This window comes from Acomys minous (assembly GCF_964271855.1).
Source record: "Acomys minous genome assembly, chromosome: 13".
NCBI lineage: Eukaryota > Metazoa > Chordata > Mammalia > Rodentia > Muridae > Acomys > Acomys minous.
The window spans coordinates 47,423,779-47,687,898 of NC_140495.1; the positions used below are offsets into that span (position 1 = coordinate 47,423,779).

Consider the following 264,120-nt stretch of genomic DNA (forward strand, 5'->3'; position numbering starts at 1 on the left):
CCCAGGCTGGATGTACTTATGGCAATCTGTCTGCCTCAAACTCCCAAGTGCTGGGATTCCAAGTGTGCACAACCACACACAGCTTAATATTTGCCGGGCGTAGTGGCGCACGCCTTTAATCCCAGCACTCGGGAGGCAGAGGCAGGGGGATTGCTGTGAGTTCAAGGCCAGCCTGGTCTACAAAGTGAGTCCAGGATAGCCAAGGCTACACAGAGAAACCCTGTCTCAAAAAACAACAACAACAACAACAACTACAACCACACACAGCTTAATAGTTAGTCTCTTGTCCACAGGGACACATAGGGGCTGAGTTCAAAGAACAGTCTTTCCTAGCAGAGGGAATACAGGAGGGCCTTCCAGGGAGAACTCCTCTCCTGCAATCTGGACAGCAGTCAGCGCTGTTCTGTTGGCTCTTCTGAGCTCAGCTAGTGAGCTTGCTCCCAGAGATGGGTCAGGGCTCTCGAGGGGCCTTTGAGCACACAACTGTGCCTTACATCCCAAGTGGCAGAGCGCACATGCTGCTAACTGGCAGGTGTGACGTGCTAGGCTAACAGCCCCTCTTTGCTGTCTTTTTCAACAGCAAAGATACAACAACACAATCTTACTGGAAACCCTTTTCTCAGGACAAGGTTGAGAAATAGGACGGATGTTTGGGTGCTATCATATTACAGGAAACTGGTGGGGGTGGGGACATAGCCTGCTCTGGAGCACTTGCTTGTCACTGCAGGAGGCCCTGTGAAGGCCCTGTCTTCAAACTGAGAATAGCAGGAGGCCCCTGCTGCAGCTGTGTTCCAACAGGCCAGACTGAAAATAAAAGCAGACCCGCCTATACCAAAACTCCACTCGCCACTCAGAAACTAAGTTGTTATTTCATTTGACAAGCCAGGAGAGAAACCTGCCAGCATCCATGGCACGGCCACGAGGCCTTCCATCGCAATACCCACCAACAAGTGAGTTGAAGAACCGGATACTTCCCTGTTTTGTCTCCCTGTTCTCACTTTTTTTTTTCCGAGACAGGGTTTCTCTGTGTGGCCTTGGCTGTCCTGGACTCACTTCTGTAGACCAGGCTGGCCCCACAGTGAGCCGCCTGCCTCTGCCTTCCGCGTGCTGGGATTAAAGGCGTGCGCTGTCACGCCCAGCCTCTGTTCTCTCCTTTCAAGGAAAATCATCTTGCAATGACCAACCCGCTCTTGTTTCTGCCTCTCCCAGATTCCCTGTGCTATACCAACCCTGGCTCAGCGGATTCTGCCTTGTGAAGTGTTGCAGATTCTAGAGTCACAGACAATCAAGACCTGTGAAATGAGCTGGACATAGGGACTTTTAGCACTAAGGAGGCTGAGGCCGGGGGATCACCATGAGTTTGAGTTCAGCCTAGATTTGTATAGTGAGTTCCACGCCAACGTGGACTGCAAAGTGAGACACTGTCTCAACAACAACAGAAGCCATCTGTAAACTAGCCAGGGGAAAGCGGCACACGTTTCCCCCAGTTTTGCTTTGATTGTGTGTGCTATGAAATATAATACAGCAAGGGGGTATCCTTGGTGAGCCTGTGCCAGGGTGTACTCCTGAAAATTATGCCATGCATCAGATCTGGTGCAAAAAAACCAAAAGGTTTATTGGGGGAGGGGAGAGGAGTGAGGGCCTGGGGAAGGGACAGAGGCTTCCCTTCTACAGTGTGCATGTGGACAGGCAGACTGAGCAGAGAGCCATGCAGGCAGAGGGATGGACAGGGCGCAGGCAGAGGGAGCGCCTGCAGAGAACAGAGAGAGCTGCCATGGCTGGCAGTTGCTTTATCTGTAGCACACACCTGGCACACCTTGCCGTGGCAGCTGAAAACATCAGAGGCTGCTAGTAGAACTGTCTGTACACTAACAGTCCTCCCTTTTTGTTTAATTAAAAATGAGGAACCAAGCCGGGCGGTGGTGGCACACGCCTTTAATCCCAGCACACTCGGGAGGCAGAGGCAGGCGGATCGCTGTGAGTTCAAGGCCAGCCTGGCCTACAAAGCCAGTCCAGGACAGGCAAGGCTACACAGAGAGACCCTGGAGAGATGGCTCAGAGGTTAAGAGCACCGTCCTCCCAAAGGTCCTTAGTTCAATTCCCAGGAACCACATGGTGGCTCACAATCCTCTATAATGAGATCTGGTTCCCCCTTCTGGTATGCAGGCAGAACACTGTATATGAAATAAATATCTTTTTTTTTTTTTTAATGAGGAACTAGCCAGGCATGGTGGTGAACACCTTTAATCCCAGCACTCGGGAGGTAGAGGTAGGCGGATCACTGTGAGTTCGAGGCCAGCCTGGTCTACAAAGGGAGTCCAGGACAGCCAAGGCTAACACAGAGAAACCTTGTCTTGAAAAACAAACACAACAAAACAAAAATGAGGAACTAGGAGGGGTGATGATGAGGCAGGAACGAGGGAGTTGTGTTCTTTAGACTACTTCCTGCTGTCTGGGGACAACAGCATCTTTGGGGAACCTAAGAAAACTGGGATGCTGGCTAAGTCCTGAGAGAGCTGGCTATTTTACTGTCCAGGCTCTATGAGACCATCAGGGCTAGGAAAGTACAGGTTCAGTTGAAGCAGTCTGTGAGCTGGATAATCTGGGGTAGCCACTTTAGAACTATCTTGGATAAAAATTTTGAGAAAACATCTGGACTTATTTGTAATAATATTTATATATTATATTATATTATATTATATTATATTATATTATATTATATTATATTATATATGCTCCTAATATATTTTGATTTTTCAAGACAAGACTTCTCTGGTTTAGTTTAGGGAATTTTTTTTTTTTTTTTTGGTTTTTCGAGACAAGGTTTCCTGAAACTCTCGTTGTATACCAGGGTGGCCACAAACTTAGAGATCCACTTGCCTCTGCCTCCCAAGTGCTGGGATTAAAGGTGTGTGCCACCACCGCCCGACAAGAATCTTTTGCAGTTACAGAAATAGTTAAGTTTCACCGGGCGGTGGTGGTGCATGCCTTTAATCCCAGTACTTGGGATGCAGAAGCAGGAGGATTGCTGTGAGTTCAAGGCTAGCCTGGTCTATAAAGCGAGTCCAGGATAGCCAAGGCTACAAAGAGAAACCCTGTCTCGAAAAAAACAAAAAACAAAAAACAAAAAAACAAAAAAATAGATAAGTTTCAGATATGTTAGCATCACCATTGTTTTTTTGTTTGTTTGTTTGTTTTTGCTTGGTTTTTTGAGAGAGGTTTTTTCTGTGTAGCCTGGTTGTCCTGGATTTGCTTTGTAGACCAGGCTGGTCTTCAACTCACAGAGATCCACCTGCCTCTGCCTCCCAGAGTGCTGGGATTATAGGCGTGCGTCAGTGCACCCAGCTTTCCTGGGTGGTGGTTGTTTTTTGTCTTGTTTGTGTTTTTGTTTTTGAGACTCAGTCTTGCTACGTGGCCCAGGCTAGCCTAGAAGTATGCACTTTCATTCTGTCCCTTACTCGGGAATGCTGGGACCAAGGGCAGAACACAAAGTTCTGCTCAGTTTTGTTTTCAACAATAGCCTATAACTAAGTTCAAAATAAAATTTTGAGCCTGGAGAGATATCTCAGTGGTTAAGAGCACTGACTGCTCTTCCAGAGGACCTGGGTTCAATTCCCAGCACTCACATAGCAGCTCACAAGTTTCTGTAACTCCAGCTCCAAAAGACTTGATGCCCTCTTCTGGCCTCTGCAGGTACTGTATAGGCCAGTGGTGCATACTCATGCAGGCAAAACACCCATACACATAAAAATAAATATATCTCTTTAAAAAATAAAGGGGAGTGTGCTGAAAAGAAGGCTCAGAGGTTAAGAGCACTGACTGTTCTGAGTTCAATTCCCAGCACCCACATGGTGGCTCACAACCATATATGTGATTGTTGCCCTCTTCTGGCCTGCAGGTGTACATGCAGGCAGAGCACTGTATACATAATAATAAATCTTTAAAAATAAAACAAAGGCCGGGCAGTGTGGCACACGCCTGTAATCCCAGCACTCGAGAGGCAGAGGCAGGCAGATCTCTGTGAGTTCAAGGCCAGCCTGGTCTACAAAGTGAGTCCAGGACAGCCAAGGCTAACACAGAGAGACCATGTCTCAAAAAACAAAAATAAATAAGTAATAAATAAGGTTTTAAAAGTAACTAGTTTTTCGGTTATTTCTTCATTCTTTCTTGAGACAGTTTCATTATGTAGCCCAGCCTAGACTGACATTCTCCGTCCTTGTTCCCAGCAGACCCCGGGCTGGTGTGCAGCACATTATACACTAACTGGTCTACCCGTAAACAACAAATAATATACCAGACAAAAAATGGTTCTGTGTATCTGTAAATGGCTAAAAAACTGTGGAGCCGGGCGTGGTGGCGCACGCCTTTAATCCCAGCACTCGGGAGGCAGAGGCAGGTGGATCGCTGTGAGTTTGAGGCCAGCCTGGTCTACAAAGCAAGTCCAGGCCAGCCAAGTCTACACAGAGAAACCCTGTCTCCAAAAAAAAAAAAAAAACCCACCTGTCTATTATACCAAAGAACGAAACACGCCGTTTAATATGATAAAAATACTTTATAAGTCTTTTACTGTGGAAATTCTATCCCATTGATTCCCAGTAGTACCCGGGAGACCCCAACAACAACTGCTTAGTTACAAGAGCAAGGACAGTTCAAGATGGCAACATCAAAGCCCAAGCTAAGACCAAGAGCTAAAGCAGCCTGTTCGCTGGGCCTTGTTTTGTGTTTCTAAGCAGCGTCTCGCTGTATAGCTCTGGCTGCCATGGAACTCCGTATACAGACCAGGCTGGCTTCAAACTCACAGAGACCTGCTTGCCTCTGCCTTCCCCGGGCTGGGACCAAGTGGTGAGGCAGGCAGTTCTCACTTCAGGTGTGAGGCCTCAGGCACTGCCTTTCCGAGGGATCTCTAGCGCTTGGCTCTGCACTGCCTAGAGCACTGACAGAGAGAGACCCTGTGCCTAACCATCTCTAGTCCTGAGACATCAGTGCTGTCCCTTGAATTATACCCCGAATCTTCTCCGCATCATTTTGTACAACTGTGTTGTCTGGGTCGATCTTAAGGGCAGCTTCATAATCTTGCAAGCCTGTATTGACATATCAGTGATAATCAATAAAGCAAGGATTTCATAAATACTTGTTTGTTTGTTTGGTTGGTTTTTTGTAACAGGGTCTCCTATAGCTTAAAGACTTTGAACTTGATAGGTGACTGAAGACTGCTGAACCTCTGATCGCCTGTGTCCTCCCCCACCCACGTGCTGGGATTACAGGTGTGTGCCACCACACACAGTTTATATGGTACCAGGGATCTAACACAGGGCCTTGTGCGTGCAAAGCCGTCACCTCACTGATGTCGCTCCCCCATGCCCCCGCCAATCTCTTACCTTCAACATACAATTCTAGTTGACAGAACGCTGTTCCTCGCCGCACATGTGCCTTCATCCTTGCATTGGCATTGTCGGCAACAGGTGGGGTCAATAACTCTAGTGCCTTTCAAATAATATATATAATTAGGGGTTAGGGAGATGGCTCGGTGGGTAAACGCGAAGACCTGTGTTCAAACCCCAGACGCGGTGAAGCGTGCTAATGTCAGTGATTGGGAAGCAGAGACAGAGGGTCCCTAGGGCTGGCTAGCAGCCAACCACCCTAGCTGAATCAGCAAGGCCCTGACCCCAGTGAGAGACTGCTTGAAAAAAGCAGAAGAAGAAAAAGAAAAAAAGACCATGAAGACGGTAGGGGGTGGATATGAGAGGGACTGAAGGGAGAAAGAGTGGAGAAGTGATAAAATCAATTTTAATTAATTTTTTTTTAACTCACACACACAAAAGAAGCAAGTATGAGGCTAGAAAGATAGCTAAGGTAGGCCAGGCGTAGTAACACACGCCTTTAATCCCAGCACTCGGGAGGCAGAGGCAGGCGGATTGATGTGAGTTCAAGGCCAGTCTGTTCTACAAAGTGAGGCCAGGACAGCCAAGACTACACAGAGAAACCCTGTCTCAAAAAACCAAAGAAAAAAAAGGAAGGAAGGAAGGAAGAAAGAAAGAAAAATGGCTAAGATCATTTGCTGCTCTCCCAGAGGTCCTGAGTTCAGTCCCCAGCACCCACCTTAGGCCCTGACTACTGTCTGGAACATCTGTTCCGGAGGAGCCAGTCTCCTCCTCTGCATTCCATGGGCAACTGCATTCATGTGCAAATACCCCCCACACACACACAAGCATACACATAATTAAAAATAAATCCTAAAAAGAGGAAATAAGGTGAACAGTGCCTGAGGACTGACCTCTTGCTACTACTCATGCCTGCACTCCACACACATGCCACACACATGCCACACACATCCACACTCATACATGTGCAAGACAAAAGATGTGTGTGTATAAAACAAAGGATAGTCATACAATTAGGTCTGAGCAAAAATTGCACATCTAAAGTGTGACTTTAAAACACATATCTGTCAGACCTAACGGTTTACACCTAGCATTCCAGTACCCAGAGCATTATTTAGCTGGTCACAGGCCTGCAGGCTCAGTACTTCCGCGGGTCAGGAGTGTACTCCTAGGTTCCACGCCAGGCTAGGCTACAGAGACCGTGCCTCAATAAAGAAATACACAATAAATAAGTAAATAAAAATACAAACACATCGAAGAGCTGAGCTTGGAGGTTAAAGCATAGAATGGCAATTTTTTTTTTTTTTTTTTTAGTTTTTCAAGACAGGGTCTCTCTGTGTAGCCTTGGCTGTCCTGGACTTGCTTTAGTAGACCAGGCTGGCCTCGAACTCACAGCGATCCCCGTGCCTCTGCCTCCCAAGAGCTAGGATTAAAGGTGTGCACCACCACGCACGCACCAGCTTCCTAGACTTGTTTTGTAGACCAGGCCGGCCTCGAACTCACAGCAACCCACCTGCCTCTGCCTCCCGAGTGCTGGGACTAAAGGCGTGCACCACCACATCTGACTAGAAAGGCAAACTTAAAGCCTATTTAATGTTAGCTTAGGCAATTTAACCTGAAATATAAGTTATATTGGTAAATCGTCATGTGTTATTTGCATTGACAGCTGACTCAAGCATGTTTATTTCAAGATCTTCCAAAACTCCACGTCCTAGGTCAGGTTGCCCCTGGCTCTGTAACAGGGAGAAAGGAAAACAGCTAAGAGCTGAGGCTGTAATTAAAAACAGCACCCTAAGAACAGCTGGCCGGTTGCTATTGTTTATCACAGGGTCTAAAGCTCCGTGCAGTGGGAAGGAGGAGCCAGAAGCTCATCCATGAAGCAAACTCTATGCTGTACCTGGAAACCTCCAACCAGCCACAGTATGACCATCCCAGGAGGATTTCCCCAGGCACTGCTGCCGGATGGTGTCAGTGCCTGGCGGGATGGTGATCCCTATCCGCCGCCTCACTCTCTGTCTGCTGCCTGCTGGCTGTCCTTCTGCTTTTGCCCACTACATAACAAGTTGACTCTGGAAACAAAGCATGGCTATGGCCGATTATCTTCTACACAGGACGAATAAAAAGAAGAAAGAGAACTAGACACAGAACTCAGTGGTAGGGCAGGTACCTAGCAGGCAAAAAGGCTTAACACTTAACTTCTGGGGGGAGGGTACTGTGCGTAGAGCCCTGCACCTCACACTGCTCAGCAGATGCTCTTCCACTAGGCTAAGTGCTAAATCCTAGAGCATCATTTAAGCCAACAAACAGGGCCTAGAAAACATCTGCAGCACACTACCCCAGCCCAGAATAGGTTTGAACATGCTAGGGTTTATCAAAGGATAATAATTTTGTTGTTGTTGCTGCAAACATCAGTAGTTCATTGTTTTGGTAGTTCAAACACAAATGGGAACTCAAAAAGAAAAATTAGGGAACACCATTAATTTTTATGTCACCCTTGCACAGAGGCCATGATAATCTTCTCTGTATCATTCCAATTTTAGCATATGTGCTACTGAATTGAGCAACCATTTGTCTATTTTGATCTTTTGAGACAGAGTCTCATTTTGTAACCTTGCCTGACCTGGAACTTGCTGTATAATCCACACTGGCCTTGAACTCAGTGATCTTTTTCCTTCAACTCCTTGACAAGCCACCACAGCTGGACCTCCAGGATAATTTTAAAGCATCATATTTTTTAATTAAGTCAATATATAAACATACACCACACCCACACACAAACAGAGGAATATGCATACCTTAGAAGAGTCCTCAATGGCCTTGTGTAAGTTTTTTAGTTTGAGGTGGCAAGCAGCCCGATTCAAATACAATAGTGGAATCTTGCTATTTAATCGTATGGCTAAATTATATGCATTAACCGCTGCCAAATAGTTTTCTGTTGCAAACAGTTTGCTAATGAGACAAAAAGAAAAGGCCAATTTAGCATCGAAGCCGACATAGAGAATAACATCTACCCTGCTTGGCACTCAGATCATTGCCGTCTGCCTTGTCTAATTCCCCGTCTGGTGGAGACTGCCTGCTGCAGACTCCATCTCTCTGCAAGCACTAAGCATGTACCTTCAGTAGGACAGGTCCTCCCCGCCAAACGCAGCCATCGCTGGCTTGGTGCACAAAGTGCATGCCTGTCTTCCCTGATTCAGTGATTTATTTAGGGGTAGGAAAGGGGCTTAAACTGCCCTGAATGAAGCTAGTGGTTTTGGCCCCAAGCTAGAGGGGAGAAAAGCTGGTAAAACTTCTCCCCCTGCTGGATACGAATCAGGAAGGCACACGGGCACAAATGCTGCTGCTCATTTTAAACCACAGAACAGCGTGAAAGCTGCTGCAGTGAGAACAGGAAAGGACCAAGAAACAGAGGGAGCAGCACTTCACGACACAGAGAAGCTACGATGAGCTTGACAGCTGTGTCAACAGACCTTCAACACAGAGCCCCCATCAGCCGCCTGGAGGGGCAGGCTTGGAATTGCAGCTGCTTCCCAGGCTGAGGTGGGAAGATCGCAAGATCCAGGTTTGATTGGCCTCTACAGCAAACTGAAGGCCAGAGCAGGCAACTTAGTGACACCTGTCTCAAGGGGGTAAGGGCTGCAGTCCCATCACTTGAGAGGGAGAAACCAGGGCCTCGGGTTTGAGGCTTTGTTGGCTACGTAGCAAGTTCCCCAGACTGTGCCATGGGAGCCCCACGTCAAAACAAACAATAAATTACATAATCAAAAGCGGGGAGTGGGGACTGGAGAGATGGCTCAGCGATTAAGAGCACTGACTGCTCTTCTGAAGGACCCGGGTTCTATTCCCAGCACCCACATGGCAGTTCACAACTGTCTGTAACTCCAAGATTCTGAAACCCTCACACAGGCATACATGTAGGCGAAACACCAATGTACATAAAATTAAAAAAAAATTTTTTTAAAGGGGAGGCATGGTGGCACACACCTATAATCCCAGCACTCCAGAGGCAGAGGCAGGCACATCTCTGAGTTCGAGGCCAGCCTGATCTACAGACTGAGTTCCAGGACAGCCAAGGCTACACAGAGAAACCCTGTCTCGGAAAAATAAAGGGGAAGAAGCAAGGGTTATAGCTCAGTGTTATAACATTTGACTAGATAGTGAGACCCTTGCTTCAATCCCTAAAACCACAGAAATCTATTGGATAGACAGACAGACGGGGTGCACAGGTCAGCCAGCATCAGTGTGTCTTAGTGAAGGGACACATACCCCTTCAATTTGGCATTCAGAACTAAGAGGGGAGACACATTCTATATATGATTAAAACAACAGCAGCAACGTGGATGTGGTGCTAAAGGCATAATCCCAGGAACGGGAAGCAGAAGGCAGCTGGTCTATATAGTGAGCCACACGGCAGCAAGGGCAACATGCAGACTCTCTTTCTCCCATAGAGTACTCTAGAGAGGAAGGAGCCCCTGGGCCATCCAGTTAGACACGTGACACTAGTCAACACTAGAATGCACACTGGTCCTCAAAGGGTCTGTCACCTAGTGACAGCACAGCCATCTTAGTTTCCATAAACACACCCACAGCTTTCAAAAACAAAAGTCACCTAGTGCCACCTTTCTCAGACCAAGGAGCACATGCTGGTTCAGATGGTTAGAAAGGGATGTTCTGTGAGAAACTGGGCCAGGGAACTTGGAGGCAAGGGGAGCTGAGCTCTGTCTGCCCACTAGGAAGCATAGGTATCGGTCTAGCTCAAGCTCCAAAGCCCAGAAAGTTCAGCCAATGACACATGTAAAGGCTGGAGTGCCACGTGTGCTGATATGCCAGTTCAGGAAAAGTAAATTTGCCTGGCAGTGATGGTGCATGCCTTTAATCCCAGCACTTGGAAGTCAGAGGCAGGTGGATCTCTGTGAGTTAAGGCCAGCCTGGTCTACCAAGCGAGTCCAGTGCAGCCAGGGCTACATGCAAGAGAAACCCTGTCTGGAAAAATAGAAAAACAACAATAAAAAAACAAAAACAAAAACAACAAAAAAACCCCAAAACCCAAAAAACTTCCCCACAAGTATGGAAGCACATGCTAATAATTCCAACACTCAGGAGGCTGAGGCAGGAAGATCACTGGGAGTTTGAGAACAGCCTAGCCTACATTAGGAGTTCCAGGCTAGCCCGGGCTACAAAGTGAGAGCTTGTCTAAAAAAAAAAAAAAAAAAAAAAAAAAAAACCTACCTGGTACTCTCTTGCCGTTTACACAACTGATTTTTCCCAGGAGGGGAAAAAAAAGAAAGAAGAGTGAGTTTTCCCTCCTCTGCCTTATGTTAACACACCCTTAACTACCAAGCACTACAACAGACTAGGATAATCGTAAAACACAATCATCAATGGAAGACAGTTACACCTGTGTCTTAGAAGCCACTTTGTAACGCCAAGTCTAACATCCATCTACCAGGAAAAGGGGCGTGAGGAAACTGGCCTGTCTCCATAAACCCAGTTTAATTAAATGTAGTAACAAAGGTAGGTTTCCTGGCCCTGTTGTGAAACGGTCTAGGTGCATGGGTTAGAGGGCAATTAACAAGCTATGAGCAGTGGCTCATGCCTGTAATCCCAGCACAGCAGAGGCTCAGGCAGGAAGACTGCCACAAGTTCAAGGCTAGGCTAGGCCATAAGAGCCCCTGGCTCAACAAAGACAATTCTCCATGGATCTCACATGACAATCTTGCGTTCTAGGGTTTGGTTGCGGGGAGGGATCTGCAGGTTGAAGCCAGGCTCACATGTCATAGGTGGGAGGCATGTTGTCTACCACTGAGCGGCACTCCCAGTCTGGCACTATCATTGAAAAGACACGTGTGTGGTAGACACCTTTGGCAGAGAGAGTCTCTTCGGAAGCAGAGGATAGATTTATGCAGAGAGCAAACATGATAATCCCATTTCCGGATGAGATAGCAGGGTTACTGCAACCTTTACACAAAACTTTGATCCTTAAGCGGGTCCTCCTTCAGCTGTGGCTGCCTCTGCATAGGCTCCACAGGACTAGATCAGCGAGGGAACAGGCATGGAGTGTATGCTGCTTACTGGCTTTTGTTGCTTGGGAGCCGTCTGCCTTTTTTGGTGGTTGGCTTTGTTTGTTTTGAGACAGGATATCCCAGGCTGGTTCAGCACTCACTATGTAGACTAGCACAGCCTCAAATTAAAGAACTGGGATCACAGACAGCTGTGAGCCGCCATGTAGGTACTGGAATTGAACTCACGTCCTCTGGAAGAGCAGCCAGTGCTCTTCACCCCTGAGCCATCTCTCCAGACCAATAAATACGTCTTTTGTTTTGTTTTGTTTTGTTTGTTTTTCGAGACAGGGTTTCTCTATGTAGCCTTGGCTGTCCTAGACTCAATTTGTAGACCAGGCTGGCCTGGTACTCTCAGCAATCCACCTACCTCTCCCCCTTAACTCCCCACCCCACCCCCACTCCTGACCCCCCCACCGCCCACCCAAGTGCTTGGATTAAAAAAGCACCACCATGCCTGGCTCAATAAATAAATCTTTAAAAACAAACAAACAAACAAACAACAACAACAGAAACAATCTGGAAGCCAGGCATGATGGTGCATGTCTGTAATCCCAGCACTAAAGGAGACAGAGGCAGGTGGATCTCTGTGAGTTCCAGGCCAGCCTGGTCTTTGAAGTGAGTCCAAGACAGCCAAGGCTAGACAAAACACCCTGTCTCAAAAACCAAAAACCAAAACCAATCTGGTGGGGTTCTGAGGTTCTCTCTTCCCAAATGACTGAAGCTTGTGTGGAGTAGACATAAAACTACCAGCGCACGCCTTTAATCCTAGCACTCGGGAGGCAGAGGCAGGCGGATCGCTGTGAGTTCGAGGCCAGCCTGGTCTACAAAGGGAGTCCAGGACAGCCAAGTCTACACAGAGAAACCCTGTCTCGAAAAACCAAAAAAAAAAAAAAAAATTATCAGCACACCACTGATCTGTCCCCAAGAACACGCGCGCACGCGCGCACACACACACACACACACACACACACACACACACACACACAGAAACACCAGGTCAATCTACCCCTGGAAGGCAGTGAGCCTAGCGCAGAATGCAGAATACTCAGACAACTCACTTTCCCTTTTCTTTCAACCAGTCTGGATTCTTCTCTTCTTCTTTTAAGTCGCAGAATTCGGGAAGATCGGTGCTGAGGGCTCTGCGAGCCTCTGCTTGCTTATGCAGCCACTACAATGACAATACAGTTTGGTGACGGACACCATCTACGAGGAGTATGTAGTCAACCCAGTAGCATGAGGGGATCCCTTGGCAGACGGGCCTCTGGCAGGCCTGCGGGAGAATGAGCCTGACTACAGTTTAACTGTGGCCGGGCCATTCCCCGGATGCTCCCACAGGGCTCCTGGACTGTGTGTGTGCAAAGACGTGTAGAGCAGCACACATGCACTCACCGACCAGCTGCCTCAAGCTGCTGCTCCCCTGCCTTCCCCACCAGGACGGGCTGCACCTTGCACTGTGAGCTGGCAGAAGCTCTTTCTCCCTTACATTGCTTTTGCCAGAGTATTTTATCACATCAAGGGGGAAAGAAGGCAGTCCTGAAGGCAGAGGCAGGTGGGTCTGAGCTCAGAACCAGCCTGCTTTACATACCGACTTCTATGCCAGCCCAAGCTACACAGTGAGACCCTGTCTCAAAAGTAAATAAATACAATAAAATAAAGAACAAAGGGAAAAGAAACTGACACATTATCTTTGTCGATTTTGTGTTGCTATTCAAAATACTCGAGGCTGACATTTCATAAGGAAAGGGGTTTATGCTGCTCACAGCATGAAGGCCAAAAATCCAAAACTCTAGCTAGCTTTACCTAGCAGGTCTATTCAGCATTTTGGACAGGTTACTGCATGGCAGATGGCATCATGTGGCTGGAGCACATGTGAGGGGACATGTGCTGGGTATGAGACACAGAGATCTCACATGGTGAAGGAGAGAGCAAGACATGGGGGATGGGCCAGACTTGCTCTTTTTGTGTTTTTTTTTTTTTTTTGACTTGCTCATTTTTAACAACCTGCTCTAGTGGAAAAACAGTCCCCCTCCTCCCAAGGGCAGTCTACCATGAGCTAATGACCTTCCATGAAGCCCACCTCTCCAGCTCCTGCACATCTACTGCCTCTGAGCCAGGCCTCACTGCACCAGCCTAACTCGGAGCTACTTGCTGAGGAAGGAGAGAACAAGTTCAAGTCCTGCCAGGGCTCCAGGGAAAGAGCTTCCATCTCTAAGTTCCTTTACATGATCAAGCCCGTACACCATGAATCTTTGAGAGATGTGTCAACCCTCAAGTGCCTTGTGTTAAAGATCCCCACCTGTGGCACTACTGCAAGGTGGTTGACCCCTCAGAAGACGGGACCTGGTGAAAGGAAATCTGGTCACCCAAGGATGAGCCTCAAGAGAACATCAGGACCCTGGCCCCTTCTCTTAACCTCTTGGCTGCTGGTCCTGAAGTGTTGGGAAGCAGCAACCCCAAAGTACAAGCTTATAAGTGCTTTTCTGAGGCACTTTGTCACAGTGGGGGGCATGCTGACTAAAACAGAGCAAAGCAGATCCCAGCCTCAGAAGACACAAAATCTCATTAAAAATTGTATTTATGGGACAGGCATAGTGGTGTATGCCTTTAACTCTAGCTCTCAGAGGCATAAGAAGGTGGATTTCTGAGTTCCAGGTGATTTTGGTCTACACAGCGAGTTTCAGGCCAGCCAGGGCTACATAGTGAGACTCTTGTCTCAAACACTACCAGACAAAAGAAAATTTATTTATTAGTATGTGTGTGTATGATTGGGGGGTGTGCACATGTCACAACAAACATGTAGAGGACAGAGGACAACTTGGTAGAGTTAGTTTCCTTCTAAAAGGTCTTGTTTTTACTAGCAATTACTCTTAGATTTCCCACTTTTTCCAGCAGGCAAAAATGTCATTTGGATCAGTAGGCTAAACGGTCTGTCAAATGGCAAATACACATGTTGAAGGCCTAACAACCTGTGGGACAGTGTCAGAGATGGGGACCTAGGGAAGGCCACGGAGTTTAGGTAATGCCATGACAGGCTTAGTTTCCTCAGAAGAAGAAAAGAGATCAAAGCCTGCCTTCATCTCTGTGAGGCGGGATGAGGCCTCACCAGGAGCTCCAGTGCAAGTCCTGATCAGAAAACTGAGAAATGACGGTCTGCTCATTCAGCTCCTAATTTTTGGTATTGGTATACAGTGGACTCATCAGATACATCCACTACTTGATGATGATTTTATTTATTTATTTGTTTGTTTACTTTTCTCGAGACATGGTCTCTCTGTGTAGCCTTGGCTGTCCTGGACTTACTTTGTAGACCAGGCTGGCCTTGAACTCATAGAGATCTGTCTCCCCAGTGCTGGGATTAAAGGTGTTTATTTATTTTTCTTTTTTTGGTTTCTTGAAAAAGGGTTTCTCTGTGTAGCCTTGGCTGTCCTGGAATCACTTTGTAAACCAGGCTGGTGGAACTCACAGAGATCAGCCTGTCTCTGCCTCCTGAGTGATCCGGCTTGATGGCGTGTTTTGTTTTTTTTTTTCCAAGACAGGGTATCACTGGCTGTCCTGGACTCTTTATAGACCCGGCCGGCCACGAACTCACATTGATCCACCTGCCTCTGCCTTCCAAGTGCTGGGATTAAAGGCATCACACCCAGCCTTGATAGCAGTTTTAAACTTTCAGTATTTATAAACTCTTAAAACTCTGGCCTGGGACTTGATATGTGGAACAGGTTGGCCTCAGACCCATCAGCCTTGGCCTCCTGCACACTGGGATGAATACACCTGGCTTAGGCAGTCTTCCACCATAGCCCAGGCAGCATGCACCAAGTCTTGAGTTCTATCTCCTGGAGCACTAAAACAAGACCGTGTGGCAGCACAGGCTGAAGGGGACAGGGTGGCAGCACAAGCTACACAGGCCTGAGCTACACAGTCTCAAACAAAGAGAAACACCAGGCGCGGTGGCGCACGCCTGCCTTTAATCCCAGCACTCGGGAGGAAGAGGCAGGCAGATCACTGTGAGGCCAACTTGGTCTACAAAGCAAGTCTTGGATAGCTAAGGCTACACAGAGAGACCTTGCCTCAAAAAACAAACAAAACAAACAAACAAACAAGCAAACAAAACCAAACAAACAGAAACTAAAACAAAACATATGCAATACAAAACAAAGAAAGCCAAACCCTAATTTCCCCTTCCTTCCTTCCTTCCCTCCATCCCTCCTTCCCTCCTTCCTTCTTTCCTTCCTTCCTAAGATCGTGTCTCTCTACATAGCCCTAGTGGTCCTGGAACTCACTGATTTCAATACATGAACTAAGGAAGGTATTCCACCAGCAGCGTCCACTGCAGCTAACTCAGGTGGTGACTGTCTAAGTGACTCTGTGTCCCTACCTCCTCCTCTTCTGCGACTTGGGATTCCCGAAGAGCAGTTGGGAACACTCGAGGGGTAAAGTTGATTTGAATTCTGCCAGCAGAGCGAGGCGCAGGAATTCTGTCTTCCTTTAACTTCTCAGAAAATATGTTTTCCCAATTCCTCCCTTCAAAAGCAAAGGTATTGAGTAAGTTCTTTATTTCTCATTTTTAACTGACAAATTGACTTCTAAGATAACTACACACCAAAGCTAATTCTAAAATTACTAACAAAGAAACGAATAATATAACAAATAATAATAAATAATAAAAATTAACAACAAAAACCAAGAAAGTGAGCCAGCCGTAGTGGCACATGCCTTTAGTCCCAGCACTCAGGAGGCAGAGGCAGGCGGATCTCTGTGTGTTCAAGGCCAGGCTGTTTTACATAGAGAGCATAGAGAGGCCCTGGCTAAAAAAAAAAAAAAAAAAAAAAAAAAAAAAAAAGCAAGCCAGGTGTGGTGGCGCATGCCTTTCATCCCAGCACTTGGGAAGCAGAGGCAGGAGGATCACTATGAGTTCAAGGCCAGCCTGGTCTACAAAGTGAGTCCAGGACAGCCAAGGCTACACAGAGAGACCCTTTCTCAAAAAGAAGAAGAGGAAGAAGAAGAGGAAGAAGAAGGAGAAGAAGAAACGACTCAGACTAATATACTTTAGAGAAAAGAAGTACATCCAAGTTAAGAAAAGGCGGGGCTGGAGAGATGGCTCAGCAGCTAAGAGCACTGCTGCTCTTCCAAAGGACCTGCGTTAAATCCCCAGCACCCACACAGCAGCTCACAGCTGTCTGTAACTCCAGTTGCAGGGGATCCACACCTTCATACAGACATACATGCAGGCAGAACACCAATGCACATACGATAAAAACAAATCATTTTTAGAAAGAGGAAAGGAAAGAATGGTAAGCACACTTTCAGCTATGTAGGGCATTCAAAATAGCCCTGGTATAAGATGCTGGCTCAAAAAACAAAAGAACTCTGTGTGTGTGTGTGTGTGTGTGTGTGTGTGTGTGTGTGTGTGTGTGTTGGATTTAGCTTAGGCTCTATGAGCTTGCCTAGAAAAACACAAGGCCCTGGAATTGGTACCTAGCATTAAGGATAAAAATAAAAACAAACTTCTTTGAGACACGGAAGTGCATGCCTAAAATCCCAGCAATAGTGGGGTGGAGGCAGGAGGATCAGAAGTTCAAGGTCATCCTCAGCTATGTAGCAAGTTTGAGGCCAGCCTGGGCTACAGGAGATCCTACCTGAAAACAAAGAAGGTAAATTAGTTGTCTGTCTTTTTTTCTGATTCCATCCTTATACCAATTGGGTGGCTTCTTCCTCTAACCCCTCCCTTCTACTTAACAAGTTTCCCAGTGTCTATGCTGTGCTTGTTGTTGTTGTTTTGTTTGTTTGTTTGTTTTTTAGTAGAAGTATCTACCCTAGATATTTCTGGAATGTACAAAATGACTACCATGTGCCCAGCGAGCTAGGCATGATGGTGAACGCCTATTAGCTAGGCATTTGTGGCTGAGGCCGAAGAATCACACATTCCAGGATTCCCAGACCTACACAGCAAACCCTGGCTCACCCCTCAGAGAGAGTCTTTCATCTCTGTCTCTGTATCTTATTGCTTATTTTCAATGAACCACAGCATGGCCTATGCCTACAAATCATTTTTTTTTTAAGGAAGGAAGAGAAAAAGGCAGGAGGGGCCACACCTGTTGCGGGGAGGCGAGCGGGCGGGGCCTTCCTGGGCAGACTCTGAGGTTTCAGTGCTGCCCTCTCTTCGGCTTGCTTTCTCTGCTGGCACACCTCTTTCTTCGGGATTCTTTTCTGTTCTTCGGCTTTTCTCTGACACTCTTTCCAAGCTTCCAATTCTCTACTTGCTTTTTTCCGTTCATTTTCTTTCATATCTTCGATTTTTTTCCTCTCTTCTTCTTCAATCTGTAAAAATCATAAGTAGCAAGTCCTTTAAAACATTTAAACAGCAGCTGTGCGTGTGTTATGATGTGCGTGCATGTATGTAGTGTGTGTGCTTGTGTACATGTGAGTGTCTGCACCTTGGGATAAGAGCCCAGGTTTTAATTTCCACCGAAACAGTGGATCTCGCTCTCACCTCCCCACATCTGTGTGACCGGCACTCTTTTCTGAAAGACAGCTCTCCTGATAAACTGTGGGGGACCACATGGGCATTTCCTACGGCCCCCCACCTCCCCCTATGCTTCATGAAAGAGGCTCAGAGTGACACGTGAAGTGGTGGGACAGTTCACAGGTCAGTGGCCAAGAAGCTGGGGACACGGCTTTTTTATCACCTGGTCTGGTATTGTTAATTATTTGGATCCCTGAAGTCTGCATGCTGTCTTTTATGAGCAAACTACCATGCACTCCAAGTAATGCTGCGTAACCTTGCCTCCAAAATTCTCCCTGAGTGGCTACCTACAAGGCCTACACCCCCGGGCAGGGCAGGAGCAAGAGGTGGAGCGTGGAGGACAGCAGGCTCACGGGAAGGGGAGAGACGGAAGGGAAGAGGGAGGAGAGCAGCTGCCATGGGTTAGCATGGACAGACATGATCGGTGTGGAGAGAAGCAGCCCAGATGGGAAACATGTGTGAGTGTTTATGGCGTCACGGCTGGGAAGTAGCCCAGAAAGGAACAACTGAAGCAAACGCCATAGAGCGTGGCGCTCCGAGACAGCAAGAGAGCTTAGGGGCCATATCTGCCCAGCCCCAGGTGAAACAGGCTTATTAAAATTCTATCAGATGTCCGTGTCTTTTATTGTTTGATAGCAGGTTAAGTAAAACCACTGTGATCATTGGAGGCTTTTAATAATAAATATTAGTAGCCTTTTTATTTTCTGCAACAGTAGCTCAGTAGCTGAGCATTTGTCTAGTACTTGAGACAATCTGGCTTGGATTCTCCAGCACGGAAATAAAAGATGGGTGACCAAATGGGTTACCCTGACTGAGACAATCCTAGTGGGTGCTTAATGGGTTACCCTGACTGAGACAATCCTAGTGGATACTTAGAGTTCTTTGTTTCTTGTTTTGTTTTGGGATAGTATTGTTAAGAACCTCAGATCCACAGCTGGGCATGGTGGCGCACGCCTTTAATCCCAGCACTTGGGAGGCAGAGGCAAGCAGATTGTTGTGAGTTCAAGGCCAGCCTGGTCTACAAAGACTCCAGGACAGCCAAGGCTAGCACAGAGATACCTTGTCTTGAAAAAAAACAAACAACAACAACAAGAAACCCCAAAACAAAACAAAACAAAAAGATAGGGTGTCTCTGTGTAGTCCTGGCTATCCTGAAACTCCTATAAACAAGGCTGGGCTCAAATTCAGAGATCCTACGGCCTCCGCCTCCCAAGTGCTGGGATTAAAGGAGTGTGCCACTTGAACTTTTATGTTCAAGGCACTGAAGGCTTCAACCTCTGATCCTCCTGGTTCACCATCCTGAGCAGCTGAGTGGCCTGCCCCCACACTTGGCTGAGCCCTTTATCTTTGGCCGGCTCATCGTCATCTCCTTCAGTTAGTGCCCTGGAAGTCTGCAGCCTACCTTCATCATCTCGCCCAGTGCGTATCTCTGATCTTCCCGCTTGGCAGTAGCTTTTGCCTCTGTGGCCTCCTTTGCTTTCTCCTGTGCTTGTAAAATGGACTTTTCTCTTATTCTCTGCATCATCTCTTTGTCAACTGCAACATAAGAAGTACTAAGTCAGGACTGTGATTAATTTGGTTTTTGTTGTTGTTGTTGTTGTTGTTTTTTCAAGACAGGGGTTCTCTGTGTAGCCTTGGCTGTCCTGTACTCACTTTTTCTCTGTGTAGCCTTGGCTGTCCTGTACTCACTTTGTAGACCAGGCTGGCCTCGGAATTCACAGAGATCCGCCTGTCTCTACCTCCCAGTGCTGGGATTAAACGTGTGCACCACCATGGCCAGCAGTTATTTCAGCCTCTTATAAGGCTGAGAGTGCAAGTGTGTATCACCTGGAGTCACCTTGATGACCAGAGTGAAAAAAAAATTTTTTTTTTAGATAAGCTTTCATGTAGCCCAGCATCCCTGGTGCTTGATACACACTGAGCTCTCACGAATGACACCTGCTCAAGTGAACAACTTTCACTAAAAAACTTACCACCTGGCATGGAAAGACTCTCCCACACAACTGGCTCCTTTTTATACAATGTGAAGAGAATTGTGTCATTCCCAATCTTGGCTTTGCTACTCCCATCATCTATGGGAGCATAAAGAAACAGCTCAAATAAAAATGGAGGAAAGTTGACCTGGTCAGGAGAGAGAAAGCAGGCATTAAGTTAGTTACATAAATTAAAGACACTGCCATTAAAAAAAAAAAAAAGCCTGGGCTGGAGCAATGACTTAGTGGTTAAGAACACCTGTTGTTCCTGCAAATGACCTAGATTCTGTTCCCAGCACCCACATGGAGCCTCACAACCATCTGAACCCCAGTTCCAGGGGTTCTGACATCCTCTTCTAAACTCCAAAGGCATCAGGTAAGAACAGGGTACACACACATACACAGAGGCAAAACAGTCATGCACATAAAACAAGTCCAAAAAATTTACAGTTATTCCAGAAAACCACACTTTCGGGTGGGGCACCGTTCCTGGCATGCTTTTGAATGCCTGTAATTTGGGTACTCAGGAGGTGGAGGTGGGACGCTCAGACATCCCAGCTCACGCTCAGCTACAAAGTGAGTTTGATGCTAGCCTGGGCTACATCAGGCCATGTGTGTGTGTGTGTGTGTGTGTGTGTGTGTGTGTGTTAAAATGTGTCTGTAGATGACAGCACATTGGCAAGATTCTTGTTTCTGTTGTTTTAATGCTATCTGTGTGTGTGTGTATGTGTGTGTGTGTGCGCGCGTGTGTGTGTGTCTGTGTGTGTATGTGTGTGTGTCTGTGTGTGTGTAGATGAGTACCATGGCACGCATGCGCAGGTCTTCAGGCTTGGTGGTGGTGCATTAACTCATTGACCCACCTCACCAGCACTAGATTTGGTTTTTAAGATAGGACTTTAAATTGAGGTCTAACCAGGGATAGTGGATCGTCCCATTAATCCCAACACTTGGAAATCTGAGGCAGGAGGATTGCTTGAAGTCCGAGGCCAATGTGGGCTACCGAGTAAAATATGCTCTCCATCCCAAGCCATTGGGGCTGGAGAGATGCCTCTGTGGTTAAGAGCATTTGCTCTTGCATAGGATCAGGTTTGGTTCCCAGCACCCCACATCGTGGCTCATGAGCATCTGTCATACGCCCTCTTCTGGCATTTGCAGGCACTGTACATACCTGGTGCACACTCATACGTGCAAACTTTCATACATACACACACACACATATACATTGTTAGCCACTATGTATACATATGTATATGTGTGTATATATATGTGTGTGTGTGTGTGTGTGTGTGTGTGTGTGCTAGAAATGTAGCTCAGTGGCGTAGCATACACAGGATGCTGGGTTTGATCCATAGAATGACAAACGCAAATAAATTAAAAATTAAAAAATGTAAATTAGAAATTAATAAAATATAAAAAAGAAAAAGCAATGGACACAATACATTATTTCAGCAAGGCAGCCACTGCTCCCGCGGCGCGCTACAACCGCACCTCGGCCCCGCCCACCTTCAGGTAACTTTCCCCGCAGAACACGTCGGCGTCGCGCACGCACACGCCGCGCAGAGGCAGCGACAGGAAGACTGCGGCCGGCGTCTGCTGCCAGCTGAAGTCGCTCACCCGCACAGGCATGGCGGGACCAGGGACGCCAGAGCCACCTCACGTCGCTAAGAAGCTGGCTTGGTTGCTAGGGAAGCCCGGACCGCGGGCTGCCATTATTTCCGGTCCGTCGTGCCCTTCCGGGTCAGAGGTCCAGTGGGGCTCGCCGCTTCCCAGCATACCCTTTGCATAGCCTAGTGGGCTCTGGTCAGACGTGAGTTTGGAGCGTCTGGGTTCGGGCTGCCTCTGAGAGGATGAGGAAGAGATAGAGCAGGAATGCCCTTAGGAAAGGGAGACACGCTCGGGGAGGGGTGAGGGAGGCTCACACACAGACACGAATTAATAATTAAAAAATAGTTTTAAAATTAATTTTTGCTTTTTAAAGATTTATTATGTATACAGTGTTTTGCCTGCATGTACACCTGCAGGCCAGAAGAGGGCACCAGACCTCATTATAGATGATTGTGAGTCACCATGTGGTTGCTGGGAATTGAACTCAGGCCATTTGGAAAAGCAGTCAGGGCTCTTTAACCCCTGAACCATATCTCCAGCCCAAAATATAAATAATTTAAAGTGCATTTTTGTTAAAGGAGAAGAGACGCTGTGATGTGGCTCCCCGGGAGAGTCTAGCTTGCCTTGGATTGCATTCCCAGGACTGGAAAGGAAAAGGCTCAGAGCACTGACTGTAGCTCTGCAGAGGACTAAGGCTCAATTCCCAGTACCCGCAAAGCAACTAGTTCATGATTGTCTGTAGCTCCAGTTCAAGGGGGAAATCTGATGCCCTCTTCTGGCCTCAAAGGGTACTGCATGCACATGGTGTCTAGACATACACCAGGCAAAATACTCATACACGTAAAATAAATGAATCTTAACCTGGAAAGCATCCAAATGTTTCTCAAGTATATATGCATAACAATATAAAAACAAGCAAGTTATTGATCTCCACTAAATGGATGATTGAAAAAAGGAAGTAACAAAAGATTCTTAAGAGCCAGTGAAATGGTTCGGCACGTAAAGGAGCTTGCTTGCAGCCTGACACCCTGAGTTCAAGCCCTGGGAGCTACATGGTAAGAACAGAGGACCAACTCTGGCAAGCTGTGCTCTCACCCTCTACACATACAACAGATAAACATAATATATAAAGAAAGGTTCTTGGGGCTGGAGAGATGGCTCCGAGGTTAAGAGCACTGGCTGCTCTTCCAGAGGTCCTGAGTTCAATTCCCAGCAAACACATGGTGGCTCACAACCACCTATAATGAGATCTGGTGCCTTCTTCTGGCCTGAAGGTGTACATGCAAGTAGAGCACTGTATACATAATTTAAAAAATTAAAAGATACAGGCTGAAGAGATTCCTCAGCTGTTAAGAGCACAGGCTGTTCTTCTAGAGGACCTGGGTTCAATTCCTAGCACCCAAATGGCAGTTCACAACTGTCTGTAACTCAAGTTCCAGGGAATCCAATACCTTCATACAGACATACATGCAGGCAAAACACCAATGCACATGAAATATATATATATATATATATATATATATATATATATATATATATATATATATATATATTCAAAAGTTCTGGGATTAAAGGTGTGTGCCACCATGACCACTAAGCAGTTTCTTTTACATTTTATTTATTTTCTATGTTTGGGTGTTTTACCTGTATTTCTATGTATCACATTACATCCATGCAGTGCCCACAGAGGCCAGAAGAGGGCATCAGATCCTCTGGAACGGAAGTTAATAGAAGGTGCCGAGATGCTGTGTGGATGCTGGGAATTGAACCCCAACATTTGGAAGACCAGCCAGTGCTCTTTCCCATCTCTCTAGCCCCCACTCCCAAATCCACCCCACCCATCACCAAACCACCTTCTTTTTTTTTTTTTTTCCAAACCACCCCCTACAAAGTATTTAGGTGTATGTTTCCACATTACTTACAATGTTAAAGTTACACAAAGGGGGAAAAATGTATATATCAGGTCCTAACCCAGGCCAAAGCCTCCCTTGGCCTTCTGCTGGCTCCGTTTCATCCAAAGCCAATGCCCTCACGCCTGCCCGTCCTAATGAGAGAGAAAGAACTCTTAAATAACCAGGCCTTCTCCTTTAAAACTACCTTTATTTGAGAGAACGTGAAATACAGCAACGCCACAGGACATAGACTTACAGCACACATCATTTCCACTAGTACTGAGGCTACAGGTGGACAGCCCCTACACAGAACACAGGTGACACATGCATCTTCCTGAAAACAATGGTGACGAGGACATTGCCTGACGGGAAAGTAAAGAGTCTCTGCTTGTCTTACAACTACAGAATAGAGCACTAATGCATAGAAGACATGTTCAGTGTTAAACTCCAGCACAGTGTTTGGGCGGAGGGAACCGAGTACAACAGAGGAACTGCAGACGTTTAGGATCTCTGAGGAGGGAGATTTATAATTAATAATGTAATAGATTTAACACTAGGAAGGCTTTTAAAAATTATCCACAAGCCGGGCACCTGTAATCCCAGCACTCAGGAGGCAGGGTCAGGCGGATCACTGTGAGTTCGAGACCAACCTGGTCTACAAAGTGAGTCCAGGCCAGCCAGAGCTACATAGAGAAACCCTGTCTCAACCCCCGTGCCCCCCCCCCAAAAAAAAGACTGGATGAGAGTTTTTGCTGTGCCATCCTGTCAGCAGTTAACAATAAAAAATACAGGGTATACGAGAAGCAGTGTCCAGAGGTCTGATGCAGTCTCCGGTACATGAACGTGACCTAGGTACACATTCGAGTGGAAATATATTCACTGGTGTAGAAAATTCTTTCTAAGCTGGGCATGGTTCCAACAAAGAGTGTTTAAAAACTAGTGTTCTTGCCGGGCGTGGTGGCACACGCCTTTAATCCCAGCACTCGGGAGGCAGAGGCAGGTGGATCCCTGTGAGTTCGAGGCCAGCCTGGTCTACAAAGTGAGTCCAGGACAACCAAGGCTACACAGAGAGACTCTTGTCTTGAAAAACCAAAAAAACAAAACAAAACAAAACAAAAAAACTAGTGTGCTTAGATAAATACCCCAAAAAACAAAAAAATGAACATGTGCTTTCCTGGTTAAATATTTTTTAAAAATCCTGATTATGACTTTCACCATCAAACCTACCATCAGATAGTACAAACTAAATAACACTCAGGTCCTTTCACAGGGTCGTACACTCTAACTAAGTGAGAGGAGTTTTCATAGCCTAAAAATTACTGTGATTAGCCTGGTGGTGGCGCACGCCTTTAATCCCAGCCCTTGGGAGGCAGAGGCAGGCAGATCTTCGTGAGTTCAAGGCCAGCCTGGCCTACAAAGTGAGTCCAGGACAGCCAAGGCTACACAGAAAAACCCTGTCTTGGAAAAAAAATTACCTGGATTATCTCAGTAAGTTCTTATTACTAGCGATTGTTGCCATTATTTTGGTTTTGGGACAGTGACTATTGCTTTCAGTTAGTCATCAGCTAAGAGAATGTCCAGAAATCAGGCCTGCAGGTGGGTGGACAGCCTTGCTATGTCTCCAACTCCAGAGCCTCCCGCTTCAGGTGCTGAACACTGGATTATGGGTTCACACCACCGTGCTGAACAGGTTAGCACTTTTAGATTTATTTATTGTATTATGAATGCTAGGAGCTGCTACCCCCAACCCTGGCTCCTCCCACACCTCAAAGCCATCAGAGCCTTTACTAACTAACCCATACACACTGACGTTTCACTTACTTCATAGAGTAGCTCAAAACATGCCAGCATCGGACATTATTAGAATTACATAGTAATTTCCTTTGCCATAGGAATAAAGGTTGGACAAAGTCTGAGAACCTTTTATTTTCCAATTTGAATTACAATAACTTTGCCACAGACCACAGCACTGGTGCATGTATGACTTAGGACGCACACTAAGAACAAAAGGAGAACCTACCGCCAAAATACATGTCACCAATGTGGAACAACTGTTCAAGTCACATACGTCATGATAAGAAGCAGGACTCTTTTTTTTTTTTTTTTATAAAAGATAACATCTTAACTAACAAGCAATACCACCTACACACCCACGGAACAGGAAAGCTACAGGAAGGCGGAGAACTGTTGATATAGCTGCAAGGACCGTGCTGTTGGTAAGGATGCAGGCGGGTTTCCTGCCCATGGTTTTCATTGCGTTTTGGATTACACGCAGGCAAGTGTCCGATGTGCTGAGGTCCTGGCTTACACATAGCCTTCTTGCATCCCCCTTTGACCATCTGAGTCGGGAGACGAGAAGGCTCTGCTGGTACCTCCAAACCCCCGTCACAGAACCACCAAGACTCAGTCAATGCAGATGTAGTATTGTACATGAGTATGTGGAGAGAGAGAGAGAGAGAGAGCACGCACGTGAGAGGAAGTTACTAAAATTTGGAGGTGAGAAGGGAGGCTCTGAGCTCAGGAAAGCTGTGGAAAGTCTAGTCTGAGGGAAGTAGTCAGAAGACAGGGACGGCTGATTTGCAAACACTGCTTCCTGTGGGGCCTGGGATGAGGCCACGTGGTGGGAGATGTTAGACGTTGGAGATTCCAAAGGCTCTTTGAAAGAGGAAGGAAAGTAACGTTCCAGAATCTTCATGTATCTTGGTAGAAAATGCCCTTCTCTTAAAATCCAGACACCCAACACTACACAATGAAACTATCTCATTTCCTTTTCTTTCTTTCCTTCCTTCCTTCTTTCTTTCTTTGTCTTTTTGAGATAGTTTTATGTAGCCCAGGCTAGTCTCAAACCTGCTACACAGCTGAGGATGACCTTGAGCTTCTGATCCTCCTGCCTCCACCTCCCAAGTGCTGGGATCACAGGGGCACCACCGCCTCCACCTCCTAAGGGCTGGGATCACAGGGGCACCACCACATCCCCATTTTGTGTGGTCCTGGGGATGGAACCCAGGTTTCCTGCTTCCTAGGCAAGCACTCTACTGACTGAGCCACATCCCCCGCTCACAAAGCAACTTGTATTCAGAGGAAAGATGAGGGAAGCTGGAGCATCCTGGAGGAGAAAAGACAGCAGATGCTAAGAGCGCAAGTAGGAACCACCCACGCCAGTGAACTCAGCCTTTCCTAAAGACAACTTCAGGAGACGGAAGCCGCTGGTGCTTTCTCTCTTTCACTCATGTGTGATCAGGAGAGGTAACTACATTACACTTTAAGCCTTCATGGGCTTTCTAACCTTCTCATACCGACTTCCTAACTATTATTTACAAACAAGCTCTGCAAGCCTGGTTCATTTTCAATGTTTTAAATTAGGAAAGCCTAAAACAGCACACATGTACATGCACACAAAACCTCTCTACATTACAAAAAAAGAAGCTCTACACAACCTAGAACCCCCTTAAAAACTGCCGCTCCTATATCTGCTTAGCACTCTTATGAGCCCACAGATGGGAGAGATGCTGGCATGCTGATTTGTTCAAGACAGGTTTGGATGAATATCAGATGAAGATGCTCCATATTTTTTTTTTTAGGGTGGTAAGTCATAAGATTTTGTGGTAACTAATATTATTAAGACTTTTCCCTATCACTAGGCAGAGTTGGATGTCTGAAAAACAAAAACAACAAAAGACAGCAAAACTCAAAACCCGATGCCAATACATTCTGCTTACTACACAGAATAAACACCAGTGCAGGAAAACCTCACTTCCTGTTTGTAACCTTCTAATTTGGGCAACAGGGACCACAAAAGCAGCATTGTCCACCCAGGGGAAGACATTGACCACAAATCTAATACTAAGTATTCTATTTGAAAACTGGCTTATTTTCTTTGATAAGCTAAGCTGTTTCCGTATTTTTGTATCCGGGGTGATGTGAAGCATCTGGGCCAGAATAAGCAAGGAAACTTCTTAGAAAAGAGTTAATGCAGCCGGGCGTGGTGGTGCACGCCTTTAATCCCAGCACTCGGGAGGCAGAGGCAGGCAGATCGCTATGAGTTCAAGGCCAACCTGGTCTACAAAGTGAGTCCAGGACAGCCAAGGCTACACAGAGAAACCCTGTCTCAAAAAATAAAATAAAAAAACAAAGAGTAAAGTTTTATTAGTATTAGTATTATTAGTGTGTGTTTATGTGTGTGTGTGTTCTATGTTTCAAAATCTGCACACAGAGCTAGAGAGATGGCCCAGGGATTAAGAGCAGTGACCCAGGCTCAAATCCTAGTTCGCACACAGACGGCTCAAATGCTAGTTCTCACGTGCATGTGCAGTACCCACGGTGACCAGAAGAGGGTATCAGATTCCCTCATGACTGGAGTTGCATGTTTGAGAGCTGCCAGGTCCGTGCAGGAAATGGAAGCTGGGTCCTTGGCAACAGTAAGTGCTCTTAATGGCGAGGTCATACCCCAGCACCAGAACTGATGCCTCAAAACTTCATCAGTATCTTGGCCTTGCTGAGCAAGCCAAGGTTAACAGTGAGCAAGCACAACTGGAGAGTAGAAGTGAGTATTATGCACAGTGACAGGAGGCCTTTCCGTGAAGAAAAGGGTCAGAGAAGAAAGCACACACTTCTACCTGCACTTCTTCGCCTCTGGTGCATCTTTAAGGTTGGGAGCTGTTTATCACTTTTTCTAAGAAAGCCATGTCAATCTGTGTAATAGACATCTTTGGGTAAAAGGAGACAACTTTTCTGGCCGTGGTCATAATTCATCACTTTTCATCAACAAAAAAAGCATCTCTACATTTTTTTTACAACATTTTATAGTATTTTGTACAGTCAAATGTGTAACTAATGATAAAACAAGTTTAAACCTGTGAAGACAGTCATCAGCTATGATGACAGTGTGTCGAGACTCATGGCAGAAATAAACATGGGGCTTTTCTTTCCCTTTTTTTTTTTTTAACAGGGTCTCAATATGTAGCCCTGGCTGTCTTGGAACACAGAGATCCTTCTATCTCTGCCTCTCCTGGTTTTTCTTTTCTTTTCTGCTTTTGTCTTTGCTCTTTTTAGGGAAAAGGTTTCTCTGTGTAGTCCTGGCTGTCCCGGCACTCACTCTGTAGACCAGGCTGGCCTCAAACTCAGAGATCCACCTGCCTCTGCCTCCTGAGTGCTGGGACTGAAAGTGTGCACCAGCTAGCTTTTCTGATATTTACAGATTCCTACTGTGATATTTGGTAAATGTAAAGCATGTGAAATTCATCTGTATTTTTTAAAAGCAACGACTTAGAAATAAAATGAAATAATCACCTTATAAATCATATGTCCCACCAGGCAGTGGTGGTGCCCGCCTTTAATCCCAGCACTCGGGAGGCAGAGCCAGGTGGATCTCTGTGAGTTCCAGGCCAGCCTGGTCTACAAAGTGAGTCCAGGACAGTCAAGGCTACACAGAGAAACCCTGTCTCGGAAAACCAAAAAATAAAAAATAAAAAAAATCGTATGTCCCTAGAGATAATTTCATCTTCACAAAGACAGCTAGCCACTAAAACCATCAGCAATTAAAGGCTTATCGAACTAAATAACCCATTGCAACAATAACCAAATCAATACTACCACAGTGAAATATCAACACCTGAGAGCATCAGCCATCTTGTCCCGTTCAGTACAGAGTCAGGACCTAATACTAGGAGTGAGCACACAGCGTGAAATATGTACTTTCTCAAAAGTTAGGCCTCAAGGGGCTAGAGATGGCTCAGAGGCTAAGGGCATGTACCACTCTCGCTGAGGACCGGAATTTGGTTCCCAGTACCCACTACAGGCTGTGCACCACTGCCTGTGACTCCAGCAGAGGATTTAATGCCCTCTCCCGGCCTTACCTGTATTGCACCCACACATAGATACACATAATTAAAAAAAAAATAAACCTTTAAAAAGTCAGCACTCAAAAGGATTTCAAGAAAAACAAACCCAGATCTTTAAGCATTTTAGAATTAGCTCTAACAAAAATAACAGCCTGAGACTATGTGGTCACATTGTCCTGAATACCAGTACATGGCAGGCAACCCCATCCTGTGCTCGGCTTCCTGCAAGCGCTCATGTTTGCACCCAAATAAAGCTCAAGCTCATTGCCATTTTATTTCCTAAAATTGTGATTATATATATTGGTTTTTTTGAGACAGGGTTTCTCTGTGTAGCCCTGGCTGTCCTGGACTCACTTTGTAGACCAAGCTGGCCTCGAACTCACAGCGATCCACCTGTCTCTGCCTCCCGAGTGCTTGATGATATATATTATACGATTACCTAGGTCTAGCCAGTCAAGGGGAGATGGAGAAAACCTTGTATCACCTTTTTCTGTAAGAAACTGTTCTGTATGTCTAAATTAAAGCACTGTGTTTTCCCCCACTCCAAAGTACTGTATATTTTCAAAAGCTTAAGTCAATGATAACATTGGAAACACCATTTTCTACCAACAGATATTAAATGTCTAATATTCACAAAATTCATCATTCTGTCAACTGCATAAATTATTCAAGCCCTATAGTTACTTAATTGGGGTAAGCTGTTTCTTAGAAAACAGGTCCAAATGATAAAAAAAGCTAGCTTTCCAATAAATAATGCTCTAGGGATGAGGGTGGGTGACAAAGCTCACGGCTCGTCAGTTAACTATGTGTGGAAACATGTGAGGTACAGTCCCACTGTGTCAAAGGATGGCTTCTGAGCATTACACCTTTAATCCCAGCATGCAGGGAGGCGAAGGCAGGTGGGTCTCTGTGAGTTCGAGGCCAGGCTGGTCTATAGAGCAGGCTCCAGGACAGCCAAGGCTACACAGAGAAACCCTGTCGCTAGCTTCCCCCCGCCAAAAAAAACATTAAAGTCAGAATATCTTTTTTTTATCTACTTTTAACTGTGTGGGTGTTTGGCCTGCGTGTATGCCTGTGTACAATACGTGGAGGTCAGATGATATGGGATCTTCCGGAACTGGAGACACAGACGGTTGTGAGCTGCCACGTGGGTGCTCCCAATCACACTCAGGTCCTTCAGAAAACCCGCTGGGTTCTCCTACCTGCTGCCATCCCCTCAGCCCTCAAGTCAAACATCTTCCCACACCTTAGGTTTCTTGATAACCACTGTCCCCCTCCCTTCAAGCTCACTGTCGCAATGATCTCCTCTGAGACTATCACAGTGTTTAGAGGGTTTACATTTTCAATTGCTTTTAATGACTGTGTTTTAAGATGTTTGTATTTTATGTGTCTCTGTGCATGCACGGACACTTTGGTATGTACACTTTGTGTGTCCAATTCCTAAGGCCAGGGGAGGACACCAGATCCCCTGGGCCTGATGATACAGGCAGTTGTGAGCTGCCCAATGTGGGTTCTGGAAACTGAACCCAGGTCCTCCCTCTGCAAGAGCAGCAAGAGCTCTGGCACGCAGAGCCAGGCCACCAGTCCCGCGTCCAGAACTTTCTATGGTCGCACTGATAATGAGTGGCAAAGCACAGTTAGAGCTGGCTATCAGTACCTACTGTCATACAGACGAGTTGTTTACTGTGGTCACAGGTTGTCCGTCTGGTGCTAAGGTCTCTCGGGAGCATCCCCACGCTGTCCTGCACAGCAGAAACGACTAAGCCTGAAGCCTGAAGCACCGCTCCAGGGAGCTGTGGCCTGGGTTTTGAACTTCCCTGAGGTTCATTTTACGAACTCAGATCTCCAGAGCATCCCTCCAGCCGGCACCGCTTAGTCCCTGTACGGCCACACTGCTGCTCTCTCATCTCAGTCTGCCCCAGCTTAGAAGCGCGTAGAAGAAACCGTTCACAACTGTGAGGCCATTGCATTACCATATGGAGAACCCTAACAGAAACGTGAATAACCGACCAAGTGAGGGCATAACGGCAGCGTAATTCTAAAGGGCACACGTGGGAACAAATGTTACACCGGCTCTACCGAAACCAGCAAGCTGGTATTAGCAGGTCCGTGTGGCACAGCCTACCAGGTAACTAGCAATCAGTACTGGGAATGGACTATATGCTATGATCCATGTCTGTCTTGGACCTACGCAGATACCCCGAAAAGACTCATTCGAATAATGAAATTCACGGATTTCAAAGACCCCAGCAGAGGAGGATCAGGTATCAAATTCTAACAACAACAACAACAAAAACCATTTAAATCCATTAAACATACACATCTCCCATGTTATCCCTAAACAGACTGTAGTCAGAGAACATGTTAAATCGATCCACTCCTGTCTAAATGTGTACTGTCACATGGTCAAAGTTTAGCGCGGAAATATACAGTTTTCTTCTTCTTCTTCTTCTTCTTCTTCTTTTTTTTTTTTTTTTTTTTTTGGTTTTTCGAGACAGGGTCTCTCTGTGTTAGCCTTGGCCATCCTGGACTCACTTTGTAGACCAGGCTGGCCTCGAACTCACAGTGATCCGCCCGCCTCTGCCTCCCGAGTGCTGGGATTAAAGGCGTGCGCCACCACGCCCGGCTCGAAATATACAGTTTTCAATGACTAATTTTAAAAAGTTACAACTTGCCTACTTTTGTCATATATTATTTTGAAGCTTCAAGAGGCTTTTACGTTTATGATAAATTAACAGTGAACATTTATTTATAAATGTCTCTACAGCACCCCCCACACACATTAACCTCATTTAAGACAACAAATAAGAGCAATTAAATGAAGCATTATGTTAGTAAGAACTAGTATTTTTGTGTGTGCCTTTAAAAAAATAACGTTGAACATTAAAATCCTATGTTGCCAAATCTCTCTGCTCTACACAGAAAAACGAACCCACGTTGGTTGAGAGCTGCGCTCAGGTATCACCGCCCACGGCAGGGGGGCCAAAGGCCTCTCTAGTGCGCATCAGCTGGACATCCTTGTCTGCCATGCACGTGTCACAGCCCCACACTGCAGACGCCTCGGCTGTCAGGAGCCCATAGGCTGTCTCGGTCATCCCGGTGCAGATGCGATGAAACCATTTCTGACAGGAGGCCTCGCACAGGATGGCGTCCTGGTCATCATTCACCTCGTTTGTACAAATCCCACACGGGTACACGGGGTCGGAAGACGAGTGGCCATGCCGGCCTGGGTGCAGGGAGATCTTGCGGCTCTTGTCGGTGGTGCACAGGTCAGCCCCGGCCCTGGGCTGACGGGGCTTGTTCTGCGTCCCGTTGGCGTGGTTGTTGGTGGCCTCTGCGCTACCCGAACGGCTGTTCTCTTGGACGGCGTTGTTTCTGTTGGCATTTTTCAGCTCGACGTTACTCTGACTGGCTGGGTCCTCCATATTTAAGTGAGGTGGGTGAGTGGCAGAATTCTGATTCGTGGCTTTGGCTGTCCCTTGAGTAAAGTCTTGCTTGGGAAGCGGTGCTTTTGCTTGACCAAATGTGTTTGGGGGTGGGATAAAAGAATGATTAGATTCTAACGGAGAGGTAAAATTTGAATTATTTCCAGGGACAAAATTAGAGGCCAGGTCGGGGTTAGACACTTGGCCAGCATTCTGTGGGGGAATCTGACTGAAGTTTTCAGCAGAGCCTTGTCTAAAATGCTGACCGGGCATGCTAATGTCCTGAGTCAGCACGTTATTGTAAGGTGGGTTTCCAAAACTCGAATTATCGTGTGGCCCAAAGTTAAAAGCATGAGGCCGGTTAAAGCCCATGCCCAACGGATTCTGAGGGAACGGATGTGGTTGATTCCTGAGTGAGTAAGGACCACAGTAGGGGGAAGACATTCTTGGAGGGACGTGGGGTGGCATTCTGAACGTGCTGTAGCCTCCAAAGCCAGGATAACCAGGGCTGAGATACGGATTGGATGTAGGCAGTGGTTTATAGGAAATAGTGTTGTAGTTGTCATCGAAGGGATTGGCAGCCACTAGATGGTCGGCGTTTGGATTTGGCGGTGGCGCATACTCAGACAACGGAGGAAAGGAAGGCCCCTGCAAAGGGAACATAACGGGAAAACAGTCTTGATGCAAATTTAGTGTCTTCAATTGATCCTCCCAATGTTTATATTTAATTATACTTGATTTAAAAAAAAAAATCTATGGAGCTGGAGAGATGGCTCAGTGGTTAAGAGCACTTACTGCTGCTCACCCAGAGCACCCACGTTTGGCCCCCAAAGCACGCATCGCAACCATCTGTAATTCCACCTCCAAGGGATCTAACGCTCCCTTCAGGCCTTTACCAGCACTGGCACTCAGGTACACATACCCACAATAGTTACACAGACATATACATAATTTAAAATAAAAAATAAAATTATATACATACATATATATTAGTTTTTCTTACAATGCAAAGCTGCCAATGACACCCTCTGCCTTTTATTTATTTTTAATTAAAAAAAAAAGATTTATTTATTGTTATGTATACAGTGCTCTGCTTGCATGTACACCTGCAGGCCAGAAGAGGGCGCCAGATCTCATTATAGATGGTTGTGAGCCACCATGTGGTTGCTGGGAATTGAACTCAGGACCTCTGGAAGAGCAGTCAGTGCTCTTAACCTCTGAGTTATCTCTCCAGCCCTTATTTTTAATTTTTAATTTTGTTTTTGAGACAGGCTTCCTCTGTGTACCCTTGGCTGTCCTGGACTCACTTTATAGACCAAGCTGGCCTCAAACTCAGTGATTCACCTGCCTCTACCTTTCCTTACTAAGGAAAACATCAGGACTGGAGACAGAGCTCGGCAGTTAAGAGCACTTACTGCTCTTCCAGAGGACCTGAGCTAAGTTCCCAGCACACACTGCAGGTGGCTCATAACTGCCTCTAACTTCAGCTCTGATATATGAGAAACCCTCTTCTGGCCTCCCCAGATACCTGCACTCATCTGCGTAGAGACATACTAACCAACAACAAACAAACAATAACAACAAAACCCAGATCTTAAAAAGAAAAATAATTTTAAAAGGAAAAAAAAGTCACTTTACCTGTGTGCTGGCCTTACGTTTCTTCTTATCTGGGCTTCCAAGTTGTATATTTGGCCCTCCTAACCCATCCAGTCCACTGTCACCACCTACCAAAAAAAAAAATCCTGATAATATTCCCACATGGACATCAAACCGTCTCAAATATCTCATAGTAATGTTACTTAGTCAGGGTAGGAAGACGCAGGGGCAGGAAGCCGGAAGGAGACCCTCCCCCAGGAACCTAGCGCCACAGAGCTGAAGGTTGCCTCCCCCTTCCTCCCCAGGTGCAAAGCTGCAGCTCTCCAGGACTCAAGCCCTGGTCTGCCCTTATCAGAGTACCATTTCACTCAAGGCATCTCTGGAGCATCCTATAATTTCACTTAACAAAAGACAAAGGAAAAGGAATGAACAAAAATGTTTCTAGCCAACCTTCTGAGACATCAGGGGAGCCATTAAACTGGTTCACATAACTAAAACAAAGACAATTAACACCTCTCTCTCCTGAGGAGCCCACTCCTACCCTTGGGCATATCACTGATTTTTTTCAAAGCCCCTCATTTCTCCTACCTTTCCCACTTCAAGTTTACTTGAAGATAACTTTAATAAAACCTCTAACTATACGTCATGCCGATTAACCCTGAAATTCTTTCTTCAGCATCAAAGCCACTGATCCCAGTTTGGCCTAAGTTGAGTACCTTAACCGATTAAAGGAATCCTCATTGAGGCTACTGACAAGATCTATTTTATTTATCATTTTTGTTCTGATGACTATTTCATGTGTATGTGTGTGTGTGTGTGTATGCATGCCACAGGCTGTGTGTGAAGGTCAAATGACAACTTGAGAGAGTTGGCTCTTTCCACTATGGAACTGGGATCAAACTCAGGTTGGGGTTTTTTTTATTTGTTTGTTTGGTTGGTTGGTTGGTTTTGTTTGGTTTGGGTTGGTTTTTCAAGACAGGGTTTCTCTGTGTATCCTTGACTGTCTTGGACTTGCTTTGTAGACCAGGCTGCCCTCAAACTCAGAGATCCGCCAGCCTCTGCCCTCCAAGTGCTGGGATTAAAGGTGTGCGCCATCACCGCCTTGCCAACTCGAGGTTGTTATGTTGAGGCCTATACCTTAACCCACTGAGCCATTTCAGCAGCAACCACTATCTATTATATTTATTCTGTGGTGTTATCTTCTTGTTGTAAGAAAGTGCTTGCTTTAATGAGAGAGGGGAGGCTACAGCTCAGCTCACGGTTTCAGAGGTTCAATCCTAGCTGTTTGGACCATGCACTCAGTCACCACAGCAGTGGGGTGAAAGAAATGTATCGCCTCAAGGTAAACAAGATGCAGAGGGAAATTAAGAAAGAGGGGACTAGGGTGGAGAGATGGCTCAGAGGTTAAGAGCACTGGCTGCTCTTCCAAAGGACCCAGGTTCTATTCCCAGCACCCACATGGTGGCTCACAACTGTCTGTAATTCCTGTTCCAGGGAATCAGACACCATCACGCAGCCATACATGCAGTCAGAATATTAATATAATAAAATAAAATTAAGTATTAAAAAAAAAAGAAATAGAGGACCACATACGACTCTCAAAGGGACAGCGTCGTTAGGCCTGACCTCTTAACCCAGCACTCCCAGCTAGGAAGCAAATGTTCAATACATGAGCTGCGCCATTCAGCATCTAATCTCAGAGTCTCTGAGGGTTCAACTCTACAGGGTGGCCCCTCCAATCCTCCAGGTTCTAGTGACTCCAACTGTTTTGTTTATTTATTTATTTGGTTTTGGTTTTTTTTCAAGACAGGGTTTCTGCGTGTGACTTTGGCTGCCCCGGACTCACTTTGTAGACCAGGCTGGCCTTGAACTCGCATCCATCCAGAGGAGCACCTCTGCCTCCCAAGAGCTGGGATTAAAGGCGTGCGCCACCACGCCTGGCTCAACTCCAACTTCTTTTTGGTTTTGTTTTTCACTAAATCCTGAATGAAGTTTTCTGCAGTTACGTCTCCGTGGTCCCCACTTTGCTTTTCTGGTTAGCTTCTTTCTTTCCTTGTTTTTTTTTTTTTTAATTAATTTATTTATTGTACATGAGTGCTTTATCTGCAGTAGAGGACATCAGATCACATTATGAGCCACCATGTGGTTGCTGGGAATTGAACTCAGGACCTCTGGAAGAGCAGTCAGTGCTCTTAACCTCTGAGCCATCTCTCCAGCCCCCAACTGGATGATTTCTAACCAGACTTTTAATCAGCTGGCTATCAGCCACTAACTATGTGACGAGGGGCCTCTGGCCTCTGATTATACTTTGATGGTGAAGGTCAAATTTGCCCCAAGGATCTTGGTACCCCCAGTCATCAAGAAGTAGTTTAATGGTAACATTACCCTCTTTCCTGACCCCTGATTGTTTATTAATAATAAACAAAATAAGGGGCAATGTAGGGTGAAAAGTCAGAGGTCACTTCTGGGTTTGAAAACCCCCAATCCCTGGGCTTGAAATCCCACCAATCCCTGGGCTTGAAATCCCACCAATCCCTGGGCTCGGTCCAAATTCAAGACTTGAAATCTCAGCAGTCCTCACCCTGGATATCTCTTGGAAAAGTCTGTTGAAAGAAAACCTGCCTCCAGTCAGTTCCCTGCTGCTTCTCATCCGAGCAGGCACAAACACCCTCTTGTGTCTTTCCCAATAAATCTTCCCTGTGAGGTTTGACTTGGCCAGAATACCTTTCACTTCAGAGCAGCAACACCTGCACTGGGGAAACCTTCCCACTCAGGGCAGCAACACTTCCCTGAGGGAAACCCTTCCCCTCAGAGCTGCAACACTTACAGCAACCCCACCCCAGCCCCCAGTAAATGTATATTTTTCAGTCTTGGAGGGTTTGGGTTGGAGCAGAGCAGAGCCTAGCACTGTGCCTTGCACCAAGGGCCCCGCATGGGGTTTGATCTGCAGAAGTTCAACTCTTTCCTCCAAGTGAAGGCGGGACTACCACCCCCGGAGTGCCATTGTCTCAGAAGTCTGTGTTTGCTCCACAGGCCCCAGGCTTGGAGTGCATGCACGTTTGCCATCCCAGCCTCTTCTGTTCTGTTGCTACCTCCATGACGATTTTAATATCCTACTGTGGTCACCTGCATTTGCCATCTGTGGACGACAGCTAAAACTCTGATTTGGTTTGCGTCTCCAGATCAGATACGGGATGAGAAGCAACTCAAGTCCCACCAGCGAGACACAAGCATGAAGTTAACTCGCCACATGCATCTGTCTTGATGTCGCTGGGTTTATGTTCCTTCTCTGTATACATTCTGAATGTACAGTGGTGCTTTTACAAAATCAAGACCCTTTAGAAGATTTTTAAAAATTGTGTATGGATCTCTTGCTCACATGTATGTCTGTGTGCAGCACTCGTGTGGGTGCTGGGAATACAGCTTGGTCCCCTAGAAGAGCAACCAGTGCTCAGTGCTCTTAACTCCTGAGCCATCTCTCCAGCCTCACAATATTTTTTGAAGAAACAGTATTTAAAATGTGAAACTCAACAGCATTTCATAGAACTACAAGAAAGTTAACTGAAGAGTAGTATTTTCTGCATTAATGGACGTCTTCCTTTTTTTCTTTTTCCTTTCCTTTCTTTTTGAGACAGGGTCCTGTGTAGTCCAGGTTGGCCTTTAACTCACCATTGGGATGAGGATGGCCTTGAACTTCTGATCCTCCCGCCTTTACCTACCCAGGGCTGGGATGATAAGCATGTGTCACTACTCTGAAATTATCCAGTGCTGGAGTGGAGTCCAGGGCTTCCTTCATGCTAAGCAAACACTTTCATTAACTGAGCCACATTCCAGCTCAAGAGTTTTTATTTTTTTTTAAAATATTTTTAATTTATTTGATTTTTTTTTTTAAATTTATGTGTGTTGGTGTGAGGGTGTCAGATCTTGGAGTTACAGACAGTTGTGAGCTGCCATGTGGGTGCTGGGAATTGAACCCGGTCCTTTGGAAAAGCAGGCAGTGCTATTAACCACTGAGCCATCTCTCCAGCCCCAAGAGTTTTTTTTAAAGGACCTTTTACAGTGGTTCTAAACCTTCCTAGTGCTGTAACCCTTTAATATAGATCCTCATGTTGTGTGGTAACCCCCCAGCCATAAAGTTATTTTCATTGCTACTTTAACTATGTATTATTTTTGTTGATGTGTTAACTACTGTAACTGTAATTTTGCTATTGTTACTAATTGTAATGCAAATATCTGTGTTTCCCAATGGTCTTAGGCAGCCCTTCCAAAGGAGTCAAGACCCCCAGGTTGAGATCACTGCTCCAGGACTTAAGACAACTTAAGAGATATTAAAAGCCAGGCATGGTGGCTCATGCCTTTGATCCTAACATTCAAGAGGCAGAGGCAGGTGGATCACTGTGAGTTCAAGGCCAGCCTGGTCTACAAAGCAATTCTAGGACAGCTGCTGGAACAAATGAGCACCCTGAGGATCTCACAGATGCTTAGTCCTCAGCACCCATGTGGTGACTCACAACTCCCTTTAACCCCAGCTCCAGGGGATCCAAAGCTTTCTTCTTGCCTCTGAGGCCTCCTGCACACATGTGGTGCACACAGATTCATGCAGGTCTGCACACTTGCACATAATAATGAATAAATCTTTTTTTAAAATCAATGCTGGGTGTGGTGGTGCACGCCTTTAAACCCAGCACTCACAGAGGCAGGTGGATCTCTGTGAGTTAAGAGGCCAGCCTAGACTACAAAGTGAGTCCAGTCAAGGCTACACAGAGAAACCCTGTCTCGGAAACAAACACAAACAAACAAAATCTTTTGTGTCCCTCACAAATCCACTCTTCTCTCTATGCATGTGGCAAGCCTCTCAACACTCCTCCTCTGACAGCTCGCTCACTCTGTTTCACAGTCTTTTCCACCCGTCTCCCACATGCTAGCGTTTTTCAAAGTTTGTGACCTCAAGGCTCTTGGTTCTCCTGGGTAAGCCTCTGTGTTCCCAAGACATTAATTAGTTTTCACCTGTTTACCTAGGACTTCCAGATCTCTATTTCTGGCTTAAACGATAGGCTTCAGTTACAAGCCATGTCAGGCATATTCACTGCATACCCTGGAATACCCTGGGGTGGGGGGTGGAGGTTGAATCAACAGATTTAGAGTCAACCTCATATTCCTGATGATGTGCTGAGCCGGAAACAGTCCAAGGTTAAACATGGGAGCCTTCCCCTCCCCTGTTCTCCCACTAGCTCTTCCGCCCCCATTTCTCCAACCTCAATCCTAACTGCCCACAGGTCCATCCGAGTGGGGCATGTACATCCTCTGTTAGCACATTACAGCACTCCTCTGCTATTGTTCCCCTAGACGCCACACTGTTTCTTCCGGTCCTGCTAACTCCCGTAACAGCATGAATGTTCCGAATCCTGTCTATACCTCTGATTCCTATTTCTCTTCCTCTGTTCTTTTGGGGTTCCCTCCCCCAAGATTAAGCCTCCATGGGAATTCTTTTTTTTTTTTTTTTTTATGTTCTTGTTTTTTGTAGAGACAGGGTCTCATACTACAGGGTGGCCTCTAACTTACTACATAGCCATTGATGACCTTGAACTTCTCTCTCCCTTCCTCTACCCTCCCTTGTTTTTGTTTTTTGGGACAACTCTTTGCATTGGCCTGGCTGTCCTGGAACTCACTATGTAGAGTAGATTGGACAAGTTTTTAAAATCAGTTTTCTTCCTTCTACCTATTTGGGAATTCTATGAACCCAACTCAGGTGGTCATCAGGCTTACACAGCAAATGCCTTCACCTGCTGAGCCATCTTACTTATATATTTTAAAGTTTTATTTTTATTTTAAATAATGTGTGTGTGTGTGTGCGCACGCGCGCGCACGAGCACATGCGTGCACACAGGTTCCCTTGGAAAGCAAGAGGCATTGGGTCCCCTGGAGCTGAGGTTTCAGGCCCTTGTAAGCCATCCAGCACAGGTGCTGGGAACTGCACTTGGGTCCTCTGCAAGAGCAGTAAGTACTCTGAACTACCAAGCCACCTCTCCAGCCCCTATATTACTTTCCTTCTTTTTCTTTCCCTTTTCTTTCTGAAACAAGGTCTCTCTGCATAGTCCTGGTTGTCCTGGAACGGCTCACCTCAAACTCAGAGGTCCCCGTGCCTCCTGAATGCTGTGATTAAAGGCATGGGCCACCACTGCCCGGCTACATTACTTTCATTTTATTTTTTTATTTTTATTTTATTTTTTTAATATTTTATTTAGTTTTTAATCTATGTGCATTGGTGTGAAAGTGTCAGATCTTGGAGTTACAGACAGTTGTGAGCTGCCATGTGGGTGCTGGGAATTGAACCCGGTCCTTTGGAAGAGCAGGCAGTGCTCTTAACCGTTGAGCCATCTCTCCAGCCCCTACATTACTTTCTTAAGTATCGTTTAAGGTTCCAGAGAGATGGCTCGGTGGGTTAGAGCACACACCGCTCTTGCAGGGGCCAGGAGTCTGGTCCTATCACGCATGTCAGGTTCTCACAACTGTAACTTTATCTACAGGTATCACATGCCCTCCTACTTTTGTTTGTTTATTTTGTTTTTTGAGACAGGCAGGTGGATCTCTGTGAGTGTGAGGTCAACCTGGTCTACAAAGTGAATCTAGGACAGCCAAGGCTACACAGAGAAACCTGTCTTGAAAAAACAGAGTTTTTTGTTTGGTTGGTTTGGTTTTTTTAGTTTTTCGAGACAGGGTTTCTCTGTGTTATCTTGGCTGTCCTGGAACTCACTCTGTAGACCAGGCTGGCCTCCAAGTTGGAGAACCACCTGCCTCTGCCACCACTGCCCAGCAGAATACAAAACTTTTATGGATTATGAACCAATTAAAAGATATCTGTTAAATTAATGTATTTGGAAATGAGTTACCATAAAAATACTCCCTATGCAGTAAAAATATTGACTGTGCTTTAAAAAGTGTTTTCTTCTATTTTGGGATTTAAACTCTTAGAATATTATTATTAACCTGAAAACTGAGCCAACTCCTTACTGTTGATGTGGCTGCAACGTCAACAAAATAAAGGATTACCCATGTTCTTGGCTCCAGTGTCAGACACTGACACACAGTAACTAGCATTACATTTGCTTAGGACAGACAGATAAGACCAAAGGTATAAACTCAACAGCTCTTTCTTTTCCGTTAAGCAATTTATAATAATAGGCAAAGTTGTACTGTAAAAACCTCGGGGGAAACATGCATGTCAGAAAGGTGTGTTCCTGAAAAGCTTTGGCAACTGATAGTTACAAACAATACAGGACTATACTATTTCACCGGTCCTGATATTGTAGCACACACTTTGAATCCCAGTGCTCCCTGCAAAGGCGGGGGGGGGGGGGTGTGTGTCTCTATGAGTTTCAGGCTAGCCTGCTCTACATTGTCAGTTCCAGGATAGCCAGGGCTACATAGTAAGACCATGCCTCAAACAAACAAACAAACTCACACCACCACAGCAAAAATGCACCAAGTGAAAAGCTTTATGCCATGAACCCTTTAAAAGTAATGCTCTGCTCTAAGTTAAAACTTTTGTTTACATGACTAGAACATCCTCCCTCCCTCTCTCTCTCTCTCTCTCTCTCTCTCTCTCTCTCTCTCTCTCTCTCTGCATGCGGAGGCAAGAGGCGAATTCCTGACTGTTTTCCAACTTACCTGTTACAGTGGGGTCTCTCACTTTAAACCAAAGCCCACCGAGGCAGCCAGGGGAGCTGCCACACCCACCTGGCATTTACTTGGGTGCTGGGAACCTGGATTCAGGTCTTCACTCTTGTTGGGCAACTGCTTTCCCACTGAACACATCCACGAAGCTCTAGAAAAGGGGGTATCTACCTAGACACTGGAGAGAACACCTTCTGGACCCCACAGCACCGCTGTCATGAGGCAGTGCAGCTGTGTTCACCCTGGAGTCACACTCAACTTGTACATCTATCGGAAATCTATCTTACCATTTACTGACTTATGTATACCTTACCTTTGTTTCCACATAGAAAGACTGTTGAAGTAGCCTCCCTACTTAGCCCTTCCCCCTCAGTCTTATTTTCTATGCAGCACCCAGACACACCCCATTACAGACCCAACCACTACTTTTCTGCAAAACTGTCCAGTACCTATATCAGAGTAAAACCCAAAGTCTATCTGCATACCTTCCTTCCTTCTCTTCTTTTTTTCTTTTTCTTTTTTTTTTTTTTCTTGACAGGGTCTCAGTATGAAGCTTTAGCTGGACTGGAACTCACTACGTAGATCACACTAGCCTCAAATTCACAGACATCCACAGGCCTCTGACTCTGGAGTGTTGAAAATAAAGGTCTGCCCACCACAGCTGCCTAAAGCCAGGTCTTAATGACTCTCAAAGGCACTCTCCTCTGACCTCAGCTCCTTGTACCTGGCTGTGCCCGCTCACCTTGCCAGTTACCACAGCTCCCTTGTCACTGCTTGAATACACAGGCTAACCAGATCCAAGTCTTTGTATCTTGGGTTCCCTTTGCCTGGAGTGCCCTTCCCCAGGGTGTGACGAGCTATGCTATCTTCCTTTCACCCCAGGTGAGCCTTTGATCAGCTTCTATACACTCCCAGCCTCGCCTCCCCATTGGGTTTTTTTCTGGCCCCGATTCCCCGTTTCCATGTTCTGCACAGCGCTTTACCATGTGTATTGTTTACTCAGTGTGTGCACTCCTGCGTGAAGAGCATCGGCATTCTTGATTCACTGTTTCAACCTGTGCCAACAACAGTACCTAGGACACAGTACATGCTCAACAAAATATTTGCACAGTGAACAAACTTTGGGACTCTCAGACTTAGAAACCCATCGGGAGCTGGAAGCAAGAGCTGGCGGGCATCCTCACATTCCCAGATGGTGTGTGGTAGTGGTATGTGTGTGTGTGTTTTAAACTTACATGCAGGTACCTTTTGTTCAGTACGTTCTTTTCTCTGATTTTTGAGTCCGTAAGGCATTCACATTCCTTGCTAGGTTTCAAGGAAGAAAACCAATGATATAGAAAGCTGATTTTGTAAGATTTGATTCTTAATCTTATTGGTTAATAACGAAACGCCTTCTGAATGTATCTCGTTTCTCTCCCTAAACTAAAGGAAAATATAGCGTATGTGTATTGCCTTTTGAAGTGAGCTGCTTCCTCAAAGCGCTTCAACTCTCTGGCGGTGCAACTTAGTTTTTGGAGGGGGGGTGGGGGGGTGGGTATTGTTCGCGGGTGTCTCTTTTTCGCCCTGAGGTGTCTATTGTGCTGTGTGGTGGGAAGCAGGAGAGAGGAGCCGGGTAGGAAGGGATGCTGAGCGCCGCACGTCTGCACACAAAGTGGGCACCCCTGGCGCCTGGGGCCACGCACTTAGGCCCGGGCCGCCCCGGTGGCTTCCCGGTGGGCCCGCGCTCCCCCGATCCTCCCAACCCGGCTCCGTTACCTCGAACTCTCTTCAGCGCGATGGGCTCCTTGTCCTGTTCCGCTGACATTACCGACCGCCGCGCATGGCTCGCCCCGGGGCCGCGGGAAGCCGGTGTCTTTGATGCGGCGGCCCCTCCTCCTCCTCCGGGTCCTCCTCCTGCTCCTCCGGGTCCTCCTCCTGCTCCCCGGAGTCCTCCTGGCCGAGCTGGGAGCTCAGGCCGGCCGGGCCGCAGGCCGACTTTGAAAAGTTTGCTAGGCGGCCGAGGCCTCGGGGCTCCGCAAGCTCGCGGGGGTTCAGCCGGGCTCCGCCGGGCTCAGGGCCGCGGCCTGGGGGCGGCGCCCGCGCCCGGCCCGCAGAAGACGCGCGCCCTGGGCCGCGCTGCGCTGCGTTCCGCCTGCGCGCGCGGGGGAGACGCGGCCTCCGCGGACACAAAAGCCCCCGGCCTGCAGCGGCCGCTCGGGGGACGTGGCGCGGCCCCGAGGCCTCCCCCACCCTCTCGTGCTCTACAGCCCAGCACGGGGGCGGGGACCCAGGGCGCGCGGAGCTCCCGCACCCTCACCCGCACCCGCACCGGGCTCCGGGGCCGCGGTCTCGCTGGGAGGCTGCGCTGCGCTCCCGGGGGCCGTGCGCGCCAGGCCCTGCGCTCACCCCGCGCCCTCCAGGGCCCCGCACCCCGGGCTCTGCGTCTCCAGCCCGCGCCCCGCAGCTCAGGCTCCGCGCTCCCCGCTGCCCTTCGAGGCCCAAGACTCCGTGGCTCCGAGCAACCTGTGCAGGGCGCAAGGGCGCAACGTCCTGCTCCTCTCTCCTCGCCGCCCTCCAAGGCCCCAAAGCCTCCAATTCTGCGCCCAGCTCCTCTGCGCCCCGGGCTGCTCTCTGCCCTCCGGGCCTCAGAACACCCCCACCCCGGCTCCACGCCCCTCTGCACGCTCTGCCCCAGCCTCCCCCAGGAAATAGTAGCTCCCAAACTCCATCCCAGCCCCAGCATGCTTTTTTTTTTTTTTTGGCCTCGCAGTCAGATTTCAGGGAAACTTTGTCAGAGAAAGCAACATAATTCTGGGTGGGTATGTGGACAGCTCACATTCCCCGTGCCCGTGGTTCGAACCCGTGTTTCTTCAACGCCCCCTTCCTTGGAGACGCGACGACTGGGTTGTTAACAGGGCTTAGATTCGACTGGTCTTCCTTTTGGCTTAAGACAACTGAGACACACACACTCTTGAGGTTCGGTTTGTGAACCTCAGAACGGAGTGGGACTTCATCTCTGAGGTGTCTTCTAGCTCTGCCATTGTTTGATGAGCTTTTAGGAATCTTCTCTGTTGTTGGGATTCAGAGTTACTGCACTACAAGAAACTAGGTGCAGACTCCAATCTTGCATCAGGTAAAACACGGGTTGTTTCTACCTCTCATCTTAGACAAGTCTGTCTGACAACTACTCCTTACGCACGTGAAGACCTGTAACTAACCAAAGCGGGGCCCTCCGCTTCCTATAGGCAGGACTCACAGAACTCATTCAAGTGCTCAAACAATGGCCAAGGGAAAACATTACATTAGTGGCATCTAGTTTAGAAAAAGAATAACGCCGGGCGTGGTGTTGCACGTCTTTAGTCCCAGCACTCGGAGGTGACAGAGGCAGGTGGATTGCTGTGAGTTCGAGACCAGCCTGGTCTACAAAGCGCGTCTAGGGCAGCCAAGGCTACACAGAGAAACCTTGTCTCGACAAACAAAAACAAAACAAACAAACAAAAGAATAGCCCAGCCCTAGTTGGTGGCCATTAATCCTAGCACTGTGGAGGCAGAGGCAAACAGATATCTGTGTGTTTGAGGTCAGCCAAAGTTACATACAGAGCGGTGTGTGTGTGTGTGTGTGTGTGTGTGTTATACGGAGGTTGCCTGGCAGACAAGCATGGGACCTGCGTTAGGTTCCTGAGCACGCACATATAAACGCTGAGCGTTGGGACTTGTCTAATCTAGGACTGGGAGGTGGGAGAGGGATGGGTCCCTGGAGGTCATTGACCAGACAAAGCAATAGCAAGGGTCACTGTGAGACCTTGTCAAAAGATAGGGTCGGGGTGGGGAGGGAGCTCCATCATTGGTGAAGAGCTGTTGTTGCAGACAGACAGACAACTGGGGTTCTGTTTCCACCATACCCACATTGGCTCACAATCATCCATCACTCCAATTCCAGGGCATCCAATGTTCTCTTCTGGCCTCTTCAAACACTAGGCACAGACATGGTGACACACAGACAGGCATGCATACATACATATATACATCCATACAGGCAAACATTCATACACATTAAATCTTTTTTTTTTTAAAGCTGGGCATAGCAGCCCATAATTTTAATCCTAGTATTCAATAGGCATAGGTAGGCAGATCTTTGTGGATTCTGGGCCAGCCTGTTCTACACAGTAAGTTTCAGGCCAGCCTGGGCCATACACTGAGAACCTGTCTTAAAAACTAAACAAGTGGAGGAAAAGCTAAGCACTGGGAAGCAAACATTGCTGCTTCCTGGCTGTGGATGTGATGTGACCTACTACTTCAAGCCCCTGCTACTTTGAATCCCACACCATGATGCTTGACCTATGAGGCAGAATTAACCTGCCTTTAAAAAAAAAAAAGCAGATTTATTTGTTATGTTTACAGTGTTCTTCCTGAAGGCCAGCAGAGGGCACCAGATCTCGTTATAGGTGGTTGTGAGCCACCATGTGGTTGCTGGGTATTGAACTCAGGACCTTTGGAAGGGCAGCCATCTGTCCAGCCCCATACCCTCCCTTAAGTTGCTTTTGTCAGGACATTTCGTCCTAGCCACAGCACTAAGATAGCATCTAATTCGCGCTGTGCAGGAGGTATCCTTTTAGTTTGATGACCTCTCAAAAGCCTCCTAATGCTATCACAGTGGCACCTGAGTTATGAAGGAGGCACATTGTAAACAATACCAATTGTGAAATGATATCCAGGAAGTGAGTGAGGGCCTCATACACTGAGGAGGTGCAGAGGCATTCAGGGAGCTGTACAAAGTGGCGACAATAGCATCGCATGAGCTCAGTTCTGTCTCTGGCCTGGACACTGAGAGAGAAAACTGTGGGGGGGGGGGCGGGGGGGAGAGGGAAGGTCTGTTTTGGATGCCCTGGGTCTGAGGTTGGGAAGTTCAGGTGACAGGAAGATAAATTTATTAAATTCAGGGCTGGAGAGATGGCTCATTGGTTAAGAACACTGTCTGCTCTTCCAAAGATCCTGAGTTCAATTCCCAGCAACCACATGGTGGCTCACCACTGTCTACAACTGGAATTGTGCCCTCTTCTGGCAGGCAGGTGCACATGCAAGTAGCACACTCATACATGAAATAAATACAATTAAATAAAACTTATTAAACTCATAATACTTTGGGTCATACATACTTGGTAGGGGGTGTCACACCTGCACTGATGGTATTTATAAGTTATTGTGTATCGATTCTGTATAACAACCTCAAATTCAGTGGTTTAAGCCACCGTTCAGTTGTTTATAATTCTGTGGACAGGCCATCTGTGCTGGACTCTGATACAGTGGCTTTTTGTGGTCAGTGGGTGGCCAAAGGCCTGACTTTCTGGTACGTAGATGGCTTTGAGCAGGTACGATGGGCCAGCGTCATCACTGGCCTGTGGGGGCGCAGTCAGCCAGCCAGTCTGTGCTCTTTCAAATGGTAATGCTCACATGATTTGCAAAAGCACAGAGTGCGGGCAAATCCTACCATGCTAGCATTTCCCAAGCCTTGGCTTGTGTCTCATTGGCTAATTTATTTAGACCGTTGGTCAAAACATACAGCTGTCCTTATCCTTGAGACTTGTGGGGATGGAGAAGGGAGACAGGAAGGCATGGTGTTTTTACACAAATATACAATACTCTTCACACCGTCCTGTCATGTCCTTCCACTCCGGTTCACCTGGGAACCGTCAGAGCCCAACGAAGAGTTGCCATGATGCCTCAGCACAGTTTTCGGCCCAACATCATGGCCACAAACCTGTAAGCATAAAAGGAAAGCTGAAGTAGCACCGTAGTGATCCAGCCTGTGTCAACACGGAGAAAATGTCAGTTGGTCAGGACCTAGCATCGTCTAGGAGACAAGCCTCAGGGCTAGCCTGTGAGGAATTAGTTAGAAAAGTTAACTGAGGTGCAAGAGCCGCCTTCCCGTCTTGCACTGATGAAGAAAAAGTGAGCAGAGGACCAACTTGCATCCCTGTTTCCTGACTGAGGACGTGGTGTGACTGGGTGCTTCATGCTCCAGCTACCTGAGACCCACCAGGATGGGTGGTACCCTCAGCCCTGCCTTAAGCTGCTTTGGAGAGGTATATTTTGCTGCAGCAAAGACAAGTCACTATTACAGGTTCTTTCCACCCAGTCCAATCCTCTCTTTATGTCCCCAGTAAGATGTAGTGCGTTTCAAAGATACCTCTTCACCTCACTGTAGACAAATCCGTGAGACTTGGCGCTGAGCTCTGGAGTTCATCTTTATTTCATCTCCCCATCAGAGATGCACACGTAAGTGAACCAGCTCCATTGTTTAGAAAGACAAATGCAGCCGGGTGTGGTGGCGCACGCCTTTAATCCCAGCACTTGGGAGGCAGAGGTAGGTAGATCGCTGTGAGTTCGAGGCCAGCCTGGTCTACAAAGCAAGTCCAGGACAGCCAAGGCTACACAGAGAAACCCTGTCTTACAAAACAAAACAAAAACAAAAACAAACAAACAAACAAAAAAACCCAAACGCAATGACCTCGGACAGACTGGGGCTACTGATACAGTGCTGGGATTATGGGCGTGGGGCCCCACACCCAGCTTATTCGGAGTGTCAATTCAATTGGTTCTCCAGCTCCTGGTCTTTGGAGCTTACTACACTGACTTTCCAGCTTCTATGTAAAACAGACTTTTGTACATTTACTTACTAGCTTGTTTATTTAGTGTCTGTGTGTGAGCACGCGCACACATGTGGGGAGGCCAGAGGACAACTTTCCGGAGTCAGTCATCTCCTCCCACTGTGTGGGTCCTGGGGATGGAGCTCAGGCCCTCAGATGGCAGCACCTGCCTCCACCCACTGAGCCATCTCACCAGCTCCTGTATTTCTCCCTAATGTATGTGTTTGAGTTATATTCCTAGGTACTATTTTACTGTACCCACGCACTCTTGGTCTTTCTTTCTATACCTGCTCAGTCACTGCTCTGTTCTGCTTTGGTGTTTTACTTCCATCCAGTTCTATTTTGATGTTGAAACTCATAAATTATTTAGAGCAGGGCGTGGTGGTGCACGCCTGAAATCCCAGCACTCGGGAGGCAGAGGCAGGTGGATCTCTGAGTTTGAGGCCAGCCTGGTCTACAAAACTAGTCCAGGACAGCTAAGGTGACACAGAGAGACCCTGTCTTGGGAAACCAAGAAGTAAGAAGCAAAAATAAATGAGTACATAATTTAAGAGTGCTTACACATTTAAAAATATCTAGCATTTTCATTTTCATAATTAACCATTCATCTCATTGCCTTGGGATTAAAGAACATGGCCTGTAGGATTTTCACTCTGGAATTTGTTCAGACTTCAAGCAAAGACAAGCCTGTGAACTCTACAGTGTGTATTCAGCTGGAGAGAGGCTGGGCAGTTAAAGGCATGTACTGTCCTTACAGAGAACCCAACCTTCTGACATCTTGGCACCTACACTAGGCAGCTCACGACCACTCAACTTTTTTAGGGGATCTAACACCTCTGACCTATGTAGGCACTTGCATGTAAGAGCGCGTGCGCGCGAGCACACACACACACACACACACACACACACACACACACACACACACACACACACACACTAAAACCTGGGCTGGAGAGATGGTTTAGTGGTTAAGAGCACTTGCTACTCTTGCAGAGGACCCAGGTTGGTTCTTAGCATCCACATGGCACCTAACAACTAACTGTAACTCCAGTTCCCAGAGATCTGGTGTCCTCTTCTGATCTCAGTGAGCACTAGGCACATACATACATACACGTAGGCAAAATACTCATACATATAAAATAAAGAATACATCATTAAAAATAATTTTTCAAAAAAAGGTATTGTACTTCCTCTTTAGTTCAGGCCTCTAAGTTCATTAACTCAAGCTTGTTAAAGATTCTAAACACCTATACTTAATTTTTCTTTTCTTTTCTTTATGTGCCACAGTGTTTTGTGTCTATGTACGTTGTGTACCATTTGTGTGCCTGGTGCCTGCAGAGTTGGTAAGAGGGTAGCAGATCCCATGGAACCGGAGTTAGAGATAGTTGTAAGCCACCATGTGGGCACAGGAACGTGAACTTGGGTCCTCTGTGAGAGTAAGCTAGTGTTCTCCATCACTGAGTCATGCACAATGCCATGGGAGGTGTGGAGGTCAGTGGACAATTTTGCTCAGACATTTTCCCCTTCAACCTTTATAAAGGTTCCAGTATCAAACTCAGATCGTCTGGCTTGTCCAGAAAGAGCTTTGCCAACTGAGCCATCTCTCTAGCTCCAGCTCTAGACGTTCTCAACACGTGTACACACACACACACACACACACACACACACACACACACACACACACACACACACACACACACACACGGTTTCCCTGTGTAGCCCTGGCTGTCCTCAAGTTCAGAGATCCACCTGCCTCTGTCTCCCGAGTGCTAGGGTGAAAGGTGTGCACCACCAGTGTGCGCCACCACCCAGCGCTAGATGTTCTTACTGGGAAGGTTTTCAGGCTCCTTTTTGTTATCCCAAACTTTTATATTAACATATCTTCTTCACCTGGAGTCGATGCTTTGTGTACCTGAGCATGCACAGCCTTTGGGTCACCTAATATTTACTTCCTGAATGTGCATCAATCAACATGGACAGAAAAGGTGCCTGTTCTTGCTGTTACTCAACAGATGCCACGTGACTACAGTTTTTTTTAAAAAAATATGTTTATTTATTTGTTTTATTAGTATACAGTGTTCTGCCCGACCACCAGAAGAGGGCACCAGATCTCATTATAGATGGTTGTGAGCCACCATGTGGTTGCTGGGAATTGAACTCAGGACCTCTGGAAGAGCAGCCAGTGCTTTTAACCTCTGAGCCATCTCTCCAGCCCCATGGCAACAGTTCTTAGAGGGAGGCCTTAAGCAGGAGCACACACTAATGAATCACTCCCCGAAGAAGGAAAACACTCACCTTTGTTCTTTAACTAAGGAAACGTTTTATTTAAACTGTGCAATCGATCAGTATGTAGACAGCAGTTTTTATAAACATTTTGGCATTTAAACTTTTATTCATTTTTGGCATGACCTGTAGGGTTGAATATAAACTTCCCGGGGTGGGGTGTAGGGCACTAAGAAGTACTATCATGCTAGGGAAAGAAAACAAACCCACATTATTAAACAAACAAAAAAAATACATTTTAAGAAGACATTTTAAAAAATACATTCAAAATCAAGGCAGGCATTCACTTTCTTCACATGATGGAGTCTGCAGAGCTGGTCCCCTGAGTCAAGTAGAAATCGAACGTTGCTCAGCCCCACAGGCCACCGGAAGCCAGCAAATGCTGCCCTTACCAGGAAGCTGAGAGTGGCAGGATCCAGAACACCCACTACATAAAATAACTTAACTGGCTCCAACACTTCATTTAATTCACATCTTTGAAACAGAAAAAAAAATTCCTACACACACAGACATAAACCTTTGTTCAACGACAACAACAGACAGACACATTTTCTTACTACATGTCCTAAACTCCACCAAGTGGCTGAGGCACTGTCTGCGGTCAGGCTTGTCTCCAGGAAGGGTTTTCAGTGTGGGACTGGAACAGCTAATGTGGGATGTGGCAAACAAGGAACACTGTAACATCAGACATAGCAAGAGTAGTTTTGCTCTGTTTTTTTTTCAAAGACAGTTATGTAGGTAAAGAAGTAACTACCATTTTGTAAAGGCTGAAAGTCAATAATGTATCTATCGTAAATTATGTGTGAGACAGAAACTTGAGGAAATCCCTAAAATGTTACAGATTATAGTAAGAGCAAAGCTGGATGACACAATTCTCTTAAAAAAGAGGAGTGGGGGTTGGGGGTGGGGGCACGCACTTTTAGTGTGAGTGCAGTGCGTCTCTGGGAGTCCAGGGACAGCTGGCTTCTCCGTATTCAGCATCTCACGCTGGTTGTCATCCATGATGGAAAAGCGTTATCTCTTCTGCTGAGGCAACGCGGAGCATCAGAGTAGAATCAGAAGCTGCCCCTCAAAACTCAACTAGAGTTCCGGGGTCTAAAACGCATCTCAGGAAAAGGACAAGTAACAGAGGAAGCAGGTGAAAGAGACTAGAGGACGCTGGGAAGCACACACGCTCCTCGAGTGAGCGAGGAGAGGCAAGGGCGTCGCGGACCTTCAGAGCTGCCCTACCGCAAGGCTGGACGCCCACGGCTGGAGAAGGGAAGGCATGAAGGGCGTGTGTGCCTGTGCGCTCTGAGAACAGAGTATGGCTCTGCCTTGTCCTGCTCATCCATCCAGGGCCCTAAGGTGTTGAGTCCTTCCCCAGAAGAGAGAAAAACTTGCTGATGAAGTCCCACACAGCTGGAGACAACATTTAAGAGACTTCCCCCATGGAAACAGGCAAGACTAGGGGAGTTAGGAAGTGAATGGCGCTCCTTTCTAAAACGAATTGTCTTCGGCGGGTTTTATAGACGGATTTTAACTTAGGCTTGCAGCAAACTACAGGTCTTACCTTCTCTGGCCTTTGAAAGTTTAAAGGTCTCCATGGGGCAAGTGAACCTCAGATTTGCTATCTCTTTGAAAACCTAGTACCATGTTTCTGAGAGAAGAACCCCCACAGAATGGGTGGACCCCCTACCCTACTACAGGAGGGAAAAATAATGGCCACCCACAGAAGCCCACAGAGAAATCTCTAGACCCTCTGAGCATCCTACAATATATGACCAAAGGACCTTGGCAGACACGGTTCATCTGAGGACATCACTTTGGATGATGAGGACCAGAATAACTGAGCCAAACGAGTACCTAAGACTGAAGGACTTTTCTTTCTTGGGCAAAGAGAGGAGGAAGAGAGGAGCTATGTTGTTGGTCCTGGGGGGTGGGAGGCAGGAGGGATCCAGTCTTAAAAAGCTGAAAAAGGGAAGGGGATAGATTCTTCCCCTGGGCTTCAGAAGAAATGCAGGCCCATCAACACCTTCATTGTACTCTGTAGCTGCACTGGTGACACACCGCCATAAGCTCAGGATGTGGGAGGATGAGGCAGAAGGGTCATCACCGGTTCAAAGCCAGCCTGGTGTTCCAGGACAGCAAGAAACCACCTCAGAAAGAAAAAGACCTACAGAGCTCTAAGATAATTGTGCTGCTGTTAACAGATGTTAAATTAGTGATAGTTTGTTAGAGAAAACTGTAAGACAACCAATATGGCGCCCACCTGCTAGAAAAGCCTGTAGCCCGTACATTGCATTAGCTTGGGAACCTGTACCCTGCGCATGAACCTCTGGCTGCCTTCTAAACATCGACAATTCACAGTGAGACGAACGGCTGTGGACAGGGGTCTCCAGAACCCACTGCTCTGCACTCACAGATCGCAGGAGCGGATTCCTGACTTCTACCAAAGCAATTTTATCAGGGACACATGTAGTAAATGTTCAGGAAGAAAAACTTGCAAAAAATACATGGTTGGCTTCAGGTAACAGCTCTTTAAAATACAGTTCAAACTCTTTTCCACACCTGGTATTCAAAATGGAGCACGGATCACAACAGCTACTGACCAACCCACGTAGCATTTCCTAAAATGATCCCACCCCCACCCCCACGTGGCACTATATAGAGCAGGCAGGCCGGGGCCTCATAGAGACCCAGCCATCTGTCCTCTGAGTGCTGTGACTGATTAAAGGAGCACACGTGCTAGCCTTCGATGACATGAAGGAGTGTTTCCAAAAGCGTCTTCCTAAAGACTTGAGCAATGGTCCCGAGTTATCAACTATGAGCCTTCTTTACTCTGTATTCTTGCAGAAGGCTTTCAGAAGGCAGAGACAAACAGTGCACACCCCAGTCACTGCCACATTGCTGGTGTTATTCATGTTTGAGGTAAAGACAAGAGAGAGCTATTAGCAACAGGTCAGTAGCTTGCTGCTTTTCAAAAATGTCATTTAATGGATAAATCTGTCTTTTCTAAATCTCTAGGTTCTATAAAACTCCATTTTTTTTTAAACCCAGGTTTCTATTCATGATGGAAAGCCCAGCTCCTTTTCTTTTTTCCCGAGACAGGGTTTCTCTGTGTAGCCCTAGCTGTCCTAGATTCACACTGTAGACCAGGCTGGCCTCGAACTCACAGAGATCCACCTGCCTCTGCCTCCTGAGTGCTGGGATTAAAGGCGTGCACCCCAAGCCCAGCAACATGGGCTCCTTTGATGCAATGAAAACCTTATAATTTAGGAACCATATTTGAATTCAAAGCACCGCCCACCCAAATAGTGGTACATTAAGTTTGCTTTCCTCAAGCTGCCTGAAGATCCAGAGGGTGACTTTACGTAGGCATGCAGACTCTATAGGTTGATTTAGGGGTTCCCATAGTACCCCATAACAGAGGAGCCCGATGTTCTAACTGTTGGCCTGTCACAGTCATGGGGCCTTATGGAAGCACCACACCACTTAGCAAAACATCCCTGTGGCTGAGCCAGCAGATTTCACAGGAAAAGCTCCGGTTGCCATCTGGACACGGAGAGAAGGTTCATTTACATAAAACAACAAACAACAATTCAATGTACAGCTAAATTTCCCTATTTTCAGAAGTAACCTTAAATATCTTTGGTTTTTAATTTCTTTTTAATTTGCTGATATAAAGTACTCGAATAAAAAACACTGATAAATACCAATATAACTGTATTGCTTTTAACTATGTAAACTTAGCCTTTTGATTTTTTTTTTTTTGCCACTAAAGCTAGATTCCCTATCTGCTTCTAAATAAATTTATTTAAAATCTGCTCATCTTTACTTACAGGCTAAACTATATATTTTAATGGTCTTTGGTATGAAAATACTGATGAGCAGTATATTGTAATATTTGACATTAAAAAGACAGGCAGGTTATCACCACTTCCAGCAATTATGTTTTTGGAAAGTGAAACAGTTACCAATTTGCCTATCAGCCTATTTGGAGTTGAAATATGATGAAGTAATGATACCATGAGAAAGAAGTGATAACCTTCGCACTTTATTTAGAATTCCATATTTCAGACTTCAAAGAAGTCTTTGCTTTCGCTGAGCCAAAAGCATCTGTTGAACATTAAATACCTTATTCCATGAGATCAAAATATTTCTAGTAATAAGTTTTTTTCTCCTCAACAAGTAATTTCAACAACTTGAAAATACACGAATACTATGGAGTTGAAGCTTTCTTTACTTGCTGAAGGAAAAAACAAAAACAAAAAAACCCTACCATCTGCTGGCAAGGAAATTACAAGGATTTGTTTTAAACACTCGTGACAATAAGGTAGTTAATATCACTAGTCTAATTAACTGTAACTATCAATATAAACCCTACAGTTTGTGTTAGAAATGACTTGTATTTGAGTCTATTTATAGCTGCTTCTAGTAAATTCAATTTAGGGTAATTATAATAGAAATTTCACTGTCTACTGGAAATTCTTTGGTTATAGAAAAGTCTGTATAAGGACAAAATGAAAAGGTTAAAAAAAAAAAACGAACTAGCAGATAGTTATAAGCTAGAGGCCTAGCGTTACTAAGGGCCTAGTCATCAATAACAGAGCAGTGTCTTCCAGGACACTGTTCCCTCCCACCTTTTCAGACGATCCAGGCAGGGTACAGGGCTCAAATGTGTACAGCCCTAACCCTGAAGTTTCAGCTTTATGTTGTGTTTGCTTTTGAATACTGAAACCCACCGATCCCATTGTACCTCTTCACTTAGATGCTGGTAGGAATTGGCCCGAATGCCGAGCCAAACAGCACCATACCCTGTCAGTGCGCCTGGCCACGCACCACGAGCTCAAGAGTAACTAACACACAAGTCCCTGAGTACAGGAAAGAACAACACTAGCGTAACGTTACGAAGGAGGTAGTATAAACAGGAGCGCGGCGGCGGGGAAGCCGTTTTTCTTGCCTCCGATTGTTCACCTGAAGCTCTGCTTTTTCTTTTTTCTTTTTTTCTTTTTATCCCACATTTTGCAGCGAAGCCCACAATGAAAGGGAGGGACGGAACTGCGCTCAGAAGTGGCGGCTGGCACGTCCGGTTAGTCGGCTTCTAAGCACGTCCAATTTGGCACAACACTTAGAATCACTGCCCTTGACTTTAGAACACCATTTCACGGGACATGGAGGGAGGGGCAGTTTCAAGGAAAAACCCACAGAATCCTTCTTTTAAAATGCAATTCAAGTCATTTCCAAAAAACTGGGGGAAGGCAAAATCCATGACTTGAAAAGGCTAAGGATGCGATGCGCCTCTCTTTTTTACACATCTCATTCTTTGTCCCTCTTCTGTGGCTCAGCACCTAGGTTGGTGCCGTGATGGAGGCAGCCTGCTCTACTGGGCTGACTTCAAACCAGGCAGAGGATGAACTCATTCCCAGAGTTAGTGGGGTGCAAAGCCAAGAGCGCTGGGGTGGTGGGGAGCAGCAGCCCCGGGGCAAACCTGCACTTTCAAAAGAGAACTTCAGCAAGGTGCCAGATAACAAAATAGCCATGGGTAATATCCAAGCTTTTTTTTAAGGCAAATTTTTGGTACCCTTTTTCCTAAACATCTTCATGAATATTAAAAAGGTATAAGGCAAAATTTTCATAATATATAGGAAGGCACTGCTATTAAGAAAATCTCAAGTTTGTCTTACTTTCTACCAGTTCATTTATCTTCATTCTTAATATTTAATGACGTTTCTTTACCCAATTTGAACCCAAACTGGAATTTTAAAAAAAAATCTGAACCATTAAAAAAAAAAGCCACTTTTCCCACAATGTATTTTGCAGCAACTTGGGAAACCCTGAAGATGTTTCACAAAAGACAACACAGCCCTTGGCGACTGTGGGGCCAAGGGAAAAGTGCCTTTGTGGGCTGAAGGCGGGCAGGAGCAAATTTCTGCACTGGTGCCCAAAACCTAACAGCTTTGCAAGGACACCCTTCCCCTATACGCTATGGGATGATTCTTTCCTCCTAAGAGATGTTTTTGTTTCATTCATTCAAACAAATATAGTCCCATAGTTTCTCCTCACAGCCAGAGGTGTTAACATTGCCCAAATCATGCAGGTGTCACAGTTCTTTAAAAAAAAAAAAAAAAGTCAGAGCTTCGTCAGATCAACGTTCTTCCTTATCCTCCCACCCGACTCCTTCAGTCACACACATCACACACACACACCGGACACACCGCGCCACTAGCAAGTCCTGCTGGCTATGTTGCCGAGAGAAACAAGCCAGCACGCAAAGGAGGCAGCACAGTTGTCTTCAGAGTCTGCCGACAGCAAACTGAGGTAGCTATTCAGCAGAGGGCTCAGGCAGTCTTCCCTCCGCTCCAGTGATACTTCTTAGAATCCAGTCACGGATCTCCACTGCCCTTTTTCACATTGTTGACAATGAAACATTCAAAATTCGTCAGCTTAAAAATAATTAAAAAAACAAAAAACAAAAAACCAATAAACAGTAAGACATCAAGATTTTCACAAAAGGCTTTGGCTCCCTGTTCTTTGTCCTTCGAACAGATGCTTGATGTGAGTACCTGAGTGTGGCTGTCTAGACGGGGAACCCCCTGACAGCAAAGCACAGCCCTGCAGACGGGGGCCGTGGGGCTGAGGAGGTCTGCTCAGCTGGCGAGGGTTCCGCAGCGTCTCCGAGCTTCTTGAGCGCAGCGGTCCCATCGGAATCACCACTGGTGAGGGGATTCGAGATGGGGGGTGTGCTACTGATGACGGAGGACACATGTATCTCATCAGTGGACTCGTGGGAGAACCTTCCAGAATCCCCTGTCTCGTGGCTGCCCTCACTGTTGGCTGAATGCTCGGTGTCAAGGGTAGCCCCAAAAGGTCTTGCGAAGCTGGTGGTCTGGCCTGGGGAGCTAGGGGAGTCTTCATCGCTGATCAGCACCGTGGTTCCTGGCTGGTAAAAGCAGACGGCCTGAGTAAATCTTCTTTGCGTCTAGGCAAAAATAGATAAGGTAGCTATGAGACAGCAGATAGCTCAAGTGCATGGGCAAATGGTTACCACGGTGTTGGGCTGTGGTGGTGCAAGCCTTTAATCTCAGAACTCGGGAGGCAGAGACAGGCGGATCTCTGAGTTTGAGGCCAGCCTGGTCTACAGAGCTAGTTCCAGGACAGCCAGGGTAACACAGAGACATGCTGTCTTGCAGGGGGTGGTGGTGGTGGTGGTGAAAGTCACCATCATGAATGGAGTGTTTGGGTCAGTGGTTCCCTGAGACGGCTAGGAGCATTTCTGAACTGAAAGGCTGAAACCTTCCTTGGTGGAGAGATGGCGCCGTGGTTAAGACCAGATACTGCGCTGGCAGAGGACTGGAGTTAGTGCCCAGAACGCTCACCAGGTGATTCATAACCATCTGTTGCTCTCCAGCTCTTGGTGATCCAACAACTGTATCTGGCCTCCGAGGGCCAGATACTCATGTGTGGCTACACAGACAGGCATACACACATTTAAAAAAAAAAGGGTGGGTGGGTGCTGGAGAGATGACTCAGAGGTTAAGAGCACTTCTGCTGGCTGCTCTTCCAGAGGTCCTGAGTTCAATCCTCCCCCAGTTCTCCACAGCCAGAATGAAACCAGGTCAAGAAGCCTTCATTTACATTTTCCCTTGTCTTTCTAATTTTCATTTTTTTTATGCCATGGACTGTAAAGGATTCCGCTCACATTAGGGAATTACCTGTTCAACTTTGATCTTCTTAGTGTCTTGGAAAAAAAGCCACTTTTTCTTAGTGTTGTTTTTGATTATAGGACCATAGCTATTGATGATCAGGTCAGTCCCTCCCTGAGGAAATAAAAAGGGAAATAGCTCAGTATTAGAGGTCTGAGGTCAAGGAGAGAAGTTCAGAAGGACTGTGAGTGTCCAAAGAAGACACTGTCACACACGCTGCGGCTGCTGCTGCACAGGAGAAAACATACTCAAGACATTAGCTTTTGATTTAAAAAATATATTTATGTATATTGGGGGTGTGTGGAGTGATGACTCTATGGCTAAGAGGACTGGCTGTTGTTCCAAAGGACCCAGGTTTGATTCCCAGCACCCACATGGTGGCTGACAACCATTCCTAACTCCGGCTTCAAGGATGCTATGCCCTCTTCTGGATTACACACACACCATATGTGGTGCACAGACATATGTGCAGATGAAACACTCGTGAACATCATAGGAAAAAACATGTCAGGTTTATTCCTTTTTTAAAAAAATTTATTTATTTTCATTTTACATGCATCAGTGTTTTGCCTACACGCATGTCTGTATGAAGGTGCCAAATCTTGGAGTTACAGACAGTTGTGAGCTGCCAGGTGGGTGCTGGGATTTGAACCTAGGTCCTCTGGAAGAGCAGTCAGTGCCCTCAAACGCTGAGCCATCTCTCCAGCCTCCGTCAGGTTTATTCTCTCCCTGTGTAGCCTGGCACAGAACTCATGGTCTGTCTCCTTCAGCTTTCTGCGTGTGCACCAGGCGGGTGACAGAAGCGTGCTAGCACACCTAGCTGTGCACCAGGCGGGTGACAGAAGCGTGCTAGCACACCTAGCTGTGTACCAGGCAGATGACAGAAGCGTGCTAGCACACCTAGCTGTGTACCAGGCAGATGACAGAAGCGTGCTAGCACACCCAGCTGTGCACCAGGCAGATGACAGAAGCATGCTAGCACACCCAGCTGTGCACCAGGCAGATGACAGAAGCATGCTAGCACACCCAGCTGTGCACCAGGCAGATGACAGAAGCATGCCAGCACACCTAGCTGTGTACCAGGCAGATGACAGAAGCATGCTAGCACACCTAGCTGTGTACCAGGCGGGTGACAGAAGCGTGCTAGCACACCTAGCTTGGGTCACTCTGTACCTACCCCCAACCCTCTTATATATGTCCTTTTTAAAATTACTTCCTACTTCTTATTAAAACCTCTGAGCACACTGAACTATTTAGCATAAAGGGTAATGCTGACAATTTTTTTTGTTACAGCAAGCAAAAGTATGGAATTATGATGAGATATTAATGATTACTGGTGCATTTATTCATTATGTTCTCTATTCAACCTTTTTTTTTCCCGAGACAGAGTCTCTCTGTGTAGCCTTAGCTGTCCTGGACTCACTTTGTAGACCAGGCTGGCCTCGAACTCACAGTGATCCACCTGCCTCTGCCTCCCGAGTGCTGGGACTAAAGGCGTGCGCCACCATGCCTGGCTCTAGTCAACCTTTTTTAAAAAAAGGTTTATTTATTATGTATCCAGTATGCATCAGATCACATTATAGATAGTTGTCAGCCACCATGTGGATTCTGGGAATTGAACTCAGGACCTCTGGAGGAGCAGTTAGTGCTCTTAACCTCTGAGCTGTCTCTCTAGCCTCCCTGGTCTTTTTTTTTTTTTTTAAATGAATAAACTACTTTAATAGCAGTGGAGAGAAACAATGCCCTGGACCCACATTTACCCAGATGTGGGGCATTATGGGCAGGCCAACCATGGGGACTGACCACGCCTCCAGCTGCTCTCTGCGTCTTTGATTTAGATTCTGCCTCTTTTTCTCCCATTTTCCCTGTCACTCTGTTTCTCCTCCTATCTTTTCCTGCATCTGTTTCCAGAGTGATAATAACAGAACCACAATACACACTAGTGTTTAGAAGGTCGGGATTCTAGGGCTGAGGACAAGGATAATTTGTACAGTGCTTGCCTAGGATGAAAGAAGCTCTGGGTTTGACCCCCAGAACCATATAAACCAGGTGTGGAGGTGAGAGCATGTAACCCCAGAACTCAAGACAGGAGAAAGAGGCTGAGGGATCAGGAGTTCAAGGTTAGCTTTGTCTATGTAGTGAACTAGAGGCCATTCTGGGTTGCATGCCTTGGGAGAAAGGAAAAAAAAAACCTTTAGATTTTTAATGTCTTATATTAATGTGAAATAAGTTGAATAGGGTTTAATTTTTATTATAAAGTAAAAGCTAAGACAGGCTGCAAACAACACAAATGCAACAGGAGAAATACATTCAATATGTAACATTGGGTATAACTGTATTGTACCTGTTAAAAAACTGAATAAAATTAATATAAACTCATGGGCAGGTGGAATGGCTCAGGGGAAGAAAGGTACTTGCCACCCTGTCTGACAACCAGAACCCACATAGCAGAAGAGAAACGCCTCCCACAAGCTGCCCTCTGACTTCCACATGTGCACCACAACATACAAACACCCTCTGACCTCCACATGTGCACCACAACATACAAACACCCTCTGACCTCCACATGTGCACCATGGCATACAAATGCCCTCTGACCTCCACAAGTGCACCATGGCATACAAATGGCCACATATGTCCAAAACACTAAAGAAAGGCAAAACATTAATATAAACTCTACTAAAGCTTTAAAAATGTCTTAGTCACTGTACTCTTCAGGGAAGGGTCTTTGAAGGGTAGCTTGTCACAAGGGACACACCGTACAAGGCTGTCAGCTCTGCAGGACACAGGTGGCAGCCGCCACATCATCTTTTCTCAGAATCTTCTTTTTATAGAGCTACTACTATAAGAGTGTGATGAGACTGAACACAGCTCCAGCTGGTTTCCATAGCTCTCAACACAAGCCTCAGCAAAGACAAGAGGTAGCAGCCTCTGGTGACAGTTCCTTGTAATATTCTACTGCCTTGGGCCACCAAGGGAAGGCTCTTCAGGAGTCTATAGTAGATCTTTATTGTATGTGCACAAGTGTTTTACAGGTATGTATGTATGTATGTATGTATGTATGTATGTATGTATGCGTGCCACCTACTTGAGGAGGTCAGAAGAGGGAGTCAGTTCCCTGGAAAGGGGAGCTGCAGATGACTGTGAGCTACCATACAGGTGACTGTGAGCCGCCATGCAGGTGACTGACTGTGAGCCGCCATGCAGATGATTGACTGTGAGCCGCCATGCAGGTGACTGTGAGCCAGCATGCAGGTGATTGACTGTGAGCCGCCATGCAGGTGACTGTGAGCCAGCATGCAGGTGATTGACTGTGAGCCGCCATGCAGGTGACTGTGAGCCAGCATGCAGGTGATTGACTGTGAGCTGCCATGCAGGTGACTATGAGCTGCCATGCAGGTGACTGTGAGCCACTATGCAGGTGACTGACTGTGAGCCATCATGCAGGTGACTGTGAACCACCATGCAGGTGACTGTGAGCCACCATGCAGGTGATTGACTGTGAGCCACCATGCAGGTGACTGACTGTGAGCCGCCATGCAGGTGACTGACTGTGAGCCAGCATGCAGGTGATTGACTGTGAGCCGCCATGCAGGTGATTGTGAGCCACTATGCAGGTGACTGACTGTGAGCCACCATGCAGGTGATTGTGAGCCACTATGCAGGTGACTGACTGTGAGCCGCCATGCAGGTGACTGTGAGCCACTATGCAGGTGACTGACTGTGAGCCGCCATGCAGGTGACTGTGAGCCACTATGCAGGTGACTGACTGTGAGCCGCCATGCAGGTGATTGTGAGCCACTATGCAGGTGACTGACTGTGAGCCACCATGCAGGTGATTGACTGTGAGCCGCCATGCAGGTGACTGTGAGCCGCCATGCAGGTGACTGACTGTAAGCCACCATGCAGGTGACTGTGAGCCGCTATGCAGGTGATTGACTGTGAGCTGCCATGCAGGTGACTATGAGCCGCCATGCAGGTGACTGTGAGCCGCCATGCAGGTGACTGACTGAGAGCCACCATGCAGGTGATTGACTGTGAGCTGCCATGCAGGTGCTGAGAATGAACCTGAGTCCTCTGAAAGATCAGAAAGCGCTGCTAACTGCGGAGCCGTCTCTCCAGCCCCCATCTTTCTTATTTTAAAACAATGTTTTTTGGAGGCAGCAGAGATGGCTCAGTGGTTGCTGAGGCGGATAAGGCTGTTCTTTCATAGAACAAGGGCACGTTCCCAAGACCCACACGGCAGCTCACACTATCTGTAACCCAGCTCCAGAGGCTGATGTCCTCTTCTGCCTTCCTTGGGCAACAGGCACACTCGTGATACACAGCTACACACCCAGGCAAAACACTCACACATGGAAAATATTTCTATAACAGGCTATGTGTGTGCTATGGGCATTGACTCAGGCAGCCATTAAACCCAGTGTAGAACAATTCAATGAAAGTGTTGACTTGAAGGCCGGAGAGATGGCTCAGAGGTCAAGAGCACTGACTGCTCTTCTGGAGGTCCTGAGTTCAGTTCCCAGCAGCCACATGGTGGCTCACAACCATCTATAATAAGATCAAATATCCTCTTCTGGTGTGCAGGCTCACATGCAGGCAGCTCGGTGGTGGTGGCACACAGCTTTAGTCCCAGCACTTGGGAGGCAGAGGCAGGTGGATCGCTGTGAGTTTGAGTCCAGCGTGGTCTACAAAGTGAGTCCAGGACAGTCAAGGCTACAGAGAAACCCTGTCTTAAAAAACCAAAACCAAAACAAAACAAAAAATAAAGAAAACAAACAAGCAAACAAACAACAACAAAAAAAAAAAACACCAAACCGAACCCAAAAAACCAAAAACAAAAAGAAAATGTTGGCTCGAGTCTGGTGTGGTGGCGCATGCCTTTGATCCCAGCACTTGGGAGGCAGAGGCAAGTGGATCTCTGAAGGGAGTCCAGAACAGCCAGGGCTACACAGAGAGACCCTGTCTCGGAAAAAAAAAAAGTATGATTCCATAAGTGCAGGGGAGCTCAAATTATAATTAAAAAAAAAAGCAAATGATGGTGACATCTCGGATCCCCATAATCTTGTCTAATGGCGCCTGTCTGTCCTCATCTTTTCATGTGTCCTCAATTTCTCCCCACAAACTGTGGGTGAACTATCTAACACATTCAACACACTTTGCTGGTGAGTTAATGTCACATAAAGAGAGAAGCATTGCGTAGAGCACCTTTGCATCGATGAAGCTGCTTGGCATCATGGGTACCAAGGACTCCTCATTCTCTGCAGCTCTCTCCAGGCTTTTCCCCAGGTCACTCCCCGCTGCCACAGAGCCACTGGCCCGGGATAAGGGCTGCGCGCCATTCTGCGCTGTCTTAGAGGCGGATGACTTCCTGAAATATTGATAGGAAAAGTAAGCCTTCTCATCTCAGTGTCCCAAATCAGAACTTTTTTTTTCCAGATAGTGACTTGTGTATCCCAGTCTCGTCTCAAACTTGCAGCCGAAAATTACTTTGCATTTACTTTTTTTTTTTTGCTTTTTACATGTTTACATGTATTTCATTACAGCGTGCGAACGTGCATGCGTGCGTGCGTGCGTATGAAGGTCAAAGGACAACTAGCAAGGCTCAGTTAACTCCTACCATGTGGGTTTTGAGGGCTGAACGCTGGTGCTCAGGGTCATAAACATGTACCTTCATCCACCGAGCCACCGTGAAGGCCCCTTGACCTTGAACTTCTGTCTGCTTCCACCTCTGGAGGGCATAAAGCCACAGCTGGTTTAGTCAGTGCTGCGGATTGAACCCAGGGCTTCATGTTGCTGGGGGAGTACTCTATTAACTAATCCTTAGCCCGTGGGTTTTGAAATGATGCGGTTCTTTGATGTCTGTGTCTCGAATACTTTGGAAACCAAATACCAGATCTCTCTCTTTTTCTTTCTTTCTTTCTTTCTTTCTTTCTTTCTTTTTTTGAGACAGGGTTTCTCTGTGTAGGCTTGACTATCCTGGACCCGACTTGTACACCAGGCTGGACTCGACTTGTACACCAGGCTGGACTCGAAGTCACAGAGATCCTCCTGCCTCTGCCTCCCAGAGTGCTGGGGTTAGAGCCGTGCGCCACCTCACTTGGCTTAAATGGTAGATTTCTAATTCTATCCACTGTTGCAGCGTTCGACTTTCCCGACAGCTGAGCGCTAACGCGTCTCTATTCACTTCATTCGTCTCAGTCCTGTCTGCAATCCCAGCCACTTATTCTGTGCCTCTCTGGTGACCACGGCATGTCTGGTACCACCACTTAGACCCGGAATCAGGAGTCTTCTGGGGGAGAGGGGTGCCAGACCAAGTGTGCCATTAAAACAGACACAAAAGCAAAGCCAATCTCTCAAATATACCTCTCATTTTCTCAGACCAATACAGAAATGCAGAAACCACATACTCATCTAGGGATTTTTATTGGCACAGCATTCCGCCCCCCCCCCCCCGCCCCAAATGGCTGGAAAAGGATCCCAGTATAAATTCAGCACATTCCAAGCTGTAAAAACCCCATAACATAACATTCATTTTAAGGAGGAAAATAGCCCAGTTATTCTACAAGCCACTTGATTTCAATTCATTTCCTGCAGCTGCTGTTGCTTAAATGTTTTTAACCACTGCAGTCTCCCTCCCTCCCTCTCTCGTGCGTGCTCCCGTGCACGCGTGTGTGTGTGTGTGTGTGTATGTGATGCATGTGTGTTTACTTGTATGTGCATGTGGAGAGCTGGGTTGGCCTGGGTGCCTTCCTCATCACTCCCCACCTTACATTTGAGGCAGGATCCCTCACTGAACCTGGAGCTCTGTTACACTGGCTGTGAAGGGAGTTTTCTGTCTTTACCTCTTGGAATCAGGGCTGATGGGAAGGCACCACACCTGTCTGGCATCCCTGTGGGTTTTGGGATCTTTGGTTCTCACCCTTGGCACAGCAAGCACTCTACCTGTGAGCCATTACCCAAGCCCTGCATCAGCATCTCTAACAACGACAACGCACCTGGCTTTGCTGCGGTATATCAAGATGAGAGCGCAGATGAGAATGCAGGTCAGGGCTATGCCAACGCCGACTGCAATGCCCGTCACTGACTTCTGGTCCAGATGGTAATAGCCTGAGTGAACTAGAACGGAAGCACATTTATTCAGTCAGAGGAAGCAAACACATTCCACACACCATAGTTCAGATAGCTGCTCTTCTACAATTTGCCTTTCTCTCAAAGGGAGAGTTTTGACGTTCTAAGTAGAAAAATCATAGATTGATTTTTGCCAGTGATTATAGAAGTCAATTCATTCTCCGATACTGAAGACGGAGATCATATTTAGAGAGCTACTATTATATCAAACAATGAACACCAACCTAGAATTTATGTGCTTTTAAAGATATTAATTTCATCTTTAATTTATGTATGTCTGTATGCACATATATGTGCAGTGCCCACAGGGACCAGAAGGTGGCGTCAGGTCTCCCTGAAGCTGGGAACCAAACCCTGGTCCCCTGCAAGGGCTCGGAGCGCTGAGCGAGCCTGCACTCCTCTTCCCCGTGGTAAGCTGACCATTGCTGCTCCCTCCTTCCCGTTCTCGATTCTGACTGCTCTTCTGCTTCCACACCAACCACTGTGCCTCTCAGGCGTCTTAAAGCCGGTTCGCCACTGAAAAGAGCGAGGTATGTCTAGTCCCCAACCCCAGGGGGCGCTGGCTTCCTTTAGACCAGGCACACTGCTAGGAGTGAGAGTCGCTGTCTGGCCACATGTTTCCTCCTCCTTCCGTTTGGGAGAGCTGTTTTTCTTAACGAAAGCCAGGCTCCTTCCGGTACGGGTACCACTACCACCTCTGCAGTTGGTTTCCTCAGAACCTCCCAGCCGCTCCGCCCACCAGCCTGCAGCTCAGCCAGCACTGAGGAAGCAACTGGACGCAGAGGTCTGGGAGCTGAAAGTTCATTCTGAGGTGACTGTCCCGCTGCCTTCTCGGACCACAGAAGAGGGCCGTGCAGTAACAACTCAGCAAACCCGGCTCGGGTTCAGGACTGTGGCGACCGTGGGAGAAGAGACCCAGTATAAGGGAATGAAAAAGCCCCAGCGGGTGTCCAGACCTTTGGCATCAGAAGAATCCAAACGCTTGGGCCTCTGGTTCGATTCTGAGGTGTCCTTGGGGAGGACGGCCAGCTCCACGGAGTTTGAGAAGGGCCCTTCCCCCACCTCGTTGGATGCAGATATCTTGACAATGTACACGTTTCCTGCCACCAGGTTTTCCAGCAGAGCCATGGTTATTGCCCCTAGAAAGGTCACAAATTAAGTAAACTTCTACAGCCATGCAAACCACACATTTAAGAACATTTTTCCGAGGATAAATTTTTTAAAAAGTTTTTCCCTCTCCAGGGGTGTGAAGAGAAGGCTTAGCCATTAAGGGCGTCTGCTGATCTTTGAGAGGGCCCGAGTTCAGTTCCCAGCACCTGCACCGTGCAGCTCATTGCCACCTGTAACTCCAGCTCCACAGGGTCTAATGACTTACTCCACAGTCACCCCCACACCCCACACAGGACACGCATACACACATAAATAAAAACAAAAGCACATCTCTTCCCGATTACAGAAGTGACTATTTCCATGGTGGGTCATTTGAAAAACAGATAGATATAGATACAATGACAACTCCATTGTTTACTTTTGTTTGTTTTGTTTGTTTTTCTGGGACAGGGTTTCTCTGTGTTGCCTTGACTGTCCTGGACTCACTTTGTAGACCAGGCTGGCTTCGAACTCACAGAGATCATCCTGTCTCTGCCTCCCGGAATGCTGGGATTAAAGGCATGCACCACCATGCCCAGCTCATTGGTGATATTTTTATTATTTGTGTATGCGTATAAGTGTACAAACAGAGATGTTTTTATTTCTGTTAGGTACAGTGCTAGGATTGAACCCTGGTCCTTGTGCACGCTAAGCAAATACTCTACTACTGAGCTATATTCCACACCCCAAAACCATATTTACCTCACGTGCTTCCAATATCTCAATGTCGTCACTTACCACTTTGCTGTGCATCTACAGACACCCCTAATGGCCTCTATAATGGGGTTTCAGATGGAAGTTTTTGTTTCTTTGATTTTCGTTTTTTTAAGCTTTGTTTTTAAAAACATATGTGTGAGGGAGTAGGGTAAGTGCACGAGTGCAGCACCACAGATGCTGGAAGGGGCATCAGAGTCCCTCAGAGCTGTTATGCGCAGCCGTGAGGCAGGTTCTGGACATGGAACTTGGGTCTCTGAAGAACAGAGCTTTGTTGTTGTTGTTTTAAGATTTTATTTATTATGTACAGTGTTTCACCTGCATGTATACCTGCAGGCCAGAAGAGGGCACCAGATCTCAGTATAGATGGTTGTGAGCCACCATGTGGTTGCGGGGAATTGAACTCAGGACCTTTGGAAGAGCAGATGGTGCTCTTAACCACTGAGCCATCTCTCCAGCCCCCAGAGTATTTTCTTAACTGTGGAACCATCTCTCTCACCCTTAGAAGGAATCTCTAAACAAAGCATATAGTTTTGAGTTTATATATGTATTTAAAATATAAGTAGGTTGGGGCTGTAGAGATGGCTTAGCGGTTAAGAGCACTGACTGCTCTTCCAAAGGACCCGGGTTCAATTCCCAGCACCCACATGGCAGCTCACAACTGTCTGTAGCTCCAAGTTCTGACATCCTTACACAGACACGCATGCAGGCAAAACACCAATGCACTAAAAATAAAGAAATTATTTTAAAAATATAAGTAGATTTATTTTATACTCTTTATTTATACCATATATACCTATATAATGTTTTACTCCTTATATACTGGTGACATTACGAACATTTAATTATGGACATTTCAACATATATAGAAAGGAAGGCATATGTAACAAGCCCGGATCAACAGTTAAAAGTTCACTTTAAAAATCCAGTATAAGAGCCGGGCGGTGGTGGCGCACGCCTTTAATCCCAGCACTCGGGAGGCAGAGGCAGGCGGATCGCTGTGAGTTCGAGGCCAGCCTGGTCTACAAAGTGAGTCCAGGACAGCTAAGGCTACACAGAGAAACCCTGTCTCGAAAAACCAAAAAAAAAAACCAAAAAAAAAAAAAAATCCAGTATAAGAAAAAAAATTTCAGCGTGAGACTAATCTTTCGTCCTTTTTTTCTTTTTTTTTTTTTGGGGGGGGAGGGGGTTCGAGACAGGGTTTCTCTGTGTAGCTTTGTCTGTCCTGGACTCACTTTGTAGACCAGGCTGGCCTCAAACTCACAGTGATCTGCCTGCCTCTGCTGGGATTAAAGTTGTGTGCCAGCACACCTGGCCAATCTTTCTTTCTTAATCATAATTGTTTAAACTTCTTAGGGTAACAGCTGCTCTAGATGATCCTGGTTCTTCCTTCTTAACAGCAACAGGGCTAGAGAAACAGCTTAGCAGGTAAGACAGTGCTCATGCAGAGGGCTAAGTTAAAGTTAAAACATAAAGATTTATTTATTATTATTTAGGTCTTTTGTTTTGTTTTTATTGTTATATGTGTTAACTCTTTAACTAGGTGTTGAATTCTAGAGGAGCCCGTGCCCTCATGTGGCCTCCACAGGCACCAGGCATGCTGTGATGTACAGATATGTGTGTGCCTACCACTCATACACATACAAATAGAAAGATTAAGTAACAGAAAATAAATCTTCACTTTTTAGCTTTAACTTGGCTCTCTACACAAACAGTACATACTCTTAACTCCAGAGCTGAGTGGCTCACAACCACCTGTAACCCCAGCTCCAGGGGCTCAGAACCTCTGGTCTGTTAGGCACCTGCACTCACCTGCACACAGCCCCACAAAGATACACATACATAGACATAAGTAAAAATAGTTTTAGCTGGGTGTTGTGGTGCTAGTTTTTAGTCCTAGCACTCCAGAGGCCGAGGCGGGTAGATCTATGTGAGTTTGAGGCCAGCCTGGTCTACAAAGCAAGCTCCACACAGAAGCCCTGTCTCAAACAAACAAAAACACATAATGAAACAAAACAAAAATGTAAACGGGGCTGGAGAGGAGGCTCAGTGGTTAAGAGCACTGGCCGCATCGCCAGGGGACGCAGCTCGCTTCCCAGCACCCGCACGGCAGCTCACACCTGTGTGTAACTCAGTGCCAGGGGACGCAGCTCGCTTCCCAGCACCCGCACGGCAGCTCACACCTGTGTGTAACTCAGTGTGCTTCCCAGCACCCGCACGGCAGCTCACACCTGTGTGTAACTCAGTGCCAGGGGACGCAGCTCGCTTCCCAGCACCCGCACGGCAGCTCACACCTGTCTGTAACTCAGTGCCAAGGAGTCCACTGCCCTCTTGCAGCCTCCACAGGCACCGGACATGCAAGCGGTATATAGATATACACGCAGGCAAAACACCCATATGCATAAAAAGAGAAACTTTTTAAAAATTAAATAATAGAGGCGGATCTCTATGAGTTCAAGGCCAAACTGGTCTACAAAGTGAGTCCAGGACAGTCAAGGCTACACAGAGAAACCCTATCTTGAAAAACAAAAACAAAAACAAACAAAACAAAACAAAAATTAAATAATAGAGCCAGGCGTGGCAGTACACGCCTTTAATCCCAGCACTAGGGAGACAAAGGCAGTTGGATCTCTGTGAGTTCGAGGCCAGCCTGGTCTACAAAGTGACTCCAGGACAGCCATGGTTACACAGAGAAACCCTGTCTTGAAAAACCAAAAATAAATAAATAATAAAAAATCAATCTTTGAGCCGGGAGTGGTGGCACATGACTTTAATCCCAGCACTTGGGAGACAGAGGCAGGCGGATCGCTGTGAGTTCAAGGCCAGCCTGGTCTACAGAGTGAGTTTCAGGACAGTAAGGACTACACACAGAAACCCTGTCTTGAAAAACCCAAAATCTTTAAATGAAAAAGAACACAAATATTTTCAAGGTCCATGGGAACCACAAAGGCTGAACACCAGCTTGTTTTTTTGTTTTGTTTTGTTTTTTTAGGTTTTCTTTCTTTCTTTCTTTTAAAGATTTATGTATTATTCTGTATACATGCTCTGCCTGCATGCACACCTGCAGGCCAGAAGAAGGCATCAGATCACATCATAGATGGTTGTGAGCCACCATGTGGTTGCTGGGAATTGAACTCATAACCTCTGGAGCTGAGCCATCTCTCCAGCTCCCCCCCCCCCTTTTTTTTAAAGTTTTCAAAGCAGGGTTTCTCTGGGTAGCCTTGCCAGTCCTGGACTCCCTTTGTAGACCAGGCTGTCCTAGAGCTGACAGAGATCTGCCCACCTCTGCCTCCCTGAGTGGTGGGATTACAGGCGTGTGCCACCATGCCTGCCTCAGTTAACTCTTCTTAAAACATTTCGTTACCCTGCTGTTGAGTGTGCGCTGTATGTGCGGTTGTGCGCACACTGGCATGCGCGTGGAGCTCAGAGGACAGCTTGCAGCAGCCTTCCCTTCTTCCACCATGTGGGTTACGGGGACTGAACTCAGATCTTCAGGCTTGGTGGCAAAGCATTTACCCACTGAGCATCTCCCCACCCCGGGTTAACCTGCGGGGTGACGGGCCCAGGCCAGCAAGATGCTCAGTGGCGAGAAACGCTTGTCTCCATGGCTGAAAACCTGACTCTGATCTCCGGCACCCACATGGAGGAAGCAGAACTGACTCCCCACAGGCTGTCCTCTGATTCTGCTGTAGCACCTACATGCCCCATCCCCACCCCAAAATAAGTAAAAATGTCTACAGGAGAAGTCCACGCTTATCTGCCTGCGATCTGCTCCTCTGCAAAGGTTGTCACCGTTTGAATACACAGATGGCCAGCATCTGTATGTGTTTTCTTTGTGATGCCATTGAGGATTCCTGTTTGAACCTTGCTGTTTCTTTCTGCATTTAAAGTATTTCCCTTTCCATAAGTCAACGGTAAAGCTGTCACAGCACTGCCCAGTGCCTAGGGACACCTCGCTTTCCTGGTGTGGGGGAGGAGAGTTCTCCGTTTCTCCTCACGCACAGGGACCTACAGCAGCTTCGGGAAGCTCCCAAGGGCTGGCTTTCCCAGAGAACTTACTGGGCTCTATCTCACTAAGCAAGGGAGGTGTGGGCAGGCCTACAGATGAGGTCCTGATACAGGAGCCAACCTACAGGCCACGCGGTGGGAAGTGGCCCAGCCAGCAAGCGGCCGTGCCAGGAGCCCAACAGGACTTGTTTTCATGTTCTCTGATTTCAACTTGGCTTGAAGAGAATGTGAGTTACTTGAGTAATGCAACTGCTAAACAAACACACGGAGAAGCCCTGTTTAGAACCAGGAAGAGTCTGTCCTGTGCACCTCAGATGTAGGCGGATGCATTATGAAACCAAGATGGAGCTCCATTCCAATGTCTTCACAAGTAGAGATGAAATTAAAGCTCCTAGTCGATCATTAAACACATTTACTTTTTCAACAACATGTTTGGCAAAACCTGTCATTACCAGAAGCAAAATTTTCATTTAATTAAAAAAACTCAAACTCACTTATGTAGGCAAGAATGAGCCTGAGCTCCTGGTCCTCCTGCCTCCACATTTCAAGTGCTGAGATACAGGCATGTACTACGATGACCAGTTTTATCCAGGGCTGGGGATTAAACCCAGGGGCTACTGCATGTTAGGCAAGCATTCTACCAGCTGAGCCATACCCCAGCCTAATTCATTTAAAATGTGTAAGTGAGCCGGGGATGGGGGTGGCACACGCCTTTAAGCCCACTCGGGAGGCACAGAGGCAGGAACTCTCTGTGAGTTCCAGGCCAGCCTGGTCTACAACACTAGTGCAGGACAGCCAGGGCTACACAGAGAAAAAGCCTGTCTCAAAATGCCAAAATTAATTAATGAATTAATTTGTAAGTACATCAGCAGTATGTGCATATACATTCTTTCTGTCCATTAAAAATGACTTCAATTAAAAAAAACTAAAATGGTGTAACATTCTGTTTCCCCATGAACACATGGCTCTTGTGTGCAGAGGTGAGCGATGCACTCTCAGGAGTCTGTCCTCTCCTTCCTTCCTGAGGGTCCAGGCATCCAGCGCAGGTGGTCCGTGTTGGTGGCAAGCACCTTCACCTCATGGTCCATCTTGCCAGCCCACCACCACAAATATTTTGATTCTCAAAAAAATTTAATTCTTGATCTATTCGATATTAAATATGAACTTAAATATGTATAAATTTGCATTAATTAAAGATTATCAGGGAGAGAGATCTCTGGGTTCAAGGCCAGCCTGTTCTACAGAGCTGGTTCCAGGACAGCTAGTGCTACACAGAGAAACTGTGCTTTTGGAAACACAAAAAAAATAAATACTATCAGATATGTCAAAATTCGTATTTCCCCATGTTTTCCTGTACTCTCACCTTTCTAAAACTGCTGTGTTCGGATACAAAGGGCAGTTTTCCACTGTAAGTTTTTCTCTATTCCAAGCTGCGTTCCCTGCTTTTTAAGTGACTGTAGGTAAGCTGACTCCTTTATAATTTCTCTCTGGGGAACAGGACTGGATTGCTCTTCCTCACACTATTTACTTGTTCTCTCTGAGCCACGGCGTCAGCTGTGAAGAAAGCTCTCTACATTTAACAAGGGACAAAAGCTTCTCACCAGAATGTTCCTGAAAATCTCACCAAGCAGCACAAGAATCAAGTTTTTCTGCACACAATTACGTAGTTAGAAAGGTTCACAAAAGCCTGCAATTACGACCCGTATCTCGACAAAGCTAGAAATGAGTAAGATATTCATTTCTGAGCTCTTTCCCAAACTCCTGAGCAGGTCAACTTGAGAACAAGCAGAGGAAATTCTTGCTTCCTTTCAGGAAGGTCAGAATGAAGAACTCAAATCTACATGTTCCCGGGGCTCCCTGTTAATACTCATGGCTTCTTAGTAAGTCAGATTCGTCACTTGGTCAAGTGTTGTGTCAATAAACCATCTTGGGAATGAAAGACTGAAAGTGGATTGTGCTGGGGTGGAGAGAGTGCTCTACTACAGGCCCCGGGTTGGCTTCCAGCACCCATGTCAGCAGCTCACAACTGCCTGTCACTCCAGCTCCAGGGGACTCAGCATCCTCCGCCGGCCTCTGCAGGCGCTGCACACACATCGCACAGACACAGAGACATAAATAACGGTAAAAGTAAACGTAAAATGAAACACATGGTGGGGCCTGAAATACAGCAGGGAGGTTAAAGGTGCCTGCCGCCAAGTGTGACAAACGAAGTCCACTGTCCGAGCCCCACACAGTGCAGAGAGCCAATCCCTTTGTTGTCCCCTGGCCTCCTTAGCCACCCCTACTGCCACCCCCGCCACATATTTATTGGTTTTTTGTTTTGTTTTGTTTTTTGAGATAGAGTTTCTCAGTGTAGCCCTAGCTGTCCTGAAACTCTCTCTGTAGACCATGGTGGCCTTAAACTCAAGAGCTCCCCAACCCCTCCCCCTGAGATTAAAGGTGTGCACCACCACTGCCCTGCTTAAAAATGCTTTTTTTTTTTTAATTTGTAAAGAGCCTAAGCTAGACTTTGGTATAAAGAGGCCTCTGCGAGCTCACACCCTTGGGCAGCTCTGACTGTCATGTTCAAGGGTGGGCTGTGTAATTTCCTGTATCTAGTGGGACATCAGTAAACACGAATGTGACTCGCCAAGGTCGGCACCGCTTTGTTTCTGGAGGCTTACCCTTCCCTCCCAGACTCTAAATCCCCCGCCCCATCCTTATCTGAACTGAGATTCACAGAATCCTTAAGAAAATGCAACAATTGCGTGAAGTTCTGGTGGGGTCCGTGAGCTGCAAGTGACAACTGACAAACACAGTGCCACATAACTGCCGAGTCCATAGGACTTTCAAATCTCCTCAGCGGCCAGCTACTGCTCAGTGGAGCTGGTGCGAATAGAAAACATGCATCTACAACCGCTGCAACCCCAGCTTACAAGGCTGGAGAGGCGGCTGCTCTTGCAGAGGACCCTGGTTCCTCTCCCAGCACCTATATGGTGGTTCAAACTCCATTTCTAAGAAATCCAATGCCCTCTTCTGGCGCATGTGAAGAGCTGCACTCATATGCACAAACCCATAGTTACAGATAATTAAAAGTAAAATTTAAATCGTTTAAAAAAGAAAAAAAAAGCCAGGTGGTGGTAGTGCACGCCTTAATCCCAGCACTAAGGAGTTCGAGGCCAGCCTGGTCTGCAGAATGAGTTCCAGGACAGCCAAGGCTACCCAAAGAAACCCTGCCTCCACCTGTGCTGGGATGCCAGGCAATCTGACACTCTCACATAGACGAACATTAAGGCAAAATACCAATGCACGTAAAATAAAAATTAATAATCTTCTTAAAATTGATTTTATGTGCATTGGGGTGCTCTGCCTGCATGAATGTCTGTGTTAAGGGTGTCAGATCCCCTGGATCTAGAGTTACAGACAGTTGTGACCGGTCATGTGGGTTTTGGGAATTGAACCAGGGTTCTCTGGAAGAGCAGCCATCACACTTATTTGTTTGTTTATTTATTTTCAAGACAGTGTTTTTCTGTGTAGCCTTGGCTGTCCTGGACTTGCTTTATAGACCAGGCTGGCCTCGAACTCACAGTGGTCCACTTGCCTCTGTCTCCCTGCGTACTAGGATTGCAGGTGTGTGCCACTGAGTCCGGATGCAGTCACTACTCATAACTGCTGAGCCATTTCTCCAGCCCCTAAAAGGTTTTTTTTTGGGGGGGGGTTGTTTGTTTTTAATTACAATCCTTAAGTTTTTGTGTTTTCCCCTTGAGATAGGCTTGGGCTGGCAACAAGATTGGAACTTTTCTTCTTCATCTCAAAAGTGCCCAGGGTTACAGGTGTAAACCACCTCCTCTGAAACCTTAAACTTATAATTGCTTGGCAAATAGTCCTTTTCCAGCATGTGTGAATTCAGAGCATGCCAAAATAACACTTTAGACACCTCATCTAAACTGCCACATGGAATGTGTCCAAATAGGAGACTTAAGATTTTAAAATTGAAAAAAAAATTTTTTTAAATGAACCTAACGTTAAAAATGCACGGCAAGGATACTGAGAATCTAGTCATTTAGTATTCCTCAGCTAAAAACAGGCTAATGTTTTACAAGTCTTAGTGTTCTTAAGCCCTGATCAGGTTTTCTCTGTCCTTAAAAAAATGAAACAAACAAACAAACAAACAAAAAACCAAGTGGGGCTAGCAAGATGGCGCAGAAGGCACAGGGCTTGCTGAGCAAGCCTGCCTAGCTGGAGCCTGCGGCACAGGCCAGGTGTGGCATCTGTAACCGCAGCACCCCAAGGAGAGATGGGAGACAGAAACAGGAACAGTGACTCGAAGCTCCTGGAGCAGCTGTGCAGGGGCAGAAGGTGAAAAGCGGGAGCCAATGCGTGAGAGCATCTTCTGACCGCCATACGGGCACCGAGGAGCACGCCTGTCTCCACTCACACACACACGCAACAAGTAAACCAACCAAACTGACAGATGGTTTGCCAATGCTCTTTGAGCAAAACTGAAACTTTAATAACGTGTTACTTTCTATGTAAGAACGTAAATTCCGTGTGATCTCTGCATCACCTCCCTGTTTCCCCCTGTGACACCGGTGGGTGGCTCCAGCTCCGGTGTTCTGTACTTCCTGTCACTGTGCTGATGACGCTTACCTTCTCGGTGTAGGACCTGCCACTCGCCGGCGATCCAGGCTTTCCTGGAAGCATACAAGATGGTGTAGCGTGTCACCACTGTCTCTGGGCCGTCGGGAGGTTTCCAGGAAACGAGGGCAGTGTCATCCTCTATCAGTGTCACCTTTACCCCCACTGGGGGGCCTGTGGGTGCTGTGGGGACATGAGAATGGCAGTGTATCAGCAGGGTTAGAGAGGCTGCACTCACCCCAACGCTGGCCGATAGACACAGAACCATGGGTGAGTCTGAACAACCAGAAACGACTGCAAGAAATCTAAACATCGTCGCTTTCTGAGGCTCACTGTGATGACAGGAAATAGCCGAGGCTAGCCTTCAATACCAGAGCCTTCTGCTTTCTTGAGAGCCAGGAACAGGCATACACCACCCTATCAGCTTTATGTGGTGCCGGGACAGCCCTGAGGACTCTGAGCATGCTAGGCAGTCACCAGGCACTCTACCCACTGAGCCACGCCTCCAATCTTAATTTTACTTTCAGGTTTAAACCATTAAAAAAAAAATCATAAAGAGGTCAGGTGGTGGGTGCACCCCTTTAATCCCAGCACTTGGAAGGCAGAAATAGGTGGATCTCTGAGTTTGAGGCCAGCCTGGTTTACCAAGTGAGTTCCAGGGCAACACAGAGAAACCCTGTCTTGGAAAAAAAAATCATAAAGAGGGAGACTCTAGATGAATATATACTAGGCTTAAGGGAGAGGAGTTTCAGAACGTCTGGGCTATATTGTTAAACTACTGGCTAGACTGGCTGAGGGCAGTAGGGTGCGTGCCTGGCATGGGTGATGCCACAGGAGCACTTCCTGTGGAAGAGAGGGAAGGAGGGGGAGAGAGTACAGTTGGTTGCTTTTCTGTTCACCAGAGAAAGCTCCCATTGGTACCGACTCTCACCTGTAGCTCCTACTAAAATGTTTAGAATAACAACCCGATGCAGAAGGCTCGAAGCAGATGCCCCTGAGACTACACCGCTGTCATTTCCCGAGACACCAGGAATCAGTGTACCCGCAGAACAAACCCCTAACAATGTTTGTCTGTGACTGCCAGGGAAACCCTGATGTCAGCTGACTCCATGATTACCGGGAGCCCCACGTATGAAGAGCTGGGTCTGGCACTCTGTTTTTATGGGCTATCCTCAGACCCACTGTAGCTGGAGCCACAGGTGCCAGAGCCGCTGTCAGCTATGCAGAGGGCACTGGGCACAGCACCAGGCTGCTACGCATAGGAAAACGGGTTGTGGGGTGGGCGCCTGAGAGGATGAGCGGCCCCTCGTCTTCAGTGAGCTGAGAGAGAGGCTGCAACACTGTGGCCGACTGACAAAAGAAAACATTAAAATGCAGTCCTCGCAGGGACAGAAAGTAAAGCTCACTTGCTTGTAAATTTTCCTAGAAGGGGTGAAAAAAAAAAGCAGCCTTAAATATAGTACAGAGGAAACAAAGAGTCAACTGGGAGGTGTTCAGGCCAGTGTTGTTCCCAAGGTGGCATCTGTACCTCCATTCTTCTTTCACCATCAGGTTGTTCTAGAACTCTCGACACAGTTGCGGATAGTCTTGAATTCCTAAGCTCTCCTGACTCTGCCTCTCACGTGTTTGGTGGCAGGCATGTGTCACCACCTCCAGTTTTATTCAAAGTGACACATATACTTTAAAAGATATGTCCTCAAAAGATTTTTTTGCTTTGTTTTGTTTTTTGTTTTAAGATAAGTGTGGTGGCTCAAGCCTTTAATCCCAGTACTCAGGAGGCAAAAGTAAGGCAGATCTCTGTGAGTTCAAGGCTAGCCTACAAAGAATTTCCAGGACAGCCAGGGCTAATATATTAAAAGCCTGTCTGAAAAACCCAAACAACAAAAATGAGTTAAAAAAAAAAAACCAACCCAACCCATATATATATATACACAATTCATTGTGGGACTGGAGAGATGGCTCAGTGGTTAGGGCACCAGGTGCTATTCTAGAGGACCAGAGTTTGATTCCCAGCACCCACATAGTAGCTCACAACAATCTGTAACTCTAGCCCTGGAGGATGTGATGCCCTCTTCTGGCGTCTGTGGACACTGCAGGCACGTGCTGCACAGACACCCATTCCTAAACGACTGACTACATAGATAAGCTTTACGGGATCAACTGCACAGGGAAGCTGCGGTCTCTACCTTCTGGAAGTGTGGTGTGGTAGAGCACGGGGCTCCAGGGACTGGAGAGCTGATCCACATGCAGGCGCACAGCAAACTCGTACTTGGTATTTGGTTCCAGTCCTTGAACCAACATGTGGGTTTCTGATCTGTGATGAAGGAGTAAGGGGGTCATTAGCAGCAGCGACAGATTTCCAACAGTCAGCGGTCCCACAGTGCATCAGCTCGTGTTGGGGAAGTATAATTTTCAGAACCAGATGAACACGTTACATTATCAGCTCTGAACTGAGGAAGCCCAAGATGAGCCCCGGCCGGTAAGAGGCGTGAGCTGCCAGGAGCACGGGGCAAACAGCCAGGGAGACAAGCTACATACGTTTGCAGGTAGAGGACCAGAGAGGCGTTCTGCAGGCCGACAGGGTTACAGCGGACGGTGTAGTTAATGGCCTGGGCGGTGGTGAACGCAGGCCTCCTCCAGAGCAGGAGGATGGAGGAGGAGGTATTAGCCTTCGCATAGAGATGGTGCGGCGGCGGCGGCGGCGGGACCATGCGGTCACGGACAGCTATTGAGAAATGCAACATGACTTTATGCAAGGGTTGGTGTTGCAGACGGCAGCATAACAGAAACCGAGACGGCGCCACTACAGGTGGATCTGAGGTCTTTCTCCCGCCCGTTTCAGAGTGGTCACCTGTGACTCGCTCACACTAACAGACTCTTCTGAGAGGTAGATGAAGAGCCACGTGCTTAACCGACTGAAAACAGTAACTCTAGACAGAGCAGCGCACGCCTTCAGCCCCAGCACTCGGGCGGCAGAGGTGGAAGATCTGTGAGTTACAAAGTGGGTTCCAGAAAAGTCAGAGCTACATAGTGAGACAGTGTCTTTTAAAAACAAACTAAACCAAACAAACCTCTCCTCACCAGAAAGAAAGGAAGAAAGAAAGAAAGAAAGAAAGAAAGAAAAAACCTCATGTGGTAGGAAGCAGAGGCAGGCAGATCTCTGAGTTAAAGGCCAGCCTGATTCAAGACCCTGTCTCAAAAATAAAGCCCCACCCCCCAAAACCCAAAAATCCTCAATGACAACAACAAAGCAAGTTGAGAGGCAAGGTACTAGTCACAGACAGAGGAAGCCGGAACAACGCACAGAAGCAACGAGAAACAGCTGGCCTCAAGGCAAAAGCAGACAAAGGAAAGTCAGGGTGTAGGGACCTGATGTGCTTTCCCCCACTTCATCTCCAGCAGTCTTTTGTTTGCAAAATTAAAATGGGTACTTAGAACTTAAACAGCCCACTTTTACTGAGCGCCCATTTATTCAAGATGTGCCTAGCACTTGGGAGGATATAAAGAAATCCTCTCCCCACTGTCACCCCCCAGTCTTCCAAGTAGTAGCAAAATTGAATTTCAAAGGAGAGGTTGGTGGTTTGGGGGTATGTCTGAGTGGCTGTCACTCACAAACGCATCCGGGAGTGCTAACGGTCTGGTCAGCCTGGTAGCCGTCTTCCATGCTGTTGTAAGCCAGCAGCCTCACATGGTATTTCCTTCTGGGGTCTAGAAAAGAAACCAACACCAATAATTCGGACCAGCCCTCTGGCTTCGAGCAGAAACCCCAGCAGAAGTGCAGGTCTGGCACAAGCACTCTTGCGCTTCTCAGAACAATGAAGCTTTCTTCTCACTTAGCCCAGCTCTTCCTGTGTACCCTCTGCCATGGCACTGCCACTGGGGCAAGTTATCCTTAAAGTTAATGCATTTAACCCAACTTCAAACTGCCACAAACACTCCTCTTCAAATGACCAATTTTCCTTTAAAAAACTTAAATTACATTGTATTTCTTCATTTTGAATGTCCGTGTGTCCATGTGTGAGCATGCATGCCTCAGGACAACTTTTGAGAGGTTTGCTCCTGCTACTCTGTGGGTTCTGGAAGTCCGTTTCATCAGGCGTGGCGGCAAGCAGCGTCACCTGCTCAGCCATCTCAGTGGCCTTATTCGTTTATGTTTTCAAGGCAAGGGTCTTGCACAGGCTATCTTCAAAGTCGCTATGTACCCCAGGCTAGGCTTAAGTTTCCCACACAGTCCAGGCTGGCTTGGAGTTTCTACCCCGTCTTGCCTCAGCTGCGCCCTCACGGCGAGTCCCCATATGTTTTGATGAAGTGATTATTATACTCAAGAGTAGTGTTTCCTTCCTCAGAGTCAGGGAAAATTACAGCACACACCCTTCAGTAGAACCTCCCAGTATTTCTAAGTGGGGTCCTCCCCAAGAACCTTCATTTTCAAGCCCATATACAGTTCAAGATCATATTACATTTAGGAGAGGTGAGCTGGAGCGCCCTCTACTGGTGTCTGTTAACCATCACAACATTAAAATGAAACCCATCCCATACAGTTTTTTCAATGTACATGAATATTTAAGTCATTTTTCCTTAAGCAAATGAAACCCATTCTTATTCATAGCAGACAGCTGAGGAATTCATAGTTGTCCTAAGGGCAAACACATATTAAAAGTAACACAAAAAAAAAAAAGTCTTAAAAATGACTCCAGAGTGAATCCAAGCATTTAAAAGTTTAAATACATGTGAAATTCTCCAAAGTAATTCTTAAGACTTTACATGTCTACTTTAGAAACTGATAAATATACTTTAATACTTATATTAAAATACACTTAAAAAGATGACCTGGGAAGGCAGGAAGGCTCAGTGGGTAAAGGTGCCCACTGGCAATGCCTGACTACCTGACTTTAATCCCCAGGATCCACATAATAGGACAGAAAACACTGTCTCAAAAAGCAAAATATCTCTGTGAGTTCGAGGCCAGCCTGGTCTACATAGGGAGTTCCAGGACAGCTAGAACTATATAGAAAGACCTTGTCTCAAAAACAACAAACTAAAGCAAGCAAGAGCCAGGTGGTGGTGGCGCACACCTTTAATCCCAGCACTCGGGAGGCAGAGGCAGGTGGATCACTGTGAGTTCGAGGCCAGCCTGGTCTACAAAGTGCATCCAGGACAGCCAAGGCTACACAGAGAAACCCTGTCTCAAAACCAACCAACCAAACAAACAAACAAAACCCCCCAAAACAAAAACAAAAACAAAAATTCACACAAGAATAACCAACCAAACAACCAAAAGAAGTAAAAATATTCTCTCCATGAAAAACAAACAAACAAACAAACAAACAAACAAACAGGCCTGTGTAAGGTGTGTATCATCCCCTTACAAGCTCTCTACCAGGTGGCTAAGGAGGAGGCTGGGGCCATACAAAGCTGAACTGGGAATCTGTGGATGGATACCCATGTTTTCCTCTGTCCTCTTCTGAGGTGGCCTGACTAGGAAGCTCAGGCTAGCCTTGAGCTCACAATTCTTCTATCTTGGCCTCCCAAGTGCAGTGTTTAAAGGCATACAACACCACTCTCAGCCTGGACTGGGACTCTATGACAAAGCACAGGGCCTCTGAGTTTGCACAAATACATGTTCCTTCATTTAAAAAAGTTTATCTCTTATAACCATCTTCAAAATAGAACACACACACACAACACACACACACACACACACACACACACACAGAGAGAGAGAGAGAGAGAGAGAGAGAGAGAGAGAGAGAGAGAGAGAGAGAGAGCTGAGTTAGGCACGTATTTTATCAAGTGCTTATCAGAAACACGGAATGCTTGGGGTTCGTGAGCCAAATAGTTCCCAGCCCTCAGCAGCAAGACTGAAAAGGCTTCGTCTTAGAGGAACAACTACTTAACTAGGATACATTTTCTTCTTTCTTTCCTCCTATTATTGAACCCACCAATCGACTGAGCGCCAGGCCTCACCCTGCAGATACTCTCTGCGTAGCCTCTGGGGGAACCCTGTACTAGATGCCATGAATTCAGAGTGCGGTGTGGGAAAATCTTCCTCCACTCAGTTGGGTCTTTGGGAGCAAATGCTGGTAGTAGAAAGCCACACGAGCACCGGGGTAGACACAGGGAAGCAGAGATGACACAGGTTTGCCTCAGCGCTGGCATGGTATGGTCATTCTCCTAGAACACTGGCCGAGGAGGACCGTGAGAATGTGTAGAGCGCTCATTTCTCTCGGTTGGTTACTGCGTGTGTACATGTATGCAAGGGTCCAGGCGATGTGCACAAATAGGTGTCTGCGTGTAGTTATGTGGCCAAAAGTTGACACTGGGTGTCCTCCTGAGTTACTTCTCCTGTAATTCTTCTGAGGCTGGGTCTCTCACCGAACCTAGAGCTTACTGCTTTGGCTAGGATGGCTGGCCAGTAAGCTCTAGGGATCCGCGCAGCTTGGCCCACTCCTGGCTTCCATGGGGGTTTTGATCAGGTTTCATGCTTGCACAGGGAACACTTTTCCAACTGCAATCCCAGCACTGGGCGGCTCCAGCAAGAGACACGCAGTGGAGGACAATAGAGGATGACAGCCTCTGATCCACTCCATGTACACATGTGTATACACCACGTGCGTGCATGCATGCCCTACCCCCAGCCCTGAGATTTACCAGGCAATGACGTCAGCCAAAGAGGAAAACATAAAGCTCCATTGTTAACAGAAGGAAGGGTGCAGATCAATAAATTAGGCATGGAGGATTAACATCCAAAACAGAAGCAAACACACAGAGACCGGAACCCCATGACCTGTTCAAGCTCTGCAGACTCCCTCTTCAGGTGGCAGAGCAGAGAGCGGGGGTTCACCCTAGAATGCTGCTGGGGAAGGGGCTGCTCCGGCTGCTACAGCCACATACTCAGGCTTGGTTTCACAACACTCAGCAAACGTGGGCGACGTGGTTTGAGGGAACAGGGCAGAGTGAGGAAAGCGGCCACAGGGACAAGTGCAGGAAGAGGGGAGGAAGGGAGCCGCCCCCCAAAACTCCATCCGAGGAGCAGAAATTCACTCAAATCTTTTTATTTCTTTACTTTTATTTTGAGATGAGGTCAGGTTGGCCTTGAATTCACTATCTTTTTGCCTCAGTCTCCCAAGTAGTTGGGATTAAAGGCAGGAGTCACCATAATGGTGCAAAAAGTAGCATTTGAACTTTGGGTGGCATGTGCTTCAAAGGGCTCTGGAGAGATGCTTCGATGGCTAAGTGTGTTTCCTGCTCTTGTGGGGAAGTTCAGTTCACAGCACCCACCTCAGGTGGCCCATGGGCACCACTACACAACTCCAGCACTCGAGAGGCAGAGGAAGATGGATCTCTAAGTTCGAGGCCAGCCTGGTCTACAAAGCAAGTTCTAGGACAGCTGAGGCCACACAGAGAAACCCCGTCTCAGAAAGAAAAACAAAACCCTCTCTAACTCCATGGATCTGACGCCCTATTCTGGCCTTCACAGGCACCTGCATACATACACATCTCTCACACGTACACACACACACACACACACACACACACACACACACACACGTGTGCGCGCGCACATGTACACACACACACATACATGCATGTGCACACACTTGCACTTGTAAAAATAAAATTAAATACCTTTTAAAAATTGCCTTGAAAGTTGGAAATGTAGGGCTGGAGAGATGGCTCAAAGGTTAAGAGCACTGGCTGCTCTTCCAAAGGTCCTGCGTTCAATTCCCAGCACCCACATGGTGCCTCACAACCATCTATAATGAGAGCTGGTGCCCTCTTCTGCACGCATGCAGGCAGAACATAGTATAAATAATAAATAGGGACTGGAGAGATGGCTTAGTGATTAAGAGCACTGACAGCGAGGACCTGGGTTCAATTCCCAGCACCCCATGGCAGTTCACAACTGTCTATAACTCAAGTTCCAGTGAATCCGACTCCCTCAGATATTCATGTACACCAAATACCAAATGTACATATAAATAAATAAATATTTTTTTAAAAATAATAAATAAATCTTTAAAAGAAGTTGGAAATGCATTAAAAAGAATGGGTCAGTGGTGAAAATCTCAAATAATTCGATTTAATATAAATGTTTTAAATTAAGAACAATAGTTGTGTGTGTGAGAGAGTGTGTGGGCGTGTGTGTGTGTATGCGCACATACATGGCAGAAAGCATGTGGAGGCCGGAGAATAGGCTTGTGGGCTAGTGCTGTCCTTCAAGCTTTGTGGGGATTCCAGAGCTCAAACTCCGGTCTCCAGGATGGCCAGCGCCTTTATGCTGTGAGCCAGTTACTGGCCCCTGAATGCTCGCATGAGCGTTGACTGGGGCGAGGGTGCCTCATTTTCTCTAAGGAGTCAACCGCTAGTCACACCCTGGCGGGTGCTGAGGTAAAGCCCATGTCTTTCCTCCAGTGGCTCTGGGACTCATCTTTCTTCCTTCCTTCCTGATTCACTCTCCCCACAAGCGCAAGTATTTGCACTATTAGTCACCTGAGGAGCCTGGCTGCCTCAACAAGGAAGAGCTCTCGGGGGTCAGGTAAACATTTAGAGTGTCTATCCAAAAAAAAAAAAAAAAAGCCAGGGGTTGCCTGCAACTCTGCCTCTACTTTGATTTTTTTTTAATATTTAATTTTTATTTATGTGTATGAGTGTGTGTCTCCGTGTGTACGCCAGGTGCTCTTGGAGGCCCCAAGTGGGTGTCAGATCCCCGAGAACTGGAGTTGCAGGCGTGTGAGTCCCCTGGAAGAACAGCAGCCCACTCAGCTGCTAAGTCGCCTCGCGCTACAGCCCGCCTTGCCCGTAGGACACTCGCATTACATTTTATTTCGTATTTTGTGCGCATGCGTGTGCATAGGTGTGTGGGTGCACACGTGCCATGGTGAACATGTGGAGGTCAGAGGGCAAACTGAGAGCACGGATTCTCTTCCACCACGTGGGTTCTGGGGGTCACGCTTGGATTGCTAGTCTTCACACCGGATGCCTTTCAGCACTGAGCGCTCTTCCCTGCCTTTGCTTTTACGCTGAATCCACCAGAGGAGATACCAATAAAAACCAGCACTGTGCTGGGTGCAGGGGCGCACACCTGCAGTCCCGGCACTCAGGAGGCAGAGGCAGAGGCAGAGGCAGGCAGATCTCTGAGAGCTGGAGAGCCCGGTCTACAAGGTGCATTCCAAAGCCAGCCAGGTCATATATAACAAGACACTGTCTCAAAATGAAACGAAACACCCACAAACACTGTGTATGTGTTACTTAGTAACTATACAGACCTAAGCACGGTCCTCTTCTTCTCAGCCTTGTTTACTTCCGCTTGGAAGATGGAGGCATAAGGACACCTCCACGACTGACATTTTAGGAGTGTTAAAGTGAAGCAGCCTGGGGGACAGGTGGACACACACGCCTGCTGCAGCCGCTAGGTGCGTGAAGCGGTGAGAGAGACAGGAGGTGGTCCCTGAACTGCAAACTGCACAGAGAGGCCACAAAACTCTCCGCTCAGTTTAATAAATTCACAAATCATCTCCGTGAGGTGTTTAGAAACTGAAGACACCTGCGTATACAAGGCAGGGCTAGAGGCCAGGACACCAGGAAATTAGCAACCAGTAAATACTCAGGCTGAGCTGAAGTTCGTCCTCACTAATACTCCCCGGCAAGCAGAGCAGGAGCGGGTTCCCAGGGGTGGGTCTGACATGCACCTAAGACTGAAGGGTCAACAGGAAGTGTGTTGCTTCCCGGCGGTGACATTTAACCCTCTCCAAGGTGCACAGCCACCTTTACCCGTGTTTCCCATAAGAATCTAGGAAACTCTCATCTCACAGCCCCAAAGATAATAAACACGCTGGAAAGCAAGTCAATAAATGTCTTCTATGGCTAAAAGAACAGTAAAGTACTTCCTGAGTGAAATACGGAAGCGTTTGAGGGCTGGCACTAGAAACGGCAAGCACATGGACCCCAAGATTAATCCAATCTGCTAGCTGCATCAGGTTTTTAGAACTGGCTAAGGAAAGCGAAGGCTACTGAAGTTCTAGTCTCCGCAACACCACGGTCTTCCTGAGGCGCGCTTAGCGGAAACCACCCCACTCAGTGCAGTTCCACTGGAACGGTACATGGCTTAACAATTACGGAGTACCAACTACATCTTTTTTCCCTTTAACTTTAATTTTATTTTTATCCACGTGTCTGTGTGTGGCCGCGAGTGAATGTGTGCAGATATCCCTGGAAGCCGTCAGTGGGTGTCAGAACCCCTAGAGCTGCTGTTACAGATGGCTGTGACGCACACCACATGGGTGCATGGGTGCTGGGAACCCAACGTGAATTCTCTAACAAGCAGCCAGATTTCTTTTTTTTTCTTTCTTTCTTTTTTTTTTTCAGCCAGATTTCTTAACCGCGGAGCCATCTCCCCAGAACCACAGCTGTGTCTTTATGAAAGCCCTTACATTATCTGTTGAAGATTTTGGTGCCACATGCTCATTTTTCACTGCAATGTGCCCCTGAAGGTCAAACAACTAAAATGCTTGCCTTTCCCCAGTTTTACTAGAAACCCGCATTTTCTCTTTTCGCCACTAGATGGCATTTGTGTGCGAGTCTTTGAGGAGAGCAGAGTGTTGACCCGGTGCAAAGGTGGGAAGGACTCACACCAGCTGATTAACAGGCCCAGTGGAATGTAGCTACTGAGTACATTTCACCAGACAACTACCAAGCAGTAAAAAAGATGGCTGAGAGTCAAAGAGATGTCTCCGTGGTTAAGGGTTCTTGTCGCTCTGCTGTACTAGCACCCACAGGGGCAGCTCACAATCACCCTTAACTCCAGCTGCAGCGGACCCAACAATCCCATCTTTTATTCCGGTCTCAACAGGTGCCTGTGCGTGCATGTACACAACACACACACACACACACACACACACACACACACACACACACACGGAAAAATAATTTTTTAAAAGCCCTACAGCCTTGCTTACACGCTGAGCACCTTCTCAGCTGAGCTTTTCTCTCCCCAGATGACTCTCACCTGAATTTCCAGCACTTAGGAGGCAGGGACAAGAGATGGAGGATGGTTCCAGGCCACCCTGGATACAAAATCGAAAGCTTGTCTTAAGAGTAAAACAAACAAACAAACAAGCAAAAACAAATAGCAGTTTAAAATAATAATAATAATAAAACCTACAAAACACAAAATGTAACGGGTTCACTTAGTTGGAGTTTCCATACTATATTTCTCTTTATATATAAAAATATAGAGTGTGTGTACACACACACACACACACACACACACACACACACACACACACGCTCACAATATGGAAGTAAGTTTCCATACTATATTTCTCCCAGACGCCACCGAGTGTGCGCTAGGGAGGACTACGGCAGCAACCCTGATGAGCACTGAGCTCAAACCATATGAACAGTGCACAAGGCCAACAACTCTTTGGCTTGCGCCCTGGAAAGCCCACACCAGAAAACAATTATTTACAAAGCACTGGGCTGTGGACCAAAGATACAGATAAGCCAGGGTTATGAAGGCCAGTCTTTGTTTTCTGCCGTTGCTGCTTGTTGGTGAGGCCCCGGATCCTCCAGAAGAGCCAGAGGTCAGGGTTTGATAAAATTAGGAGAAAACCTGAGGTCAGGACCATGAGAAAACCTGACAGGCACACAGTGGCCCTCTCTCAAATTCAAATGTAAAGTGCAGAGAGTTTTAATTGCCTGCTTTTTTCTATGGAAAACTCCCAGGTGGTGGGAAAAGTAATCCCCCTGCATCAAAGCGAGAGGAAGCAATCCTCTAGACCTCAGCCTTGCCTGCTGCCTAGTCTTCCATTAACAACCCGGAGCGCACTGGAGTGGCTGCCCGGACACCCACAGGAGAACGGTGTTGTCTCAAAAATCACTATGTACTGTTTTAAGTTACTTAGTTTTTTTTTTTTTTTTTTTTTTTTTTTGGTTTTTTGAGACAAGGTTTCTCTGTGTAGCCTTGGCTGTCCTAGACTCGCTTTGTAGACCAGGCTGGCCTCGAACTCACAGCGATCCGCCTGCCTCTGCCTCCCGAGTGCTGGGATTAAAGGCGTGCGCCACCACGCCCGGCCTAAGTTACTTAGTTTTAAGTCTTCTGTGGGCTTTTCATTTCTAGTGGTGGATAAGTGTGTACAAATGTGTTTCACAGTGAAAGTGTAAAACTCTCTGTGAAGCTCCATAGACATGGGATGGCTCTTTTAACCACACAGAAGGTCACTGACATCTATTGTTTGGGGATCTGATTAACTTCAGTGTGTGGCTTTTTTTGGGGGGGGGGTAAGGGTTTTAATTTAAATAAAGTATACTCAGACACACACACACCTATATGTATATATATATATATACACACACACATATAGGTGTGTGTGTGTGAGTGTGTGTGTGTGAGGTAAAGTTTTTAAAAAGAAAATTAAGAGTGCCGTTTTAAAACCCACTATGTAGTATTTACTCAAAGGGCTGCCCGAGAAAGCTTTGCTGATAGCAGCCACAATTCGTCTCAATTAAGAAGCTTCAAAGCCTAAGAGAGTCAAGCCCGAATATGTTTCCAAAGGTAAAGGGAGCCTGCAAACCCTGCTGTCCTGAGGTCAGCTGGTGTAAAGACACTAAAACAGGACACGGGAGTGACGCTAGGAAGGTGAGAGGCTCTGCCCAGCCCCCCACCGAATGTCCACTTTTAATTTAATCTTTTGTGTGGCCAGGTTTTGTGCAAGCCTGCTCAGGCGCATTGTTCCCAGCAGCCCGGCCCGGAGCCCTCCGCGGTCTGGCTAGCCAGGGTGACTGCACTGCCCTGCAGCCTGTCCCTCCCAAACAATACCCCCCATATAATTATTCAGAGAGGAGGCCGGCAGCAGGGGTTGCTGTGACACCTGGGTCGTGGCCTCTGACACAGAATCTGGGGCCAGACCAAGTCTGGTCCAGCAGGCAGAGAGGCAGGAAAAAATGCCGAGGGGGATGGGTGGGAAAGGAGAGCAGCCGAGAGCCGCGTGAGCCTTGAGACACCACACTCTTTCACAGCACAGAAAGCCCAAATCCCATTTCAACAGCGGGCTGGCCTCAAGTTTCCCAAGTGACTGGAGTGTCTCCGCTCTCGAGACATTATTGAGGAGGAGGGCTTTTTTTCCTTCCTTCCTTCCTTTTTTTCCAAAAAAAATTTTTTTGAAGTGGGCATGCAAATACAATGGGCTTCATTACACACACACACACACACACACACACACACACACACACACACACACACACACACACACGCCCTGTACCAAGGTTCTAAGTTCTCCATTTGTATCACTGCACAGCAGGTCTTTTCAGAATCCATTCTTCTTATTTGGTCAACACACACTTATTAGAATTGGAGGGGGGAGGGCGCAATTCGGAGAGCCTCAAATGTGTTAGTGTCCTGAATTTAAAGGTCAGGTTTTAGCTGAGAATGTCAAGCTCCCTTAAAGCTTAGTTTAAAAAAGTATTCCGTTTCATTTACACGCAGATTTTCTGTAGCCTGTTTCACTCTGTATTGTAAACAAATTTCACGTTTCCTCGAACTGATTGATTGTGCCAAAATGTCACAAAACTGCTCCTTGAGCATGTGGGGTGTGTAAGTTCCCCACACAGCTCTCGGGCAAGCCAAAGGGAGGGTATTTGTCTAACCCTGAAATGACTGCGGCCTTTTGTTTGGCCTCCTGAAGGATCCTAGCACAAATCACACCCCTCCCTGGCAGCGACAACATCCCCTCTCTCCTACTGAGTGGAGGATAACTTAAGGAAAAGTCCTTTGCATGTGGCATTTTAGAATCAATTTCCTATCAAAATAAGCATTTGCCACTGGCAATGTCTATCAGAAAACCTTCCCCGTTGCAGATGGGATTGTGAGGCCCAGGCAGAGGCAAAAGGCTTTCCCAATTAATTCTGTGTTTGCAATATTTTAATCATGTTGTTTCCTTTCAGATCACGCATTTTTACTTTTATATGTCAGATTCCAAGGTGCCTTCTTTTTAAATTAGTTACTTTTAACAGATGTGCTTTTACATGGCACAATGAATCAGAGTTTAGGGTGTAAAGCTCTCTACTTGAACAGTGCCGGAAGAGAACATGACTAACGCACACACCGCAAAGCTAATCTACAAGTGACCCCACCCCCTCCACTGCGATCGGCTCCGCCTTTCCTTGTGGGTCAGCAGGGAAGAAGAAAAGCGCACCAGAGGCCTTGTTCTGTAAGCTTGGTCTTCCACTGTACCACCCCAGAACGGAGAGAAGCTGACGGCTGACAGTTTCCTACAGTAGCAAGCAAAAGAAGAAACCGCAAAAGAACAGCAGATTAGGGGCTGGAGAGAGAAAGCCAAGCAGCTGAGAGGCCTGGCTGCTTTTCCAATGGAGGTGGAGGTGAGGGTGTTTGATTCCCAGCACAAACTCTGCGACTTAGACTCTACTGTCTGGGGATCAGTTGCCCTTTTCTGTCCTCTGGGCATCAGGAATGCCTGTGGTCATAGACACAGATGGAGGCAAAACACTTATACATATAAGATAAAATAAAATGACAATTCAAACACAGAACATTTGACTGTCCCCTAATGAGACTGTGTCCACATACAAGCTCCCAAATAAATTTAAGAGTCAAAGAAGCCAGATTGTGGGGCCTGGGGGTCGGGGTGGGTGCATTCAGAAGGCAGAGATAGGCAGAGCTCCTGGAGTTTGAGGCCAGCCTGGCTTACACAGTGAGTCCTGCCTTAAAAACAAACACACAGAACCAAGTAAAATGAATGGATTGCTTTATTACAAATAAATTTCCATTCTAACACAAGAAAGCTGTTAGCATATCTCTAGGACAATTGGAGGCTATGGAATTTGCCAGTGGGGTGTACTTAAAACTGTTCCGTGCTGGGCGTGGTGGCGCACGCCTTTAATCCCAACACTCGGGAGGCAGAGGCAGGTGGATCGCTGTGAGTTCAAAGCCAGACTGGTCTACAAAGCGAGTTCAGGACAGTCAAGGCTACACAGAAAAATCCTGTCTCAAAAAACTAACAGTTACATAGGACAAGGAATAACGTCCTTTGGTCCTGGTAGTATTTTCATCAAGAGCACAGCTTGCCCTGAGCCCCCAGGGAAGGCTCCGAGCCTCACGCACACACTACCACACCTAGCGCGCGGCTGTTTGAGTAGCTGCTCTGTCTGCCACACATACGTCAGCTCCTTACAAACAATATTTTTATAGACTGGCAGAGGAAGCCTATTCACAACAGCCGAGCTTCCCCTAAAGCCATGACATAAATTTCCTCCCAGGACTAGCAGTTCTGCACCTCCCAGTCATGGACTCACCATGGCGTTTTAACCCCTTTGTGAAGCAACGTGAAAATGTCATCCATCATTCTCCGAGCCACAGGGACTTGGGCGGAGGGAGGGGCACAGAGGCATTGCAAAAACATCTGTAGGTTGATAAGCATCCCTCAAACATGCAACCCTTGGTGGTTCAAAGCTTGCTTACAGGATGGGAGAGACGTCGGGAGACGGCTGAGACCACGCTTCAATTTCTTCCCAGGTGGGAAACGGGCTGCCTAAAGAGCAGCCTCATCAATCACAGTGTAAAAACCCCCGCCGCTTATTTATGCCCCTTTGGGAGCCATGAGGTGCGCACGGCTACAACTTACTTACACTCGCTGAGCGCGTCCCTGGGAAATCTACTTTAGTGTTTGCACTGAACATGACAAGTATTTGGTGCAAGGAAGCACTTGGGCCAGGTATAAGCAGTGCATACAAATTCTATCCAAATCATCAGTCTTTCAAATACCTGACAGCAACAGAGGCTTTAGGGATAGTGTGTGTGTGTGTGTGTGTGTGTGTGTGTGTGTGTGTGTGTGAACAACTTCTAGGAATCATCTGTCACCTTTTACCACATGGGACCCAGGTATCACCTCAGGCTTGGCTAGCAAACACCTTTAGTCACTTAGCCATCTCCTGACCCTGGGGTCATTTTTCACTTAAGATGAAAATGCAGGGGCTAACAGAGGGCCTGGTGGCCAAGAGCACTTTGCCTGAGGACCTGAATTTGGGTCTCACTTATCATATGCGCCTGTAACTCCAGAGCTGTGGGAAGTGGAGACAGGGAGATCACTGGGGTTCAGTGAGAGATCCTGTCTCAAGTCTTAAAAGAAATAAGGTAGAAAATGACAGAACAGAACCTCTGACATCTTCCTCTGGCCTGTGGGCACACATGCACATACACTCCACATGGATTATACTCAGCCACTCAAAAAAAAAACAGAGAGCCAGAGAGATGGCTCAGTGGTTAGAGCACTGGCTACTCTTCCAGAGGACCCGGGGTTTGTTGCCAGCACCCACATGGCAGCTCACAATCATCTGTAAACCAGTCCCGAGGGATCTGTTGCCCTCTTCTGGCATCTGTGGCCACCAGGCACACACATGCTGCAATATATACATGCAGGCAAAACATCCATACATAGAAAATAAGTTCTTAAAAAAGGAAAAATGATTTTGATAATTTACTCTGTGATTATCTCTACATCACCCAAAGTCTTGCACCCAGGTGAAAAACCCTAAAGGGTAGGGTCCCCACTGTCCGCCCTGACCAAGGGCAAGGCAGGACCAAACAGATGTGAGACTCTCCAACAATTTCACATTCAGTGAAAATAGTATATTAAAAAAAACATTATTAAAACACAGTATCCTTGAATTTTTCACTGTTTGTTGTCTCCTAGCTAACAACAGTGCTTGTGGCTTTGGCTACAGAGAAGCTCAGTGCTTGACAACTGCATAGAAGTTTTCTTTTCTTTTTTTTTTAAAGTTTATTTATTTTGTGTATACAAGTTATTGTTTTCATGTTCACAAGAAGAGGGCTCTTCTTGCCCCTCTCCAGCCCCAGTAGAACCTTCCGCTAGCAACAAAAAAGGCAAATCTGGATTTCAGTAAATTCTAACCCTTACTTGTCTTTTTTCTCCAATTTATTCATCTAGGTATGATCAATCAAAAAATATTTTAGGGGCTAGAGAGATGGCTCAGCAGTTAAGAGCACTGTCTGCTCTTCCAGAGGGCCTGAGTATAATTCCGAGCAACCACATGGTGGCTCACAACCATCTGTAATGAGACCTGGTGCCCTCTTTTGTCGTGCAGGTAGGCATGCAGACAGAGCACTGTATATATAAAATAAATAAGCATTAAAAATTTTTTTATTAAAAAGAAGTATTGTATAGGCCAGTGAGACCGCTCAGTGGGTAAAGGCATTTGTCATCAGGCTGGTGACCTGCATTTGACCTCTTGGACCCACCTGGTGGAACAGAACAAAGCCATACAAGTTGTCTTTTGACCACCCCCAATACACTCTCCCCCTCCCCTCCCCCCTCTTTCTCACACACACACACACACACACACACACACACACACACACACACACACAAATACATAAATGTGAGTCTAAGATTTGCTTTCGTGTTTATTTGTGTGTGTGTGTGTGTGTGTGTGTGTGTGTGTGTGTGTGTGTGAGTGTGTGTGCGTGTGCGCTCTGGGCAGTCAGAAGTGGGGCATGGAGGCCCTGGAGCTGGAGGTACAGGCGAATCTGAGCAGTCTGACACAGGCACTAGGAACTGAACCCAGGCCCTCTAGGAGAACAGAATGCAAGCTTAACACTCAGCTGTCTTCTTCAGCCCCAATAAATGTAATTTTAAAAAATTCAAGCACATTTTAATCATTATTTTCTTTCAATTAAAAAAAAATTTGTTTATTTATTATGTATACAGTGTTCTACCTGCATGTACACCTACATGCCAGGAGAGGGCACCGGATCTCATCATAGATGGCTGTGAGCCACCATGTGGTTGCTGGGAATTGAACTCAGGACCTCTGGAAGAGCAGCCAGTGCTCTTAGCCTCTGAGCCATCTCTCCAGCCCTCTTCTCTCAATTTTTATGTGTGTTTTTGTACATTATATATGGACATGCAGAGACAAGAAGCAGGTGTCAGATGCCCTAGGACTGACGTTATAGACGGTTGTGAAAAGCCATGTCACTGCGGATCCTTCAGGTCCATTCTGTGTCACTGTTTCAAAGAGATGCGCCCTGGGCCATCCTCAGGCTGTCCACTGCCCATTGTCACGCAGGCCCTGGTCTCTTTACTCTCTTCCAACACAATACTTTAGTTTATAATAACACCTTGTGGGGCAACTTGACAAATGTCCTTGTCTTTCTCTAGAGTGAAGTGTCACAACCAAAGTTGCTTAGAAACACCAGATTCAGAATTTTAGAACAGGCCGGGTGGTGGTGGCACACACCTTTAATCCCGGCAGCTGGGAGGCAGAATGTGAAGCCAGCCTGGTCTACAGAGTGAGTTCTAGAACAGCCAGAGTTACACAGAGAAACCCTGTTTTGGGGGGAAAGAATTTAGAACAATGGTCAGTCTCCAATTTAAAAAATTTGGCTTTCCATTGATAATTTTATCTGTGTGCATGCTCGTAGAAGCCACCTTGGGAGTTAGTCCTCGGGTGTCATCCACCTTGCTTTTTTAGATGAGGTTTCTCACTGGCCTTGGGCTCACAGATTCACCTAAACCAGGCGGCCCACAAGCCCAGAGATCATGCCTCAGCCTCAGCGGCACGGAGATTATAAGTGTTCACCACACCCTGTGCAGCTCTCCTACAGGGGCTCTGGAGACATAATCAGGCCTTCATGTTTATAATACAGCAATCATTTTGCAGATGAAGCGTCTTCCCAGCTGCAATAATTTTATTTTTAATTTTTTCTACTGTATTGCTGAGGAGAAAGCCAGACCTTTGCTCTAAGTGTCCCACCACTTGGCTGTATCCCTGTCCCAGGACTATTTTCACTACCACGTGTGCTTATCATATAGGCCTTCATTTATTTTATATGTGTGGCACACATTTTATTACCTCATTAAAAAATAAAACACACAAAACTATCTTTAAAGGCTAAGACAAAAACATTCTCTCATTAAAGGCCATCCCTTACAGCACCCCCCTCACTTACAGAGAGGACCATTAGAACAAAGCTTAAAACTCATTTGCTTTAAGTTTTTAAAGGACAAAGCTGGAAAAAAAAAACAACCAAAATAAAAGCCACAAAGGTAATTACTGCTGTACTGGAATTTTCTCCCTTCTTTCCACCCAGAAATTTCATTCACACATTAATGGTGGCATTTAAGAACATAATTCTCATCTTCTTTACCTTAGTTCTTTAAGGACTTTACACATCTAAAAATTCCTCACATTTGCCAGAAGCTTCCAGAGTGCTCTGGTGGTCAACACTGGGACAGTACTGACTTAATTTCCTACCAGACCTCTTCCTCTGGTAAGAGACGGCAAGCATTTACCGTGGTTACAGACTTAAAAAACGGGACACTGCAGCGGTTAGCCGAGACTTCCATTCCTAAGAATGACATCTGGAAACTGAGGCCCGAGAAACAGTGAGGAGCCTTTAGTGCCAAGCAGCAGCCGACAAGAAGGAGCCATGCATCTGGACACACAGAAGGGCAGCAGGAAGCAAAAGTGTAAATTCAGTTTAATACACTTCAAAACACAAGCACTGTAGACAATAGTGGGGTAGCCAAGAAGAGGAGAAGGCTATGAGGCTATCAGTTAAATAATTATTAAACAGATCTAATATCATCAGATGGAAAACACAACATTTAAAAAAGTGTCTTTAATCCCATCACTCGGGAAGCAGAGGCAGGCGGATCGCTGTGAGTTCGAGGCCAGCCTAGTCTACAAAGAGAGTCCAGGACAGCCAAGATTACACAGAGAAACCTTGTCTCAAAAATACAATAAAAAATAAATAAATTAAAAAAAAGAAGTGTCGTGATTTGCAGGGCCCCCTGGAATGAAGCTTAAACACACCCCCCACCCCAAGACAAACAGGGAAATCACGTGTTTTGGTTTTTATGTGACTTTGAGCCTCCTTTATCTTTCAATTATGTCCATTTTCTGAAAAGGTTTCCTACCACTTCTTTTTCTCTTAAACAAATAAGCAAAGAAAACAAAAACCAAGTGGGGAAGGACGGATTTCAGTGGTAGCATTTTGCCAAGCAGAGGCCCGGCCCTAGCTTTGATCTGGTAACAGCCCCCAACAAAAGCTGAGACAGAAAATGGAACCAGGCAGGTATTTAAAACAGGACTTTAACTTGATAGAGCTGGCAGAGTGAGGGGACCTGTACAGAGCCAGGCGGTAGCAGGGCATACCCACACCTCCCCACTCCCATGATATCAGACCCTAAAAGTTAACCGGCTTTACAGTCGATTGTGAAATGCATCACAATTGGTATTCCACTCTATGGACCAAAGGAAAGACAAACAAAGCCTCTGTGCTACTTAAAAGACTGGGTCTTCCTCGCTCAGCGCAGCTCTCCACAGGGGCCTGGCTTTATTCAGGACTCCTTTCAGACTAGCGTGTGAAGTGCCTACTGTAAATCTTTGCATGGTGCCAAGGGTCAAAGGGTTATCTGCAGCTACCTGTGTGCTGTGCACTTTTAGGGCACACTGGCTTCTTCATCCTTTTCTCTTTTTCCTAACCATGAACGCAAGCTTGTGGATCATGTAAAGCTAATGTAGGGTCTTAAAAAAAAAAAAAAGTTCGAGCCTATGGATAAACTGCTTTTCTGAGAAAAACTGAACATCAACTTTTCAGTCCTCCACAAAGAGAGACCAGATGCAGCTGAGTGCCCTCCCACCACACAGCTGCTAAAACAGTAAAACTTCAAACCCACAAAAGGGAGAGCCATTTAGGCAAATGCACCAATTTTGTTCTGGGGGAGGCAGCGGTGGGGGAGAAACCTTTTTTTTTTTTTCCTTTAAGTAGCTAGGACACCGGGCTTCTGCTTACACACCGCAGCTCATCTGATTAACTAGACAGATGTTTTTCAGGAAGCGCTGGGCATGCTCCGGAATTTCAAAAGCAGGAGGCTGTTCAAGGCGGGACTTCAAAAGTTCAGGGGGTACAACCCAGCAAATTCATTCTCAAAAATTTTGTTGGGTTTGATATTTTTTGGGGAAAAAACATAACTATTTTTAAAAGATGGCTGCAAACAACTCTAAGAAGTATGAGAGCACGCTATTGTTCTTTTTCTCTCCAAAACATTTTGTTTTTTTCGTATGAAATAAAGCCACATATGGCACATCCCTGCCAGGAGCTCAGTCCCATACCCTATAATGCACAGGAGAAGCTGAGGGACACTACTTCCTGGAGTGCTGTTCAGGTCTCACCTTTGCAATCCCCTGACCCTAAGAGGAGAGACAGCAGCCAGGAGCCTGTGTTCAATGCTGGTCTCCAGAAAGGCTACAGGAATGCTTTGAAACTCGGCTAGGAAGTCTGACTTAGAATAACCTCTGCATTTCTGCCAAACAGAGCTGAGCCCAACCCCATCATTTCTTTTTTTTTCCTCATCAACTGATTTTCTCTTATTCTGTGATGATAATGTTGGTGAATGTGTATAACGTGTCTCGACCATAACCTCCCTCCCTCTCCCTCTGAGGTCACCTCCCTCCCACTCCCTCTGTGGTCACCTCCCTCCCACTCCCTCTGTGGTCACCTCCCTCCCACTCCCTCTGTGGTCACCTCCCTCCCACTCCATAGGGGTCACCTCCCCCCCACTCCCTCTGGGGTCACCTCCGTCCAACTCCATAGGGGTCACCTCCCTCCCACTCCCTCTGGGGTCACCTCCCTCCCACTCCCTCTGTGGTCACCTCCCTCCCACTCCATAGGGGTCACCTCCCCCCCACTCCCTCTGAGGTCACCTCCCCCCCACTCCCTCTGGGGTCACCTCCCCCCCACTCCCTCTGTGGTCACCTCCCTCCCACTCCCTCTGTGGTCACCTCCCTCCCTCTCCCTCTGTGGTCACCTCCCTCCCACTCCATAGGGGTCACCTCCCCCCCACTCCCTCTGTGGTCACCTCCCTCCCTCTCCCTCTGTGGTCACCTCCCTCCCTCTCCCTCTGTGGTCACCTCCCTCCCACTCCCTCTGTGGTCACCTCCCTCCCTCTCCCTCTGAGGTCACCACCCCCCACTCCCTCTGTGGTCACCTCCCTCCCTCTCCCTCTGAGGTCACCTCCCCCCACTCCCTCTGTGGTCACCTCCCTCCCTCTCCCTCTGAGGTCACCTCCCTCCCACTCCCTCTGTGGTCATCTCCCTCCCTCTCCCTCTGTGGTCACCTCCCTCCCTCTCCCTCTGTGGTCACCTCCCTCCCTCTCCCTCTGTGGTCACCTCCCTCCCTCTCCCTCTGTGGTCACCTCCCTCCCACTCCCTCTGTGGTCACCTCCCTCCCTCTCCCTCTGAGGTCACCTCCCTCCCACTCCCTCTGTGGTCATCTCCCTCCCTCTCCCTCTGTGGTCACCTCCCTCCCTCTCCCTCTGTGGTCACCTCCCTCCCTCTCCCTCTGTGGTCACCTCCCCCCCACTCCCTCTGAGGTCACCTCCCTCCCTCTCCCTCTGAGGTCACCTCCCTCCCTCTCCCTCTGAGGTTACCTCCCTCCCTCTCCCTCTGTGGTCACCTCCCTCCCTCTCCCTCTGAGGTCACCTCCCCCCACTCCCTCTGTGGTCACCTCCCTCCCTCTCCCTCTGTGGTCACCTCCCTCCCTCTCCCTCTGTGGTCACCTCCCCCCACTCCCTCTGTGGTCACCTCCCTCCCACTCCCTCTGTGGTCACCTCCCTCCCTCTCCCTCTGAGGTCACCTCCCTCCCTCTCCCTCTGTGGTCACCTCCCTCCCTCTCCCTCTGTGGTCACCTCTCCCCCACTCCCTCTGAGGTCACCTCCCTCCCTCTCCCTCTGTGGTCACCTCCCTCCCTCTCCCTCTGAGGTCACCTCCCTCCCTCTCCCTCTGTGGTCACCTCCCTCCCTCTCCCTCTGTGGTCACCTCCCTCCCTCTCCCTCTGAGGTCACCTCCCTCCCACTCCCTCTGTGGTCACCTCCCTCCCTCTCCCTCTGTGGTCACCTCCCTCCCTCTCCCTCTGTGGTCACCTCCCTCCCTCTCCCTCTGAGGTCACCTCCCTCCCTCTCCCTCTGTGGTCACCTCCCTCCCTCTCCCTCTGTGGTCACCTCTCCCCCACTCCCTCTGAGGTCACCTCCCTCCCTCTCCCTCTGTGGTCACCTCCCTCCCTCTCCCTCTGAGGTCACCTCCCTCCCTCTCCCTCTGTGGTCACCTCCCTCCCTCTCCCTCTGAGGTCACCTCCCCCCACTCCCTCTGTGGTCACCTCCCTCCCTCTCCCTCTGAGGTCACCTCCCTCCCTCTCCCTCTGTGGTCACCTCCCTCCCTCTCCCTCTGAGGTCACCTCCCTCCCTCTCCCTCTGAGGTCACCTCCCTCCCTCTCCCTCTGTGGTCACCTCCCTCCCTCTCCCTCTGAGGTCACCTCCCTCCCTCTCCCTCTGAGGTCACCTCCCCCCACTCCCTCTGTGGTCACCTCCCTCCCTCTCCCTCTGTGGTCACCTCCCTCCCTCTCCCTCTGTGGTCACCTCCCCCCACTCCCTCTGTGGTCACCTCCCTCCCACTCCCTCTGTGGTCACCTCCCTCCCTCTCCCTCTGTGGTCACCTCCCTCCCTCTCCCTCTGTGGTCACCTCCCTCCCTCTCCCTCTGTGGTCACCTCCCTCCCTCTCCCTCTGTGGTCACCTCCCTCCCTCTCCCTCTGTGGTCACCTCCCTCCCTCTCCCTCTGAGGTCACCTCCCTCCCTCTCCCTCTGTGGTCACCTCCCTCCCACTCCCTCTGTGGTCACCTCCCTCCCTCTCCCTCTGTGGTCACCTCCCTCCCTCTCCCTCTGTGGTCACCTCCCTCCCTCTCCCTCTGTGGTCACCTCCCTCCCTCTCCCTCTGTGGTCACCTCCCTCCCTCTCCCTCTGAGGTCACCTCTCCCCCACTCCCTCTGAGGTCACCTCCCTCCCTCTCCCTCTGTGGTCACCTCCCTCCCTCTCCCTCTGTGGTCACCTCCCTCCCACTCCCTCTGTGGTCACCTCCCTCCCACTCCCTCTGTGGTCACCTCCCTCCCTCTCCCTCTGTGGTCACCTCCCTCCCTCTCCCTCTGTGGTCACCTCCCTCCCTCTCCCTCTGAGGTCACCTCCCTCCCTCTCCCTCTGTGGTCACCTCCCTCCCACTCCCTCTGTGGTCACCTCCCTCCCTCTCCCTCTGTGGTCACCTCCCTCCCTCTCCCTCTGTGGTCACCTCCCTCCCTCTCCCTCTGTGGTCACCTCCCTCCCTCTCCCTCTGTGGTCACCTCCCTCCCTCTCCCTCTGAGGTCACCTCCCTCCCTCTCCCTCTGTGGTCACCTCCCTCCCTCTCCCTCTGTGGTCACCTCTCCCCCACTCCCTCTGAGGTCACCTCCCTCCCTCTCCCTCTGAGGTCACCTCCCTCCCACTCCCTCTGTGGTCACCTCCCTCCCTCTCCCTCTGAGGTCACCTCCCTCCCTCTCCCTCTGAGGTCACCTCCCTCCCTCTCCCTCTGTGGTCACCTCCCTCCCTCTCCCTCTGTGGTCACCTCCCTCCCTCTCCCTCTGAGGTCACCTCTCCCCCACTCCCTCTGAGGTCACCTCCCTCCCTCTCCCTCTGTGGTCACCTCCCTCCCTCTCCCTCTGTGGTCACCTCCCTCCCACTCCCTCTGTGGTCACCTCCCTCCCACTCCCTCTGTGGTCACCTCCCTCCCACTCCCTCTGTGGTCACCTCCCTCCCACTCCCTCTGTGGTCACCTCCCTCCCACTCCCTCTGTGGTCACCTCCCTCCCTCTCCCTCTGTGGTCACCTCCCTCCCTCTCCCTCTGAGGTCACCTCCCTCCCTCTCCCTCTGTGGTCACCTCCCTCCCACTCCCTCTGTGGTCACCTCCCTCCCTCTCCCTCTGAGGTCACCTCCCTCCCACTCCCTCTGTGGTCACCTCCCTCCCACTCCCTCTGTGGTCACCTCCCTCCCTCTCCCTCTGGGGTCACCTCCCTCCCACTCCCTCTGTGGTCACCTCCCTCCCTCTCCCTCTGTGGTCACCTCCCTCCCACTCCCTCTGTGGTCACCTCCCTCCCTCTCCCTCTGGGGTCACCTCCCTCCCACTCCCTCTGTGGTCACCTCCCTCCCTCTCCCTCTGAGGTCACCTCCCCCCACTCCCTCTGTGGTCACCTCCCTCCCTCTCCCTCTGTGGTCACCTCCCTCCCTCTCCCTCTGAGGTCACCTCCCCCCACTTCCTCTGTGGTCACCTCCCTCCCACTCCCTCTGGGGTCACCTCCCTCCCTCTCCCTCTGTGGTCACCTCCCTCCCACTCCCTCTGTGGTCATCTCCCTCCCTCTCCCTCTGTGGTCACCTCCCTCCCTCTCCCTCTGTGGTCACCTCCCTCCCACTCCCTCTGTGGTCACCTCCCTCCCTCTCCCTCTGAGGTCACCTCCCTCCCACTCCCTCTGTGGTCACCTCCCTCCCACTCCCTCTGTGGTCACCTCCCTCCCTCTCCCTCTGAGGTCACCTCCCCCCACTCCCTCTGAGGTCACCTCCCTCCCTCTCCCTCTGTGGTCACCTCCCTCCCACTCCCTCTGGGTCACCTCCCTCCCACTCCCTCTGGGTCACCTCCCTCCCTCTCCCTCTGGGGTCACCTCCCTCCCTCTCCCTCTGGGGTCACCTCCCTCCCACTCCATAGGGGTCACCTCCCTCCCACTCCCTCTGGGGTCACCTCCCTCCCACTCCCTCTGGGTCACCTCCCTCCCACTCCCTCTGGGGTCACCTCCCCCCACTCCATAGGTACATGGAATAGATGCACGTACTTTTTAAACTCACTTGAGTCCAATACGTGCTTAGGATGGGCCATGCACTGGGGCCGAGGGAATCTACCAGTAGTCAGATTCTCAAGGAAAAGTGCCTCTCCCTCCCCTAATAGCCACGAATGGCCACCCTCAACTTCCTATGTAAAGTTTCTTTAGTGGAAATGAACAGGGATTCAGCGTTGAGAGCTGTGCCGCTCTATGGCCTCATTTACACATTAAGAATCTTAGCAAAAAAAATTTTTTTAAGGACTCCACTGGAAGATGTACCTCTGAAAAAGACAACATTTGACATTTCACCTGGCACACAGGAAGGGAATCTACAGTGAGGTATGCCCCACCCTCCCTCAATGACATAACTTTCTTTTTAAACAAGCCCACCGACTGGTGTCTTCTGTTCAAGCCTTTGTTATTTTCTCTTAAGGCAGCACTGCCAGAATAACTGTGTCTCTCCAGGCATGCACGGTGGTGTGCACCTTTAGTCCCAGCTCTCTGGTGGCAGAGGCACAGGCAAACCCTGTGAGTTTGAGGCCAGACTGGGGTACAGAGAGAGTTCCAGGGCAGCTGGCATACAGAGACTGTACACCAGAACAAACTCTTTCCTCCTTAAACGTCTTCTTGTCAGGTATCTGTCATAGCAGTGAGAAAAAGAATAATCTATCCCCAGGATACAAAGCTGCTGAGGACACGTGCGCTGAGGGGTCATGACTAAAACCAGAGTCAAGCCGGGTGTGGGACCCAGTGCCTTTAATCCCAGCACCCAGGAGGCAGAGGCAGACTGGTCCACAAGACAAGTCCAGGACAGTCAGAGCTGTTACGCACAGAGACCTTGTCTCCAAAAAACACACCAAAACCAAACCAAACCAAACCAGCAGAACCGATATTTCCTTCTCCCCAGCCTGGCTGTTCTCCTGAAATCCCCCCTCAAAATGGAGCAGTTCATAGTCAGTCAGCCAGCGCTCTCAAGCACCGAGCATCCTTCTACTGTCATCCTCTGAACAGTCACATTTAAATATGGCTGCTGAGAACTCACTGTGCTGGAGGGAAAAAGGCTGGGCCTCAAGCCCCCGCCACCTGATCTCAAAACCCAGTCTTCTGATTTAACTACCGCCACAGCTACGACATACAAAAATTCTATCACGTCTAGACATTTCCATGCTGCCACTGGGTGGGCAAGACCTGCTCCTCCTACCCAATCAGTGGTAATCACTAAGCCGGTCACATCTGTACAGATGTGACTCTGAGAATGCCCGTGAAAGCAGTCATCTGGGATGTCACCCTTTGTGAATGATAGCCCATCGCTCGGCAGAAAGGCACTGAGATTCATCATGGCTGTTTTTTCTGGCTAATATGGGCATGGCTTTTTTCTTTTTGTTGTTTGTTTTTCATCACTATGTACTCTTATACGGGTAGGCTGGACATCTAAGTTGTTTCAGAAGACTCTGAACTGAGCTAGCTATACACTGTGTGCACACTCTTGTGTGAATCTCAGTGTTGTTGTGCGTGGTCCCTGGATACATGCTTGTAGAGGTGGACATCATGTGCCTTGTTTCATCACTCTCCAGGGTATTCCCTTGAGGCTCACAGAACCTGCAGCTCAGGTTAGGGTTCTCAGCTAGACTGGCCAGCCAGCAAGCCTGGCTCCTCCTGTCTCTGCCTCGTCCCCAGTACTGGTCTACAGGCACACACAGCCGTGCCAACCTTTAAAAATGGGTTCTAGTTCACAAGCGCCTATAATTCCGGGTCTAAGGGATCCAACGCCCTCTTCTGGCCTCTTCGGGCACCAGTACTCACAATGTACACACCCACATACACATATGCATCATTAAAAATAAAATAAATCCTTTAAAAAAGAAAATAAGGGCCGGGGAGCCTGGGGGTGTAGCTCAGTGGCAGAGCCCTTACCTAGCACATGGGAAACCCCAGACCCGATCTCTATGACTATCAAAACAAAAACAAAGCAAAACAAACAAACAAACAAACAAACAACCCCCCCCCCAAAAAAAAACCAGCCCTGAACAAAACAGAAACCTACTATTTTGTGGCACATCAAAATTATTATTTTTTCCTATTTCAGTGTCCACAAACAAAGTGGTCAGAAGACAGTCACAGGTTTAAGGGTCTTGCTGTGTATCCCCATGCAGCCTCAACCATCTGACGCCTCCACTTCAGCCTCCCGAGTGCTGGCAAGACAGGTTCATGCTTTCTAAGGCAGCCTCTGTGTGGCAATGGTGATGCTGAATTCCTGGTGGCAGGCACTGGATAGCCCCTGGCTTGAGACTGCCCTAAAAGCCACAGGCTGCTCTCCCAGAGCATTGGAGCTCAGATCTCAGCACCCGTGCAGGGCAGCTCATAACTACACAGCCTCCTGTTCCTGGGGATCTGACACCTCTCTGGCTTCCGCAGACACAATCACCTGCTCATATTCCCTCACCCTCTACATACCCATAATAAAAAAAAATAATAAAGATAAAATCTTGAAAAAAAAATTAAAAGCCCAGCATGGGCTACACAAGGCACGCTGTAGCCTGGACTGGTCTCAAATTCCCCACTACCCTGCCTCAGGCTCGCAAGGGCCGGGACTACAGGTGCCAGTACTGCCAGCAACACCATTTTTTCCTTCTTCCTTAAGATTTTATTATTATTTTTATTTTATGTGTATATGGATAAAGTTTTGTCTGTGTATATGTCTTCGCATCACACACATGTCTGGTGTCCAAGGAATACAGAAGCAGGTATTAGATCCCCTGGGACTAAAAATTATAGACAGTTGTAAGTTGCCATGTGGGTGCTGGGCACTGAAGCTACGTCTGCCGGAAGAGAATTCAGTGCTCTTAACCACTGAGCCATCTCTTCAGCCAGGGCTGTTTCTTTATGTGATCCTTGCCAAGCACAATACTGCTGTGTTTAAAATGTCAAGTCACCGGGCGGTGGTGGCGCACGCCTTTAATCCCAGCACTTGAGAGGCAGAGGCAGGTGGATTGCTGTGAATTCAAGGCCAGCCTGGTCTATAAAGTCCAGGACAGCCAAGGATACACAGAGAAACCCTGTCTCAAAAGAAACAAATCAAAAAAATGTCAAGTTTACTTAATTGTAAACCAGAAGAGGAGGAAGAGGAGGAGGGGGAAGAAGAAGAAGAAGAAGAAGAAGAAGAAGAAGAAGGAGAAGGAGAAGGAGAAGGAGAAGGAGAAGGAGAAGGAGAAGGAGAAGGAGAAGGAGAAGGAGAAGAGAAAAAGAAGAAAAAAGAGGGGCTGGAGAGATGGCTCAGTGGTTAAGAGCACTGTCTGCTCTTCCAAAGGTCCTGGGTTCAATTCTCAGCAACCACATGGCAGCTCACAACTGTCTATAACTCCAGTTCCAAGGGATCTGGCATCTTCATACTAATGCACATAAAATAAAATTAACTAATTATAAAAAAAGAAGAAGACAAACTAGTAGTGGAAGCACAAGTAAAAGTAGAAGAAAAAACTGTTAAACTGTAAAAGGTCAGGGTTATAGGGAGGCCAGGGAATATGGGAACTCTTCCACAGGTGCAGGAAACTAAGACAAAATGTAACTCTCTGCTCACCAACAGAAGCCAGAGCACAGTGAGAGATCCTGAATTTATGGGAGAGAGGGGCAGGGAAGGGAGAACGGAAAGCCGTAGCCCTTCTGTGTCCTCCCTGCGTGCATGTCCTGAACTGCAGACTAGACCCCCTGGGCTTCGGTAGGCCGGATCTGGGCTGTTTATTTCATGAGATTCAACTTTTGTAGTTAGATATTTAACTCTCTTCCCTATGCTCCCGATACCTTCCCTTCTTTCCTTGGGAAAATAAGAAGCAGATGAGGGCCCCACCCTCATGGCCTCATTCAGGCGTATCATGCTCTCACAGGCTCTGTTTCTAAACACTGTACATTAGGGCTGAGGGCTCCAACACAGGGGTTTTGTGAGGACAAAGGAATCCAGGCCACAACACACACAAAACCTAAAGTATTTACTCTCTGGCTCATCAGGAGAAAACTTTGCTGGCCCTTGGCTTAGATATTCTAATCTCAAAGTAGAAAGAAATGCAAAAAATGTAGGCTCCCTCTAAACTCACTGAATAAAATCTGTGGCTTAACAAGATCTATGGTTAATTTTCTCTCTTTCTCTTTCTCTCTCTCTCTCTCTCTCTCTCTCTCTCTCTCTCTCTCTCTCTCTCTCTCACACACACACACACACACACATACACACACACTATATTCCAAGGAATATTTGTTACCTAATGTAATAATCATGATAAAAAATTATATTTGAGAAAAGCTGGTTTGAAGTGGCACACACCTGTAATCCTAACACATGAAAGATGAAAGTAAGAAGATCGGGAGTTCAAGACCAGCCTTGGGCAAATTCCAGACCAACTACGGAACCTTGTCTCAAAAAAAAAAAAATCCATATATCAACAACAACAACAACAACAACAAAACACTTGGGAAATTTTTTTTTCTGATGCAGGTTCCACCTTGGGAGATCACTTCTTCTACCCCAGGCTGGGATCCAACCCAAGGCTTCATTCATGCTGTGCAAGTTCTCTGGCCCTAAGCCACCCTCTCAGCTCTGGGGAAAGAATTGTGTAAGCAGGAACAGCCGGCATCTCTTCCAGGCTTTGGGTGCAGTTTGCAGAGTGTTGAGCTAACCTCTATCTACATCCTAACGTTTGAAAACAGACTGCATTATTATTGTCCTCAGATTAGGCAGAGAATCAGGATTTGTCATTAAGCTGCAGAATTTGAAGTCAGCCCTAAGCAAGAGAGATGCTTACTTAGCTGACATTCTTGCCTGATCTGGAAATGATGGGCTGGACCGTGCTGGGGTGGGGTAGGGACGGGGTGGGGGAGGGCAGGGTGGTACGGTGCGGTGTGGGGCGGGGCGAGGCGGGGCAGTGCAGGGCAGGGATGGGGTGTAGATTCTCAGGGTGACTCCAGGGACACTGGACAACGGGCAGGAGTTTTCCGAATCGAAAGACCGGGCCTGAGGATACACCGCTAGTTGCACTGGCTTGTGGGAACAGATTCACGAACTTCAGGACTTTAAGCCTCCTCTTTTGGCTGCTGAGATGGCTTAGCGGGTAAAGGCACTTGCTGCCAAGACTGACAAGCTAAGTTTTATTCCCAGACAGAACCTATCACTCGGGAGGCAGAGGCAGGTGGATCTCTGTGAGTTAGACCAGCCTGGTCTATAGAGCAGAGTGTCAAGACAGCTAAGGCTACAAAGGGAAACCCTGTCTCAACAACAACAACAACAAAAAACCAAACCAAAACAAAACCAACAACAACAACAACAACAAACAAAAAAGAAACAAAGAAGAGGAATTCTTTTTCAGTCTGCTATCAGGGACATAGATGTCACTAATGTTGTTTTGTTTATTGTGTGATTAACTGTGTGTAACTTAGATGAACACTCAGAGAGTCAAGGAAAAAAATACGAGCAAATCCTGAAGGGCCCTGAGCATGGCAGTCACAATGGGTCCCACAAGCGACTGCATCACAAGCCTAACGCTTGCTCCTCTCCAACAAAGCAAGCCAGACCCCAAGAAAGCCAACAGCTTGCTAGAGCCAAGTCCAAGCAAAGCGGAAATGCTGAATTACTTCCTCTGTGCCATCAAAATTTATCACACTTTATTTCTAAGTGCCAGGGACTGATTCCAGGCCTTATACATATAAAGCAATTATACATTATTTTAAACTTATATGCTACATACCACATGCTATTATTATAATTATGTATCTTTTATATTAATGTATTATAATATATATACATAGTTTTTTAAATTTTACTTTGAAAGACATGAGAATTTCTTCAACCCATGGACAAAGCACCCCACATCTTAAAGAACTGAACTTTGTGGTATTGAGGTAAAATGACCTAAAATATCTCCTGCTAATAATATCAATTAAATTCAGTTAGCTGGGTATTTGCAGGAATATTGGATGCCAATTAAATAGCATTTGGACCTCGTATCTTTTCCTCATCTTTTTTAAAATATTAAAACACTTCCTAACTTACAGATATAAATTTATTTGTCTTTCTTTTCAAACAAAGAAATGTGTATGTTTCTAGGAAGACTGTGTCCCAACAACATACTTTTTAAATTGAAAACTTAATTATCAGAAATGAAAGCTGGAACACGGCAGGGGGTAGGGTCCTTAGAGGTATCGGAGGGGGGTTTGTGTGAGAATGAAATTTTGAGAAAGCAGTTTGTTATACAAAATTGACACTCAACCAGCGAGTAGAAGCACATGGACTCATTTCCAATTGCACTTAGCAAAGCTGACTGTGCCCAGAGCATCTTCCCGAGCACGGCTCTGTGAAAGCCGGCATTCACCAGGCAAGGCGCAAACAGGGCTCCCTTAACCTACTGCCCTCTGGACACATCACTCTCTGTTAAACAGGCAGCCGCTGCCAGATGCTCTGGCTAGAAATGGCCCCAGATGGTCAGCTGTGCCCTTCATAGAACACAACCCTTCCCTTCCCACATTGTAACGCTTGCCTGCCAGGCCGTGGCCAGGCCCGATGGGAAGCTAATAACGAAGATAGAGTCAGGGGTCTCAGGTTAGAAGGCACTTTGGAAGCAGTCTGCTCAACAGCTGAACGGTACTCGAACTCATACAAGTGCATCCCTGCCGGCCACTCCATTACTCCGCGAAGATGCACGGGTCCTGAACCTGCTGCCTAGCAAGGAAGCACCTACAGCTACAGAGGCCTCGTCACCTCGGACTCAAGCTATCGACCATGCAGATGAAATCCACAGTCAGGAAGCACACAGCTACTGAAAGTGATACGGCACGTCCACCATCTCAAAATCATGTGGCAGTTTATGCATTTGAAGTGATTCCAGAGACCTGGAGAAATGGCTCTGTCAATAACATGCTTGGACCTAGTAGCACACATATAAAAACACAACCTATGTACTCCCAGGACTGGGGAGGTGGACAGGAGGTCCCTGGGGCTTGCTGGCCAGTTTACCTAGCCGATCGGTATGCTCCAAGTTCAACGAGGGAACTGGCCTCAAAGGAAGACAACTGACATCAACTTCTGGTTTTCACATATATGTGTATACATGTACCTAAGCACATGAGTAAACACATGCGATCCCACACACCTGAAACAGCATGCTTAACAGACGTCACAGAAAAAATAATATATATATATATATACACATATATATATGTGTATGTATATATATACACACGCACATATATATATATACATATATATATGTATATATGTATATATATATATATACACGATTGATCTGAAACCCATGCGTGTGTGTATGTGTGTCTGTGCATTCACACATCTGTGTGTGTGGATGCGAACACACGCATGCCGAGATGTATGTGTGAAAGTCAGAGGACAACCGCACACCTGGTGGACCCCACCACCACCTTGTTTGGGACAGGAGCTCTTATCAGCCTCCCCACCCTGCCCCAGGCACACCAGGGTAGCTGTCCCACTGCTTTGGGAAGTCTCCTGTCTCATAATAATAAATCTTAGAAAATGTTAAAAGAATTGCCTTTAGCTGGATGTGGTGGCACACGCCTTTAATCCCAGCACTTGGGAGGCAGAGGCAGGTGGATCGCTGTGGGTTCGAGCCCAGGCTGGTCCACAAAGCTAGTCCAGGACAGTCAAGGCTACACAGAGAAACTCTGTCTCGGGGGAAAAAAAAAAGTCTTTAACTGTTGGTTATTTTGTCTTGTTTTTCTGAGACATGCCGCCATGTGTTCCAGGCTGCCCTTGAACTTGCTACACAGGTGAAGATGATCTTAAAGCTCCTTGGCCTCCCTCTCCAGAGTGCTGTCATGACAGGTGTGCACCACCGTGCCCACTTACTGCCGAGGTCTTGACTCAACAGTCCTCTGAGTGTCTTGTAAGAGCAGAGCTTACTTTCCTTTTTGCTTCCTAACCACTTACTCAGCTCTTCAGGGTAAGCTAGCTGGAATGTATGCCCAAGAAGCCTGTCGAGGAATATATTTCTGTTTCTCCTACACACTTCAACTTCCTTAACAATGAGAAAAATCAAAGTACTAAGTTTGATCTACAGATGTTTTTCGGGTTTTTTTTTTTTTGAGACAGGGTTTCTCTGTGTAGCCTTGGCTGTCCTAGACTCACTTTGTAGACCAGGCTTGGCCTCAAACTCACAGCAATCCACCTGCCTCTGCTCCCTGAGTGCTGAGATTAAAGGTGTGTGCTGCCACACCCGGCCTTACACATGTTTTTCTTGTATATTTTTTTAATATTTATTAATTTAATTTAAATTTTAAAATAATTTATTATTTAATTTTATTTTATGTGCATTAGTGTGAGGGCATTAGATCCAGTTGTGAGCTGTCATGTGGGTGCTGGGAATTGAACCCGGGTCCTCTGGAAGAGCAGGCAGTGCTCTTAACCAGTGAGCCATCTCTCCAGCTCTGAGTGTTTTGTCTGCATATATATGTGTGTGTGTGTGTGTGTGTGTGTGTGTGTGTGTGTGTGTGTGTGTGTGTGCGCGCGCGCGCGCGCGCGCGCCTGGCGCCCTTGGAAGCCAGAAGAGGTGTTCAGATCCTCCAGGACTGGAGCTACAGATGGTTATGTGCTGCCACATTAGTGTCCATGTGCTCTGGGAATGACAGTGACAAGCGCTCTTCGATGCCGAGCCAAAGCTCTAGCCTCTACAAATTATTTCTATTTACGTGTCTGCTGAAGTGTCTATGTGTGAGGGCAGGTGATTTACAGGCGGTTGTGAGCCGCCATATGGATTCAGGGAGTCAAATTCTGGTCCTCTGCAACAGCCGTGCATGCTCTTAACCACTGAGCACTCTCCAGCCCTGATCTACGGCTTTCCATCAAATTTCTCACGGCCTGTTTCCTGCTGGACACAAAAGCAAGTCCCCTCTCATCAAGGATGAGCTTGTGGAAAGGGAGGGCACGCCGAGCAGCCGCAGGAGGGCGTAAGCATGGAAGGCGTGGGCCCTAGAGGCCGGGCTGACATCATCGTACCAGTGGATCAAAGAAGCTCGACTCGGGCCATATGTCACTTCTCATCATTTATAAGCTTCGTGACAGAGACCGACAGCAAATTTATTTAACCGAATGCAGATTAAATTAAAAACCGAATAACAAGATTACAAGCAAAACACCATCTGGAAAACTATGGCAAGGGACCATGGGATGCACTTCTGTGTTCCTGTATCCGGGAACAGGTTCACAGCATGTCCTATTGACCCAGGGATGGAAATTGTGAGGCCCTTCACTAGGACCACTCCCCTTACGTCATCTCCAAGAGCTGATAATCTAAAAAGAGAAGCCACAGAGCTTTATAAACTCCTACTGTGTGCATAAGACGCTGCAACAGTCCAGGGCTCCCCGTTGATCTCCCAGTGTGTCTGTCTTGGACCGAGTGTCCCCCCTCCTCTCTCGCCACCGAGCTTGGGATCAGACCTAGGGCTTCGGGCACACTAGGCGCTAGGTGAGCACTCCACCGCTGAGCTCCACCCCAGCCCTTTCCTAATCTGTTACACGTGGAGCTCTTTTCCCACAAGCCAGCGTCTCCGAGAACACAGAGGAAGCCACACACAGGGCCAGTGTTTTACGTCCAGTGCGCCTAAGGGCATGGAGTAAACATTCACAGTCATGTGGGGCAGCAGAAAGGCCGGCATCATACTTGATTTATGTGAACTGTTTCATACCAACATAGCAATTAGGCAAATTCTAAGTTAAACGTACCTACTGCTACTCGGTCGCTTTGCAAAAAACCTTCGCTCTGCAGTCTCACGCTGTTTCATGTGTGTGCGTACAGGCACACGCACATGTGAATGTAGGCATGTGCACATCAGCACACACGTGGAGGACAGAAGGTCACTTTTAGGAGTCAGTTCCCTCCTCCTACCTGGCGTCAGGGGACTGAGCTCAGGGGTCGGGGGGCACACCATGTGCTTCTGCCCACTAAGGCATCTTGCCAGCCCCTACAATCCTACTCTACAGCAGTGCACACCCATAATCATGAGCCAGGAGCTCCCTGCAGGGAAAGCGAGCTTTAGCAAGAGAAACAGCCTCCCTGAGAAGGGGGGGAGGGAAGGGAGGAAGACAACACAGGCAACCTCAGGAGAAGAACCATACGACGACACAGAGAAATGCATTTCTTTGTTGCATCCAGTCAATTCTTCCACGCGATAACCCTTTCCCTGGCGGCCACCGCAGGAGGACACCAACACACTCACCCAAGCCACTGAGGGTATACAGCAGGTCACCGGTGTCTAGGAAAACAGGCCCGTTCTCCTGCTGCCCTTCCTCCTTATAAAACAGCTTGTAGCCCTGAATGGCAGCTGGGTCCTCCGTATCTTGCAGCCACCTCACGGAGATGGTAGTACAATTCAACGGTTCCAAATGCAGCTCAGGAGACTTAGGGGCTGGAAGAGTTCACCAGACAGCACCGTCAACAACCCACAGTCCACAGGACGTCAGAGGGCCGCACCCACCCTTCAAACCTAACCGACAAAGTCCAACCATTACGCTTTGACCTAGTGCTCACAATTTCAGTGACAAGCTGGCAGGATGGTTCAGTGGGTAAACGGCGTTGGTGCCAGATATGATGAACTGAGTCCGACAAAGTAGAAGGGACCAACTCCCACAAGTTCTCTGCTTTCTACACGCGCGCGCACGCACACTCACACACCCATACTACTTTTACAAATTTCACAATGATGTTTAACTTTAGAAATAGAATTTAAAATATACTACCCAAGCCGGGCGGTGGTGGCGTACGCCTTTAATCCCAGCACTTGGGAGGCAGAGGCAGGTGGATCTCTGTGAGTTCAAGGCCAGCCTGGTCTACAGAGAGAGTTCCAGGACAGCCGGAGCAGTTACAGACAGCCAGAGCGGTTACACAGAGAAACCCTGTCTCGAAAAATAAATAAATAAATAAATAAATAAATAATATGCTACCCAAAAGACTGATATGTAAATCACAATATAAGATCTATATTTGTATACATAATTTTGTTTGTTTTTCTCAAGACAGGGTTTTTCCATAACCCTGGCTACCCTGGACTCACTTTGTAGACCAGGCTGGCCTCAAACTCACAACCATCTGCCTGCTTCTGCCTCCCTGAGTGTTGGATTACAGCGTGTGCTACCAGGCCTGGCTTGTAATTTTTTTTTTTCTGAGACAGGGTCTCTCTGTGTAGCCTTGGCTGTCCTGGACTTGTTTTGTAGACCAGGCTGGCCTCAAACTCACAGCAATCCGCCTGCCTCTGCCTCCCAAGTGCTGAGATTAAAGGTGTGCACCCACCACCGCCTGGCTGGCTTGTAATTTAAAAAAAAAAAAGAGTCAATTGCGTAGAACATCTTTCAGTCAAATCAAAACAGACCAGTCACATCAGACTCCACAGCAGTCTGTACATTTGGACCTGTCTTTTGAGCTAATGATTTAAAAGCGCACAAGGCTACTTAGCAGACATCAGTTTCCCTGTTCCTTCTGGTGTGCAGTCTGATGGGACTGATAAGCCACGAAGGTTTCGCTAAGCAGGATTGTTAACAGTGTGAGCAGCAACTCTCCCCACAAATGGGCGTGGGCAAAAAGGTAGCAGCAAACGGAAGTTTAACCAATCGCTCAGTTTATTTATGAGCCTGCGGCCTTGTGCACGGCTAGGCAAACTCCTCCTAACCACACTATAGCCTTACTCTTTTCACACTTTTTTTGGGGTGGTGGGGGGTGGGTTCTCATATTCCACACTGGCTTCAAACTCAGCAGCCACAGGCAACCATGAACTTCTGGTGTTCTTGCCTCTACTTCTCTTGAGAGCTGGAATTATGGGGCAGCAGGTGTGAGCCACTAGAGCTGGAGCAAGCAGTTCCGGGTGTTGAACCCAGGGCGCTGTGCACGTCAGCAAACACTCTACCTACACAGCTATGGCACCAGTCCAAAGGAAAGGCTTGGGGTGGTTGTTTTTTTTCCCCCCAATTAAGTTCATACTCTATGCACTATTTGCAAACATGAAACAAAAAATTAAAATATGGGACGGAGAGATGACTCAACACAGCTATGAGGTCGGGCTGCCCCTTCAGGGGTCAGGGGTCAGTTCCCAGCAGCCACGTGGCAGCTCACAACCACCTGTTACCGAGTCCTGGGGATCTGATGGCTTCTTTTGGCCTCTGTGGGCACTACACACGAGAGGTACACAGACACATCGGCAGGCAAAACACCCATACACATCAAACTGAAAATAAGGATCTTAATGCATATATTTAATATCTACATAGATATAGATAGAGCGCATGTGACTAAGAGTGAAAAACTCTAATTCAAAAAGCACTCTTTCCCTTCCTAAACTGTGCTCGGGAGGCATTACCTTTCACACTTGTGGCTTTGGGCGTCCTGTGTGAGGTCCACACGGAGGACTCTCCCAGGCCCACGCGGGTAGCAGCGGTAACGCGGACCAGGTAGACACTATCAGGCATCAGGCCTTCCAGCAGGTAGTCGTGCGCAGTCCCCGGGAGTTCCACAACTTGGACGGAGTTCTCCGTGCTCAGGCGGAAGGCCAGGCGGTACAGCACCACGCGGCCCCTGCGGTACTTGGCCGGGATGGGCAGCCAGGAGACGAGAATGTCGCTGGGACTTCGACTCGTCAAGCTGATTTCAGGAGGCCTCAGGGGCACTAGTGAAATGAGAAAATATGTTGTTCAAAACGGCTTACAACCAAGTTGCTACTCAGCACAGTGTACGTATGGAATTCTCTTTATGGCAACACTTAACGCGACCACGGTGGAGAGGCTTCCGGCTGAAGCAGAGCGTCTCGGTGACACCGACTTCCGGCCAGGAAGGGAATGCAAGGAGGCGGCAATAAAAGTACCGCCCTCAGTTTGATGAATATAGGCATATTTGCCAAGCATATAATCTGAGACAAAAACCACAAATAAGTCTACCAAAGTCCCTCTGAAGCAAGGGAGAGTATCGCATGAGAGTGAGGAAGCCCAGGGTCCAGAACTGCAACTGAGTTTTCGATATGTAAGAGCCAAGTCTTAAAAATGAATTAAATTCTATTTATTATTTTTGAATGATCTTATTTATTTATGTGTGTACATGTGTGGTCCTGAGCATGCGCTAGTGCTGCATGGCAGCCTCCTCTGAGTTGGAGGGAGAAGAAAGAGATCGTGAGACTCAGAGGGTTACATGAAGTGTCAAGTCTGGAAAGCCCAAGCTTGGAGGAGTCTCTAAGGCCTCTTAACAAAACAACTGCTGGGAGAGGAGACACTGACGAGCCCATGGGGGAGGAGGAGGTCTTGCTTAGAAAACCTCTTATTACTTTTTAACATTCATCTTTTTTGTTGTTGTTGTTGTTTTGTTTTTTGTTTTTCGAGACAGGGTTTCTTTCTCTGTGGCTTGGCTGTCCTAGACTCACTTTGTAGACTAGGGTGGCCTCGAACTCACAGCGATCCGCCTGCCTCTGCTTCCCGAGTGCTGGGATTAAAGGCATGCGCCACCATGCCCGGCTATTATTTTTTAAAAGAGTTATTTTATGAGTATGTTTGCCAGTATGTAAGGTTGTGTACTAAGTGCATACTGTACCCACAGATGTCAGAAGAGGGCATCAGATCCCCTGGACGGAAGTTAAAGCCAATTTTGAGTGAGTGACAGAGAGAGAGAGAGAAGAGAGAGAGAGAGAGAGAGAGAGAGAGAGAGAGAGAGAGAGAGAGAGAGAACATGCATGGGCACACATGAACATACACACATATACTTGCTGGGAACTGAACCCAAGCCCTCTTTGAAAGCAACAAGTGTTCTTAACTGCTTAGCCATCACCCCAAATCCCATAAAACCCATATTCTACCCAATATACTGACATCTTAACTAGAAAACACAAAGAGTTTATTTTTTGGGGTGTGTGTGTGTGAATTTTTTAGTTGTGGTTCAGGAGGCTGACCAATGAGCCTCTTTTTTTTTTTTTTTAAGATTTATTTATTATTTATATAGTATTCTGCTTGTATGTACACCTGCACACCAGAAGAGGGCACAAGATCTCACTATAGATGGTTGTGAGCCACCATGTGGTGGCTGTGAATTGAACTCAGGATCTCTGGAAGAGCAGCCAGTGCTCTGATCATCTGGGCCATCTCTCCAGCCCCCATGGACCTCTTACAGGCTAGGCAAGTGCTCCATCACTGAGATATATCCCTAGCCCAATATAAGAACTAATTATTAAAACTTATACTATGAATCATAAAGAAAAGTGCTCTAAATGTGGGAAAGATGGCTCATCAATAAAGTCTGATGGCCTGAGTCCAATCCCTGGACATACACGGTGGGAAGGACGAAGCAACTCCTCCAAGCTGTTCTCTGGCCGAAATACAGATACCATGGCGAGTGTACACATACACATGTAAATGAATAAATGCAAAAAACCCTAAGTGCTCTTTATCAGGGATAGAGAGGTGTCTCATCAGTTAAGGACACATACTAATCTTCCACAAATCCCCAGTTTGGTTTCCATCACCCATGCTAAGTGGCTCACAACCACTTGTACTCCAGTTCCAAAAATCCTAGTGCCTCCTCAATACACACACACACACACACACACACACACTTGAAAAATAAAATATTTTTTTAAAGTGTCCTTTATCTGGCTCCTGGTTTTATTTTTCTTTTTGTGGTTTTCTTTGAAAAGATTTATTTATTTATAATTATGTATACAGTATTTTCCCTGCATATACACCTACACAACAGAAGCAGGCACCAGATCTCATTGTAGATGGTTGTGAGCCACCATGTGGTTGCTAGGAATTGAATTCAGGACCTTTGGAAGAGCAGGCGGTGCTCTTAACCTCTGAGTTATCTCTCCAGCCCCTGGCTCCTGGTTTTACATAACTTTTTTCATTTAACCAAACAGACTCACTCACTGAAAGTGACCAAATCTACACATGTTCACACTTGATAACCCAGAGCTGCTTTCTTACCATCTTCTAGAGTCTTCTGCACCACATGATCCGACATCTGGCTGGCTCCCATTGGCATGTATGCCACAATGTAGAAAGTGTAGTTGCTGGCAGGCTCTAAGTCGTCGATGATGTAATGAGTTGTGTCATTTCCAAGGACCACCTGGTACTCCTCATTATTTAAACCTAGACCAAAGTATCCATGTTTGAAAAATGACAACTATTCAGCAAGGCAGTAGTGACACGCGCCTCTGGCCCTAGCACTTGGGAGGCAGAGGCAGGCAGATCTCTGTGACTTCAAGGCCAGCCTGGCCTACAGAGCAAGTTCCAGGACAGCCAGGGCTACACAGAGAAACCCTGTTTCAAAAAACAAAACAAAACAAAACAGACAAATATTCACACACACACAAAAACCCTAGCAAGGTCATTTCCCCTCATGGTTATCATCTCTGTTGCCTTTTATGACCCTATGCCCAAAACCTTTCAGTGCACAGAAATTTTCTTGATGCCCGAAAGTAACCAAGTTGTTTGTCTAAAAGTTACTTGTTGGAACGTTTCCCAAAAAGAATCCATCTTCTCTAAAGGTCATGTACCATCTAGTCAGAACAGGAAGGGGCTGGTGAGAATAGTGAGAAAGCACTCACGTAATCAAGTTTATTCCTTCTCAAGTCTCTGATGGGGTTGGAGACCAGATAGTTTAGTTTTACAATTAAGCTTAGTTATTTAGGGGCTAAGATGTTTTTAGGTGTCGATAGATATTTTAAGTTGATAATGACGAGATATGATAGATATTAATTTACATTCAGAATTTTAGACACACATCAAATACAAATAGCAAAAACACTAAGAATATAACATTTATATAATTCCTTGTGTCATGGTTCTTCTTGCTATAGGTAGTCTATTGTATATATGTGCAATAATATAAATGTATATGTAAAAGAATATAAATTTATGTAATTAAAAAAAAAAAGAATAGTGAGAGAGAAGCACAGCCAACTGAACACTGTAACGCAGCGAGCAACTGTCCTGGCCCAACTCAGGCTTTCTGTTGGCCATGAACAGAGCCAGTGGGGAATGCAGAGACTCTGATTCTTACAGAGCAAACTAAAAGAAAACCTGGGCTACGAAAGGCTCCCACTCTCGCCCAGGAGAACAGATTACATGGCCTAACACAGGTCTTATTTTTTCTTTATTTAAATACTGGAAGTTACAAGGAAGAACTGGCTCAGAAGGTTTTGTCCCATGGTGAGGGCTCATTTTTTTTTTTAAAGAGGGAAACAAATTCTCAGGGATTCTTAATACGATATGCAAGGCAAGGGTCAGAAGAGGATTTATGTGTGTGGGTTTAACTCCTGTGGAGCCGACCTGGAGGCAGGAGCCACGGCCCCGCCAGCCACTGTGCACAGGCACGCGGGACAGTCCAAGGCAGAGCCTATCAAATCAAACCACTCTCGGCGCCCGCCCCTCCCCCCTGCACTGGGTTTATAAACAAAACAGAAGGCACATTCCAGCACGGAGTTTTCCCACATTTCTGAATTAACTTCATAGCATTTTAATTAGACCAGATTAGAGGCGTTTCACAACACACTGGCTAATGGCTCGTTAATTAGGAACCGCATAGTACAATTTCTGACCTACTAAACAAAGTCCTTGAGTTCAAATTAAAAAGCCTTGTTCTGCCCTGAATAGAATGCTGAGCAGCATGCAGGGGCTCTCACGAAACCAGCACAATAGCGAACAAGAGTGGGCCCCGCCTAAGCCAACATGCCTTTCACCTTCCTAAGTCAGCTGAGAGAATGAACACACTCCAGTATGCTCTTACCAGAACATTCTTCTCACTACCAGGACCCTTGATTTACATTCAAAATATCCCTTTTCAAAACACTGCTTCAGAGTGTAAAAACCCAGCAGCAGCGAACAGCCAACCACCTGTCTGCCGAGGATGGCAGGCACCGCTCTTCCAGTGCTCACTCTGCTCCTAATGTTAACTGCATAAAAGCCACACTGTTTCTGTATAAAATTAGCATTTGTAAACCCGAGGCGATGGAGAAATTGCCAGGATTTGTAAATAGCTTTTCTGTTTCTGCAACAATTTTGTCTAAAAGTAAGGTAAAAGGATATTCCCAAAATGGAACCAGTAATTCTAAAGAAGAATTATAAGAGACTGGGTATTTAATTTTTTAAAGACTTAGTCGTTTTTATTTTGTGTGTGCATGAGTGCCTTCGTGTATGTATGTACAGCACATATGTGCCTGGCTACCAGAGGAGAGTGCTGGGTCCTCTAGAGGTAGAGGGACAGGCAGCACATCCAGGTCCCCAAGGGACAGGCAGCACACCCAGGTCCCCAGCAGAGCAAGTGCCTTAACCACTGAGCCATCTCTCCAGCTCCTGACACTCAGTTTGATACAGTAAAAGAGACGTCACAAAAAAAGTCTCCTTTTTTCCCCACAACACTCATTCTTCTTTCGGTGGTACCCTAGGGTTCAGCCCGGGGCCTTATCCGCACCATTTTCTTTCAAAATGAAAATATTCAGCATACACAGAAGTAAAAATTGCAGAATTTAGTTGGGTAGTAGTTACACACGCCTTTAATCCCAGTACTCAGGAGGCAAAGGTAGGAGGATCTCTGAGTTTGAGGCCAGCCTGGTCTACAGAGAAACCCCGTATCAAAATACAAAACAAAAATGTAGAATTTCATACATGTACATTCCCCTAAAAACTAGCATGCTACTGGGTGTCCACGGCAGCTACGGAGTCTACGGAGTCAATTCCAGTCAGGGCCACAAAGTGAGAGAGACCCTGACTCAACATGAGCATCATCTGTGCAGAACACTACATAAGCCCAGCAGGGTCTGCTCCCAAAGACCACCACAGCGGGTCTCGTCGTCTGTCGACGTTCTCCCCACAACCCCCACCAAGAGGAAGAGTATGGGAGGGTCACCGCGCCCTCAGCTTGAGTGTAGTCAGGAGAGGATCAGGGCGGGGTGGGGAGTGGGGTGGGGAGGCGCTCCATCTACTTGGCTATGGAAAAGCCATCATCCACAGGGGACAAGGACTTCTATGTGGCTGCTTTGGGAGCTGCTCATGTTCCTGTCAGTAACCCCTCCCCCGTGCTGTTCATGTTCCTGTCAGTAACCCCTCCCCCGTGCTCTCTAATAAAGCCCTCTCACCTCACTGTGAAACAGACCTTTGATTTGTCCTTGGGATCTTAGGAGGAGACAGAAGTTGGTTGTTATATAGTCCCCCGGGGTGAAATTCTCTTAACAATTATGTTGTTACTCATTCTGAGGAAAAATATTTGGTTTGGTTTGGTTTAGGTAGGGGTTCATGTAGCCCAAGTTGGCCTCAAATTTGCTATGTAGTCGAGGATGGCCTAAAACTTCTGATCTGCTTGCCTCTCCCTTCCCAGTGTTAGGATCACAGGCATTATCTACCAAATAAAATCTCTGTAGTTCTGGGGATCAGACCCAGGGCCTCATGGGAAAAGACCCAGGGCCTCATGGGAACAGACCCAGGGCCTCATACATGCCAGGCAAGCACTTTACCAACTGAGCCACATCCCTAAGGCCTGAACACAAACCTCAACAGCAAAGAGACTGGGTAAAGGCTGCCAGGCCGCTCACCTTCTGCTTTCATGTAGTGCACAGAGTAGGCGATGACCTTGTCCGCGTTGTACAGCGGCCTCTCCCAAGCTAGAAGGATGGCTGAGCTCGACATGGTTTCAGCGTGCACGTTGTAAGGGGCACTGGGTCTGTCTTCTGACATTACCACGGTCAGCCTGGCTCGTGACAGAACAGACCCTTGGCTGTTTTCGGCCATGCACTGGTAGATGGCATCATCTTCCGGGATAATCTGGTTAATTACCAGTTTGCTGAGGAAGAAAAAATATTTATGCACATTAAAAACATCCTAAGAATTCAAAGGCTATTGTTAAATGCACTTTCACCTTATATGAAAACACTGAGAATAACCAGTTCTAATTAAAAATCATCTACTTTTTTGTTTGTTTTGTTTTGAGACAGGGTTTCCTGTGTAGCCTTGGCTGTCCTGGACTCACTTTATAGACCAGGCTGACCTCAAACTCACAGCAATCCACCTGCCACTGCCTCCCAAGTGCTGGGATTAAAGACGTGTACTACCACACCCGGCTAAAAATAATTTACATTGATTACTTGAAGTTACTCTGATTTGGAGGCTGGAGAGATGGCTCAGAGGTTAAGAGCACTGGCTGTTCTTCCAGAGGTCCTGAGTTCAATTCCCAGCAACCACATGATGGTTCACAACCATCTATAGTGTGATCTAATGCCCTCTTCTGGTGTGCAGGTGTACATGCAGGCAGAGCACTGTATATATAACAAATAAATAAATCTTTGTGTGTGTGTGTGTGTGTGTGTGTGTGTGAGTGTGTGTGTGTGTGTGTGTGTGTGTGTGTGTGTGTGTGTGTGAGTGTGTTCTCTCTGTGTAGCCCCGGCTGGCCTGGAACTCTGTAGACCAGGCTGGCTTCAAACTCTGCCTGCCTCTGCCTCCCAAGTGCTGGGATAAAGGCGTGCGTCACCACAACCACCCATATTTCATTCTTAAAGTCATTAAGTTTGAACTCTGGAGGAATTTTTAGGAAGTAAATTATTTCACTCTTACTTTTGTCACTTACTCAAAAAAGGAACTAAGACACCACAGTCTGAGTTTGCTGTGGTCACTTAGCCAGTGGCCTAAAAGAACTAGATGAGCCACCAAAGGGACTGTTGAGCACACACACTGCTGAGCACACACACTGCTGAGCACACACACTGTTGAGCACACACACCGTTGAGCACACACACCATTGAGCACACACACTGTCCAGCACACACACTGTCGAGCACACACACTGCTGAGCACACACACTGTTGTTGAGCACACACACTGTTGAGCACACACACTGCTGAGCACACACACTGTTGAGCACACACACTGTTGAGCACACACACTGCTGAGCACACATACTGTTGAGCACACACACTGTTGAGCACACACACTGTTGAGCACACACACTGCTGAGCACACACACTGCTGAGCACACACACTGTTGAGCATACACACTGTTGTTGAGCACACACTGTTGTTGAGCACACACACTGTTGAGCACACACACTGCTGAGCATACACACTGTTGAGCACACACACTGTTGAGCACACACACTGCTGAGCATACACACTGTTGAGCACACACACTGTTGAGCACACACACTGCTGAGCACACACACTGTTGTTGAGCACACACACTGTTGAGCACACACACTGCTGAGCACACACACTGTTGAGCACACACACTGCTGAGCACACACACTGCTGAGCACACACACTGTTGTTGAGCACACACACTGTTGAGCACACACACTGCTGAGCACACACACTGTTGAGCACACATACTGTTGAGCACACACACTGTTGAGCACACATACTGTTGAGCACACACACTGTTGAGCACACACACTGTTGTTGAGCACACACACTGTTGTTGAGCACACACACTGTTGTTGAGCACACACACTGTTGAGCACACACACTGTTGAGCACACACACTGCTGAGCACACACTCCATTATAACACACAGGTTGGATCCATGTATAAAATTCAAAAGGATCAACAACACACCAATGCTATAAACCGTAACTTCTTACACTTGTGTATGTAACGATTTGATGTTACTATAACCATTTCACATCATAATTAATAAAGATATTATGTTATTTAAAACAGCAGCAACGTAGCATAGCTTACCTGTTGTACATTTTAATTCTGCCGTTTGAATGTATCCTTCTCCCATTTTTCAACCAGGACATTTTGGGTGAGGGAATTCCCTCTGCTTGACACACAAACCGTGCAGTGCCTGCCCGTGGCCTTGTTAAACTTTCAGGCCATTCAACAAACGAAGGAGGAGCTATTTATGAAGGGGAAAAAATATACACACATATATAGATTCTGTGGTTTCAATAGGAATGATAGAAAGAGTGAAAAAAATCCCATGTGCAAAGATGTCTAGCAGTCTGGGTCTCCGACCACTAGCTAGGTCCCGGTGACAGTAGCTTTCGTTGTCAACTTGACACAACCTGGAGTGAGCTGGAACTGAGTCTCAGGCAGGGCCCATCTGCACTGGGCTGGGTTGTGGGCTCATCTGTCTTACTGCTACGGGGAGGCACAGTCCCGTGTAGGTGGAACTGTTCTCTAGGCAGGGAATCCTGACCCAACTAAACTGAGCGCAAGCAAACGAGCAAGCAAGCGAGCGAGCAAGCATAAATTCATTCACTTCCTCCTGACTGTGGGTGGAATATGAACAGCTGTTTGAAGTTCCTTTGACTCCCCCATCCCCCCACCCCATCCCCCACCCCCATCCCTCCTACCCCCATCCCCCACCCCCACCCCCAGCCCCCACCCCCACCCCCAGCCCCCTATCCCCAGTGCCCCCATCCCCAACCCCCATCCCCATCCCCCCACCCCCAGCCCCCTATCCCCAGCACCCCCAATGCACAATGATGATGGACTGTAATCTGCAAGTAACTGCAAACTAAAATTAACCCTTTCTCGCCTAGGGGTTAAGGTATTTTATCACAGCAATAGAAACAAAACCAGGAGAGCGCTTCTCTCTAGTGCTCAGCCCCCACGTTCCCTCAGGAGACCGCCTGTGAACACACTAACATACCCACAACCCGTCTTAACTAAACCCAATAGGAGGGCACTTATGGACATATACAGTCACTAAGAGATTAAAAGTTGAGATTGTTAAATGTGTGCAGCTGTGTGGATGGAGAAGGGAGGCTCAAGGAGGAGGATGAAGCTATGCACACAGACATGGTGACTTCAGCATGATTCTAGAGCTGTATTTTAACACAGGAATTTAAACCTCCCCCCAAAAAAAACTCATTGATACTTTACAATACTTATTATTAACCACCCTATCACTGCTGCCAAACTCCAAGTAAAAAGACAGCTTCTTGGGACTGGAGGACGCCTCCGTAGTTAACAGCACCTGCTGCTCTTACAGATAACAGAAGTTCAGTTCCCAGCACCCACACTGGGCAGCTCACAGTCTCCTGTAACTACAGCTCCAGGGGAATATGATGCCCTCTTCTGGCCTCTTTGGGCACTGCACTCACATGCATATACCCATACCCATACATACACATACACATAACTAAAAACAAAACCTTAAACAAGGAAACCGTGAAAGAAATTAAAACGGACAACATTAAAACATAAGCCTCTCTGATTATAGAAAAAAATGCATACCTAATACAGTTAAAGTTGCCATAGCAACTGTGAAGTTGCGTGTGCCAGGGGTGGTGGCTCGACAAACATACACTCCGGCATGCTGCAGCTTGACATCTGATACTATGAGATTGCCATTTCCAAGGACCCGAGTATTAAAGACATCAATGGACTTGTGATCTATTTCAAAGAGAACATGGAGGTTGAAACAACGCACTTCATCTGAAACTACGCCAAGAGATCACCATCTGCGAAATCAGTCATTAAAAAGCAGCAGCTTCTCTGGAGCGTTAAGCTCTCCTTAGGTTGCAAAATGAAAAAAAAAAAAGTTGTTCAGAGGCAACTGCCAAATGTATCTTTATGTATAAATGACACATCTTATCAGTTTCATTAAAAGGAATAAAGCTCAAGGGAAAGGCTCCCTCGCTTCCAACCCCAGCGAGGACGACTCACCAAGACGGCTCCAGGAAATGATGGGTTTGGGGTGTCCTGTGGCCATACACTCTAGGACAACTGTCTGGTGCAGAGCCGCGGTTACATTCTGTGGACTGGCTACAATCGTTGGCATGGCAAAGGATCTGGTCTCATTAGCTTTGGGCAGGGGAAGACAGAACACATAAATAAATCGTAAGCATATTAGAACACCAAGTCTTCTTGTTTACTTTTTCATTTATTCAGACAGGATCTCATGTAGCCTAGGTTAGCCTCCAACTTCCTATGCACTCAAGGATGAGCTTCAACTCCTCATCTCTAGCCCCATGAGCACTGGCTGGGATGACAGGTGGGTACCACTCCATCCGGCTTACTTTTCTTTCCCATTCATTGCCTCTCCTTCCTTCCTTCCTTCCTGTGTGTGTTGTGTACTGTGTGTTTGTGTGTGCACATGTATAGAAGCCAGTGGAGGACATCAGCTATCCTGCTTTGCCATTCCCCACTTTATTCCTGTGAGGCAGGGTCTCTCACTGAACCTGGAGGCCAGGCTGGCAGCCAGCAGGCTATGCAGCCTTCCCCTGTCTAGTCCCAGAGCACTGGGGTCATGGGGACACTGGTTTTATGTGGGTGCTGGGCCAGGAACTCAAGGTCTCATATTTGTACAAGTGTTTTTTTTTAATATTTATTTATTATTATGTATGCAGTGCTCTGCCTACATGTACACCTGCAGGCCAGAAGAGGGCATCAGATTACATAACAGATGGCTATGAGCCACCATGTGGTTGCTGGGAATTGAACTCAGGACCTCTGGAAGAGCAGTCAGTGCTCTTAACCTCTGAGCCATCTCTCCAGCCCCTGTACAAGTGTTCTTACAAAGGCATCTTAATGGCCCCTCATCTTTTCTTTCTTTTTTTTTAAAGTAATTTTAAGTACTATCGAGGTCTAAGTCATATCGTATAAAATTCACCCATTTGATGTGTTTAACTCAATGGCTTTTAGAATTTTCAGTTATGTAACTATAACAATTAATTCTAGAATATTTTCATTATCTCCCTGTTGGGCAGTAATTTCCTCAGAGACTGAAACATTCCGTCCTTTAAGGAAGCTCATTACCACCGGAAGGAAAGACTTCAAGATAGCTTGGGAAGTCCTCGAAACTGAGCAGATTCACTATGCCCCTCGTCCCCGCCTCCCCCCCCGCCCCCCCCCGAGAGTCCAAACGGTAAGGAGGCAGACAGGCCCAGGCACCTGGGAGGAGCAGAGATCGGCGGTGAGCTGCCTTGAAGAGACACAGCCCAGGAGTCACTCTCCTGTCTGGTGAGCTGCCTGCAGGCTGTGCAGTGGACACCAGGTGCAGCTTTTGTAATCTGTCACCCATGCTGGGGTGGGCTTTGTGATACAGCTATCTGAACCATTTCTGGCTCTGTGAGGAACCCATCACCCACATTCCTGTAAGTGACCCCAATAAAACTCTGGTTCACCAACTTGAACTTTGGTGGCATCTGTACTTTCAGGTGTAGTGGGATCCCTATTGGGAGGCAGTGACTCCCCAGGAAAAATCTGTCATACAACACCTCCAAATGCATATCCATTAGAAGTTAATCCTTAAGTGGAACCATATCATATTAGAAAGAAAAGTCTTTATTGGCAAGGGGCCTTACCTTTTTGTCCCTTTCTGTATTTTATGCTTTTAAAAACAAGTGAAAATTTTACAAAGCAATCGTTTCTTAAAGAGGTTGACAGAGCTGGGCATAGTGGTGCACGCCTTTAATCCCAGCACTCAGGCAGGCAGAGGCAGGGTTAGTTGGAGGCTAGCCTGATCTACAAAGTGAGTCCAGGACAGGCAAGGCTACATAGAGAAACCCTGTCTTGAAACACCCCCAACCTTCCCCCCAAAAAAGGAGCTTAACACAGAAAACATAGCACAAAGCAATGTCCTAAATAGATTTCGGTTCAGGCACTGGGGAGGCAGAAGCTGAAGACATACAAGTTCAGCCTAGGATGGGACACAGAGTAAGTCGCTGTCTCAAACACCAAACCCAAACCAAATCTATTACAAGGGGTTAAATGCCATCGAGGAAACGGTTGAGAATTCAACGGCAAGCTTAAGAGACGCAGCCAAAGGGGAGAAGTGGTTCCGGAAAAGGGGGGAAAGGGGGTGCCGCCTCTGGGAGCGACAGCGCTGACAAGAAGCCTCAAGGCCCTGAAGGTGGTGGCCAGGCAAGGGCATGGCCTGGGGTGGATGACCAGACAGTCTATGCTGGGACCATTTCAGGAAGCAGCATCTGCCTGTAAGTGGAATGGAGAAGCCTAAGTTCACAGACCCACCGGTTAAGGCAACAATCTGGATATCATATATTATGGTTGAAGGAAGAAGATAAAATCACATGAAAGGCTGAAAAAAAAAATGCCATCAAAATACGGACGGACTGAGTGCTATTACAGCCAGGGGGAAAGCAGATGGAACAATAAAAAAATCTCATAGAAACGGGGGAAAACAAGCAAACAAAAATCACTTTAGCATGGTACCTGGGATTATGGTTAGAGAGGCCTCCATGCTTTTACGCTTATGAGCTACAGTAGCCGCAACACAGCGGTAATTCCCAGCATCCTCCGGGCCAGCGTCATAGATTTGCAGCACTCCGGATGGCAGGGCAGTCATCCTGTTGAGACAAGAAATGTAATTGAACTTTCTGTAGTTCTTCACATTTCACTAAATATAAATGCTGACAGAGATCAACACATTAACCCATGGTGGAAACCATCCTGTACTGTAACCTCTGCTGGGGTGTGGTGAGCAGCAGCCTGGCTCCCAGCAGGCCCTGGGTACAGTCCCCAGCCCTGAAAAACACGACTAGTGAAAACATTAGCTTGGTTCTGTTATTTCATTTGGGTCATGACAGGCCTCTGAGGTGTAAATAACTCTGCAGGGCTCAGTCTGTTAAAATCTAATTTTACAAAGAGGGTCTTGTTAACATTCTTGTGTTGATTTTGCTGATAATGACTCAGATATTGGTATGATCTAGTCTAAAAATCCTGACTTTCTCGTTTTTTTAAAATACCCTCTCTAAGAGCTATTTATTTGGGCTGGAGAGATGGCACAGCAGTTAAGCACAATGACTGCCCTTCCGAAGGTCCTGAGTTCAATTCCCAGCAACCACACAGTGGGTGGCTCACAACCATCTATAATATAATCCGGTGCCCTCTTACGGCCTGCAGGTGTATATGCAGACAGAGTACTGTATGCGTAATAATAAATAAAAATTTTAAAAAGAGCTATTTACTCTTCATGACCCAGCTTCTAAAACAGGGTCACGACCTCATATGAGATCACAAAACTGAATGTGGGGAGTCATAAAAAATTGAAAAAACACTCAAGGAGGCTGAGGCGGGGGATCTCTGTGCGTTCAAGGCCAGTCTGGTTTATAGAGTGAGTTCCAGGACAGCCAAGGCTACACAGAGGAACTCTGTCTCAAAAAAAAAAAAAAAAAAAAAAAAAAAGGGAAAAAAACTGAGAAAAGTAAAAGGTGTCTACATGTGCAACAACAGAATTCAATCCAATATAAACCATTCAATGAGTGGCTTGCAGGGAGCTGACCTGTGCTGTGGCATGTACGCCACAGGTACACTTCACACTGCAAATACTGTCTCACACGGCACCAATGAATGCTATCTGAAACAGCCAGGCCCGACTCAAGCCCAGAATGTTCTATGAAATGCAGTGTTTTTACTGAATATATAAAGCGTCCCTTAATGTACCATAATATCCAATTTATGGAAAATGAATACTTTTAATAATTTCTCAGCATGTAAGTATCAAATAAGTGTCTTTGGACCTTAAGATTAGTAGGTGCTGTATGAGTAGCTGATTTGAGTTCAATAAGAAATTGTTACATGGCCGGGCAGTGGCGGCACACACCTTTAATCCCAGCACTCAGGAGGCAGAGGTGGTTGGGTCTCTTGACTTTGAAGCCACCTGCTCTACAGAGTGAGTTCTAGGACAGCCAAGGCTACACAGAGAAGCCTAGTCTCAAAAAAATAAAAAAATAAAAAAATAAAAAATAAAAAATAAAAAAAAGAAAAGAAAAGAAAGAAAGAAAAATTGTTCAGTGAATTTTGGCTTTGTATTAAGTCAGAATTCTTACAATGTCTGAAGTGACCATGAACATGCCTTTGTTACTTTGCACAGTGTATTTATGAGAATTACAAAATCAAAATACTGAGCAGGGTGTGGTGGTGCGCATGCTTTTAATCCCAGTACTCGGGAGGCAGAGGCAGGCGGATCACTGTGAGTTCGAGGCCAGCCTGGTCTACAAAGTGAGTCTAGGACAACCAAGGCTACACAGAGAAACCCTGTCTCAAAAACAAAAACAAAACAAAAAAACCCACAAAATCAAAATACTGATAGGAACTGGAGAGATGGGTCTATGGTTAAGAGCACCGGCTACTCTTCCAGAGGACGAGGGTTCAATTTCCAGCACCCACATGGCAGCTCACAACTGTCTGTAACTCCAGTTTCAGGGGATCTGACACGCTCTCTGTCTTCTGCAGGCACTGCACACAAACGGTGCACAAACATACATGCAGGCAAAATACCCATACACAAAAATGAGTGTTTAAAAAAGACTGATGGACTGAAAACATTCAATGTGTCGTTTGTACTATAGCATCAAATACTTCACTGAGACTTGGCTCTTTATGTAAAAATAAACAAGTACATCTACTTCATTAGTGGAGAGAAATTTGTTTTCTTCTAAGTACCTAAATTATATGCTTACCAAAAAATCTTAAAATAAATATCATTTCAACTCATTAAATGTTTGATTTTTATACATATTTTATATACTCAGGATCATGCAAAAATTTTTCTCAGGAGCAGTTGGGAGCTGAAAGGGTTTAGGATGCCAGGCAATGGTGGCACATGCCTTTAATGCATTGGGGAGGCAGAGGCAGGCAGATCTTTGAGTTCAAGGCCAGCCTGGTCTACAGAGCAAGTTCTGGGATAGCCAGAGCTACACAGAGAAACCCTGTCTTCAATAAAACACTTCACAAATTCTCCCCCATCTTAGTGTTCTACCATTTGAGCAAGGGACTTTTGAATACTACAGAGCAGGTCAGGGATTACGGTTTTTTAAAAGTGTATATTTATTTTGTGCGTACATGCATGGACCTGAGCACGTGTTCATGGGCCACGTGCCTGCACTGCTGGGAGAGATCAAAAGGAAAGTACCAGATGACTGAGTCTCTGAAAGAGCAGCAGGCACTGGGAACCACTGGTCCCACTCTCGAGCCCTGACGATGTGGTTCTCTACCCAAGTTAGAAATGTCTTAGGAGATGAGTTATTACCACCCTAAATGGAAATAAACCCCACCATGTTTTGCGGGAAGTCTTCATCACTTACGTGCCACACCCATATAAAAATGCCGTATTTACCTGTCCATGGCTATAGGCAGGGCTGTCCTATTAAACTCCCATGTTATGACTGCAGGAGGGTTGGATGAAATCTTGCAGGAGAATCTGGCAACGCCCCCTTCCTGGACCTCAGTAGACACTGGATGGACTTCAAATGCAGAAATAGCTATGACAAAGTCAGACAAATTTAGGATAAGCACACGGAAGCTCATTCAGAAATACCATTATACAAACAGTTCACCAGGTCTGAACTCCTGCTCATATCAATCTAATTTAAGTAGTACAAAGATGGTTTAACAAATACTTTGGGGAAAAAAAAAGGTGTCGAGGGGACAACTTGGGCAGTCTGTCTTTCCTAGAACTTAAAACTCTAAACATAGTCCTGGAAACCATCTATTAGAAAGAAAACATAAGCATAGCTGCAAGAAAATAACAGCACAGTACAAACCCACTCTGCTGGGTGTCAGAGGGAAAGGACGATAAAGGGCAAACCAGGGCTGGAGAGATGGCTCGGTGGTTAAAAGGATCTCAGTTCTTCGATTCCTGGAAGCCATAGCAGGCAGCTCACAATTGCTTGTAACTCTAGCTCTAGCACACATGCACAACAACACACACACAATTAAAAATAAATATTTATTCAAAGTATAATGAAGACAAACTATGCAGGTGAAAAACTACTTTGGCGAAGTGGCTTTTAAGAAATCCATTGGATTCCAAAGAAAGGGGAGAATACGTCATTTGAGGCAAGAGCGGAAACAACTCAGAGGGAAAGAATGGTGGTGTGCGCTCACAGAATGTGAGCGTGTGCTCACAGAAAGTGAGTGTGTGCTCACAGAATGGGAGTGTGTGCTCAGAGAATGGGAGTGTGTGCTCACAGAATGGTGGTGTGTGCTCACAGAATGGGAGTGTGTGCTCACAGAATGGGAGTGTGTGCTCACAGAATGGTGGTGTGTGCTCACAGAATGGGAGTGTGTGCTCACAGAATGGTGGTGTGTGCTCACAGAATGGGAGTGTGTGCTCACAGAATGGTGGTGTGTGCTCACAGAATGGGAGTGTGTGCTCACAGAATGGTGGTGTGTGCTCACAGAATGGTGGTGTGCGCTCACAGAATGGTGATGTGTGCTCACAGAATGGGAGTGTGCACTCACAGAATGGTGGTGTGCACTCACAGAATGGTGGTGTGCACTCACAGAATGGTGGTGTGCGCTCACAGAATGGGAGTGTGCACTCACAGAATGGTGGTGTGCACTCACAGAATGGTGGTGTGCACTCACAGAATGGTGGTGTGCGCTCACAGAATGGGAGTGTGCACTCACAGAATGGTGGTGTGTGCTCACAGAAGGGGAGTGTGTGCTCACAGAATGGTGGTGTGCTGTGAGGAGTGTGCACTCACAGAATGGTGGTGTGTGCTCACAGAAGGGGAGTGTGTGCTCACAGAATGGTGGTGTGCGCTCACAGAATGGGAGTGTGCACTCACAGAATGGTGGTGTGTGCTCACAGAAGGGGAGTGTGTGCTCACAGAATGGTGGTGTGCGCTCACAGAATGGGAGTGTGCACTCACAGAATGGTGGTGTGCGCTCACAGAATGGGAGTGTGCACTCACAGAATGGTGGTGTGTGCTCACAGAAGGGGAGTGTGTGCTCACAGAATGGTGGTGTGCGCTCACAGAATGGGAGTGTGTGCTCACAGAATGGTGGTGTGCGCTCACAGAATGGGAGTGTGTGCTCACAGAATGGTGGTGTGCGCTCACAGAATGGGAGTGTGTGCTCACAGAATGGTGGTGTGTGCTCACAGAATGGGAGTGTGTGCTCACAGAATGGTGGTGTGTGCTCACAGAATGGTGGTGTGCGCTCACAGAATGGGAGTGTGTGCTCACAGAATGTGAGGCGACAGGAAGACTGTTACAAGGTGCTTCAGATCAAGCCGCCGCCGGTGCCTCAGGATGAACTGAAAAGAGGAGTCTCAAAAGTCCAATGGGATCTAGAGAGGAGCGGAGAGCCGACACACTGAATGCTCTGGGCAAGGTAAGATAGATACTAGTTTGTGAGGAACAAGAGGTGGAGAAACCGCAGTACTCAGGAGGCAGAGGCAGGCAGATCGCTGTGAGTTCGAGGCCAGCCTGGTCTACAAAGGGAGTCCAGGACAGGCAAGGCTACACAGAGAAACCCTGTCTCAAAAAAAAAAAAAAAAAAAAAAAAGGTTTGCGGGCCCTCAAAAAGTTTTAAGAGTAAACTAAAAGTTCTAGAACCGCTATCTATGAACTTCAAACTCTAAACACCAACACAAAAGTTTCTTTAAAAACAAAACAAAAACCTCTCATTTTATTTATTTTCTGTGTACTGGGGGATACACATGTGCCACAGCAGGAATATGATTTGTGTTTGTTTGTTTTGTGCTTCCAAGACAGGGCCTCTCTGTGCAGCCTTGGCTGTCCTGGCCTCACTTTATAGACCGAGCTGGCCTTGAATTCAGAGATCCGCCTGCCTCTGCCTCTGAGTGCTGGGACTACAGGCGTGCGCCACCACGCCCAGCTACAACATGAATATGATTATCACAGGGAAACCTAGTGCGAGTTGGTCTTCTCCTTCCACCATGGGGGTTTGGGGAGAGGGGGATGCCAGGAATCAAACTCAGGTCATCAGGCTCAGCAGCAAGCACCTTTACCCACTGAGCCATCTCACTGGCCCCAGCTTTTCCTTTTAATGGTTACTTTCCAGGGCACGTATCTACAACACATTAATTCTAGACTGAACCGTAGACCACCATGGCTATTCACCTACTAGAGACCTAGGAAGCCAGGGCTGGGAGACGGCCGGTACAGTGCTGAGCACGCTTGAGGGGACGATCCCGGACCGCAATGTAAAGCCAGCTCCAGCTGTTGGTGCTGCAATCCCAGCCTGGAACAGGAAGACTCTCCAGCTGGGACCCTGGGCCACATAAAAAGCAGCAAGGGAGGTGAGGCCAGCACTCGCCCTACCTAGTTCTTGGCTGTCGATGCAGTGTGACCAGCAGCCTCACGCTCCTGCCGCCCTGACTTCCCAACATCACAGACTGCACCCACAGCTGTGAGTCACAGCGAAAACAAACACTTCCGGGCCCAGCGTGGTGGTGGACCCCATTAATCCCAGCACTTTGAGAGGCAGAGGCAGGCGGATCACCGTGAGTTCGAGGCCAGCCTGGTCTACAAAGTGAGTTCAGGACAGCCAAGGCTAACACAGAGAAACCCTGTCTCGAAAAACAAAACAAAACAAAAAAGTATATCTATAACAGCTCAGGGCACTCAACCCAGGGCCTCACACATGCTAAGAAAGAACACCACCACTGAGTCAAGACCCCAGTCTATAACGCTTTCCACAAATTGCTATGGTTTGGATATGAAATGCCTCCTCTCTCCCCCCAAAAAATATTTCTGCTCTTAAAGATATTCTGTAAAATTATGGTGCAGAGAAGCCAATTTCCATGAATCATACATTAACATCAACCCTACTGTTCACATGGTCACATGACTCACCTATCCAGTGTCAAACCATGTGGATCGGCTCTGAATTACACAATAACAGGTTAGGTTAACTAAGTCATAGCTGGAAAAATATTTGGTCATATTCATATCAGAAAACTTTTGGAGTAAAGTGGTCCCTCCTAAGTTTACAGACGCATTCAACACTTATTTATCTGGTGTCTGGCGCCCACCTGCAGGTGGCACTAAGCTAATGATGGGCAAGGCTACGAGGGCTGCGTTCAGGAATCCGTCTGACGGTGGAGAGAGGTAGTTAACTAAACTGCTGTGTAAGTTGGTAGCTCAAGCTGCAATCAATGCTAGGAAGGTAAAGTATCGAATATGTTACAACACTAGTTTCCAGCCTCTTAGGGCACAGCAGCTTGCCACACACTTTGTTGCTAGGTCCTGTGCTACGGGTGGTACATCGTGTAGTTTATTTAATCCTCATAGCTGTGTCATCTCAGTATTCAGCTGAAGAAACTGAGGAACAGGGAACCAAGCATCTCAAGGATTTCCAGCTGGCTGAGGGGTAGACACTGAGATCTGCGGCCTGGTGGTTACCAAGATTCTATATGAATTCTCTCCTAAGCCCGAGATGCTCAGACTCTGTACCTCAGAGCAGCTCTTCTCGGACCAGGCCAACATGCACTGGCTTTCTAGCTGTGTCAAACCCCTGAGTTAGAGAGATACATTTAACACTTCTGCTCAGAGCTGATGATGTAGCTCAGTGGTAGAGTTCCAGGCATGCACCAGGCTTCCGATCCCTATCCACATGGCAAAACTGAACAAATAAAACCTTGTGCTTACTGACATTTACTAGGCTATTATCTCATCTTTGCATAGGAAAGTATGTAAATTAAATGACGTCAGTTTAAAGTTTATTTAATGAGATAAATTTAAAAAACAAAACAAAACAAAACAAAACTAGTCAGATCTAGTGGTACCCACTCCAGACTGCAGATGGAGGGTTACTAATTTGACGCCAGCTGGGTTCCAGGCATGGCAGCGTCTAATTTGGTTATTCCTTTCCCGTTTTTCTTTTGTGTATGATGTGTACATGTCTGTGTATGTGCATATTTGTCTCGTGTATGTGGACACATGCATGCACGTGCAGGCTGAAATCATTCTCACCCTCCCGCCTTAGCTGCCTGCAGCAGGGTCTCTCAATCAAAACTGGAGCCTGAGGATCTGCCTGCTCTCCCTAGCAGCTTTGGGAGGTCCTTCTTCCTCCAAGGGCTGGCACTCCAGGCAGGCGCTCCCCTGACTTCAGTTTCTGCGGATCTGAATTCTGATCTTCATGGCGGCATGGCAAGCACTTCACCCACTGAGACGGTCAGTGAGCCATCTCCCAGACCATTATTATTATTATTATTATTATTATTATTATTATTATTATTATTATTTTGTTTTTCAAGACAAGGTTTCTCTGTGTAGCTTTGACTTTCCTGGACTCGCTTTGTAGACCAGGCTGGCCTCGAACTCACAGCGATCCGCCTGCCTCTGCCTCCCAAGTGCTGGGATTAAAGGCGCGTGCCACCACAGCCCGGCTTATTGTTTTGTTTTGTTTTTTTAATGGGGTTTTAAACTGAGTTAGTGAATATGCCCTTCAGTGAGTGCTGGAGTCTTCTAAGACTTGGTGGCCGGATCTTTTTGTTGCCCACGTTTTCTGCTCTTTATTTAAGCGACAGATTTCAATACCCTCATGCAAACCTCAGCTTACTTCCTGATGTGGACTTTGCTTCTGCGAGAAAGGACCATCTTTACAAGCCAACAGCCTGCTCGTGAAACCTGACCTCCCTCCACAGTCTAGCTAAACAAGCCAAGAGTGCCACAAGGAGCCCTTAAAGTATTGCTGTTAAGAGGCCAGAGCTCTATAAAACAGCTCCGACACAAGGTCCCCCCAAAACATGCACCATCCTCAAAAACAACCTAGCAAACACAATAAACGTAAGTGCCTGTTTGATTTGTGACTTCCTCTTCATCTGTCCACTTAATCATTTTCTATGATTTACAGCCAGGGCTGTAAATGCTGCTCCAAGGAGACTGGCTCCCAAACTTTTACTGGATCAGAAAGCAACATACAAGTGAGTGATTGTACACCAGGAGTAATGTACAACTAATTAACTGGATGTACCAACATTAGATTGCAGATTAAATCAGCAGGACAGTCCTGCACCTTAAAAGCTACGCGTGGCCGTGGCGACACAGTCCTTTAATGCCTGCCCTCAGTAGGCAGATGCAGGTGGATTCTCTCTGAATTTGAGGCCGGCTAAGGATACAGAGAGAGACTCTGTCTCAAAAAAACAGAAGAAGGAGGAGGAGGAGAAAGAGGAGAAGGAGAAGGAAAAGAAGGAGAAGAGGAAGAAGGAGAAGACACCAGAATAAATAAAATGCTTAATATATACTGCTCTTTTAAAAAAAATTAAAAAGTATAGCTATATAATCTGTAATGATAATTCATTTGGTAATTTATAACAACTACTTGGAGGTCAGCACTGAGCCCCAGGCCTAGCACTGCATGCAGGTCAGCACTGAGCCCCACGCCTAGCACTGCATGCAGGTCAGCACTGAGCCCCACGCCTAGCACTGCATGCAGGTCAGCACTGAGCCCCACGCCTAGCACTGCATGCAGGTCAGCACTGAGCCCCACGCCTAGCACTGCATGCAGGTCAGCACTGAGCCCCACGCCTAGCACTGCATGCAGGTCAGCACTGAGCCCCACGCCTAGCACTGCATGCAGGTCAGCACTGAGCCCCAGGTCCTAGCACTGCATGCAGGTCAGCACTGAGCCCCAGGTCCTAGCACTGCATGCAGGTCAGCACTGAGCTCCACGCCTAGCACTGCATGCAGATCAGCACTGAGCTCCAGGCCTAGGCTGGGAAAGGACTGCACCAATTGCCAAAGCCCACTCCTTCCAGCGGGATCCTCAGTTGCAGGGGACAGAGCCAGCAGTCAGCAGTCACTTTCTAGGGTGCCCAGCTTCCACCATCTTTAAGCCAAAGTCAGTAGCTTTGGGGGAATCTGTCAGCAGCTCCTCAGATTTCTAACTCTGACTCTCAGACACCCACAACCTCAGAGATTTGTTACTGAGCTTTATACCTATTAACTTAAAGTTTATTTCTATGTTACTGGTGTTTCAAATCAACCGTGCAGGCTTTACTAACCAAACACAGTAATAACTGGGCCTCATCAGATTGTCCCTTCCTGCCAAGCCCTTGTACTCGGGGCTTGCCTGTCAGTCGCAGATGTCTGGGCATTGTCTAATCACAGCATGAAGAGATCGGCAGATGTAAACCAAGCAAGGAACAAGTTTCAACGCTATTATAGCTTTAAGACTGGGCAAGATGGGGAAGGAGTGAGGGCTCAGTGGGCAAGAGCATGCACTGCTCTTACAGACGACCTGAATTTGGTCCCCAGCTCACAGGTAAGGCAGCTGTAACTCCAGCTCTGGGAGATCCCACAGGAATGGCCTTTGGCCTCCATAGGAACCTGCACACAAGTGCACACACCCACACACCACACACATATCACAGAGACACACACATACTACTAAAAATCCGCCCCCATACACACACGCATACACAAAAGATGTAACTAAGATTTTGGGGGGGCGGGTAACTAAGAGGGTTTTTTTTGTTTTTTTGTTTTGTTTTGTTTTTTTTAACTAAGAGTGTTTAAAAAATAATTTTCTAGCTTTCTTTCTTTTCTTTTTTGGTTTTTCGAGACAAGGTTGCTCTGTGTGGCCTTGGTTGTCCTGGACTCTTTTTGTCAGCAACAAGCAGTGCGTGTAACAAGCAGTGGGTGTAACAGGCTTCGTGAGTTAGCGCACCGCGCCTCATCTCAAACTCAGGGCACTCTCCCCTTCTCCCTGGGGACAATCCAGCCGGGACACATCCTACTGCACAACTCCGAGCAAACAAACCGCTCTGTTCTACAGTCAGGTTCTTAAAGGCCTTGTAATGTAGTATCATAGAATATGATATTTAGTTAATAGAGATGAATATTCTCAGCTATTGTATCCATTCAAACAAACAAACAAACAAACAAACAAACAAAAACACCGACGCTGGAGCGGCCCACTGGGAAAAGGTGTTTGCCACCAGCGCGATGGCCTGCATCGAGTCTCTGGAACCCACAGAAAGCTGCCCTCTGCCCTCCATACCTGTGCCAGATCACACGCGTGTTCCCCCAACACACGAAATAAATGTAAAAGGAAAATTAAGAAGGACTCTTAATCTTCAACGTATTCTAAACGACACAGAAGCAACCGATGCGGGCAGGCTCTCTGAGGCCTCTGCTGGCACGTCCCCTGCCTTCCTATCCCTGGCACATTTCCAATGCGCACTCCACAAAAGAACAAGTGTCATTGTTCCAACATCTGCCTGCTAAAATGTGCAAAGAGCCAGGAACAAGGCACAGGCAAGGGGTTCAATGGGCCGAAAGTCAGAGCGCTTTAAATCCAACTGTCCACCTTGAAGGAAGCCAGCTCGCAGTTCACGGTGACAGCGGGTGCTTAGCGTGCATGAGAAAGACGGCTTATAGTCGGCGCAAACTTTTTCACACGAAATACTTTCAGCACAATTATTTTGTATGCCTAAGTCCTACCCCTGACACAGGCAAAGAATTGTTAGGATACATAAACTCATGTACAGCAGAGCATGCTGGGACAACAGAGTGGATGCCGGAGAGAAAAAACTGAAGACTGTGACATGCTCACCAGCCTAAAGGACTTTGGACCAACACAGAACAGAGGACTCGTTCTCATGGGGCCAGCATGAATAAAGTACACAGCAGATAGATGCAGAGGGCTCACCGGACCCCGCCGTCCCTGCTGGACTGATGGAAACTGGGGGAGGGGCAGCCATTGTCTTCAGTTATGAGCCCAGGAGGCCCCTCACATCGCATAGTATCAAACCCATTAAACCCAGGGGGTCACAGAACAAAACAAAATGACATGGACGCAGGAAGGCTTCTGGGGGAGGGTTGACAGACAGGGGTGGAGGGCGGACAGGACAGGATGAGGGTGAGGAGCGTAATCAATCGCAGTATACATATGCGAAACTATCAAAGAACAAATTCGACAGAAGTTATAAAACAATATGCAGTACATATCAAAAAAGCAAGGCTGGGGGACAGGGGGACTGGGGAAACAGTTCAGTGGGTAAAGTACTTGCTATGCAACTATTAAGACCCGAATTTGGATCCACAGCGCCCATGTGAAGAAGCCAGGCACGGCTACCTGCAGAGCCCTGTAACCCTAACGTGAGAGGTGAAGACGGGAGGTTCTGAAGGCTGGCTGGCCAGCCAGTCTAAATGAAACAGCTAGCTCTAGGTGCAGTGTGAGACCCTGACTCAGGAAATCAGGTAGAGATGATAAAGAAGATGTCTGGCTCCACACACACTGTCATCTGCACACGCATGACATGTGGGTCCTGGGAATTGAACCCAGGGCGTCTGGAAGAGCAGCCAGTGCTCTCAGCCACTGCAGCATCTCTCCAGCCCCTCTGACCTACACATGCAGCATACACGTGTAGACATGGGTGGGTGGATGGAAAAGCTGAATCCTGTATGCCACCCTTCCCTCTTTTATGAAATTTTTAAAAATATTTATTATTTATTTATTATGTATACAGTGCACATTAGATCACACTATAGATGGTTGTGAGCCACCATGTGGATGCTGGGAATTGAACTCAGGACCTCTGGAAGAGCAGTCAGTGCTCTTAACCACTGAGCCATCTCTCCAGCCCATATGAAATTATTTTTATTGCCCGTGTAGAACTAGAAGTCGCTCTCACACCCCCAAGATCATGGGAGGCCTTCTTTGCTCCTCTGTTTCATCAGCTTGCAACACAGATACTAAAAGCACTCAAATACGTGAAACACAGCCTAGGATACATTTTCTTTCAGTTCTGTCTTCATCAATATATAATTCATCTATCAATCGATCTGTATAGGGATCTACCTATCCATAGATTACACACTAGCGAAAGTGTACACATAAGAATTATCTAGCCAAGAAGAGACTTGATACCCTATGAGCATATACAGGGGGAGGAAATCCCCCTCAGGAACAGTCATAGGGGAGGGGAATAGGGGAAAATGGGAGGGAGGGAAGAATGGGAGGATACAAGGGATGGGATAACCATTGAGATGTAACAAGAATAAATTAATAAAAAAAAAAGCAAAGAAAAAAAAAAGAATTATCTAGAGGAGTAAAAGATGCTAAAATGAAAATTCTCTCTGTAGTATCGTATTCAAATAACATACATTAAACAAAACTTATCCGGCCTGCCAGAAAAGCATTTATGATACTGGCTTAGGGTTTCTACTGCTGCAACGAAACACCATGGCCAAAAAGCAAGTTGGGAAGGAAAGGCTTTATTTGGTTTACACTTCTATATTCCTCACTGAAGGAAGGCAGGACAGGAACTCAAACAGGGCAGGACCCCAGAGGCTGGAGCCACCGCAGAGGCCAAGGAGGGTGCTGCTCACTGCCTTCTCAGCTTCTTTTATAGAGCCCAGGACCACCAGCCCAGCGATGGCCCCAACCACAGTGGGCGGGGCCCTCCCCATCCATCACTAACTGAGAAAATGCCTTACAGCTGGATCTCATGGAGGCGTTTCCTCAACTGAGGCTCCTTCCTCTCTGATGACTCTAGCTTGTGGCAAGTTGACACAAACACACAAACAAACAAACAGGCAAAGCCAGGACAGTGACTGAGGGAAGAGTTGTAACTTCAATTCCTACTTGTGGGCGTGGTGGAAGGGCAGAGGCCACCACCGAGAAGCCAGGAGTTGAGTTACATACAGTTTGTCAGTACACCAGAAGACTCGCGCCCTCCAACCATCTGCAGCCCTCCATGGGGACACACACTTCCGGCAGCAGTTCTGGCGAAGCCATTTTTAGGGGCTGCTGACCCACAACTTCCCGCAGACTCAAGTCAGCTGCTGGGATTCTAAGGCAACCTCCAGTCTCCTAATACTCAAAGTGACCTGGACTCCACCAGCCAGACTCAACTGTTTGGTCCTAGATCCAACTGATAGAATAAAAGGACTCGTAAGTTATGAAACTGAGTGTTTGTATGTTTGTGTGCACTTGCTACGGAGGCAAAGACAGATCTGAGAACTATTGCTCAGGGTGATACTAGCTTAGTTTTTCTCTTTGTTTTTGTTTGGGTTTTTTGTTTGTTTAGAGACAGGATCTTTCACTAGCCTGGAACTCACACAACAGGCTGGCTGGTTACGGATCCCCAGAGATCCACTCATCTCTCCACTGCAGCGCTGGGGTTACACATCCCTGCGCGCCACCACATCCAGCTGTTGCCGAGCAACTGAGTTGTTCGCAGCCTAAGACGTGGACCTTAAAACCGCTGCGACAGGCTTCCTGAATTCACATTTGACCAAGACTGCTGAACAGTTCCGCATTCCCAGCATGCCCTCCTCAGCTGACGTCCAGTTGTCATGGCACACTCTGCGTTCACCCTAAAGAGAGCACCAGAAACTAGGGAACAGCTGGAAGCCAGCAGCTTTTCAGACTACGAGCCACCAGAGGCAGAGTCGGAAAGCTGACTCTCTGAGAGGAAGTCTGTTTTAACTAAGAAAAGATTTGAGGGCCCAACAAACCATACAGCGCAGTAAAATGAGGAGGAATACATCAGAAAAGCGCAGGGAGGGGCCGGAGCGATGGCTCGCTACACAGATCACGGGCCAAATCCCAGATGGTTCCAAATTCCATCCCTGAAACCCATGTAAAGGGGGAAGGAGAAAGCCAACCCCACAAAGTTGTCCTCTGTCCTTTTTGAACATACCCAAGGGCACACTGATGTACACACACACAAATACACACACAGTGTCTTTTAATGAAAAGTACAAGGGTCAGGTGGTGGTGGAGCACACCTTCGATCCCAGCACTCAGGAGGCAGAGGCATGCGGATCTTTGTAAGTTCGAGGCCAGCCTGGTCTACAGAGTGAGTTCCAGGACAGCAAAGGCTACACAGAGAAACCCTGTCTCAAACACACAAACACATACAAACACACACACACACACACACACACACACACACACACACCAAAAAAATAAAAAATAAAACAAAAGGTACAGGGAGGTGTGGGCTGGGGTGATGACTCAGTAGGTAAAGCGCTGGCGGATCAATTCTGAAGACCAGAGTTCAGATCCCTAGAATCCACATCAATGCCAGGTGGCCATGGTGGCACACATGTAATTCCAGTGTTTCAGAAGGCACAGGGGGGATCCCCAGAGCAAGCCAGCGAGCTACATCAGCCCTCATCAGTGAGCTCTAGGTTCAACTCAAAGAGTCTGCCTCGATGAATAAGGTGGACCAGCAGTAAAAGCTCCTGACATGAGCCTTGGGCTTCTACAGTCACACACACACACACACACACACACACACACACACACACACACACACAGCATGTAAACACACATAAGCTTCCCCACCCCACCCCAAGACAGGGTGTCTCTGTGTTAGCCTTGGCTGTCGTTGACTCTTGTTGTAGACCAGGCTGGCCTCGATCTCTAAAATTTATCACTTAAATTTAAAAGTCAAGGTCTCATAAGATGGTACATATCTTTAATCCCAGTGCTCTGAAGGCAGAGGCAGGCGGATTTCTGCGAGTTGCAGGCCAGGTAGGGCTATATAGTAAGACCCTGTCTTTAACAGTCATTTCACAAAGTAATGATTAATAACCAGGCCTATCTCTTCTTCATGGCATCTCCCAGGTGAACGGCTACGTCAAGATGAAGCCGAATAGCTCCCTCCCAGCCACCCGTTGTCAGAAACTCATTGAAGTGGATGATGAACACAAACGCCATAGTTTTCTTAAAAAGTGCACGGCCACAGAATGGAGTGGGGTGGCCAGGTGGTCCAAGTCGCTGTAGGAACTGTAAGCAGGGTTTTCACAGGAAGCAAGTTGTCTGGACTCACCGCAGAGTCAGGGGCCTGCTGTGGAGTAGGGTGCAGCCTTGTTATAGTCCCAGGAGAAGTGGAAAGAGGAAGCCAAGCCTGTTCACAGGTGCATTTTAGATGCCAGCCTGCGTGTTCTCAACTTGGATTTTATTAGCAAAATATAAACCACGACACAGAAGAGGGGGCGGGGTATGTGTGATATTCCTGGACTGACACACATGCTGCACCTCCACAGCTGGGAACCAAAAGAGACAGCAGCATATGCAGACTTTTCAGTCCCTCTGTAGATGGTGCCCACTACTAGTACACTGTAGAGCACGGGCTGCTTTTTTAGAGGATCCAGGTTCAATTCCCAGTACCGCATGGCAGCTCACAACTGTCTGTAACTCCAGTTCCGGGGACGGATCTAACACCCTCACACAAACATGTAAGAAAAACACCAAATGCAGATAAAATAAAAATAAATAGCCAAGAGTGGTGGTGGTGCACACCTTTAACCCCAGCACTCAAGAGAAAGAGGCAGGCAGATTGCTGTGAGTTTGAGGCTAGCCTGGTCTACAGAGTGAGTCTAGAAACCCTGTCTCAAAAACAAAACAAAACAAAACAAAAACCCAGTCAGCATGGAGCTTCTGTTTCTGGGTCCAATAAAAATAAAGAGACTTTAAGAGTAACAAATAAGTTATCAGATCTTGCAAAAAAATTTACAGCTCTAGTCTTTTTTTTCCATCCTTCTAATAGCTGTTAGAAACAGAACTAGTGTATGTGTATTACTGAAGACTGAACTACCACTGTGCTATAACCCAGGTACTTTTTTTTCCTGTGACAGAGTCTTGATAATTGTCTTGTCTATGGCCTTCCTCCTTCAGCCTCCTGAGTAGCTGGGGTTATAGCCATGAGCTATCATGTCCAACTAGAAACAAGCCAATTTAACTCCAACAGAAATAGAGAGGGGGGCAGCTATATAACCATATGTAATTATGCACATTATTATTTATATATCAATATATGCCAGATGATCTATTAAAATGAATTAATAGGCACTGACTTCTGAACAATCTCTCACAACATGACAAATTCATTTAATAACATCATAGCTCCCTTTGTAAAAACATATTTGTATGTATGTGTGGTCTCTGTACGTACATTTGCATATGTGTAGGTATACATGCTTGTACATGTACACCTGTGAAGGCCCAATGTTGATGCCAGGTATATCTCTCTATTGACTTCCACCTGTTCAACCTGGAGCTTACTGTTTCGGCTAGCTTGCTTGCCAGCCTGCTCGAAAGATCCCCTGCCCCATCTCCTGTGTGCCTGGACTACAGGCAGGCCTCTGTGCCTACGTCACGTTTACCTGGGTCCCAAGGATTGAACTCAGCTCCTCAGGCTTTGCGTAGCAAGCACTCCACCAACTGGGCCATTTCTCCAGCCTTTTTAAAAAAGAATTTCCTTTGCTAAAGTAGATGAGATATTTTGCACAGAAACATAGAAGCAGAGAACTGTGGGCCACAGGCACACAGAAAGTGCCAGGATGCACTTAATAAGCCAAATCCAACAGTTCATAGCTTATAGGAGTGGAGTTTTAAAAAAAAGAAGTGGAAGCTCCGATTTCACCTGCCTCCAAGGGTCACATTCACTGGGGCAGGGGAAGCTTAACGGGTAGGGTTTTCACGGTGGTGTTAGCAGCAGAGAGAACCAAACAGCCTGACTTTTTCTTTGATGACTTACAAATACTTCCATACAAAATATCTGTACTCAATGAAATACAGAGACTGAAAAAGACTATAAAGCCAAAATTCCTGATTAATAGCAAAACTAATAATGCTGCACACAGACATGTGAGTATTGTTCAAATTACAATAATGACACTCAGCTTCAGTCCTCACAGCCCAGGGCCCCAGGCTCAGGGCCTGCTGTGTATGAACAGCTGGGTTTCCCAGCTTGGTGCCGCGTAATTTTCACAGCCTCATGCAAACTGTCCGCTTGGCGCCATGAGACCTGGATTCCCGTGAAGGAACCGATCACCAGTGGACCTGGCTATTTAAAGAAATACAGCAACGCTTCAGAGGCCAGTGCGACAGGAACTGAGTTAGAGGCCTGGAGGCCTGGAAGTGTGACTTCAATGGCCGCTTGCTGCTGGCAGACACATGCTCCTGTGAGAGACACATGCTCCTGTGAGAGCTGGGAGTGAGCTGCTTTGGAGAGCAGAAGCTGAAGAATCAAAAGAACAGGAGACGGCGAGATGCCCAGTCAGCAAGGTGCATATTGCACAGATATGACCTAAGTGCGGATTCCCAGCACCCATTAAAAAAGAGCCAGGCATGACAAAACCCCAAAACTAGGGCAGTGGGTGCTGGGTGGCCCCTGGTGCTCACTAGCAGGCCACTCTAGCTGCGAGCCCCGGGCTCAGCAAAAGACCTTGCCTCAAATAATGCGGAGAGGGACTGAAGAAGACCTCCAACTTCATCTCCAGCTTCTGCACACACTAACACACACATACAAGCACAACCCCACACATGCACACAAACCCCTAACCTGAAATAAAAAGTGCAAAAACAATTAGATGAGGAGCCGGGCGTGGTGGCACACGCCTTTAATCCCAGGACTCGGGAGGCAGAGGCAGGTGGATCTCTGTGAGTTCAAGGCCAGCCTGGTCTACAAAGTGAGTCCAGGACAGCCAGGGCTACACAGAGAAACCCTGTCTCAAAACAAAACAAAACAAAACAAACAAACAAAAAACCCCACAACTAGATGAAGGTTCTCAGTGAATGGCACACAGTAAGGGGTCCAGAGAAAGAGGAGACATGGTTTTAAAAGGCTCTGATGACAGGCTACACACAGAAACTAAATTTCACCTGGAGATCTTAGTGCTGACCCTTTGTGTGTATCCTGCTCCATGAGGTAAAATCCCAAAGAAAGCCAATCTGGATTTCCAGGTTTCTCAGTGTATTTTGCAGTTGCCTTCAAAGACAAGAACATTTTCCTGAGGTAATTAATCCCCACTGTAAATTGATTGATTGATTCACTGACTTTATAAACAGAGCCATTAAATTCTCAGGAATTCTGTTAATGGAAAGCTGCCTAGCTCCCACTCCTAAAAGCAAGAGTGAGTTCTGAGTTGACAGGGGACCCGAGGGCATCTGAAGCCTTTATGAGTGACCTCAGGCCCACACCAGGGCCCCACACAAACCCTTCAGTGTTTGAAAAGGCAGCAGGAAGTTCTTAATCCCCTTTCCCTTAGGAGGAGATAAAGGCCTTTGATTTGGGATCACAACAACCAGGGTCCAAGGGAGGATCTAGGATCCCAACCAAACAGCCCTGAGCATGGAAGGTCAGTGGGGAACAAACAGAACACCAGCTCCAACATGCAAGGGCTAACCCTTAAGCCAAAGAGCAGGGGCAGGCTCGGCCAGGAATGCGGCTGCTCCTCCCTCCCTGCTGTTAATCACTAATTCCAAGTGCAGGAGAGGTAAGAGGGAGCCTTTGTGATGAAGCGGTCAGATAACCACTCACTTCTCAACTTACAGCCGTCGGAGAAGGTACAGCCAAGCCTGCCAGGCTCCTGAAACCTCTTCACGATAATTCATTTTCCTTCTAAATGAAGATACAAAAGCTATTGTGTAGACATGTCATGTAGTACAGCATTCTCTTTGAAAATCAGTTGCCACTAATTTGCAACTTTGTACTGAAAGGTCAACAGATTCTCCGAATAAATTTTTATATATTATTTGGGACTGGAAAGATGGCTCAATGATTGAATTTATTGCTTTCGTAGAAGACCTGAGTTCAATTCACAGCGTTCACTGTCGGGGACTTCACAGCTGCCTATAACTCTAGCTCCAGAAGATCTGATGCCTTCCTCTGGCCTCTGTGATGACCTACACTCACACATGCACTTACCCATACACACGGATATACATATAATTAAAAAAAATAAAATCTAAAAAAATCTAATTAATTACAATATCCCAATGTGTTGTTATCCCAATATCCCCAAACTAGATTTTCGGCAATACACCGTTTATGCACTTAAGAAGAGTAGGGCACTTGGGAGGCAGAGGCAGGACTGAGTTTGAGGCCAGCCTGGTCTACAAAGTGAGTACAGGACAGCCAAGGCTACATAGAGAAACCCTGTCTCAAAAAACCAAAAATAAGTGGACAAATGGATGGAACTAGAAAGGATCATAATGAGTGAGTGAGTGAGTTAACCCAGAAGCAGAAAGACTCAAATGGTATATACTCACTTATAATTGGACACTAGCCCAAGGGGCATGTCCCATGAAAATCTTCACTTACCAAAAGATTGGAGTAGATGTGCGGTCATCCTATTGGGACTCTAGGTGAGAGAAGCATGGGAGAATGGGGAAATAGAAGGATCCAGAGGGTCCTAGAAACCTACAAGAAGAACATAATGATGGGCGGATCTGGGCCCAGAGGCTCTGCGCAAACTACTGCACCATCCAAGGACAATACTTGCAGTAAACATCGAATCCCTTCTCAGATCTAGCCAATAGACACGATATTCTCCACAGTTGAGTGGAGAGTGGGAACTGACTTTCACACCAACTCTGGTACCCCATATTTGACCATGTCCCCTGGATGGGGAGACCTGGTGGCACTCAGAAGAAGGATAGCAGGCTACCAAGAAGAGACTTGATACCCTATGAGCATGTACGGGGGAAGAGGTCCTCTTCAATCACAGACATAGAGGAGGGGAATAGGGGGAAAGCAGGAGGGAGGGAGGAACGCGAGGATACAAGGAATGGGCTAAGAATTGAGATAATAAAAAATAATTATTAAAAAACAAAACAAAAAAAGCTATAGCTCTGCCAGCTATAGAACCATTTCCTATATCTATTTAATTCCCAAAAAAGGATGTTAGCCTTTAGTCGGGGGAGAAGGGGGCACAACACAGAGGTTTCAAAACATCAAGAGGAATTTAACAGGATTCTGTAGTAACTTCACAGCATGGAAACTATCTTCCAGTTAAATTCTGAGTGGCTCCAACCTCCAAGAATACAGTGCAATTTTTATTTTCCTTAAATAATCTCTGTGGGGCTTGGGCTGGTGGTAGGCACTGTTAAAAATCACTGTTTAGTGTCAGCAAATTCTTATCATAAGCACTTTTTGGATGTTCATTTTCTGCTAGGCTATAAGGGACGGGGGCACTACGACTCCCTCATTAACAGCTGTCACATTTGTCCTCCATGCCCAGGTTGTCCTAATCAAAAAGGACTGTCAGTTAAACAGCCAACCCAATGAACCCTGGGTCAGAACCTGCTATTCTGAACAGTCTGTGACTATCTTGAGGAAACAGAGTCCACAGCTGCTTGCCCCAGCTATGACTGCTTCAAACAGTTCATACAAGATGTTTGCTATCAGCTGGGCGTGGTGGTGCACGCCATTAGTCCCAGCACTCGGGAGGCACAGAGGCAGGAGGGTCACTTGTGAATTCAAGGCCAGCCTAGTCTACAAAGCAAGATTTTTTTTTGCTATCATAAGCATCAGTGAACCCTAGATGACCCTGCAAATATAATCGCCCAGGCCAAAGAAAAAACAAGTCCCCCGGATGCTGGCCCAATAGAAAGGGACTGCTGTGACTGGTACAGTGGGAACAACGCTGTGATTGGTGCAAACACAAGCCCTCATTTGCATAAGAGGTTTGCTGTAACTGGCAGGATGTTTGGCTCTCTCAGTAAGATGGCTGTCTATCTGGTGTTCCAACAGAAGGCTCAATAAAAGGCCTCTTGCGGGTGGTCTTCTCTTGCATATTTTGGGACAGCGAGCTACGGAAGGGGAATCCTGGCTTCCTAGGCCCTACACAAGCGCTGAAACACGAGGCTAGCAGAAGGGCCCTTGGGAGGAAGAGAGACGATGAGGAAATGGGTGAGAGGACAGCGGGAGGAGCGAGCAGGAAAGGGAAGAAGTCGAAGGAGGAAAAGGAGGAGGAAGCAGGAAAAGCCCAGTGAGCAGGCTCAGAGGAGAGCGGCGGGCAGGCCTGTGCCTTCTCTGTACTGTGCGCATTAGGGTTTTAGACAACTCTCACCATGCCGTCCACCCTGGCCCTGGATTCATGGCCTTCTTGGTGCTTGGATTCCAAATGGTCACGCTACAGGTAGCCACACTTCAGTTATGACAAATTCCTACGATTCACCACAGAGGGCAAAAGCATCATTTTACAGATGCATAACAGAGGCATGTGCACATATGCAGAGATGAGGAGCTTGTAGCTGGGCAGTGGAGGTGCTCACCATTAATCCCAGCACTCATGGAGGCAGAGGCAGGAGAATCGCTGTGAGTTCGAAGCCAGCCTGGCCTACAAAGCAAGCCCAGGACACCCAATGCTACACAAAGAAACCCTGTCTCAAAAAACAAAACAACAATAAATAAATAAAAAATGAGAAGCGTGGGTACAGGCCCATTGTCACGACACTCAATGACAACTGAAAATTAAGGTGCCATCAGGAAACTCAAAGATTTGCTCAGATATGCACATAAGCATGTATGTATATACACACATACAAACACACACACCACACAGAACAAACACACACATACCACACACACACATATACCCAACACACACACCACACACATACACACAGAACAAACACACACACATACTATACACACACACAGAACAAACACACACATACCACACATACACATGAAACAAACATACACCACACACACACAGAACAAACACACACACCACATACACACACATATACCCCCCCCACCAAACACATACACACAAAACAAACACACACACCACACACACACAGAACAAACACACACAGAACACATACACACATACCCCACCACCATACACACATATACCCCACACACATACACACAGAACTAACACACACACACCACACACACACAGAACAAACACACACACACCACACACAGAACAAACACACACACACACCACACATAGAACAAACACAATTGTTTATCCAATGGAATTCATGTCTGACATTATAAGAAACAAAGTAGTATAGTGGCTATGGTTAAAAAAACAAAACAAAACCCTACCTCAGAAAAAAACAAAAAAACAAAACAGGAGGCTGTCATGGCGGGTTTGCTGAAGAAGACCACTGGTCCGGTGGGACTGACTGTGTGCGACACTCCACATGAGAGGCTAACAATACTGTATACAAAGATTCTTGATTTTCTGAGGCACTTCCCTAAGCCTGTACACACAGCAGATCATCAGCGAGAGGCTGGATATGGTCAAAGCTGAACCAGATGTAAAATATCAGAAGACTTGCTTGAGGGTGGTGAAGTGGAAGAGGCGATTCTTCAGGCTGAAAATGGACTAAGTCTGGCAAGAAAAATGCTGCAGTGGAAGCCACGGGAGCCATTGCTGGAAGAGGCGCCTGCTGACCAGTGAAGCGGCCAGTACAATCAGTGTCTGACGGTTCATGCAAATTAAATGTGTGCAATTAAATGCTCTATGCTAAAAACAAAACAAAAGGAAACAAACAAACAAACGAAACCCTGTGGTTGTAGCTACTGGATACCAAAAATATTTTGAAAAGCAGAATCTCAGGGTGGTGGGAGCACAGGTGGGGGGGCAGCGCAGGTGGGGGGGCAGCGCAGGTGAGGGGAGTGCAGGTGGGGGGAGCTCAGGTGGGGGGGAGCGCAGGTGAGGGGAGTGCAGGTGGGGGGAGCTCAGGTGGGGGGGCAGCGCAGGTGGGGGGGCAGCGCAGGTGAGGGGAGTGCAGGTGGGGGGAGCTCAGGTGGGGGGGAGCACAGGTGAGGGGAGTGCAGGTGGGGGGAGCTCAGGTGGGGGGGCAGCGCAGGTGCGGGGAGCGCAGGTGAGGGGCAGCGCAGGTGGGGGGAGCGCAGGTGGGGGGGCAGCGCAGGTGGGGGAGCGCAGGTGGGGGAGCGCAGGTGGGGGCGGTGCAGGTGGGGGGAGCGCAGGTGGGGGGGCAGCGCAGGTGGGGGGCAGCGCAGGTGGGGGAGAGCACAGGTGGCAGCATTGGCCTATACGGGGTGTTGGCACCACATCTAATGACCTCAGTTCCCTCTCCTGAACTCACATGGTGGAAAGAGAGAACTAAGTCTTGCAAGTTCTCCCCCAGAGCTCCACACACCCACTGTGTCACATCACACATTTTTTTTCCTTAAGTAGAAAATCCAGTTACTGAAACAGCATAAATAACATGATACACATCCAACTTCCCACCCCTTCCCCTTCCAGCCCATGCCTCAGATTCTTGGCTTCTATAGGAAAACAGGATGGGGAAAAAAATGTATGTTTAACATAGGTTACGAGTTCTAATTTATTTTATGCAGACTGCTTTAAATAAAATATGGCAATACAGATAAAATCACATTTGACACAAGCTGGCACATGCGAATGGACCATTTCCTATCCAAAGTTTTTTGTTTTTCAAAATCTAAGGGAAGCATAGCATTATCTTAGCCTGGATTCTGCTGGTCCCCAACCATTCCGAGAAGCCATAGGGGAAAAGGCTCTCTCGCCTGCTGATTTATGAGCCGCTGCTTTCAACCATCACTCCGCAGCAACTCTATGCAAGCTGTAAGGGCCACAAGGTCCAGGGTGCAGTTGCTGGGACCAGCCATCTGAAAGCTCTCAATTCTCTCACAAAAAGGAAGTTACGGCCTCTGACAGCCTGCTAAGGTGTCAGAGCAACTGCTCATACATGTGAGTCGATAACAGAACAGAAAGCAATCATTTCACTTAATCCCATCAGTTACTGTGGAGTGGGACACCGTGCGCCTCCAGAGCCACACATGGTCAGTCACTTCGTGACCAATGCTGTTTTGTTAAGTTTCTTTTCCCTACATTACGTTTTAAAAAAAACAAAACATAATTCCACTGTCACAGATGAAAAACATCTAGCCTCTTAAAGTTACTATGTCTCTTAGTTATTTTCTCTCTTAAATATAACTTGAAAAAAAAACTATGCAAACTTTTAATAAAATTTTCAGTGGGTGTTCTTAAATGTAGCAGTGACAATGTCTTTTGTGACTCAAATTTCTTCTTATAAACAAGTCCACAAACAAGAACCTGCCTTATAAACAAACACTTTCACATTAATATCTTTGAGGTAGATGCTTTTTCTTCAGTGTTATTGTTTAGTGTATATGTGCACCTTACCGACATGTAAGGCTGTGCCTCTTGCATACAGACATACGCCCTGCCACAGCTACTGTTCAGCTCAGCCTCTGATGCTTACTGAAACAAAGTAACTGATTGGCTGAAAAACATTACAGTGCCCATGGGGCTGGAGAGACGGCCCAGAGCTTTAGACTTCCGGAGGTCCTGAGATCAATTCCCAGCAACCACATGGTGACTCACAACCATCTATAAGAAGATCTGGTGCCCTCTTCTGGTGTGCAGGTATACATGCAGGCAGAGCACTGTACACATAGTAAATAAGTAAATACATCTTTTTTTTTTTTCTTTTTAAATCACAGTACCCAAAACAGGAGTTTAGACAGCCTTTTGTTGCCCTCATTGGTTTAAACTATTTAAAAGGTTTAGGTGTAAAAGAGAAACCGTTGCAGGGTGTAAATACTCCTATGAGAATAAGAAATGAGGGCCGGGCTTGATACGCAGAGGTGCAGTATTTGCCTATCATGTATGCCAGCCTGAGATCACCCAGAACAAGAAAAGCATGACAAAATAAAGCATGCAAAAGTGAGTTTGCTTTAATCTAGCTTTTCCTCCTAAGCTGACAGGCTAACGTTCTAAATTGGGAGATAAATTTAATGGATCCACAGCAAAGAAGAGTTCAATGAACAAATAATGGAGCCCAGGCTGGGCAGTGGTGGCGCACGCCTTTAATCAGGGCAGTCAGGGAGGCAGAGGCAGCTGGGTCTCTGTGAGTTCGAGGCCAGCCTGATCTACAGAGCAAGTCCAGGACAGCCAAAGCCACACAGAGAAACCCTGTCTCGAAAAACCAGAGAGAGAGAGAGAGAGAGAGAGAGAGAGAGAGAGAGAGAGAGAGAGAGAGAGAGAATAACTGAGTCCACTAATGACTTCCTATACTTTGTCAGCATTAATTTAAATAGCATGCTCCCCCAGGCAGAACTGTATTGCATTTACAAACATAAAATATGATGGCGGTTTAGCCATGTACATGACGCTAACTAAGTTTCTGATAATTATTATGACAACTGTTGGAAAGGTCAAAAACCATCAAAAGCAGGGGCCAATGCTGCAGTGCCCACCCGGCCCATGGCTCCCTTTGTGAGCACTGACCGTAAAGTGGTGGTCTCAAACGAGGCAGTGACCCACCTGGGGGCTGCGTGTCAGGCATCCACATTATGACTCACAGCAGTAGCAAAATCGCAGTTATGAAGTAGCAACAAGATAATTTTACGGCTGGAGATCTCCACAACACGAGGAGCTGTTTTAAAGGGCCACAGCGTTAGGAAGGCTGAGAACCACTGCAAGGAAGTATTTGTCTAAAAATTTCAAATTGACTATTTTACTAAAATCATAGCTTTGTAGTATGGTTTTGCCTTTTAAAAGTAGTTTCAAGGCAGGGCTGGGGCATTACTGAATTGGTAAAACGCGTACCACAGCAGCATAAGGACCAGAGTTCAAATCCTTGGAGCCACAAGGAAGCTCGCTGTGGCCAGGAGTTCCTGTAATTCCAGTAACTGTCGGGGTGGACAGACAGGAGCGAGCAGCTCTAGCTCGCTGGCCACCTCAGCACACATCTCACCAGACTCCCACCTGACTTTCATGACCTTCTTCCGCCTGTGTTCTCTGACTTAGCTAATGGCAACACCGTTTACCTTTTCACTCAAATCAGAAACACCAGCATGGGCCACCTCTTAGTTTGCTGGTGTTACTGTGATAAAAACACTGACAAAAACCAACTCCAAGAGGAAAAGGTTCCTTTCATCTTACAACTCTTAGGTCTCTATCATGGAAGGAAGTGAGGGAAGGAACTCAAGGTAGGGACCAAAGCAGAGGCCACGGAGGAGTGCTGCTTACTTGCTTGCTCCTCCTGGTTTGCTTGGCTTGCTTTACTTTTTTGTTTGGTTTTGTTTGGCTTGGTTCGGTTCGGTTTGGCTTGGTTTGGTTTTGAGACAAGGTTTCTCCATGTAGTCCTGGCTGTCCTAGAACTCACTCTGTATATCAGGCAGGCCTCAAACTCACAGAGATCTGCCTCTGCCTCCCGAGGGCTAGGATTAAAGTTGCATGCCACCACCACACAGGCTCCAGCCTGCTTTCTTATAAAAAAAAAAAAACAAAACCAAAAACCAAAAACCAAACAACCCAGGACCACTGGCCAGGGCTGGCACCACCCTGAGTGGATAGGAGTCTATCACACCAATCAATCATCAGAAAGATGGCTGCAGACTAGCCTACAGGCCACCTGGGAGAGGCAATCCCTCAAGGAATGACTCTTAGCTTGTGTCAAGTTGACAAAAAAAAAAAACAAAACAGTAGTCATCTGCACACTACGCAAGAGTGAGATGTAGAATACGGATCCTCAGCACCACAAAAATGTTGGGCAAAGGCAGCAGCCCACCTGTCCTCCCAGCACTTGGGAGGCAGACACAGGTGACTTGTCCTCAGTGCAGTCAGCCCAGCTACACCTACTGAACCACAAGCTCTGGCTTCACTGAGCGACCCTGCCTCAAAGCAAAGGAAGAGCAGTGGAGGAAAACCCTCGGCACCTTTGTTTTTGTTTTTGTTTTGTTTTGTTCTGTTTTTTGAGACAGACAAACTGAAACAGAGGGAGCTTGTCATTGCTGTCCTAGAGGAAATGCTACAGGAAGTCTGACAGAGAAAGATACACGACAGCTCTCAAACACACCAAAACACGCTTGGTTTTTTGCCACTTAAGATTTATTTTTGAGGCCCGGCGGTGGTGGCACATGCATTTAATCCCAGCACTCGGGAGGCAAAGGCAGGTAGGTGGATCTCTGTGAGTTTGAAGCCAGAAAGAAGAAGAAGGAGGAGGAGGAGAAGGAGGAAGAGGAGGAGGAGGAGGAGGAGGAGGAGGAAGAAGAAGAAGAGAAGAAGAAGAAAAGAAGAAGAAGAAAAGAAGAAAAGAAGAAGAAGAAGAAAAGAAGAAGAAGAGAAGAAGGAGGAGGAGGAGGAGGAGGAGGAGAGGAGATTTATTTTTGTAGCTGGGCATAGTAGCGCACGCCTTTAATGCCAGCACTCGGGAGGCAGAGGCAGGCAGATATCTGTGAGTTCAAGACCAGCCTGGTCTACAAAGTGAGTCCAGGACAGCCAAGGCTACACAGAGAAACCCTGTCTCAAAAAACCAATAAGTAAATAAATAAATAGATTTATTTTTGTTCTCGTTTATGTGGACATGCACGCACACATGTATGTGTGACCTGGAGGAGGCCAGAGGACAGTGTCACAACAGCCTGGGGCTGGAGTTTCAGGTGGTTATGAGCTGCCTGACAGCAGTGCTGGGAATAAAACTGGGGTCCTCTAAAGCAGTAAGTGGTTAACCACTGAGCCATCTCTCCAGCCCTGGACAGTTTTCATCTAAGCCTCCCTGTTTTATTCTACTTATTGTAAATAATTATTTTATTACTTTATTTAGTATATATGTACACACACTCAAATGGGAGACCCTGTCTCAATTTATAAGTTGAAGAGTAATATAAAAAGACCGATACCAACTGCTGGCCTCTACATATATGCACATACACCACAAACACAAAATAAAAGAGGAATATCTTTAATTTCTCTGTCAATTCTACATTCCCTTCTCTACCGTGCGGATTTGATAATAGCCATTTGAATATGAAAAAACAACCATTTCCACTCAAGGAGGCACACATGCAGGCAAAACATTTTTATACATAAAATACAAACTAAAAATATTTTTAAAAAATTTAATCATATCCTGTCACTCAGATAACTACAAAAATGCTTTTGGCAACCACACAGCTTTAGTCAAAGTAGTCCCTCCACTAAGATAGAGTTAAAGACATTACTACTAACTGGGCTGGTGAGGTGGCGCAGTAGGTAAAGACACTTGCTGCCAAACCCGAAGACCTGAGCTCAGTCCCCAGACCACACGTGATGGACCAGGAGCATTGACTCCTGCAGGCTGTCTTATGGCCTCCACCATGGCATATGCATGCCTTCACCCACACAAGCCATGACGAATAAATCTAATCAAAAGTTTTCCTTTTTAATTGCTACGTTGGAGCATGGATGTAGCAATTCCCAGGAAAATTCAGTGGGTAAAACTGCACTGGCTGCTGAGTCTGGTGACCCGAGTTCTAGCTGAGACCCACATGGTGTGAGGAGAGAGTTGACTCTCGCAAGCGGTCTCCTGACCTCCACAGGTGCACTGTGGCACACGCACAACATAAGCACACGAACATACACACACACATATACATTTTTTTTTTTTGAGACAGGGTTGACTGTCCTAGACCTGCTTTGTAGACCAGGCTGGCCTCAAACTCAAACGATCCACCTGCCTCTGCCTCCTAAGTGCTAGGATTAAAGGTGTGTGTCACCATACCTTGCCACACAAAAGTGAGTTTTTTTTTAAAGATTTATTATTATGTATACAGTGCTCTGCCTGCATGTACACCTGCACACCAGAAGAGGGCACCAGATCTCATTATAGATGGTTGTGAGCCACCATATGGTTGCTGGGAATTGAACTCAAGACCTCTGGAAGAGCAGCCAGTGCTCTTAACCTCTGAGCCATCTCTCCAGCCCCACACAAAACTTTCTAAAAAGTTCTTTCTACTTATTAAACAGAGTAACTGGTAAAATCTCTTAAGAAAAGCTATGGCCTTCAGTTTTTTTGTTTTTAGTTTTCTTTTTTTTAAATGATACTACTAACATCAAAGCATTTTTTTTCTATTCTAAATCCACTTTTAGGTCAATATTTTAATCTGAATTACTTTAAGCCCAATCAAAGAGGCTCACACTAATTCAGATTGAAAGCTGGGAAAAATGAAACCTCATCATTATTAATAGAAGCCAAGGGCAGTAGTATAATCTGCTTCTATACAAACATTTTGGCAAAATTCTCAAGAGAAACCTTTTTTTTAAACATGCTGAATCAAAAATAAGGTAAATGCTAAATCAATACACATCAAAATTCACCAAAATATCTATAAAATTTTATCTCACACGTGCAAACAAAGCAGCATAGCCACAGAGAATTGAACAGTCCCAGACAGATAATAATACTTTCCCAGAGTCTTAAAAATAGGGGCTGGAGCGCTGACTTGCTGCTTCTGTTGAGGACTGGGCAGTTCACAACTACCAACAACCAAGCGCAGTTCCAGAGGCTCTGACGCCCTCATCTGGCTTCAAAGGGTACTGCATGCACACAGTGCACACACCCAGGCAAACACTCATACACATAAAATAAAGATAAAATAATCCTTGTCATGGGGAAGAACCTGGTTTAATCCTTGGCGCCACAAAAATAAATAGAAACAAGTAAAATACAAGTATCTAAACTGTCTTTATTTGGCTCTAACCCTCCCATAAACAAAGTACATTAAATACTAATCAAAGCTGGGCAGCGGTGGCGCACACCTTTGTCCCAGCACTCGGGAGGCTGAGGCAGGTGGATCTCTGTGAGTTTAAGGCCAGCCTGGTCTACAAAGAGAGTCCAGGACAGCCAATGCTACACAGAAAAACCCTGTCTTGAAAAACAAAACAAAAACAAAAACAAAACAAAAGACCAACAACAAAAAATACAAAACAAAAAACCTGAAATACTAGTCAAGTTACTTTTTTTTTCTTCTCAGGGACCAAAATGGTCCCGTTACAATGAGGCTCAACAATAACTCATCAAGTAGGTATTTAGGGCTGGGGAGATGGCAGCTCAGTGGGTGAATTGTCCGCCGCCGAAGTATAAGGACCCAAGTTCAGACCTCCCACACTCGCATAACGACCAGGCAGGACAGCGTGCACGCTAAGCTGCAGCCAGGGAGACAGAGACAGGAGGAGCTCCAGCTCATAGCAGCCAGATTACTAAGTTAATGAACTTCAGGTTCAATGAGTCTCCATAGCCCAGAAAAACAGGTGGGAAGGGCTGAAGTACACACTACCTGCTGATCTCTGGCCTCCACAAGCACATGCACGCACAGGCATACACACCCATGAACAGCCAGCACACGAGCGTGCATACACACAGACACACAGACACACACACACACACAGAGGACATCTTGTTTTTGTTTTTGTTTTTGTTTTTGTTTTTCGAGACAGGGTTTCTCTGTGTAGCCTTGGCTGTCCTGGACTCACTTTGTAGACCAGGTTGGCCTCGAACTCACAGCGATCCTCCTGCCTCTGCCTTCTGAATGAGGACATCTTGTGAAAGACAAAGTCTAAAACCTACCAGATTCCCTTCCTATCACTAATAAAGTGATCTAAAGCGAATATAAAACAAAAAACAAACAAAAAAACAAGCACTTGAGGGGCTGGAGAGGTGTGGCTCAGAGCTTATCGGCACTGACTGCTCTTACAGAGGTCCTGAGTTCAATTCCCAGGAACCACATAGTCAATCAAAACCATCTATAATGAGATCTGGTGCCCTCTTCTGGCCTGCAGATGTACATGCAGTCAGAAGACTGTGTATATAATAATAAATAAATCTTTAAAAAATGAAAAAACCAATCACCTGAAATTTTGTCTGCAAACTTCCTTGTATGCTTGTAAATGCCAGTCAAACCCCATGCCTTCCCCTTTACTTGACCCTGGTGCCCTCCATTATTAGAAGTTGGCTTCTCCTCAGAGTGACAGCAGAGGGTATTGCTGACCTACGTGAAGAGACCTCTGCTTTCTGTTCACTCAACACCAGCTACCACACAGCCAATGTTCTGTGGCCTGTCAGTGTCACACAGTGTGCAGAACACCCCAGGAGACCCTCGTGTCAACACTTAGGAACTCTGAGAAATGGTACCCACAACCAGAAATACATTTTTAAACATTTTCCTGAGCCCTGGGAGGTGTTGGTACCATAGATGAAACGTCCATGAGTTTTACTATGGTCTGAATACTACTTTAAAACTCCAAAACAAATGCCAGTGGGATGGCTCAGCAGGTGAAAGGGCCTGCCAGCAAGCCTGAGGGCCTGAGTTCAATCCCCGGACCCAGAACGGTAGTTGACAACAACTAGGGCAAGTTCTCCTCTGACTCTCACCTCTACATCATGAGGTATCATATGCGCACGCACATGCACGCACACTTGCACACAGAGTAAATAAGACTGTAATGATTTTTAATTAAAAATTATAAAACAGGGCTACAGAGATAGCTCAGAGGTCAAGAGCACTGGCTGCTCTTCCAGAGGTCCTGAGTTCAATTCCCAGCAACCACATGGTGGCTCACAACCATCTATGATGAGATCTGGTGCCCTCTTCTGGTGTGCAGGTGTACATGCAGGCAGAGCACTGTATACATAATAAATTTTTTAAAAGATATTTTTTTAAAAAAATTATAAAACAGAGCTGGGCAGAGTGGTGGATGTCTGTAATTCTAGTACTCAGAGAAGCAGAGGCAGGTGGATTGCTGTGAGTTCAAAGCCAGTCTAGTCTACAAAACAAGTCCAGGACAGCCAAGGCTACACAGAGAAATCCTGTCTCGAAAAAAAATATATATATATATATATATTTGTGTGTGTGTGTGTGTGTGTGTGTGTGTGTATGTATCAATAATCCTCCTAACAATAAGCCTCCTTACAGTTACATATATATACTTATGCTTAGGAAGAATATTGCAAAACAACATGACTAATCTCAAGCAATCCTTACAGGGCTGGGAAGAGCTCAACCAGTAAAGCGCGCACTGTTCAAGTATGAAGCCATGAGTTTGATCTCCAAGCCTACAAAATAAGCTGGACATAGAAACACACACTTATAACTCCAGTCCCAGAGAGGCAGATCCCTGGGTCTCACTGACCAGCCAGTCCAGCCTTGTCCCAGCAAGCTCCTGGACAATGAGTGACAAACAGCACCTGAGAAATGACACTTCTGGCTTATACGTGCATGCTTTTATATATATATATATATATATATATACACACACACACACACAGTATAAAGCAGTAACACACACACACACAAATTAAATTACTTTGATAGCGGTTAGAGAGATGACTAAGTGCTTAAGAGAACTGGCTGCTTTTGCAGAGGACCTGGGTTCAATTCCCAGCACCGCATGGTGGCTCACAACCACTTGTAACTCCAATTCCAGAAGATTCAATGCCTTCTTCTGGCCTCCACGGACACAGGAATGCATGAAGACAAAACACTCATACACATGAAATAAGCCAATAAGGCATCACTGTAGTTTCCTAAAGGAAGCTTTAAAAAAGACAACGCTCTTTTCTGTAGTGCCAAGCACTGACCAGAGGACACCAGTGCGAAACCAGAGTCCTGAACAGCGCCCGCATTCCCCCACAGTCTCTTGATTAATCTAACTGCTGCCAATGTTGATGCTGTCAATGTCTATCTATAAACACTGGGAGGGCAAGCCTCCAGAAACAAACAAGCAAACAAACTCCAGCCATTTTAAACTCCTGCCTTCTGCTTAACCTGTAAGAATTCGGCTTTTTAAAGGCTCATCAAAAGCAGTTTCTAAGACTCAGAGGTTTAAAAAACAAAGAAAAAAAAAACGGAAAAAAGGAATGTAAAACTCAGGAAAAAAACTTTGTAAGATTAGCGTCAGAGATGTCTGCCAGTGTGCGCCTCCAGCACAGCCCGCCAGCACCTCGTTCCGCTGCATCATCACGGCACTGGAGAGGCTGTGGGACCCCAGTGCCCATTTTACACATCACCTCCATCAAACAGGCCCCTCTTCAAGCTGAGCTTGGGGACGCTGCCAGGCCAGGGGACTGCAAACCTCATGCCGATGACTGCACCATTATCTGCTGCCTCGCTCACCTACCGAGGTGTAAGTAGTGAACGTGACGATCCTCTATACTGAAGGGACCAGACAATATAAGCCTGAAGTATTAAAATAGACTTACTTGAGATATTTTTAGAATTAAAAAAAAAAAAACCAACTCAATCATCAAAGTTGTTTTTAGGAACTCAAGTGGGGGCAGGGGGGAAGGGGCTGAAGAGATTGTTTAGCAGTTAAGATCACTTGCTGCTCTTATAGAGGACCAGAGTTCAGTTTCCAACACCCACATCAAGATGTTCACACATGTCTGGAATACACTCCCATTGTAGAACACCCAGCAGCAGCCACGGGTACCAGGCATGCAATGTGTATGTATGTATGTGTATGTATATATATAGTGCCTGCATATATATATATCATATGCAGGCACTCACACATAGACATAATATAAAAATAATACTTTTTTTTTAAGAGATCAAGCACGACTCAACATGGCTGACTGTTTTGCAGTAGGTCTTTATCAGTTTACCAGCCAAGAGCAACCCTGGCTATAAGATAAATTTCATGTCTCCAAACTGTAGTTAAAATTAATGGCTTTCACAAGTAACCTCCGAGTGAGTTTGATTTATTAGTTGAAACATGCATTAAACCTAAAGCCTTGCTTAAAAGATTAGTTTTCTGCTAGTATCTTTAAATTGCCGTGAGCTTCCTTAACAGGCCTAGCTGTTAAATATGGGAGCACAGATCCCTAGGGGTTGTACAAACGACCCCTGGCTGTGAAGACCTTTCTTTAGAATCATCAGCAGACAGCTGATCAAAAGCGTACAGATGCAGGACTCTTTTAAAGATTTCATTTTAAGATGGGCATAAATAAACACACTTGCGGGTGTGTGTGTGTGGTGTGTGACGTGATGTGTGTATTTGTATGGTGTGTGGTGTGTGTATGTGTGTTGAAGAAAAGAACCGTATTCCCTTGCTGGAGCCTGCTTCGCTTAAAAAAAAAATTCCACCAACTCTGAGAAGAGGGAGATAACGTTACAAGTGACATAGAAAGAGAAGTGAGTCACATGCATAGCGGGAAAGCTGGTTCTCTGATGCGGAGATTACCGGGCCTGACGCCCAGACTGAAGCAGAGGGCGCCTCCGAGCCTGCCTGCCTGGAGAGGCCCAGGAGGAGGCCACACGCAGCCGACAGAAGAACTTAGATTTCTGCAGAACACGCTTTCTCTTCCCAGGGTATCAGGAAGGAGCAGCTAAGCTTTATTTTACAGCAGTGGCAGATCAGTCTCTCTAAATACCTGTCTTGCTTTCCTCATTTTTCCAAAATCCAGGGATGGACTTGGAGTGCCATGTTAAGTGCTGCTCAGTGGGGCAGGAGACTGTAGGACCTGTGTGTCTCACAGGTCTGCCCTCAGTCTACAACCTCACTGCAACAGGGACACTGCAGTAAAAAATTGCCAGTTTTGGGTCCAGGATCTCTAATGAAATCCAAATATCTGAGCTGTGTTTTCATGTTCCTATTCCTTTTCCATATGCCACACCGTCCCCTTTTCTCAAACATTATTTTTTAAATGTTTTTAATGTCCTTTACGTTTCAAAATAAGCTGTGGGTGATAACTGATAAAGGACTCTTTAAGGCAGAAAACTACACCCACAAAATAAAATACTAAAAACTTCATCTTAACAGTAAAGCGGCACCGTATCTTACTGAAGGTAATGATTCCTGTCACTGAGAAGTTACTAGAAATGGTCGCCTGAACAACTTCACCAAGGCTAAAATTAATCTCAATTTTTCAAAAAAGGCATTATAATGGTAAGAGAATTCCTATGTTCTTCCATATATATATATATATATACATTGTCTTTGCCCAAGTTAAAAAAAAAAAGTCATGACAACTCTAAAACCACACAGGCCAGCTTTGTTCTCTCTGCCTATTTGGAGGCTCCCATTCCCACCTTTTATGAAAAGGAAACAGACAGCTTCCTGCTCAGTCCTCGCTGCTGGCCAGACTTTTACACATCACAGAACACGCCCGCCTCCTCCTCTACTTCCCTTATCTTAATTTAAACTTGTTGAAATATGAGACTGTTTTAGCGCACTAACGCTTTCCTCTGAGATTTATCTTATGCCAGCACTGACACACAGAACATCAATACGGCTCTCCGGTTACTTGTATTCCTAAAATATTTTAATCACAGTGTTTATATAAGGAAGACTTAGCACTCAAGTAGGTTAAAATTCTGATGTACTAAAATTTAACATATTTACATCTTAAAGGCTCTACTTTAACTTTCTGATTACTGTTACATGCAAATAGGAAAAGGGTTTCCCTCATCCCTCCCTCCTCATCCCTAACTACATGAAAATGTAAAAAGGGAATTATGAAATGGCTATCGATACAAAGGATTACTTTTTAAAAAATAGCTATATATTTATTACATTAACCCTGTGTTTTCCTTTTAAAATGGGATGCCTTAGCAAAACTAAACTAGACGCATTCTTTTGTGCTTGGGTGAACAACCGGAAAGCCAGCCCTCCAGGCCTTGGGGAAGAAGCCAGCGCTGATGTGCTGGGAGATAAGGTCCCACAGTGACACTTAAGGAAGGGCCAGCCCGCTTTCCAATTTCTGCATTCCTCAAGAACAATTCATGGCAATAAGCAACTTTGCAGAAGAGCCACATGAAAGCCGGGGCCAATGAATGAGGGTCATCTGCTCTTTATCACAGGGTAAACCTCACCCTGGCCAGTGTCTAACCTTTTAACCCTGCCGATTCCTAATTTACACATGAATAATGGAATTCTGGCCCAGGGTGCAACTTTCCGCTTCTAGTCGCTAAATTCAGAAACTAAGACTCAGCCTGTGTGTTAAAAAAAAAAAAAAAGTTAAGAATAGCACAGATTAAAGTTTTAGATTACAGGTAGCTACCACCGCTGAACCAAAAGATGCATTCACTCATAAAATCCCTAAGAAAACAAAAAGAAAACACTTATGCCTTGCTGTTGCCAATAAGTGGAAGAACTAGCTTTACACACACTCACATACCACACACACCACACACTCACATACACACACACTCACACACACCACACAAACACACTACACATACATACCACACGTGCACACACACTCACACCACACACATCACACACGCTCAACACACACACAACACACACACACACAACACACATACTCACATACCACATGTGTGCACACACACACACACACACACACACACACACACACCCCAGAATGCCCACTTACTGCTCCTCTCTTCCTGCTCACTTTGGATAACATCTGCACAGGAAGAGCAATTAGAGCCCCTGTCACAAGATACTGCTTATTAAACAACAAAACTGTGTGACTTCAGGATCACTGGGAGCTTTATTTTTAAAGAGAAATCTAAATTTAAATCCACTGTGTACTTCTTGCTTGAAATCCATAACAGTGACTAGAGGAAACACTTCCCATAATAGTCCCCAACCAAGGCAAAGAGATGGCCTAAGCAGTTAATCTGGGAAGTTTTGTTCCTTTGTGAGGCCCTGTAAAATGGCCCGGTGAATAAATAAACATTTCTAACACAGGGTCCAGATAAGTAGTCCAAACTGGCCTAGAACTAACTCCCTGCGTCAGCTTTCCGCAGGATAGGATCGTAGGTATGTGCCACACCTGATTTTCCAATGCGAAGTTCTTACGTTTATAATATGAAGATTAAGTTATCTACTTCCCCATAATACTTTGCAAAGTGATTAATAGCTACTTAAGTATTATTAATAAAAAAATTTAAAGATAAAAAAAAATGTGAAGATACTCCAAATGTTAAAAAGCTTTTTGTATGATTGGTTAGGATTCTTTACTTTGGGTTTGGTCTTGGGGGTTGGAACTGAACCCCGACACTCATACATGCCAAACACGGGCTCCATTGCTACGTCACACACCCAGGCCCTCGTCCTCATATTTGCTTCATCATTTCTGGAGTCAGAAAGCTGAGAAAGCTGGGTGAGCTGTGGCATTCTGTCAGGCTTCTCCGGAGGTCCTGGAAACAAGTGTGGTCTGGAAAAATGTTTGTCTTTTAAGCCCTGACCACTCCCCTCCACCACCCCCTTCGCCACAAAGGCACCACAAGCAGCAGCTCCTTGGCATGACAAAACTAAAAAGAAAAATTACTCCACAAATCTGAAAAGATGGAAATGCAAGAATGTCAGAATGACTGATTGTACATGAGACAAGACTCAAATGAGCAGAGCATAAGGCTAAACTGCACATAATCCTCAAAGTGGTACTCTACAGGGAAACCAGTACTCACTAAAAGAAAGATCACTGCCGGCAGTGATGGCACACACCTGTAATCCCAGCACTCGGGAGGCAGAGGCAGGCAAATCTCTGAATTCGAGGCCAGCCTGGTCTACAGAGTGAGTTCCAGGATAGCCAAGGCTACATAGAGAAACCTTGTCTCAAAAAACAAAAAAGAAAAAGAAAAGATAGATTACTGGCCAATGATCATAGCCAAAGGAAAACAGCAGGAGGTGGGTGGGTATTGGGGTTGGAGTTTATCAGAAATCTTTTCAGCGGGATGTGGTGGTCCCTTAATCCTAGCACTTGGGGAGGCAAAGGCCAGCCTGGTCTACAAAAGAGAATCTAGGACAGTCGAGGCTACACAGAGAAGCCCTGTTTTGGGAAAGAAAGCAAGCAAGCAAGCAAGCAAGCAAGCAAGCAAGCAACCTAGCTTTTCAAGGTTATGTTCTTTGGCAGGAGTGGGGGTGGGGCTGGGTTTGGAAGCACCTCTAATTTGTCAACATAGTTCAACACAAACATCTCTGCTTGCGGTCATTTCCCACAACTCATCTGCATAAATTACATCAAGTCCTTCGCAAAGTGCAGAAATAACATGCCCATGAGCTGCAGTTATAGTGACCTTGGGCAACTCTGAAGCTACTTTCTAAGCTTCTGTTGTGTAGACCCTGGACAGACCACTCCCTAAAGGTTACTCGGTTGTCTCCAGAACGTGCTCTTCCTGTTGTAGGCTTTAGGAATGGGTCAGTGTGTATACAATGCAGAATCTGCCCTCTGTAGGTTAACAGCGTAGCCAAGCCTTTCCAACATCCCATTTTCTAGACTGCCACTTGGTCATCTGAAGAGGTGAGGACGTTAAGGAGTTCCTTTACTTGTCCTAGGTCCATCCTGACAGTTACCAGGACAACCACCACCCAGTGGATCTCTTGGACAGTGGCTCCGATGATGTTAATATAAAGAAAATCCTCAGACAACAAACTGTATGACAACTGGAACAAAAAAAAATGAGTAGATCTGGGGGCTGGAGAGATGGCTCAGTGGTTAGGAGCACTGGCTTCTCTTCCAGAGGACCCGGGTTCAATTCCCAGCCCTGCACAGCAGCTCACAACTGCCCTCAGCTTCAGTTCCAGGGGGATCTGACACTCTTATTCCGACATACATGCATGTAAAACAACAAATCACGTGAAACAAAAACAAAAATAGAATTTCTAAAAAGTTAAAAAAAAAAAAAGAGCAGATCTGGATTACTTCCATTAGGCCTAACACAGAAACGACCTTAATCTGTTTCCCTCCCAGCTGGAAAAGACTAGAAATACTTCAAAGGCTTGAGAGTTACTGACCAATGCCCTCTCTTGCAATCAAAAGGCAACATGGGTGATCTAAGAGCAGCCTGAGATGGAAGGTTGGGCTGTAAGGAACATTTAGCGCTCAGGAGGCAGCCACACGGCAGGAAGATTTATTTGTGACCACTTCCACTCGGTGTTTTCCAAAAGATTGAAATTTTACAACAGCTTTGCTTGTACTGGCCAAACTTCTTCATGTAATTCTTCCAGGGAGCGGTGTTTGAAATGTAGACAGGGCCAACCTGACCAGGTTTTCTTTAACACTGTGCTTAAAAGTCTACTTTGAGTTTGGCTCCCAACGACACAAGTTTACATGTATGTTTTTGGTTTTTTTTTTTTTTGCAGGTTTCATTGCCATTAGTGCCAGCTGGTGTCATCTCTGGTAAAAATTCTTAATGTATGTATGATTTTAGTGCTACTCGTAAGTCAGTGAAACAAAAACCGTTAACCACCAAGAAGAAGAACTTGAGACACTTACTTGACAACGTCAGGTGAGCTTTCTGACTAAGGACGGCCCCATACTTGTTCACCGCCAAGCACTGATAAAACCCTTCGTCCGACTGCTCTCCTCGCCTGCCTTCCACCTCGCTGATGTACAAGGAGCCGTTAGACAGAACCTGGATCCGCTTGTTTTCAGACAGTTTTGCTCCATTTTTCAACCACGTGACCTTAATGGGACCTTCTCCATGAGCCTGACAATCTAAAAAGACTGAGTCTTTCCTCGTGACAGTTACGTCCTGTGGCTCTTTCAGGAAGAACAGTTCGCTAAAGCTCCACACTCCTGCAAAGAAAAGGGGGAAAGAGGCATAATCCCGAATTACAGATATGAAATCATCTGCACGCAACTGTATAAGGCAGTTCCTCCAGCCATGGTGGTCACCTCCCAAGGACTTTAATAAACACAAACTCAACAACCCCAAAACATGCCAAGATTCTACTGCCTTCCATGCAGGCAAAGAATCTGCTTCTCCGGTTTCTCGCCAGAGACCCAAAAATCATCAGAACTCACTAGCACAAGCCGTTTGCTACTTTTACAAGCTTGTCAAAAAGATCTTGAACAGGGTTAAGTCATAAAAGTCTAATTTTACAAGAAATCATTAGCAAAACTCCAACTCTGTGAACAAGCGAGCTGATTTCCTTGTCTCTTGAAGTGTTTTTGGGAAACCGGGCACCTACTCCTTTGGGAAGTGCGTTTATCTTTTGTGACAAATTACAAGTTTGCATTTTTTTTTTCCTATCTGCCCTTTTACAGCAGGGATGCTGTCTCCTCTCCTTAAAAGAAATCCATTTACTTCATTTCTGCCAAGCCAGCTAGGTATTTAAAGGACACACAATAGACTTTGAAAAGTTGGTAACTCTTGCTGCTTGTACTCAGTGGGTGATCGGATTAGGAAACCTTTATTTCACTTTTTTTAGTGCTACCAACTGTTGGAAAAAAATGCGTGACTAATTGGTCCTTACTGTCTAATGGGATAGGAGATTGCTTAATCAACCAATACACATTTTTATCAGAGCAGAGGAAATGCTTTATCCGAGCACACACAAGCCTCTGGTTCCTCCAGAATAATGCATTCGTTGCTGCCTCCCACTAGAGCAAAAGCATGTTTATCTGAGCTAACAGAAAGTTAGGGGTCTTGGTGGGAGATTTAAAAAAATAAAAAATAAAAAACCACTTCTCCTGATCAGTTAGAAGCCCTGATTACAAATACTCAGTAATGATTCATCTCTGTTTCTGATCAGGACAGATCCTGAAAACCTCAGAGTCTGGGGTTCCAGAGTTCCCCTAAGGTCTGCCCTGTGCAGCTACCCCGACAGCCCCAAGCAGCATGCACCACTCCGGAAGACGCTCATTGTGTTTCTGAGCCGCATCCCACTTTGATCCTTTCTCTTGCTAACTGAAACTAACTCCTCCAGAAAAAAAGAAAAAGGGGGGGGGGGGGAAGGGGGAGGGGGAGAGAAACCAGTGCTTGTAATTTATAAATAACTCAAGTCACTCTCTTCAAATCCCCTCCTTTCCCTAACATTTACTTTACACTTTTCTGTCTTTGAAGAAACCAAGATTGAAGAAAGGGAGACAAATAAATTTGTGCAAATTTGTGCAAGGTTAATCTGGAGACCTCAAGCCGGGACCCCAAAGACCTATAAGCAGGAAGTAAGTTTTATTCAGATACCTTCCTCCCCGCCTCTCTTAAGGCACAAATGGGCCACACAACTTTCAAGCTCCTTCTCTTAGAAATTTTACCCTCCTATCTCCTTGCTCCGTTTCGAGCTGCGGAAGGTGGGGGCCCCCAGCTCGCCCACCTCAAGACCTGTGGGAACCCCACTGCAAACCCTGGAAACAGCGCGCAGCCGCGACGCCCTCCTGCGCGGCGAGGCTGCCACTCAGGAAACAATATAAATAAAACCACGTGCGGCTGCGGCCGGGGAGGCAGCGCGGAGCCCTCGGCTGGCCGCAGCGCGGACAATGGCGTGAGTAGGGCGAGTGGACAGCAGCTCCGGAGAGACACGGCCTCGGCCTTGGAGCGCTCCGAGCGCGCCTCCCGAGGGACCCCTTGGCCTGCCGCCACCACCCGAGGCATCCCTGCCCTGTCTCCCCAACCCCTCCCCGCGCACGGCCGCGCACACTCGCACGGGGAGCGCGCCCACCTGGAACCGAGCCGAGCGACGGCAGCAGCAGCCACAGCAGCAGGGGCGGCATCCCCGGGCGCACGGGAGGCGCCATTCAGCGGGGCTGCGCGGGCATGCTCCCGGGCCGTCCGCCCGCTGCTCCCGTTGCTTTCCTGGACCCGCAGCTCCTGCTGCAACCCGCTGCTCCGGCGTGGTGAGGCGACGCGCCGCTTGTAGGCGCACGGACCGCCGCGCGCGCGCGCCAGGCCGCGGGGACCACGCGCGTCGCGTCCAGCCCGGGGCGGAGGGAGGCTGCAGAGGGCGGCGCAGTGGACAGTCTGGCCGGCCGGGGACTACTTTCTACATCTGGCCCCTGGGCCCCGCACGGCGAGGTCGGCGCTACTGGCGGAGGGACACGCTGCGATCGCCTGGGCGACCCCGGGGACAGGGGGAGGGCCCCGCCGGACAATGCACCTGGGGGTCAGGCCCCCGCCCCTCGGCCTGCGCGCCACGGCTGGCCACCGGGCCACAAAGGCCAATCCTCCTGACCGCGGCCAGTCCCCCCGGGGCCCTTCTCCCTCCTGCGGGCCAGTTAAGGATTCTGCACGGAGGAGGGGGTGGGGTGGAGGGATGGTGTTGAGAGATGTGGAAAGGCCGGAGACTTCCCTGATGGCCCCCTGCCCATCCCCCTGCCTTGCTCACCCGCCCAGGCCCTGTTCAGGGAAGTCCAGTTCCCACTTCTAAGGCTTGTCAGCGCCCCTGGAGGCATCCTATGGCGACAGCCCCCACCCCCCAGCTACCACCCACATTTGGAGACTGGTCTTATCATCCCTGGCCCCAACAGATACTGCCGTGGCTTCAAAATCATCTAAGAGAGCCCTAAAATTAGCAATTACTTTTGGGGAAGACGTTTTAACTCTGCCTTAAGTTAATTAAGTTTTTAAATGTGTGAGAACTAAGCGCAATAAGGGTCCTGTCCTGAGAGTAGAGGCGAGATCGGGGGCTATCTAGAGCTTGCGGTGCGAAGGCGGTCTTTGGTGGGTTGCCTACTTAGAAGTTAGGCTGATGAAAGAAGATACCAACGATGGGAATTTGTTCGCAGCTCTTGAAATTAATTAAGGATAACCCAGAGGAGTCGAAACTTACATTTAAAGAGGGCGGGGGAGGGGGGCGCTACCCGTACAGAGCCTTTACACGTGGATTAGCGTTTGCTAATCCTGATCTAAATCTTCGGCACATGACGAGGGCACAGGCTAAAAGCTAACTTTAATTAAAGCCGCTGAAGGAAATCTAGCTTTTGTCACCAACTGCCTTCAGCAAGTTTCCGGAATCCTCCTGATTGCGCTGGGGAGGGTGGGAATGGGAGGGGGAGTGTGGTTTTTTGAAATCCATTAGGACCCCCGCCCCACTTACCCTAAAACTTACTTAAGAAAAGTCAATCCACTTTGCGATTTCATTTTAAACCCACGAAAAACAGCAGTACCTTTGGTTCTGTTGCTTCCAACCCCATCTTATAATTTAAATGTGTTTGAACAATTTCCTAACCTCAGAATAAAAATTCGTGGAGAAATAAAACATTTTGTTTGGGGTAATAAAATGCAATATTGTAGGAAGCTTCTAAATATCTAATCATTGAGATTTACAGAAAATGAGGTACTTAACTGTTGGCTTTTAAACAACATTTTTGCTTGGATTGTTTTGAGATAGGGTCTCCACTCTGCAGCCCAGACTAACCTGGACCTCTCTTGTGTGTGGTCCAGGCTGGGGTGGAACAGGCTTGAGCCAGGATTCCCAGACTGGCTAGGCTTTTCTTTATTCTACGATTATTTTCTCCTTTCTCTTGACTTCACTTTCTTAGTGTCGACTGACCCTGAGGGTTCCTGTTTCCTGGAATAAGAAATGCTAATAAGACATGTTCCTTCAGTTACAGCCAGGACCTGGTGTTGCCTTGAGAAAGGGTATTTGCACTGAAACAAAAATGAAGGAAGATAATGTAATACATTAAGCAGCCTGCAAACCACGTCTAATATGTGTTTACTGCACCGCACTGGACAGGAGGTGAATTACTCTGACCATATACATTGTGCCGTGTTGGAAGATGCGTGGTCTATTCCAAAGTTTTCCTACGCACTCACTGTCTGTCCTGATAAACCTATGAGGTAAACAGAGACGTCGGGAGGAAGAGTTTATTCCACCTCACAGCTACAAGTCCATCACTGAGAGAAGTCTGGGCAGGAACCTGGAGGCAGGAAGCAGAGACCGTTTCTTGAGTGTGTGCAGGTTTTTGTCTGTTTTGTTTTAATACAGCATCCAGGACCACCAGCCTAGGAGTGGCACCACCCACAGTGAGCTGGGCTCTACCACTTCAATCCTCAGTTAAGAAAATGAACCACCGTAGGCTTGCGCACAGGCCGGTATGAAGGGGGCATTTTCTCAACTAAGTCTCCCTCTCCTTAGCTTGTGCCAAGTTGACACACTAGCCGGCACAGATGTCTTACTAGTAATATCTCCTATTTAATTTGAAGAAATAGACTTAGCCAAGGCACCCATTAGTAAGCTATGACTAGGAGCCAGGGTTTATGTTTCTTAATTCCCAAGTTTTACCTGGTTTTGGTATAGAAGCCTTTCTAACTTTAAACCTCTCTTTTCCTTTTAAGTGGTTTTTCCTAGTACTAGAGTTTGAACCTACGGCTCCATATTTGCTAGGCAAGCACTCTACCACTGAGCCATCCTCCCCAGCCCCCTTGTCTTTTCTATTTTGTATCTTTTTTTTTTTAAGATTTAATGTTTTTTTACTTTTAAGTATGCATGGGTGTCTTTGTATAGTTTTGTGCTTGAGAGTGTAGGTGCCCAGAGAGGCCAGAAGAGGGTGTCAGATCCCCTAGGGCGGGATTTATGCATGGTTTTGAGCTTCCTGTCAACTCAGGTCCTCTGTAACGGCTGTATGTGTTCTTAACTGCTGAGCTATCATTCATTTTATTTTCATTTTATTTTTTGAGACAAGGTCTTATGTAGCAGAGACTAGCCTTGAACTCCTGATCTTCCTGCCTTCACCTCCAAGGGCTCTGATTATAGGTATGCACCACCATTCCCAGTTTATTCTTGGGAATCGATCCCAGGGCCTCATTCATGCTGGGCAAAGTCTCTACCCTCAGTTCCCAGTCTCCTTTGTCTGCCTAAAAACAAAACAAACACAAAACCTGTCCCAACAGCTTGAGAACTTAGAGCATATTTTTTTTTTAACAACACAGTACAAATCTCCTCACACATTGATCTCACAGATTATTGTGCTTGCATCGTCTACTAAGTCTGCTAAGGTTTATTTTTATAAAACTGTGTTTGTTTCTCAATTTCTCTCAACCCAGCCATCACACAAATAATTAAGACTCTATTATATTATTTAAACAAGCTTCACAGCACAAGAACTGAGCAGTTATCACTCTATTCTTAACCCTCTAACCTAATTTGGCTTCCTCCCAGCTTACATCCCAGAGATACTTGCACATTGTAGCCTTCTCTGTTCCACTTCTCTCTCTCTTGGTCTCTCCCGGTCTCTCCCGGATTTCTCTAGTGGCTGAATCCCCTATTTCCTCCTTTAGCTCCTCCTCCCCTGACTGGCAGGAAGTCCAGCCCTATTCTCTCCCCTGCTCAGCAATTGGCTGTAAGGTGCTTTATTGGCACACCAGAGGAGCAGTATTTACACAACGTTGAGACAGGAGACTCTCAGAACCAGGATTGCAACCAAATATGGGGATACAGAAATCAGCATCTGAATTACACAATAACCTTATGCCTACATAAGTCCCATGCTATTCAAGAGCTTGTGTTCCAGCTCTTGGGATGAGCCATAATTTCCAACTAGAAGTGTACATCATATACTCTAGATGACATCACAGTGGGAAAGCCTGGTTTGGGGTTTCTGACACACTTGAGTTCATATTTCAGCATTTAAAAAAAAATACTTATTTATGTATACAGTGTTTTGCCAACATGTACACTTGCATGCCAGAAGAGGGCACCCGATTTCTTTACAGATGGTTGTAAGCCACCATGTGGTTACTGGAAATTGAACTTAGGACCTCTGGAAGAGCAGCTAATGTTCTTAACCTCTGAGCCATCTCTCCAGCCCTCAGTATTTTAAAAAAAATTATTTATTTACTAATTATTATTATGTATACAGTGCTCTGCCTGCAGGTACACCTGCACGCCAGAAGAGGACACCAAATCACATTATAGATGGTCATGAGCCACCATGTGGTTGCTGGGAATTGAACTCAGGACCTCTGGAGGAGCAGTCAGTGCCCTTAACCTCTGAGCCATCTCTTCAGCCCCATATGTCAGTAGTTTATGAACGGTTACTGAAGCTCTCAAACCTGATCTAGGTGATGGGAAGGAGGCTACGGCCAGTGGGCTGCAGGGATGTGAGATCGTGTGTGGGAAGTGGCTGCTGCCAGCTCTTTAAGTTAAGGCCACCATTAGTGCTTAGTAAGCAGATAGTCCCAATAATGATTTTGAAAAGTTATTTTCTAAGGGTCAAATCTGGTTGACTTGGAGATGAGCTAAAAATCTGCATGGTGCTGACAGAGTTAAGACAAGTGTCCAGTTTCCTAGGATTTTCTCTTGTAAGAGGAAGCTCTTTGCGACAAGTACTTGTGCCCCGTTTACTTTTGTATTCTGAAGCAAGGTCCCTGATTTTCAGGCTAAAAGAGTAGATCATAGGTGCTGAAAACAACAAACTGAAAGGGCTGGGGAAATGGCTCAGTGGGTAAAGTGGGTTGCTGCACAACCATGAAGACCTAAGTTCAAGTCCCCAGTACTCTTTTGAAACCCAGGCACAGCAGTGCATGTCTGTAGCCCAAGCAATGAGGAGGAGCAGACAGGTAGGTCCTGGGGGGCTCGCTGGTAAGGTACCCCAGCCAAGTCAGTGAGCTGCGGCCTCTGCACGAGAGCCTGTCTCCAACAAGATGAAGGGGCTGGAGAGATGGCTCAGTGGTTAAAATCACTTACTCCTTACAGAGGATCTTGTTCAGTTCCCAGGACCTACACAGGGCTTTGTAGCCCTCCATAATTTAATTCTGGGGACACAGTGATCTTTTCTGGTCTCCAAGGGCACCAGGCACACATGCAATGCACTTACATGCACCAGGGGAAATACACATACACATAAAATAAAAATAAATAATCTTTAAAAAAAAAAACAAAAACTCAGGGGGCTGGAAAGATGGCTCAGAGGTTAAGGGCACTGACTGCTCTTCTGGAAGTCCTGTGTTCAATTCCCAACAACCACATGGTGGCTCACAACCATATGATCTGGTGCGCTTTTCTGGTACATGCAAGCAGAGCACTGTATACATAATAATAAATTTTAAATTTTTTTTAAAAAGAAAAAAAAACTTAGGAAGATACCCAGCATGGGCCACCATATACATGCACACATACACACATTGAAATCTGAAGAAAAGTTTTTGTAGAATTAAAATTTTTTATTTCTGCTTTTTTTTTTTAAACAAAAACCAGAAACAAGCCAGGCGTGGTAGCACACACCTTTAATCCCAGTACTTCAGAAGCAAAGGCAAGCAGATCTCTGTGAGTTCGAAGCCAGCCTGGTCTACAAAGTGAGTCTAGGACAGCCAAGTGTTACACAGAGAAACCCTGTCTCAAAAAACAGAACGCAAAACACAAAAACCAGAAACTGGTTTCGTAAGTTCAAGTGGCCTGACACAACGTCAAGAGAGCCTACCTGCAGTCACCAGGCTGTGGAGCTGTGGAGTGGTCTCCAAGGCCACCGGCCCCTGGACGTTACCTGCTGCGTGGACGCACAGTCTCGGCAGAACATCACAACTCACAGCAGCAAAACACGGACTTTTCAAACAGCTGCCGAGCTTCTCTGCATAGTTAGAAGAGCAGGCCCAGCAAGCATGGGACCATAGGGCCTCCTGGGCAAGCCCGTTGGCTACCATCAGAACTCTGAAGTGAGTTATTGTGAACAGGGGATGTAAGTGCTGTAGCTGCGGATGGTACAGGTGCAGTGAGAAGAGTGTGGGCGTTCCCCCCGAAGGATAAACGACATGTCAGGCCCCATCACAGACCTCTGGAAGGCCAAACACTAGGAAGGCTGAGCAAGAGAATAAAGAATTTGAAGCCGGGCGGTGGTGGCGCACGCCTTTAATCGGGAGGCAGAGGCAGGCCGATCGCTGTGAGTTCGAGGCCAGCCTGGTCTACAAAGTGAGTCCAGGATGGCCAAGGCTACACAGAGAAACCCTGTCTCGAAAAACCAAAGGGAAAAAAAAAAAAGAATTTGAAGTTAGCCTGGTCTATATAACATGACTCGGGAAAAGAAAGCAAAAGAAACACAAAGATCATTTAAGCTGCATTTGGTTGGTTGGTTGGTTGTTGTGTTTGTGGTGTGCATGCCACTGCACATGGGTGGACGTCAGAGGACAGACAACTTCCAGGAATTAATTCTGCCATGCCGCCATGTGGATCCCTGGATTGAACTCAGGGTGTTCAGTTAAGTGGCCTTTTCCCACTGAACCATCTTGCCAGCCCCAAACAAAAATTTGCTTTTGTTTCTGGTTTGTTTGTTTGTTTTTTTCTTCTTCTTCTTCTTTTCTTCTTTTTTCAAGACAGGGTTTCTCTGTGTAACCTTGGCTGTCCTGGACTCCCTTTATAGACCAAGCTGGCCTTGAACTCAAGGCGATCCGCCTGACCCTGCCTCCCAAGTGCTGGGATTAAAGGCGTGCGCCACCATTTCTGTGCCAAGTGCGTCTGGCATTTCTGGGGTTTTGTTTGTTTGTTTTTTCCAAGGCAAGGTTTCTCTATGTAACTTTGGTAGTCCTGGAACTTGTTCTTTAAATCAGGCTGTCCTTGAACTCAGAATGCTGGGGCATTTTATTGTTGGGGTTTTTTTTGTTGTTGTTTTACAGATTTTTCTTATTTTTTCCCTCTCTTTTAAAATTCACTTTGTTATATGAGTGAGCTATTTGCATGTATACCTGCAGGCCAGAAATGGGCATCAGATCACATTATATATGGCTGTGAGCCACCATGTGGTTGCCAGGAATTTAACTCAGAACCTCTGGAAGAGCAGACAGTGCTCTTAACCGCTGAGCCATCTCTCCAGCCCAGATTTTTCTTATTTTTATGCTTGCCCAATAAGGCCTAAATTATCTGACTGAGTTCCATAAGGACTTCTCCCTAAAGCTTAAATATTCACCACACTTTAACTGAGACCTTTCCGGATCTACTTGGTTGGTTGGTTGGTTTGGTTTAGTTTTGAGACAGGGTTTCTCTCTGTATCCCTGGCTGTGCTGAAATTTGTAGACCAGGCTGGCCTCAAACTCAGAGATCTGTCTGCCTCTGCCTCCCAAGTGCTGGGATAAAAGGCATGTGCCGCTGCCACCCAACTGCCTTTCCAAATCTTAACCATGCTTTTGGAGAAGGAATGGAGATTTTGTCTGAAACTTTATGGCATTGTTATGCCACATGCCTTGTTGGCATTCTGTCGCTCAGCAGCTGGCACCCTGAAGGCACAGACCAAGCTCTGATTTACCTTACTCTCCTTGTTCAGCATGAAGGACATGGCCTTGCAGCTAAGAACTGAATGAGAACATTTTAAAAGATGTGTTTGTGTTTGCCTGCCTATGTGGATGTGCGCCATGTGCATGCCTGGTGTCCAAGGAGTCCAAGAAAACGGCACTGGACACCCTGGAACTGAAGTTAAGGGTGGTGCAAACTGTATATGGTCCTGAGAACTGAGCCAGGTCCTCTGGAAGAGCAATAATTGCTTTTAACTGTTAAGCAATTAGATAGGTAGGTAGGTAGATAGATAGATAGATAGAGATATTTCTTATATGAAAGGATAATGAGTTACTATACCATGTGTGATTAAAAAGATGGATATGGAGTTGGGTGGTGATGCTGCACACCTTTAGTCCCAGAACTTAGGAGGCAGAGTCAGGCAGATCTCTGTGAGTTCGAGACCAGCCTGGGCTACAGAGCAAGTCTCAGGAGAGCCAGGGCTACTGCCTGGGAGGAAAATGGATATGGGGCTGAAGATGTAGAACCCAGTAGCATGCTTACCTAACACACACACACTTCAAGGTTCACATCCACTAAGCAGGTGGCTGATGCCTTTCAGCCCCAGCACTCAGGAGGCAGAGGACGAGACATTCAAGGCCATCCTCTATTAGTAGCAAGTTCCAGGGCAGCCTGGACACAGGAGAGCCTGTCTTAAAACAAATAGAAAGCAATTTCCAGAAAGGCCTTTGAGAAATTACAAAGTTCCATACTTGTATTGTCACTGTCTAGGGTACAATGATCATTTCTGACTTTAAGCCATGTTTATCTGAATTTATATTTTGCACAATGCAAAACTAATACAGTGTATGACAGAAACAATTTTCCCACTGGACCTAGCTTATGGACCAGGATTATGATCCCAGTTAACAGGGACACTAAGGCAGGAGAATTTCACATTTGAAGAAATTATAAAGGGAGGAAGAGGAGGAGGAGGAGGTAGAGGAGGAGGAGGAGGAGAAGGAGAAGGAGAAGGAGAAGGAGAAGAAGAAGAAGAAGAAGAAGAAGAAGAAGAAGAAGAAGAAGAAGAAGAAGAAGAAGAAGAAGAAGAAGAAGAAGCAGAAGCAGAAGCAGCCGGCCGCAGCCTGGAGCAGTAGAATGAGTGAAACCCTCCCACTTCAGGTAGCTGTCTAGAGAGAATTTGAGCGCCTGTGTGTGAGGATTTGTTACAGAACAGTTTCTGAGAGACGAGGATCGGGAAATTGGGGCCAGAAGTAATTTGCCAAATACCATAATTGAAGGGGCCATTCTGCAGATACTGCTGCTCCTCTGCTTTGCATGGATCATGAGTGGTAGAGCTGGGGTGTGTGGTAGATGGGAAAGAGATAGCCACTTTGACAGGCCCCCAGACCCGAGCACAACTTACATTATCCGAGAGACACTGGGACCTAAGAGCCCAGCATGAAGTCCCTACAGCTGCCAAAGTGAAAACAAAGACCTACCCATCACAGTCCGTAGTTCTGGGAAAGTCCTTAGATGTTCTAGCCTTGCCCTTTGGCTCTTATAATTCTGCTTGTGGCTAACTGTTCTTGGTAACTGAGGTGCGAAGTGGGCTTTGTGCTTAGAAGCTCACACTGAGAAAGGCTCAGGACTGCACTCAGGTCCCGAACACTAGTGTACTTGCCAGCTGCCTAATAAAACCTTCTATGGGCTTATGTTGGCTTAAACCTATGTCCAGGTGGTCTTCTCTGGTGGATACCCACAACAATCGAATACCTACTTTTTGCATAATTTAATTTCATTTGATGGATGCAAGTCAGATTTGTGTGTAGGAAAATCTGATTCCTATATATGGTTTATAAGAAAAGATCTCAGTTGAGTGTTAGCGAGCGGCACATGCTTTCTTTAATCCTAGCATTTGGGAGGCAGAGGCAGGTAGGTCTCCAAGTTCGAGGCCAGCCTGTCCTACAGAGTGAGTTCCAGGGTAGCCAGTGCTACACAGAGAAACCCTGTCTCAAAAACAAAAACAAACAAAAAAGAAAGAAAAGAAAAGTCCTTAGTTTTGTGGCTGCCACCGCAAACTTACACTTATTCATTGATACATATTGTCCAGGACAAGGACAGTTTGATCTCACACATGTCACCATGACAACACTAGGTCAACTCTATTTCGCTTATCCCAGCATCTCACATTTTAAAAACAAGAACAAGCGATAATGTGTGTAAAAATCTTTGGAAACCAAAATAGTAGTAACATCAGCACCAGCAACAGCCAATCAGAAGGATGCTAGGGCTAGGAGAGGTCAAGAAACTTCTGGAAGGTCATAAACAATAAATGAAATGTGCAACTGAAATGTGAGCTTGCCCATTCAACGTCTCCTCGATTTGTGTGTTTCGCTACCGGTGCTGAGTCTGCTGCCAGGCACCTGCTTATCTTTGGCAGTGGTCACTGATGCACAATACATAGGATTTACTGTCGATTGACCTCTTTTCTTCTGAGACGGGGTCTCCTGTATTTCAGTCTAGTCTCTAACCCGCTATGTGGCTAAGGATGGCCTTAAACTCCTGTCACTCTCCGGCTTCCACCTCCTGAGGGCTGGGCACGCCACAGCTCACTTATGAGGTGCTGGGGCTCCAACCAAGGGCCTTGTGCACGTTAAGCAGTCATTCTAACAACTAAACTGTTATCGATAGCCCTTAATTGTACTTCTTTGTTGTTTGTTTAATTACATTTTAAGGCACATGCTTTTAATCTCAGCACTTGGAGGTGGGCGTTGGGGGCAGAGGCAAGCAGATCTCTGAGTTCAGGACCAGCCTGGTCTACAAGTGAGTTCCAGGACAGCCCGGGGTACATAGAGAAACCTTGTCTTTAAAAAAAAAAAAACCAAACCTATTTTCCTGCTTCTGCCTCCTGAGGGCTGTGTGTGTGTGTGTGTGTGTGTGTGTGTGTGTGTGTGTGTGTGTGTGCGCGCGCATGCGCGCCACTGTACGTGTGTGGGGATGTCAGAGCACAGCCTTGGGGAGTTGCTTCTTACTATGTGGGTTCCAGAGATGAATAAAAACATGTACATTTTGTTTATCATTTCTTAAACGTATTGCCAGAACCCTGAAATGAAAGATCACTTGGCTCAGAGAGGTGGCTCAGAGGGTGCAGGCGCTTGCTGCCAAGCTTGAAAACCTGAGTTCAATGCCCAGGGTTTGTAAAGTTGATCATTTATTTTTCTTCAGTAATGATTTTTATGTTCCTATTAGAGTTCCATTCCCAGTTTTGCTTGCTGTAACTTGTGAAGTGGGGGCGGGAAAGCTTGAAGATAGCTGATGAGGTGTCACAGAGGTCTACAAAGCCAGACTGATGGGAAGAAGGGACACAGATGCAAATCCTAAGAAGCAGAAGCAGTAGAGAACATTGCAGCAGCTGTTTACCTGTGGCTTTGAGGACGTTACCGTGCTCCCGCCTATCCTTCTGTGAGTCTCCTGCCAAGGAAGAGATCGTGCCAGCTATTGAGCTGTTGGCTGGATGAGAAAGGCTAGAGTGGTGCTGAGGGGAGGGAATTCGGTGCACAGAGATGCTGGCTGCAACCCCTTCTTTGTGCTCCATTAAAGGCTCTCCAGGGGTCTAAAGGACTCCAGCTCACTGTCCCATAAAAGGAACAAAGAGTGCCCCAGGCCTCAACACCTTTGTGTAGCACCTAGATAAGTGCTTTGCACACAGTGGGCTGAGGGGGGTCCCCGGAATTTTATAGTGGAGGAATGTCATGTTTTTAAATTGGTTCTTGCCAAGCAGAAGGGCTGGTTGAGGGGTTCGGAAGTGCCTGGGGAGACGATGTGGAGAAAGAAAAGCAAATTGTGCCCACCCCATCACCTGGGCAGTGTTTTTGTTGTTGTTGTTGTTGAGTTTTTGTTTTGTTTTGTTGAGATGAAACAGGGTTTCTCTTGCCTGTCCTGGACCCCCTCTGTACACCAGGCTGGCCTCAAACTCACAGAGATCTACCTACCTCTGCCTCCCCTGGTGCTGGGTGAGATTATAGGCATGGAACACTGCACCCCAGCTCCCTGGGCAGCATTTTAAAGCCAGGCTTCAAGGAACAGGATTCTTATTGAGCTCCCTGCCTTACCAAACACTGATGTGTGAGAGAGATTTGTGGTGACTTCCGGCAGGGGGCGGGGGGTTGCTGAAGCAGGTCTCCTGAAATGATCATTTGCTGATCCAGGGCTGAGGATCTCATGGAGTGCTCTGTGGCTGGAGAGATGGAAGAGGTTCCATTGGGAAAGTATTTGTTTTACATGCAGGATGACCTGGTGAGGACCTGGCTCTTGTAACCCTTGCACTGAGGAGGTAAAGTGGGGTTGGGGGTGTCTCTGGGGCTTACTGGCATGTCCTTCTTGTCAAGTTCTAAACTAATGAGAAAAACTGTGGAAGAAAAGGAGGAGGAGGAGGAGGAAGAGCGAGGGTGCTGGGTGATATCTCAGTGCTTGCCACCACATGTAAAGGCTAAAGTTCAGATTCCCAGAAACCACAGGGAGAACAGCCACCTGCAATCGCAGTGCCTGGCGGGAAGGAAACAGGGCTCTGGGAAGCTAGCTGGCTAGTCCAACAAGCTGGAATGGCAAGCTCTTCACTTAGTGTCCCGGAAGCCCCTACCTGTACATGCAAATGTGCATACTCATGGGGACCTCATAAAACAAGATGGTTCATGCCGTGGGGGTTGGGGGGTAGGGGTGCAGCCCTTTAGTCCCAGCACTTGGAAGCAAAAGAAGGCTGCAGATTTCTGTAATCTCAAGGCCAGCCTGGTCTACAGAGCAAATTCTAGGACAGCTAAGAGAAACCCTGTCTCTCCTTTTCCTTTCCCCACCCCTGCCCCCCAAAAGAAGACAGTGGTTCTTGCCTGAGAGACAACACCAGAGCTTCTCCTCTGGCCTTCACATGCAAACGTGTGTACACCTACACAAACATAAATACACACACACACACACACACACACACACACACACACACACACACCTGGGTCCTAGCACCACATAAACCATATGTGTGGTGCACACCTGAAATCTTGGTACTCTGGAGGTGGAAACAGGAGAATAAGAGGTGCAAGGTCACCTTATTTACACGAGGAGACAGCTGACGGCAGCCTGTTCCACATAAGACCATGGGCTGTGTCTCAAAGAGAAGAGAAAGATGTCTATAAACTGGTATTTAGTGCCTCACCGAAAATGGACTTTATAGCTGAGCATGGTGGGCCAGACTTTTAATCCCAGCAGTCGGGGTGGGGCTTGGGGTGAAGGCAGGCAAATCTCTGTGCCCTGAGTTCAAGGCCAGCCTGGTCTACAGAGCAAGTTTGAGGACAACCAGGGCTACACAGAGAAACTCTGTCGCGAAAACCCAAAACAAAAAAACCAAAATGCGTTTTATGTCATCAAGCCTTTTCTTTCTACTGGCTCCTATCATTATAGACGACAGCACTGTATGAGATTGTTTATTTGGGTCTGAGGCTGTCCTGGCATGTAGATGTGTAGAGGTCAAAGGACAACTTGCAGGATTCAGTTCTTTCCCTCTCTTTGTGGTCGTGAGGATGGAACACAATTGTCAGCTTGGCAGCAAGCTCTTTGATCTGCTGAGCCATCTCGCCAGCCCAAATAGTAGTATTTCAATAGCTAGTCTTTACTCTTGGCTAAATGGCTTGATCCACACTGTCTTCCATCCCTATCTAAAGATGTATAAACTCCATAGGTTCCCGAGACTGTGTACTTATGCTTCTAGCTAATAACTGTTGTGTGTGTGTGTGTGTGTGTACACAGACACACACACAACACACATATATACATATATGTATGCATTCATGTGTTGGTATATATATTGGATTTAAACTGTTGTCACAGTTTAAAGAACATCGTTTTAATAATTATAATTATAATCACAGATTCAAGTGCGTGTTAGATTTCCATAGATTTTTTTTTTAAGGTCACAGCAAGGCCTTTTCAAAATAGAAAGGTCCAGGGTTTGGTTCCCAGCACTCGTGAGAAGCAGTTCACAATCACCGGTAATGCCTGCTCCATAGGATCTGATGTTCTGTCATACACACACCTGTGCACACCCACACCCACATGTGTCTGTGCGCACATAGCATGTATGTGTGTGCACATACATATGCACACATATCAAATACAACAAATCTTCCTTTTTAAAAAAGACTGGGGCTTATAATGTTAGTTTATTTATTTGAAATAAACTTATTTAAATACTGTCTACCATTACTCACTTTGTTACACAAGACAACTCTCTCTTGTAGGATTTTTGTTAATACTATACAAACCTGGGAATAAAAACTATGTAATTTCATACATTTTCATTTTCCAAGATAAAAATTTATAACTATATTTAAGAGGTGGTAGGTAGAGCTTACTGTAGGGGCTGACAAAATGAGCCTCCCTTGATTATATATGTTCCAAATAGTAGAGGGAACTTTCATTTCAAAGCTGCTCTTTGACTTTCCTTGCAGTCAACATCAACAAAGGAACCCTAGGGAACGCTAATCCGTTTATACCAATCCAGTCCCGCTTTCCATGACTGGCACCTTCCAAGGCCAATTGCTACCCTGAGCCCTCACTTCCAGTTCAAAGCCCCAGTGTCGGGGAAGGAGTGTTAATGGTTTTCCCCGCAACTGTGGCTGAGAAATCAGGGCACTCTCCTCTGAGTGTCACAGCTGTTCTGGTTCTAACCCGGAAGAAGGACGGAGCTGGCTTCACTGCCTGTCACCTCTGCTTAAGAATCTTGGCTCTGTTTTAAGGCTGCCCCGTTTCCTCCTGGAGTGGCAGGGAGAAGAGGAAGAGCAAGAGAAAGTGAGAGAAACCTTCCCTGGCCGCTGGAAGACAGCCATTTCCATCCTCATCCTGTTCATGTCCCCGCTGTGACGCACTTAGGTCTCCCCAGCCTGAGCCGCTGTGTATTACCTGCTGTGCTGCCGCACAATACTCACTGAGTAATGCAATGAAAGCATTTTGTAGACATAATAACTTTTATAATTAACTAAGTGGCTTCTCAATCTTAATCTTATACAATATTTTACTTGTTATTTTTTTTTGTGACATTTTTACTCACTTGTGTGTGTGCTCACCCATGCTCACCTATGCCATGGCACCCATGAGGAGGTCCGAGGACAGCCCATGTGAGCCACTTCCTTCTTTCCACTATATGGGTACCAGGGACCAAACTCAGGTTGTCAAGCTTAACATCAGGGACACTTACCCGATGAACCAGACTTATTTTTTGTGACTCAAAACAAACAAACAAACAAACAAAAACCTGGGGGCCAGGTGGTTGTAGCACACACCTTTAATCCTGATAATCAGCAGGCAGAGGCAGGCAGATCCCTGTGAGCTCAAGGCCAGTCTAGTCTACAGAGCGAGTTCCAGGACAGCCAGGGCTACACACAGAGAAATCCTGTCTTAAAAAAACCAAATACAAGCCAGGAGGCAGTGGCACATGCCTTTAATTCCAGCACTTGGGAGGCAGAGGCAGGTGGATCGCTGTGAGTTCGAGGCCAGCCTGGTCTACAGTGCAAGTCTGGGACAACCAAGGATACACAGAGAAATTCAGTCTCAAAAAACCAAAACCAAAACAAAACAAAAAACAAAATAAAACCAAATACATTTATACATACATACATACTTACATACATACATACATATATACATACTTACATACACACATGGCATTTTTTTTCTATCTCTGTCTAGTGAAGAATGGGGCAGGGCAGCTGGAGGACATTGAGGTGGGAGTGGAAAGTCCAGGGAAGGTGCGGCTCCCTGAGTTGCTGGGCGTCCCACTAGCACACGAGAAACCCTGAGTTGGATCCCCTGCACCGCAGAAGCCAGGCATGGTACCGAAGACGTGTATGCCCAGCCTCTAAGAAGAAATTAAGGCAGGAAGATTTTTTTTTTTTAACTCACAACAGACTTCAATAGAGTTCAAGGTCAACCTGGGCTACACGAGGCTGTATCATTCATGACAAATGATGATAAGCACTGTAAAATTACAGTGAGTTTATTTCCTGCTTACGCTATGCCAAATGTTACTGTTCATGATTAATGAAGGAAGACCCGTGTTGTTGTTCAGGAATCTCCTATGGTTTTCGTGGACATATCAGCCCATTTCTATTGCCCTGACCTCAAGCACGGAAGCCGATTTCACTTCCTGTTGCTGGGAGATGTGGCGTAGAGGGCTCCAGATGTGAGGGGATGGGTCACAGTGGGTCCTAGTCTAGTTCACAATGAAATAATCACAAATGCTTGGAGAAGGTGTCAGAGGATGCGAAGTCACTTCTGCTGTCTGTTTTGCTATCTGTGATCAAAGTGACACACAGCAGTCATCAGGAGTTGGGTGTTGTCGGCTGCTCGACCTTTCTGAAGGTGACAGTCTGTTTCTTTTCTTTTCTTTTCTTTCTTTCTTTCTTTTTTTTTTAAGATTTATTAATTTACTATGTATACAGAGTTCTGTCTGCATGTACGCCTGCATATCAGAAGAGGGCATCAGATCTCATTATAGATGGTTGTGAGCCACCATGTGGTTGCTGGGAATTGAACTCAGGACCTCTGGAAGAGCAGGCAGTGCTCTTAACCACTGAGCCATCTCTCCAGCCCCGAGAGTCTGTTTCATGAGTAGCTATGGTATTTCTTTTTTAAAAAAAATTTTTTTTATTGATGGGCAGTGGTGGTGCACACCTTTAATCCCTGGAGTCACAGGCAGGCAGATCTCTGAGTTCAAGGCCAACCTTGTCTACAGAGCGAGTCCAGGATATTTAGGGCTACACAGAGAAACCCTAATTTGAAAAACCAAAAAAATTAAACATTTTTTAAAGAAGTATTTTGTGTGTATGGATGCTTTTGCCTGCGTGTGTGCCTAGGTACCATGTGTGCGCCTGATGTCCCCAGAAACCAGAAGAGGGTATCGGATCCCCAAGAATTTGAGTTACAGACCATTGTGAGCTGCTTTCTGGGTGCAGGGTATAGAATCTGGGTCCTCCTCTGGGAGAGCAGTCAAAGCTCTTAGCCGCGGAGCCATCTTTCCAGCCACAACTACGATATTCCTCAGGGTTAGAAAGATTAGATCAGCTAAATCATTCTGACTGGGATAAAATGAAATCTCAAAGTAGTTTTAATTTGCATTTTCCTTTTAGCTACGGACGTTGAGCATCTTTAAAAAATGTTTCTTTAAGGGGACCTGCACAAACTGTTGCACCAACCAAGGACAATGCATGCAGTAAACCTAGATCCCCTGTTCAAATCTAGCTAATGGACAGGGCATTCTCCACAATTGTAGGGAGAGAGGGGACTGACTCTAACATGAACTCAGGTGCCCCCATATTTGATCACTTCCCCTTGGTGGGGAGGCCCATTGGGCACACAGAGGAAGGGGAAGCAGGCTATCCAGATGAGACCTGATAGGCTGTGGTCTTATGGTGGGGGAGGAGGTCCCCTTCTGTCAGATGTCTAGGGGAGGGGGGCAAAAGAGGGAGGGAAGGTAGGAAGGAGAAGATACAAGGGAAGGGATAACATTTGGCATGCAATTTGAATAAATTATAATAAATTAAAATTTTTAAATGTTTCTTAACCATTTGTATTTCATGTTTTGCTTTTTTGTTTTTGTTTTTTAAGATTTCTTTATTGTGTATACAGTGTCTTGCCTATATGTACACCTGCATGCCAGAAGAGGGCACCAGAACTCGTTATAGATGGTTGTGAGCCACCATGTGAGTGCTGGGAATTGAACTCATAACCTTCGGAAGAGCACCAGTGCTCTTAACCTTTGAGCCATCTCTCCATCCCCTGTATTTCATGTTTTGAGAACTCTGTTTAATGTCATGCCCCATTTTTAAAAATAATCTATTTACTTTTATTTTATGTGCATTAGTGTGAAGGTGTCAGATCCTTTGGAACTGGAGTTACAGACAGGTGTGAGCTGCCATGTGGCTGCTGGGAATTAAACCAGGGTCCTTTGAAAGAACAGACAGTGCTCTTAACCACTGAGCCATCTCTCCAGCCCCCAAAAGTCCCATTTTTAAATTGATTGTTTTCTTCAATGTTTAGGTTTTTGAGTTCTTTGTGTAATCTACATATGTCAGATGTATACATGATAAAGATTTTCCCCGTTCTATAGGCTGTCTCTTCACTTAAATGTTGGTATGATTTTCTTTTTACTTTCCTGAGGTCTCATTTATTAATTGTGGGTCTGGGTGCCGGCACTACTGGGATCTGGTTTAAAAAGTTCTCTCCTGTGCCAAGAGGTTTCAGTACACCGCAATCATCCTACCAGATTGAGTTTTATCAGGTCTTATGTTGAGGTCCTTGATGCCTTTGAAGTTGAGTTTTTGTGTAGAGTGAGATAAAGATCCAATTTCGTTCTTTTTCATGTAGCTTGTGGGACACGTGAACCGTGCCAGCAGGGAGTGCAGCGTGGAGCTAGAGCGAGGTGGCGACATATCCATAACCCGGAGATCTCACTCGTGAGATTGGCAGGAGTTCCTGTTCTGTGCTAGCATTCCCTGGCGCGTGTAGTCTCGACATCCTACCTCTGCAATTCCCGGGTACCCTGGCACCTGGAATCCCTGTTCATGTAAATAAAGCATCACCAGCATCCCAGCCAATGCGACGCTCACCCTGGGAATCCTTTCCCACACCCCACAAGGTTCACACTGCCCTTGTTCACGTGGAGTGAACTGGCACAGGGTTGCTGTTTCACTGGAGCGCGCTGAGCTGAAAGGATATATAACACTTTAAGAGCTGCTTCGGAGAAGGCCTTCTCTCTCTGGTCGTTCACCGGCTGGACTGGGACCCTCGGATTGCCCGCCAGGCTAGGCTTCCTTCCTTCTTCCGGCGCCGGCATGCTTCAGTGCCTGGACACAAAGAGAAGAAGAAAAGGGAGAAGGTCTTTCTCCCCGTAAAGCTCCCCTCTGGACCAGGATCCCATGGACCCACCGGAGGAAATGGAGCACGGAACCGCGGTAGCTAGCCATCCATTTTTCACCAGCATGATTTGTTAGAGATGCTGTCTTTTCTCCGATGTGTACTGCTGGCCTTTTGTCAAAAGTCAGGTGGCGGTAAGAGTGTGGGGTCCTTATATGTTATTAGTCCTCCGTTCAATGAGCCCGTTTTTATGCCAGTACCACGCTGTTTTAGTATGGCAGCTCTGTAGTTTGACTTGAAATCTGAGATGTGCTTGGCGCCAATAGCTTGTTGTTGTTGTTGTTGTTGCTGTTGCTGTTCAGGGTTGATCTGGCTCTTCTGGGTCTTTTGTACTCCCATATGAATATTTTTTAAATGTTTATTTTATTTTTGTGTGTGGGTATTTAGTCTGCACATTACATGTGTGCCTGCTGGAGGAGAGGGTCCGAGTACTTGGAACTGGAGCTTTCAGATGGTTGTGAACCGTCATGTGGGTGCTTGGAATTGAACCTGGGTTCTCTGCAAGAACCGCAAGTGCTCTTAAGCCCTAAGTCATCTCTCTAGCCTCTCCTTATGAAATGTAAAATAATTTCTGCAAAGAATTTCATTGGGATTTTGATGGGGATTGTGTTGAACCTGTAGACAGCTTTTGGTTGCTTTTTTTTTTTTTTCACAGCATTAATTGTACTGATCCATGAGCATGGGAGTTTTTTGGTTTTTTAAAGATTTATTTATTTTATGTATACGAGTGCTCTATCAGATCTCATTATAGATGCTTGTGAGCCACCATGTGGCTGCTGGGAATTGAACTCAAGACCTCTGGAAGAGCAGGCAGTGCTCTTAACCTCTGAGCCATCTTTCCAGCCCGATGTTTTTTGTTTGTTTGTTTGTTTGTTTGTTTTTGGTTGGGGAGATAGGGTCTCTCTATGTAGTTTTGTTGTCCTGGAACTCACAATGTAAATTTTTTTTGTTTTTTGTTTTTTTGTTTTTGTTTTTGTTTGTTTGTTTGTTTGTTTTTTAGTTTTTCGAGACAGGGCTTCTTTGTGTAGCTTTGGCTGTCCTAGACTCACTTTGTAGACCAGGCTGGTCTCGAACTCCCAGCGATCCGCCTGCCTCTGCCTCCCGAGTGCTGGGATTAAAGGCGTGCGCCACCACCGCCCAGCTTGGGCAGTTTTTCTATTCTGCCGTCTTCTTCAATTTCTTTTTTTCTGTGTCTTAAAGTTTTCATTGAACAGGTCTCTTATTTCCTTGCATAGATTTATTCCAAAATATTTTTTATTTTAGGCTTAGCAAGGTAGTTTTAACTTCTGTGCCATCTTGCCAGCCCTGATAAATATATTTGAAGCTATTGGGGGTTTTTTGTTTGTTTGTTTTTGTTTTGTTTTTTAATGTGTAGCCCAGGCTGGCCTCGAACTTGTGATCCTCCTGCCTCTGCCTCCTTCAGCAAATCCTACCGGCGCGTGCCACCACAAGTTGCTATTTGAGCCTATTGTAAATAGTATTGTTTCCCTGATTTTTTTCTTTTCCTTTTTTTAAAATTTTTTTCCCTTTTTTTATTAATTATTCTTGTTACATTTCAATGGTTATCCCATCCCTTGTATTCTCCCATAAAAATATGGAACGCTTCACGAATTTGCGTGTCATCCTTGCGCAGGGGCCATGCTAATCTTCTCTGTATCGTTCCAATTTTAGTATATGTGCTGCCGAAGCGAGCACTTTTTTTCTTAATGTATTTATCACTGTATTATACAAAGGCTACTGATTTTTTTGTGTGTTAATAATATTGTATCCTGCTGTTTTGCTGAATGTATTTTTCAGTTGTTGTGCATCTATCTTTTATTTACCTGATATAATTGTCTTGGATTCTTACTGCCTCTGTCTGTTAACCTAGGCCTAGAATGTTTTCAGCCTCTGAGACTTACTGCTGAATAAGCTCACCCTTTCTAGCTCTTTCTTAACTCTGCCTGCCTGGTTCAATTCAGCTGTTCTGGCCCAAACTCCTCTCCAAGTTGACTAGTTCATATTGGCTTCTCTCGGCTTCTGACTGGATTGCTCTGCTTGTCCTCAAACTAACTCTAGCAATTTGTTCTAACCTTCTGGCTCTGGCTCAGGCTCATTCTGCTTTTTTTTGTTTGTTTGTTTTGTTTTGTTTTTCGAGACAAGGTCTCTCTGTGTAGCCTTGACTGTCCTGGACTTACTTTTGTAGACCAGGCTGGCCCTGAACTCACAGCAATCCCGCCTGCCTCTGCCTCCCGAGTGCTGGGATTAAAGGCGTGCACCACCACGCCTGGCCCCTCATTCTGCTTTTTGTTTGCTTGATTGATTGGTTGTTTTAATTTTTCTGAGACAGGGTTTCTTTGTGTAGCCTTGGCTGTCCTGAACTCACTTTTTAGACCAGGCTGGCCTCGAACTCACAGTGATCCGCCTGCCTCTCTGCTTCCTGAGTGCTGAGATTAAAGGTGTGTGCCACCATTCTGTCTTCACCTGTGTCTAGCTTGTTCTCTCTTTAACCTGTCTCTGTAAAACTCTCCCAGGAAAACTGCTTCCTCTCCCTCCCCCTCCGTTGCTCTCTTAAGTCTCCTCTTTTTCCTCTCTGTTCTTTTGAGAATTGGGCTTATCCTATTCAGTGAAATCTTTTTCTGATTAGTCACTTTATCTGCCTCTCAATTAGATGTCACTTTCAAAGATGGCTGCTTCCCTCTACAAACTAACCTTACCCTCATTGTTTGGGATTAAAGGTGCGTAGTAAGGGCAGGTCTGTAGTCCAGCTGGATCGCCTAGACCTGAAAGGTCTTTGCATGTGATCCCTTATCAGAGCAGCCATGTTGCTGGAATAAAAGTCTCCTACAAGTTACAGGAGTTTTTTGATGGAGTGCTGGGATTAAAAACATCCAGCACCAAGCCTGGCTTTCATTTTCTAACTTAATCTGTTAGTCTGTGTGGGTTTTTTTTTATGTTGTTGTTGTTGTTTTTGCTTTTGGGTTTTTGTTGTTGTTGTTTGGTTGGTTGGTTTTGGTTTTTTGAGTCAGGATTTCTCTGTGTAGCCTTGGCTGTTCTAAAACTTGCTGTGTAGACCAAACCCAGAAAGATCAGCCTGCCTCTGCCTTCTGAATGCTGGGATTAAAAGTGTGAGCCACCACCACCAAGCACTCTGTGTCTTTTTATTGTGGAATAGAATTCATTGATATTATCAGTTATTAAAATATGTGAACCAGTTTCTGTCATTTTGGTGATTTTATAATGTTTTCTCAGATCTCTTTTAATTTTTCTTCTCCTCTGTGACCTCCCGAATGTGTTTATCCTTCTGATTAAAATATCCCTCCTAGTATCTTCTGTAGGTCTGGCTTAGTGTCATAAACACTGTTTTAATCGTGGCAAGTTTTTATTTCTCCTTCAATTTTAATAGATAGTTTTGCTGGGTATAATATCTAGGTTGTCAGGTGTGGTTTTTCAGGACTTGGCATACCTCTTTCCAGGCTCTTCTAGAATTCCTCTCTGCCCTCCTCTGACTCATGCTACCTTCCATTTCATCTATCTGTTTATATGGAAGTTTCCCTTTCCCTCATTGTGAGCTCACTGAGGTTTAGAGTTATGCTTTATTTAGTTCTGATTTGCAAACATCCAACCCACAGTAGATATACTGGATTTAATTAAGGAAAGAAATCTGAGGACCAGAACTGGGTGTGTATGCTCCTTCATTGGAGTTTGAAAATGAGCCAGAGAGAGTGTTGATCTGGTAAATCCCTTAAAGAGTAGGATGTTTTCTCAATAACGTAAGGAGCCTGAGGACAGGGAGTATTCTCTTTGTGTGTATAAGGGGGGATTGCATGTGTATGTACAAGCGCATGGGAGATCCATCCACCTGTGTGCACACATGTTTTAAGACTACAGGAAGATATTTGATGCCTTCCTCAGTCACTCTCCACCTTTTTTAGCTTTTTAAAGATTTATTTATTTATTATACAGCATTCTGTCCCAATGTGTGCCTGCATACCAGAAGAGAGCACTAGATTTCATTATAGATGGTTGTGAGCCACCATGTGGCTGCTGGGAATTGAACTCAGGACCTTTGGAAGAGCAGACAGTGCTCTTAACTTCTGAGCCATCTCACCAGCCCCTTGTTATGTTTTTTTTTCTGTTGTGTTTTTTGGTTTTGGGGTTTTTTTGTTTTTGTTTTTGTTTTTGTTTTTGTTTTTGTTTTGAGGCAGGGTTTCTCTGTGTAGCCTTGGCTGTCCTGGACTTGCTTTGTAGACCAGGCTGTCCTGGAACTCACAGAGATCCTCCTGCCTCTGCCTCCCTGAGTGCTGGGATTCTAGGTGTGTGCCACCACGCCCATCCACCTTTCTTTCTTTCTTTTTCTTTTCTTTTTTTTTTTTAATGTATATAATGCTCTGCCTGTCTGTATGCCTGCCTGCCAGAAGAGGGCAGCAGGAGCCACCATGTGGGTGCAGGGAATTGAACCTGGGTCCTCTGGAAGAGCAGACAGTGCTCTTAACCTTTGAGCTATTTCGCCAGCCCCACACCTTACTTTTTGAAACAAGGTCTCTCACTGAACCTAGAACTTAGGAGTTCACTGAACCCCTGGGCACCAAGCTCCAGGGACCCTCCTGTCTCTACCTCTAAGATTACCAACATGTCCACACATATTGGTCCTGAAATATATTACATGGGTGCCGGAGACCTGAACTCAGGTCCTAGAGCTTGCACGGTAAACACTTTCCCCACCGTGCCATCTCCCTGGCCCATGCTTTTGATTGCTTTCATGTTTTGGATAAAGTTGGAATTTTGTTAATGACGCCAAGTGTCTGCAAAACATTTGTTTTTGGGTTTTTTTGTTTGTTTGTTTTTTTGTTTTTTCAAGACAGTGTCATGTAGGCCCAGGCTGGCTCCAGACTTGATAGAGACTGGATGATAACCTTGCTCCTCTGCTCCTCCGGCCTCTAGCTCCCAAGTGCTGGGGACAGAGGTGTGTGCCCTGATGCCAGGGTCCCTGAAGTAACGGGGAAGTCATTCCTGACCCACCAGCACTTGACTGTGTGGTGACGCATAATAGATGAGGGTGATTGTTTTCCGGATTACATCTTCTGTTTTCTCTTTCTTTGTATAACCACAGCTTTTCTGGAGATGTAGAGAGAGGGTTTATTTGGACCCCAGGAATTTGAGTTTCTGTCTCTTCTGTGCGCTCAGGGAAAACTCCAGAGGCAACTGTTTGCTGTGCAGGTAACCATAAAAAGTGTTCTGTTTCCTTAGCTCAATCTCGCTTTCCTTTTCCACCCCCACCCCCACCCCCACCCCGTTTTTCTTTTTTGGTTTTCTTAATAGGGATTGAACCCGGGGCATCATTGGTGCTAAGCAAACACTCTACAACTGTGCCACACCCCCGGCCCTCCAGATTTCACTTAGACTATACACTCTGCATGAATAAAAATATCGAAACACCGTGTGTTTGTGAAAATGGCTTCAAATTCGATAGTTCGAATTTCTTAATTGAGACTAAAGAGACTTTTGGGTAATACATGAATTCAAAGGAAACAAACTGCCAGTTTCCGTCCCAAAGGTGACCCTTTTTAAAGACATATTTGTTAGTTGTGAGTGACAGAGGTTATGGAGCCAGCCGGACCGTTTCCAAAGTGTTAAGCTGACCTTCGGTAACGAGGTCGCGAGGTCGGTGGGGGTCAGGATTGGTGCCGGAGAACCCTCTCCTTTTGTGGAGAGCTTTCTAAACGGCCTCAGCTTTAGGTCCCCGCCCCTCTCTCCTTGCTGGTCTCATCCTGCCTGGTTGTTTTTTAAAAACCAGCCTGATTTGAAATCTGACTCACGGAGCTGACCTCCCCAGTCGAAGGGCACCCGGACAGCCAGATGCTGTGGTCAGAGCTCTTCCCGTTTGCAGAATGGCAGGAGGCTGAGGAGAAGGCATCGGTTACAGCCTCCGCAGCCCCCTCATCCCCGCCTGCCCCAGTCTGCCTAATGCAGACACTGTCTCCAGGTCTCCCCTTCTTCCGCTTCCGTTTTTGAACATCTCTGATGACCTCAGATAAGTCGTTCGCGCTTCCAGGGACTCCCTCCTTCCCCCTCCCTCCCTCCCTCCGGAAAAAAAAAAAGGAGAAGAAGAAATTCAGAGTGCATGATGTGTTGCTGATTTTTATTTCGCTCATTTGGGTTGATAAAATGGCTGAACCTTTTTGTTTTTGTTGTTCCTGATTAGTAAACTTAAAAAAGGATAACTGTTTGTTTTCCATAATATCTGCATCTCTATAGGAATGAAGCTGCTGCCTTAGCTTTGCTCTGGGAGCCCGTCCTTACAGGGCAAGTCCTTCGCACTCAGTCCCAAAGGACTCAAGAATTCAGGCTGAGTGGGGCCCACGAGATGGCCCAGCCGGTCAAGGCGGTGGCTGCCAAACCTTGATGCCTTGAGTTGACCCCTGGGACCTACGGGGTAGGAGTGAAAGAACTAACCTTAACAAGAGGTCCTTTTACTCCACGTGTGCATCATGGCTGTGCTTGTGGACACACACACACACACACACACACACACACACACACGCACGCACGCACGCACGCATGTGCACAAAAAATAAAATAAAATAAAATGTTCCGAAGTTAAAAAAAAAAAAGCATTTAGTGTGAGCATCTAAGCTCTTCCACGCTCAGTGAGTGTCTCCATCTGTCCTCTGCCATGTGTGACATGGCACTGGGACTGGCAGGATGCCTCCCTACAGTGCTCTGCACTATGGATTTGTTTGTTGGTTTTAGCACTGGTTTTGTTTTTTAGGTTTTTTGAGACAGGGTCTCTCTGTGTAGCCTTGGCTGTCTTGAACTCACTTTGTAGACCAGGCTGGGCTTGAACTCACAGTGATCCACCTGCCTCTGCCTCCCACATGCTGGGCCTATAGGCTTGCGCCACCATGCCCGACAGCACTGTTTTTTTTTCAAATAGAGACAAACTATACTAAATGTTCTCTTCTGAGCGTTGAAGGCACATTCCAACAGACATCCTTTGCTCCTCACCCTGCCCACCAATACCTGAGCTGACTTGGCGACGCTCTTTCCTCATCAATCTTCCACCATCAGCGTGGGAAGAAAAAAAAAAGCCAGCAAGATGATACTGTGAATCCGAACCTGGACCACTTCTCTCTCTGCCTCATGGAAACACTGCTGGAATTTTGACTGCAATGCTTTCCAGGTTCCCAGATCTCAGCTCCCTAAAACTACAGCCCTTTGCAGGTCTGCTTGCCCCACAGGAGGCCACAGTGGTGGAAACCCCTGAGTGTGGAGTGTCCTCCATCCCCTCACCCCTCAACGGCTCCGGGCTCCTCGAAGCCAGGTGTTCATCCAGCTCTTTCTGCCTTCATTTTGGGAGAAAACACCAAGGGGGAGAAAAGGAAACGATTGTGCAAATGACCCTAGCTCCACTGACATCTGGCTGATATGCCGGACAAACACTGTGGGAACCAAGGACCTGAGAAGGAATCGCAGAAGTGTTTCCACCTGATTCAGTTCAACAGTATTTTCACGAGTAAAATTCGTGTTTGTTTGTTTGTTTATATTTAGCCCTTGCTGGCCTGAAACTTAATATGTAGACCAGGCTAGTCTCAAACTCACAGAGATCTGCCTGCTTCTGCCTTCCCGGTGCTGGGATTAAAGGTGTATGCCACCACACTTGGCCTTCCAGCAGGCTTCCCAGCAGGAGGTCGCATTTTAACTCTTGAAGAGTCTTGAGGAATGGGTATGATTTAGTAAACAGATCTTACTAGGGGGCAGAGGGCATGGAGGATAATCCAGAAGAAGAAAGAGAAAGCAGTTTGAATAAAATCCTAGAGGAAGTGGCAAATGGCTGAGGAGGTGGGGCGAGGGGGGCTGAGATTAGTAAAATCCTGAGCAAGGAAGGGAAGTGTGAAAATGAGACACAGACAGAGGCAGAGGCAGGCGTGTCGCTGTGAGTTCGAGGCCAGCCTGGTCTACAAAGCAAGTCCAGGACAGCCAAGGCTACACAGAAAAACCTGTCTCAAACCCCACCCCCACCCCCCAAAAGAGAGGAAAATAATTAAAGACTGAGCACGTAGTTTACGGAGATAGACAGGAGAGGGAGGGAGGGAAGCGGGAAGGAGGGGGGAGGGAGGTAGGGAGAGATTGTCAGAATAAGAAAACCTGTCATATATTACACAGGATATCTTGGGGAAAATCTTAATAATTACTTAGGCATTGTTCAGACTAGGGTAACTGCGGGAAAAGGAAAGCGGCCAACTCAGGTCCTCACCTCAGGCTGCTTCTGAGGTGAGCACCCCGCTGAGCTACTCTCCAGCCCTGGCCCTCTGCATCACAGTTCTTAAGTGCTGATCACTGAGGCTAAAGACAGCGATTGAAATGCTGAGTACTCAGCCCTCTGTGTGCTCCTGTTGCTAGGAATGATTATTTTTAAGCCTTTCATAATATTTATTGCAATTTTTCTAGTTTATATGAAACTGAGGTCCAAAAAAGCAAGAGTTGAAAAGTGCTTGGCTAGGAAATGAGGCGGGAGGGACCCAGCAAAGTTTGACCCTGTGAACTGGAGATTGGAGGCAGCAGTACATAAAATCAGATTGCATTGTGGGACACTTTGGGTCCCATCAGACGATTCCCGCCAGCTTTGAAATTTTAACCTCAGCCAATGTCCTCAATAAGTAGAAGCCATTTCTGTTCCCTAGCAACCTTCTACCCATCTCTCCAAGTCCAGGCCAGGTACCACCTTCCTAAGATAGTTTCTTCCCATTGGTCCGAATTCATAAGTGTTTCCTGTGTGTATTCAGAATTCTGACCATGCACATATTTGTATGTCTCCCCTGCTGGACTCTTCTTGGTGTCTTAGACTTACAGATACTCAATGAATATTAATGCTTATGGCAATATTGAGGTTAAAGGGCTGCTGTACTTATATTTGTTTAAAAAAATGATATTTTATGGGTTTGGATGGTTTGTCTGCGTATATGTATGCATACTATGTGCATCAGTATCTAAGGAAGCCAGAGAGACCCTAGATCCCCTAGAACTGCAGTTAGGGATGGTTTTGACTACCATGTGGGTGCTGGGAAATGAACCCAGGTCCTCTGTAGCCAGTGCCTTAAATGTTGAGTCATCTTTTCAGCCCATATACATATCTATCAATCTATCATCTATCTATCTATCTATCTATCTATCTATCTATCCATCTATCTATCTATCGAGACAAAGTCTCACTATATAGCTTTGGCTAGCCTGGAACTTGCTATGTAGACCAGGCTGGCCTTGAACTCATAGAGATATGTCTGTGTCTGCCCCCGAATACTGTGATTAAAGGTGCACACTATCATGTCCAGCTATGCTTATGTACTTACCTGAATGTAGGTGTTAAAGGAGTAGCTCCAAGACCTAGGTATTTAAAAAATAAGGTACATGGTTCTGGAGGGCAGACTGGGGCTGCTGGGGGCTTGTTACCCCTACTTCTCCCAAGCTGTGAGACACATACTAACACTAGCAGCATGCCAGGCACGCTCTGCACACTGATGCAATAATGGCACATCTATTATGGGTACAATCAACTAATTTCCAGTTGGACATCATGCCTCTTCCACAGGAGAGAAACTGTGGTTGGTGTGTAAGCAAAGACAAAAACCTGTGGCCATAGGTCCCGATGGGGCAACTTATAGTGTTGTTTTGTTAAATGCATTCTAAGTGCTTGTGAGACACAATATACTACTGTTGCTGTCAGTCTTGGTCAGGGAAATTTCTTTTTGCAGTGGATGCTGGTTGCTATGGAAACTCATAACCGGTCAAACTTCTGGGAATAAATGCTTGTTGCTGTGGCACAGTGGCCCAACACTCAGTCTTTAACTTTAAAAATTCATACACTTCTGTCACATTCTCTAAGCTTAGCGAATACAGGGGCAGGAAGAACGAAAGAATAGAAGGTCATATGGCATTTCCTCTGAGTAGGAGATGATTTTTATCCCTTGTTGTTTTTTGGTTTTTCGAGACAGGGTTTCTCTGTGTAGCCTTGGCTGTCCTAGTCTCACTTTGGAGACCAGGCTGACCTCAAACTCACAGTGATCTGCCTACCTCCGCCTCCCAAATGCTGGGATTAAAGGTGTGTGCCACCATGCCCGGCTTGTTTGTTTGCTTTTAAAGTGGTAAACTTCATGTGATGTGATTATATCATGATTTTTAAAAAAGATTTATTTTTAATAACATGTCAGTGTGTGGTTGTAGCACATACCCTGGAAAGCATGTGAGATCCCCTGGAAGATGGGTGGTTGAGAGCCACCCTTATGTGGATACTGGGAACCAAACCCAGAGCTTCTGAGACAGCAGCTAGCACCCTGGACTGCTGAGTTCTCTCTAGGTCCTCTCACACTGAGTACCTGTGATTGCCGCCTTGAGGGCTCTCATGAAATGGGGATGGCTGACACTCCCTGTTAGGATGGTAGGGAACTCACTAGCTCCTTCCTTCCTTAAGGACATGTAAGCAGTTAACAGTTGGAGGGCTTTTGCCTTGTCTCTTTTGTTTTATTTTGGTTCTTGAGACAGGGTCTCTCTGTGTAGACTTGGCTGTCCTGGACTCACTTTGTAGACCAGGCTGGCCTCGAACTCACAGCGATCTGCCTGCCTCTGCCTCCTGAGTGCTGGGATTAAAGGTGTGCGCCACCACGTCTGGCTTGCCTTATCTTACTGTATCTTGTTTTGTCCTGTTTGGCTGTTGTCTCTTGAGCCCGGCTCGTTTCTGAAGTGAGGCAGAGTGGGAGTGGATCTGGGGGAGAAGCGAGGTTGAGGTAACCTAGGAGTGGGGGGAGGGGAAACAGTGGTCAGGATGTACTGGATGAGAGAGGAATCTATTTTCAAATTTTAAAAAGTATAAGGAAAAGGGGTGTGTGGCTGGAGGGATGGTTCAATGGTTAGGGGCACTTACTGTTCCTGCAGAGGATCTAGATTCAGCAGTTCCTGGCACCTATAAGGTGGCTAACAACTGCTCCTAACTCCTGTTCATGGGGATCTGATGCCCTATTTTGAATTGCACAGACATCACACATGTATGTGGTACGCACATATATATGCATAAATTACTCATACACATAAAATAAATCTTTAAAAAAGCATACAGAACAAAAAAAAATCTTAAACCCTCTGCCAATTTGGATTACTTGTTGAAGATGTCAGTGGGGAGAGAAAACTGGGTGACCGTTGGAAGGAATTCAGAGGCGTCTTTCTGAATACAGGGGTGAAAACCAAAGGGTGTGACCGAGGCTGTCTTCAGTGGGGAGGATGGGAAGAGAGAAGGAAAGATGGAGTCCACTGGGCTTGGGGGCACTGTTTTGGCAACTGAGGTACCTTCTCCAAACAGCTTGGCAGCTCACAGGCTATGAATGGGTAAATAAGGGGTTTTGGACCAGAGACAGAGTTTGGACTGCTGTGGCAGAGTTATGAATGGGGCGTTTTGGACAATAGGAATCTACTGTCCACATCCTAGAAACTGAGATTAAAGTGTCACCTTGTGTCTTATTTAAGTGATCCAATGTTTCTACTGCTGTGATAAAACATCATGCCTAAAATCAATTTGGGTTTATTTAATCTTACATCACTGAGGGAAGTCAGGGCAGGAACTCAAGGCAGGAACCGATGCAGAGGCCATGGAGGAGTGCTGCTCACTGGCTTGCTCCTCATGGCTTGTTCAGCCTGTTTTCTTATACCACCCAGGACCACTAGGCCAGGGCTAGCACCATCCACAGTGAGCTGGACCATCACATCAATCGTTAATCAAGAAAACGGCCCTAAAAGCGTGTCCCTATGCCAGTCTGGTGAAGGCATTTTCTCAGCTGAGGTCCCATTTCCCAGATGACTCTAGTTTCTGTCAAGTCGACATAAAATTAGGCAGCACACCTGGGTTATGAACTACCACGAGTGACTCCGTCTTGTCCTAGCTTTAGGTAACTATCTAGTGTTTCACCTAACTGCTCCCCAGCCTCCACTACCTGCATCCTGCTGAACAGAAGACTCTTGTGCATCTTGTTTTGGGTTGTCCATTGCTTTACAACACAGAACAAATTGTTTTAATCAACTGAACTAAAAGCTTTGGAACTTCTGTCCCCTGGCCTGCCTCTGGTATGAGACAGTTGTGGGTTTTGGCTTCATAAGCCCTGCCCTTCTCTTCTATGGGGTCAAGAGTTCTTTTTGGCATAAGCCAGCTCTGGCCCACTGGTAAGTAAAGAACTCCTAACCTGGTTTTCATCAAGTGGCATTCTGCATCTCAGCTGGGTACATGAGGTCGGATCCTGCCAAGGCTGTGCAAGAGGGTCTGCCCATGCCTACCTATGGACCTGTGACGTGTAGCAAGGTCACTTCAGGCCCTTGCCTTCATCTGCACAGGGTGATTGCGCTGCGCTGTCATTTGGCCTTCTCATACAGACACTAGGGACCCACAATGATCTAGTATAACCTCGGCTTCATTAACCTACAACTATGGCATTTCCAGATAGGGTCACATCTGGGTTCCTGGGTTGTGGCTTCACTATATTTCCTGATAGAGTAGTGGACCAGTGAGATTATTGGTATCACTTACAGGAGCATGGGTGAGTCAAAGACAGTAGCATCCTCAGAACTCCCTGTGCAACCTGCAGGTTGGAGTCTCTCCTCCTTAGTATCAATCCATTTTATTCTCTTTCTCCTCCTCTCCCTCTTCCTCCCCTTTTTTTTTTCAAGAGGTTATAAGCCAGAATGGTAGTCTTATTAACGCACCTACCCTAAGGACACACCTGACACTCTGCCCACACCCACATTAGCCAACCACACGTCTTCATAATGTCTGAGAATGACACTCTCATCAATACCTTGATAGAGCATGGAAGTGGGTGATAGCTCGGTAGGGACACAGACAGCCTTGGGGATGTTGGAGTCAACAGCATACACCAGTGCTTGCATGAAAGCATAACTGGAACTGTGCAAATACGTGGTTGGTCAGTCTCTGTGACAGGAATTTGCCATGAACCCCTTGCAATGACCCACTTGTGCCAACCCAGGTCCCAGAACTTGATGAACAGCTGATGACGATGGCAGAGAGTCCTACAAGAACTCTTGGGGACAGGGATGGTTGCTCTTCTTCTTCTTCTTCTTTTTTTTTTTTGGAAGAAGGGTACCAGTGCTCAGGGTTGAGGGTCACCACCAGCAGAGAGACATGAAGAGAACATGTCAGCCGGTCACAGGATTCTCAAGCTGGACATTTACCTCAGGGTGTCCGCCCTATTGTCCAGGATCTCTGAGTGTAAGCACAAATTCTTCAGTCTCTTGCTGTTCCAATGGGTGCATTGGTGTTTTGCCTACACGTATGTCTGTGTGAAGGTGTCAGATCTTGGGATTGTAGACATTTGTGAGCTGCCATGTGGCTGCTGGGAATTGAACTCGGGACTTCTGGGAGAACAGACAGTGCTCTTAACTTTCCATTTCTTTCACTGTGCCTGTGTGCACATACATGTTGCGTGTTTGTGTGCAGGCACGTGTATGTGTGAGTGTGTATGTGTGTGTGAGAGAGAGAGTGAGTGTGTGTGTGTGAGAGAGTGAGTGTGTGTGTGTGAGAGAGAGAGTGTGTGTGTGTGTGTGTGTGTGAGAGAGAGAGAGAGAGAGTGTGTGTGTGCGATATATATATATATATATAGAGAGAGAGAGAGAGAGAGAGAGAGACTTCAGTGACCACAGAGGCCAGAAGATGGCATCAGACTCCAGTTTGGTTCCCAGCACTCATGTTACACAACTCACAACCACCCACATCTCCAGCTTCACAGGATTCAATAGCCTCGTCACACACACACACACACACACACACACACACACACACACACACACACACACACACACAGTAAAAATAAAGGCCAGCCAGCCAGCTCCGTGGTTAAGAGCATTGGTTGCTCTTCCAGAGGACCTGAGCTTGATTCCCAGCACCCTCATGATGACTCACAACCATCTGCAACTCTAGTCCCATGGGATCCAGTGCTTTTTTTTTTTTTTATTTTTTTTGGACTCTATAGGCACCGGGCACCCAGGTGGTACACAGAGATACACGCAGCCAAACACCCACACACAGCAAAAATAAAATAAAATAAAAAATGTAAAAGCTGGATGACTCAGTAGCTAAGCTGCAAAGCTAAGCATGGTGGTGCACGCCTTTAATCTCTATGAGTCTGAGGATAGCCTGGTCTACAGAGCTAGCTCCAGGACATTCAAGGCTGTTACACAGAGAAACCCAGTCTTGGAATTCACTAATTAATTTTTTTTATGTGCATTAGTGTGAATGGGACTGGAGTTACAGACAGGTGTGCTAATTAATTAATTAAAATAAAAGAGCAAGCTGGGCGTCATGGCCTTTAATCCCAGCACTCGGGAGGCAGAGGCAGGTGGACTGCTGTGAGTTCAAGACTAGCCTGGTCTATAAAGCGAATCTAGGACAGCCAAGGCTACACAGAGAAATCCTGTCTTGAAAAACCAAATAAAATAAAAGAGCACTGGTTGATCTTCCAGAGGTCCTGAGTTCAATTCCCAGTAACCACATAGTGGCTCACAACCATCTATAGTGTGATCTGATGTCTTCTTCTGGCATGCAGGTATACATAAAAACAGAGCATTCATATACATATATAAATAAATAAATATTTTTAATTAAAAATCAGACAAAAGAAGATAAATACTAACAAAAGCCTTATGTTAATTCTTCACAAATGTATGCATATCATTATATATAATAAAATTTAAAGGATACACATAATCTTTAATGTATTCCTCTGTGTGTGTGTATGCGCGCATTCATGTGTGTGCAGGAAACCTCGGAAGCTAGAAGTAGACATTGATCCCCTGGAGCTGGACCTATAGATGGTTCTGCGCCACCATGCCTGTGCTGGGAACTGAGCTCAGGTCCTTAAAGAGCAGCCAGTGTTCTTAACTTTTAAGCTGTCTCTCCAGGCCCTGGGAACATTTTCTAGGCCAACCCAGAGCAATGTGTTACTTCTCTGCAGATTGCATGTGTCGGAAGCTGTTAATTTCTGCTGCTTGGAACATGTGTTTACCTCTCAGAATAATTATTTGAGATTTTTTTTTTTTTTAAAAAAGATTTGTTTATTTATTATGTATACAGTGCTCTGGCTGCACATACACCTGCAGGCCAGAAGAGGGCATCAGATCACATGACAGATGGTTGTGAGCCACCGTGTGGTTGCTTGGAATTGAACTCAGGACCTCTTGAGAAGCAGTCAGTGCCCTTAACCTCTGAGCCATCTCTCTAGCCCTTGAGGTTTTTTTTTTGTTGTTGTTGTTGATAAAAAAATAAATGAACAGAGCTAGAAAAATAGTTCAGTTGGTAAAATGGATCGAAAGCCCCCTTGTAAGAGGCCAGGAATTGGGGGGTGTGCCTATTATCCTAGCACTGGAGAGACAGAGCCAGGAGGGTCCACAGAGCTCACTGGTCAGGGAGTGAGTGATAGAGGAAACACCTGATATTGACTGCTGGCCTCCACATACACGTGTGCACACATACCCATCCATAAACACACACTCACACACATACCACACATGAATTAAATTTTTAAAAAATTGATATACACCTTTAATCCCAGCACTCAGGAGGCAGAGGCAGGCGGATCTCTGTGAGTATGGGGGCCAGCCTGGTCTACAAAGTGAGTCTAGGACAGCCAAGGCTACACAGAGAATCCCTGTCTCAAAAACAAAACAAGTTTTAAAATAAGATAAGCAGGGGCTGGAGAGATGGCTCAGTGGTTAGAGCACTGACTGCTCTTTCAGAGGTCCTGAGTTCAATTCCCAGCAACCACATGGTGGCTTATAACCATCTATAATGTGATCTCATGCCCTCTTCTGGTGTGCAGGCATACATGCAGACAGAACACTGTATATATAATAAATAAATCTTTTTTTAAAAAAGATAAGCAATGGTGATAACAGTAAAGACACTTCTACAGTGTACTTTCATTTCTGCAAGATGCTAAAGTCTTTATTTGTTTGTTTGTTTTTTGTTGTTGTTGTTCGAGACAGGGTTTCTCTGTGTATCCTTGGCTGTCCTAGACTCACTTTGTAGACCAGGCAGGCCTCAAACTCACAGCGACCCACCTGCTTCTGCCTCCTGAGTGCTGGGATTAAAGGCGTGCGCCACCACCGCCCGGCAAGATGCTGAAGTCTTTCATGGTACTTGAGGGCTAGCTCAGCCTTGTTCAGTATCTACTGCCATCCTTACTGATCAGAAAAGTGAGGTTTAGAAAACTGCGCATTCTCTAGAACCTTCCAGCTGATGTAGGGGAACATTGGCTAGGGTCCTGGCTCCATTCTTCTCCCTCTGAACACCACCCTCGGGTGTCTTCTTCACCAAGGGTCAGCTGGAACAGCAAGAACTCAGCGACATCACCAAGAGAGGCCAGGGAAAGAAGGAAGTGAGGTGCCTAGGGAGCCACACTGGCTCACAGTGGAGTCACAGTAGAAGCGTTTGAGTCCACACAGGGCAGGATCGCGGAATCAGAGGGAATGAGATGGCAAAGGGCAGACTGAGTGCTTGAGTGATGTCAAGGAGAAAGAAGACGGAGACATAATGCCAGCGCTTTGGAAATGGTAGTCCAGTCAGCCTGTGACCTCTTGAAGGAGGTTTCAAGAGGGCAGGGGAGGAAACAGGCATGCCGGGGGGTGGGGCTGAGGAAATGGGAGAGTGAGTGGCTCCATTTTTCATTCAGAAAGTTTGGCAGGGAAAAGGAAGAGAGAACAGGATGGTAGCTGGAGGGCACAGCAGGACCCAGCAAAGGTTTTTCCAAGGGGTGGGGAGGGGATGTGTGGGAGGTGGGCTGTTCGTGTCTGGAATACATCGGATTTCAAGGCTCGCCTCTGTTTCCAGATGTGCAGTAGTCAGTGATGAATACAACGTCTCCATCTGTCAGCGCAGCCAGAGAGACTCTCCCACAAAGATTCCCATGTTTATCACCATATGGTACTGATTGTGTCTGCATTGTCTTGGACGGTGTATTGCCTGACACTTGTCAGAGAAGTCCCCAGCTAGGCCTAAATGCATCGTAACCACCTGGCAACACTGACTGCATAGGGACTGAGAGCTAAGATGCAAAGGCCTGAAGACCAAGTGGGAACAATCTCTGGCCAGTTACTATGCTCTGACTTCAGTTTCCTCACCAGGAGCCCAGGGTGATGCCTACTGCAGCATAGTCAGTGGACGGAAGTGAACTTTGCCCAATGCCTGGGACGGTCACGTGCTCAGGACGCTGCCGTAGGAACCGCCGTGGCTTTGGGCGCAGCTGAGGGCGTGATGCTTCTACTCTTTTGCCCTTAAAATAGAAAGGGAACCTCGTCCCTGTTTCTCATGCTTCCTTTCTACACGGGGAGCGATGCAGCCTCCTCTTACCAGAATGTTCTTTAGTTCAGAGGCCACTGGTGCAGAATGGGCTGCATCCCATACCAGAGCGGGCCCCTCCCCCACTCATTCCTCCACTTATCAGGTCAGTCTGTGTGTGGGAAAAAAAAAAAGATCTGAGCTTTTTGCAAACAGATCTGGGATGGGGGTTGGGGAGGAAGAGGAGGGAAGGACAGGCACCAAATGAAAGTCTTTGATCTTAAAAAAAAATGACCCTCAAAACACACACACACACACACACACACACACACACACACACACACACATTTGGTTTCTCTCTAGCATGAGCCTTCCCTTTTGAGGCCTGAGAGACAAAGACAAGAACGCTGCCTGCCGAGAGGTTGTGCTTTTGTAGGTATTAAAAATGGTGAAATCTGATGGGGCCATGCAAGCTCTCTTCTCAGCTCATGAAAGTATACGAGATAAAAAAAAAAGTATACGGGATAAGCTCCTGAATTATTATGTGGAATTAGGTATAGATAAATAGATATAGATCCCTTACATAAATATTCTTTAAATACACATGCGCACACACACACACACACACACACACACACACACACATACACACACACACACACACACACACACACACACACACACGCACGTGCGCGCTCTAACATTTAGAAAAGCTTCACGCTTGAGGCAGAAGTGGGGCTGGAGAAAAGGCAGAGTGCCTCAGAAACCTGACAAATATAAACAAATATCCAGGCCCACTGTGATTTTTCTTTCAAGTTTTCTCAGCTCTTCACAAATACCCACTCTCCTTTGATCAGTTTCTTCTGAAGACTGGGGGGGTGTGGGGGAGGACGATGGAAAAGGCTTCCTGCTGCTCTTGCGCATTTTATCTCATTAGACCCTCTGTTGATCAGGAGAAGGCCACTTGGCCAGGGGAACCCATATCTCGCTCCTGGAATGTGCTCCCTACAGTACTGCTGTCACGGAAGACTGATGACCTCCCTGGAGTGTGAAGATAAACAGGTTTCTCCTGTCTACAGAGCTTTTTCCCAGTGCCCACCCATCCACTCTTGCTCTGGAAGAACCCTCCCTGCATTAAAAAATATCACCCCCCCCAAATATGATACTCCAGCACAGGGCCTCTTTCTAGGGTGCCTTATAAATGTCATCCTAGCACCCCCCAAAGCAGTTAATACAATGTAGGCTCTTAAGAGGACCAGACAGCAAGACAAGAGAAGCTGCCTCAACAATGGCTGAGCTAACAGAGAGAAACACAGGGTCATTCTCTGGGGGTCACAATGGCCACAGATGTCAGGATCTGCCACCACGTCTGCATACACACGCATGTAAACACACACATACATATATACAAACACGCACATGTGCATATGTGACAGACAGACAGACAGACAGACAGGCACACTCATCTCGCCGAAGCCTCCATGATTATGGCTGACTTCAGGGGATTTATTTGCTCCTGCGAGTCAGTGGTGGGCTTGGGTGTGGGTAGAAAGGGGCCTCAAAGGATCACAACTGCACTGTCCTAACAGCTCAGTGCAGACAAAGCTGTGGGAGGTGCAGCGGGCTGACCAGGAGCCAGCCTCCTGCTCTCAAAAAGTCTTTTTCACGCAGAATTGGTGTTGTCTTAGGGCAGTGACAGTTTCTTACTAGTGTGAGGTGAAGCCAGGATTTGCCTTAGCAAAGTAAAGGTCCTCACATAAATCTAAGAAAAAGACACGGTCCTCTCATGGAGCCGCACAAGCAAACCTCACCTGGAGGGAGAGCTGATGCAGGGCAGAACACAGCTTCCAGGCCAGGAAAATTTTAATGGATAACCTCAAAATCCCCCTGGCGGCAGGTGACAATGGCGGCTGGATGCCTTGCAGACAGAGCTCCCCTGCCAGGGCCCCTAATGGTCAGCAGTGCATTCCCTGGTGTCCCCGATGCTAGAAAAAAACCTCTCAGGCTCTGTAGGTTCTCTTCTGCAGCCAACAAGCCCAGGCCAGAGGGGGGGGATGTGAGGGGGTGTAGGGTAAGGGTGGGTCTTGGAAGGAAAAGGACTTCATCCGTAGCACAGAAAAGAGCTCTCTGTATGGAGAGGGCGGAGGGAGGCAGGGGGAGGGGAAGCTTTTGACTCCATCCTCGGTGTCAGAGGAAACCGATGACCCTAAAGAAGGCAAAGGAGCCTTGGTCCTCACCGCTCACGAGCGCTTTGGGGGCCTGGCATCCTCTCCCTCAGGCCCTGTAGACGGTACTTGATTCCCAGCGATGGCCCAGCAAGGGAGGAGAGACGTGGACTTCGGCCCACAGCAAAAGCTGGAGGGATAAAAGTGGCCCCGCCCTCATTTCCGCCTTCCTTCCTTCCAGCTCTTTGACTTCCGCGGTCCTCAGTCGCCAGCTTCAGCTGGGATTCCAGAGGCGTTTACCCAGAACCCCTCCCTGTCCCTCCTGGTTTCTTCTTCGATTCCCAGCTAGCGGAGCTCAGCCAGAGTGTTCGGTCTATGTCCTTGTCTCCCTCAGACTGTAGGGCTCTTGAGGTGCAGGTGATGCGATGTCTAAACTGGTACACAGCAGAGATGCTGTGGATGTTGAGTGAGTAACCATGATAAATAGATAATATAATGAGTGGTAACGATGAATAGATGACCCGCTGCCTGGACAGCTCTCCAGAGCACCCTGTGTTATTCAGTTAACATTATGGGAGACACTTAGAGGTCTTTAAAAAAAAAAAAAGACTCTTTGTAGCTGAGGCTGGTGGCGCATGCCTTTAATCCCAGCACTGGGGAGGCAGAGGCAGGCAGATCACTGTGAGTTCAAGGCCAGCGTGGTCTACAGAGTGAGCCCAGGACAAGACAGCCAAGATACACAGAGAAACCCTGTCTCGAAAAGCAAACAAACAAACAATCTTTTTGCCAGGCAGGGGTGGTGGCACATGATTTTAATCCCAGCACTCCAGAGGCAGAGGTAGGTGGATCTCTGTTTGTAAAAAACCAGCCTTATTAGGGCTTGAGAGATTGCTCCAAGGTTAAGAGCACTGCCTGCTCTTCCAGAGGTCCTGGGTTCAATTCCCAGCAACCACATGGTGGCTCACAACCATCTATAATGTGATCCGACGCCCTCTTCTGGCCTGCAGGTGTACATGCAGATAAAGTACTCATATACATAAAAGAAATAATAAGGCCAGCCTTATATACAGAATGAGTGTCTGGACATAGGGAAACCCTGTCTCAAAAACCAAAAACAACAACCACTGCAACTCTTCTGTGTGTGTGCATGCATGCACACACGTACATATGTGCACACAAGTACGTGTGGAGGTCAGAGGACAACCTCAAGGGTCAGTCACCTTCCACCTTGTTTCAGATACAGCAGGCTAGCTGGCCGGTGAACGTCTGTGGATCTCCTGTTTCTGCCTGTGTGCTGGGATTACAGCTACATCCTGCTGGATCTGGCTTTACTCTGTTTCTGGGGATCTGATCTCTGGTCCTCACACTTGCATGGCAAGCACTTTGCCCACTGAGCCATGTCCCTGGCCCCAACATGGGAAGGTCTTTTTTTTGGGGTTTGGTTTTTCAAGACACAGTCTCTCTGTGTAGCCTTGGCTGTCCTGGACTCGCTCTGTAGACCAGGCTGGCCTCGAACTCACAACGATCCACCTACCTCTGCCTCCCAAGTGCTGGGATTAAAGGTGTGCGCCACCACACCCGGCTTCATGAGAAGGTCTTGAGGTAGCTGCTCTTAGTGGAGGACAGGAGAGTGAAAACAACATTTGGAATCGGCCTGCATACCCAGACCATCCTGAGCACCACATACTTCTCAATTTTGGGCTTGGTGTTTGAATCAGGGTTTCCTGTAAGCCCAGACTGGTCTTGAACTCACAATGTGGCTGAGGATGACCTTGAACACCTGATGCTGCTGCTTCTACTTCCCTAATACTGGGAATACAGTCATGTATCACCATCTCTGGGTTGTTGTTTTGTGGTTTTAGACTTAAAACTTTCTGTGCGAGGCTATGCACACACGCATGTGGGTGCCCACAGAGCCCCGAAGAGCTTGAGTTTCAGGTGGTTGTGAGTTACCTGAAATGGCTGCTGAGAGCTGAACTCGGGTTTCTTCAAGAACAGCACTTTGAGCCGTCTGTCCAGCCCCATCGTGTCCTTTGTTTTTTTGTTTTGGTGAAGCAAGGCTAGCAGAACTGAACCCAGGACTTAGTGCACAGTAGGCAAGCACTCCGCGGAAGCCGGGACTTGGTGCACAGTAGGCAAGCACTCTACGGAAGCCGGGACTTGGTGCACAGTAGGCAAGCACTCCGAGGAAGCCAGGACTTAGTGCACAGTAGGCAAGCACTCTACGGACTGAACTACACTCCCACCTCCTCAGTGGCATTCTTCATATGGGGAATTCTTTTTAAATATTTTTTATTCTTGGCTGTCCAGGAACTCTGTAGACCAGGCTGGCCTCAAACTCATACCCTCTTCCCTCCTAAGTGCTGGGATTAAAGGCGTGCGCCACCACAGCCTGGCTGATATGGGGTACTTTTTAAACCATGTTTACATTAATACACCAAATCACAGCTCTGGGCTAAATTGTAATTAAGGTGAGTTTTTAAAAGTGTGTCTATATAGACAGTCTCTAACTTACATATCATGATGATTTGACCTAAAATTGTGTGTGTGTGTGTGTGTGCGCGCGCGCGCGTGTGTGTGTGTGTGTGTTTGTGTGTGCTGAAGGTAGGGGGCTGGTGAGAGCAGCAGCCAGGAGCACTAGCTGCTCTTCAGAAGGCCTGGGCTGGATCCCCAGAATCCACAGGGCAGCCCACAACAGTCTGCAGCTCCAGTCCCAGGAGATCTGACGTCCTCTTCTGGCTTCTGAGAGCATTGTGTGCATGTGGTTAACAGACATACATGAGGCAAAACACTCATGCACACAGAATTAATATAATAATCATTAAAAAAATAAAGCAAGGTGATTGAGGAAGTCATCTAAGTTTAACCTCTGTTCTACACACACACACACACACACACACACACACACACTCAATGTATTCTCAATGTATTAGTTTACTTTTTAATTTTATTTATTTATTTATTTGTTTGTTTTTCTTTTTCTTTTTGTTTTTCGAGACAGGGTTTCTCTATGTAGCCTTTGCTGTCCTGGACTTGTTTTGTAGACCAGGCTGGCCTCAAACTCACAGCAATGTCTGCCTCTGCCTCCCGAGTGCTGGGATTAAAGGCATGCACCACCACCACGGGGCTAGTTTACTTTCTTTTGCTGTGATTAAACACTGACAAAAGCCAACTTATCTTACAACTCCAAACATGGAGGGAAATCAGGGCACGACTGGAAGGACAGGACATGGTGGAACACTGCTGTGTCAAACTAACAAAAAACTAACCAGCACCCACGAGAAAAAAAAATATGTGGAAGTGCACTAGGTTCACCTTCCTCTAAGACAGAAAATGCCAGGTTAGAGAGACCATGTGGCCACTGGTCAACAGACACTGCTGTGTGACATTCTTCTCTCGAAGCCATGGATAAGGTCAGACGCCACTGTCCCCTTTGTATACAAGCCCAAGCTCAGGCCAAGATGGATGTGGTATTTGGGTTTCTGTAGAAATGAGTCTTGGTGTCTGGTTCAGTCAGGGCCCCTTGCTTAAATGCTGGCCATAAGCCTCCTGGTCCCTGGCCATCCCAGGCCCAGTCAAGTTAGGAGGTGACACAATGGCTGGTGGTCAGGCATCCCTGTGGCTAGAGACTAGCTATCCCACTGAGGAGAAAGAAGGTGACTGAGACTGTATCAAAGCAGAAAGAATGTAACCTGGGCTTGAACCACGAGGAGGCAGTAGCATCAGAGGCCGACTTCAGTGCCAGCCCCAGGAAGCATCTCTGGGGCCAACACTGGGCATCTCATTTTATGTGTTCCTTGTTTTTTCAGGCTGCGGGAGGGCGATGAGCACCACTGTTTACCTCTGTACGGGGTAGCCCCCACATACAACATCTTGTTTGGAGGGACTCGCGTGGTCGCACACGCCTTTAATCCCAGCATTCGGGAAGCAGAGGCAGGTGGATCGCTGTGAGTTCCAGGCCAGCCTGCTCTACACAGCGAGTCTAGGACAGCCAAGGCTATACAGAGAAACCCTGTCTTGAAAAAAAAAAAAAAACCAAACCAAACAACCAACCAAACAACAATAACAACAAACTAGGTCATGTTGAAGTGGAAAGCTCCGGCTCTTGGTCACACCTGCTTGGACCCACCTGGCCATCCACAGGTCACCGTGTACAGACTAGACTGATGCTAGGGTGTGTCTGCAGGTATGCTACAAACTAGGCAAACACATCAAAACATCCAGAATGTTTCCTTCCCTTCCCGTCTCCTTTCCCTCCCTCCTCCTTTGCTTTCTTGCTGACAAGGTCTCACTATCTAGCTAGACTGGCCTCAGACCATCCTGCCTCAGCCTCCAGCGCGCTGAGATCACAGGTGCGCACAGTCGCGCCCTGCTGCCGCCTGCTTTTATTTTTAAAAGAAATCTTTATTATTATTAATTTATGTATATGGATGTTTTATTCCTACCTGTGTGTCTGTGCACCACCACATGTGTGCAGGGCCCACAGAGGCCAGAAGAGGGCGTCATATCCCCTAGGATTGCAGTTATAAATGATTGTGAACCGCCATGTGGGTGCTGGGGCTTAAACTTGGGGCTCACGGATGAGTGGCCAGTACTCTTACCTGCTGAGCAGTCTCTCCAGCACCCCCTACTTGCTTCTTGAGGTCACCTCTCATTACTGCAACCTCAGGATTTGCCCTCAGCCCCTCACATGAGTTCTAGATCACATAGCTGCTGTTCAGTGAATATTATTTTACCAGGCGTTTGTTCTTTGCATGTCGTACCTGGGGGTTTAATTTCTAAATTGTTGTGTTTGCTTTTTACCTCCTCCTATCTCTGAACGACTAATGTTTCTGTATGGCGTCTCTGTAATCAGGGTTGTCTTAACCTCCATGCAGGACCTAGGCTAGCACGTAGTAGGGCTTTTCAAAGTATACTGGGAATGAAAGAGCCCGTCCTAAGGTTCTTCATGGTTACCCCGGTCATCCCCTCTCCCATCATCAGCTCTTGCAGCTGGTCCACTATGTGGCCCAGTGCTGGGACCTGACGGAGGACGGGTGGATGAGCGAGGGTGTATCCACAGTCCGCAGCAGAGATGCGGGTATAAATAACCCTAGCTTAAAATGGGAAGAAGTGAGACAAGCCTGAGCAAACACATCAGAGGAGGGAGGATTGTTTCCAGCTGCTGAGACTGGGCAGGCCTCCGGGACACTCGCTGTCTTCTTCGGCCACTCACCCCCATCAAGGAGAAATGACCTCCCAACACTTCAAAGGACTCTGAACTAAGCAGATAACAGAGCACCTGGGGAGCCCCTCCCTGGTCCTGTTCCGTGTGTGTGTGTGTGTGTGTGTGTGTGTGTGTGTGTGTGTGTGTGTAGGTACACGAGTGCTATTGTGCCTATGTGGAGGTCAGAGGACAACCTTGGGGCTTTCCAGCTTGCCTGATCCCTCTTCTTTCTCATTCTCTGCTGTGTACCCAAGGCTAGCCAGCCTGCAAGAGCCAGCCATTTTTCTGTCTTTGCCTCCTGTCTCCCAGCAGATGGTGCCAGGATTACGGCCACTTGTACTATGCTGTCCAGCTTTTACCCTGGTTCGGCAGATCTAAAACTCTGACACAGTAAAGCCTGACACAGTATTCTGTATGACTGAACACAATTCCGCTGTGCCGGGACACCACATTCCCACTGTCTGGCGGATGGACTCTGAGGCTGCTTCCAAAGGCAGCATGCTGAGACTAGCACAGCAGCAAGCATGGGTGCCCTGGTGTCACTGTGATGTGCTGACTCAGCTGCCCTTGGGTGCTTTCCCCGGAAACAGCCGTGGCAGTTGGGTCATACGGTATATCTATTCAACAGTGTTGTGAGGAGCCTCCGTACTGATTTCCAGAGTGGTTGCACAGTTTTACACTCCCACCAGTAGTGTCTAAGGATCTCTCTTTCCCCACATTCAGGCAAAAGTTTATTACTTTCTTTTCTTTTTCTTTGAGACAGGGTTTCTCTGTGTAGCCTTGGCTGTCCTGGACTCACTCTGTAGACCAGGCTGGCCTCAAACTCAGAAATCCATCTGCCTCTGCCCCCAAGTGCTGGGAATAAAGGCATGAGCCACCATGCCCGGCCTATTATTACTTTCTTGATTAAAGAATTTGGTAGTTTAGACATGTTGGTTTTCTTTTCCACCTCCTCCTCCTCTTCTTGCCCTGCTCCTCCTCCTCCTCTTCCTCCTCCTCCCCCTTCCTCCTCCTCCTTCTTCTTCTTCTTCTTCTTCTTCTTCTTCTTCTTCTTCTTCTTCTTCTTCCACTTTTTGGTTTCAAGACAGGGTTTCTCTGTGTAGCCCTGACTGTCCTGGACTAGCTTTGTAGACCAGGCTGGCCTCGAACTCACAGAGACCCACCTGCCTCTGCCTCCCTGAATGCTGGGATTACAAGTGTGTGCCAGCCAGCCCAGTTTTCTTTTCTTCTCTTTCTTTCTTAAGATTTTTTTCTTTATTTGTTATGTACACAATGTTCTGCCTGCATGTACAACTGCACGCCAGAAGACAGCAGTGAGTCACCCTGTAGTTTCTGGGAATTGAACTCAGGACCTTTGCAAGAGCAGACAGTGCTATTAATCCCTGGGCTTCGATTTGTTTTTATTTTTGAAACTGAGTCTTCTTATGACACCCTGGCTGGCCTGGAACTAAGTAAATCAAGTTGAAACTCAGATCTCCTCTGTTCCTCTGTCTCCTGTGTTCCGGGCAGTGTTCTGAAAACTGATCCTTACATTAGTCTATCAGGTGTGTGGCTGGCAAAGACGTCCTCCCATTCTGCAGGCTCTCTTCAGGCTCTTTGTTGCTTCCTTTGCTAAACAGACACTTTCATTTCATCAAATCCCATCTGTCCATTCTTGAAATTATTTCCTGAGCTGTTGAAAATACTTTTCATAAAGTTCTTGTAGCTGCCTGCATCTTGAAGTTTTTTTTCTAAAAGCTTTAGAGTTTCAGGCCTTTTTGTTTGTTTGTTTGTTTTGTTTTGTTTTTCAAGACAAGGTTTCTCTGTGTAGCCTTGGTTGTCCTGGACTCACATTTTAGACCAGGCTGGCCTCAAACTCACAGTGATCTGCTTGCCTCTGCCTCCCGAGTGCTGGGATTAAAGGAGTGCGCCACTAACTGCACCCCACCCCCACCCCCAGCTGAGTTTCAGGTCTTTATATTAAGGTTTTTGGTATATCTTGAATTGATATCTTGAATATAAGATTTATTTATTTATTGTTTTTGAAACAGGGCCTCATGTATCTCTGGCTGTCCTGGAACTCACTATGTAGTCAAAGCTGGCCTTAAGCTCATCAAGATCTGGCTGCCTCTGTCTTTCCAATACTGGGGTTAAAGATGTTAGCCACCATGCATGGCATACACGATTTATTTTTTATCTTATGTTTTTCTGCATGTATACATGCATGCTTCATGTGCAGTGCCTACAGAGGTCAGAAAAGGTGTCTCGGTCCCCTAGAACTGAGTTGTAAGCAGTTGTATGCCATGGGGCCAATCAGAATCAAATGCAGATCCTTTGCAAGATCAACAAGTGATCTTAAACCCTGGACCAAGATGCAGCCCTTGAATCGACTTTTTCCCACAGGATGAGAGATGCCAATACCATTTCACTCTTCCACATTTGAACACCCATTTCTCCGGTTTCATTTGATGAAGAGGAGTCTTTTCCCTAATGCATGCTTTTATCAGGTTTAAGAGGCTGTGTCTGGCCAGGCATGGTGGCGCACGCCTTGAATCCCAGGACTCGGGAGGCAGAGGCAGGAGGATCTCTGTGAGTTAGAGGCCAGCCTGGTCTACAAAGTGAGTCTAGGACAGCCAAGGCTACACAGAGAAACCCTCGAAAAACAAAACAAAGAAGGGGGAGAAGAAGAAGAAGAAGAAGAAGAAGAAGAAGAAGAAGAAGAAGAAGAAGAAGCAGAAGCATCTATGTCTGTCTGTGTAGGCTTGTTTCTTGCCCCTAACCTACTCTTTTGGTCTCTCTGTGTCTACCTTTGTGCTAATACCATCCTGTTTTTGTTACTGTGGCTCTGAAGTATGTTTTCTAATATGGTACTGTGATGGCTTCCATTTTGCTCTTTCTGTTAAGGGTGATTCTGTGTTTCTCCATGTAGTGGTCTGAATGAAAATGGCCCCCAAAGACTCAGAGGGAGAGACATCATTGGAGGTGTGGCCTTGTTGGAGGAAGCGTGTCACTAAGGGGTCAGAGGCATCGTTGGAGGTGTGGCCTTGTTGGAGGAAGCGTGTCACTAAGGGGTCAGAGGCATCGTTGGAGGTGTGGCCTCTTGGAGGAAGCGTGTCACTAAGGGGTCAGAGGCATCGTTGGAGGTGTGGCCTTGTTGGAGGAAGTGTGTCACTATGGGGTCAGAGGCATCGTTGGAGGTGTGGCCTTGTTGGAGGAAGTATGTCACTATGGGGTGGGCTTTGAGGTTTCAGACGCTCAAGCCAGGCCTTGTGGCTCGCTCTCTCTTCCAGCTGCCTGCTGGTCCAGATGTAGAACTCTCAGCTCCCTCTCCGGCACCGTCTGTCTGCACGCCACCATGCGTCTCACCATGGCAACGGACTAAACCACTGAAACTGTGAGCCAGCTCCAACTAAAAGTTTTCCTTTATAAGAGCTGCTGTAGGCACGGTGTCTCTTCACAGCAACAGAGCACTGACTAAGACACACATAGACTTTAGATTTGCTTTTTGATGGCAACTTCACTGAATCTGTAAGTTTCTTCTGATAAGATAGTCACTTTCACAGTGACAATGCTGTCACTCCTTGAGCGTGGGAGGGCTTTCCATCTTGTGCCTTTCCAGTTCCTTTCTTCACTGTTGTCCAATTCTTATTGTAGAAGTTGTTCACCGCCTTTTTCTTTCTTTCTTTCTTTCTTTTTGTTTTTCAAGACAGGGTTTCTCTGTGTAACCTTGGCTGTCCTGGACTCACTTTGTAGACCAGGCTGGTCTCGAACTCACAGCGATCCTCCTGCCTCTGCTTCCCAAGTGTCACCTTCTTGATTAGTTTTATTTCTTATCTGTTGTTCTTTTTGTTTGAGGGTACTGTGAGTGGTTTGTGTTGTTTGCGACAGGGTCCCACTATGTACCCATGACTGGCCTGGGATTCCCTGTGTATCCCGGTTGGCGTCAAACTCTAAGAGATATCTAAGTGCTTCTGCCCCCTGTGTGCTGAGAGTGACGGTGTGCACCACTAGACTGGTTTCCTCTTTTTTCCTCAGCAAGTTTGTTATTGACACACAGGAAGTCTACATGTTTTGTACATTGATTTTGCAGCTCATTGCTTTGCTGAATATGTTCATCAGATTTACGAGGTTTCTGGTGGAGTTTAAGAATCATGTCACTGCTGGGCGTGGTGGCACAGACCTTTAATCCCAGTACTAGAGAGGCAGAGGCAGGTGGATCACTGTGAGTTTGAGGCCAGCCTGGTCTACAAAGAGAGTTCCAGGTTAACCAAGGTTGTTTCAAGCCCCCCCACCCCCCCCACCCCCACTCCAGTCATGTCCCCTATACAGCTGGATAATTTGATTTCTACCATATCTGCTTCTATCCCTTTTACTGTTATAATCATGACTTTAAACAGGTATTGAATAAGAATGGAGTGGGCATGCTTGTCTTGATCCTGAATTTAGGGAAGATGTTTTCAAGTTTCACCATTTTGTACAGCATTGACTGTAGGTTTGTCATATACAACCATCAACCAGGGTTAGGAACTCAGCAGTCCCTCCCCACTCCAGGATGGATTTCATTTCTTTTTCTTTTTTTTGAGACAGGGTTTCTCTGTGTATCCCTGACTGCCCTGGAACTCACTCTGTAGACTAAGCTGGCCTGGAACTCACAGAGATCCTCCTGCCTCTGCCTCCCAAGTGCTGGGATCAAAGGTGTGCACCACCACCCCGCCCGGCCCAGGATGGAACTTTTAACTAGCTTGGTCTTGTGCAGGTAACCACAAGCTGCTGTGGGCTCATGTGTACACCAGCCATGTCACAGCCAGAAATCAGCACTTCACAGCGCGCCTCCCCATCCACCGGCTCTCACATTCCTCCTGCTTACTTTCCCGAGACGTTCCCCGAGCATTGGGTGGCTGCCCCCAAGCGATCCGATCCACAGCTGAGTGCTTGAGGCGTACTCTTTTATTGCTAGTCACTTCAAGGGTTTTATCATGAAGGGATATTTCACTTTGCCGCTGTTAAGACGATCATTCGATTTTCACTGTGCTTTCCAAGATGAGATGTTAGTGACTTCTGGGTTGCTATGACAACCGAAGAAGCATCTTAAGGGAGGAAAGGTTTATTTTGGCTCCTGGTTTTGAGGGTGTGTAGTCTATAGCCTGGTGGGGAGGGCCGGGTAGAATTCACAGTAGCGGGAGCATGTGGCCGACTCCTTACGTCATGTTTAACCAGTAGGGACAAGGCAAAGGAAACATAAAATCATCAGAAGCCCGCCTGTAATGTCCCACTCCCATCTCTGAGAGGCGATCTTCTCACGGTCCGTCGGTTTCGCAACAGCACCACAAGCTAAGTATTATTCAACATGATCCGCACGAGGACATTTCCGATTCATTTATGGAAGATAAAAGGGATTAGGGTATGGTTTGGGGCTAGAGAGAGGGAGTGTTAAGACAAAAAACAAAACAGGCTGGGGCTGCAGAGTTAGCTCAGCAGTTAGGAGCACTTGATGCTCTTGCAGATGACCTAGGTTTGGTTCCCATCACCCAGAGCGGGCAGTCCACAACCGTATGTTAACTCCCGCTCCAAGGGACCTAGCGCCCTCTTCTGGCCTCTGTGGGGTCCTACATGTTCATCTACACAGTACACAAAAAACTCATGCAGGCACACATGCACACACTAATAAATGGGTCTTTTATACTGTCAGGGAGAACAAGACAGCGCAAAGAAAATGTGTAAATGTGTAAGCCACAGTGGCCATGTGCTAAGCACACCTTTTCAACAATCTCATGCCATCTTCACAAAGCTTGGCGGTTCTTGTTAGTGATATGGGGCACAAGGTCACACAAGGAGGAAGCAGAAACAGATGTGATTTGTGGACCCCAGATGGGAGCTCCACTCTTGAGCAGTACACTGTGTGAGGCGGATATGGCCAGAAGACGTTCAGCTGGGCGTAAACCCTGTATGGCAGCCTCTCTCTCTGTCTTCGCTGGCAGTGTTTACTGAACCTCGCAGAGTTGGGAGTGGGTAGCGGGGTTAGGGTTAGGGGTTCAGGGGCCACCCATCTTCCCCAGTGCGTCTGCAGCAGTGTTCTGGTGCACATCTGAGGGGCCAACCCTGCTAGCTCCTTCTTTGTCCTGGGTCCCAGGGCAGCTCATCTTTGAGAGCTATGCTGCTTCCCTGGCCCTGGCTCACCTCCAACACCTGTTTGCCCGAGCATCCCTCTTGCTGCAGCTATCCCAGGGTGGGGCCTTCCCGACTGAGCACAGTGCCCAGCAGGAAGCCAGTGTTATAGAATGGGGGATACTTTTGCATTTGTGGATCACCAGTCTCCCAGAAAGAAGCCGCTCTTCGGAGAAAATGCTGGCCCCGCCCCTCAGAGGCATCTTTAAAAAGATTTATTTTTATTTTTACTCATATGTACACCACATGTGTGCAGGTGCCCATGAGGCTAGAAGAGGACGGCCGTTGCTCTGGAGCTGGAATTACAGAGAGCCAGCCACTCAAGGTGGGTGCTGGGAATTGAATTCCGGGCCCTCCCTAGCCCCCTCAGGTACGTTTCAATAAAATACTTCTCATGCCCGCCCCTTAGGACTGGTTTCCTGGTCCTGCTCCGGCTCTGCTGGAGAGTCTCAAGCAGCCCCTTCCGCTGTTCAGAAATCCAATGAGTAGAAATCATTTTACTTACTGACAGCTACACCCTCACCCGTGAGACTGTGTGATGGGGTTTCTCCAGCAACCTGGAGTAACAGTGTCGGCTCTGACGAACCAACATGTCTTCCTCTGACATTTTTCAGGTGATAAAAGAAACTTCATAAGATTTGACAATAATTCTTTATTCTCCAAAACTGATGCAGGGGTGTGTGTGTGTGTGTGTGTGTGTGTGTGTGTGTGTGTGTTTACTGGTGTACTCACACATACATGTAGAGCCTGGTATCTTTCTCTATTGCTCTTCTTCTTATTTTTTTGAGACAGGGTCTCAAGCTGAACTTACAACTACCTGTTTGGTCTATACTAGAGTGGTTCTCAACATGTGGTTCCAGACACCTGTGGGGGGTCAAGCAACCCTTTTTCAGGGGTCACCTAAGACCATCCCAAAACAGATATTTACATTACTGATTCAGAATAGTAGCAAAATTACAGTTATGAAGTAGCAACAAAAATAATTTTGTGGTTGGGAGTCACTACACCAGGAGGAACTGTATCAAAGGGTCACAGCCTTGGTTTGTTGTTGCTGTTGTTGTTGTTTTGTTTTGTTTCAAGACAGGACAGCCCTGGCTTTGTAAACCAGGCTGGCCCCGAACCCACAGAGGCTGCCTGCCTCTGCCTCCCAAGTGCTGGGATTAAAGGCGTGTGCCACCACCACCCAGCCAAAGGGTCTCAGCCTTAGGAAGGTTGAGAACCACTGAAATAAATAATTTTAAGATTTAAGTAGAAATTACAGAGGTATCACTTGGCCTTTGCTTCGGGGTGCTGCTGTGCCTCGGCACATCTCGCACTTCCTGGATGTCATGCTGGGAAGTCAGACCCCAACCATAAAATTATTTCATTACTACTTCACAGTAGCAACTTTGCAACTGTTATAAATCATAGTGTTAACTACCTAACATGCAGGGTATCTGACTCTCTCTCTCTCTCTCTCTCTCTCTCTCTCTCTCTCTCACACACACACACACACACACACACACACACACACACACACAAGAACTACTTCAGGGCTCTACATTTTAGGCCCTGGTCTCACTCTCTCCTCTTTCTTGCCCCTCCCCTCTCTCCCCCTCCCCCTTCTCTTTCTTGTGTGTATGAGGAGAGGTCACTTGTGTAGGCTTGTGTGTTTACAAACCAGAAGACCACCTTAGTTTCTCGGAAGCCATCCACCTTGTCTTTGGGACAGGGTCTGTCTCTGCCCCAGAGCTCACCAAGTAGGCTAGTTAGGTGGCTAGTGAGCCAGGGGGAGAGGAAATCCCTCTGTCCCCACCTCCCCAGCACTGGGGTTACAAGTATGTGATCCCATAACTGGTAAAAAACATGGATTCTGGGACTTAATTCAGGTCCTTTGCTGACTGAGATATTTCCTGTGCCTGCATGTATACACACACACACATACACACACACACACACACACACATGCACACACATACACACACCTCACATACACACATACACAGCACACGTGCGCACACGCGCACACACACACCACACATACATACACACACATACACACCACACACACACATACATACACGCACACACACACCACACATATACACCACACACACATGCACACACATACACATACACACACCTCACATACACACATACACAGCACAGGCGCACACACGCGCACACACCACCACACACATGCACACACATACACACACACCACACCACACCACACACCACCCACTCCTTTCCCTTCTCTCTGGCTTTCCCCTCCCCTTCTTCTGTTTCTTTAACATGGGAGAAGAGATCAAAGCCTACGATTCTTTTTTTTTTTTTTTTTTTTTTGGTTTTTCGAGACAGGGTTTCTCTGTGTAGCCTTGGCTGTCCTGGACTCACTTTGTAGGCCAGGCTGGCCTCGAACTAAGCCTACGATTCTTTTGGGGAATTTTCGCTTCAAATTTACTTTATGTCTCTTGGACTGCCTTTGGGTCGAATCCAGGACATGGCCTTGCTGGCTTAATGTCTTTTTTTTCCTGCCCTGATCCCTCTCCACAATACTGACCCGGCTCACAGTAACCTGAGACAACTAGAAAAGCACATTTTCTGGGCCTCTCTAGCTCAGCCGCTGCCAGAGATCTGAGGTTGCAAAATTGTATCTGCGCTCCCCACGCTGCAATTAGGCAGTTGCCAAGCTCAGTGGCCATTTGTACCTTCTGAACAGCGTGCAAATGGCTGATGGGAGGTGCAATTCAATAGCATGCGCTCACCCCCAGCTCTGCCAGCCCTTTCCAGAAGTCAGAAGACTGTGCAAAGAAGGACCCTGTTGATGGGCGCCGGGTAAGCAAAGGAATAGACATAGTCCCTTGGGAGTAAGGGCAAGAGCACCATTAATCAGTTGGCAGCTGGTAAGTAGGTGAGTTTCCTAAAGGCTTTGAAAGCAGGGAGGCGGGGGTGGGGGTGGGGGGTGCGTGGGGGAGGTGGGACGGTCGGGGGGAGGGGAATGAGGGGGGTGGGATTCCCAAATGGCCTGCCCACAGTTCTGCTGGAAACATAAGTCGGTGGCGCCACCTTCTGGAAGAAATGGCCTCAGGCGTAGCTGAGGAAAACAGAGACATTTTGTTGGAGGCTCCAGAAGATTCTGAGCTGGGAGAAAATCACTGGACTGACTTTTTGATATGGTCCAGCCTTCTCATTCCGCCGGAAAACAAACGGAAGCCTAACACAGGAACTCAGCAAACCGAACCGATCCGTACCTGTTGACTCTCCTTAGGGCTGAGCTCAGTACAAGCACAAGTATCGTACCAGAGAGTGAGACCAGAGGGGCTAATTACACGTCCCAATGACCTTTCATACACACTAATGTCGCACGTATCAGCAAATCAAGTTAGGCTCCAGAGTGTCTGGGAAAATGCTGCCACTCTGCCCTGCTCATGTCTCCAGAGCTCCTGAGTGGACACAGGCCCAGTTCTGTGGAGAGGGCCCCCAGAGAGCAGTGGCATGGAGTCCCAAGAAACCAAGGGGCTCATGAGAAGTCAGTCAGTGAAGAACAATCACAAGACACTCAGTTCCTCGTGAGCTTTTTTGCACATGCCAGAGCAGTGTCTTATTTGGGAAAAAAAATAGTTCCTATGTTGTAGAACACAGTGGACACTCAGGAGATGCTTGTTAAACAAAATAGATTGGGCCAGTGGGACAGCTCAGCGAGTAAGGGTGTGTGACTCCAAGCGTGGTGACCTGAATTTGATCCCCATAAACCACGGACTTCTGAAAGTTGTCCTCTGACCCACGCACATGCCATGGCACACGCTTGCATGCATGCACACACAGAAAGAAATAAATAGAACATACATGTATACATGCATACATAGTAGATTACCACAAAAGGGATGTGGGCGTCATTTCCCCCGCTCATCTCTCTTGCATACGTGTACACACACACACCACTACGTATATTATTTCTTTCCTATTCCTAATTCAGCTTGAATTGCTCCAGAAATCTCACTTATATCACAGACTGCCTATCTTTTTTTTTTTTCAAGACAGGGTTTCTCTGTCTAGACTTGGCTGTCCTGGACTCACTTTGTAGACCAGGCTGGCCTCAAACTCATAGAGATCCACCTGCCTCTACCTCCTGAGTGCTGGGATTAAAGGCGTGCGCCCCCATGCCCAGCCAGACTGCCTATCTTTTGGTGGTTTGTTTGTTTGTTGTTTTGTTTTTTAAGGTAGGGCTTCTCTGTGTAGCCCCGCTGTCCTAGAACTCACTTGGTAGGCCAGGCTAGCCTCAAACTCAGAGACCCGACTGCCTCTGCCTCCTAAGTGTTGGGATTAAAAGTGCGCACCACCACTGCCTGGCTAGGCTGCCTATCTTTATATGCCCCTACAATTACATTTCTTCCTTTGTGCACTCAGTTTGTCATACAACTGCAGTTCCTGGTTGTAACAGGCACTTTCTTGGGCCTGTTTGTCTTCTACCGAGAGGGGGCCACATCCTGCCTGTCCTGTTCCCGTTAACTCAGCTCGGTTTCTTCCACTGGTCCTTTTTGGGGCTTCTGTTCCCACCATGCATCCCCCATCCCTGGTCACAGCCTGCTGAGAAGGTCGGCTGGAGACAATGTTCGTTCTTCTCTACCCAGGCTGCCAGGCTCAGCCCTGCCCTCCACCAGGCAACCTGCAAAGAGGGCATCTGTGGCTTGTACCTGTCAGCCCTTAGTAGGCACAAGGCCCTGCTTTGTACCTGGCTCTTCAGGGACCACTGTAAACATCTGTAACAGTGTTTATAAACAGTGTAACTCTGCACTGGCTGTGCCCCACCGTCCATCTCACCCATAAAACAAGGGATGTGGGCCTATTTACCTCACTGGTCCTTTGAGTCTCTAACGCAAGCCCTCTTAGCATCACCACAGCAGGTCTGCGCGCCTACGCGGGTCTCTCTGAGGAAAGCAGAGGCATTACCCAGTCACATCTGTGCCTCATCTGCATGCTAATCTTTTCCTTCCTGGAAATTTCATAATGGCTACAGATTACATTTGGCAGAATCGTTTCTGGTCGAGTTGAAGAATCAGTTACATGTCTTTTCTTTCCCGTCTCCGTCTCTCCACACCCCCACCCCCCACCCCCCCAACCCCCCACCCCCCCACCCCCACCCCCGTCTCCCCTCACCTTTCCTCAGGCCTCTCAGTACAGCCCGGGGCCACTACCTCACCTCAGGACTTCTCCAGGGTCTGTGTGGTCTTCTGTGGTGGGGATGTGTGCCCTGTACTGTGACAACACAGATTGTTTTGTTTTGTGAGACAAGGTTTCTCTGTGTAGCCTTGGCTGTCCTAGACTCACTTTGTAGACCAGGTTGGTCTCCAACTCACAGTAATCCACCTGCCTCTGCCTCCTAAATGCTGGGATTAAAGACATGCGCCACCACGCCTGACTACAGATTTTCTTTTTTTAAAGATTTATTTATTATTATGTATACAGTGTTCTGCCTGCATGTACACCAGAAGAGGGCATCAGATCACATTGTAGATGGTTGTGAGCCACCATATGTTTGCTGGGAATTGAACTCAGGACCTTTGGAAGAGCAGGCGGTGCTTTTAACCCCTAAGCCATCTCTCCAGCCCCCCCTCCCCCAGATTTTCTTTTTTTTTCTTCAGATTTTCTTTTAATGTTCATGTGTACAGGCATGCTTGTGGGTGGTGAGGGTGGCATATTGAGCTCAAAAGTCAGTTTCTGCTGCTGTGTCCCATGTGACAGCCATCTTTTGAGATAAGGCTTCAGGAACTTACAAAGTAGGCTTCACTGTGTGGCCTGGGAGGCCCCAGAACACGTTCACCAATTCCTCCCAGGCACTGGATTACAAGCACATGTGACTGCACTAGGTTTTTGTTTGTTTGTTTTTGTTTTTTGTTCTGTTTTGACACAGGGTTTCACTAAGTAGCCTTGGCTGTCCTGGAACCAGCTCTGTGGAGCAGACTGGCCTGGAACTCACCGAGATCCACCTGCCTCTGCCTCCCCGGTGCTTGGATTACAGGCGTGCGCCACCACTGTCTGGCTGAATTAATTTTTTTTTTTTTAAATGTCGGGTTGAACTCTGGTCCCTGTGTGTGCAGGGCTCGAAGCCATCTCCTCAGACCCCAGTCAGCAGGGAATTTTGAGCATGGAAGAAGGTGCTGTACATATCCAGATCAATGTGAAGATTATGACAGCCCCTCGTCCCATGTATTGATTATTTTATGGCCAGGATTAACATATTACTTACTACAATACAGAGCTAGATTGTGCGAGACACTGTTTTCCTCTATTCGTGTTCATATGGCTAGCGTATACATTTACTTGTGCAAACACTTCACTTACCACAAAGGGGAAAGCACAGCATTTTCAAGCGTATGTATTTCTTTTCTCACAAGCGGTTTTATCTTCCTGAAGGAAAGGCGCTCCAGAGTGAGGTAACCAGTACCTGGCTGCCTGCCTGCTCATAACACACTGTTCTTGACTTTACAGCCGATAAAAAACAAAAGGGCAGCTGTGGCTCAAACTCTGAGTGGAGGCTAGTGTGTCCTGATGCCGTCCCCACTGTCCCCAGAGGCCTCTGTGCCTCATAGGACAGCGAGCACTTGGCTGTAGCCACCACAGGGGAATAATCATCATAAGAGAGAAGAGACAAAAATATTTTAATTGCCTTGTAACACTCCTTAGCTGTGAAATGAGGTGGCCTTTACAGCTGCCCCCCCAGAGAGACTAAACACCAGCCAGGCCTATTTTGAATGGAAAGCAATAAAGTGCCATCGGTTAACAAGAGGCAAGTCTGTACTCAGGGCTATTTATAGCGCTGGCCCCACAGGCACAAGGCCCAGAGTTCCTTACTGCCTGCAGCTGAGGGCCCAGCAAGCGGCAGAAGCTTGCATAGGAGGAAGCCTAGGGCTGTGGATGGCAGTGGGTGGGTGGCAGGCTGGAGAGGGGTGGGGAGGAGTTGGGGGCGGGGCTGGAGTCCAGGCCAGAGCCTCCCTGAGTTAGGCTGTGAGGAAGGATGCTGCGCTGACAGCGGATCCGCCATTACTTTCATTTTACCCACAAATGCTTGGAAGCTAGGATCTACACCACTGGGGAAATGTGGACACTTAGAAAATTTATTTTTTAGTTTTCCTCTATCAAAATTAAGCGTCTGTGGAACTAGTAGTGCCCAGGTTGGCAGTGCCTGGCAGACGTACATACCCCTCCCTGTTTGCTTACCCCTCTCCCTCCCTTCCTCTCTCCCTCCCTCCCCCTTCCTTTCTCTTTCCTTCTGTTGTTTGGAGACAGGGGTTCACCATATAAGCCCTGGCTGGCCTGGGACCTCACCCCTGTGGTGCTCTTCCTGGTCCTGGATGCTGGGGTTACAGGCGGGCACTGCTTTGCCCAGCTACAGTTCTTCCTAGACACACTGACAGAAACCTAAATATCACCCACAGGCTAGCTAGAATGAACGAACACGTGAAACAAGCAGAAAAACTCGTCCCAGGGGGAAGTAAAATTAAATCGGGGACAAGAAGGCTTAAGACAAGAGCCTGTGGATAGCTGAGTGGCCTAAGGTCACGAGTGACACTGTAGTCAACAAGATCTCCTTGTGCTGTGGATGTGGGTCACTTGCCTAGCTTGTGAGAGGCTCCCTATCCAACCCCCACAATTCACACTTACACACAGAATACCTTGCATGATAAATCTAGAAAATGGACCAAGTATGGTGGCACACAGCTTTAACCCCAGCACTCAGGAGGCAGAGGTGGGTGGATCTCTGTGAGTCTGAAGCCAGCCTGGGCTACAAAGTGAGTCCAGGACACCAGGGCTGCATAGTGAGACCCTGTCTTTTAAAAAGTAGATGAAAGCTGGGGCGGTGGTGGCGCACACCTTTGATCCCAGCACTTGGGAGGCAGAGGTAGGTGGATCTGTGTGAGTTCGAGGCCAGCCTAGTCTACAAAGTTAGTCCAGGACAGCCAAGGCTACACAGAGAAACCTTGTCTCAAAAAAACCAAAAAAAAAAAAAAAAAAAAAAAGTAGATTAATACAGACATACATCATGAACCCTCACAATACTGAAAATGAAGGCCCTAAGTGATTAAAGGGAGAATAAAGATGCATGTCTAAGCAGATGCACTTTAGAATGACAGTTGCAACATTAATGATGGAACACATGAGGACAAGCGCTGCAGACTCTTAAGGGTAAATGGCTACTAACTAGAAATCTATACTCAACACAACTATCACCCGAACATGAGGTCAAAGCCAAAATCCTTTCAGGACTTAAACTGTATGCAGCCTGTATTGTAGGAATTTACCTTAAGATGTGTTCTAGAAAAACAAGGAAGTGGGCTGGAGAGATGGCTCAGTGGTTAAGAGTGCTGGCTGCTCTTCCAGAGTTCACTTCCCAGCAACCAAGTGGTGCTCACAACCATCTATAGTGGGATCTGATGCCCTCCCTCATGCCATGAAGGCATGTAAATAGAACACTCATCTACATAAATAAATAAATCTTTAAAAAAATAAAAACAAGAAAGAAAAGGAAAAAAAACCAAACCAAAGCAAAACAAAACAAAACAAAAAAACAAACCAACTCATAACTGGGTCAACTGTAGTAGAGAGCTGGGATTCCAGCCAGGCTGAGGGCTGTAACGCCAGGAATCAGGTTTCCAGGGAAAACAGTGACTTCCCTGGACAAGACAGTTACAAAGATTTTGAAAATAAGTGGAAATATGATAAAGACAATTGGTGGAATTAATACACAAGAAAGCTAATAAGGAAACCAAGGGGGAGGGTCTTTGGAGATGCTCAGTGGGTCCAAGGACTTGCTGCGTAAGCCTGGCAAGCCTATGGTGGAGTCGTTCGCTCCCTCAACATTGTCCTCTGCCCTCCACATTATTTGAGTCAGAATTAAATAATGTATTTTTTAAAATGTATTTATTTTGTGCTCATATCAGATGCCCTGAAACTTGGAGTTAGCAAAGGCCATGAGCCACCAGAGGGCATGAATGCTGGGAATGTGAGTTCTCTGCATAAGCAGGTATGTGTACGCCATGGCAGGAGAGTGGAGGTCAGAGAACTACTTGAAGGAGTCAGCTCTCTCCTTCCACCATGGGTCCCATGAGAAGTAATTCAACCATTAGGCTTGGTGGCAGATTCCTTTACCCACTGAATCATCTTGCTGGCCTAGAAATTATTTATCTGGCCATCATAACACTGATTTTCAGGTGTTGGACTTAGCCAAGAGGTAATGGAAGAAAAACTACATTGTGTTTTTGGACCCAAATGTTAGCACCTTGAATCTTGAAAATACAGAAGCAAAAGTTAGATGAACAGTTAAAAGAAGGAGAGGGAACCAGCTGAAAGAAAAAAAAATATATAGGTGTTAGTCAGGTAGCGGTGGTACATGCCTTTAATCCCAGCAATCAGGAGGCAGAGGCAGGCAGATCTCTGAGTTTGAGGCCAGCTTAGTCTAAAGAGCGAGATCCAGGACAGCCAGGATTACACAGAGTAACCCTGTCTGGAAAAAAACCCAATAAATAAATAAAATAAATTTTAATTTGTGTGTGTCTGCACAAATGAGTGCAGGTGCTCATGGAGTCCAGAAGAGGGCGTCAAATCCCCAGGAGCGGCGTTACGGTGATTTTTGTAATGTTGAATCATACCCTGCAAGGATAGGGGTATCTTCCATTTGTTCAAGAGTGAGCCTGAGTTTTCTAGGAGTGTCAAATTACATTTTAAAATATACTTGTTTTCAACTAATTTCAAGGCTCTTCTGAGATTTTAGGATGTAATATCTAACAAGATGGAGACAACATATGTCACATTCTCTGTGGAAAAAATGAGCTGCATCTTAAATGGAATTCTGCCCCACACACTCGTGTGTGTTTTCAAAGCCCACAGCGAGGCTGGCCGACTCCTTTGATGAGCTTTTTATCAATGTCAGCTGCAGAGGGAGGCTGTGGGCAACCAGGAAATGCCAGGGACACAGGGCTGTTTTCTTTTTTGGATCTGCCTCTCAGTGCTCTGCAGGAAGCCAGATCTTACCACCTAAACCATAAAATTTCTTGAGAAACATAAACAGCTTCTTTCTTCTTGAGGAGCGAAGGCTGATGTAACCCACAGTCAATAATCTGAGACAGATTCTTCCAGAATAGCGTGCAGGAGAAAAAAAGAGGGTGTGGGATGTGTGGCCAGACCAGGCTGGTACTTGTAATAATTAGGCAGCAGCTGTGCTGCAGAGAACCGTGTACATACAGACATGAACACACAGAGCACACATGCACACATATGTATACCCATGTGTACAGGCACAAAACATGGGCACACAGTGCACACACATGGACATGTGTGTGTACATATGGAAACATACACATATACATGCAAACAATGCACACATGAATACTGCACAAAGTGCATGGACATATGTACTCACACACTTGAGTGTACACACACACACACACACACACACACACACACACACGACAGAAATGGCAAGGAAAAAGTTGATCTGTGCACAGATAATGAAGAAACCAAGAGGGAAAGAGCAAAGGTGTGTCGTGACCGTCCCCCCAGCCCCCAGCAGGAGCCCGCATAAAAATATCATCTCCAAACACATCTGAGGGTCACATCTGAGGGTCCAAGCCACGGCACCCTGACACACCAGATTTCTCATGAGCTGTATGTCGTAGTTTCAGGACTCACTGAGGTTCTAAATACCCCCCCGCCAAGGTCTAGCTGTTCTTGCTTTTTTGTACTCATGCCACACGGAGGAGAGGAAGGGACCCCCAACTGGAACTCCAGATCGAAGGGTAGTCTGCAGCCTCAGCTGCAGGTCAGCCATGGGGAGACGAAGCTGCAGGCACTGGGGCTCTGCAGAGCTGGGAAGCGACACAAAGCCTGAGTCCGGAGACCACCCAACGAGACTGACCTCACTCCCAGACCTGCTTCTCATTTACCCAGTGGGTGAGCAATGGGGAGCCCTTGACGGCTCCTGCCTTTACCTTCCCAACTTGCAGATGAGAATGAGGCCGTGTGCTTTTTACCGGCTTCCCTGGAACTCAATGAAATGAGAAAACGGAAAAACATGTTAAGGAGAATTAAAAGCACTGCCTAAATGCCACGTCCTAGCACTCTTCCCTGCATTCCCCAGGAAGAACAGCCTACAGTTAGAGCTCTCACAAATGAGAGTCCTGCGGTTTGAAACTATCCACCCACTTGCGGGCTAAGTCACCCTCTCGGGATTTGGGAAAGCTGCAAATGAGGTCTTTGTGCGCATGCGCGCAGCCAATTTAAAAAGCTAGGGGACCAGAATTCCACAAACTAAAAGAAACCGTTTCCAAGCCCCGTAACTTGGCAAGCAGGCTTCAGAATGAGGCTGTCCCCACGCGACTGGCAAGGCACACGGAGGCTGAGTCAAAGGAAAATAGTTATTGTCACCCTGGCAAGAGATTCTGCAGCCTCCACAGAGCAACGTTTCTTATATTCAATTAGGGAACCATCATAATTTCAAACCTCACATTTATGGCTGTTCCTTATGGTGTCAGCGCATTTGTTCTCTGCAGCCGTGCCCACAAAGACTAAGCATCTTTTGGGTAATTCAATACTTCGGGAGCATTTTGTGGCGTAGAATTGCGAAACACTTCTCCTCCTCAGAAGCCCTGAGGGAGGAGAGTTCGGGCAGACGATACTGTCCAGTGGCCTGGGCTGTGCGGAGAACACACTGGCCGCCTGAGCCTCTGTCTCGGCTGTCTCTCCTAGCCCAAGTCTCTCCTAGCCCGAGACTGGCTTCGGGAGCCAAGTTAGAGCGGGCAGGCTACAGTATGGTTCCCACAGGCCTTGGAGGCTCGTTTCCAACTCAGGGGAGGTGTTTCTTTTCTAAGCAAGCAACTCTGGAACAGTAGTTGACTATGGGTACATTTGGGGCCAGGAATCTTTTTCCCCTTTTGTCTTATAATTTCTTTTCCTTCCCTTTCCGACAGGGTCGCTCGTAGTCCGAGCTGATATGAATTCAACATGTAGTCGATGATGACCTCGAACTGCTGACCTTCCTGTCCCTCCCACCAAAGTGTTATTAGAATTACAGCTTTGTAGCACCACACCCAGAGGTTGAAGTGCTGGGGACGGACACCAGGGCATGGCGCGCGCTAGGCCAGCTTCTCCTAACTGAGCTGCGTCGTGGCAGGCCAGCCATCAGCAAACAGGAGGGAGGGTGTACCCTGCCTCTCAGAGCTCACCCTTCTGAGGCCTTTGCGTTTGGACGTTACCCTAACTCATTTCCGGCCTCTACTTCCTTTTGCAAGACTTCCTCATGGCGCTGGGAGCCTCCCATGTGCTCCCTGCGGGGGCCACTTGGCCTGGCTGGGTTCTCTGTCCACCCAGTCACGTCATTGAGGTAAGAGGGCTGTGTGTGTCCAAGCACCCCCGCCCCCCACACACACCAAGTTCTCAGGCTAGGCTTCCCACAGCAGCCGCCTCCTAGTGCTACATGCTTTCATGAAGAAGGACAAAATTGTCCTTAACTGGGAGGCCCAGGGCGTGGGGGTGGCAGGACTCTGGTGTTCTGGCCTCTGCCGGGAGGCTCAGGCCTCGGGTAGGGAGCTCAGACACCCACAGAACGGAGTACAGGACTATGAGCCCCAGCTGTCTGTAGACATCAGGCCGTCCAGGTGTATACACAGGCGTACATGGAGGAGGCCAGTTCTTACAGATCCTAGATACCCATAAAACCTAAATCTAGGCAAGGGTGTGAGTGAGTGAGTGTGTGTGTGTGTGTGTGTGTGTGTGTGTGTGTGTGTAATTTTTTTTAAATATTATTTTTATTTTATGTGCACTAGTGTTTGCTTGGCATGTGTCAGTGTGAGGGAGTCAGATCCCCTGGAACTTGAGCTGCAGACAGTTGTGAGCTGCTGTGTGGGTGCTGGGAATTGAACCCGGGTCCTCTGGAAGAGCAGCCAGAGCTCTTAACCCCTGAGCCATCTCTCCAACCCCATCATGTGTGAATTTAATCCCATCCCCCTCTTCCATCCTCTGAGACAAGGCCTTGTTATATGTAGCCCTAGCTGACCTGTAACTTACAGAGATCTGCCAGACTCTGCCTTTCTTTAATTATTTATTATTTACACAGTATTCTGCCTGCATATACACCCACAGGCTAGAAGAGGTCAGGCTAGAAGAGGTCACCAAACCTCATTATAGATGGTTGTGAGCCACCATGTGGTTTTGGGGAATTGAACTCAGGACCTTCAGAAGAACAGCCAGTTCTCTTAACCTCTGAGCCATCTCCTCAGTCCCCAGCCTCTGGCTTTCTAAGTGCTGGGGTTAAAGGCTTATAACACTATGCCTGGCCCAGTGGAGATGGATATATATATGTTTTTTGAGACAGGGTTTCTCTGTAGCCTTGGGTGTCCTAGAACTAACTCTGTAGACCAGCTAACCTTGACCACCAAGATCAGCCTTCCTCTGCCTCTGGAGTGATGAAACTAAGGTGTGAGGAGCCCCCCACTTCCAAGTATCCCCCCCTCTCTTGTTTTGTTTTGTTTTCCCTGAGACAGGGTTTCTCTGTGCAGCTCTGGCTGTCCTGGAACTTGCTCTGTAGACCAGGCTGGTCTCAAATTCACAGAGATCCATCTGTCACTGAAACCATCACCAAGAAATGGTCTCATTTAGCTGCTGAATTTAAGACCAGACTGGTTTATAGATCAAGTTCCAGGACAGCCAGAGTGATACAGAAAACCCTGTCTTTAAAAGAAAGAAAGAAAGAAAGAAAGAAAGAAAGAAAGAAAGAAAGGCAGAGAGATGGCTCAGAGGTTAAGAGCACTGGCTGCTCTTCCAGAGGTCTTGAGTTCAGTTCCCAGCAACCACATGGTGGCTCACAACCATCTGTAATGAAATCTGGTGCTGTCTTCTGGTGTTCAGGTGTACATGCAGACACAACATTGTATACATAATAAAGAAATCGTAAAAAGAAGAAGAAGAAGAAGAAGAAGAAGAAGAAGAAGAAGAAGAAGAAGGAGGGCTAGAAAGATGGCTCAGAGGTTAAGAGCATTGGCTTCTCTTCCAAAGGTCCTGAGTTCAATTCTCAGCTACCACATGGTGGCTCACAAAGTTCTGGTGTCATCTTCTGGTATGCAGGTGTAATAAATAAATCTTTTGGGGGGGGGGAGAGAAAGAAAGAAATGGTTTCGTTTAGCCTAGGCTAGCCTCCAGATGACCTAATTCGTGATCCTCCTGTCTCTACATCTAAAGTACTGAGGTCTTGCGTGTGTGTCACTATGCCTGGTTTAAGGGTGGTGGGGGAGTCACCGAACTCGGGGTCTCATGATTGCTACCAACTTAGCTACATCTACAGCCTTGAGAATTATTTCTTTAAATAAAAAACCAGTTACATTTAGAACCTTTTCCCCATCAACACTTGGATTATCCTGCTGAATATAAAACATCTGCAGAGCCGGGCGTGGTGGCGCACGCCTTTAATCCCAGCACTCGGGAGGCAGAGGCAGGCGGATCGCTGGGAGTTCGAGGCCAGCCTGGTCTACAAAGTGAGTCCAGGGTTAGGGTTAGGGTTAGGGTTAGGGTTAGGGTTAGGGTTAGGGTTAGGGTTAGGGTTAGGGTTAGGGTTGTTAGGGTTAGGGTTAGGGTTAGGGTTAGGGTTAGGGTAAGGCTACACAGAGAAACTCTGTCTCAAAAAACCAAAAATAAAAAAATAAAAAAAAATAATAAAATAAAACATCTGCAGAAGTTGCCCCCCCCCCCATCAGAGACTCGGGTTGGAGGCATAGCTCATTTTGGAGAGTGCTTGCCAAGCATGCTCAGAGCCCCGGGCTTGCATGTGTGGTGATGAACCTTTGGAGTCCTAGCACTTGCAAAGTGGAGGCAGGAAGATCACAATTTAAGGTCATCTTTGGCTACATGGGAAATTGGAGGCCAGTCTGGGATATATAAGCATGCGATAGTCTTAGTCTCATTAAGAAAGGAAGAAAAGTGTGGTGGCACACGCCTTTAATCCCAGCACTCGGGAGGCTGAGGCAAGAGGACCATTGTGAGCTCTAGGCCAGCCAGGACAGGCAGGATTACAAGAGAAACTGTGTCTCAAAAAACAAACAAAAAAGAAAAAAAAAAAAGAAAAGAAAGAAAGAAAGAAAGAAAAGCAAGGCAGGGCGCAGTGATGCAAGGCTGTAATCCCAGCACTTGTGAGACAGAAGCAGGCAATCTCCAAGTTTGAGGCCAGCCTGGTCTACAGAGTGAATTCCAGGACAGGCAGCACTGTACAGAGAAACCCTGTCTCAAAAGAAAATAAAACAAAGTAATTTTTTAAAAAAAGAAAGAAAAGAAAGAAAGAAAAAGAAAAAGGAAGAAAAGGAAAATGGGAGGGAGAGGAGAGTGCAACAGGCTGAGGAGCACCTGGCTCTTGGCTCCTGTCGGTCCATTCTGTCTCATTTGGGCTACTGTCTGTCTCACGGGCCTAACAGGAAATTCGGACTCCATCCCTGGTGAGCGAGCCCATCGCAGGCACAGCAGCCCTCGCCATGTCTGTCGCCAGTGGGACCCAGATCAGGTTGTTTCCACAGTCGTCTGTTTCTATTTTTCCACACCGAGATAATCACAGCTCCCCCCGCTGCTGGGAGCAGCTCACACTTATCTGCGAGGAACCCCTTGTTTTACTTGACGGGCCACACGCACAGTTGAAAACGAGCGAGCTGGTGTCAGTTCAAAGCCTCCAGCTGGACCCAGCGCCCAGGCCGCGCTCCAGCTGCTCTCCATTAGCCCTCCTGGCCTGTGCTTGCATCTTGTTATTATCCTCATAGCCGAAAAAACAAACAGATGTCTCTCTCCCACAGCCTCTGCCTTCCCCTGCGTGTCAGAGGTTTGCTCCTCGGTGACCCCTGCCACCCCAGTTGCTTTCTCCATTCTAGTTTGTCATCCCTCTGTTTCTTGCTCTTTCAGACACACCGCCCCATTTCCGTTCTCCTCCCAACTGTGCTGAGCACGCCATTAGCGTGGCTGCAGGGGACAACCTTGGCTCCGTGGTGCGCGCATGCGCGTTCTCTCTTTCGGAATCTCACATAGCCTTGGGTAGAGTTGCTATATATAGCCAAGGGAGAGCTTCAAAATTTGAAACGTCTATCTCTGCCTCCTGAGTGTCAGAATTACAGGCATGCACCACCCATACCCAGCTGATGCGGTACTGAGGGTGGAACCAGGGATTCCCTGCATAACAGACCAGCATTCCAGCAACCGAGCCACACCCGGAGCCTTAGAGGGGGGCTCTCCTCATACCCTGACTTCTCTCCGGCACGCATTCTGGCAGATGCTGGCGTGAGTTGGGGGTTCAAATTCTTCCCCACTATGGTGGTTTCAGGACCCTATAGGCTCATGTAGTTGAGTGCTTAGTCACCTGGGAGTGGACCTATTTAAAAGGGGTAGACAGATTAGGGGGCGTGGCCTTGTTGGAGGAAGTGTTCGGTTGGGGTGGACTTCAAAAGCCCGTGTCAGGTCCAGTCTGCCGGTCTCGTCTCTGCTTGCAGATCCGCTTGTAGCTCTCAGCGCCTTCTCCCGCATCGCCCCCCCTCCCCGCCCCTGCTGCCACCACGCCCTCTGACATAACGACAACGGACTAAGCCCCTGAAACTGTAAGCAGCCCCTAATTAAATGCTTTCTTTGATAAGAGTTCCTATGTCACGGTGTCTCCTCACAGCAATAGAACAGGGACCAAGGCACCCTTATAATCTGTATCCGCCTGTCTCCCAAGCTGCTGTTAAGAAACATTATCAGTGAAGTGGATACTGTTTCTGGGGAAACACGACCTCCCTTTCAAGTAGATAGCTGTCCAGAACCTTGCCAGAGTAAGTCTGGAAACTGCGGAATGTGACGATTGATAGAGCGTCGCTTTGTTCTCAGCATTTGGCTTTCCTTGAGTCTGAGGGAAATCGGCTTCTAATAGCCTCTGCCTTATATGGTCCTGGCCTTGCTCATCTCTTCCTTATATGTCCCGGCTTGCTCATCGATGCCAAGGCTGTTAGATACAAAGGCACCAGCCACACGTGCCTATTTAGAACCTGGCCAGTCTGAACTGAGATGTAGTATGCTGTAAGGCAATACTGGATTTTGACAACTTAGTACCCGAAGGTCAAAAACCAGCTCATTACCAATTGTATATGGAATACATATTGAAATGGTGCAATGCATACACCAGGTGCAATAGGCATTACAAATGACTTCTTCACATTCTTTTTTTTTTCCCCTTGAGACAGGGTTTCTCTGTGTAGCCTTGGCTGTCCTGGACTCACTTTGTAGACCAGGCTGGTCTTGAACTTACAGAGATCTGCCTGCCTCTGCCTCCTGAGCGCTGGAATTAAAGGCGTGCGCCACCACAATCTGGCCATTCTTCTATTTTTTACTTGCTTGGATATGGCTGTTAGGAAGTTTAAAGTTATATGTTGTATTCATGTCTGTTGGTTAGAGATAGTTTTAGGGAGAAATCCTCACACAGGTCTCAGGATAACTTCCAAGCCTATATTGTCTCTCCCTTCTCCCTAAGGCCACCCATCTCGGCAATGCCTAAGACTAATTAGAAGTCTTTTTCTGCTGGTTTTGACACAGGCTCTTCCATAGCTCAAGCTGCCCTAGAACCTCTCCTCCCCTGTGTAGTTGAAGGTGAGCTTGAACTCCTGATCTTCCAGCATCCACCTCCCCGGTGCTGGATTAGGGATGTGCACTGTCACATCCACTTTCTGGCTGGAGGTTTTGACACTAAACCCCCAAGTCCCTTCCAACACTGTCCCCAGATCGCAGGGTAAGCAAGTGGAGCGCCATGGGCGACCCACATGGTAGTGGCTGTCTCCCTACACCTTTCTTTTTTTCTCTTCTCACAATTCTTTTGAAGAGGTGGATGGGATGAAAATATAGGCTCTTCTTGGCTAAAACAAAAACAAAAACAAAACATACAACCAGCACTTGGGAGGCAGAGGCAGGCAGATCGCTGTGAGTTCGAGGCCACCCTAGTCTACAAATCGAGTCCAGGATAGTCAAGGCTACACAGAGAAAACCTGTCTCAAAAAACCAAAAAAACCCTACACCTCCAACACCAAATCACAAGCGCATCCCTATTACAAACAACAGCAATAACAGAAAGCAAGCCCTGTCGTTCTTCACAGAGGATGCAGTTATCTCATCAGAGGCTGCATCTTGCTGTCATCAGCCTGGAAGCATATTTATGGTGCTCTTAGACTGGTGCCCAGGGGCAGAATATTAACAAAGTGGTTCATCCGGGCTGCACTTTCAAGGCTAGCACCAGTGAAAAGCCTGTTTGTTCAAACTGAGATGAGCTGTAATTTGCTGTGTCCACTGTCTCTGAGTAGCCTGAGTGCCTGTTCTTGACTTTGTCCTGTGTAAGATGTGCTTGTTTGGAGACTGGAGAGATGGCGCAGTGGGTAAGAGTGCTTACTGCTCTTGTGGAGGACCCAGGTTTGGTTCCCAGAATCCACAGAAGACAGCTCATAGCCATCTGTAACTTCTGGCCTCTGGTCACCACACATAGGTGGTGCACATACACAGACTCATGCACATATGTTTTAAAAATACTCTTGTGAATGAGAAACTATTTTCAGGAACACATATGATTTGCCTTGATAATTAATTTTCCCCAGAACTTAAATTATGGTCCAAACAAGGGACTGAACAGCGCCCGAGCCTATAGTTGTGAGTAAAAGGAACAACTCCTGCTTTATATTTCTCTACAAGGAAACATGGAAGGGCTGGGGGTGGGCAGTGGGGGGCGGGGCTACCCGAGAGGTGACCTGAGCATGGAGTGCAGAGTCCCACTGGCTGCTGGGGCCTTACGTTGACAAACTATGGAAAGCCATACTGCGTGTCCTAGTTAACATTTCTTTTGCTCTGATGCAACACCATGACAAAAAGCAATTCGGGGAGTGTTTACTTGCCTTACTCTTCCACATCCTGTTCATCCTTGAAGGAAGTCAGGACAGGAATTCAAACAGGGCAGGGACATGGAGCCAGGAGCTGACCCACAGGTCATGAAAGAGTGCTGCTTACTGGCTGGCTCTTAATGGCCTGCTCAGCCTGCTTTCTTATAGAATCCAGGACCACCAACCAGTCCAAGGATGGCACCACCCACAATGGGATGCCCTTGGGCCCTGCCCCATCGATCACTAATTAAGAAAATGCCCTACAGGCCTGCCCACAGCCTGATTTCTTTTTCCTATTTCCACAGCCTGGTTTTATAGAGGCTTTTATTTTTCTTCCTTTTTAAAAAAGATTTTATTTATTTTATGTATGAGCCCTCTGTCTGCATGCGCATCTGCAGGCCAGAAGAGGGTATCAGATCCCTGTATAGATGGTTGTGAGCCACCATGTGGTTGCTGGGACTTGAAGTCAGGACCTCTGGAAGAACAGACGATGTTCTTATCCATTAAGCCATCTCTCCAGCCCCTGGCTTTTTTTTTTTTTTTTTTTTTAGTTGAGACTCCCTCTTCTCAGGTGATTCCAGTTTGTGTCAAATTGACATAAATCTAGCCAGCACTGTGCATATAACAAAATTGAACACCTTGTTTTTTTTTTTTAAAGACTTATTATTCCGTATACAGTGTGCATTAGATCACCTTATAGGGTTGTAAGTCACTATATGGTTGCTGGGAATTGAACTCAGGACCTCTGGAAGAGCAGTCAGTGCTCCTAACCACTGAGCCATCTCTCCAGCCCCAACACCTCAGTGTTTTTAAAAGTAGAACTGTCTCCAGTTCTTTCTCAGTCTCTAAGTTGTGGGGAGGCGCCTATGGCAGAAAGCAAACCAGATGCCTGAGATGCATCGTCTGCCTGAACAGAGGTGGACCAGTGATGAGAGATGCTGGTGAGTGTCCCACCTCAGCTAACTCCAGCCACAAAGAAGGGATCCAGACTTGAGGCTTCTAAGAATTGGGCTCTGATAGCCTCCAGAGGGATGTGGAGAAGAGAAAGTCAGCCTCGCTGACACCTGAGGTTTGACACCAGCAGAATCCATGGAGACTTCTGACCTATAGAGCCGTGAGGTCAGGAATAGGTCTTGTTTGCAGCAGCATGTGCAGCTGTAGAGCATGCCTGGGTAATGGGTTCAGTTTTATTTTTTATTTTTTTTTAAGACCGAGTTTCTTTGTGTAGCCCTAGCTGTCCTGGAACTTGCTTTGTAGACCAAGCTGTTGTCAAACTTAGAGATCTGCCTGCCTCTGCCTCCCCAGTGGTGAGATTAAAGACATGAGCCACCACCTTCCGGCTCTTCCAGCTTTATTTCTTTGAAGAGTATTTGTGTTAAAGTATCTTCATGAATAACAGTTATTTAATTACCAATAATATGGCGGAGTTATTTAGTCATCAATGCTAATAGCATCAGATATAGTTGATGGGGAAAAATTTCCTGCTCTTTTCTTGAGGAAAAAAAAATTCCAATGCATTGTAAAAACAGATTTCAACTGTTATTATGTCAGTATGTAAGAAAGAATTGTGGAATGGAAAGATTGCTCAGTGGTTAAGAGCACTGGGTGCTTTTCCAGAGGGGCCTGGGTTTGATTCCCGGCACCCAAATTGTGGGTCACAAGCATCTGTAACTCCAATTCCAGGTGATCCAATGTGTTCCTCTGGCCTCCAGTGACACCCTCATGTATAAGTGTGTGCATATGCAAACACACACACACACACACACACACACACACACACGTTTAAAATTCTTTTAAAATACTATTAATTCTTGGAGATGAGAGGTTTATTTACTGGAGCATGGTCAGTGTATAAGTGGCTACATCACTCAAGAAAATGACTCTTCCAGCTGGGCGTGGTGGCTCATGCCTTTAATCCCAGCACTTGGGAGGCAGAGGCAGGCGGATCGCTGTGAGTTCGAGGCCAGCCTGGTCTACAAAGCGAGTCCAGGACAGGCAGGGCTACACAGAGAGTCTCTGTCTCAAAACAAACAAACAAACAACCCCCCCAAAAAAAAAGAAAGAAAAAGAAAAAGACACTTCCTCCCCAGCAACGAGTAATTACAAATAATCTCTCAGGGAGCCAGTTTTCTCAGTGATACTTGCTTTGCTGGGCATGGTGGGCACACACCTTTAATCCCAGCACTTGGGAGGCAGATCTCTGTGAGTTCGAGGCCAGCCTGGTCTACAAAGTGAGTTCAGAACACCCAGGGCTACACACAAGAGAAACCCTGTCAGGAAAAGACAAAGAAAGAACACTGGCTTTTGCAGAGGACCTGACTTCAGTTCTCAGCACCCACATCTAGCAGCTCAGAACTGTATAAATCTGGAGCCAAGGGATTTGATGCCATCTTCTGGTCTCTGAGGGAACCTGCTTTCAGGAGTGTTACACACACACACACACACACACACACACACACACACACACACACACACAGATGCATCAATAAAACAAATCTTTTTTGATTGTTTTTAAAGAAAAACATGCGTGTGAAGCCTTCTTTGTCCTTATGCTGCCCAAATGTGTGTAAAAAATTATGCAAATAAGTAATCACTGGTGTCACTGAGCCCAAGGAAGTGATGAAAAATATAGAAATGAAGTGTGAGCATTTCAGGAAGTACAAGCCCTGAGGACTTTACCTCCCCATCCCTTCGTATCTGCCCTCAGCCCTTGCAACCTCCCTCCCAAAAGGAAAAACTACACCCCCCAAAAAAACTCGTGTCAGTGTGTACCACTTTCGTGTCTCTTTTGTCCACCAAATGTTCATTGCAATGAGTCATTGATAGGTTTGAGGCCTCTGGCTTCTGCTACATTATCAAAACTGGATCCTCATGGGGACTTCCCTTAGATATCCTCTTGTTGCCAGGTCATGGAGATCCCACAACTTTGAACTAGCAGGACAGACCCTTTCAAGTGCTCCAGCAGCTCATAGTTGGGGTAGATGTTGGGGTGTGCCACCAACTCAAAGCCCTGGATCTGGACCTGGCTGGTAGCTGAGCTGGTCAACCCATCTGCTCTCTCACCACCAGGGGGAGCTCTCGAGCACTGCCCTGGCTGGCTCACTCAATGCCACAGCTGGCAAGGGGCAGGGCCAGCTCTCCAGTTCTCAGGCCCTCGGTCTGGCTCACCAGTGCCCCTGCCACCCCGGCCGGCTCTACTGTGCTGCCCAGCAAGGTGTGGGGGTAGGGCGCTTTCTCTAGTGCTGTAGCAGGCAAGAGGCATGGCCAATTGTTAAAAGTATTTTTTTTTTAAATGAGCAAAGAGTATAGTGAAGATCAACGGAGGGCTATGTGAGTGAGAACATCCAAAAGCCCTGCCTACAGATCAGGTAGGTCTAAAGGCAGGAGGGCTAGTTAATAAGGGATGTACTTTGGGTGGCTCCCTATTTTGATTGATAGATTAGGTAATGTATTCATTTCCCCACTGTGATGTTCCGTTTCATAATGCAGTGATTCTCAACCTTCCTAATGCTGTGACCTTTTTAGCACAGTTCCTCATGTGCTGACTCCCAACCGTAAAAGGATTTTCACTGCTACTTCCTGTGATTTTGCTGGTATGAATCACAGTGTAACATGACATGTGACCCCTGTGAGAGGGTTGAGGGTCATGACCCACAGGTTAAGGACCACTGCCATAACGCATCTGATTTGAGTCAGACACGCATCCAGTTGTGCACAGCATCGAAGGTAAGTAGGGGATTCTCCCCAAACTTACTACATGTGTACCCTGAAATCAGTTGAACATGGCCCAGCCCTTATCTTCATACTGTGGTATGTTGGGTAGACACCTGGACACCACCTAAATCTGTTATCAGGAAAGAGGACTGGTCTACTTTAGTGTAGACCAATGCAAGGGAGGAGTCCAGGGGGTTCTGGGTTGCCAGTGCAGTGTTCGGAGAGGGGTGTGTGCACAGGACACGCAGGTGAAGGGAAGAGGCTGCTGAGTACATTATAGGGAGACCCGCATAACCCCAAACCAAGTGGGGGGTCCTCAGTAAACTACTTCCTATGCCCGCGTGCCTGGCTGCCAGGGGGCAACTTTGTAAAGTGAGAACAGGCCGCCCATCACAAGGTTAATCTGAGGAAGGGTTCATACGTGGGCCAAGTCCATCTTGAGAATCTTTAAGACACCACTCAGTAAACTCGTCTGAAAAAATTTCTAGGTAACCAAGCCACAGCTTTGTTTTTAAAATTAGAATAGAACTTTATTTGTGGAATTGAGATTTTGAAAATGATTTTATAGTTTATGCAATAAATTTTGATACATTAATCTGGATATACATTTACCATAGAAGAAGAAATTTAAAAACAATGTCAAATAGCTCATCATCAAAACCAATTGTGTTTAACTTGACATTTATAAGGAATAACTTGAGCGTTATAAATAAAAAATGAAAACAAATGCCATTTGGGTTTGTATTTGTAATGCAATTTTGTGTTTCTTTTTTTGAAGGGGGGCATTAGAGAAAAACAAAGGCTAAAATGCTTTTCTAGAAAAGCACAAAGCCTTCGTTTCGTGACAGTGACTTCACAGCTCCCAGCGGCGTGTCACTGAGACACTGTCATGCAGACTGGCATACAGGCTGCGGTGTTCTGCCCAGCCTGGCCTCCTTAACACCAGGCTGTAGTGAAATCACGGGATCGTCTAAAGGGGTATGGGTCTGATGAAAAGCAAGCTTGTGTTTCCTAAGCTCTGCTGTGCATGACTTCTCAGAGGTGACACTGAGCAACCGTGTACAACGCTGTCTTCACAAGGCGGTTTCACCCTTTAGTTCCACACAACCGGGACGCTCCAGATAACACACCAGCCCATCTTAGTGTTACTTTGTGGAGAACATGGACACTGAGACCCATGCGTGAATACGCACACGTGTCAGCAAGTTTCCGGGACCGGCGGTGCCCTTTCATCCTCACCTACTGCTCATCTTTGACTTTCAGGTGGACATTCTCACTGGGTGGGGGTGACAGCCTGGGCACCTGAGTCAGGCTCTGGTGGCTGCCAGGAAAGCAACTCTTTAAGAAGTACTGCCTGGTCTTTCATTGTCCCGGAAAGACAGAAAGGATGGCACAGCTACTCACACCTGTCGGATGGAGAAGCCGGAGCCCAGTGGTGCAGGTTCAGCCGCCCAGTGATAAAATCCAGAGCGCACTCGTGGCTAGGCCGGGGGGACTCTGGTCAGGACACTTGGGAAGCATGCGCTGGCCTGGGGGTTCCTTGTCGATGAAACCCCTACCATGGGCTGTCAGGCACTTGTCTTAGAGCCAACAAGCGTAAAGCAATGGCCCCAAGTACTTCTTATAGCTCCCACAGGGTATTATAGGGAGCTTTCTGGAAAGTTTGTAACACGTGCTTACATCACAGTAGTATTTTTCATATATAAGAGCGTTTTCCATATAATCACACCAACGTAAGGATGAGTAAGAGGATTTGGCACATGGCACTGGCAGCTGGACGGGACCTCGCCTCCCTTTCCTTCTGCCTTACTCTGTTCACCCCTACTTTCTACTGTAAGTCACCCCCACATTTCTAAGCTCGAGGATGAAGACGGAATTGGATTTCATTGCTGACAGTTTTTTATCTTAGGGGCCTGGCACACAGCCGGCACTGTCTGTGTGTGCTGATGCAGGCATGGGGTCTCTTCCCGCACTTCAACGTGGTCAAAGTGGGACTCCACCTGTAGCATTTTGTCCCAGGGTTTTTTTTTGACTTTTAATAAAACGCAATTTTCATAGTAAACAGTATTTTTTAGAAAGCATAAGAAACCTGGTAACAAATTCATACAAATTATGCGTCGAACTACTCTTTGGTTATTTCAAACAAATTTTTTTTATACTAATGTGATACTAAAAATATAAAAATGCAACTACAGAAATTCGCTTAATCTGTAAACATAATGAACTCCGTAAACACGTATGTACTACGTGACTGCAAGCGTGAAGAGTGGCTGGTAAGGGCAAGTCATACATGTAACTCGGTTCTTCACGGCATGCTTAGAAACACTGCTTTGTGGAGCTTGTTTCATGTCTGAAGGAATTCTAAACGCACTAACACATAATGACTCTAGCCTGTGACTGAGCCTTGAGGATGCACAGGAAAGAGGGAGGCCTAACACTTTCTACACATTGCAAATACAAGCTGGCTCTGCTTGTCTTCTGAATAGACTCAAGCTGCATGCTAACAAACGTGAAATACTTCCCAAGTGAAGAGTAAAAAAAAAAAATTTTTTTTTCTTTTTTTTTCTTTTTCTTTTTTTTTTTTGCAAGTGACTCAAGTGACTAAAAACATATGTGACACATCTTCCAAAGCTGTTTCAAAGATCTAGGCAATAAGGTACACTAGGCAGGTCTACAGAATAAGTAGCGACAAGTGGCACTAAGTGTGTCGCAGTTTACTCAATACTAAAGACTTTCTTTGTCCAAATTTCATCTTAAGAAAAGCATCAACTTTTTCCCACCAGATACTCATTACAGATATTTCACAGTTGGAATCTCAGTAGTTTCAGAAGGATGTGCCTAGCAAGATGAGATACGGGCAGGGCGCAGGCGCACAGGACGGGAGTCCAGTGGCATGCGTGAACCCTAAAATAGGACAAAGTAACTGGACAAATGAACACATCAGTATGGTGGTAGCTAAAATCATGGATAAACTGTCTGGTCTCTGTGGGAAGAGCCAGTGACCATCTTTTAGAAGTTCTATGGAAAATGTAAAGATGCGATTTTGCTTTTGCTTTTGCTTAGAGACTATGGTGCTCAAGACACCACGGCTTGTTTCTTATAATCTAATCAACCCCATCAAAGCCCTGAGTATTCTCAATCGCCATCTGAAGTTTATCCCAGAGTTCCTCGAACGATTCATACGGTGGCAGGTCCAGGCGATTGAAGCTGAAAGGATGGAGAGGATCTGGTTAGCTGAGAATGATGCAGGAAACGTCACCATGGTAACTGCTCCTCCTCCAGAGCGTGTCCTTCACTGCCACCGGTGGTCACCATAGGCAGGGAGGCTCTCCCTACTCCCTGAGCAGTCTTGTCCTCACACTCCCTCTAGATAACTTGGTTCCTTGACTGTGTTAGCCTCCAAGATGGAATGTTCTAGCACTCTGGGGGAACTCATGGAATGGGGCAATATGTACAGCCCCGTTCAGTTCGGTTCAGCTGGGTCTCTCTACCTGGATTTTGAGCCCAAGCAGCATGGGCTTCTGGATCTGTGTTCCTGTCTCTTCCTCTCTTCTAAGGCTGCCACCCACCCACCCATCACAGGAGGGCGTGGCAGGGGCTGCTCCTAGGTGAGCGGGGGTGGGGGTGGGTCCTCTGTGCCCTGTCAAGGGTGAGTGAGACAGCTACTCACCAGGTATGCGCTCTTGGTAGCTTGTCAGGGGTGCCCCACTGTTCAACTGTGAACGACTGTGGTCCGTTGGAGCCTGGGGGGAAGATGAGTTTCTGTGGTTTAATGTACTTTACCCACAAGTCCCTAGACATTGCAAAATACCCCCTTCCAACATGCAGAACTTGCACACACAGGAAATGAACCAGAGAAGAGAGCGAAGCCTGCCCTGTGCTTGGAGTCACTGGCCAGTTGTAAAGCAAGCTGCCTGCCACTTCATCTGTGGGTGCTGAGCCCTCCATGGTGACACCTGGTAACTCTAGGACACCCGCTGGCCCAACCCAGCTGCATCTTGAATTAGGACTTTCTTCAGAGGTTCAGAGAGGAAGTGAGGACTCCCTTTCAGCTTCTGACTGCTATTTAAAAGTAAATTGGAGCCTGGTGTGGTGGCACACGCCTTTAATCCCAGCACTCGGAGGCGGAGGCAGAGGCAGGCGGATTGCTGTGAGTTCAAGGCCAGTTTGGTCTACAAAGTGAGTCTAGGACAGTCAAGGCTACACAGAGAAACCCTGTCTCGAAAAACAAACAAACGACAACAACAACAACAACAACAACAACAACAGTTAAATTGTGGCAGTCAGAGAATGTGTGGAAGTTCTCTCCACCTGTGGATTCTGGGGACTGAGCTAAGGTCATCAGGCTTGGGGGCAAGTGCCTTGACCTGCTGATCCATCCCAGAGTCCTGCTCTTTTGTTTGTTGTTGAAGACTGGTTCTTAGTCTTAGTCCACGCTGGGCTGGGCCTCACAATGTAGCCGAGGCTAGCCATAAACTTAGGTCAATGCTTGTGCTTCAGGTTCCCAAGTACTGGGATCTGGCTCACATATCTGACTCATGAGTCTTTCGGAGTGTGGTCCTCTAGAGCAGTAGTCCTCAGCCTATTTATTTATTTGTTTATTTTTATTTTATTTTATTTTTTGGTTTTTTGAGACAGGGTCTCTGTGTTAGCCTTGGCTGTCCTGGACTCGCATTATAGACCAGGCTGGCCTCGAACTCACAATAATCCGCCTGCCTCTGCCTCCCAGGTGCTGGGATTAAAGGCTTGTGCCACCACGCCCAGCTCAGCCTTTTTAATGTGGTGAACCCCAACTGTAATTTTGCTACTGATATGGATTGTAGTGTGAACATTTGATATGTGGAAGCCCCAAAGGGGTCGAGAGCCAGGGGCATAGCGCATGTAATCCTGTTACCCAGTCTACAATTTTTCTCATTAGGGATATTTTTCTTTTTATTTCTGAGTTTCCACTTAGCTCTCTCCAATCCTCAACACCCCAGTCACCAGATAACCATGCTCACATCCTGACCTGTGCCCTTCCATACTTCTCCTTACATCCCATAATCACTTCCAAATGTGCGTGTACGGATGCCAGAAGCAGCGAAAGACTATTTAATATTCTCAACAGTGAGGTTTCTCAGAGGCGTGACTTTTCATATTTCACAGCTGGCAGTTTCAGTGCTGGGGCTGAAGAGAGCTCAGCCGCCAAGAGCCGACACCGCTCCTGCGGAGGACCCAAATCAGGCTCCCAGCTCCACACTGGGCGGCTTACAGCCTGCGCTAACTCCAGCTCTGGGGGCTCCGACAGCCTCTGCTGGCTTCCAATGGCACCAGGCAAGCACATGGCGCACAGCCATACATGAAGGGAAAATACCATAGAGAGGAAGCTGTGCGGTCTTATCTGGGTCTCCCCCAAGAGGGAAGAACCTAAGGAGAGCCTCCAACCCACAGCTCACCCCAGACCACAAAGGGAAAAATAAGATCCCATGATCAAGGAAGCTTGGAAAAACCTACTCTTAATTTAATTTAATTTTTTAATGTCAAAGAAATCTTTGAGTTCTTTCTCATCTGTGGACAATGTGTTTCAAGTCCCCTGTGGACGCCTAAAATAGTGGATAGTACTGAACCCCATATTTGCTGGTGTTATATATACACGCACATGTTGCACTCAACAAATAACAGAGTAGTAAGAATGAGTGCAGAGAATAACCTGACAGCATAGGTTAGCCAGAGGCATGCGACTGTGGGCTCGGCTCTTATACCAGAGAGTGAATCCTTGGGTAAAGGGGCAACTTATAACCTTCTCTAGTGCAGCTCTCATCCTCCAAGGCCACAGTTTGTTGCTTAGATGTTGGCAGTGTCTTTTACTGCGGTCCTTACTCGGTGCCCTAGAGCAGTGGTTCTCAACCTGGGGGCTGTGACCCCTTTGGGGGTTGGATGACCTTTTTACAGGGGCCGCCTAAGACCACCAGAAAACACAGGTATTTATGTTATGATTCATCACAGTAGTATAATTACAGCTATGAGGTGTCAACAACACAGGGTCAGCACAGCATGAGGCTGTATAAAAGGGCTGCAGCGTCGTTAGGAACTTGGGGGCCACTGGGCCCACACAGAGAACAGAGCTTAGTGCTCAAGGGTGGAAAGCAGTCTTAATTCTGTGTGTGCTCTAGAGGACATCGTCAGGTAGTGGTCCTAAGGCACAACAACATCTTGGGGACAGGGTCTCTTACCTTCCTGCAGCTTGCCAAACAGTCTAGGCTGGCACTTTACCAAACAAATTGTCCCCCAAACCCTCAACTTAATTTCTAAAAATTAAGCTAAACAAGAAAATGGTGACTGGGCGTGGTGGTGCACGCCTGTAATCCCAGCACTTGGGAGGCAGAAGCAGGTGGATCTCTGTGAGATTGAGGCCAGCCTGGTCTACAAATCGAGGTCAGGACAGCTTTGGATACAGAGAAACTCTGTCTCAAAAAACAAAAACAAACAAACAAACAAAAGACCAAAAAGAAAATGACAGAAGCTTGAAGATTCATCAGCCGTGAGTATGACAGCCAATGTCTGCACTTCTGAGAGGCCTGTGCGGAACCCTTACCGTAGAGTTCAGCAAATCCATTCATAGGCACACGGGATGTGCCGGTGACAAACTGAAGCAAGCGAATTCTTTTTTCTGCATCCATCATCAAAACAGCCTGAAAATCAGAAGACTTTGGTTAGAGGAGAGCACTGAAAACAGACAAATTACCCTGGGGAGAAAAGCCGTTAGACGGCAGAGAACAGTCTGTTCTAAGGCTCCCCCTCAGGCCCGGGGTCTGTTCTAAGGCTCCCCCTCAGGCCCAGGGTCTGTTCTAAGGCTCCCCCTCAGGCCCAGGGTCTGTTCTAAGGCTCCCCCTCAGGCCCAGGGTCTGTTCTAAGGCTCCCCCTCAGGCCCAGGGTCTGTTCTAAGGCTCCCCCCTGGGGGCGGGACGGCTCAGCAGGGAAGAATGCAGAGGACATGGGTTCAGTTCCCAGCATCCACAGGCTGGGTCACAACTGTCTGTAACTGCACTTCCAGGGAAATCTGACATCCTCTTCTGGCTTCTGCAGGCGCTGCATACATGTGACACACAAAGTCATGCAAACACACACACACACACACACACACACACACACACACACACACACACACACACACACACCATCCTTTAACAATTACATTTATTGGCCTTACTGAATGGCGTATCTATAGGAGAACTTGGAAGAGCCCTCGGTGTGTGAGAGGGTGGACTCACACGCAAAGGCACACCGTACAAACGCAAACGTCCGCTTGCTTGCCTGGCACACTTTTCAGAGTGCCACCCACCCCAAAAGTTACCCGGGAGGTGGCATCGTGTAACTGACTCTACAGGAAAGTAGGCTTCGGGTTACCTTCCAGAACCACTGGACGACCTGGTGGTTTAAGCTGTAGCCGTTTTTGTACTTTGTATGTTCCTTCCAGTCGCTCACGTCCACGTCTCCCAGACCGCACATAAGGAGCTGCAGGCAAGAGACACAGACCATGAGCAGGAAAAACTGCTGCAACAGCTGTTCTTTCCCCTAGACAGAGTCTCACTATGTAGCTCCAGGTGTCCTGGGTCACAGACTGGGCTAGCCTCAGACGCGCAGAGAGCCACCTGCCTCAGTCCTCGAGTGCACCACTACATCCAGGCAAAGCTGTTTTAGCATAAAATATTTCTCTTTCTTGATCTTTTTTATTGCGTGTGTGTGTGTGTGTGTGTGTGTGTGCACGCATATGCCATGGTGTGAGTGTGAGAGTCAGAGAACAGCCGTGGGAGTCCATTTCTACTCCAGGGGTCAAACTTAGGCTGTCAGGCTTGGCTGTAAATGCCTTTCCCACTGAGCCATCCTGCTGGCCCCTCGGCTCTCTTTTTAAAGACAGAGTCACATGTAGCCCAGGTTAGCCTCAAACAATGCGGCTATGGAGATGACACTGAACCGTTGATCTTCCCAAGTGCTTGAGAGCATGCGTGGCCCACCACACCTGGTGTGAGGCCGGTGCCCAGGACTTCAAACTCGCTAATAAGCACCCCTCCCCCGAACGCTCACTTTCTCTCCATAGACTCTACCAACTGAGCTGTGTCCTCCCCTCTCCCTTCCCGCCCCGCGCCCCCTGGTGCTGCTGCAGGGGACTGAACTCAGGGCCTGGAGCTCTCACCACTCAGCTACATTCCCAGGCACGCACACATTTCTTACCTCTAGCTCATTTTCATCGAATATCTTGATGAGATCCTGTGGTATCAGTTCAAAAAATCCCTAGGAGGAAAGGAATATGTCAAGCTGGTTAGCAGGCTCAGCTCCTGCTCCAGCACCTTGTGGCGCAGGAAGCACTCTCACTTCTACTCACACTCACGGCAATCGCAATATGGCCGTTCTGTGCTCAGAGCACCTGCCAAAAACCTTCCGTTGCTTCTCAAGCCTCGTTCCTCCCCCACAGCACCTACTGCAGCTTCCTCAGCTCCCTGACCAAGCCACACCTGCCCTAACAACGCCTCTCTCTTCTTTCTTAGCCAAGTATACACAGTGTGTAAAGCTAAATGCGGTCCCTCACACTCCGCCTGTCCCTCCACTGCCCTGCCACCTGCACTGCTGCGGACAGAGCCAAGGTCAGCTCGAGAGCTATCTAGGAAAACACTCTGTACTTCTATCTGAATTTGTCTGCTTCTGAAACACTACATTTGCGCATGTGTGCCTGTGAAAGGTATGGGTGCAAATGTCTCCCAGTACACGTGTGGAGGTCAGAGTCTGTTCTCTCCTTCCACTGTGTCACCGTAAGTGCCCAGGCTTCAAAACCATGTCTTTACAGCAAACACCTTAACCTACCGAGCCACCTCCATAGCCCAGCCTGCTCTTAATACAATGCTCCCTCCATCTCTCTCTCCCCGCCCTTTTCTTGGGCAGGGTCTTTCTATGTAGCCCAGGCTGGCCTCAGACTCGAAATCCTCTCTCCTCAGCCTCCGATCCCGGCATGCCTGCTCCTCTTTGCTAATTTCCTTTTCAGCGGCCACTCAGAGGACGGAAGATGTTGGTTATCACTGGCACAGCTGCACAGGCATGGCTCTTCCTGTGTCCCTCCTGTCCACAGCTTAGCCAGGCAGAGGCAAGTGTCCCCACCCTCGGCCCCTCCATCCCCACTTCCCACTGTCTTGGTCTTAGCTCCTGCGCTCACCATTTCTCATTTGGATTTGGTGACTCTCCCAGCTCTGCTGCCCTGGTGGAGGCCTCCTCCAATTCACTCCACACCATTTCCAGAATGACTCAATGACTAGATCGTAGACTGATGCTGACGTGTCACTGTTGAATAGGCTCTAGTGTCACCTTCCTTCCTCTCACCATGCCTCATGCCTCACCCACAAGCCCTGCTTGGCTCTCCTGCAGGCTCTGAGTCGCAGCTTGGTCACCCGGGGGCCCACAAGCCGACCTCAGTGCCAGACTCCGTGCCAGCTGCCCTCCTCCCTTGCGCCTTCCTCTTCTGGTCTGTGCCTCTGAGCTCACTGAGCACCCAGGCTTGCAGCTGGCTCACTCGTCAGAGGGCTGCTGTGATGGCCAGAGCCTATGTCTTTCTGCCTCCTACAGCCTGCACACTGCACACTCCTACACACTGCTCAAGAGCCGATCAGTGAGAAACAATCACACTTCACAGAATGCTTCAGGACAACTTTAGACATGACAACGACCCCTATACCCACCAACTGGAACCCTAAATAACTTATGCATTAATATTATTAATAAAATGCAGTAAAAAGAAGCACATCTATATAGACACGCAGAAGTCTCCAATAAAAGAAGAACGTGAGTGCGTGTGACCTGATTGGTTCTCTTCTGCTGAGGCCTCCTAAAGTGTGTGGGGCAACAGGGAAGAGGAGGGGCAGTAAGAGGCACTGACGGGGATGCTCAGTGTCTACTTTATACCATTTTCACGTGTGGTGCTCTACCTTTGCATGTCTGAGTATGTGTGGGCACTTATGTGTGTGTCGGGGGCTGGAGGCTGATGCCTAGAATCACCCTCAATTGCTCTTCCATTTTATTCATTAACTCAAGGGCTCACAACCAAACCCAGAGTTCACTAATACGACCAGTCTGGATGGTGCCCAGCTTCTACCTTCCAAAGCTGGAATTACAGGTGGGCCGCCACACCCTCCCGGCATTTACGTGGGTTCTGGGATTAGAACACTTGAATAGCAAGCACCCTGGTGGCTCAGTACCTCCCAGCCTCCACGGTGTTTGTTGCGCAGAGTGAGCACTCCTCCAGTAAAACTGTGTTCATATAAATATACGCTTAAGGGGCTGTGGAGATGGCTCAGAGATTAAGAGTACATGCTGCTCATGCAGAGGACCCGACTTCGTCTCCTACCACCGTGTTAGGTGGCTCACAACTGCCTGTGACTCCAGCTCCAGGGGACCCTTTACTGGCCTCCGCGTGCATGTGCATATTATTTTAAAAACATAAAATTTAACTAAAGACATACTTTATAGAGCCGGCCACATCTTATTTCTCTCAGATGCACTAAGGCCCAGCACTTGAAAGTTAAGGGGGGGGGGTCCTTTGCAGTTAGGGGACAGCAAGGGAAAAAACACAGTGTACCTCTTTAAAAGCAGCCATTTGCTTCTGGATTCGGTTCACAAATCTCCACTGTATCACAAGGCTGAAAGGAGAAAAAAGTAAAACAAAACATTTTTTTCCTCCACACAAATCAAGAAACAATTTTAGGGTATGTTTCTTCCACTTAGGAAGAACAGAGAGACTTGCTGGGCCCACGGCAAACACTGAACAGAAGCACGGGGAACTAAAGTGTGTTTTCCTAAGACCGAGATTCTGGCATGGGGGAAGAAAGAGCAAGCAAAGGAAAATCTCAAACAAAACAAAAAGAAGAAGAAGAAGAAGGAGGAGGAAGAGGAGGAGGAGGAGGAGGAAGAAGAGGAGAAGAAGAAGAAGGAGAAGAAAAAAATCAGCACAGGATTATTTCTAGGAAAATACTTAGAAATAAAGTACTCACTAAATATACTCCTTTTTGTTTTTATTGGTGACAACAATCTCCGACCCACCAGTTTTCAGTTCATGTTGATGTGTCTAAATTAAAAAGGACATGTTAGTTTAGTAAGGAAAATGGAGAGGTGGGTGTGTGTGTGTGTGTGTGTGTGTGTGTGTGTGTGTATGTGTGTGTGTGTGTGTGTGTGTGTACACATATGGGTCACACCAGAAGCCTGGTGTTTTAAATTAAATCAACTCAAAAGAAAACTTAAATATTACTTCTACTAAAATAAATACGGAATCAGTCAAAGGTCAGTGCAGGTGGAACTGCTGCCTGAGAAAGACAGCTTTGGCTTCCAGAAAATAAGTGCACAGAAGCATCCTGGGTATGCACTGATGCTCACATTTAGGTGACAGCATCAGTTTTGCAAATGATGTAGTATCTGAAAGTCCACAGACCTGTCCAAAAAGTTCCTCGTCTATAATAAATCTGAGGTCCAGCTCTGTCGGGTCATTTTCAAGAATCCATCGCAGAGAACTGTAATATTCACTATCCTAGAAGGGAAATTACACTTGAATTAATGAATGAATCAATTAGCTAATTAATTTTACAGTGCTGGAATTAAACTCAGGACCTTGTACATTCTAGGCAAGTGCTCTAACACTGAGTTATACCCCTAAGGGGAAAAAAAAATCTGTATATACAAAGATAGCTGACCATCCATGATGGCTACATTGATGGGCTGGTACCTGACCGTCCATGACGGCCACTCTGATGGCCTGGGGTGTATTGTGCTTGCTTCCCAAGATGCGAAGGCCAGTGTGGATCCCCAGAGTCCATATGAAAAGCTGGGCACAGGGCACACACCCGCCAACCCAGCAACAGGGCTGTGGATGGCATGTGAAATGTCTGAGTTCACTACCGGCCCAAACAGAAGCTTCAAATTAAACATAAAATCTTAAGCAACCCACACAGTGACTGTGTGCTCTTAGGGTTTCCAAAGAATCACTCTGGGGCTGGGGCTGGGGGCTGGGGCTGAGCTGCTTGCGTACTTGCTAACATGTGCAAAGCCCTGAGTTTGGTTCCTAGAAAAGCCTAAACCGGGTGTGGTCGGTGCTCCCAGCGTGCAGAAGATAGAGGCAGGAGACGCCGAAGTCACCTACACAGTGCGCTTGAGAACAGCCTGTGCTCCACAAGAGCCTATTGCAAACAACCTCAAAAAGCACAACCAAGAATCAACTGGGGCCTGGAGAGATGCTCAGTGGTCGAGCTGCTAATTGCAGAACGCCAAGGTTTAATTTCTAGCGCCTGCACCATGGCTCACAACTATTTGTACTCCAGCTTCGGGGGACCCAGCATTCTGAGGGCACCAGGCACGCACATGGTGCACATACATGCATGCAGACGAAACACTAAGATGCATAAAATAAAAATAAATAAACCTTAAAAAAACAATCATACTGTTTGTAACTGACCTTGGGACCTACATGCACCCACCGGCAGCACACATGACACTTGGTCTTTGGGCTTCTGTTTCTTTACAGGAGCCCCCCGCCTCCCCAATGCTCTGGCTTTGGAGAGCTGGCTTTAAACATTCACCATTCATCACAAACAACCATAACTTAAAAGCGGGACAGATGGCTAACCACTATACGGCAGAGGTCTAGCAAGATGCCCCGGTGGCACAGGGCACTGCCACCAAGCATGAGGACGCAGTCAAACGCCGGGACCCACATGGCGGAAGGAGAGAATGGCCCCTACAAACTGTCTCTGATTGCCCGGTGTACCATGGTACACGCTCCCCCTCCAAACAAAAAAAATGTATTAAAGCAAATATGTAAATTTACAACTTTAGGAGAACGCTATCCATGGGGATGGCTCGGTGGGTAAAGGCACCTGCGGCCAACCTGGAGAGCGGACCGCAATCCCTGGAATCCACAGGACGGCGGGAGAAGTGACTCCCTCAGTATGTGGTGCCCATGCACACACACAGACAAAAAATATGCAAGTATAAAAGATAAACATGAGACAATTCAGCAGAAGGTGTAATTTGCGGCGCGTGAAAAAGCTAGGATGTACCGACGGACACAGGCGTAGGAATACAGTCAGTGTGTGGTGGACACAGGGATGAGAGAGGAAAAAGGCCCATCGCAGAAAAGGCGGGCAGTGGATATGCAAGTATTGACTGCAAAGCTTCGTCCAGTCTACGAGATGCTGGAAAACGTCCACTTGTGCATTTCTGTGTGTGACTGTGTGGTGTGTGCAGGGGTGGAGCGTGCACTCCCCGGGCTCACATGTCCGCTGCGCTGCTCTGTCACTCTCCGCTTTATCCCGCTGAGGCAGGGCCTCTGGCTGACCCCGGAACCGAGCTTGTGGGCAGCCAACTCCAGGAATCCTCCAGCCTCCACCTCCCAGAGTGCTGAGGCGGGGACTCCGGCCCTTGTCCTTGCCCAGCAAATGCTACTACCCACTGGGCCACCTCCTCAGCCCTCACTTACGTCTTAAAACATTAAAATGTACTGATTTCTGTTTTGAAAACAAATTATCTGGGCTGTGTGCGTAGTTTGTTGGTACAGCGTGCACACCGCCACCAAGCCCCACTTCTCCTAGCGGCCGAGAGACCTAGCACAGACTCCATGTCATGCAGCATGAGAGAGAGACCTAGCACAGACTCCATGTCATGCAGCATGAGAGAGAGAGAGAGAGACCTACCACAGACTCCATGTCATGCAGCATGAGAGAGAGAGAGACCTAGCACAGACTCCATGTCATTCAGCATGAGAGAGAGACCTAGCACAGACTCCATGTCATGCAGCATGAGAGAGAGAGAGAGAGAGACCTACCACAGACTCCATGTCATGCAGTGTGATCAGCTTCTGGAGCATCATCTTGTAGAAGGGGCGGATGAAAAACCCTTGTAAGAAACGAAATATATTTGAGATGATTATTAATAATAATTTTAAAAAAACCCAGCAACCTCGTATTAAACAAAAGTTTGCTTCTCGATGCTAACCATCCAACAGCTTGCCATGATAAACGGCCATCCCAGCCACGCGGCCAATGAACTTGAAGTACGAGAGGTGGTCTTCGTTACACAGGCCTGAATTCGGATTTATCTGGAGGGTGTAATTATCCCTGCGAAGACAAACCACACTTATGTCATCCTTTCAATGTTTCATAGAAAAAAAATTTTATCTAGGCAAACATGAAAATTTACCCCCTTCTGTTATTTTCCTCTATTAAAACCACTGGATCTGTCAAAAGGCGGAAATAACCCCAAAGGATAGTAAAGTGGACAGACAAAACCTATCCATTTGTATGTACGAAGGACAAAGAGAAAAGCCTGTCACTTGGTACAACATAGCTGGACTTTGAGAACCGGCTGTTGTACAATTTCCTCTGAACTGAATTCCAATACTTCCTCCTGGAAGGAGGGAGGGGCTTGTAAGACTCAGGAAGTGGGGCTGGAGAGACAGACTACAACAGTGGAGTGTAGAGCAACTGCTGCTTTTGTAGAAGACAAAAGCTGGGTTGAATTCCCAGCACCCACATGGCAGCTCACAACCACCTATAACCCCAGCTCCAGGGAGCTGTGCTTTCTTCTGGCCTGTGACGGTACTGCACACACGCCAAAACCTATCACACATTACAACTGTGGGGAGAAGAGAGGCTGACCAACTGAGCTACCTGACGTCATGCAGGGAACTCCAGGGACATAACCTTTGTGGGCCCTCACTCGTGCTATGGAGGGCTTTCTCTTACCCATCTGCCTTTGAGTCACCCACACTTCTGAAAGTAACTCATGCAAGCCCATTGGTTTGCCACGCTGGGCTCTGGCAGAAACTCTCTGCTCTGGGCGAGCGAGGTTTGTTCATGTTTCCCAAGGCAATGTCACTCAGCGTATTCTAAGTGAAATAATCCACACACCGAGGACAAACAAACGCTACATGGCATCATCACGTGTCTAATGTAACTACGGAATAGCAGACTGGTGGCTGACGGGAGCTGGAGGGGAAAGCCTTTGACAAATGCAGACTTATTTCAGGAGGATGGGAAAGGTACAGAGGTCATCAATGCAGAATGTACTTGAAATGCCAGCCAAGTGCGTGCTTACGGAGGAGGGCTGGCTGGAGCTCTGCGGAAGAGGGAATGACTGTGCTATGCAATCCACAGCAGACGCAAACACACACAAAGTTAACACGGTAATTTTCCTGTTATACAACACAATTTTTAAAAAGTCATTTCTGAAACATCAGTTTTAATCCCTGTGTGACATCAATCAGTTGCCTATGCTTCTAACATGCAACCTAGTTTTGGAGATTGTAATCTTCTTTTTCCACCTTCTGTACACGGTCATTTAAAGAACACACGCCAGGTGTGGTGGCCTGTGGCTAAACTCTTAGCTAACCAGGAGGCTGAGGCAGGAGGGTTGCTTAAGTCAGTTCGAGGCTAGCCTGGGCAACACAATGAGACCCGGTGAAAAGGAAGGACTTACGTAGCAGAATATTCAAACAGCCCGTAGTAAGGATTGAACATTTCCTTTGAAATGAGGAAGAACCACTCGCGGGCAACACCTCCGTAGTCAAGCCCCTTTTCCCCATCAAACTCAATCCAGAGGCGAGCCTTGAGGAAGTCTGCTCTCTTCACACCCATAATCCTCCGGTACGAGTCCTCCAGGATGTTCGCGCGGCGAAGTTTCATTTCAAATTTGTTTGGAATGTCATTCTGCAGAGCCAGGGAAGAGAGGCAAGGCTTAACTCAGCCTGATGTTTGCCACAGTCCTTTGCCTTTAAGCCAACCCACCAGGAAGAACCCATGTGGGCGTACTGACTTTTCTTTCCTTCCCCTCCCTGCTTCAAGAAACAGGGTCCACTTCTGCCACCCAGGTCGGCTGTGCACTTGCTATGTAGCTCAAGCTAGCCTAGAGCTCAAGATCTGTTCTCAGCACCCGCCCTAGTCCTGGGCTTATAGGTGTGCATTCCCACACCCAGTTTGGACATATGGCCTTAACATTCTTCTATAGGGGCAGAACATAAGCATTTTCCTTTAATCATTTCTGATTTTAAAAAAAGATTTATTTATTTATTTATTTATTTATTTTGTATACAGAGCTCTGCCTGCTTGTACACCTGCAGCCCAGAAGAGGGCATCAGATCACATTATAGATGGTTGTGAGCCACCATGTGGTTGCTGGGAATTGAACTCATGACCTCTGGAAGAGCAGTCAGCGCTCTAACCACTGAGCCATCTCTCCAGCCCCCATTTCTGATTTTTATGTCTAAAAAAGCTATAGGTGATAAGAATAACCCTAGATGCATTTTGCCAGTAGTCTGCACGATATTAAGTTACAGACAGGTCTGGCCACTCTGCAATCAATGCTCCACCTACTGCAGGCTACTCACTACCTGTCTGTCCTTGTCCTCTGCAGTTGGTGGGCTCATTCGTTCATAACAACACTACAGTAAGCCGCTGCCTCTGTTTTAACATGAAGAAACTAGAGACAACAGAAGCTGAGAAGTCTGGCTCCCCGGCCTATCTCTCTTGTGTCCTATGCCTCGGAGCCAACTGTGACTACTATAAAATGTGTCTGAGCATCTTCTCTCTGTACAGCTGTCATGTGGGTGCTGTTAGGAGAAGAGAAATCCTCAGTCTTCTGTCAGACCAAGAGGGAGCGAGCAGCTCTTAGGAGCATGTGGCCATCTGCTATGGTACTGAGGGACGACAGAAAGCCCTATGGGACTTAACACAAGCAGCAGCCCTCAGAAGTCAAGCAAGCACCACACAGGTTTCCCCCGCTGCCCAGCACATTAAATAATGGTAGGACTAGAAAAAATTGGCTATTAAAAACTAATTACCAGGCCAGGCATGGTGGCGCATGCCTTTAATCCCAGCACTTGGGAGGCAGAGGCTGGCGATCACTGTGAGTTCGAGGCCAGCCTGGGCTACAGAGTGAGTCCAGGCCAGCCAAGGCTACGCAGAGAGACCTAGTCTCAAAAAACAAAACAAAAAATAAAAAACCCTAATTATCAGGCAAATGGTACAGGCCTTGCTCTGGGCCAGGCTCCATAGTGGGGTGAGATGTGGCTGCTTCAAGGACTGGACGGTACAGGGTGGGGGGGAGGGAAGTGCAGATACTGTCAAGTCCAAGCTTACAGAAGCCACCCACGAACAGCTATCTGAGCTCTTGGATTGCCATGAGTCAGGGGCCGCCCTGGGCGCCATTATAGGTTCCAGGCTAGAATGTTCCAAAATTCCAATGATATATTTATTTATATTTAAAATATTTGAGTGTGTGTGTGTGTGGGGTGGGTGGGTGGGTGTGTACAGATCAGAGGTCAATTCCTCAATTGCTCTCTACCATATTTTTAACTTTTTTTTCTCCTTTTGAGTTGTGTTTTTAATATGTAGCCATGGCCAGCCCAGCGTCTCTATGCAGGCAAGGCTGGCTTCCAGCTCATAGGAATCTGCCTGCCCCTGCTTCCCAAGCGCTAACAGTGAAGGTGTGCACCTCTAAGCCCAAGCGCTAACAGTGAAGGTGTGCACCTCTAAGCCCAAGCGCTAACAGTGAAGGTGTGCACCTCTAAGCCCAAGCGCTAACAGTGAAGGTGTGCACCTCTAAGCCCAAGCGCTAACAGTGAAGGTGTGCACCTCTAAGCCCAAGCGCTAACAGTGAAGGTGTGCACCTCTAAGTCCAAGCGCTAACAGTGAAGGTGTGCACCTCTAAGCCCACGCTCCCATCTTTTAAAAGTTGCTTCATTTTGCTTTTTTGAGGCAGAATTCCTCTGTGTAGCCCTTCCTACCCTGGAACTCTCTACGTAGACCAGGCTGGCCCCAAACTCAGACACCCACCTGCCTCTGCCTCCTGAGTGCCCAGGAAGCTCTGGACTATCTACTCATCACTCCACCAAACACTTTAAAATCAGGATGCTTAAAACAATTTCCAGAGTAATTCAGACACAAAACTATCCTTTAAGGTTATCACTGAATTCAGAAGAATTTAAAAGGCCTTTTCTATTTAAAAATTTTTGGGTAAAATAGTATTTACATTTTTTTTTTTTAAAAAGCACTTCATTTTGTTAAATGTGCAAATGAAAAACTCTGGTATCCAAGCCACCATTTTGAATCCCTTGGAAACCTCACCAGCTTGGAACCCAAGAAAGCACAACCCAACACTGCCACTTAGTGGCCATGGTCCTAAACTGTAGGGAAAGGAGGAAGGGACCAGAGCAGGAGAAGACATTTAAAATGTTGAATGGAGTTTGGTGACTGAAAATGGTGTAATGAACGTATCTGGCAAACAGAAGGAAATAAGTAACAATGCCATCTATTTGCAGTCCTGTTCACTATTAATTTTTAACTTATGTAGAAATGTGTTGTGTTTAAAGCTGAAGAAAATGGATGAGTATTAACATTTAACATAGTAAAGTCTCCAACACAAACACAAGGTGAAAATCTCCTGAGGACAAAGACCAAGCCCCAAGAGGGAAGAGACTTAAGCGAGTGTCTCATGAAGCTTTTCTCTATTACGTAATCCAAGATATACACATCCTAGGACTGGAGAGACGGCTCAGCAGTTAAGGACACATTGTGCTTGGCTCACAGTACCCACACTGGGCGGCTCACAACCACCTGTAACCCCAGGTCCATGGGATCTGATGCCTTGGGTCTCCACAGGCAACTGCACTCACACACGCAATTAAAAATACAACTGTTTTGTTTTTCTGAGACAAAGTCTCCCTATGTATCCTTGAACTCACAGATATCTGCCTGCCTCTGCCTCCTGAGTGCTGGGATTAAAAGTGTGCACTATCATGTTCAGCCTTCATGAATAATCTTTTCAAAGCCATGGGCTGGAGAGATGGCTCAGTGGCTAAGAGCATGCACTGCTCTTGCAGAGAACCCAGATTCCAGCCCCCAGGGCAGCTCTTTAACTCCAGTTCCAGAGATCCAGTGATCTCTCTCAGCCTCCACAGGCACCAGACTAGGCACCCATGCTGCGTGTATGCATGCAAGCTGCAAAGCAATTATACTCACTGAATAAAATAAATGCATCTTTAAAAAATAATTTAAAAAAAAATTTTTTTTTTTTTTTGGTTTTTCGAGACAGGGTTTCTCTGTGTAGCCTTGGCTGTCCTGGACTCACTCTGTAGACCAGGCTAGCCTCGAATTCACAGCGATCCACCTGCCTCTGCCTTCCGAGTGCTGGGATTAAAGGCGTGCACTATCACGCCTGACCCTTAAAATCTTCTTTGACACACATTCTCCCCCCCTTTCTTTCTCTCTCCCTCTCCCCTCTCTCCCCCTTTGCCCCCTCCCTCAGCCCTCCCTCCCTCCCTCCGAGTAACTGGTAAGATGCAGGTCACAAACCTGCTTCTTCAGCTTTCTGCGGAAGAACTCGTACTTTCTCTTGTAATCCCTGGAGTAGGGCACTGCCTTTTGTTGAAAAATTTGGGAAAACAAAGAAATTTTAGGTTGTTTTTATTCTAAACAGTATTATAAGCTCCCCATGGACATTTTATGAAAATATATAAAAAGAAATATTATTTGGAAATTAAAATTACATTCGAAGAAAAGTAAATAGAAAACTTAAAACATTTCTCTTTAAGATAAAATTGCACTCAGCAGTCCCCGTGGCTGTAGTTTTCGCCACGCATCCCCTGCCCCCCCCCCCTTTAAAAGACAGTTTCTCTATGTAGTCCAGGCTGGCCTTGTACACACAGAGATTCACCCCACCTGCCTCTGCCTTCCGAGCACTGGCATCAACAGCATGTGCCACCTCATACAATATGCTTGGAATGTGACATGCTAGAGGCTAAATAAGTCTTGCAAGTAGAGAAAATTTAGAAACAAAAACTTCTACTTCTGAAAAGGCTTTATTTATTTATTTATTTATTTTAGACAATGTTTCTCTGTGTAGACCTGGCTATCCTGGACTCACTCTGTAGACCAGGCTGGCCTCAAACACAGCGATCTGCCTACCTCTGCCTCTCAAGTGCTGGGATTACAGGCGTGCACCACCACAATTCACTTTCTCCTTCAACCCCCAGGAGTCCTGTTTCTTACTTATTATTATTATTTTTTAAAGTACACACCAAGATACTAGATACTAATCTAAGATAGAAGCTTTTGAAACAGTTCTGATTAAAAATCTAGTTCAAGGTGTGATCCTGGAGATTACAGGGAGCACTCTCCTGTCACCAGCTGGCTCCTCTCTGGTTTGCCGCTTGGCTTTAGACTGCTGGGCTGAGCAGCCTATTGCCCCAGCCGGATGGCGCATCACCGTCCAAGCTTGCGGCACAGAGTAAAAATGGCTTCACACTATCTTTTCGGAGAAAAAAGTAGGCACGATTAGGAGGAGGCCACCCTTGACCTAAGAGCACCAGGATTCGGGGACACTCACTGGTCCAGCTGTCGCCACATTCTGCATCCGAGGATCTTCCCACTGTGTCTTTTTTATGTCTGAGAGGGAAAAGATAAGAGTTAGTTCTCTTCCTCAGTCCACAACTGAGAACTACAAACAGCTGCAATAGAAAAGCCATGAGGCACATACTGTGATTTATGTAGAAGACTCTCCCGTCTGTGTGAGTTCTTTCCTCCCATCCTGGCTGTAATGAAACATTCATTGCAATTATTTTAGTACCAGGTCATCGATATACAAGGTATTTTAGAAAACAAAACCCAAACCAAAAACCCCTTCGGCATTGTCTGTATGCTTAATTTGCACATTATCATTTTTAACAGATGGCACCAATAGTTAAATGACCATGCTCGCTATAGCTGTTAAGTAACTCCTATGTTCCGAGGCACAAAATGCCTGAGTCAGTCAGGTGAGCTCAGCAAACTTACAGGTAAAGGTCCCAGGTCATTGGACGAGTCGACGGGTGTCTTTGCTTTCATTTGAGCGGGTGTTTTCGATCGTGGATCTTCCTTTATTTGGTTCAGTCATAAATAAAAAACAACACACATACTTTAAAATAACGATAGTCACTGTGCTACGGTTGTTTTGTAATGTTGATAGGTATTTAAAATACTCTTTGGAGTTAGCGACAGCTCAGTGGTTAAAGCCTTTGCCATGAAGAGAGAGGAATGGGGTTTGGATTCTTAGAACCCATGCAAATGTCAGCCAGGCACTGTGACCACTGTAACTCTAGGTGTGGATGGTGGGGAGGGACCCCATCAGCAGGATGGCGAGGGAGGCGTGGATGGTGGGGAGGGACCCCATCGGCAGGATGGCGAGGGAGTCGTGGATGGTGGGCAGGGACCCCATCGGCAGGAGGGCGAGGGAGGCGTGGATGGTGGGCAGGGACCCCATCGGCAGGAGGGCGAGGGAGGCGTGGATGGTGGGCAAGGACCCCATCAGCAGGAGGGCGAGGGAGGCGTGGATGGTGGGCAGGGACCCCATCGGCAGGAGGGCGAGGGAGGCCAACTGCGCAGACAAGCTGCAGGCTTGCGTGACAGAGCCTGCCTTACTGAGTTACTAGAAGAGCAATGGAAGATGATTTCTGGCATCAACCTCAGGCCTCCACATGCATTCTCACACACGCGCTCTCACACACACACACACACACACACACACACACACACACACACACAGATGCAGCACATGCACACATGCAGTATGGACACACGCGTGAGCACACATACACACACGAATACATACACACATGCAGCATGAACACACACATGCATGCATCACACATGTCAATGCACACACAAAGCATATACATGAAAATGGAAAAATAATGAAATAAATAAAATACTCTTATATTTCACTCATACTTTTTGAGACGGGAGCTCACATGATCCAGGCTGGCACTGGAGCCCTGCTCCTCCTGACACAGCCTCATGAGTGCTTCTATTTAACTCCTCCTTCTAGAAGATACTACTAAAAAAATCATCCTTCTGATGGGGGAATAAGGCAACTTCCTAGTGGGGTCAGCACACATGTCTTCCTCTGAGAACTACGCCACCCTCCTGTGAACCTGCTGACAACTTTCTACCAAATCTGTTGGGACCTGAAGTATATCAAGTTTTTCTCTGCACACAAACTGGTGTAAGGTGGCAGCATTAGCGTGGGCAGGTGAGATGGCTCAGTGGTGCTAAGGTGCCTGATGCCAGGCCTGACAACCTGTCCCAGTTTAATACCTGGGACCCAGATGGTATAAGGAGAGAACAGACTCTACAAGTTGTCCTTTAACCTCCACAGACATACTGCACACATGCATGAATACATAAATAGGACCCACATGTGGTGGCATCTGTTTGGGCATTTATCTATCTATCTATCTATCTATCTATCTATCTATCTATCTATCTATCTAAAGGGCAGGTGGGTATCCTAAAAAGAAAAGAGAACAAAGTGCAATTTATTTGGGTTAATTAGTGCATAATTACTTTAACATTACTATATTAGTCAAGTTATTAAACTCCTTTAGATTTGTTTAAGCTATGTTGACCTTTTAAGGTAGTTATTAAGTGACGTATGGTAGCGTACACCTTTAATCCCAGCACTTGGGAGGCAGAGGCAAGTGATATGAGTTCGAGGCCAGCCTGGTCCACAAAGGGAGTCCAAGACAGCCAAGGCTACACAGAACCCTGTCTTGAAAAACTGAAAAAATAGTTATTAAGTCACAAGTGTTACAAGTTTTAAGAACTCTTTTGTTGGTGATGAGCTAAACACCAAACAACTTTAAATTTTAATCTAAAAGTATCAGGACTCAGATGTTCTTTCAGAGGACCAGGGTTTGGCTCCCAGCACCCATGTAGTGGCTCACAACCATCTGTAATTCTAAGTCCTGGGGATCTGACACCCTCTTTTGGCTTCCACTGGTGCACAGGCACGCATGTAGGCATACACATACACATAAAATAATGTAAGTAAATTCTAATAACAATGACGACAGCAACAACAACAACAACAACAACAAAACTGTCTGTCCTGCCTCGCTTCATAAAATCTTTCTGGTAGTATTAATAAATGAGATCTTGAAAGTGCTTTGGAAACAGAAAGTCTCATAGAAAGGTAGAGGATTATTACTAAGAATCTTTCTAAGCCCTTATGCCTAGTGAGCCAAAAACTGGACACAGGAAATAAATATGCACACTTTCATAAAATCTAATGTAACCTCAAAAAGAAGCATAAATGCATTTTTAATACAAATACCATTAAGAGTCCCTGGAGCTGGGGTGCGGCTCAGCCGGGAAGCGCTGGCCTGGGGGGATAAGAGCAGTGGCTGCTCAACCACAGGCCCTGAGTTCAATCCCCAGCACCCACACGGCAGCTCGCACCGGTCTGTAATCCAGCTTCAAGTGACGTGAAGCCCTCACACAGACATGCGTGCAGGCAAAACCTCAATGCATAGAGAATAAAAATAAATAAGTCAATCTTAAAAAAAAAAAAAGAGGTCCCTGAGAGGTAGAGGCGGAGAACCAGGAGTTCAAGTTCTATGGCTCTACAGCTCGGCAGCCTGGGCCACATCAGACCTGACCTCAAACAACAGGAACAAAACAAAAGACTTCTAGATGTAGCTCACTTCCTACTAGGAAAGGCCGACCGTACTAACACACGTGAGTAGAGACAGAGGCAACTGCTGCTATGAATTCAAAGCGAGGAGCGTGGAAGTTACCCAGGTCTGTGGGCTGTGGTGATATGGTCAGTAAGGAAAGGCCTCCTGTTTGGTGCATGGCGAACTTCCCAACCTGTAGGAAGGAATGCCTGCTCAGTGTCAGATGGCGGGTTGGCCTGTTGAGCGGGGTCCCTGGTGGGGAGCTGTGGCTGAGGGCCTG

The 264,120-nt window shown here is 47.0% G+C and overlaps 4 protein-coding genes, 1 long non-coding RNA gene and 1 pseudogene across 8 annotated transcripts in view; 2 read left to right on the forward strand and 4 right to left on the reverse strand.

Moving 5' to 3' along the window:
* Positions 1-4,348: 4,348 nt before the first annotated feature.
* DNAAF4 (dynein axonemal assembly factor 4) lies at positions 4,349-21,677 on the reverse strand. Of its 2 annotated transcripts, none has more exons than XM_084752899.1 (9): positions 21,554-21,677; positions 19,940-20,087; positions 19,369-19,502; positions 17,536-17,761; positions 15,819-15,964; positions 12,502-12,611; positions 8,177-8,330; positions 5,379-5,484; positions 4,349-5,081 (listed from the first exon to the last, which is right to left on the reverse strand). In XM_084752899.1, exons 1-9 carry the CDS (start codon positions 21,563-21,565, stop codon positions 4,966-4,968), a joined length of 1,152 nt encoding a protein of 383 aa, XP_084609025.1. In that variant the 5' UTR covers positions 21,566-21,677; the 3' UTR covers positions 4,349-4,965. The 2 variants fall into 2 exon arrangements, with proteins under 2 accessions (XP_084609025.1, XP_084609024.1); XM_084752898.1 differs by having other exon boundaries at positions 21,443-21,677.
* Positions 21,678-28,587: 6,910 nt separating this feature from the next.
* PYGO1 (pygopus family PHD finger 1) lies at positions 28,588-43,901 on the reverse strand. Of its 2 annotated transcripts, XM_084752900.1 has the most exons (4): positions 43,727-43,850; positions 43,207-43,276; positions 34,340-34,425; positions 28,588-33,349 (listed from the first exon to the last, which is right to left on the reverse strand). In XM_084752900.1, the coding sequence occupies exons 2-4, from the start codon at positions 43,262-43,264 to the stop codon at positions 32,231-32,233; spliced, it is 1,263 nt and encodes a 420-aa protein (XP_084609026.1). In that variant the 5' UTR covers positions 43,265-43,276; positions 43,727-43,850; the 3' UTR covers positions 28,588-32,230. The 2 variants fall into 2 exon arrangements, with proteins under 2 accessions (XP_084609026.1, XP_084609027.1); XM_084752901.1 differs by lacking the exon at positions 43,207-43,276 and having other exon boundaries at positions 43,727-43,901.
* A 7,056-nt stretch (positions 43,902-50,957) lies between these two features.
* PRTG (protogenin) lies at positions 50,958-170,028 on the reverse strand. Its single transcript, XM_084752883.1, has 20 exons — positions 168,485-170,028; positions 166,317-166,619; positions 129,946-130,090; positions 127,041-127,174; positions 124,533-124,670; positions 124,101-124,259; positions 122,595-122,754; positions 120,458-120,705; positions 116,853-117,017; positions 114,251-114,556; positions 112,121-112,309; positions 79,797-79,892; positions 78,723-78,909; positions 78,371-78,498; positions 76,197-76,367; positions 66,653-66,835; positions 65,564-65,684; positions 63,774-63,936; positions 58,575-58,679; positions 50,958-57,841 (listed from the first exon to the last, which is right to left on the reverse strand). Exons 1-20 carry the CDS (start codon positions 168,558-168,560, stop codon positions 57,440-57,442), a joined length of 3,579 nt encoding a protein of 1,192 aa, XP_084609009.1. The 5' UTR covers positions 168,561-170,028; the 3' UTR covers positions 50,958-57,439.
* LOC311580255 (NADH dehydrogenase [ubiquinone] 1 alpha subcomplex subunit 5-like) lies at positions 149,432-149,752 on the forward strand (annotated as a pseudogene). Its single transcript has one exon. The product of its transcript is annotated as an NADH dehydrogenase [ubiquinone] 1 alpha subcomplex subunit 5-like (transcript).
* A 44,952-nt stretch (positions 170,029-214,980) lies between the features above and the next one.
* On the forward strand, positions 214,981-218,231 carry LOC311580659. Its single transcript, XR_014773546.1, has 3 exons — positions 214,981-215,105; positions 217,999-218,067; positions 218,152-218,231. It is a non-coding gene; the product is annotated as an uncharacterized lncRNA (long non-coding RNA).
* A 22,619-nt stretch (positions 218,232-240,850) lies between these two features.
* NEDD4 (NEDD4 E3 ubiquitin protein ligase) overlaps positions 240,851-264,120 on the reverse strand; it is a 94,249-nt gene continuing 70,979 nt past the window's right edge. The window contains exons 15-29 of the mRNA XM_084752891.1: positions 261,181-261,261; positions 260,885-260,939; positions 260,735-260,793; positions 259,702-259,767; positions 255,830-256,059; positions 254,348-254,469; positions 254,178-254,248; positions 251,793-251,888; positions 251,359-251,432; positions 250,947-251,007; positions 248,558-248,617; positions 247,733-247,840; positions 246,921-247,017; positions 244,017-244,089; positions 240,851-243,553 (exon numbers count right to left, since the gene is read on the reverse strand). Of these exons, the coding sequence (XP_084609017.1) occupies positions 243,451-243,553; positions 244,017-244,089; positions 246,921-247,017; positions 247,733-247,840; positions 248,558-248,617; positions 250,947-251,007; positions 251,359-251,432; positions 251,793-251,888; positions 254,178-254,248; positions 254,348-254,469; positions 255,830-256,059; positions 259,702-259,767; positions 260,735-260,793; positions 260,885-260,939; positions 261,181-261,261 (1,356 nt within the window). The 3' untranslated portion in view covers positions 240,851-243,450. The remainder of the gene's footprint in view (positions 243,554-244,016; positions 244,090-246,920; positions 247,018-247,732; positions 247,841-248,557; positions 248,618-250,946; positions 251,008-251,358; positions 251,433-251,792; positions 251,889-254,177; positions 254,249-254,347; positions 254,470-255,829; positions 256,060-259,701; positions 259,768-260,734; positions 260,794-260,884; positions 260,940-261,180; positions 261,262-264,120) is intronic.

What these genes read in the sequence shown, in the direction of transcription:
- DNAAF4 (XM_084752898.1), bottom strand. Translation starts at nt 21,565, where the DNA reads ATGCCTGTGCGGGTGAGCGACTTCAGCTGGCAGCAGACGCCGGCCGCA. An exon ending in CACTGGGCGAGATGATGAAG is followed by an intron (nt 17,762 to 19,368) that starts GTAGGCTGCAGA and finishes TGATTTTTACAG; the next exon opens with ATTGAAGAAGAAGAGAGGAA. An exon ending in AAGTCGCAGAAGAGGAGGAG is followed by an intron (nt 12,612 to 15,818) that starts GTAGGGACACAG and finishes TTGTCATTGTAG; the next exon opens with TGGCTGCATAAGCAAGCAGA.
- PYGO1 (XM_084752900.1), bottom strand. Translation starts at nt 43,264, where the DNA reads ATGCCTTACGGACTCAAAAATCAGAGAAAAGAACGTACTGAACAAAAG. An exon ending in TGAACAAAAGGTACCTGCAT is followed by an intron (nt 34,426 to 43,206) that starts GTAAGTTTAAAA and finishes TTTTTTTGGTAG; the next exon opens with GTGGTGACAGTGGACTGGAT. An exon ending in AACGTAAGGCCAGCACACAG is followed by an intron (nt 33,350 to 34,339) that starts GTAAAGTGACTT and finishes TTCCCTTTGCAG; the next exon opens with GGGCCTTCCTTTCCTCCGTT.
- PRTG (XM_084752883.1), bottom strand. Translation starts at nt 168,560, where the DNA reads ATGGCGCCTCCCGTGCGCCCGGGGATGCCGCCCCTGCTGCTGTGGCTG. An exon ending in GTCGCTCGGCTCGGTTCCAG is followed by an intron (nt 166,620 to 168,484) that starts GTGGGCGCGCTC and finishes TTTTCTTTGCAG; the next exon opens with GAGTGTGGAGCTTTAGCGAA. An exon ending in CAAAGCCACAAGTGTGAAAG is followed by an intron (nt 112,310 to 114,250) that starts GTAATGCCTCCC and finishes GAACTCTTCCAG; the next exon opens with CCCCTAAGTCTCCTGAGCTG.